Genomic DNA, 288,358 nt, shown 5'->3' with positions numbered 1-288,358 from the left:
GTCTGTAGCAATCCAGAGATGCACACAAGAGCAGAGAGTTGCACAGTGCCATGTGCTGTCATCAAAACATCTTAAAAACCAGGGCAGTATTGGCTTTAAGAGTAGTTTTCCTCCTCAGTTGTCTTTCTCCTGGTATTTAGAGGCCTGCTTTTTAAAACCTGAGGGTTTATAGGTTTATAAGTTAATAAGTACAGGATAGTACATACTGAAGGGGGGCCTACAAGGAAGCTGGAGGGGGACTCTTTGTCAGGAACTATAGTGATAGGACAAGGGGTAATGGGTAAAGAGGGGAAATTTAGGTTAGATATGCAGAAGAAATTCTTTACCTGAAGGTGATGAGGCATTTGAATAGGCTTCCCAGAGAAACTGCCTATGATATTTGGTCACTTCAGGTTTTATTTGCATTTCTCTGAGAAACGATTCATTTGTGGTCGTAGGTAAGTAGTTGTTATTATTACTCTTGCTAATGATAAATGGAAAGTTGTGCTTTCTTCCTATTAAAAACGGGAGGTTGTCTCTTAAAAGTAGTTTGTGCTGCAGCAGATGACAAGAGGCTGTCATATGTTTTATTTTTGGGAAGTACAGACAGCATTGGCTGAATAATGAGTAGGGCTACAGTAAAATTCATCAACATTCATCATCTGCCTTTGCTGAAGGTGACATATTGAAAGGCTTATGAGTAGCTTACCTAATTACAGCTGTATCTGAAATGGCTGCGGTAGCAAAACATGAATAGGGACATACAGCTTAAAGGGAAAATCCCAGAAACTTGGGGTTGCGTGAGGGAATGGATCATTGATGGTTGATTTGAAACTGGGTTGTTTGGTAGCTGCAAGGTTTTAAAACACACTCTGGATTTTCTAATCAAATACCTGCAGAGTTGGAGCTATCTACTGAGAGAGTCCCTAAGCACTGGCAAAACAATTCCATCACTGCAGTTTCCCTACATGCATAGAATGTACAGTGATGGATTCAGTCCCCCTTAGATGCTGCATAAGGATAAATTGTTATTTACACACACACAGATTACAGAAATGGCAGAATTCTATTTTTGGTGTGGCCTTTAACCGAGTAACCCCAAACTGTATGAAAATGCATGTGGGAATGGCCCTTTAATCAGTACCTGCAGGCACTCCTTAACTTTTAAGGATTACTTGCACCCAGATTCTAGTTTACAGGGGCTTTCCACTGAAGCTGAACTAAATCCTTTAGGACAGCATTACTATAAATGAACCACTTACATGCCAATGTGCCCATTTAGCTAAGAAACAAGATTGGGAGCATTGTCTCTTTACAGGACAACCACCATTTTCCAGCTTTCAGAGTTCTCGCTTACACATAGATAACTTTATTGAGAGTCAGCCTGGGAAGAAGCATTTGTGATGAGGCATACATGGGATCCCAAGCAGGTATTGTATGCTTTTTTTGTTAGTTCAGTGTTGATCAACTGACTTCTAAACCATCTCCTATTGTCAATTTGGACTTGGGGCCTTTTCCCCCATTTTGTTATTGTAAGCCCATTATTATCTTCTTTCCTTTTGAATATTTGTTTTCATTGATTCTCAGCTTCTTCCTGACATCTCAATAAATATTTGTAGTAGTTATCCTGTATTACCTGTCAGATGCTCTTTTTCTAAGGTAAAGACTGCCCCTTTTCAGAAGTTTGCCTACAAGGATGAATGTCTGTGTCCTTCCCTCAGGAGATTTTGATTTTGGCTCCGATCTTTTGACACCTGCTTGCAGGTAATAAACTATCAGATTCTAGTGCAGAGCTGGCTGCAGATTATGCTATTGACTCATATGGGAGACAGCCATTGGAGCCTGGTCTCTGGTCTCACTGGGACTGTATGAGACAGAGCCTGTTTGGTATTCAGAGTTGATTTTAGGGATAAGCAAGTGAAGAAAGCAATTTTGTACACAAATTGGCATGATCTCTACCTTGGCAGTCACAAGTTGAAGTCTGGGCTCTCCCAGTACCCAGCTGGAAGGCAAACACAGAGGACCATGTCAGACAGCTGTTGATCCTCTGTTGATGAAACATGTGTCTAGCAACGTGTATCAGCATATTCTCATGAAAAAAAAATATTTTTGAAGACCTTCTTCTCTCTGTAGTTAGTAAAGCTCTCTCTTTTAACAAATGCCTGGATGTTAGTTGCAGCACTCTTGTCAAAATCCGGTAAAGATTTTGTCTTGAAACCTTTGTTTCTCACTTAACTGTGCCTTTTTTCACTCTACCTTCATCTGAAGCAGATGAGAGCTGCTCTGCTGTTGTGGATGTTGATAAACAAGCTGTATTTGTTGGGTTACAGGATCAGGAGAAGAGATTCAAGTGAGGTTCTTTCAGTAGAGGCAGAACAGCAACAGCAGCTGGAACCCTGTGATGGCTCACTTTGAAATCATTTCTCTTTTATTAATCTTTCTTTTTTTATTCCACAGTTGAACTTGTGGATTGAAGAGCAGCGTGCTTGCTCTGACTTTGAAAATAGATTTTACTCTCTAAAATAAGCAAACACAATTTTTAAGAACAAGAACTTATTTTTATTACTATGAAATATCTACTCTAGTTACGGAAAAGTGATTGTCATGAGAAATGATGGATGTTCACTCAACTACAGGTTTTCATTTAAAATTTATGATAGAAGTCCATTTTTTGAGCTGATACATTTAAAAGTTTTAGACTTGTTTTTCTCTAACACATTATGTTTCCCCAGTGATGTGAAGATAGTTATGGAATAATACAGAGCGGTGATTTATTGCTATGTATAAAGTACCTCTGAACGGCTCACTGTCTGACTTAAGGGAGCTGTGAGGAAGACAAGACTCTTCAGGTTACTTAGTATTTCTGAATAACTTTCCTCAGTATCATTTTTACAGATTCCTTCGGACAATCATGCTCTGAATCATACCTTACCATTTTATTAATTTTGCTCCTGTTGTAACCTCAAGACCTTTTTCTCATGTCCCACAAACAGCCTTTCTTAGCCTGACCTGCACTGGGATTTCAAAGAAAAGCAATTGTCCTCTGGAGAATGATTTCTTAGGTACTCTATATTTGCTTTTCTTTTTTCTTCTACTCCTTCCTACTCTGTGTCTGAATTATTGTATCTCCCATTCTGTCCTGTCAAGTGATCACGATAGAAATCAAAATTAAAAATGGGCATGGTACAGCCTACTCACTGAGAGAAATACTGGCATTTTAGAAAATCTAGGCATTTCGACCTAATATTCTTCAGCACGCACGAGATGAAGAAAGAGAGACTTCAATTAGCTTGAAGGAATCATCTTTTCTCTAGGGTAAAGGTCTTTTAACCCAGGGTAGTCAACAGTGGGACAGGGTTGGAAATTTGTGGGGGCCCCTTCCCACTTATGTGAAAAATTATGGGAAAAATCATCCTGTGTAATTTACTGATATTGCAGTTATCCTGCATAGCTGGGTTGTAGCTTTGCTGCTTGTGAGTGGAGCAGCCCCCCACATTGTTGCAGAAATGTTTTTACCATAGAACTATTTTCCATCTAACACTTTTTATTCATTTTTTAGTCTATTTGTTATGCCTTTTGATTGCCAAAAGTCATCCTCTTGGGCAAGACAGATTCATGTTCATAAAGGCAATTGCCTGCCCAATGGCAAAAGCCATATGTTCAGGCTTGCTGCCAGCTCTCCAGCTAGAGTCATGTGTGCTTATTTAGCCAGCTGTGGCCTGCTCTGCAGTGAGAAAGACCCCAATTTTCACTGTATTGGATTCACCTAGAGCTACTTCCTCCCTCCTTTCTTTTTTTCCTCTGTTTAAAATCAGGGAATTTATTGATTGTCTACAGACACTTAAAATTGTTCTTATCTGCAGTAACACTTCTCTACTCCATGTTTCCTTCTTTAAAGATATTTTCCAGCCCTTCCCTGCTGGAAGACAAGATATGGTTTCCTTGCCTTTACCATCAGGAACCTCTTTCTAAATGTAAATATTAGCACAGCTTTACAGTGACAGCATGTGATCAGATACCTTTCCCTCAAGCTTGAGCTCAGAGTAGCTGGGAGATGATCATCATTTGGAGTTTCCTTACATTAGGTGAGGCTATTTTGCTGTCAGCTTGTTCTTTTTTTAACAAGGGCCCAGTTTATTCCCCACATACTTTTCCTTCCAAAGGCTGCACTACTGGTTGCATGATGCTGCAAGGGTCCCAGACCTCAAACTTTCTGCTGTTGGGAGGAGGTGAGTAAAGGAACTGTGGAGGTCTTTGCAGTGAGAGGAACATGAGAATGCACAGTCTGGGTAGCACTGTCAGCATGAATGCACCAAACAACTTGTATTTCACCAGCTCCTCACTATGACCCCTTCCCCACTGCTAGTAAAAGACAGCAGATTTAGTGCCCAAGCAAAAATTGCTGCTTCTCTGGCAGTGAAAGGGTCATACACCAGTCATATATCCCATAGGCTTGTTCTTCCAGGGTTTCTTTCTTTATTCTTTGGAAGTACAGATGTGGTTTTGTGGCACTGCCTCTTCACAGAGCAGGGGACTCTGGCAGCCCCTGGCAGACCCAGTCACACTGATGCCATGCAGCTGGAGTCAGCACACCATGCACACTTCCAAGGCACAAGAGTGCAGGGGTGTTTCTGCCAACAACTTTCCTTCAGAAGTGTTTCAAAATGAGCAACTTTTTTTTTTTTTTTTTTTACCTGTGGATTTTTTATCAAAAGAGGAGCTCCTGTATGCCCCCTTCTTTCCCTTTCTATCATTAAATGTGAAATAAAAGGATTACAAGTAAGTTTGGGTTCCCCCCTGCTCACTTTTCTCTTTCATGATTTTCATTTTGGCTTTCTGAAGCTTTTTTAACTTTAGAGCTAGTAAAGGAATTGTAGGATAGTCTAACTCTGTGCTTGACTGAGGTCCTGACCTGAGAGGAAGGGTTGAAAATCAGCAGAAAGAATGAAAGACAGGGAGGAAAAAAAAATGATAAAATAAAAATCTCTCTGGATATCATTGCTGTATTTTCTCACATAAGGAACTCAGTGAATCTTTAGCTGGTACCTATATCTGCAGGGGAAACCTCATCTGCATTTCCCTAGCAAAGATGCAGATGTAATAAATATTAACTGAATATTGACTTCTTTGGAGTTCTTGAGATTTAGTATGATAACAGGATGCATGATAATGCTCAAATGAATTCCCTAAAGCCTTCGGCACGTATCAAGGACTGCACCAGTTATGTGTGAATTTTATTTTCCTTATTTACTTGGCCAGCTCAGGCTCCTGGAAACAGGCAGGTAGTCTCCTACTTTCTTTCAAATAGGGGAAAGCGTCCCCTCATTTGCGCAGGAAGAAGTCTCTCCTCCCAGAGACCTGTCCTGCATCCCCACCACAGATGTTGGCTGCAGATGGGGTGTGCTGTCCTGGTGGGGCCAGATTTGGGGTCACTATGACCCAAAGACCTTTTACATCCTATTTTCTTTCTCATCCCTCAGCATTTTGAAATGGTATCCCCCTGCTTCCTCTTGGCTGAGAGCATTATCTGTTGTCTCTTGTTTGCCAAATTTTCAATCAAGTTCTTTTCTGCTTTCTCCTATGCTGTTCGTTGTAGCAGAAAAGAAAAAAGAAAAACCCTGACAATAGCCATAAATCCAGATTTTCAAAAATTCTTCCAGCAGACCTCACTCTGAGCTTTGCACAAGTCTGGATAATCCTGAGCAGGCTGGGGAATGGGATGCTGATGTGCACTGTGCGATGCGGCACTGCCTCCCCTTCCCTGCATTCATCACCCAGTCAGCCCCATAGATATCTCCTGTCGCAAGCACACTCCATAATGAGCTCCTTGGGGCAGGGATGGGCTTTCTTCCTGGGGCAGGGAGGCTGTTGCTTGTCATGAGAGCCCTTAGGGAGCATAGGCATTAATTATAAATAACAGGCAGAGACCTTCACTTCCGTGAGAGGGTTTAGCAGCTCTGTATGTGACAAGGTAAAGATTCCTCGGCACTGGTTTTCTCAGTGTTCCTGGTGTGTCAAGGATAATTCGCACTCGCGGGTGTTATTTTTACTGTGGCATTTCATTAGCTTTTTATCTCCCCTGAACCTTTCCATAAGCTTCCTGCTTTAAAATGCAGGCACAAATGCAGTTGCCACACGTTCGAGATTTAAAGGTGAGCTGCTGCCAGCTCCCCTAGAGCCAGCCGTGGGGAAGCTCAGCTGTGGGTAGTGCTGCAGATGCTGCTGCTCTGAAAGGTAAAAGGGAACAGAGAGAGGGAAAGCACAAGTGAAGAAGGAGGATGGAAGGCAAAGCAGATGCATGACAAGAGAAAATGAAAATAGGTCTGTTCTAAAATAACTTATTTTCTTTTTAAAGGGAAAGGTTTCCATATATTTCTATGTTGGACAATTTAACTACAAATTTTGTATAAAGTTGTCTGCATTTATAGCAATTCATTCAAAAAGAAACTTAATTTGGATGTGTTAACATGAACTGTAATTCCCTCTTAAGCACCAGTAAATATGAATATATTCATATTCCTACCTCCCATGAAACAGCCATGGGCAAGTCTGATAATTACTAACTTTTGCTTACAAAACAAAACTGCATTTCATCTACAGCCAAATGCTCAGTTCTTCTGAATGCAAAATACAGTATTTTTCCATACCAGAATTTGATTTCTGCACAAAAGCAAGTGTGGTTAAACCTTATCCAACTGCTTATGTAAGTACAGCTCTCAATTTACCTTAGTGTTAGTAATAACAGAGTAATGTAATTTTCCCTCAATATACGTTAGTGTTTGTAATAGCAGAGCAATGTAATTTGAGTACATTTTAACCCTGCTTTGAAGTAGTATGTTTGTTATAGCAAGTGTTTTCCTAAGTAAGGAGCCAAACAAATTGCTATTCAGCTAGAAGAAGAGGTTGTAAAATATTCTCTGACATATCACAAAAGCATTTTCAATTGATAACAGTAAATAATAGAGGGATGTACACGATTGCAGGACTTGCCTCATTTTGAGAGGAGTCACAAAGGAAGAGTTATACTGAAGTTATCAGTTTTATCCTGAGGTTAAAAGAGGACAGGAAAGAAAATCATGTTGTCATGAAATTTAAAGACTGAACATTTTCAGTGACCTCAGAATCTTTCGGATGACAAATAGGATGTTAGTTGGTAGTGGACTTGATGGTGCTGTCAGTGCTGAGTTTTTCATCCTGAGATAACCGGATGTGCCATGAGCTAGCACATATAAGTCTATCAGGGCACTTGCATATCCTTGGATGAAACTGTCTGCTAGTGTGTTACATGTTGAGCTGACACTCTGAGCTTTGGTCATCTCAGAATTTCAGCAGAAGCCTTGTGCCTTTCTCTGTGAAGTGATAGGGTGCAGGACACAGAGCCCTCAGGTTGGGTGACAAATAATGGAAGACTTGAGCCTTCACAGAAATCATAGACACAGAAATACGTTCCTGATGCTGGAGCAGGCTGATCTCCCAGGAGGGACTCCTTGGCCAGGCTGGGGACAGTTGACTTACCGCAGCAAGAAAGGGAGCTGTGTCTTAATCCAGGGAAGCTGCCACAAGCTGCACAAGGGACAAGGACAGCAGTGCCATAGCACCTCCACTCCACCCTTATACCTTTCTTCTTCTCATGGGGGAGCATGGGAAGCCAGGGCCATATTTATACCATTTGGCTTATATGGAGCAACACTTGCCAGAACAGTTTTGCTCAGCTTCTTGCATGGTGCTTCACCTCTTCATTATCTTTGCTGCAGACATCAGCTCGCAGTGCTGGTGCCCTGATATGACTGCTATGGGACCTGGCTGTACCTCCAGCTGTGACGTCCAAACCATGTGGGCTGGGAGACCAGATCCAGACTGATCCCTGCTTGCCAGTCAGCCCACCCTAGCCTGTGGTGCTGTAGGGCTTGTCACTTCCCAGCCACAAGACTGTGCTGAATTTCAGGATGTTCCTATCCACACTCTCTCCTGCCTGCCCAGCCCAGCTCTCTGAATAGCAGCCCGACCTACCAGTGTGCCCATTGCTCCCCCAGGTTGGTGTGGTTTTGTGAACTTGCTGAGGTCACTTCATTCTGCTATTCTGGTGTTAGCAAAAGTGCTGAACAATAGTGGCTCAAGTATCTGTGAGCTGCTAGGTGGATTTTATTCTGTTGGTCACAACCCTTTGACCAACCAGATTTCCACCCACCATATGTTCCACTTCTCCAATTGATACCACACCAGTTTGGTTACAAGGAGACTGTAGGAGGGAATGCCAAAGGCCTTGCTAAGTTCAAAATATGCAATATCCAGTTGCCTAATCACAGCCTGTGGAAGTCAAACCCTCATGAAAAGACCATTTTAGCTTTGTGCCGTACTGATACAGCCACACAGTCTCTATTTTGGCACTGGTTTGGCTGGTATTTCTGGCTGGCACAGAGCTTGAAGAGAGCACAGGCTCATGTTTTTCTGCACAGTTACTCATGCAGATCTCTTCTTTTCAATGTCAACCCAAACAGTCCAGCCCGTTCACAAACAAAGAAGACCGGATAGGCAGTACGTCGCTTAGCACTGACAAGATGCAAAACTCTGAGCTGGCCTCAGGGAAAGGACTGAGTAATGTTCATCACCAGAGTTTAAACAAGGATTACAGCTTTTAATATTACTTGCAGCCTCGGAAAGGCTTTCAGTGATTTCTCTAAAGTCACAATGTTGATTTTGACCATTTTTAGCTCGACTGAACTTTAAAAGATATTGAAAGCTCAGGTGCCTTTGGGACACAGAAAGAGCAAGCTCCAGATAATGATGATAAAATGTACTGTTCATCATAGTCAAAGGGTTGATTCCAATACTGACTAGAAGTCAGCAAAGAGTATACAACCATAAACGGGAATTTGCTGATTGGCAGAAAATAGCTTTCTGCTCTTGTGTTCAAGATTTTTGTCTCAAGAAATTTCCACTTGATTGGTATTCTGACTGGGAGATGCATGGTAGAAAGTGCCCAAGCAAGCAAACACGATCCTACTAAGAAATAAATCATCCTGCTCATGGAAAAATTCTTGCAGGCCAGGAATATTTTCTGTCTGAAAGCTTCATATCTGCTAGGAGATCAGGAGCAAAGCACTGATGCAAAGCTAATTAGTGGAGCTGTGCCTGAAGATCTCTTCATCCACTTATGGACTGATTGTACAGTGATTGGAAGGAAATGTGTTTATGATATACCTATTTTTTGAGACAGTTTCTTAGTAAATGCTTTTGCTGCGAAACCTGCTGTCACTAAGTAATGGCTTTTAATCTCTAGGGCTCTGAATCCAGTGTTTTCTTCAGTATTATGTTCTGTCACTGGGGCTTTTCTTGGCTGGTAGAAATTGTTTGTGCCTCTGAGCGTCTTGCTTGGAGACAGCATAGGCACCAAGTCTGGGATTCTTAGTGCACTGGTCAGGTTGGGTGTTTGTATACCTTCCCTCATGAGAGACACTTTTGAGAGTAGGGTTTTCAGAATAACGTCAGTACTAAGCTCATTCTGAAAATCAGCCCCTTTGAAACTGCTCTAAATTGGATACCGAAAGCCATAAGCCAGACTGGAAAATGATTGACCAGCAAAACATTTTTTAGTATTTATTGAATTATATACGAACAGAAAAGAGAGATTTCCCCTTGGCCACATTTGGGTTTTTAAAGACTCTGAACTGAATCTCATTTAGAGAAGATTTAGAGGTAAGGTTATATTTTGACCCTAAGTCACATTGTCAGGGCCATGGATGAGAGGGAGAGATGTGCTCCTTGTTTCACCAGTATAGCTGGGCTTCTCAAAATCCCTGGTGAAGTGGGAATGTTGGGTGTCTAAGCAGACAGGAGGCATGGTACAACTAGTTCTGATCTGCAAGGGGTGAGGAGCTGAGCTCTAGAGAAGCCAAAACATTTGCCATCCCTGCCATGATCACCAAACAGCTTCAGATTTCAAGCTGAGATGCCCAAGACCATGTTTACCCATGTCTAGAGCAAGAGCATAAAAGCAACCCTGAAGTTCCTTGTGTTGGCAAGGGAAGAGAGGCAGGGGCATGTGCTGGGGAGAAGGAAGAAAGAACAGGGTCAGAAAAGATGTTATTGCTTTGCTAAAGTATGATTCCATTCTCATACCTTGAGAGAGGTGTAAAATGTGGCTCCCCAAGGAATAATGAAAATGAATTTGCAAAGTCTGAAGCAGTGAAAACAAATAAGGAAAGTCCTAAACTTTAAACCACCCACACCATGACAGAGCTGGTTTAAGAGCAACCTGTACATTTTGCAGAACTGTAGAGTGTTGTAAAACAAATTTTGAAGAACAAAAGAAGCTGCTTGCTTCTCTGCATCGCTGGTCTGCCAGCACCAACAGGAGGATATTTTGCTCCAGATTTTGTCTCTGTGTTGGTACCATTATCTGAAGAAAGCCATTACATAAAATTGTAAAGTGCACCAGGAATGAAGGTAACAAGCAACTGATTTACTTCTGTTTTCTTTACTGCAGATACACACAAGTATACAAACACATCACAAGTAAGTAGGAAAAGTCTAAGAAAAAACTGTTGTTTTGATGATCTTTTTGATAGACACCTCAAAAAAATAATATTCACAGTATCATGCATATCACCACAGGAAACAGATTTGTTTGCTGGGAAAAGAATAAAACACAGAAGATGGGAAAGCTGCAGCTGGATAGACAAGTAGAGGTCCCTTTAGAGATCCCACTGCCATACTCTTGTTGCACTATTTGGGTTCTCTATCCAGGGACAGAGCCACAAGACTGAAGTGAGCTCCTCTGCACCGCCTCATGCCCCAGCACTGGGATAAGGATTGCTCTCTTGCCTTTGTAAAGTTTTTCTTATCAGAGAGGACTAATTAACATTTTCAAGCCCTCGTGCAGAATCAGTTTAACTTTAACCTTAGTTTTTTGTCACTTGCGCTTCTCCTTTCTCCTCTTCTGGCATCCTCCCTTCTCTGATCTGTTTTCCAGCTCCAGGTGCTTGTGCAGGCAGTGGAGCAAGACCCTGGAGCTCCCAGTGCCTGATAGCGCATTGGGAGTTACACAAAGCTCCACCATCTCAGCAGATCCCTCAGCATGCCTGGAGAGAAGCAATTTGCTTGGAAAAGACTTGGCACTGGGTCCCTGGCAGGCTGTGAGTGCATGGCTGGGCAGCAGGAGGCAGAGAGCAAGGCTGCAGCCCTGTGTTTCTGGCTTTCAAAGAAAGCTTATTATGATCTTGCTGGTAAGTGCAAGAAAAACTCTTTGATGAGTCCTGGAGTCTTTGTTCAGGACCTGAAGTGTTTGGTAAAGCTGAAAAAGCCGGTGTCTACAGGGTAGAAAAGCACTTCAGATATCCTGCTATTCCTACAGACATGAAAGGAAGTGCCCCTGTGATTTGGGGCAGATTTTAATATGGAATACTATGAGCAAGCCAAGTGGATGGCTGTGGTTCATAGTCCGAACTATGATATTACACAACTTAAAATGTCACATATGATTACAACATGCAGTATAGAGACAATGGGGTAAGGAAGTGTTTTGTTTAGTTGAGGTTGCTAGCAATGCATGAGTACTGTTGATGTATATTTAATCAGAGTAGTGAATGTAAGACACTGTATTTCACATCTGAAAGCTTAAGCTGAATTGCTATTCTGTACTGCTTTAGCAAGAAAGCTACAAGATTAACACAATTATTTTGTAAGCAAGAGGTGGAGATCTGTGTTATAGAAAAGCATGTTTCATTGTCTTCCCCTTTGCACATTCAGGTAAGGAGTGGTGGAAGGCAAGAAGGTGTTTTGAAATGACATGGCAAATGCTTTTCCCAGAGGAGAGGTGAGTTTGCCTGGGTTCTGGTGATTTCCCACAGCTTCTAAGGAGAGAGATGACTCTCTAGGGCTGTGTCTCCTGCTGTGCCTTTGATCTGCTTTCTGTGCCTCAGGGTGAGAGCAGGATGTGGTGGAGAGTCCTGCAGCAAAGCTCTGGTTTTGTTGTCTTCATCAAGTAAGGACTGCAGCCTACACTGGCCCAGGTGCCTTTTATAGAGTTCAAAGCTCTGCTGTCCTCAGGTTAAGACCTTCTTGCTCAAGCTTAAGGTCTATGAAGGGGATCTTTATGCAGCACAAGGCTTGGAGGCCAGGATTCATTTTGCATGTTTAAATTCATGCATAATTTAGCTGCAAGTCAGAGGTGCCCAGGCCTGAGGGCTCCTTTCAGTGCTTAATGCAATAGCTGACTCAGGAAAACTGCAGGGCATGAGGAGATTTGTTGATGGGGTTGCTGCATTTTCCTGTAGACTTTTGGTGGGTCTAGCCAGTCTTTCAGAGGGCTGACATCCATGTTTTGTTTAAGGGCTGCTGTTTTGCTTTCTTGTTTTCTTTCTTTGCCAAATATGAAATGAGATGTCTAAGAGCAGAGTACCATGGTATATACTTCAGCTCCTTCAGGACAAACGAGCTCAGCTTTTGAACAGAGGCAGGCAGATAAGACACAGTTCATATTTTTATCCTGATTGTCCAAAACTATGAAATATTTTCATTATTTTCTACATAAGCCCAGGATGCCACCTTGTTTCTATACAAAATGCAAGGTTGTCCCTTTCTCTACAGCATTACCTTTGCAGGACAAGTTTAAAATTCCATGTATTTGTAACAGCAACAAATTAAAAAAAAAAGTAGACATTTTAAATTAAAAAATGAAATCTCATGAGGGGCTGAGCTTATGAATGTCCAGATGACATTCTCCCAGGGTGAAAGGGTAGAAAGGGCAGCTGACCCATGCCTGAGCTTGCAGCCAGGCAGCTTACGAAACTTCGAAGTAGGGAACAGAGGAGATCCTGTGGAACTTGTCACTATTCACTAGAATCTACCAGTTCTCTCTGAAGAAGTGAGGGATCAGAAAAGAAAAAAAGACTAAAGATTTTTCTTGGGAGGAAGTGGGGGAAATATTCTTTTGTGCTCTTGTTTCTCCAGTGGCTCTTTCAGAGATGACACTCAGCAGTGGTCATGTGGAATAGGTGGAACTGGGGAGAGCAGACACTGAAATGGAGCTCTGTGTGACCTCCCCAGTGTCTTCTCCCAGCTGTCTGCCCAAGGCACTGAAATCCAGCACCAGGCTTGCATTCCTGGCCCTGCCAGTAGGGCATGAGAAAAGAGGGCCTCCAATAGCTCTGGTAGTAGCAGCCATCACTCTGGGAACATCTGATCTGTCCCAGTAAAACATGGACAGTGATATTTCTGCAGAAGTATAATTTTCTAGGATTTCAAACATGTAAATCTGAGTCTCAGAGAAACATCTGCCTTCACCTGGAACACCAGATTTTAATTTCCATCCAGGACCAAAGCACATAAGGCAGTTACTTGAAAAAGAGGTGAGGATCTCTAGGTTTCTTCTAAGGTATAGGGAGAGGAGAAAGTGCTGGCAAGACTATCTGGTAAATAAAGAATGCACTCAGCTATATTTCACCCCTTCTAGTCAGGAATGAATGCTTTAGAAAAGGGGAGGAATGCATCTTCTATATGATGGATTTTCTGAGGTTGATGTCCCCATGGTTTGCAGCTTCCTCACTAGGGGCAGTGGAGCGGCAGCTCCTATCTCTGCTCTCTCTGACCAATGACAGGACCCGAGGGAATGGCTGGAGCTGTGTCAGGGGAGGTTTACATTGGATATTAGGAAAAGGTTATTCCCCCAGAGGGTGGTCAGGCACTGGAAGAGGCTCCTCAGGGCAGTGGTCATGGCCCCAAGGCTGCCAGAGCTCAGAGGGTGTTTAGACAACGCTCTCAGGCACATGGTGGGATTGTTGGGGTGTCCTATGCAGGGCCAGGAGTTGGTCTTTGATGATCCCTGAGGGTCCCTTCCAACTGAGGATATTCTATGATTCTATGAAAGGCCAGAAAAGGGAGAGGGTACTGGCAAGATCACTGCTAAAACTGGGAGTGCAGCTGCATCTCTGCTCATCCTCTGCAGCAACACATCAGTGAATATGGACTAACAGGATGCTTTGGAGGTGTGTTGGCAAATCCCGTAGGAGCTGATCTGCATGACAATTTGCACACTGTAGACATCAAAGAGCCCCTAGACAAGGGCTTTTGTGTCCTAACACACTGCAAGCTCATGGCACATCAATACCCACCAGGGGGCCAGACCTATCACTGTATTTATTGTGGCATTGCATATACTTAGAGGAGAGGCTTCTGCAAACATCACCATAAAATTAAAGACAATAAATAGAATTATTGAGTTTTTAATGGCAGTTGTGGTGTGCTGCATCTCTAATGAACAGTTTAGTTTTGTAATGTGATTAATTTGCTGCCACAGAGGAGGTTTTGTTAATCTTGGAGGACATAGAATTTAAAGGGGGGAGGGAGTGGAAAACTGGCTTTTTAAGCCTAGAAATTTAATTGTGAGATAGGTCTGAATTGATATATATAACTGCTTTCAGTTACCAATGATAGTGGTTTTTGGCAGACAGGATCATCACACTTATGAAAAAGATACTGCTGTGGGCTTTACTTTCTAATTTTTATGGACATGAATTTGACATAATTCTCTTGGCTACTTCTCATCCTGTAACACGGCAGTGAAGCTCTGAAATCTTGCTATGGGCACAGGACTTTGTGGAAATACCCAGATTCTCCCTGAAATACACTGTTGTGAGAATCAGGTTTATGATGATTTTTTTCAAATTCCCTTAAACCTCGTGTTGAATTCACACTCCTGCACTGGTGTAAGTCCTTGAAGGGACAGAATAACTCATATCTTCCTAGAATAAAGCAAGGCAATTCCCATTTATTGGGATGTAGCTGAATTATCTCATAATAATTGAAATAATAGAGGCAGCACTCATCTAATTTCTTTATCGCTCTCGAGTGTTTGACTTTCCAAGCACTTGGGATTTTTTGGGTGGTTTTTGGTTGGTCTTTTCTGCTTTCTCAAATGTTCAGTAATGAGTAAGAGAGACACAATAAAGCATTTTCACATCACAGAACATGGCAAAGTTTACAAGTACCTTTAAAAAGTCTAAGACAGGATTCCCACAGTGATAATGGATGAAATGTTTCTGGGAGCCATTTATCCACTGAAATTGACCTTTTCTCTGTTTGAAGGCTTGAAATAATTATTTTTCTTAATCGTGACTTCTGAACCATGTTTAAAAGTGGAAAACTTTGAACTCACAGTTGTGCTGATCTTCTGCCTATCTTGCAATAGTACTGTTGGTTTCTGGTAAGGCAGGTGACCGCCATGTGCAGGATCTTTGGAATTACCTGCTCCTGCGTGGAGCTCCTTCAGGTTGCTTCATCCTTCCTTGGTAATGTCACACAGTGCAACACCAAACCATGCAGAGGTACCAGCTCTGACGGAGAAGAAACATAGCCATACTCACGGGATGCTTTAACTCCACAGCAGGTGTGTGCAACTCTGCACAAGCGTGGCCGAATTGCTTCTAGCAGTGCAAACCCCACGTGGTGCCACCTGGTACAGTGATGTACTTCTGACTTGTGGGTCCCCCAGGGTCTCATTTCCATCATCCCACCTCTGAAACTAGTGTGCCCCTAGGAGTGGAACAGCTCCCCAGTCATGAGTGGAGCACCCCATGCATCTGAATTTATGACTTTCAGAGACCAAGAAGGGGATTATCTCATATGCAGGCCTAAGTGAACGCTGATCCTTTCTGACTGTGGCAGACCCGACACCCTCAACTGTGGAAACTTAAAATCAAGAATGCATCAACTTTCTGATACCATCTGGATTTAACCCACTTCTGAAAGCTTGTTTTCTCTTTTAAATTGTATTTTCAATGGAAAATTACAGTAATATCCTTAGGAGCTTGACCTATCATATAAATCCCTTATTGTATGTATTTGCAACACATCATGTACAGGAACTGTGTGTTAAAGAGAGCAGAAACAACTACAAACCAACAGAGGCAAAACAGCTGGATTTACAGCTTTGACTCCTTGGATTACCAGGGACCCACAGTCTGTTTGTAATTCCAAAACCACAGTAACACTAAAAATACACTGCTCTAAATCAGAGCAGCCCTGATGAGGGTTGCAAGAGTGTAGAAGGAGCAGAGATCAGGAGACAGAACTGCTTGCTGGATGGGTTTTCTCAAAGAAAAGGTAGGTGCCTGACCCAGGTACTCGAGGCATTTTTGTATCAAAAATTTTGTATTGCAACATGTATGAACAAAGCACATTGGTTGAGCGCACCATATATAATATTAATCTCACCCTTAGAAGGCAGCAAGAGGAAAAAGCATTTCATTATCATCTGAGATCAAAAGAGGGAACTGCAAGAGGGGCTCAGATGAGCTACTCTAAGTTCTGCCCAACCTGAAACCAAATTTTAGCTGAGGCTTGATCAGATTGATTTCACTTTCTGCCCTGCTTAATTCCAGCCATAGCATGAGGTACAAGGCATAGCCCTCTGAAGAGGCTTGTGCCTAGTAAGTGTATTTCATCTCTGAAAAGTGAATAATGAAACTAAGGTAAGAATAACAATGTTCCACTACTATATAAAATATCTTGTAAGTAAACTACTTTGGCTGTAATCTTCCTATTGTAATCACAGTCCCTTTTCTACACTACATCTCCAGCAGGTTATGTAAAATTATTGTAGGGGGCATAATTTATGACAATATTTAGTAATCAGATAAGTGGTGTAGTCACAGGAAGGAAGACATTATAGCATTCAGCCCTCTGTTCAGCTCAAAAATAGCTCAGATGTTAAAAAAAAAAAAAAAAAGAAAAAACCCCCATGATTGCAGGCACTTACTGACGCGAGGTTCCAGAGCTGTTTTCAGTGATATGCAGTGCATTGCTAGATGATATAAAAGCCATTTGATACTTAACAAAAGAAAACCGCAGTGGCTCAAACAGGCCAAATACACCCAAGTGGCCACAACACGGAGCTGGATCGGTGACTCATGGGCAATTATTTCTGGCAGTAATTTGAATTGGCAAGAAACTAAACTAGGAATTTTAGTTCTTGAGAGAAAACCTTCCCAAGGTTTGTCAGCCTACTTGTGAGTCAGAGGCTTCCTTATTGTTCCCCTAAATTAATATTTTAGCTGACGTCCTTTTTTAACTGGCTTAGAGACTTAGAGGGGGAAAGCATGCTTATGCACTTACTGTAGCTCAGAAATGTGGCCATTAGTGAAAGGCAGAGGACAGGTGAAGCATATACAGGGCAAACACTGGTCAGATTTTGCTGGGTATAGCAGGGGCAGCATGCCAAGCTGATGCAGGAAAATGCTGATACTGCTGCCTCCCAAAGTGCTTGCCCAGCAGCACTGCATGAAAACCCTTAAAACTCAGAGCCCAAGCCTTTACCCAGTCACAGGCATAATCCTCACCTTCCTTCAGACCAGCTCACCATTGGCGTAGCTTTGATGATTCCAAACCTGAGATGTAGCCCGGGATTGCCTCCTGCTCCCACACTAATCCCTAGCTCCAACGAAGACAGGATCTTTAAGGCCAGTGTTAGCATTAAATCTAGGTTTGTAAACTGATTTTAAGTGCTAATAACAGGAATGTTTGAGATTAGACATTGGACCAGGCTCAGGGGGAACTGGAGTTGGTGTAGGTGCCTGTAAAGTCTTTCTCCCCAAAGTCTGGCTTGACCAAGTCCAAAAATAATGTTGGGGTTCATGCTGGAATCCATGCCAGAAGGATGGGAGAGGAGTTGTGTATAATAAGACTCAGTATGTTAGTGGTTGTTTTTCTAGTTTTAATGTTAGAATGGCAGATTAAAATAAGAGTTAAGTGTGGGGTTGGGACTAGAAGGGGCAAATGTACATGGTATAGCAGTGCCTGGTTTCAGAGCTCTCTCTGGTAAGCAGCTATGAGTTCATAGGTTGAAGATGACAGGGATCTAAAGCAATAGAGCTAATGTTAATCTTCCTCACCTCATCTTTACCCCCCAGCTGCAACTGGAATTTTGCTCTAAATCCAGAAATGCCTACTAGTGCTAGATCTAAAACCAGATTTTAACATTGTTTTGGCCTGAGTCATAGACTTCATATGGCAGCTTTTTTGGGCTTCAGTGAAATTTATCTCATCAGTTTCCGATTGCATTAAAAGTAGTTCCATGACTTCTACAATCCAGCAGCATTTGCTTAAAACAGGCTGCATAAATACATGGTTTTGCATTGCTTAAGTCTTTACAAATGAGTTCCTGCTAAGAAAGTTCCAGGTGTCTTAACTACACTAGATGAATCAGTCATTAAAACACTTCCATGTTGGTTGTACTATTTCTGCTGTAACTTTCTTTATTCCCTTACCCATTAATGACTTATACATGTCCTGAAACTAGGCATAAAAAATTAATAATCTCATTATTAAGAGTATAGTTTCAGCATATTCTTTGCTCAAAAAATATCTAAAACTAGCAAATGTGAGTAGAGGTGCAAGAAGACACTAGATTCTCTGCAGAGCAAGAGAGCAAAATATTCTAGAAAAGGCTTTTTGGAAACATCAAGCTTAGTTAAGAGTTTTGCATCTCTAGTGGTCTCCTACAGCCACGATTTAGGCATGGGTATACAAAGTCCATAGTAAAGATTCAACCCATGATCTGCTGATTTATGGGCAAAGAATATATAAAAGAGCAAACGTAGAGAAAAACTACTCCTTTCCATTTTTTTATGTGAGTGTTCCTTACACCGACACTGCTGCAATCCATCTGACCTAAGCATGCTTTGGTGAACCTGGAAAACTAGCAGTTGTTTTCTTCCTATAGGAGCTCTAATGACCAGCCTCTGTGCAGCCTTCCTAACACCAGGAGCTGTATATTTGAAACTATTGCACTTTGGGGAAAACTGATCTGAGAACAAATTGTGCAATGCCCGTGTTCCTTCAGTTCACTCTGGGAGCAAAACTAAGGCTGTGCACCCTGTGCCCCTCACTGAGCAATGCCATCAGAAATGAAGGACACAATTAAACTTAAATGGGATGAATTATTATCATTATTATTATTACTTGTTAGAGGTCATTAACTGAAACTGAAATGAACAGGAAGAAAACCAGTTGGAAAGTTCCCAGAATTCCTTGTCTTGGTGTTTCAGTGAGCTGTCTCCATAAAATGACAAGAACTTTGTAACAATTTTTCGGTGGTCAAGGCAGAGTGGAAAGTTTCTTAAGACAACAGGGAAATCCCTAGATTTTCTGAGGAAGGGCTACTGCTGACTTGTCTGTCAAACATTAAAACGTTAATATTAAAATGGAAATTCCCCTCACCAGCTTGTGTACAGGAGTGGGAACCAGCATCTTGATGGGTTTCCAGCTGGGCCTGTTTTCCTGTAACCAGCAATGTGCCAGTGATGTTGTGCTAGTGATGTTAGCAGAAGTGTGTTGGGATGTTTTCAGGACTCTTTCTGGCTTTGCATCTCTGATGTGTTGGCAAGTGAGCTAATTCAGTGGGAGAGCTAGATGCACACAAATCTGTCCTAGTGAACAAGGGCAGCAATAAATCTTGATTTGTTGGTAGATGAAGCAGACAGGCCAGTGTTTGGAACACCTCCTCTACCCTATCTCACACCACAGAGAGCATCCTCACAGAGAAGTGTTGAAACACATTAACAAGCACAGCTTACACAGTCTCTTCTAGACTACTGCATCATTTTCTCTGGTCATCAGTGGAGAAGCTTTTGTGAGCATTGAATGAAAGAATTTTTATTCCATACAAATAAAGCACAAAACCACAAGCAAGAATCTCACAGATGCAGTGATATACACAGATCAAAAGCAAAGTAAAAGTTCTTTTGTATGGCATTAAACGGCTGCAAAAGATGGATAAGCAGTCACCTACAATCATGTAGCAGATAGCAAGAACGTCTTACTCTTCAAACATAGTTGTTGAAACCTTTGATGTTCAAATATTATAAACTCTGCAAGGAATTCCACCATCTTATCCTGTCAATCTCTTAACCTGGGTATAACAGAAGATACAAAGCATAAAGAAATAGCACCAACAAGAGGGTTGCAGAATAAACATTTTCGTCATTGAACAAATAGACAGAAAAAACTCTCTATTTAATGAAAGTGCCCAATATGATATTATGATAATACAGAAAGGCAAAGATGAAGCAACTGATGTTTAAAGCAATCTAGAAAGCCAGTAGAGCAGTATCTCATGGCAAAGAGAGATATCTCACTTACTGTGCACCTCTGACCCTCTCATATCAGCCAAATGCTTCCTCTCTCCAATCTGAAACTTTTACTCCTTTTTCGATTTCACACCATTCTCAGGTTTTGATCCACAGCTTTGATCCACAGTTTTGATCCATAGTTGCCAGCTATTTGCCCTGTGTCCCTTGAGAAGTGGGGAGAGGTACCTGCCATAAGCTATCATGGCTGACTCTAAAGACCATGGTCTTTCAGCAAAAGATGGGTTATTCAAAGGCAAAGTACTGCAGCAGAAAACAATCTTAAGGCAATAAATGAGCTACACGTATGTCAGGCTCTCTGGGTCCCATCTGTTTACTTTTTCAGTTCCCGTGGGAAGCTCTTTTGAGCAGCTACTGTCTCATTTGATGTTTCAAATAATATTTCATTTGACATGTAAAGAAACTTTAAAAAGTGTATCTCAGGTCTAGTTGTAACATCTGCTCTCCATGCTGGATCCAAGAGGACAGTGTATTGACAATAAGAAATACAGGCATTTCTGTTTACAACAACATTAGGGAAATGGCAATACATCAAATCCTCTTTTCAAATATTCATTTGTTTATTTTGGTTCTAGAAATATTCATAAAATTGGCCTACAGTGACACATTCACCTGTCTTAAAGAAATCTATTCGCTGTGAATTGCGGGAATCTAGGTAACAGGGAAAGACCATTGCAATATTATGGAATGATGTCAATCCTAGTCACTGGGGAAAGAATCTGGCACTTACTGCTGATTTGGGGGACATCTTTGTCCAGAGAGATTAATTAATTATGATATTCAGATTAAACATGGTAGAATCCAAATAAGCATGGAGATGTTCCAGGACTGTATCTGAGAGCAGCTGAAGTCAGAGCTCAGAGATGTGAAGAGGAGTTAGTCACCGGAAGGAAACCTAAATAGTTGCTCCGTCCCTAGGTCACCAAAGATTCTTTTCTCTCTAGTACTTATCAGAACCTCTGACAGGTTTCTTTCTCTTGTCACCTCCTTTGCATCTTCATATAAAAAACCCCCCTAGCTCATGGCAGCACTCCCATTATCAGAGTGCAGATCCTGAGCCATGGGAAAAGAGCATTTGGTTTAGCTCAGGAGGGCTGGTCCCCTCAGCTCATTGTAATCTCTCACAAAAATCACCAATGTGAATCCATCCCAGCTGCACTAGCCCTAAAAATCTTATCTAGAGGGATACGCCTGTTATAACTGCTGTTCCAGCTGCTTCAGGGAGCACTTCCCAATCCTCTGCTCACAAAGAGCCTCATGCATGGGACCTGAGTAGGTCCATCCCACCAGCATGTTGCCAGATAGCACTCACACATGAGAGAATCAGGACCAAGTAGTTGATATCTGTGGATGCCTGTGATAATCAAGGAATATGCCCCAATGCTCTCCTACAGTCACTTTGCAGCTGGAGGGATCATGATGCAACTGGTAATTAAGAAGCATGTCTTTTCTTGTTGTTTGGTCTTTGTCCTGCTAGAGCTCACCACAGGATTTGCAAAAAGGGAACGAAGACGGCTTTGCATTTATTTATTTATTTATTTTTAAGTCAGTTGCCTCACAAGGAAATTACTCTGTAATCAGTGCAAATTGCTTACAGTCTACTGATACCACTTCGATATTAAAAAGTTTATTAGTGGAACTGCATTTTGTATCTGAATAATGGATTATTTTGTTGGGCTTCTCTCTAGACAAACAGTCAGAGGAGGATGGAGAGTCCTTTCCCCTCAGCATCTTTTGTACCATCCTTGAAATCTCTGACTTTTTCAAGCAGAAGACTGAGCTTCTTAGAATGAGGTATTGCTTCCAACATGGTTCAGTGTTGACATGCATCTTCCTATTCTTGATAATTAATTCTTTCTGTCACTGAGTTACTACCTCAGATGGATACTACAGAACCACAGTGCTTTGAACAGAGAGCTGGAAGGGACTCTGTGGGACCACAGCGTCATGCCCCTAGTGTGGCAGGCAAAATATGCCAGACTGTTGTTGCTGGGCAAACTCCATATGGAAAGCAGCAAGGATGTTTTTCGAGGCCAGTTTAGCCCAGATCTTTCAGACTCTCAATAAAAAATGTCTCCACTTGTTTTGTTTATAGATATTATTCCAACTTGATTTGAATTCTCTTAGATAGTTCAAAGTAACCAGGGATGTGGACTGTACCGTAGATGAGGCAGCAGCAGTTGCTTCTGCAGTAGCATTAATAGTTTCCTATCTCTCCTAGAAAAGCTTTTTCTGATGCATATTAATTGCATTTGGCTTCTGCCTTGTCAGCTCCTTCATCAGCATGTACTTCTGGCTTTTACTTCACCCTGGGGACACCAGCTCTCAGTGCTCCAGGTGACCTCCAGAAAGCTATGGACAGCCTGCTATGCTGGGAAAAAATCTACCTTGTCAAATTAGAGTGAATGATGATACCTTAGGATGTGTAATTCACATAATTTGCCGAGAGTCATGGGTTGCTCAGGTGAACTACAGATATACTGACAGTTCAGCTGCAGAGTTGAGCTGTGGGTGCAGGGTAGGACTGCCTAACTGCAGGCAGTATTAGGGTTGACTGCAAACTCTGATGGCACATGATACTCAGAGAAAGGTGAAGCCGATGATTACATGCTTGCAGCAGCAAGATTAACAAAGCTAGCATGAAGCTCTCTCCTGCAATGAAAGGTACTCTCCTGTGGTGCCCACAGAGGTCTTGGAAACGTAACTGCTTCTTCCTTGAATGCAAAGCTCTGTATAGTACCATAACCCCATATTAGAGGCACTTGCTGTTCCCTGTTGTGCACCACTACAAGGTTACCCAGTTCACCTCTGTGATTTGCCACCGCTTTTCCATTGTTTTAATCTCTAGCTACAAATTTCCATGTTTTTGTAAGATTTAAAGAACAAACATAGGATTCTGGGTTTCTTTCCAGTGGAAAGCGGAGTCTCTAGAAGCTCATGTATCTCCTACCTGCTGTCTTCCACCATATTTGCCCATTACTGGTACTGGTAGAAGTTCACTTTATATCTCTAGATATAATGTTTTAGGCTATTTTTCACAACTTTGGTTTACAGTTAAACAAGTTGTCCAAGCAGCTAGGTGGATGAGTGGATAGATGGATAAATACATAGACAGATAGATGTTTGTTCAAGTAAGTGTAGTTCAGCTCTTCTAGTGAATAAATTATTTCAATTATTGTCCTGCAAGTGAAAAATGTTGTCTCAATTTTTATAGACTGAATATTCATAGGAGGTGAATGTTTTAGCTGTTTGCAGAGTGAATACAAATGCAAACATTAACATCACAGATCCATGTCTGCTAGAAACGTCTGGCACAAAACAAGAGAGATTTGAAGTGACAAGACTTTCCCACTTCACAGGAGATGAAAAGCAATAACTTAATTATAATATTTTAAACACCAACAATTAATGCTTTGATCAGAATCTCTTTCAGAATTTTAAATTAATGTGTACACATGGGACATGGACAGCTTATTGCTGGTCACCCACACTCTACCTTCATCCTTGCTGTAGTTCTGCCATTTCTCCTCCTGGGAGTTTAACTCTGATGAAGCAACTGAATGCCTCCAGGTTACTGTAATCATTCAGAGTAAGTTTAAATCTGCCAGAGAAAATGTACATTTAAGGCAAGGACTAAGAAAGAACATCTTCTAGAGTTTGTCTTGGATTCTTAAGTTTTTTTCCTACTGCAGATAGGTTTTGTCACTGCTATGTTTGATTGAACACAGTACAATGACATTGCTACCTTAAAATTATTTTGGAGGAAAGAATGGAATTCATAGGGTATTTTTTGAAAGAATCAGTCGAATACTTTTGTTCTGAGGCTCCACTGAAGTGGCTTCATTCTTGTAGGTTGTGACTTTGGTGATGAGAAGTACTGTGTTTCAAACCTCATTAAAGCATTTAATGCAATAAATCAGGTCTCCTAGGAGTACAGGGAGAATTGTCATAAATTATATGGTGATTTTTACCTCAAAGACAATGAAATGAAGTGACATACTGGAGCCAAGAGGAAAAGATGGAAGCTGTGGTTGGACCCAAGGATACATGGGTTATGATTCTGGCTTAGATGGTATGCTGTTAGAATCCTTTCCTTTGGGTCCACTGATTTTCAGTTGGTAACCTGCTGTTGATTTTAAAGGTCTCCATTAGTTCCATGTCTTGAGGATGAAGACCTGATTTTTCCTAGCTGTCCTGGCTAAAGAATGACAAGCATGGAGAATTTTTGGTGTTGCCTGCACTGCTTTGTCTTTGTGCCACCTAAAAGCCATGAATAACACCATTTTTCAACCATCCCTACACAAGCAGATCTCCCTTCTCTAATGCCTACAAGTGCCTAACATACCTGAAACTGCCAACAGTTAATCTGCTGGAGTGCTAAGATTATTCATTATTGCCTGGACTGACATTCTTTCCTCTCAGTGCTATTTCTTGATGTATCTGAGGACAGGAACTCTCTTTCCACTCTGCATTGGCACAGTTCCTGGTGAAACAACCATCTGGCATGGGGCTCCTCAGCATGTCAGTGGTGCAGATGGGAAGTAACATTAGATCAAAGCTCTGCATGTTTGTCTCATTGCTGTAAAGATGTTTAATGTAAGGAAAAAAGGCATGGCTGGCTGGCTGCACAGAGGGAAGAAAAGGCAGGCCGCCCCCTGCCACACTCCTCTTTGTTATCTTGGAGAGTAACACAAGAGCTGTCTGGGTTCCTCACCCTATATCCAAAGGTAGGGACAGAGTGACTCTGACACGGAGGCGGTGAGAGGAGCTGGAGGCAGGGACTGACAGCCAGCTTTCCACGCAGTGCCTGAGAACCCTGACTCATTCAAAGTCTCTTCTAAAGGATAGAAAGCTGCCCGATAAGCATATAGGGAATGTCTGGATGGAGCTAAGTCTTTTCTCTCTCTGTTATACCCTCTGCAGTATTAGGATTATGTTGCACTTTCATTTAGGACAGTTATTTTGGGTTGCCTTGGTCTTAGGCAATGACCCAGGCTAAGAGAGGTAGGATAGTATTATTCTGTCCCAAAGCCTGTGGGCTGAGAGAAGCAACTTGAGGCTGTAAGGCTGAGAGCTCTGTTTCATGCTGGTGAAAACACTGATCAGTCACACAAGGGATATACAACCACATGTTCATTTTTCCCATGTAATTGAAAAACAAATAAAAGAAAAAAAAGTGGGGTTGTGGACAGTAGCCAGCAAAGTCTTAACACAGTTTTTTTAGGACTTTTTACAGATATTTCTTGACATTTTTATTATTATTGATACCTCTTATTATTTGTTTTGGAAGTAATGATTTTTTTCCTTACATTCTAGATTGACAGAGAAAATACATAAAATGCATAATTTTTTATTATTTCCTGATCCAATTACTGACATTGCTTTCCGTGTTTGGTAGGACATACACTAACCTTCTAGATAGGACTCTGCCAGAAACTCTCCTTTAGGTCCATCAATTACCTCTCATCTATTACCAGTGCTCAGGACCTGAGCCAAAGAAACAGAGTTAATTCAAACACCAAAGATCTTGAGCAATAGAAAAGGGGCTGAGAGAGTACAGAAAATTAATGGAAAAGTAAATTACTTTATGCATAGATATAGATACTGACTTTTTTATTTGCCCTACTGTGAAAATCACTCTTTGAAGTAAAATTAGCAGTGGCATAGCACTTTGTGTTTAATCAACATTAAAACTACAAATGAAAGGACAGCTAGATAGACATGGAAAATAATTATATAATCTGAAGGAAACAGTAGCAGTAATTAACTGAAGAGTTATATGGCTTTGGACTTGGACGGGAAATGAAAATACATGAAGTGCAAAACTTATTTCTAAAAATATAGACAGATGGGGTGAAATGCCATAAAATTATTGTTGTCTGTGTGACATTTTGAAGAAAGATAGGGGTATGCTTCTAATGGATAGAGAGTTCCATTCTGAGAAAACACAATAAGCCAGACAGGGAACTACAAAGCATAATTGTTTTATCCAATTTCAAATTTGATGCTAGTATAAAGAAAAATTGATGCCTGTGGATGGAGTCAACAATACCTTTTGGGTGGCTGACTATAACTACTGAATTAAAGGTATAAATTATTCTGGCGAAGAAAGGGAATGTTCTCTGCTCATATCCTTGTGACTTTAGTATTGAGCAGAGATGCTCACAGTGCAACAGTCTAAGGAAATGGTTCTCTCTAGAGCTTTTTTGATCTTCAGCTGATGCTGGAAAGCAATAAATCAAAGCAACTCCAGCAGATGGCAACTATTCAAATTTCTGCTTCCTTTCCTTCGTATAGTGCAGGATGAATTGCTCTCACATTTCATCCAGCAGAAGCTAGTGAAGTAAAGAAGGAAACACAAAATCTAGCTATTAGGGCCCGGAGTCAGGGGTGGCAATGAGAGCACCTGGCTTCTTGTCTCCGTTCTGCCAAAGATGAGTTATGTGATCCTGGGAAAGTAATTTGACTACACCACGAACTCCATGAAGATATAATAAACTCAGTGCATAAGACACAAGTGGGTAAAATCTGATTGTGTCAACACCCAGCAATAATAGAAGCACCAGTTTACATCTTTAGAGGCACTGAGCATTGGCTTTTCAGCATCACAATTTTTTTTTTTAATTTTTGGGCAGCTCAGTCTATCTAAATAGATACAAAATCACTGACCAATCAGACTTTATAAAGCCATCCATCCGGGCTCTGTGCTATGGAGAGGATTGTTAGTCATAAATAGCAAATTTATTTCTCTGAGTCTCGTATGTGTTCAGTTTACCTGCACTCAACCTGCACCACATGCAGCAGACCAGACCTGCTGCCGCTACCTCTGTCTACAGGGCATCCCATCACTGACAAACTGCTGCACAAGGGTCTGTTCACTGGGCTTGGTCAAAAACCACTAGCAAATTTTTAGTGTTGACTTGCTCTCTATCCACCCAGTCACACATCTATAACATGTCTGTAGTTGCCTCTTTTGCACACCCTGTGTGTGTGCTTTGAAAAAAACATTATCAGTCACAGCAGGTAGATAGTCCTCTAGAGGATCTTCTCATTCACTCCCTCCGGTTTGTTAGATCTTCTCCATGTCTCAGCTACTGTATGTGTCAGCTTGAAGCACCCAAAGAGACTGCACTGGCATTCCTCCAAAGGTGACTGTGTCTGGAGAGCAACTTGCTTAATATCGGCACCTCAAAAGTAAGCAAACCTACTTCTTCAGACTGCATGTGAATGAATTTGGTCACTCTTGTTAAACCACTCTGTTGTGGCTGTTCAATAACAAATGGTTGACAAGGAAAGTGGTTTGGTGTTCATTAAGTCACTTCACATTCCTGCAAAGAGAGAAACCAGTTGTAAAGGATTTTTAAGACTGGTCTAGGTGTGGCAGCCTGAGCTGTTGCAGAGGGAAGCATTCATTCATAGCAGGTGTACTGTAAGACTACCTGATCCTTGATTAGGAATGGACTAGCTATCTCTATGAAATGATCCTTTTCAACTCAATTTTTCCATGGTGTAGCAGTAGAGTAGCTATTTAATTGCACTGCTTAATTTTGCAGAAAATATTGATGTCTTCATGTGGTATGAAATCCTGTGGGATTGAGTGGACTGTATCTGCATGCAGGAAAATGAGGGTCCTTAGCCCTGAAGGATCATATTTGATCAAGGTCCTCTAATGCTTTTTTCATTATATTAATTTTGCAGTATCATTCAAGGCAAGCTGGGAAGATCATTTTAGGAACTATTAGTTGGCTTCTTTGTTCTTTTGCCTTTAAAATCTGAATACCTTCTCTCTATTCTAATACAAACTTTTCCTTGCAGACATAAATAACTAGATGTTAAATGATGGTAACTTAATTTTGAAAATGTGTAAGTTGGCCACAGAGTTTCCAGAACTGAATTGCACTATCACATATTTTCACACAGATCAATGTTAATTCTGTAGCAGAGCTCAGAAGTGGCAGGATTAGAAGCAAGATCTGGCTAAACTGACTTAAGAGACCTCCATGCAGTGAGGTCTGACTTCCAGAGCTACATTCTGCTCATGTAACCATGACTCCAGAAAACTGGTATGGATTAACTTTCCTTGCACAGAAAATCATGTCCTATTTCTTTCCATTAAGGACCAAAACCAAGGGCAAGTTTCTGCTCAAACATTTTGCTAAGGTGGGAGGGAAGCTGTGATAACACTTCCTGTGTAAAGATGGCTCTGAAGTATTTAGTCGTGGCCATTCAGTTTCCCCCCTATGTTTGCTGTGTCCTGAGGTGCTGGTAAGGAAACTGCACAGAAGCAGAGAAACACAAAATAAACCCTAAAACACAGTATCTCAGAAGTTCCATACAAGGATAGTGAGGATAATTGAACAAGAGAGAGTTTCAGAGGCTTTCTTGGTTAAATATCTGAGTAGACATTGTTCCAGAATGTCTTAAATTCGTGTTCCATTCCTTGTCCAGCCCACTGGGCTTAGGGCAGTCCCAGCAGCTATCTCAGAAGCTCTGTCTCTCAGCAACAGAGTTTTCCAGACATTGGTTCTTCTAACCTTTACCCCAGGTGGAACTTTGCCCCCAGTACTCAAAAACATCATGTTCAAATATCACAAATATCATGTTCAATTAAACATGAAGCAGTTGGAGAACCTAAATCCATCCTCCTCATGGCAATTTGATATTTGCTGCTTCTGGTTGTGAGATTTCTAGATGGCTTGCCACCACTCTGCCCCCCACATCCCCATCCTCCTCGCCACTCAGAACAGTCCTGGTGATTATTTTACTTGGATACTCCTGTAAATCTGACACACTGAGGATTTGGGCTTAGTGCCTTTGCTTTCGATTCATCTCATTTGGAGGATAATTACTAAGCTCCTATTCAGTGATCTGATGAGGTTGCTGTTTGTGGACACAGAAGCAGTTTCCCAAACACTGACATTAGTCTTTTTATTGTTATTTGTTAACCTCCTCCAAGCATTAAGATGCACTGGCTGGAGTTAGAGAAGAAAAGCGGTTCATAAAAGGACTGTCAAGCAGCACAGGGAGATCTAAGATGTCCAGTCCATGTGCCCCCTGGGCCAGGCAGACCTGGAGAGGCAAGACAAAACAGACCTAACCCTGAGCTTAGCACACACAGAGCCTAAATCAACGTTCTGAACATTGCACCAATATGGGAAACAGCATTTCCTGCCTCACTTTCTTCTTTAATTTATCTTTAGCTTGCAGATTCCCTTTCAGTTTCCACGTTTCCTCAGTATCACTGCTGAGATGGCATCTGGTGAAGTGACACGCGTTCACCATGGACTTGCTGTGATGGTATACTTCTGTCCCCTCCTGCATCAGAAGTGCCCTGGGACTGCACTGCCATCCTACCTCTCCAGGGTTCTTCCTGCCAGCCCAGATGGGGCAGAGAGCAGACAGACGCCAGTCTTGTGGTCATTGCCTGTCTCCTGCTCTGAGTGCCGGGGGGATGGTGTAGGACTCTGGGCAAGGTGATAGAGCCATGTGGATCTGATGGCTACTCCCTCACATCATCCCTAGAACCACCTCAAATAACTTTTAGAAACAGATTTCAAAGGTCTTGTCACAGTAGAGTGTCTGGGATTAAATACACATTAGTTCTCCCCTACCCTCATCCCTATCTGATCTTCATGGCTATCTTGCTAGCCCAAAGCCTTCATCCTGATCTACTGTGACAGGTCAGAACAATTTGTGCTATTCAGGGAAGCAGCGCTGGACCCTTCTGCCACCTTTGTAATTTAATTTGGCCCTGAAACCATTGGTTCAGATGATTAAATCAGCTCTGGAATTATGATGAGTTGGGATTGGCAGTTAAACATGTCATTTTTTTTGGTGGACATTGATGCCATGCTTGTGTACCTTAATGGATCAGTCATGAAAATCCTGGTGTTCTTCTGGGCTGCAGAAAGTGGCAGAAAAACTTTGTGACTCAGAGTTCCTCCAGAGCTCTGTTGGTAGAAACACCCTTATGTCTCATGAGAAGGAAAAGTCATCAGGGGTGGCTGGCCTGTTTCGCATAACTGCGTGCTCTCCTAATGAGGAAATTTCCCCTCAGGGAGAATAGGTTTGTGCTGTCTGTGCCATCCTGACATGTGTCCCCTGAGACAATACAAACTGGCTGGAGGGTGCTAAAATCTGAATGGGACCAAAAAATACCACTCAACAAATGCTCTTTATGTGAAGTCCAAGAATGTCAAAGTGCATGAGAGACTGGAAATGTTTAAGATTTTGATTATCTAACTCAAGGTATCTGATGTGGTTTAACGAAGGATGTCAAGTCTTACTAGGGAGGCAGAGGAGAAAAGCCAAACCAGAATAAAGGCCCTAGAAATAATTGTCTCAAAAATCACAATTCTTTCTTGAGTGATCCCACTTTTGTTCACTGCTTTTTTACACTGTTCAATTCTTTGTGTACATGTATGTATTTAATTGTTAGAGCTCAGCAATTTCATTAGCAAGACACACCTGTTCCAGACCCGGAGGGGAATATAGGAGGGTAAGCCTATCCACTTCTGATCTGTGAGAGCCTGACTTTCCTACTCTCGTTCAGCTGGTTTAATACTGAAAAAGCATTTTGCAGTTTCTCTAATTTAGGCTACCACCTCAGTAGGTGTAGGCAATTGAGACAGAGGCTCCGCTCCAGCTATTTCATGTTGTGTCACAGAGTGACGCCACCTTTCCGCTCTGAGATAATGGGTGCAGAGGTGAAAATTGGCTCTCAAGTTACATGTGTGGGAGGGCTCTTCTTCTGCCAAGATAAGTGGCAGCCGCCATCCCGCTGGGATTCAGGGCGGCACAGCGCTTGCCTCACGGCATGGCGTAAATACTCATTGTAAACTGAGTCATAGCAGGGGCTGGGAGAAATCCTGGCTCTGGTGCTCAGTGTGTGGAGCCCAACAGATCATTAGTGGGGAAAGCCACTTTGCTTGTAGGCAAGAGTTTCAGAGCATGGCCATGTCATAGTGGTGGACTTATCATTACAGGGAAGGAGCTCTGCTATCCCACGGGTATCATGGAAAAGTCTGTGGCTCAGCTTGAGGAGACAAAACAGACTACAGCTCTCTTTCCCAGCTCACCTGGCGCCATAAGGGCAGAGAAGCGTTTTATTATTTATTTTATGTAGTTAAGACCCACCTTCCCACCCACCAGCCTGCCTGGATGCACTTTCATTTGTAGGAAGGATGGATTTAACTGTGAAGTCAAGCCTGGTGACAGTTAAATATGAACTGAAAAATCAGGAGAAGCACCTCAAAGTAGGTGAGACACAGATGGGGAAGAACAGAAAACAGCCATCGTAACCATTCAAGTTGTCTGTCTGAGGGAGGCAGGGCACATCTCTCCCTGTGATGGCAGATCTGTGTTTGACACCCACTAGAAAAGAGTGGCTAGGAGTAGTTGGGAGCTGGTCAGGTTTTCTGTACTGCCTGAGATGATGAGTTCCTTTGCCAGCTCATCTAGCAAAGTTACAGTGTAATTGCATTTCGTCTACTTTGCCAGTCTTATATATATGAGATGAAACGCCATTTTTTTGTGATTGCTCCCAACTCTTCTTCACCTTTTCCTAAAGGTATTTCCACTTCAGGTATGGAAGGAAAAAGACAAGAATACATATTTTCAACAGAGATGCAGACATGGTATCTTAACTTTTCAAAGGGGCAGATTCACAGTAGAAACAGGAGGGGCAATACTGGGGAAAAAACCCCACTTGCAAAAACACACACCAAAACTTTATGAGACTTTATAAATAAAATATATTCTTTTTTTTTCTTGTTCTCAATGTCTAGCAAAAGAAAATTCCCTTGATACTCTCCAGTACCAAAATGTTCCAGTACTTGAGCAAGAAATGTTCTTTGAAACAATTCAATCCAAATAACATTCTTAGAACTAATCACCTCTCTCACAGTAATGCTGCAATTTGGGATGGCACAGATTGATAATCTGCATCTGATATGGAATAATCTGCAACATATCCCAACCCTGAAACAATCTTTTGGAGTTATTTCTTTAATCATTTGAATGTTTCTCTGACGTAGGAGAGTTCTGTGCAAAATACCAGTACAGTGAGGGAGAGGACATCATGAGCACACTGCCAGAAGTTAATTTTATCATGATTTTTTTGGTTTAGGAGATGAAAGAACAATGTGGCATAACAGAAATGGAAATGTGTTTGCGTTTTAACTTCTCTTGGATGTTGACTTGCACTTAAACCAGACCTGTGGTATGAATTGTCCAAGCATAGCAAGCAGGGAAAGTCCTTTGCCACCAGTCTTGGAGATAAAGGTGAGTTACAGGACACAGTGTGCTGGAGTTTCTGAGGTGCCAGTTGGCTGCTTCCTCCATGCTTTGACAAAGCTGAATGCTAGATGAAGCTGAGACTCCACCATGGCATTATGACTTTTTAAGTTGTTTTTTTATACTTAAACTAGTTGTCAGGCTGCAAGGGTGTGCTTCAGAGATGTACAGGAGGAATAGTTGTGCCTGGGATTGCTGTGGGACTGACTGTGCCAGATACCACATACAGGGTTCCTAATATTTGCAGAGGGCCAGAGCCAGTGACCCTCCAGTCTTAATGCCCCCCTGGTTCCTACCAGGAGGTGTAACATGGGTCCTGACATAACTTTTTTCTGTACACATCCAGCCCTGGAGCTAAATGGAGTTGGAACAGGAACAGAAGGGTGCCTGCTGGGATATGAGCAGTAACATCTCTGGTGGGTGGTTGTAAGCAGGGGTTTTTCATTCTAGATCTCCTCAGTTAATCTTTTCTGCCTTGCTTTTTATTTATTGTTGAACAAATGAGAAATATTTTCACTACCTCTTATGCTGCCTCTAACTTCTTGTTAATCTTCTCTAACTTTCACTTCTCTTAGAAAGAATTTTTTCACTACCAGCATCTGAGGGGGAAAAAAAGTGCAAGGACTTGGAAATCAACTTATTTTGGTTATTTTTTTTCCTGCTTTAGCTAGCAAGTTTTGCTAAGGCTGTATTTCTGCTGGACAGTTTATGATCTTCTAAGATCCATCTATATTTTTCCTGAGATGACACCCATCTCCAGAGAAAAAGTAAAAAAGAAATACATAGTCTATGACTGCTCACTAAAGAGCAGCCAGCTTTCACTAGCCCAGGGATGAGACCATACGTATCAAAATACATAATGTACAGAAAACAGGAGTGATTCACATGGATTTCAACAGCTGTAGGAATCAAAGGTTTCAGAAAGATTTGCATGCCCTTTTGATTAATTTCTTTTACAGCAGCATGGTGACTACCCTGCAGCAATTTATGCTGTTCTGTTGGTAACAGATCCAAGGAAACCTGCTTTCCTACAGATTTGGATTATTGGCTCCTATATTTTCCCCTGCATGTCTCAGCAGAGTTGTGCCAGTGTTGTGGGGTCAGTGGGGTGTTCTAGGCACGTGTAGGATGATTCCCCTCCGTCCTTCGCCAGATATGCTCTGCTGCCTCTCTGCCTTCTGCACATCCACGTTTTCACAGGCTTTGAGGCATCTCCTTCTCTCTGAGATATGGTTGAAATTGTCCTTTGGATTAAATGTAATTATGTAGGCACTCACTGACAGATAAGACCATTTCATACCTCTATTCTTAGAAAAACAGGATAAGAGAATGTGTCACTGACCAGCAGCATAAGGCATTTGCATTAAAAACTGAGAACAGCTCTGGGCTGTCAGGAAAGTAATATATGCAGAGTCTGAAATGTAATAGCAGGATATACTCTTCTGCTCAGATTTTTTAATAAACTGCACAAAATAGAAATTTATTATGAAATGGGATTGCACAATCAGGAGACATCACAAAATACACCCATCAGGCCTGCTAATGCACTGGCTGCAAGGTTTATTACTGCTTTGCCTCTGAGTGTCTCTGTGATGTTCCCATTTTTGCTGATACACCCTCTTTTAGTATAAATATGTGTAAGTTATGATAAAAGTAAAAAGAAAAAAAGACAAATAAAAATAAAAATATCAAGATAAAGAAAAAAGTAACCAAAATTAATTATCATTGCAAAATCAGTTATCTGTCCATTTACATTGGAAAATAACAAAATCATTTACAGTGGAGGACACCTCCTCTCTCAACATTTCATTATTGTAATGGAAGCAATACTAAAACTTTTAGTGTAACAGACAAACCAAAATATTTCCCCCAGCATCACTCAGGGGAATAGAAGAGAAATTTCAGCTGAAACCTTCCATACATTTTTGCTAGCCAGCTGTCTTCAAAATTTTAGCCAGAATGGTTTATCACATTTAAAATTTAAAAAAAATCCACATCTTTTAAAAGAACCAGCATTACAACCTGAATGCCATACTTGCCTGTGCTAAACATAAGGCTGAACTAGTCTGCCAAACTTCAAGGCAGGTTGATGCAGGCTGTGATCAGAGGACTGACTGGTTCGTTGTTAGGGTATAAGGGGAATAGTGGCACACCCATTGCAGCTTCCTAATGAAAATTGTGATTTACCTTTCATAACTTCTTTTGGCAAGTTACGAATTATTTTTTTGATAGGACAAGGGGTAATGGATTTAAACTGAAGGGAGGTAGATTTAGATTACATATTATGAAGAAATTCTTTACTGTGAGGGTGGTCAGGCAGTGGAACAAGTTGCCCAGAGAAGCTGTGGATGCGCCATCCCTGGACATGTTCAAGGCTGGATGGGGCTCTAAGAAACCTGGTCTAATGGAAGGGAAGGTTTCCCTGCCCAAGGCAGGAGTATTGGAACTAGATGATCTTTAAGGCCTCTTCCAATCCAAACCATTCTGTGATCCTGTGATTTGTGTGTGGCTATTTTCAAACTAGAAAAATGTAATTCGGATTTTGGAAGCCTAAATATGATGTGATCTTAAACCTCTTTATAGAAACATGTGTTGCCGTTTTGATGTCTACCTGGTTTCACCCTTATGCAAAACCAAGAGGTTATTCCTGTGCTTGTTTATGTCTATTGTAGCCTAAAGGAGAGTGTTTGCAAATAGTCCAGCAAGAAGAATTTGTTGCTCCTGTAATGTCATGGGTAAGAGGGCTGGTCTTGGAGGTTTCTCAGATACCCCTTTGGTTTTTAGCAGGCTGTGGAAGAGCTGAGCCTCCTGCATTCTTGCAGTGGGGACAGCCCCAGCAACCCACTGGGCAGGAGTTCCAGGTCAGCTGGGGCATCCAGGCTTTCTCTGTCTGCTCCGTGCTGGCTCAGAGCCGGCTGCTCTGGCTGTGAAGGCTGCCTGGGGCAGCCCTCGCCCTTCTTAGGTGCAGAGCATGCAAAGAAAACTCAGACATAGGGGTTTTTCCTCTAGTTCAAAGTGACTGTTTAGAGAAGTGGGTATTTTAGAAAAGACCTTTTTTGACATGACAAGCTTTTAATGTAAGAAAAAAAAATGTGTGTATCTCTATCTCCTTTAGCATCCAAGAGCAGCCTTTTTCTGACAGCTTTGCGGCTGGCTGTAGTGCTGAGCAGCTCTAAGGAAAGGAAAAGAGAGAGTAGATGACAAGGTACCCAAATACCAAGGGAGAGGGTGACTATGTGGGGTTACCTTGTTAAAAGATGAAAAAAAAAATAGGAAATTCCACCTGGATCAAGCCCAACTTTGAAATTTGGATGCAAGTGAGAATGTTTTCCTGAAATGGAAGGAGAAATGTGTTGCTCTGTGTCCAGCAAAACACACTTTCTTCCCAGAAAGAAGCTGTTTGTTTTCAGGCACTTGACATCAAGGCCTGAAAGGAAGTAAAATATTTGATTTGCAGAACTGCTGGTGTTCCAACAGCCCGAGGCTTTGGCCATGCATTGGGGGATGCTGGAAATCAACATCTAACTCCCATCAGTGCCTTAGGGAAAACAGACCTCAGAATCTGGTAAGCTTACAAGACTGACTTTTCAGAAAAAAAAATGCCATTGGATATATTTGTTTCCCTCTCATCTGTAACTTATGCTGTGGACCACTAAAAGTGGCTTGTTAACAAAAGTTAAACAAGCTGTTATTCTTGTGGTACCCTCTGGTTTAGAGAACAGAATTAAGGTGATATCTTTGAAAATGACAATAGGAAAATGGAAACAAGGGTCATCTTTAGGTGACCTGGAAGCATAGAAAGAATGGTTATACATCCCAGTATCACAACTTCTATTGCACAGACACAATTAAAAACAGTTTCTGTATGTCTTAATTTCCTGCACAGAAGCCACAGGACTATCTGACAAGCAGACATGCTCACTAAGGATTAGCTCCACTACTTGAAGTTTCTTAGGGGAATCATTAGAAAAACGTGCTTACCTTGATCCTCAAGGGAAGCACCAGAATGGTATTGTCCAAAATCACTGCCTAAGCAGTAATGATTTTTTAACTGTTTTAGCACAGCTTGAGAAAAGGCATATTTCAAGCAATGCTGGGAGCTGATTGTTGCTTTGGTGGGGATGAATTGGAACTTAAGAGTCATTTGTGTTAAATTAAAAAAACAAAAAGCCCTTAAAAGTATTGAATTGACTAGTCTCTCTGTTTATTATCTGTGGGCTCAAGCAGTAAAAATATCTACTCTATTCCTGCTCCCTAATTGCAGGGAAAATGGTTTTCAGTAGGCCAAAAGGGCAGCAATGCTGCTGTTTTCCTGTAATCACCTCCCTCATAGCCCCAGAGGGGCAGCCAGCACACAGACCAGCCAGATAGCAACATGATTAATCCATAAAATGAACACCAGCCATGTACTCACATGCTGATCTACTGCCCCATAGAGCCTGTCCAGTTGGGACTTTTGGGTGTTTGCAGTCTAGGTCTGTTCACTGCAGATGTTTTCTGAAACTGGATGTGCTCCCTTTACAGTGGTGCTGTGCAAGGATGCTCTCTCTTAGTCATGGGCATGCTGTAGGGCTCTCAGGAGATGTAGCTGCAATGAGCTCTCTATACAGTGACCCATTGACTTTGAGCAGCTCTGTCAGATCTGAAAATCCTTATGGGAAACATTGAAGTGACACTTGAGCCTGCAGATGCTTGGAGAGATTTTCCATTAAGAAAAAAATATCATGTGGCTTGTTTTGTTTGTGGGCGTTTAATCGCTATTTTGATAAATTTCTGTTAGTCAGCAAGCTGATCCTGCAATAAGCTGATCTGTGAGCTTTTTTAAAGGATACTTACCAATTTAATGCACCAGTTTGCACCAGTTCCTCTCAGCCAGCCTTTCACTGTGCCATCCACTTGTATTGTTCTGCCAAACGTGCTTGCAATGCAGTCCTATAATCAGGAGCCTGAAAAGAGCGGCTTCGCTGCATTTCCACAGCATATGTCATCCCAGAGCTACTGCATCACCATCCTCCCAATACTGGACTTCATTTCTCCCCATGCCAAGCCAGACAGAAAACTCAGGAAAGGAAAAGGTCATCCATACAGAAAATGTCACATTTATAAAAATAGACAGGTTAGAAGAGGATTTGCTATTTAAGACAGACACAATTACAGTAGCTTTGCCCCTCGAGGCTCAAACGAGTGTGACTTTGCCAGAGGAACCGGAAAGTGGATGTAGGGACAGTGGGTCCAGGCAAAGTAGAACCAGCCCACTTTCCAAGTGCCATAAGGGTTTACACCACTGGTTTGCAGTCCATTTAATGGGTTATATCAGTAACACCTGGAAGACTCACTGGAAAGGTTAGCATCTCCATGTAACCACTCTCTCTCATAAATAAAACCACTCTCTCTTAAATACAGCTGGTGAAGGAAGGATCACAACAGAGCAAATCTCTGGGCACATTCAATGGGAAGCACTTGGTGCTCCAGAGTCCTACCAAGAGCAGCAGCATTCAGCATGTGACTGTAAGAGTGTAGGTGTGTGTGAGAGACAGGAAAAAGATTGTGGGGGACCAGTGGAAGAAGATACTGCTTTTCTTCCAATTATTATTTTTGATCCATCTGGTGTTTAAACCAGCCTTGCCAAGTCATAAGAAAAAGATCTTCTCTTCAGCAGTATTTCTGTGACTCCCAGTTGATTTATGTTCATGGATCATTAGGGAATTATCTGGAGAGGAAACAACCCTTTTGGGGCCAGGAAAAACCTCACAACTTTCCACTTCTTAAGCTATGTGAAAAGCAATCCAAAGTTTATAGGGTCAGTCATCCACTCTGACTGCACTGCTACTAAAAGGATCTGAGAATATTCTTTTCTTAAAATATTATATTATTCAAGTTGGTCAGATCTCAGTAGGGTCAGAAAAATCTAAAAAGTCTACAGAGGTAAAATGCAAGTTCTAGATATAATACAGATAATTAAGCAAATTAAGCATATGCCTAGTGTTTATTTTTTGCCATATTAAAATTTTGTCTAAGCCGACATATATTTATCAGCCTATCTCAGGAACACATTTTGTTATGCAGTGTGGAAATTCAGGTTGGAACAAATGATGATATTTTGTATAAATCCATGAGTTGAAATTTAATTTTCTAAAAAATAATTACCTGTTTCTGAAGACTATTATAGCAATTATCTGGTGACAGTTTTTACTTTAAAGAATTTGTCCAAGGATTTTTCAAAATTTTATAAGCAGTCATTATTGAAGAATTGTATCAAATCTGTGAGGAGGCATAATAAGGTTCATGATACAAAAAATAGTGAAAACATCCATCTTTAAAGACTAAATATTTCAAAACTTCTAGATTGTCCATCTGACTAAAGTTATTTTCAGAAAAAGTTTTGACTTTTTATCTCACATTTGAATAAAGACTTCTCACATACTTTTAAATTGTATGAATTGTTGAAACTACGAAAGAGAAATTACGGGAGTGGGTCAGTCTTTATTGTGCTGCTCTTTCCCAAACTGTAGGGCTTTCCTTTTTCTGTCTCCTAGGATGTGTTTTAATATCCTCATACACTATGTGTAAGTTTGTATTGATGTGAGATTTCAGGGGGTTTGTCTGTGAACAGTGATTTCATCATTCCTTCATTAAAGCTTCCAGGTAGAAAATGGAATTTGAAGCATTTTGCACAACAGAGATATAATTTCAGGTTTTCCACAGCTAGTTTTAGAATCTGAAGTTGTATGAAATACAAGCCTTGATCCCCAAAAGGCCAGTTCTGACCATGATCAGTAACTTTCTCCAGGGTGGCTGTTCCAGGTAGATCCAGTGCAAAAGCTGAGACAATGACAATGATGTGTTTCAGGCAGATGCAGAACAGTGGGGTGCATTTGAGGATGGTCTGTGATCCAGCAAATCAAAACCTCCAGATATGGGGCCAAACATCTTACCTTCTCCAGACATCCCAGATCCCTAAACAGCCTGGGGCAGGGAAGGCAGAAGGAATATGCTCTCTTTGGTGCAGCATCTTCCACTGAGCAGGCAACAAGCACTGCCTATATCTCCTCTAGCTATGAGTTTGCTGCATGGGCAAACTAGGACTTACAGGCTAGTTGCTTAGGGCAGCAGCAACATGTTGGTTTTGAACAGGGCTTCCTTTGGGTTTCTGTGTGCCCACACACAATACAGAAATAACACAGTATTGCTTTTTTTCCCTAGAGCTTTTTTTTTGTGTACGTGTTTCAGAGTGCAAGCATATCTATTCAATCTAGATGATTTAAGACTGACAGGTCGCATTACGAAGAACATGCTTAGTCTCATCTCATGCATAACACCGGTATGAGAAAATTTGCCAGTGCATCATTACAAATGTTGCTCCAGGATAAATGCAGAGGTAGAGGTCTCAGAGGAGAGGCTGTTTATTTGACTGTGCGGGGGTCACTCCTTAGGACCTTTTGGCTGAAAAATTTAAGTGCTGGAGTATGCCTGGTTTCTCTACAGGGACAGAAAGAGTAGGTGAGAAGCGGATCCTGCTTTGGAACCAAAGGGATTTCTGATGGAGGAGCTGAAAGTTGACGTCACTGGGGGAAAACCCATGCAAACACACCCACTCAATGCCTATGCACAAAGGGCATCCTCTCTTAAGGGGAATGGAGGGGAACAGTGCAAGCGGCATTTTGATCAGAGATGCTGTACCCTGTGCTGTGGGCTTAGCTTGGGAAGGACTGGAAATCTCCTGCTAAGAGGAGGGTCTCTGCTTAGATTGGATCTGTCACAACTGAACAAGCAGCAGACTGGTGCTCTTCGAGGAAAAATATAGCCTGTGGGCGGTTAAGCTCCTCTGAAGGAGTGAAGAAATGAAAAGAAAATTTATAAAGGTATTACTTGGGAGAGAGATAAAAGGGACATATATTCCTGCAGCAAAAATAAACTGCATAATAGATTGAAATGGGAATTTATTGTTACAGTTTTAGGGAAAGTATGATCAGTAATATCTGGGTATTAAAACACCTGGGAGTAACAAGAAGCTTATCAAGGAATACTGCAAAGGGTCAAACGTAGCTAGGAAAAAAACATGATGTTGAAGGCATTTCCATTAAGAATTGTTGCTAGAATGGGTTTCTGTTCTTAGTACTTATGTAAAATGGATAAATAGCACTGGCTTCTGCCAGATACTGAGTAATTTTATTTTCTTTTCCACATTCATTATGTTACTGGCTTGTAATGTGCAGTGCCACCTTTTCTTCTGGGTAGGAAATGACTCTGAGCTTTGTTCCAAACTGTTGTTTGAAGTTTCCAGAGTTGAAAGGAATCCCTGCCCTATTACAATAGAATTCGGAGTTCTCTGGTATTGTTCTTTAATTTTTGGTAATTGGGGGCGGTGGGAGGCTTTCTCTTACAGTTAGTGCAAACACAACTTGAGTGTATCTGTACAAGTCCTGCAAAGATTTACAAAAATATTAATTTTTCTGTTCACTAATAATAGGAGTAATTAATTTACTCTTCTAGATGTCATCTGTTGTTCTCCAGAACTTCCCTTGTTTCTTCTGGGACTGTGTGGTGCACTAATGCAGAAGAAATTTCTTCCCACTTAAGCCAGGTCAACTCCACTGATACTCTGGACCTATCCATAGCTAAGAATCAGGCCTACTATGTGTGATACTTTATTAAAGTAATATAAACATCAGAAATCTGTTAAAACATACTGAGATCTGGGGCTGGCAGGTAAGCCAACATCAGTAGATTCCTGCAGGACTACCAAAGTCCCCAAAAGAATATTGCTGTTGGTCTCCGCAATGCCTGCACTGGTTGAAATTTCTCAGTAAACTAGCTCTTCTTTTGTAGCCTAGAATTAAGGTGCTGAAATCAAAATTCCTTTTACAGAATAATCCACTGATAACTGTGCAGAATTACTGAGCCCACTGTGCATTTTTAAAGTGAATTTCCTGTGCGTATTTCTCATTTTTAGTATGCATTAGTTGAGCATTTGATAACTGGAGGATTTTCCATTTTCCACTGATTTTCCCTGTAAAATAAGAATTTAAATATAATGCTTTTGAATTCCTATCACAACAGTTTTCTCTGTCTTAATGCCAATATGAAATTTAATTTGCCTTGTACAGCCTTCCGCTAAGCCATGATAAAAACTTATTTAAATAAAGTGGATATCATCTCCTTAGAATTGTGAATGCCTTCTTCTTGGTAGGCAGGGGTGAGTATATAATTTCTTTTCAGCCACCTCTAGAGGTAATAGGAACAACTTTCAATTAATTGCAACTCTCTTGGCAAATCTGATCTTTCTAGCCAAGCCAAGACTGTGCAATAGTCTCTACTAAAGCTGCTGCTGTGGAAAATTGCAGAGAAAACACATAAATTGGTTGTTAATTGTATGCTTGATTGGTTGAAGAGTTTGTGATATTGTGCACTGCTCCTATTAATTTAGGAAGGGAGACAAAAAACATGGGACTTGTATATATTATAGTAGTTTCCAGGAACTTACTGGATAGATGGCTTAGAAGGATGACTTGAAAGGGGAAAAGCCCGGCCAAACACTAACACGTCCCCGCTCTGTTTTAAGTTCTTTATCTGTCATACGTGTATCAAACTGATCTGGGGTAACTGATATGTTAATTTTTCTATTACAAATATGCCAGGAAATTGTGTAAGCCATTGAGACAAAAGCTATATGATTTTTTTTTTTTGCAGTGTTGGAGGAGCAGATTACATAATGATCCCAAACCTTGAAATCCTTGCATTTTGACAATCATCTAGCAGTGGGCCTTGCCATACTAGTTAAGCACATATTAAATCATGTAGTGACCCTATCAGCATTCAAAGTACCAAAAGAAGCTGCATGTGCAGGAAAGAGACTCTTATCTTTTTGTACCTTTTGTAGCACATCTATTTTTAAAATCTCACAGAGGACTTTGCCCCTGTCTTCTTCAGAGCACGTACATGTCAGCACTGCTTGTCACTTTTATTTTCCTCTGACTAGAGTAACTTGTAGAGGGAATTCAAGAAGTAAGCAGACAGCCGACATGACATGAGCACTGTCAGGGTCTGATGGCAAGCAGTTTCAAGCCATGCTTGGAAATAGAATCAGTTTTATTTCCTCCTCCACCAGTTTGCCTTTTCCTCTTTTTCCTCTTTTTCCCCCCTCTTTTTCCTCTTTCCTTTTTTTTTTTTTTTTTTTTTTGTTATTCTAAGACTCCACAATTTGGCTCGGCATTGTGTTAGGGAATTTTCCAAAATAAAGATATGCTGGAGAAAGCCAATAGAGGTGAGGCAGAAGCACACTGAAAACTCTGAGAAGATGAGGTTGTGTCCAACCCTGTGAAGTGCAGGGGGTCTGGCCTGCAAAGGACAGCTTTGAGGCAGCAACTGCTCTGCAGCCCGAGCACACAGTGAGGAGTAACAGAGTTGATCCACCACTTTGTTCTGCCAGTTTGATGTCCATGCAGATGCCACTGAAACCCACAGCTGAGTAGGAGTAGCCCCTGAATGAGCTGCCAGGCTGAGATGTGCAATGCAAACTGGAGTTTATCCAGGGTGAGCTACTGAATGACGATCACAAGTTAATTTGGTGAGAGGACATGGGTCCTTCCAGCCATTGGAAATCAAAGGAGGTGTTAAACTGGCAGGTTTAAATGTCTATAATTGTATGGAGAGATATGAGCAAATGGCAGCCAAGCAGGAAGCTCTGGGCATATTTTATTGTGCACCAGGGCTGTTTCTCTGCACCTGTCTGAACCATTCTCACAACTTCTGCTCCCCTGGTTTGGCAGCTCATGCCTCCTCACTCTACAGACATGTCTCTCGCTGGTCACAGCGCATCCCTTCCCCGGGCACAGCCAGCTCCAGTGGCATTTCCCTTCTCTCCTGGATGGCTCCCGATCAGACCCACTGTGTGCACACGCACCCAAGGCAGGAGGCATTTTTGCTCCTAATCTCTGTGCAGACAGTGCCCAATTGCTCTGTTTAAGCACTGTGGGGAATACATGAGCACAGCTGTCATCTTTAACACAGCCAGTGCTTGCTGAGAAGTCAAAGCCTGGTCATGGCTGTTTGAGCGGGTAAAGAAGAACTTGGCACCCACTGCAATCCCTGTCTCTCTTACCCTGTCTCATGGAAAAGCCACATCCACTCCTTGCAGACTATTTCCTCTTCTGAGAAACTGCTCCATTTGGGGTCAACTGGGAGGAATCAGACCCTGCTCCTCTTGCTTTCTTGCCCACCCATTTCATCCTAGCTCAAAAGATGGACAATGTGAGATCAAATGTTTTCAAGGGAATGGGAAGATGAATGCCTCCTTGTACGCCTGTATGCTTGGTTAGGACATGTCATTGCCTTCATCAAACCAAATAGTGAGAAAGAACACAGGGGTTTGTAATAATTTTCAGAGAAACTCCCAAGTAGTGATTTTTAACCCAGCCAGCCTGGTTACATTTCACCATAACAGCTGGGAAGTGAGGTTTTGGCTGGGCTGAGGCCAAGAGGGTATGATGTCTACACCCTCTGCTTTAGTTAATTATCTTTAATGCAACAATAGAAACTTGTATTTAGGAGCGCAAGGCCTGGGCTATGAAATGCCCCAGCTCTTTAGTGCAGCCCCAGCCTCTGCCTGCCTCCTTTGTTCTCATGGAGGAAGACTGCACACCCCAGTCTGGCTGCAGATGGGCTACACATCAAGTAATGCAGTTGAAGGGAGAAAAACCAGGGATTGCAGGTTGTGATAGTCCTGAGCACCTTCCCAAGGCCCCTGGATGGGAGCAACCTAAACTGGCTGGGGAGAGCAGATGAGTCTGGGTGGCTGCAGCAGTGTGGGGTATGCAGGCACACATATACCAACATGGTGGTGTGGGCTGACTTCTCACACCTGCCTCAGTATCAGTGGCATAAGGCAAAAGTCTAACCTGGAGACAGGCAGCCTTCATACCATTGCCTGTTCTTTTCTACGAAGAGGCCAGAAAAACCCTCAAATGAGAATATATGACATATTGCAATTAAGATGTGGTCTTCAGCTACCTAATTCTGCTGCTTATGGGTTATTTACAGAGTATTTCTTTCCTTTCCTTGGTCATGTGGTTTAGCCTTAACGCCTTTTTTTTTCCCCCTACCTTGCATCTCCTGGCTACCTCTCCAAATTGTGATGAGCTTTAAACATTTGCTTAGCCATCCTTGACGCTGAGCTAGGCTTTTTTAGTCCATCTTAACAGTCTTTTCTCCTTTTACAGCAAGGTTATATACTTTCTCACACTGTCAAGTATACGATCCTCTTCTCTGAGCTGCTCAGCAAACATTTCACATTGCCATCAAGCCTAATGGTGCTTACGATCTGGGGTTTTTACATTTAATTTTAGTAATCTCCCCCTGTTTCTACACTCAAAGCTGCAATCTGCCAGGCTGTGATGGGGGAAAAAAAAACCCATTAATTTTATAGGTCCTGAATAACTGGGTTTGCTGAGGTTGTACCAGTAAAAGCAAAACAACCTGCACTGCAGAAATTAATCTGGGCTCTCCATGCAAACAGCTGTACAATGTGCCCAGACTTGGAAACTTTCCCTGTGGCTCTGCTTTCTCCAGTCCACTTGATTGTGAATATGCAGTAGATTCCTGTTCCAGGAATAAAAACCTCAGCATCCCAGTGCTGTGACATGGCTACTTGCTGGGGTGCATCAGCCACCTACACTGGCCTCTGGAGAGCTCAGCTTTAAAGGAGATCGTCTGACTTTCTTGCTGTGGTTGAAGGAAGACAGTAACACAAACCTTCATCAGTGGTAAACAGGGAGGTAAAAGCTTGTCAATGAGTCATGCTGAAAATCAATATTCCTTCTGTAGGTTAGAGGAAGGGATTATAAGGAAGATGGATGTCCAGGGTATGTTGATCTGAGCATGATCCATACCAGCACACTCCCCCACATCCCACGGGAAAACATGGTGGCCTAATCCAGCAGAGTATGCAAGTGGACTTCAGTGTTGGCATGTTCACCTGTGTTGGCACTGTAGGTTAAAGGGCACTTCTCAGGCACAAAGATAAACTGTTTTAATTGGTGTTCTGTGATTGGCTAATTGTCCTCCAAGGTCGCTTGAAGGAGAAAGTGAAGACTATAATGATGAAGTAGCACCCCCAGGCTCATTTGGAAAAGACCCCCTGAGTGCAGTACACAGGCACAGGGAAAGCCATGCATGTGCAGAAGAGATGCACTTACATAATGAAGGGGTGGGACAGAGAGCCTCTGGCCAGGTTGAGGTCACTCAGTTAATTGTATAAAAGCAGATAGTGCTTTCTTGGAGGAGGGCTAGTTTTACCTCAAGGACAACATTGCCTTTGGTGGGGATGCCTGCCAGTTTGTGAACTTACTGACTCTCAAGGATGCAGCTTCTGCTATGGGTAGTTATAGACATGCTAGGTCGGTAAGATAACTTTATGGGCAACAGCTGGGTAACTGGGGAGGTCATGTTGGGGGCTTATTTCTCTCCTTCTTCATCCCTTTTGGGTTTGTTCGTTTTGTTGGCCACCTCTTGGTAATAAACATTGGTTTTTGTTGAGCTTTTAATGGTGTTACGGTTTCAAGATTCAGTATGGTTCAAACCCTCCCTAATACACATGACTATTCAAGCTTAAGTCCCTACAGAGAGGAGGTATTGTAAGAAGAAATAGCATATATGTAGCCAGATCGTTGAAGATATCTATTGTCCTTATCCATGAACTACATGGAATGAACTCCAGGGGCATGGTGCTTTCTTTGCTTTATTACAAACACAAAGGTCAGACCTTAATATGGAAGGTCTTGAAATTTCCTATAGGAAAGATTCTGTTTCAGACCAGTAGAGGGAGAAAGCAGGCCAAAGACATAAATTAGATGGTTTCATGAAGATTTATTGGGGGGAAAAAAAGTCCAATTTATCTCCATAGTTAGAGTGCAAGAACTGTTATTTGGGTTGCTGCTGGGTTCTTTGCTGATACCCTTTATTATTCCATTCATTAAAAACCTAATGAATAGTAGGTATATGGTATATTTTTCTGACAAGGGAAAAAAGGAACTGTTTAATTTGAGAAGCAGAGTTTTAGTAGTCAGAGCTGGAAAATGTACTTGAATATTTGGCAAAGTAAAAAGAAACCATTTCTGCACATGTGAAATGCTTGCTGCAACTCAAGCAAATTAATCTGCTGAATGTATAAGGTGTAATGTCACAGAATACCATTCAAAAATCTTCAAAATAATAAAACATACGAATAAGCAAAATGATACATACAAATTTTGGAAAGTGACTGAAGTTGTCACTTTCATCCAGAATAGATTTGGTACAGCATAGGCAGAGAGGGGCAGAATAATTTTCACATTCAGACCCTGCAAGACAAGGAATAGGCATTTAGAAGAACTATCAAAGTAATCATACCCAGCGAATAATGAGGTTGTCTGAGACTCCCCTTGTCGATGCCACTGTTTCAAATGTAGTCGTTCTGATACAGATTTAGGTATCATTCTCTTTGCACAGTCTATTCTCATTTTCTTGTAGAAAAGAATTTTTCACTGCCATTTCCAGTGTAGAGTGTATTCTCTCCTTCCCTTGGTGTCTGTAGGATGTGCTGCAAAGTGCCTGAGTCTTATTGCATTTACTTTAAAATGCAAATTATATCAAACATTAAGACAAATTTGAAGCCAGTGGCATGGTTTTATAGCAGAATGCTGGTAGCTTTTGACTGTGTAGCTCTCTCAGTGTTGGCTTCACTGATAAGCAATACCTTTGGGAAGCTCTGTCCCCTACCAGGGCCATGTCAGGGGAGCTTCAGAGGAACAGTCAGCCTAGATGTCTACTCCAGAGCCTCAAGGACCTTTTATATGCTGAGCCTGGGTCATTACAGACCTGGAAGAAAGGAATGAGATGCTGAGCTTCCCACTCCAGCCTGTGTAATATGGTCATACCAGGTCTACCTCAGGCTGCAGAGCTGCACTGCAGTGTCCTGCTGCTGTTGGAATTTCTGTAACAAGGCCAGAATATTGTTCACTGCTTTGAGATGGATTCTCTTAGTCAAAAGGAGATTCTGCAATTTTGGAGTGGAGTGGCAGGAAGGAATCAGAGTTTGCTCTGAAACAATGGTATGACCTCTCCAAAAATTACTTGTGACTCCTGTGAAATGAGAGTTTGTTGCTGCTGAGAGCTCTTAGAAATGTTTTTGGAGATTTTTTCTTCCTGCACATCTTTGCAATTTTGTCTTTCCTGAGTTCAGCTTCTGTTGGATGAACTGATCTAAACCAGTACCTAGATTGTTTCACTGTTGCTTTGTTCTCGTATTGCTGAAGTCAGCCTTTCACATAACTTTTACTTTTAATAATAAATTTAAGTAATCCTATTGTCTGTGAGTGGTAGTCCTGCAAAGTAACACACAAGTTATGTCACAACATGGTCACACAAAGGAAGTTTGAAAGGCATGAGTTTTTCTGCCTAAGGGAATTACTGACTGTAGTCTCTGTCATCATTGATTATAAGAGAACCATCTCTCTTAACATATTGGGTACAGTATAAGCAGAGATTGGAAAATGAAATTGGATATTATATGATTTTTATCTGTTCATGTAGTGACTTTAAAGAGGCATCGAATGAGTCTGTCTGGAAAGATAGCTAATTAGTGCATGTATCTATACTCAAGGGCTATCTTGATGGTCCTTGTGGGTCCCTTCCAACTCAAAATATTCTGTGATTCTATCTTGGTTAAGGGGCCATATTAATCACAAACTATTGGGAAAATATTTAAAAGGTTTTAGCAGATTCCCTGAAATCTAGACATTTCTTTATCTGAACGGCAGGATCTATGGCCTAGAGTTAGTTAATGCTCCAGGTAAGATAGGAGAAAGGATTCTTCCATTAACAACTGAACACAGTACATCAATAATAAATTTGTACTTCATTTATAATTTCCCTTTTGCCTTACTCTGAGCTCCTGAGATCTGAGATACCATTTTCCATGACTGTGTGTACCCGGTCCTCTATAATTTTCTCAGTAAGTAGGAAAGGATGTTGAGGCCTTAGAGCTGGTCACTGAAGCTGGTGTTAATGTCCTGCTCCTGAACTACACTTGCTCAGCAAACAGAAGGAATTTTATTATTCATGCCAGCTGGTAAACCCCTATGTATTTCTGTCTTGCTCCTTATCAAGAGTTCATCCTTCACAGATAAAGTTGTGTCTTGTGGCTACAGGGATCCTGATTTTTCTCAGCTTATCCATTTGCATTCCCATTCATTTCTCGATTGGCAAAATAACCCCTTCCACCAAGTGAAGAGCCTTGATAATGTCTTCAAAGATAGAGCACTTTTAAATTGTTTGGTGCTTGATATGGAGATTTTTTAATATATTTATGCAGCCAGTAGAGCTAAGATTAAATTGCAAGAAAGGGCAATATAGGTGTAAGTGAAACAAATGAACCTCAGATATAAAAGCTGAAGTCTTACAGCAACATTGTCTCGACAATTTATTTGCTATTCTGTTTGAGGGTTTGGTTTTCTTGGAAAGAATTATAGCTTGCAGTAAAGCTATTTACATCAAGTACATCAACTGGGTATTAAAAATGTAACTGAATTTATTCCCATTAATGTTGTTTAATATAGACCATCGAATGGTTTAGAAGTAATGAAGTCACACAACGCTCATGGTATATGCTGGGTCCCCACTAATAGTTACTGTGGAAACACTGTCTCTTCTACTACAGCAGTACATAATTGTAGTGGATTTATTTTTTCAAGGATCACATTCCTTGACCTTCACCAAAGATAGTTTCATTAAAGGATAGCACATTTTTCACTTTTCTGAGCCAGGTGTGGGAATATGAGTGGCACTGCATTTCAAATGCTACCTCAGGACCACTCCGGCTTTAATCTTCAGGTATGAGGAGATAAAGCTACAGAATTAGGAGCACAAAAATAAAAAGGGCTAAAGTTTCCAGTAAGAGCTGTGGGCCATTGATGGATGCCTGTTCTAAACGGGTCCATATATAGGGAGGATCCAGATAACAGGAACTTGTTACAGGGAATGTGGTAGCATGTGTGCAGCATGCTGGTACTAACCAACATGTGGAAAACTCACCTGCCCAAGAAGGCCATGGATGGCCATGCTCATGCCTAAGTGTATTTAAATTAAATAAACATCAGCCTGCAACTTTATATTTACCTTACAGTTAGGGTTCAGTTCTTTCCCACCTCGGTAACCAGCCTGTCAGCCCTCCCAGGCCCTGCTGGAGGGGTCATGGGCATCTTTCCTGACACAGAGCTGCTTTTCAGTGAATAGTCAATGCATAAGAATAATCCCTCATAAGAATGACCACAAGAAAACAACTGAGGGCTTCCAAAGTGAATGTCATAGGGTTGGTTTTTTATATATTTTTTTTTTATTATTTTTTTTTTTTTTATCGGAAGGGTTGTTGGATTAAGACTTGGCACCAGAGCTTTCTGTTCCTGGCATCACAGACAGCCAGGGCACAAGAAGACTAACTATTCTCTGTGCTAGACCCTATTTCAGTACAAATTATCTGTGATCGCTTTAATGACTTTGTTAATGATTCACAGATATCTTATATGCCCTATTTACTCATCTGTCTTCATTACCCCACACCCTACAGCGGAGATGCCACCAAGGAGAACAATAATTATTGGCACCCATAGGAAAATGAATAGTTTGAGCTGTGCAATTAGAGACCAGTCTCTCCCCTTAAATACTTAATTAATAGATGTGGGTATTTTAGTTTTTTTTTAAATTCCAATCACTGTATTTTTATACATTCATGAGGAACTTGCATAAGGAAGTGAAGCTTGGTACATAAATATTTGTCTGGAGTGACACACCCTGTTGGTCTGAGAGCTGAGAGTTTCTCAGAGCTGAGCAGGGAAATAAGACATATGTCATCTGGTCCTGGGTCTACTGGAGGGCTGGTGGTTTGCCAGTCTGCAAACTGGAAAGATGGTTCCCATAGGAATTACAAAAATGAGTAACCCCTGAAGTCTAGTTGTTGTTAATTTGTGCAGGGTGGAAGGAGGTAAGGAATAAGTCTTGCAGGGCTGATGCTGGTCTTGCAGAAGAGTACATCTATGTGGTGCCCACAGCCCTCCACGAGGACAAGCCAAGGTTAAATAAGTGACACGGTCCTGTCAGACACAATACTTCTAAAACAAGATTTAAAAGTAAAATGCCTGCTGTCAGGTCCCAAGGCAGATATAAAAAAAAAACAAAACAAAACTAAACTTGTGTGGATTTGGGACAATCCCTAGAGGATTTGATTTGCATAAAACCACACAGTCATTTCTCCAGCTTGTGACAGATATAATCCTTCTCCAGTACATCCCATGCTCTTTTGGGGGTAAATTAAATAAGAAGAATTTTGCTTGTGTGTGAGAAAACACCAAGGAACAAACTGATTATAGAAAATCCAGGGAGAGGAATTAAAGCATTCATGGGGTAAGCTCTTTGAAACAAGCACAGTGTATTTTCTATGAGCTTGTACAGAACAAGCTCAAAGGGTACTGAGCATAATCAAGGCATGTGATAGGTTGTGCAAGAATATGTCAAACAATAACATGATTAGACGTGCCAGCATCCAACACATCTACTTTCACAATACTTAGACTCAGTTCTTTTCTGGAAAGGGGTGCTGGCAGGCGGCTTCCTTTCAATTGCCATGACTATTGCTGCTATGAATTTGTCTCTAAGCTTTGGGTTTGGGAACAGAGAAACTACCTTTCTGAAGGAGTCATCGCGGAAATAGCTCTTGCTTGATAATTTTTATTTTAATGTCCATCTCTGCTAGATGCATTGTGGAGGAAAGTTCCTCAGAATATCTGTTACTACTATGTCTGGGTAAATCTTACCAGTCAGTGTATCTAATTAATATAGTCTGCTTCCCTGGCTCAGAAATATTCATGAACCAGCTTGTGTCATTTGCAAAGAACTTGCCTCACTGTTAACAGATATTTTTGCTGCTCACAACATCTATTTTTTCCTCAGCTGCATGCTACTGATTCTCAACAGATGAATATCACAGAAGAAGGGACTTAGATGTAAGATGACTGGCTAAAAGTTTTGTAAATATGGATGAAATTGTACCTCTTCTATCCAATGGTGTAACTGGAAGGGAAAAGTTGAATTTTTCTCTTTGACTCAGAAGTGGTTAAATGCTATATCCCCAATTAATTGGTTGGAAAATTATGCTGAGCTGGTTTTGTTGACCTCGTTTCCATGCAGAAATTACTGTCAGGATTAGGGTTTCTTTCAAAAAAAGAATTTCTGAAAACTACTTTATTCAGGATGTACTAAAATATAAGAAGTTAATATAAAGTATTTTAATTTTGACTAATCTTGCTTAAAGGAATTCACTGGTTTTGTACTGCCTAGGATTTTTAAGACTCTGTTCATGACGATTTGTTAATTATTGCTGTGCTTTTTCTTGTAAAATATAAGCATAGAGTTACATAAAGTATACTTATGCATCTGAAGATAATTTGTCTGTATAGAGTTACAATAAGGGGCAGAAAAGCTTTTAACACTATCACCTACATTTGCCACCTTTAGCCCGAGGCAGTTGGGTTGATGACAGCTTCTAAAATTTAAATTTTTATAATTTCAAATAATGAAAAAGCACAATATATTTGAAGAAGAAAAGTATTTAATAGGTCTTTCTATGAAAAACAACCTACTGTAGTCTTGTAGTCTGGCTCTAGGTATCAGAGGCATTAAGTAAAAGTTATGTTTAAAAGTAAATGAAAAATTTCTGATGGTGCTAAAGAATTGAACAAACAAACACAACAGAGAGCTGCAGGCATAATAGTTTTATATGGGTTTGTTTTAAACCCAAAATTTCACAGCCATCTGTTGATTCTGGTACAAAGAAACCAAATGAGGCTGAAAAAAAATACCACTGAACACAAAAGATCAAGCGGTAAACCAACACTCACTCCTGTTTGTTCAGTGCTTGAATCTGTGAAGTCAAAACTGATTTAATACGAGCATTTTCCTGTTTAGCTGGAGACTTTCATGGTTTTTCTTATTCCTCCCCTGGGCATCACACAGCTTTTTCACATTTTTTTTTAATTTGTAAAGAAGAGAGCAGAGCTGAACCACGCTAAAGGTGCTACCACATCCTCAGCACCACTTTGCACAGGATGCAGCTCTAAAGAAAACCTTCAGTAGACTATATCCCTCCTGCAACTGCTTGTCCTCAGACTGATGAGCAAGAGGGAGTTATTACATGAAAAGTGGGGAAAATAATTGATATAGAAAATGAAACAAACAATCTAAAAAAACCCCGAGGATGAAGGACACTTGCTGCATGTGTTTCAGCCACTGTCACAAAATGAAGTGAAAGGAAATTGAAGAATTCATCACACCTTTTTAAGAATTTTCTTTTTAGTTGCAGAAATGAGTGGCCATTTACTTGCAGTTAAATCTTGTCCTCACCAATATGCATTTGGTGGCAGACATAAGTGAAGAGCCTTCATTTCTTTGCATGCAGCTTCTTCTGCAGACACCTTCAAGCTTGCATTTATGCACCCTGAATTAATAGGGAAATCTGTATTAGCAGTGGTACAGTCCAGCAGCATGTTCTCTTCTGCAATTTATTCCCATTTTGATTATTCTTTCCAGTAATGACGGGTAGCTCTTACCATTGACCATAATTATTTTTTTCTCTACCATCTCTCATATTAACTCATATTCCTGTTGTTACTTTTTAGTTGACCACAAGACCATCATCACCATAAAAAGAAAAAAAATCTCCCGCTTGTTTTCCCCCCACTGATCATAACAAATAATTTTTACTGTCATTTACAGTTTGTCTGCTAGTGTTTCCAACCCAGTTGTGAGACTTTGGTAAGTTTGTTTCTTTTCAAGGTGTTATCTTGCTTAAGTTCTGCTGCTGCCAGTTAAATAGCAAAACTATTTTTGCTATTTAAGGAGACACGAGCTGTCTCCTTTGCTAGTGTAAGTTTATAACCCTAATTCTGTCTTCTTTCAGCTTTCCTTTTTCTCTTTTCACACTTAGCATTTGTCAGAGCTCCTACATGAGTTGCGAGGCTTGCATGGCAGGGAATCTGCCTGTTGAAATCTCCAAAGAAAAGTCATGGCAAGGTGCTGTATCAAATTGTATGCCCTACATATTAATTACTATTAAAAATTTGTCCATTCTTCTCAGTTCTTTCACTTCTTTCTCATTTACTTATGGACTATGAAATACTTAACTTGTTTAACTGATTTATAATAATATTCCATATTTTGCATACACACTTTATAAAATGATTTTTATTTATGAAGTTCTTTGAGACCCTAAGGTAAAAAGTTACAATGACTTCCAAGTTATTGCCATCAAATTATTGTTAACTACAATTTGTAAAAATACTCTGAAGTCTTAAGAGATCAGCTGAAAGCAAGAGACTTCTAATTATTTGTAACTGTCTTCATTTCCTGTTTTGAAATACCAATAGACTGGAATAAATTCATAATTGGTCCCCATGGCTAACAAAGCAGCTTCTGGCTTTCCAGTAGGTACTGTCTACATTTGGATGGCCAATTTCCTTACCTACCATTATTGAAAAGGTTGGGACATTCGGAAAGCAAACTTCCCAAAGTTCTCCCAGAGTGGTCTGTGATTGTTAATGAATAAGCCAGCATGACTGCATGCATTGGCTAACATCATATTTCTGCATCCCCCTGTAGATACTCTGAAGGAATCCAAACCAGCACAAATTTTATTTTCCCAAAAAACAATTTACTTGAAGGTTTTACAACAGTCATATGCTGTACAAAAGGTGGCCATAACTCCTGACCATATGAACCATGCTCCAGAAATCTTCCCTGTGGCTAGGGGCCTCATTCCATGGATGCTGAGGGCAAAGGGAAACTTTTTGTAGAGAGGGACCTCCCACCCAGATCTCTCACTGTCAGACTAAGGCAGGCACCACAGGTCTTGGGGTCAGCCTGCCCAAAGCTCCTTATACAAATGCAGCCAGCTCGTTACACAGAAAGTTTGGGGACAGGCTGAAGAGTCACCTGTTGGCCATTGCAGCCCCATAGCCTCATATAGCTTATGGCATCAGTGGATTCAGTGCTGAGTCTCCTTATTTCAGTCTACCTTTGGCTGACTTTTTTCTTTATGGAAAAAGGCTATATTGTGACAAGACACACTCACCAGCAAGAAAACACATATTTTCTTGTCCCGCACCCCACTATTACTAGATCTGCCATCTATTTTTTTTACAAGATTTTTTTTCCATGCTACTGCTTATTTAGCACCGTATGGCAACATGGTTGCTGTTACTATAGATGCATACCATGGGTCTGACTTCTTTTTTGCTTCTCTCCATACTGAGGTTATTATCATTGAAAGATTGCATGGCCTGCAGTTTAACCTAACTGTTGTGAACTTAATGGGAACTGAGAATTTCAGAGCTACAGGATAGGACACAAATATACAGGGCATTCCCCTTTCCCTCATGGCTACTCAGTCTTGCCACTATCCCTTGCACCTCTCAGTGCCCTGCTCCTCTCTGCAATCGTAGGCACTGGGAAGGTGCTTGGGCATGTATTGCTCATGGGGTAAAAACTTCCATGCTACCACTTGGGACTTGTCTTCAGCTGAATAGTTTCCCTTCCTTAGACTTCTGTTTATTCTGCATGCTCATTTAGATACTTATTTTAATTATTCAGTGGCTGTGTCTCATGTGATTCCAGAGAAAGCCTGGCATATCTCAGTTTTCCCATCTATCCCTGAAAAAGAGATATTAGTTAGGGGGTTTTTTTGCCTTTTTTTTTTTTTTTTTTTTTTTTTTACTGCTAATGTGCAAACGGCATCCATCAAAAAATACTTGCTATGGATGCAAAGAGAAGTTTATTTATTTCCAAGTGAGACACCCAAACCTGTATATGAAGACAAATAAGGCATCCAACAACTAGGGAGGATGCACTCAAGCAGAGAAGTCTAGCACACTATCCATAAGGCCATTACAATATTGCTGCACTTATGCTTTGTTCTCTTTTCTCTCTCTCAGTTGCAATCTGTAAGTTATTGGCTGGTTTAGCTGTGCCCCAAATTAACACCTTCCTCCTGGATTATATGCAGTAAAAGCATGTAAACATGTAAAAACATATTGATTACTGTACTGGTGTGGGACGGAAGAGCCTCTAGTTCGATGCTTTACCTCCAGTGGATAATAATGTAAAAATATTACAGAGAAAGGAGTAAACTCTCTATGTATCTAATTGCACACTGTTGAGGCAAAGGCGAAACATTACTTTCGAACTCAATATTAGCTTAGTAGCTTGAAAGTGAGGGGCCAGACAACTTCACCTGTTTGATCTCATGGTTGTATAGTCCTCGGCACTATAGTTAATTGGTATTGATGGCTGACTTTTAAACATTATTCTTTCAGTGTTTCAGCTGGAACTGTAAGATTGGAGAGGGATTTCTATACAAATATTTTTTCAATTATTAAAAATGCTCAGTGTGTGTTATTGATTACTCTTCTAATACAGGCAATGGGTGACCTTTTGTTTAAGTCAGTCCTCGATTTGTTGCCATGTCATGCTGCTCTTGAAAAATGTTACTGCTGAAAATGACTGGTTCTTTTTCTTGGTTTTATTTAAAGAAGTAGTAAGTTTCATCCGTTTGGAAAACACTCAGACGTGTACTTACCTATAGGTGTGTTTGGAAATACAAAATAATGCCTGATGCGGAGTACTTCCTAAAGTTGTTTTTGTTTGGGTTTTTTTTGCATACACATTTGAAATGAATGTGATCTCTGCCTCACAGTGTGACACTCATTTTACTACACAGACAAGTGTAGGTTAGCATAAAAGTAAACGTTTGCTAAAGGAGTCTATTTGTAATACTGTGAAATTAATGTAAACAAAAATACTCTCCTAGAAAATATTTTCCTTGAAAACCTGCCAAGATTTATTGAATGCATCTGTCTTGACAGAGCACTTCAGCTGAGATCAAATAAACCTGTACCTTGCAGCGAACAGCTGGAGCTATTTTAAAATGAAGTTAAGCAAGCATGAAGAAAAAAAACCAAACCGGGGATGGAAAATAACACCAGGGGGAAAGTAATTAGCCTGATACAGTACAATCTGCAGTGATTCAGGACATTAAAAGGCACGGCCACGTTACAGCGGTGACTCACTGATGAGCTGAACGACTGACCAGGCCGCATTATGACTGCCCGGTGCGCCGCATCCATATACATGGAATTCTCGCCCGTTCCTAACAACCGGCCTCTCTCTCTCTTTGCTAGACTCCACCACGCACGGCCCGCACCACGGCCGGGCCCAGACAGGCACCGCCTGGCAGCACCTGTGCCTCTCCCTGCTTCGCTCGGCCAGCTGGGGCTTTGGTGTGCCCCCCGACCAGGGGTGTGACAGCGGCGGGCAGCCCCGGGGCACACCCCGGGGGGCGGTGGGAGCGCGGTGCTGCAGGTCGGGGGCGCAGCTTTAGAGATGTGCGCTCAGGCGCAGGGAACGAGGAGGTGCGCGCAACTCCCCCCCCTTGCCGGGCGCACCGCCTCCCGCCCTCCGCCCATCCCCTTCCCGCCGATTGGCGGCAACGCCCGGGCAGGTGCCGGTGCGCGGCGGGAGCTGCTGCCGCCGGCACCGCAGCAGCACTCGGTGGCGCGTCCGGCGGAGCGGGGAGGGCTGGAGGCGGCGGCGGCGGCGGCAGGAGGAGGAGAAGAAGGAGGAGGAGGAGACGGCGGCTGCGGGCTCTCGCCTTGCGCCGGGCGGTGCGGGCGGGAGCGGGCACCTGTGCCCGGCGGCTCCGCGCAGGTGGCGGCCGGGGGCGGGCGCGGGGCGGCCGCAGACCCCGCCGTGCATGAGCGACAGGGCGCAGCCGCCGCTGGTGGCTCTGCCCGTGCCCCGAGCGCGGGGCACTCGCTGTCCGCCTGCCATTGCGGTGCAGCCCTCGCACTTGGCCGAGGGTGAGTACGGCCGGGGGCGCGGCTGCCGCGGGTTGGGGCCGGGGCTGGGGCTGGGGTTCTGGTTCGGGTTCACCCTCTGCGACCCCGCGGCGCCGTGGGTTGGCCTGCGGCAGGGCCGTAGCCGCGGGGCCGCAGAGCCCCGTCGGGGGGCGGCCGGCGCTGCAGAGCCCGCGGCGGGTCCCCTCGTCCCGCTGGTGAGGGGTCAGACGGGGCCGGGTCCCGCTGGTGGCCCGGGGGCCGCCACCCTCCGCGGCGTTCGGGGGCGAGGCGGGCCGCTCCTCCGCGGCAGCGCGGCATTAGCCATGCTTTTAATTACCGGACAGATGTTCGCGGCGTTCTGCTGACCGCGTGGCTGTTCGAGCGCTGTCACTGCAGTGCATCATCATCATCGTTATCATTGGAGTGTTTTACTCTTGATCAACTTCCCCGCGAGCCCGGGGAGGATTTCAGCGTGGCACAGTCGCTGCCCCCGTTCCTCGGGAGCATCCCGCCACTCTGCGCTTGTAATTTATGCCTCAGACAGAAGCAGTGTGCATTTTCTAGTATCAAGGTCAGTTTATCGTAACTGCTGAGGAAAATACCATATGGCTCGGACTGACTTTTCTTAGGGAATCTAATTAAGTAGGAGCCTGTGTTGTGCTGGGATTTGTGTTATGTTTCAGGCAAGTGTAACCAAATTAGATCACAAAATGCCTTAGAGTGCATGTGCATCCCTCCTCAAGCGTGTTTGCAGGGACATTAACTGTATCTACAATCTGTTTTTGACAAATTATGGGTTTTGCCTTATATCTACCATTTTACTATTTCCTGCATTTCTGAAAATGTGGGTAGCTGTCTTGCTATGGAGACTAGAGTTTCTTAGAATAGGCACAGCAAGGATTTTGGGAATAAAGGCTTTTGCTCATTCCTCTGATAACCCTTTTCTGGAAGGCTGGAGAGAGAGAACAGAGGGACAGTTAGTTTGGTTTCTCACATTACCAGACATTTTTTCTGATCTTGAGGGACCTGTCATTAGGCTGGACAGGTTTTTATGTTTTCTTATTAATGGTAATAGCTGTTACCCATGAACTGCATTGAGACCACTGACTCAGTCCCTGCAGTTAAATGTCAAACAGTAGTATTTGATGCTTAATTCTACCTCTAGAAAGTGAACAGAGCTGTGTAAAAAGCAGAAGGTGATGTATCTTGTATGTAAACCCTCAGGCTACTGCCTTACCCGTCATTACTCAGGTACCGGATTGTATGAGAACATATTTACTGATGCATTATGCCCAAGTGTCTAAAAATGTACAAGGCAATTCTGTAGCCTTCCTGTGGAGTTTGTCAGATAACTTAGTACAATGCATTGAGCAGTTAGAAACAGGGAAGTAGCGTTTTCAGTAGCTATGATACATTAATTGCCAGTAGGGAGAACTCACAGAAGTCAATTCCACTCTAGTAGCCCCTACTGGGGCAAGATATACTTAAAACACTGCCCCCTGTGACAGGATTTGCCTCCTGGACCTGCTGATGATTCAAATGACACAATATTGTCCTTTTTTTTCTTCATCTGAACCGGTACTGTCTGAATCCAGAAAAAAACAGGATCAAGAAAACTAAGCTAAAACTTCCATTTTCCTGAGCTGGTTTCTTGCTTCCACACTAACCTGATGAATACATCTGAGTGCACTACATAGGGTGTACCCTATGAACACAGTAGTATGAACACAGTAGTGTTGAACACAGTAGTAATTCACCTTTTTCACTTCATACTTGCAGTAAACAGAACACTTGAAGGCCTTGTACTTAAACAAGAAAAAAAAAATCCCCAAGTATGCATGGGTGATGCTGAAGAAAAGCTGTATATACCAAATGCACTCTTCTTCATAAACAGTACAACTGTATGAAAAAGTGACTTCTTTGTATAGCTGCCAACATTAACATACCCTATTGTTATAAGACTGGAAACTGCTGTTTGGCAGCATAAACCACCTTAACTTGCCCTTGGAAAGCTGGACAAGTCGACAGAAACTAGTTGAATACAGTTCTATGAAAGCTGTAGGGACACCTTTTCTCTTTGAGAAAACCCATTAATTTCAGTGGACTAATGCTGCCTTCCTGTGGAATGCTTTATTCACCTTCCTTTTTGGATCCAGGTGGGTTATTTTCTAGATAGATTCTTAGAGATAATAAAGGCCTCTGGTTTACCTGTGAACCACTGACAGTCAGAGAATAAACCAGCCCTGAGTTTCTTATATCAAGAGATTTATAGCAGCTTACTTTCAAAAGAAGATTTTGGGGCTTAAGGGAAGAGGAAGATGACTGCTATATTTCAGTGTGAGGTGAAGCATGTAATACTGTTGCTCAAATTACCAAAGAAACTTGGCCTTTGTCTATGACATAACCAGGAAATTTTGCAGAAGGTCTAAATACAGTGTAATTTGTTAAGATTTCAAGATATAGTCTGGTTTTGTGAGATTGGTCAAAGGTGCCTATATCCAAAATTTATGTGAATTTACAGAAACCCAAGAGGAACTTGGCACACTAGTAAGATCTGTTGTTTGTATGGAAGACTAGTGATTGTGCTTGCTAGCAAGATGTGCTCACTATTTAACTTTCAATTGAAACATGTTATCCTTTTTTATTTTTTAATAATCTTACAGAAAAATGCCATGCTGCATTTTTTTAAAACTTCATTTTCAGTAAATATCATATTTGACATTTGATGTCCTGCAAATTAATTAATAAAACACACTGTAGTGGAAAGCAGTTTAGTGAATCACCTAGCAGCTTTTATCCTAGATGAAGACTGCAGTTGCTTGACTGGTCAAAAGTTAATATCAGCATTATTGCAATAATGACAGATTTTTAGATCTTAGGGATACTATTCTGGGAGTAGGAACAGGACAAATTTCCAGGCCAATATGCATTAAATTTTAACAGCACAGCATTTTTTTTTCTTTTTAAGAATGTTATACTAAGAAAATCCCTTGTCTTTCATTTTTTTACTGACCCATTAGTCCCTGAACTGGGTAAAGGAAACAAGATCTCTTGCTACATTTTATTACCTGTATGCTTCATTTACCTTATGATCAATTGATGATCATAAAAAGAAAAACTAATATGAGGGTTTGGTATCCAGATTATTGGAGTTATTACTATCTACTGGTTGTTTTAAGATATAAACCATTACCAAAGGAAATGAATTTTACATTCTTCAAGGCAAAGTATACTTCCAAATAAAACATCACTTACTGAAGTGGAGCTAACTACTGCGGAGGTTAGTCTTGAAGATGAGATGCTTTCAATGGTATTGTCTCCAGTTGACTCACAGTAGTCAATTAAGCAGTCTTCTTGAGTTTTGCTGGTGCTGGCTAACAGGCAGGAAGGAAACTCTAGCCTTTCCTCCTGCTGAAGACCCAAGCTCAAGTTCTGCTGTGCAGTAGTTTCAAGAATCTCCTTCTGGACAGCAACATATGCTGTTTATTGATGGAGAAGAATAAATGGATTAGTGACTTAGTGCACCCATAGTTTTTGAATTAAGTCTGTTTAAAGGGTGCTGAGGTAATTTAGTGTAGAAAATGAGATGTAGTCTCTTGTGATAGTAATCTGAAGTGCAGAGCCTCTTTCAAAGGCTGTTAAAGTTCATGGCATTCTCACTGGCTTTAATGAGTCTTGAAGCCAGGCAACAGCTTGAAATTTTTGGGGTTTTTAAATAACAAAATAAGCCCTTCCCCAGCACCCTCCACCTATCTCCATGGAGAAAAATATGTGGCTTTGCTGTTGTAAAACAACTTTCTGTTCTTTGAGGAAGGCAGTACATAATCTGTTGTTTTCCTTCTTGAAAGGAAAAAAAGCAAAATATATTTATAACTCATGGAATAAACTTTTCTGCTCTTGTGATGAGTTTTGTCTCTTCTGAAACTAACACAAGAGCTTCTTTGCTTATTGAGCATTACTTCTGATACTGAAATGGGTTTTAATGATGTTTTCTTCTGTCCTTTTTGAGCTGTGTGAACAGGATGTTGTGTCCCAGGGTAATCCAAAAAGGAAAGTACTGGTTTGTGCTGTTATCATTAGTTGCTATGGCATGGATGTTCAGTGTACGATTTAAGTGCTGTTGACTGAAATGCAGCTAACGCTGACATGAAATGCCTCAAGTTGCAGAGTGTACCTATTTTTCTAACCATTGTTTATCTTGCAAGAGATTGATTCCTTTTTTCCCCCTTAAAAGTACTGATCCTTCTGCCCCTTAGTGATCATCCCCAGGAGTGCTTGGTGTACCTTTCTGGAAGTTATCTCAATGCTCGCATCTAGCTGTCATAAGTGCTTTGACATTTGTTTGACAGACCGTGACTTGGATTTAAGTTAAATCATAGTGCATGAATTGGAGCAACATCAGGTTTTAAAAACAATTGAAAGAGCTTTGGGGAGGACTCAAAAAGGTATATTCTGGTGATGTTGTTTTTCAGAGTCTCAGCTGGTCTTGATCTAAAAGGCAGTGCCAAAAATTGTCCGTATGTTAATCACTGTAAGCACAAATGCCATGGGTTGAGTCCTAAATGAGAAGAAACCAGTTCACCTCTAGAGGAGAATAAACCTGATTATTCTACCTGTCACAGTTCTTTTCTAATGTTTGATGATGAGGCTTTGTATTCCTGCTTCAAGGTAGTATCACAGGTCAGAAAGAGGCAAATCAATGGAAATACTGTGGTCTTAGGTTCCGCATGTGATTGAGGCACCTTAGTTAGTTCCTAAAGGCGATGGCTTAACTGGATTATGTTGTTCAAATAATATGTTATGTGGGACTCAAAAAGCTGTCTGTGCTGGCTGGATGGTTCCCTAAACCTATAAGAGCATGAACTGTTTTGGTTCTATAGTTTAAACTAAAGGAGCTATGAGGCTGCTCCTGTTTGGATTCAAATATAAGTGAACCAGCAGTCAAAACCTGACAGTGAAGTTGGCCTTTGAACTCCAGAAAAGGCCTGACAGTGTCTTATACTTGAATATAAACATTCTTTGTTTGTATAGACTTGGGATCTAGAACTTCAGGTTTGCGTTTGTTGGTCCAGGCTCAGGTTATCTCCATGTTGTGCAGTGTCAATATAAAAAACTTAGTCAAACCCAGATCCAAAGCAGAGCCTCTTCTAAGCACAGTGTGGAGTAGGTTCCAGTGTCAACAAAGGAATGCAATAACTCCCCCACCTGACAGACTAATCTAGCTCCTAGTTTGGTTTTTCATACAGCTCTGGCTCTATTTTACTCTTGCTTATTGTCACTTGGCAAATGGTTATCTAAACAAATCAAAGATGACCTGCTACTGAAACCTTTTTTCAGTGCATGGGGCATAAATTGTGTGTCCACCAACTACAGCTCATCACTGTCTCAGTGAAATGGGACATGTGGCTTCACAGATTTTCTTTATTGTTGTACCTCTTATGATTCATGCTTCTTCAAGCATAATTCAGGGTTAGAAACACTTTGTAGGTGTCACAGTGAATGTGGAAGGCACAGTCTTATGAAATTATTCTTGGTTTTTATTTTGTTCGTTTACTTGCTAATCTGTAAAATTCAGTGATTTGCAGCAGGGATTCCTGTCAGTGGTTTGAATTAGCAGTGATTTACTGTATTAAATTTGTTTTCACATCTGGCAGCACTAGAGAATACTGCCTCATCGTGGCAACTGCTGCTGGAAGCATTTTCTTACCTCTAAAAATAGAATTTTTGTCTTTATTCTAGTCCTGCAGGAATATCCTCTCAGTCAAAGATTAGTTTTTGGATCAGACTTTAGGATATCCTCATGAGTGATATTTTGTAAGAGGGATACAGGATATCATATGTTGTGGGGAAGAAAATCCATTTCATTGTGTAGAATATTTTAAGTATGCCTGTGGTGTATTTGCATATTGGTTGGATTTTATATTATGGATGTTTTGTAGCAGTCAAGCAATCCACACTTTAATGTTTACTTTTGTAGTTTGCATGGATTAATCACAATATGGCCTTCAAGCTTTGAGATTCTTAATTTGTCATAACCTTTTTGCCTGTATTATTGAGATGCAAAATTAAATGCAGATGTAAATTGTTTAGTGCTTCCAGAGTTGTTTAAGCTTTTACAAAAGCATCACCTTCCCTCTCGATGTTTTCTTCTCTAGATTAAAGGTATGAATAAATCAGATGAGAAGCCTTTCCACTGCTTTACCCAATAGTGATGCTTTGGCATCTTGAAGTTGAAAACCTTATCTTAATGGACCTATATTTTCTTGGTTAGTTTGTTGAATTCTATCTGTAGGATGGTCCTGCAGATCCTACAGATGGTCTAGGATCCTACAGATCCTAGAGCACATTGCACAGAAATGGTTCTTGAGTATCTCCAGTGAGGAAGACTCCACAACCCCTCTGGGCAGCCTTTTCCAGGGCATGGTCACCTGCACACTGAAGAAGTTCTTCCTCATATACAAGTGGAATTTCCTGTGCATCAGTTTCTGCCCGTTTCCTCTCATTCTATTGCTCGGCATCATCAAGAAGAGCCTGGATCCATCCTCTTGACACCCTCCCTTCAGATACTTACAGACATTGATAAGATCCCCTCTCAGTCATCTCTTCTTGAGGCTGAGCAGGCCTAACTCTTCCAGTCTATCCTCATAAAAGAGATGCTCAGTCTGCTAAACATCTTTAGCCCTGCATTGGACCAACCCCAGGTGATCTATGTCTCTCTTGTACTGAGGAGCCACAGATGTGGCCTCACTAGGGCTGAGTAGAGGGACAGGATCACCTCCCTCGACCTGCTGGCCTAACTCTTCCTAATACACCCCAGGATGCCATTGTCCTTCTTTGCCACAAGAGCACTGCTGGCTCATGGACAACTTGTTGTCCACCAGGACCCCCAGGTCCTTCTCTGCAGAGTTGCTTTCCAGAAGGTCGACCCTCAGCCTGTACTGGTGCAAGGGGTTATTATTATACTCCAGGTGCAGGACCCTGTATTTGCCTTTGTGGTACTTCAGACATTTCTTCTCTGCCCATTGCTCCAACCTGTAGAGGTCCTTCTGTAGGTCTGGGGTACCGGCCACTCCTCCAGATTTGTGTTATCAGCTTGCTGAGGAGGCGTCTGCCCCTTCATCCCAGTCATTGATGAACAAGTTAATATCCTAAGTTGTGTTCTTTTACATACTCTTCCATAAGGAGGGAGATAAGTATTTGAGCCTTCCCAGGCTAAACATGGCGTTGAACCTGAGTCTTTTTTTTGAGTGCATGTATTAGACTGGTATTTACTTGTATTTCCACAGGTAAAGCGAGTGCTCACTTCTCTGCCTGCCTTTTAAGATGAGATAGAAGCGTATCAATTCTTTGAAGGAACAAAGAAGGATTCACTGTTTCTTTCATGTCCTTTCGATCTGTGTGGCTCATTTGAGGGCCATTGATTGTGAAATGCTGGGACTGACAGGTGTCTCAGGAGAAGTTTGTGGCGTGTGTAGTGCAACACTATTTTTGCAGTCCTCACTCTTGATCTAATGCTGAGGAGAGAGGTAGGAATACAAGTGAGCTTTTTGTTTAGTGTTCTCTTCATGCTGGCTCAAGCTTAGAAAGTACAGTGTGAAAACTGATTTGCCAAGTGTGTTCTGGTTTGAGTTTTGACAGGAAGGTGGAAGAAGGGACGTAACTCTGTTCAGTGGCTGCTGTTTTCTCTGTATGGAGTGTCTGGGTACAGACCATTAAGCTCCGAGCCCCACTTTGCAAGTTGGACATCCAAAGTGAAGCCCTTGCAGTCTCGTGCTTATGGATATGCAAATTTCTCATTGCGTTGGGCATTTTGGGATCAGTTGTGTTCCCTGAGTGCACATGCTGGCTTTCTAACTGACCTGTGATGGTTCACCTTGGGGTTGGTTGACAGTCCGTTACAGTAATGAGCTGCATTTCATGCTTTAGGTTGAAGACACGTGGAAAAGAGGGAAATCATCCAAGATAGAATTGTGTGTCAGCGTATTACCACTCCAATTTTGTCTTTTTTTCCAAGCTGTCTTCTTCATTTCTGGAAGAGTGATAGTCCGTCTCACACAGTCAGAATACTGTCAGACACATCATCTTGACTATGCATTCTTCAATAAGACAGTTGCTACTAAATAGAGAAAATAGAGCTGAACATGATTTGCCTAAATTTGGCATAAACAATGGAAGATGAGACTGCAGTAGAATGAGAATATACAGTAACTAGAACTCCAATTGCAGTGAAATATGTGCTAATATTATATGGCAGATAACCTGTGATCTTTAGCAGCTGTAGGGCCAAATTCTGGATAAGCCTTTCCTCTAGTTCAGTTTTACCAGTGAGAAGATTTTTCTGGTCAATGTGGCTTTCGTATCACATTTTGTATTCCCAGTGGGTTTTATACTTGTGTTATCAGCCTGATACCTAAGTATAAAATGGTCATGATTTATTATTCAGATTCTCTTCTTAAATGACTTTTCTTCAATCTGTCAAAAGTAGATGACAGAAATTAAGTCCTACAGTGTCATTTTTAGTCTTTTCTAAAAATATTTTTTCTTTTTTTGCTATTTAAATAAAATAGCTTCTATTTTTTTTAGAAACACTCTGCCTTTGGGAGAGTGCCATCCTTAGATGAGAGATGCCATTCTTTCTTGAATAAAATGGGACTTAAGTGAGTTTTTTTACTTCTGTGTCATGGTTTAACCCCACAGCGCTGTACCAGCTACCAAGAAGAAAATGATCTCTATCCCAGCTGTCACCTGGACATTCTGTTATTTCATATTCAGTACTTAAAATAACGTAAAGTATAGAAGCAAGAAGAGTGTGAAACTCCTATTTCCTAAATAGATTAAAATTTAAAATCATGCAGTACTAACCTTTGACTTTTAAGGTTTATGATTTCCCCCATTATAGTATGTCCCAGCACTCTTCTAGACAAAAGTACATACAATTATTGCAATAACTTGCATTAATAAGGACATTTCTCCCAAAAGGAACTCAATGAACCTCATGTTTTCTTTTAAAACCTGCTGCTGTACCCCTTACACTCCCCAGTGAAACAAATGTAACTTTGCTCAGGAACTTGCAAGTTGTTTCCTTTGCTCCTTACAAATCTCACATAAAATTAGTACAAGGCTGAAAGGAAGATAATTTTTTTTGCTTTGGTTATAGACCAGGAAATATATGCAGTAAAACTCAGTTAAAATCAGTGTGGCTACAAAGAATAACATCCTCTTTGAGATCCTTATCTTACATCTCATTTAAAATGTGACACACCAGATATGAGTTGCCATGTTGAAGTCTGTTGGGCTGTACCTAATTTTTCAACTGAAGAGGTGGCTTTGTATTTCTGGTGAGTAAGTATATCATTATTTTGGGACATTTGTTCATTTCCAGTGAAAAGTATTTTCCAGTGAAAAGTCTTGTTTACTGCAGCTTCTAGACGTTCTTGTTTTAAAAAAGATTAAGAAAGTTTAAAAAAGATTAAGAAACTTGTCGTCAGTGTTAATTATGCCTTATTTTAGATTTAATGATGTGCTGCTAGCTGTAGTAGAAATTACTTTGGACAGTAATGTTCTTCAAATGTTGTTTTTTTTGCTAAGGTTTGTTTTGTTCAAGTGTGTTTACATAAATCAAAGCACTTTAAACATTCAGATAGGTCTTATTTTTGTCATCAAATAAAGTGTGCAACATTATGTAATTTATATGCTAAATATTGTGCCATTTACATTTAAAAAATTACCATAATTACCTTGTGCTGGCAATGTGGTCACTTCTTTTGGACATTCAGTAAATGTTTTAAAATATGAAGTATGGTGAAAGAGCCTGTGTTTTGGACAAAGTATTTGTCCTCCTTTTTGGCTTAGAAAGGTGGTTATCTTGTTTTATGATTTCAAAGGGGAAAACATTCACCAGTAAGACTATACAAAGAATTTATTTTGGTACTAAAAGAATTCTGCAAATAATGACAAGACAGATTGAATAGTGTCATTTAGGTCCTGACTGACTACTGAAGGAAGTAAAGATGAGATTGTAAGTGACAGAAGCAAAGACATAGTTACTAGCAGATTTCTTCTTGATTTTTTACCTGGAAAAATCTAGAAGTGGCAGAGTAGCAAAACAGAGTAGAAAAACTGGTGAAAAGTTTGATGACTCTAAAGCTGGGAGCATGTGGGAGAAAGGTATTCTATATTAAATATTTCAAATGCAAATAGCTGGATTGAAGGAGTTTATGGTCTTGGTTCCTCAGGTATCACATTTCATCAATGCTCATAAGCAGCATTTTAAAGCAGAAATTATACTGTGTTGTGGAAACAGCTGAAATCTTGATTAAAAACGCTCAGAAATGGAAAGAAGTGTAGGACATTCTTGTTTGCAGTTCGAGCGTATTGGAGGGGTCTCTTCCAGATACACACTGTACAGCCCCCTGGAGCCTTCTTGAGGCTGAGCAGTTCTAGTGTGCCCAGCATCACCACCTGTGAAAAATGCTTCAGTCCCTTAACCATCATTGTGGCCTTAAGCTGGACTTACTCCAGTAAGTCCGCATCTTTCTTGTGCTGGGGAAGCCCAAACTGGACACAGCACTCCAGGTGCAGCCTCACTAGTGCTGATTTCTGTGCTACAGCATAAAGTCTGTCTTGTATAATACTCATTGTGACCACTTGCATAATTAACTTTATAATGTAGCTCTTTGTCATGCAGAGAATCTGTTTTAAATATTAGTTGGCACTTAAAAAGAAAAAAAAGTTTCTGGGCTTTCTACCCTCCCTCTCAGTAATGCCAGTCATCTGCTGAGACTCCAAGTCCAAACAGCTTAGCTGTCATATGAATGATGAGGAAATACACAACTCACCCTCATTCCTCCTGTTGATCCCTTGTCCATTTTAAAATTCAGAAGCATTTCTCGCAGTTCTTGAAAAACTTTTCATTTGCTTGGTTTTGGTTTTGTTGGGGTTTGATTTCAGTTTTAAGGTTAAATTCAAGAAATGTTTTCAATGTGGAAGTTTTAATTAGATTTTAAAATAGACTGTAAGAAATATTAAGATTAGAATGTTACTCGAACAATACCCAATCATGTCTTGTAAGACTAGGCTTTTCTGTTACAGTGTTTTAATTTGTTGAGGAAAAGTTTTCTAGGGAATGATACTATTTCTTGTAAAGTCTGTGAGAGCTTAGATTTTTTTATTCAGTTTGAGATTTAACAAAGAATTACTCATGAAGGCAAACATTTGAACAGCCTCACGTAAGTTATTTTAATTGAGGCCAGAAGTTATTTTAGGCTGAGAAGCTATTTTGTTGTCTTTTTTTTTTTTTTCCTAAGTGTAACATTTCCTCTAGAGAATTTCCCATTGTGTATTTCCAAAATACATAATCCGGATCTACTCAAAAAAGGACACTTGAGAGTTGTCTATAAATATTTATGAACTGCTGTGATACTCCCAGATCAGAGGTGATTTAGTAATGTGATGAAAAATTATTTCCTGGGAAAAAACACACTAGTTTCTTACAGATAAACGTAATATTGGAATGCAGACTGAGAGTCTTATAGGGAAATAAACCACATGAAAATCAAAAGTTAAAGTTGCTTGTGATTTTAAAGCATATCTATACTTGAAATTAAGTCTTTGCCAACCCCAAAAAATCAGAGGTGGTGGGGCTGCCCACTTACTCCCAAATTTAGAGGTAAATTTGCCCCTTCTAATACATGCTCACAATCAACAATGGTAGCTGTATAAACGGGATAATTTTCATTACTGATGAACCAGTTTGTATGTGTGAAAAAGAGAATTCATTTTTACACTGTTTCCAAAAATATTTTGATGAAGACCTGAAGGGAGAACTTATTATGACAATAATTACAGTTGTTAACTTGATGCTCAAGATAACTGGAATTGCATCTTTGATCTTCTAGTGTCTTCATCATCCTGTGTCTCAGAAAACTGCAGCCCTACCACAAAAGTGTCTCTACTGGCTCCAGTGATTGCTTAAAAAAGGTTTATTTCCTTCTAGCATGTATTCTGTGTTTTCCCCTTAAGTGTATGTGTGCAAAAAAAATTTAATTGGAAAAGTCCTGCTTACTTCCCCATGAATGTGGCTTTCCTGTAATGAAGCCATTCCATCCTTTTAGAAAGTCAGAGGCACCTTTGCACTCAAGTGCTTTGCATGGGAAGAGCTCAGCAGCTATCCCAAAGCCTGAAGGGAAGGATATGTCCCAGGGCGCTTCATGTCCTGTCTTTGAGCTGCAACATGTATGTGTAACCTCAGCAAGCCCTACCTCACCTTTTTTTATGCTTGACAGTGCTCAGTGAGGCTTTGGTACAAGGACTGTAGATGAAAGGGGAATATCTTACCATTCTGGTGAAAATTTCATGAAGATTTATGTATGTGTGTGGCATGGAAAAAAATCCTGCCAGTTGTTCCTCACTGTGTTTTAGCCAATCTTTAATTTTAACATATACTCCTGGTCTTGCAAGCAAGATTAGTGAAGATTACATAAAGTCCTCTGTTTCTGTGGCACTTTTTTTTTTCTACACAAATCAGGGAAATTTTGCTTAGAAGTACCTTTTTGTAGCCTTTATTAACTCATTGTCAGCTTCCTTAGTAGATCCAGAGTCAAACCAGAATACTGTGACTTTTTTTTAGCTGTATTGTGAGCATGTGTCTCGTTGGAGGGGTCTTGCATCTTGATTTCACCTAAGCTTCTATCCCGTCTGCTTGGTTTTGTTGAAATGTTTTCTTGAATGAAGAGTTTATTCTAAACTTCATGGTCAGCCTAACCAAAATAGAAAAAATAAGCGGTACCCTCCTTCCATGTGGTTGTTTTTTTCTTGTTTGTAATCAGGTGATTGTAGGAAGGTAGAAATTGTGTTAAACCTACCCCCCCCAAACTAAAAAAAAAAACAAATAGAGCCCAAACAACCACATCCCACATAATTATCTGCGTAGCAAATGAGTTATGTTTAGAAAATAAAGCTGTTTTTTTACCCAAATGCTTCTAACTGCTATAATGTTTGGAGCACTTAATTGTATGCTATAGCAGTGTTGCTTAGAGGTGGGTTTTTTTGAGCCAGAACCAGCTTATATGCTTACATAGCCTCATTCACTTGACACTCATAATGGATAAAGAGGCAATAGTAGTTGCCTCTTTTGTATAGTGTAGGAATTTTAGTATGTTCATAATAATTATATACATTTCTGGGAACTCATAACAGAGATGCAAAAACTGTCTGATGTTTCTGAAACCATAACACAATGTGGAGATGGATACCTTTATGATTAGCCAAATAATTACATACATCAAATTACAAAAATCTGTATTGAGAGCTGAATTTACTTGAACTCATTTAAATTATTAAAAGTCATGAAAAAGTAAATTAGAACGAATTTCATTAGTGAAATTAAATGGACCAAGCTCTAATTCAAACTTTCTAGTGCCTTCAGTTCAGACTTAATATTGACTATACTTTTTCTCCACCAAATATGGAAGTAATGATACAGTGGTGATAGTGGCATCTAAATCTATCTAAATCTTTCCAGTTACTCAGAAAACGCATTTGAAATTCATATGCTTACTTTTTTTTAACAGTTCTTTAATTCCTGATTTTGTAGCTGGTAGCATAAAATATTTTTGGGTGTTACAGGAGAGTATGTTCTCTGTCCATACACAGTCACAGGGATTGCACTGCAAGTAATTTTGCAAAATCATGGCATGAAATCTTCAGAAATGTCTAAACCTGATTTCACCTGAGTTAAAAATGTGTCTTTTTGCAAGCAACGCTGAGATCTTCCCTCAACATTTCTTAATATCCCAAATAATTTATCTTTTGCATTTATGTTTAAGTTGGGGCTGATTGCTTTCACTGCCTGGAACCTGAAAAATAATTCTGAAACAAATCCTTCAAGTTGTACTGGGGAGGTTTAGATTGGATATTAGGAGCAATTTCTTCACTGAAAGGCTTCTCAGGCATTGGAACAGCTTACCTAAAGAAGTGGTTGAGTTGCCATCCCTGGAGATATTTAAAAGATGTGCAGATGTGGCACTTAGGGACATGGTTTAGTGGTGGATTTGGCAGTGCTGGGTTAATGGTTGGATTCGATGATCACAGAACATCTTTTCCAACCAAAAAGATTCAATTATTTTCTGATGTTTGTGGTAGCAACTTTCCTTTTGTTAGGCAGATGTGCTTGTGATCTCAACACACTTACGAAAAATAGCAGTGCTTTCAATTTCTTTTGTTATTTTCTGTCTCTGATTTCAGATATTCCTTATAGTTATTCATATCCAGGACACAGTATATAATGGGGAGAAAACTGGATCTTTCTGGCTTGACTGATGAAGAAGCAGAGCATGTACTCCAGGTGGTTCAGCGAGATTTCAGCCTTCGTAAAAAAGAAGAAGAAAGGCTGAGGTAAGAATAAAAGCTTTGGCCTATTTGGATTATTACAAACTGGTTTTGGAGGAAACTGGAAAAGACAGCTTTTTTCTGGTGTTCTATGCATTAATAGTCATTCCTGTCACACAAGCGAGAAACATCCGATGTCCTCCACCTCAATTCAGTTATTGAGTAGTCATTCGTTTTTGTGTTTAGTCTATTCTAGCCTAGACCCCAGTAATGGTCTCTAAATCATCTCTGTATATTTCCTGGGTAGATGCTAACTAGTGTTCGACTTTATCAAAGGCAGAAGTTCATGTTAAGGAAATTTTTTGCTTGCTGTAGTCAGTTTCTTTTCTTTTATTCAGAAACTTTGTCTACATACAAACATCTGAAAGTGAAGAAGTTCAACCCATCTCTTTCCCCCAAAATAGTCCATGGGATAAGCTATCTGTTGTGTTTTAATTTTGCTTTCAGTAGTCTGTGTACAAAATGATTGCAAGCAGAAACAACCCAGAAGAAAACAAATGGAATTTGTTGGCAAGGTAACTTTCTTAGCCCAGCGTGCAGGTTTAAAAGTAAACCAGAGGAGAAATGAACCAAACTCAAGAGAAGCTACAAGTCAGAGTTACAATTTACTGAAAAGATTACAATAAATGCAGTGATATGGAGAAAATAGCCCTTGTTTTAACCCACAAGGACAGATGTATAACCCAACACCCTGGAACAATAACAGAATGGTGTTTGTTAGCTCCTGTGCAGAGCACCACGTGGCCCCACTGGTTGCAAAGCAAAAGGAAAAGGAAACCTGTTGGTCTGGATGATGGTCACAGTCTTGTCAAGAGTGGCAGTCACAGTCCTGTTGAAGTTCTGTTTCTCCTCTGCATTTGAGGAGACCTGAAATCTCAAAACCCCGAGATTATATGTGCTCAGGTTCAAGTGGTAATGTCCAGTTCTTCCCCCAGGGTATAGAGTTTCACAATGGGTGATTTAACTCTGTGAGTCATGGGATATTTTTGAAATCTTTGATGGTCTAGGTTGTTGCAGCTGCCTCTTACTCCAGTTCATTGTGACCTATTAGCAGAGATGACCCCTCAGGCTGGGTGTGAAGGTGTTAATGCCCCTCCGCCCCAGGGGAGTTATCACAGCTGAGTCATTGGTATGAAGACAAAAGAACATTCCCCTGTCTTGCAGTGTTTTTTAACACCCATCTTGTAGTCTGAGGTGTCAGGTGTGCCCTGGGCAGCTGCTGCAAACAATCCATTTATTAACAGTCCATCAGAAATGACCTAGAGGGTGTAGAATACACAGTTTTAGTTATACCCACATAGTGATAAACTGGTCCCAGCCCTTGTAACTAGGACACTCAAGAACTTCCATATGTGACAAAGGGACCATGGGCTGAGACCTGAATTGGTAGATGCAATATTTTTCTTGTAGTTTCAACAACATTTCCTTGAATTATTATGTCTGATTTTTATATTACCTTCTTTGAAAACATCATTATTTATTATCTGGCATACTCTGAAGTCTCTATCTATGGTTGGCAAATGCACCTTCTCTTATTGTGCTATTCATATCTCAGGCATTCAGCATTAAACTGAAGTCAACGGAGCAGGAATATGACTGAAATAAACAGAAAACTAGGCATATGTCTTATATGGAATAGAAACTAAGGGAATCCTTTCTTTGTCAATTTTCTGTTACTGTTTTCTGAAACTACTTGGAACATTAGGAACAATAAAGGCAACTTGTGGCACAGACCTAATTCAGTTTTGGCATGCTGTGCAAGTTCTTTTTTGGGTTGGTAGTGAAAGTTTGCTGCGGGGAGGAAAGACTGGATAAGGATGGCACGCAGATCTTTTATTTTTTTTAATGACTGTTTGTCGTGGCATAGATTGTACTGATTATTTTGATGATCTTTCATAATAAAGCCAAGAGATTCTGGAAGCAGTTTTAGGAGAGTGAGTGCATGAGCTTTGTCTGGCTTTTTATAATGTAACTGATTGTATCTTACTGGAGTAAGCATACTTCAGCTAGGAAGTGCTGGGGCATCTTGCCTATTCCATACAACTAGATCCTATAGTGGGAGGAGGAAGGGGAAGGATGTAAAGCATGCTCACAGAAAATTGACCAGAAAGCCTGGATAGATTCTGTTGCTTGTGGTTTATCATTTTGCTACTGAGGTTTTTCATGAGACTTGATAATTGAATGATCACAAGTAGAAAACTGGTGTGAGAAGAGAGATAAACCGCTGGACAAGTAGGAGAAACACACAGACTCAGCTTATATATGAGTATGTACTCTTTTCTTCTTGCAAAGTTCATGCCTTTTGCAAGTATTAAAGTATATTAAAGTGCTGCAAATAATGAACTGTACTGACAAAGTAGAAGTTTTGAAATGTAGGCTGATATTTAAGATATGAATTTAAATAGTTTTAATGACTTTAAAAACTGCCTGTGAAGTTCAAAGCTTACTTCTGACTTAAGAGCTATGACTTTGTGGGTTTGTTTTAAATCGTTCTAGTCTGGTTGGTTTTGGTTCATTGGTTTCTTGGTTTGGGTTTTTCATTTTCTTTTTTTTGTACAAAATGCAGAGCTAAAGGAAGTATGTAGCAACACATCTTTTTGTTTTACTATGTGATTGAAAATATAATCTTATAAGAAACTTCTATGATCTTGCTATAGATTAGATTTTTCAACCTATAAGAAAACAGATTAGATCTTGTGTCTGATTTGATGTTCTTGACTCTATTGCATTTGTATTTAGAAAGTTATCAGCTGGCAAGGTTTAAAGTATGGTTTCACTTTACAAGTGAAACTTCGTAAAGCTTTGTGATCTTTTCTAGGATAAAAAAATCGGCATATATATTTTATATGTTGGACTTTTAGACTTATGTTAACAAATCCGAAACTAAGCTAAATCTGAAGGTATGTTTTTGTGGTGGTTTTTTTTCTTCCTGTAATTAATTTGAGGTAGGAGCTTTAGTCTTTAACTAGAACTGTTAAAGTTTTTGCATGTGATACTTTCTCAAAATAGGGCTTCTGTATAATTCTTCATGTCAGATAGTTTTATTTTTGGGTGCTTTTCCCCACAAAGACTGAAGTAGCTGTTTCATGGATCTGTCTCTGGATTATTCCTATTGTAGCAATTATTTCTAAAGATCAAGAACTAGTTAAGGGAAGATATGATAAATTTCCACTGTATCAGAACAATGAAAGCTAAGGGAACTGTGAGTGCTTGATGCCTTCAATTTTGCTTTGCCAGTGGCAGCTGAACAGTTAAGTAACATACTACAAGAAGTGAAGCTTATCTTTACTTCTAATAAGTGTTTTTAAACTAGTGAAACAAAATGGTAACTGTTTTAGAGCTAACATGCCAATGTTTTTTATGATATTGCAGTTGTTACATGTTAATTTATTTTTCCATATTCTGTAAACAAAATGACATAATGAATGTGTGGAGAAAAGCTATACTGATCCATCTGCATTTTCCACTGCAAAGCTGTTTTGAATCTCTCTGCAGTGAGAATTTTTTGCAGCAGTTCTCTAATTTAAATCTTTCTCACAGCTTCATCCTACTGTTATCAGACAGGCTGCTCTTGTACATTTTCTGAAAGAAAAAGATTGGCTAAAAATAGTAAGATAATAATAAGATAAACATATGCACATATTTAGTGTTTAGAGTGGTTGATTTATTATGCCTTACTACTTCATATCAGTTTAGTTTCTTTTTTTTGCAATGGCTTTCAGCCTGGTATCAGATTAATAATATTTACTGTTCTTTTTCCCTTGTTCACCCATTATCTTTCTATTTTGATTATGCACTGGCTCTGTTCTTTGGCAGTAGTGTTATATTTTTATTTACTCTCAGTGTTAGTGTAGTCACCCAAAGCCACTGAGGCTAAAACTGTAATACAGACTTGTAAATAGATGGGCTTAGTTTACTGTGAATCAGTTGAAGCAGAAAAACCAGGCAGATCTGGCATAACTAGGAAGGTGATTGTTTTGAGTTGCTTTTCATGTGTGCTCAGAACTAGACTATGGTAGTACAAACTCGTGTACATCCCCTCTGCCACTGAAGCTCTGGCAGGCTGTCTCTGGGCTCCTGGGAAACTAGGAATCATAGCTGGCTTTTTGAGGAAGCTGACTGGACATGCTAATGATTGATTTTCTCATGTACATATTTATTAATCTTGAATTTCAGACATGCAGATGCAGAATGTTGCAGTGGGGAAGATTGGACTGCGTTGAGAGTTAAACATCTAATGTTTTGCTTTGTCATATCTGCAGTTCATGGCGGGGTTTGTGTGCTCTTTTTTTTAATTTAATTTTTTTTAAGAAGTGACAGAGGAGAGCTTACAAGGCCAAATGTGTGTTTGTGTGATATTTCTCTTTACAGAAACAGATGTGTAAAAGAGTTTGCTGTCTTTTATTTGTTGCCATTTACTGCCTGCTAATGCTGTTTTCAAGTGCCGCTTTGGTTTGTTTTTAGAGTTACCACTGTATTTTAAAAATGCTTGTCCATTTGTTTTAGGTCAGAAATGCTGAGAAGTAAGGGTGTTTTAAATAAGTGAAATTATCATTTTATGGAAAATAATTGATGAATCATCATATTGTGGTAGATGTTTCTGACCTACTACATTTTAGCCGTGTGGACAGGTTGAAAGATGGCTGTTCTGATTCTAAATTTAACATTCAGAACAACTGCAAAGGGAGAAAAGTTAGAAGGGTGGAAGGGGGAAGGCATAGAAAGGGCTCAGTGCTGACCAGCTGCAAACAGAGCAGATGCTTTGCCTGTCAGCAGCCACTTTACTTTAGGAGGCCGTGGTCAGAGTGACTTAAACTGTCTTTCTATAACTCTTAGTTAACAAAAGTGTCCATTCCGGTAGTGAATGCTGGATCAGCTATTTGTGTAGTGGTATTCTACTGAAAAAACTTAAAAACTTGATTTGGGCAGGGATGAAAACATTTCTTTGCAGGCAATGTGGTTCTCTTTTGTTTAAAATGATTCTGTTTTCTCACCTGAGAAAATGTATTTACAAAAAAAAATTACTGACCTTATGGTGCCACATTAACAACTTAAAACAGTTACGTGGGATTGCTGGAATAGTACAAGGGAAGTGTTGAGAATTGACTGTCACCCAGAGGCAGAACCATTACAGTGCTTTTCATAGCTGGGTTGATGAATATCAGCTTTGCTGCCTTTATTTATACAGTCACATTTTCAGCTGTAGTAAAGACAAACACAGTGATTCATGATCAAATCTCCAGAAGTATTTTATTTGCAGAAAAAAATTAGATGTCTGTGCTCACTGGAGGGCCCTCTCTACTCTGGTTGTTCTAATTATCTTTTTAGTCAAAGAATGAGTAAGGGATTAGAATAGAGCCTTGTGTAAAAGATGATGAAATGTTTTAAACTGAGAATCGCTTTTGCCTGCTTTCTTCTTTCTGCTCTCTTTTCAGAATATTCCATTGCGGCATGAGTAGGCCTTATGAAGAAGCTTCTGAAGAAACAAATTCTCATACCTGACAAAACCCAGAAACCAGTTTGACACTTTCTCTTGTCAGACTACTGTAAACTTTGGTGTTTTTACAGTATGTGTCATGGGTCTTATAGTGGATAAAATATTGAACTTCTTCCAAACTCCATTAATCAAAATATTGTCAGTGTGAGTCATATCAAACTGGCAAAATGCCAAGTCAGACATTTGGGTAACTATCTGTTGATTCTACATATCAGTTCTTGTTCCTCCTTCCTGTGGCAGGCTTGTATCAAATACCTTAAACCAAACAAAAACCAAGCAAAAAAACCCTGTCTGTCTTCCCTGCTCTCCTTGCCTCCAAGCAAAGCAATTTTATAGCTGTTTTCCTAGTGAGGAAGGAACAGGAGATTGGTCTCATTGTCACAAGCTTCAGTGTTACAGCAGATGGACTTGTGATCAATACCTTGTTACTTGAAGTGATTTCATAAGGTCAGCCTTGCTACCTTTCACTCTGATGAACAGTGTGGGGTGAGCCCAAAGAGCATTTCTGTCCATTACCCTGAGTTTGTTTTTTTTTTTTTTTTTTGAGCAGATAGTCACTGTTCTGATTCCTGTGCCTGCTCTTTGACTTCTCAAGGGATCCAGAGAAGGAGGCTGTAAAATACCACATCATATCCCCGCTTCTGCTCATGAGGCTTGAGAATAAGGCCACACTAATGAGTAGCATGTCTTTATGTGTTGTCCTGACAGACATGTTCTCTCCCTATGAAAAAGGGTCTTAGAGTGTTTACTCCTTCTCTGAAAATGGTGCTCTTTGTGCTTCCTGTGTTAAAACAGCTGCACGCTTTTCCAGGGCAAGGCTCTGGTGAGCTGTCATAAGTTTAGCTCTCCTATGTCTAAAATTATTTTTGGGTGCAAAGAATGATTCCTCAGAATCATATCTGAAGCTTAATACATTATTTTGCTACTGCTTTGACTTATAAAACAGGATTAAAACATATCTAGGGCACTACAGCTGTTTCCTGGAAGTAAGAGTTCATTAACAAGATTAAGAGCAAGACATCTTTTTTTATAGCTTATCAGCAGTTTTGTTACATAATGTTCCAAGATTCAAAGGAACCTGTTTTCTAGCTCACACAGACCGTCAGGATTAAGAGTTGTCAGTAGTGCATCTGTGTACTGGATGCTTTCCCTCTCTCAAAAGCTGTCTTTAATATTTTAACAGATACCCCTTAGCATTATTCTCAGTTCAAGATAAGTTGCTTATCAAAAAACATTGACCTGCACGAATTCTGCATGAAAGTCAGATAATTAATGGTTGTTTTTGCTACAGTAAGTAAGGATGCACTTCAAAATGTATTTAGAAACTCTAACTTGCCACTAATTTCGGGAAATATTGATCCAAGGATTCTGCTTGCTGTGGAATTATGCTGTGTTTGGGGTTAGGCAAGGAAGTAGGCATCTCAGCAATGATACAGCATCTTACTTCATGTGCAGGACAACAATGTTTTGAGTCCTTTCTGTGATTTGCCCAAAAGTCCCTGCTCTGACACCACAGGGTCCTGGTACAAAGGTAGTGAGGATGTAGGTTCTGCTGACTCAGCATTGGCCCTTTCTGCACCTATAAGTGGAGAAAGTGGTTGAAGTTGACAAGAGGGTAGATTCTAATTTGTGGTTTACAAGACAGAATTCAGGGCACTGGAAAGAATCTGTCATTAGAAGCAAAGAACTTTCAGCTCTTTAAGTTATAGATTTAGGCCCAGATTTTTTTCTCTCTAATTGAGTTAAAAATGCCAGAGTACTGCCAAAGAGCTTAGGTGCCTCTAAAGCAAGTTCTGTGCATCTTGCTTGTGCATGCTTGTGACTACAATGGGAACCTACTATGACTGTTCCTGTTACCTGAATGACATGTAGATGCTATAGCAAAAGCATAGATGGAATTTCTCAACAAATTCTTAGTGCCAGGTGTTTGAATACAGGCAATTCCAGATGTGAGTTTTGGCTTTTTCAAAATGTGTTTACAAATGCAGCTTCAACTGAGAGGAAGTGAACCAAGCACCACCTCTCAGGTTTCTTGATGCTTATGAAAAGGTGCAAGAAGCCTGGTTTTAGGGAATGTTAGAGAAACTTGTGTAGAAAGAAGTGTCTCCAGCTAACATTTTTAATATTGGACAGGCTGTGGAGATATAGCTGAACACAGCTGGCATACACTGTGCTAAGCTTGCATAACCTGTGGGTAAGTATTAAAAGAAAGCAGTATGATGTTGCAGAGATGTTATAAAACGTATTGCAGGCTTTTTTTAATGTAATTTGATCTTCATTGTGGGTTATGACTAATCAAATTATTGGCTACAGTTTAGCTAAAAGGAGTGAGTGTTCCTAGTGATAATGAATAGCTATAATGTAAAATCAATATTTAATCTCTGATGCCTTGTGTATGAAGAGTCTAAGATGTTAAACGTGACTTGTAGGAGTAATCTTCTCTCACTGGACTAGCCCTGCAGTGCGGGTTGTTTTCTTGCGTATGCACTCCTGTCTTTACAATTTAGTCTGCCTTAAATATTGATTTCTCTGTTCAGGTGTTACTACAGCAGTACAATTAGTAGTACTTTCAGGTTATGGTAGAACATGTAAATAAATGTGAAAAGAATGGCTGCATAATGTAACTTATTCAGGATTTATTCTTCAGATTAGAGTTTAGAATCTAATCTAAACTCTAGGAATACTCTGAATGCATTTCTGTACAACGTTCACTAAGTTGTAAGTAATATGTGTGAAGTCTTAGTTTTGGAAGAGGCGTTGTATTTAAAATGTGGGTTGGTTTCAGGTTTGGGATTTTTTTTTTAGTGCCAAAAAGGAGTAGTTTTACTGTAAGTTTCTATAGCAACATACTATAAGACCTGTCCTTGGCTTCACCGATCTGGATGGATCTGCCTGAAGCTGCATGGCTTCCTACCTTCATTATGCTCGCCTTTGGTTTTCAAGAAAATAAGAAATACTGGTCATCATTGTGAATGATGAGACTTGTCATTTAGATCTGAAATTTGACTTTTAATCCTTTTTTCAGAAACGTGCATTGTGGAAATGTAAAAGTACACATTTAAGAAACACTAATGTCTGTGAAAGGAAAAGACTTGTGCTTCTGCCTATGTAGCAGTAACCATTCTTAAGAAGTATTCTAATATTTCAGAGATAGTAGATTTAAGGAAATTAGTAATGACTAGAAGTTGGATTTGCTGATATTTTTATTTCAAGTACTGTTGGTGAATCAAGGGATTGTCTTTGTCTTTGCTTACTTCAGGAATTTCCATGCTCTGTGTTCTTAATAGATGATGAAATTTCTCTGGTAATTTTTTGTGGCCAGTTCCAGTGCCCACAGCTATGAGTAAAACCAAGAACAGCTGTAAGTAACAGCAGGAAGGTGACAGTGGAAAAGGACTATTGTGAAGTTGAGTTACCTTTGCATACTGAGTAGGGAGCTGTATCCTACTGTCCATGCTTTTGATTATAAAAAGGTGCATTTTGTATACTTGCTAATATTTCCTTTCTGAAGCCTATGAAGAACCGAAAGCATCTTGGAATACACATGACAAATAAATGTTCAACAAATATTCATGGCAAATAAAAATGTGTGGAATGAGCACTTTGAGAAGGTAAGACCACTGTATTAGAAAGAGCAAGTTCACGTTTTTGTTCACTATGCTGAGGCTTAGGGAGTATGTCACAGGATCTGCCTCGAATTATTGAATCAGCAGAGGTGAATGAATGTTAATAAATTGCTTTGGTGAGTTTGTATTCACCTAACACCTCATCCTTCAGGTTCTCTAGAACTTATCTTGTGCAACTTCCTACTTCAAGCTGCCCCAGAGGAATGAGCCGTGCTAAATGGGATACCAGTTCTTAGAAATCTGTCCCGAGTCTAGGAACCTGTGTCTTGAGAAGTTATGAAAAGATAGCTACTTTGTAAGTTACTTGGTCTGGATTCTTCACTATTCTACATCATTTCAAAATGAACTATTGCAAACTATGATCTACTTGCTTTCCAGAAATGTCACAGTGTGTACCTAGAGGTGAGATCATTTTTTAGTGTTTATAAGCATGTTCTCTGTTTATGGTGAGTTCCAAGGACTTGCTGGACAACTTTTGGGAGGGGAACAGAGCTGACTGAGTTGAGGTGCATGTTAAAGATCACTGATCTTTGTTTCACAAATGGCAAACTTCTCAGCGTTTTTCTTTCTAAATGAAATTAGTGAACATTTTCCAAGAAATGAAAGAGGGCTGTACATGTATGGGAGAATACCAAAGGTGTCAAAACACTTTGTCAACACTCCCAAGGTGTCGCTTCAGAAATGTCTTTGGAGATACTTTTTACTGTAACACATTCTACCACTTGTTGGTTCATATGCGAAATAAAATGGATTTGCTTTTGTTACCTCTGTGAAAATAATAGATAAAAGAGTAGTGGTAGAAATTAACGTGTTAAAAAAATTTAGCATTTGTAATATTTAGACATACAAAAATTGTAATCTGTGTCTCAACTGAAGGTATTATGCAAGTTAATATACCATCAAGTTTTGCTGCAATGGGTGTTGCTAAAGTATATGATACTACCCTATGATAAATGCAAGATAATTATAATTTACCCCTGAGGAGTTACAATAAAGAGCTTCACGTTTGCTTAGGGGAAGGAACTAACATATGGGCAGTTAGTACAGAGTCATACTTTTTCCTGTAATTTCACTTGGGGTAAATTGTTAATCTTCTGTTGCCTTTATTTACAGTTGGTATGTATTTGGCTCTGTGCCGGAAGCAAGTCTTTGAACTGCACACTAGAGAAGACTGTGTAACAGGCTCGTCCTTTGTCTTTGGTTGAAATGAATTATAACTGGTCAATATATTTGCTTATGCCTCTTTTCCTTTATTGCTGTAATAATTTGATTCCTAAAGATGACCTAAAGTTCTTCTGAAAGCAGCTGAACTCAAACATACTTTTTTAAGCTTTTTTTGTCTATGGTACTTATTTTACTCATTCTTCTATACCAACTCCATAAAGGAAAATAATAAATATCTCTATAAAATTGGTTTACAACAGGATTAGTATCTTAGAGAATCATAGTAAGTCTTCATTAATGCAGTTCTTCAGTGCACTATGAAGATGCAAAACTAATACCACTTTATGACAAATTGTGTATGGTTCTTGATACAGCGTGGATTATAATTTGACTGGTAGATGTTGGAGGATATGGGTTGCATATGGTTTGGTGTTTCTGCAGCACTTCCAGCTTGAAAGGACATTCTGAATTTATCTTGGTTTTGGGAAGCACATTGGAAATGGAGTGAAGCACAGAAGTTGGTGTTTGCATGTCAACAAAAGAACTCTAAATCAGAAAGCAATTAAAAGAGATGGAGGTGGCAGGGATTTAATAAAATTTTTCTGCTGCTCAGAAACACTTTGGTTGAGACTTAAAAAAAGAGTTTAATATCTCTCTTGGCTACTGTAGTATTTGCCAGTGAAGGCAGCTGATTATGTGCTAGTGGCACCTCTCTCCTTTTCCCCACCTCGGTTTTCCATCAGTGCGTGATGGACTTTATGGTTTTGCTCAGAGCGTAGCAGTAGGAGGAAGGGGGCCATTGTATTGTGATAGAAGATCTGTCATTAAAACAGGGCAGCTCGTTAATGTTGCCACTGCAGTCCTATGGTTTTTATAGTTTTGAACTTGCAGGAAGCGATGAGTTACTTGCTTCCATTTTGACTTTGTGTGTTTTTTCTCCTTTAGTTTCCTGTTTAAGAAAACAAAAATAAACTTGTGTTGTTCTGGTAGGCATGTTGAAAATATGATTAATTTTAAAGGCTTTTTTGTAACTCTATGTAGGCTGTCAGTCATCCTGGAGATAATTCTGTGGTAATCCTTCCATTACCTTGGTCACACAAAAGAATGAACCTGTCTTTTCAGTTGATGTTGCTTCAGTTGATGGCAAGATGTCACCTGTGACTGTCTTTTGAAAACTTTATTTTAATGAATTGTGGACTAGTATGAAAATAGTCACATATTTGTATGACAGCTGTGGAATATCTCTTCTTAGATAGGAGACTAATCTAAATAATGTCAGTAGTAAAGAAATTTACTCCATGCCATAAGATACCATATGAAGTTTCTATATGCCTCATAAATGTTGCCTGTTGTTTTTTCACTGTTATATTATTACAGGTAATATGCATTTAGTATATGCATTCAGTGCATAAAAGCGGAATGTGAATTTGTGTTTTGTGTATAGCTGGTTGATCGTTTTGATAAAGAAAAACGTAATTTTACTGTACAGGTAGTACTCAAAGGTGGTTTTGATGTTTTATAGTGGGTCTGAGGATGAACAGCCTTTAAATTCTTTACATTTGCCAAACTTTTAGTTTAAGTCCAGGCTGGTATTTTTATCTTTTTGCATTCTGAATAAAAATGAGAACAGAAAATAAGTATTAGTAGCACAAGAGGGAATAATTTTTCTTCCTAATCAAACAAAATATTATTCTAGTCCTTAGCAGAGTCTGTGATCACCAAAAAGTATTCTCCTGGCTGACAATTCTCTCAAACTTCATTTGTCTTTAATCAGTTGAGGAAGCAGTTCCAGGCACTCTAGTGCAAAGCATTTGTGCCCTTGGGTAATTTAAAAAGATGCAGCATTCCATTAATCAACTTGGGATTTAGTTTCATAAAAGAAAGGACAGCAACTCTACCATCACAGAATTTACTTTTGACCTACATTTCTCTGGTTAAGTTGATAGCATTGGCACTTTTTGTGATAACACAGGCTGTTCTTAATATTCCCCCAGTCTCATGTTTACAATAGCTGAGTTAAGTACTGTAGGCTTTGGATACATTAGAGACTCGTGCTAGGAATGGCAGTTGGAACTGCTGAGATTCAGCAGTTAAGCGATCTTGTAGACTGTTGAACAGGAAATGCCCAACAACAGGTCTTTACCTTAAAATGTTCTTTTAAGCAAACAATTCCATCCGTACAACACTTACTTTGAGTAAATTAGCTAAGCGGTTAATTTTGCAAAAGGAAAGTGCAATGTCATCACTTTGAGCAGAAATGATGATCTTAAATAGGTACGTTATCTTGGTATTGCAAGCATTGCTGCTTTAGCATCAATTATCTACATTAGCATTAATTACAATTGATGTGATGAGTAAATCAGCAGTATATAACTGTAGTGTATACGAAGAGGTAGGAACTTTGAAAACTGCTGTGATGCTTTTTTCATTCAGTGAAAAAAATCTTCTAATACTGATGCTTGCTGCAGAATAGTAATCTCATAAATTTGGCAGAGCATTTCAGTCATATATTTGATGTCTCCACATTTAGCTCACCTAGTGTGGTGGCATTTTCCTTTGATTACTTTGCTTCAGCATTTTACAACACTTTGCAGTAGTGATTTGTGTTATCTGAGACAAGGGAGCTTGGAAAAGAGGCAGAAGAAGAAAATATCATGGAAGTCACTGTTATATGGTGAAATCCGATGGTCCCTTTATCCTGCTTATATTCTCTTGATTTGGCTGCCTCTGGTGTGGTTTATGAGTCTAGCTCGGTTGGCTTTGCATGGATAAAGCTTCTCTTCAGTACTATGGATTTCTTTCTTTACTCAAACAAATACTTTAGTTCTCGATAACAGCAATTAGCATGGAGGATGTAAAGTCAAGACTTTGTCTTTCTGAATAGTAAAAACCAAACAATGAAGCACTGCAACTCCAACATACATATGTATTTTATGCATATCTTTGCATTTTGGGAATCTGGTCCTATCTCCCACCTAACATTGTAGATGCCTGATGTAGTAAAACTTGAGACCATAACAGGTTGCTGTAGAGATGATAATGGACATTAGCTTTCATGAAGCAGTTAGGAATTGGGTGACAGAAATAACAAACACTGTTTCTTTTTATATGGTGCAAGTCTTGGAAAAATAAATATCCTCCACAGATATCTGTGATGAGAAACTATGTCATGACTTAGGAGCAGTTATATTTTATTGTTGCCATGTTCTGGGTAAAACATCAGCAGATACTTTATGTTTGAGCATGTTAGACCATCTTATTATTATGACTTTTGTATTTGGGATTGCAGAAGAAAGGTTTGAGGATATAAAGAGTTTCCCAGACCTCTCTCCTTCAGTTTGAGCAATTCACTTAGGAAAGAGATGAATTCATTAATTCCTTTCCTGCTGGTGAAGAGGCTGGTCTGCCCTGAAAACACTTGATGAAGGGGCTGAGTAGATAATACCTTTGTTTCCTTACACCTCTTAATAGCTGGCCAGTAGAACTCCTTAGGCCTACATTAAAAGCTATATAGCAACCTGGAAAGCTGTTTGTGGAGAGCCCATGTTGTTGTACTGTGTTTCTAATGAATTGTACTGAGGTAACTTCCTGAGGTAACTGTCGAGTAGCAATGTAGCACAGACTTTCTTTTTGTGTTAACAGTAAACCTTTGGCTGTGTAATAAATGTTACAGATTCATTCCCACCATTACTTCAATTTAAAATACTGTCTCTGTCAGAGATAAATTAGAAAGCTGGATTAAAAAGACATAAGCCTGAAATACAGGATCATACTGTGATGATCTGCCAGTCATCATTCATTGTGTAAAGTCATGTAGATTCTTCTCAAAATCAAGATATTTAGATACATTTCATAAAAGTTTTAGAAGATTTTGATTTTAGGGAACTTAATTCTGTAGAGAAAAAGAGGAAGCTGTTTATGTGTGAGTGCTATCTATATGATACACGTTGTATGGGTCTTCTCTCTTTTGGAGCTCCTCATTTGTTTCCAAGTACTTTGCTGCTTTGCAAAGCTTTAAATTCTGGTATCTGTTCATTTCTGGTATCTGTTACATTTCCAGTAAATAGTGTGAGCCACTATTTACTGCCTCATGTTGATACACATGATCTGCTTCTTAGAAAAATATTTAGGTTTGCTTTAATTGATAAGCAAATGTTGAGAGAATTTCACATATTGCCATAGTTTTAGACTTTGAGACAGTAAATCTATTTCTCTGGCCATAATAAGCCACACAGTGGTATTTATTACAGAGCCTTTGGGTTATATAATTACTCTCTCTGTTATCAACATCAGAAAAGGCAATGAAAATACTGTATTTAAACAAAGCCCATGCTTGGTCCTTAGTCACGATAGGTTATTTAAAAGTGGATGTCGTTTCCTGACAGGAATTTTTGGCAGGGAATCCATTTTCCCTCCATGTTTTATGCAATCTGGTGAAATTACACAAGAAACTGACTGGAAGGGGAGCCTCATACAGAAGGAATTTGTACAATGAGCAGTTGCCATTAAAAGCAGAAAAGCCTGATGTTTCCTGAGGACCAGAACCTAGATGCCACTGCATTGCAGTGATCCTGGCTGTTGGTTTAAAGCACTGTGGGTGTAGGAACTTTCTCCTTGTGCTCGAAAGGTCTCAACTAGCACTTGGATTTTGTCATGCTATTCTTAGTATCCTGCCTCTTCCTTGGGTCATGAAGCATGTGGTAGGGTGAGAAAAATTACACTCATCTCACTGAAGTGACTGTCTGTGTTTGTGCACAGAAGGTGTGAGGTGTGGTCTTGAAGTTCTTCCATGTGTTGCCATAGTAGACTCAAAAATCTCTGTCCTACCTTGGGGAGGAAAGGGAGGTAGTTTTACAGATATTGGCGGCCTGTGACTTAGCAAGGTGCTGCGGGTGTGATTGTGTTTGACTTAATGAAACCCTCTAATGTATGCCTGGTTCAGAAAACTTAAATGTAAAAATTCTTCTTTGAAGTCTTGTATTTACTGTTTCTTGGTGTTCTTTTACCAAATACATTCTCTATCCCCATGATATTAACTGCAAAACTTGACTGCTGCTGCAAAAGTGGAACCAAGTTCTTTCAATTTCATTCATTACTGTGCTTTCAAAGTCCCTTAAACACTGGATGGAAGTATTGCTTGTGCAGCCTTTTCATCAGCAGTAGGGTTGCATGATTGTGAGTAATTAAAATTTTTTGTAAAATATTGCACAAGAAGTAATAAAGCCATCTGTGTTTCAATTTAGCAATGTTATGTCTTCAGGGCTTCTGAGGAATAAGTTATATACTGATTTTCATCGAACAAGTATAACTGAACACTCACTGGGAGAGAGTCTGCAGCATAAAAAAATAGGGGAATTGTGTTTCGGTTCAAGTTAACGTTTCTGGAACCATCATCTCACAATTCCATGCCTGAGGTACTAACACTTCAAAAGCTAAAATTTTACACATATTGAACCTTTTGTTTAAGACCTGTTTCTTACCATTGTCCTGATGTTTTTAGTCTCTGTGGGTTAGATGCAAATCAAGTACCATTTCTGCATCTGTTTCCTAAAATGAACCTATCATGAGAAGCTTTAGCTTTTATTATAGACCTAAATCTTTGATATTTAGAGAACTGGCATTATGGCTATTTGTCTTTTGTCCATCCATTTACAATTGTTACTTGAATGTTAATGATAATGAACTAAATTGTCCTATAAAAGATAGGTTGTGGTTTATTGCAAACATGCATATAGTGCACAATATTCGTATTTCCCCTTCCTTACCTGATTTCTACTAGCATTAACAGATGCTGTCATTAACTTTTGTAGCTAAAAGTGAATTTGTTATTAAAATGTTTAACAGCGAAGTAGACTTTGAAGGTTTTTGCCTGCTAATGTTTGTCTTGTGCAAGAAACAAACAGAAAAGAAAAAATACATGACATTGCAGAATGTACTATAAATACTTTGAAAGATTTTTTTTTTAATTTCTAGACTCATCACAAGGATTTGGTAAGCAATATGTGAAAATTAGCACTTTTTCATAATTTTTTCTGAACACTGAATTACACTGTGACTGCTATTACTTGCAATCCATAATGAAATATTTGTCTATACATCATGCAGTAAATTGCAAGTGGTGACTTACACTTGAAAGTGTCTCAGAATTTATATTCTGTAGAATTTCTCATTTGATCATAGAACAGACACATTTTTACTATTTGATTAAATTTAGGCTATAAAAATTAATTGTCCTATACTTAGGGTTGTGAAATACTAAGAGATGGAGGAAGTGCAATTTTTTTCCCCCTCTTCTTTCTATTTTTGTAGACCAAAGGAGGATATGCTCATCCTTCCTTTTTCTCCTCCCTACTTCCAGATGATACAACTGCATTCTCCTCTGTTTCATGCTTTGCGCAAATGTGATGTTTCTACTTCCAGTCTACTATATCTTTTTGCCTAACAAATTTGATTAAAAATTTATTTGTTATTTAGTTACCAAGCACAGCAATGCAGTACAGTCATTGTATTGGCATCTGACACTGAGGCAGTTGTTCAGCGTTCTGTGTAGCTGTTGTCCCCTGTTCAATAGGTAAGGGTACTTACCTATCTAGGGAAAATACTGTAAAAACTTTATTGTTCATGTGAAGGGAACTTTAGATGGCTGAAGTCTGTATCATCACCAGCAAATGACTGTGTGAAGAAGTTTATCTGCTTATATAAAAGAAGTGGTTCAAAACTCAGTAGATAGCTAAAATACCCTCACCACTCTGGAAGGGGACAGGCATTCACTTCAATGTTCTTGAGGCATTGCCATGGCCAGTTTTCCAGCTTGACAGGAAGAGGAGAGGGACCAGCCTCTGGTGCCAAGACACTCTTCCAGGGACAAATCAAAGTTCCATTCACTCAATTGCATCTTCCTGTACTTCTTGCCAGCTGGTCTGGTATTGTTTCATTAATCTGAGGAGAGTGGAAATAGACGATTTGAGTAAATTATTCCCAATAGCAAAGAGATGGGAGAGCCTGCTTGTCTCTGCCTACTGGGAGGAGGTTGAGAACACTTGTAGAAGAGAGGCCTTTCTTACGCTGACTGCCAGATGCTCTGAGTTCCTTTCAAAGCTTTTCTTTTTCCTTATAGATCAATGCATCAGTTGCATTGACTGGAAGATGTGACTCGTAATTGTTAAGCCCATCAGCATGCTTTTTTTGTACTTCTTGCTTAGGGAATGCCTGTTTTGGGCAGTAAAACTGGCAGAGATCACAGTCAGTAATGTAGCATGCAGCAGTACTGGATCTCATCAAGCAGAACTATGGTCTCATGGCTGAAAGGGGGTGTATGTGTCCCTGCAGGGCTTACTAGCTCCCAGGCAGTACAAACAGGACTAAATTGTTTCTGGAGTCAAACAGATCTGTTGTGTATCTCACTGTGCTCCAGCAGAGGTGCAGTCCTAAAAAAATAACATGTGCAAAGTGCTTGCATGAAAGAGCCTTGCAACAGAGAACCAACTGCTTTTGTGTAAATGGTGTTTTGCTGTAATTGCACATACGACAAAAGTTAAATCATCTCAGTGTGGCTAACTTAGGTATTAAAAATACAATCCACCTTCCAGTAAATTTCTCAAAGATCTGTGGTTAAAGAAGGCAAGAGTTATTAATTTTCCTTTCTAAGTCCAAGAATAACATTTTCTACTTTGTGTAGAAGAACAAAACCTAAAATGTAGGCAAGTAGAACTTCACTTTTAGGCGTGTTTCTGTCATCTTTCAAAAACATTTGCGGAGAAAAACCCCACAATGTAAGTTTCTCATTTTTATGTGTCTCATCTTGTACATGTGGAACTTGAAATGTGTCACAGTGTTAAATAATCTGTTCCTGATCTAATAAAAGTGAACTTGGCTCTTCTGACTGTAAACACTAAAACATGGCTGATGTTTTAAAAAATGTTTATTATTGTAAGCAGTACATGGAGGCTTATATTGATTGCTTTAATATAATTAGCTTTATGACAGCTATAAATTACTCATTGAACTGGAAAGACAGACCTTTACAGCGTATCAGAAAAGTCTTTCAGTTTGGTGAATTTATTGCAACCGAAGTAGTGCAGTGATAATTGGTTACAATATACTTAGCTGCCAAGTGTGTTGCAGTGGCCTTTTTTGGAAATGGGAGTCACACATACCTGGCAGGGATAAATGCAGGACCTTTCTGGGTTATTTAAGTTCTATAAAATCCTCTGTAATTGATTTGATAATACTTGAGGTTCCATAGATGACAGAGGCATGGGTCAGAGGGAGTTCAGAAAGGTTTCTTTGTTTTGGGGAAATAAGCTTAATCTGAGTTGAGTGTGTTCCTTGTTTTCTTTCCCCCATCTCCTTCAACTGTTTTTTTTTAAACCAGATTTCTGATAGATGTTTTTACAGTAAAAGTGTACTGGTGAGTTTTGTAGTTACCAGAATAAAGTATTTCACAGGACAAATGTAACCTTTGCAGTTCTGAAGTGTTGGTGCAATTGCTCTAATCTCCGTGAAGCGTTACTGATTGGTGTTGAGACAGCACTGCTCTGACCTCATCTCTCTCAGCTGATCTCACTATAGAGTTCTTCTGAAAAGTCACGTTTGTGCTGTATGTCTAATTCTGACTAGTTGCTGATTAATCTGTGTGTACTGTCAGTCTCTTTCCCTTGCAGACTTGCAGCTTTTCTTTCCTGTGCCTTTTGGCATGAGTCAAGAAGCAGAAGAGGGCTGAACCTGTCCAAGGAGCAAGGTGTACTTATCTCACTATATCTGAAGGGCAACTCTAGTACAGTGTAAATAGTGTTGAATTTCGTCTGAAGTTAACTCTGCTATTAGCTGCTATGTTTCTTCTACCAATTCAGAACTGGTTTTAGCTTTGCTCTGCCTCAGGGGAGCATAGAACAAAGGAATTAGTTTGCTTTTGTGGGTCTTTGATCCTGCTCCGAAACTGGCAGCCCCTGTCTGATTCTGAACTGTGCTGCTTCTTGGAGGTCTTCATTTTGGTTATTGACTCTTCATACAGGAATTTGAAACTGGACAGGATTGACATAAATAGAGGAGAAGCTGGTAGCCAGTTTAAGCACCCTGGGAAAAAAGCCTGATCCTCATCTAGTAGACTTGCAAGCTTAGCAGAGCACATACTCAGCCTGAGGAAACCAACAGTGTTCTGTGAGTACAAGGACTGTGTCTGGGCAGAGACCTTTACTTAGCAAAGGATTAGCTGGGTGCAGTGACCAGCCTCAGCCTTCCTGAGATTGTCTTGGAGTTTTCTTTAGCTTCATGAGTTTGAGTTAGAACAGTGGCACTTCTTGAAATGAGCTTATGTATCTGATTTAACAAGGTTTTGTTCTTACTCTTTGTAGTATTAATAAAAACCCAAGGGTTTAATCTTGAAGACGCAAGCTCTATGGAACCATGCACCCATGGAGATTTGTCAGCTTTAATCCTGTATGCGACCTTCTCAGCAGAGCATGAGAGGGCTATTGTTGCTGCCTTGGCTGGTACTGATTATACATTGTAACAATGGGTCCAGTCATTTAAACTTGAGGTTTTTCCTTTTTATGTCTTAAAGAATTCTGTCAATATGCTCTCAACTCTATTTTTATTTCAATGAAATAATGCATAAACAAGTACTTTCTGTTTGCATAGGATATTCAGTCAAGAAAATAAATAAATAAATGTTGGAATAGAGGATCCTGGCAAAAAGAGACAGTTTCTCAAGCCAGAAAAGTTTCTTTGAGGTGATAGGCAAAGGAGAACAAATAGCTCTTCCTGTGTTAGGCTGCAGTTGATGAAGCAAGGCAAGTCAGATTAGTGCTGCATACAGATTTATCCCTCTGGAATATCCTCTATGTGTAACTTTGACACACTTAATATTGGTCCTAATAGCTAGAAGAGTTGGGACAAAAAAAGTTGGGGTGTGAAAGTTTTTTTCTGGGATTTTGGCAGTGGATGGGGAGATGGTAAGACCAGCTTCGAACTCAGTATCATTTTGTCATGTCTATTTTGCTACCTGCTTTGGTTTCGTTCTATTTTGCAATCATGACTTCTTACTTCATCTCATTCAAGAATTTGTGTATTGAATACTACTTTTTTCACTTTTAACCTTCCCCTCATCAATATACTGTCTTGTTTTCTAAATGTTAGAAATGCTAGAAGAAGGCAGTCTTAGAATCGTATCCTTCACAGTGTGTTATTAAAAGAGTCAAGAATTCCAAAACGGTATATCTTTTGGGGAACATTTTATTCATAGGTATGTCTGATCTATATAAGACTTTTATCAGACTTTTCACAGGTGGAGTTGGTCATTGCACTGAACTTGTCCTTTGCAATCTATTTATTGTGATGTTAATTTCAAAAAGGAAGTGGTATGTGCATGTAAAAAGAATATATTCAGGCTTCATGTTATTTGTACTTCCGTTTAATATGTTGTTGTTTTTTGTGTTTTTTTCATCTTGTTAGTAAGAATTTAAGTTAGTTGCTGGCATATATCTGCAAGTTCACTCCCAACTGGTTTTCAGCATTTTTTTACTCCAAAATATTGATAAAATCTTAACATTTTCGAAGGTACCTTATTTTTTATGTTTGACAGCCCCCACCATCAGCTAATAGCATTCAAGTACAGTGTTCTGTACATGAACATGTAGCGCTTAACTGATGCCTGTGAAACTGAAGCATTCAGATCCTGCTTTCAGAACAGATATATTATAAGTGACAGGTTGTTCATAGGTATATATTTTGTTCCCTTAAAGTCTGCTTGGGACAGGTTCTCTGCAAAGCTGCTGACCTTGGCATGAGTATGTCTGTAAAACATAATTAGAATCCAGTGTTGGAATAGCAGCTCTTGCTGAACAGTAGATGGAGGAGATGAGATTTGGATTGTCTTCATAGTCTTCTGAATTTTGAACCTTTAATTTTTCAATGTTTGGGAAACACTTTAAAGTGTGGCAAAGAGTGTCAAAATAATTTGTAATCTTTCTAGTAAACTAAAGTGTGTGCTGCAGTAACTCGCAGCAGAGAGAGAGGTGCATCAATTGATTTGATGGGTATTTAACGTTCTACACATCCAGTAGAACTATTATCTGACCTTTATTAAAGCTTCAGCCTCATTACATGAAGGCCACAGGAATAATGAGTGGTTTGTTTATCTGTGTTTTCTCAACAATTTTTTGTCAAACGTGAAGCCCTTTATGAAGATGCAACAACAGCCCAATTTGTGTTCTAGTTCCCAAGGCAGTTGTTTTGGGTGTAGCTGCCTGTGCACTGAATGGGTTTTATTTCCCATTGTTTTCATTTATTGAACCTGTTATCTTCTTGGTTGTGGATAAATCTCTTTCTAGATCTCAAGTCAAGCCTAATTGTATGTTCCCTGTGATCTCTGTCTTGTTTTACAGCATCCTTGGTCTCTCTGCTTAAGTGTAGGAATACCTAGCTGAAGGTCACTTGGGTACAGTGTCCTGCAGAATCCCTCTTCCCTTGCGCGTTGAACTAGTTGAGGCAATAATGGCTGCATTAATCCCAGCATGTGAAGAGTACTTCTGGCAGCAGAAGCACAGTGTGGGGGCTTGTGCTCATTCTTAGCAAGGTTGGCTGTGCAAGAATGTTATCTTTTCTGGTATTTTTTTAAATACATGCAAGTTATTGGCTCTCTTTTTGACTGAAAGTATCAGTAAGCGGATCTGTTGAGTAAAAACGTGTCCTTTTTTTCCCTTCCTATAGGTAATTTTGTAGTGAGTAACTGTTCTTTTGGTCTGTCTGAAGCTGGCATGTATTATTCATAAAAGCTAGATAGGTTGTAATAAAAATAATTCTCTTCAGATACCATAGAAAAAATGCTAATTTATTAGGTTCAGGTTCTTCATGTTCCTGGGTCACTGGTCATGAACAATAACTCTGATATTGTAGGTTTTCTCTTTGTGTTAAGTTAAGTGGTTTGGATTTTTTTTAATTTTATTTTTTTTTAACTTGAGCCCTTCCATAATAAACAATGGCTTTTGTCCTTCCTCCTTCTGTATGTTGGCAAACATACAGAAAGTTGAAAGTAGGCAGCATGAGGTGGCTAACCAACTTGAGTGCTCCAAGTTTCTTTCTCTGCTCCTCTTGGGACATCTTTAGTTCAGGCTCAAACTACCTTTTTAAGCTAATGAGCATTGGGAACTCTTCTCTTGTTAGCAAAGCTCATATATTGGTCGTTGTATACATTTATTGCTCTGCCTTATAGTGGAGTTCCATCAGCCTTCTGATGCCAATGGCTTCTGACAACACCATGGGAAATAAAGACAGCTTCATACTGAAAGTACCTGATTGAATAGTCAAAAATACCCTGAGGGTCATCAAGACTCTTTATCAGTGGGAGAGCTCAGGAGTATCTTTAACCTCTAGCACGAGATAGTGTAATTAAAAGCTGACTTCTAATTCAGAATTAATTTATGACACATTCTGTATGAATTCATGTATTTCCTGACACTTGTTTAACTGTGCAAGCATAACATCCTGTGATGCTACTTTTTTCAATAGAGTTCTCATTTGTTTTTAATTGGAAGTAAAAATAAATTTCATTGTCAGGAAGAATTTCCTCATCATTGTCTTTTCCGTGCATTAGGCTCAGTAAATGAAGTCAAGGAGGCTACCTGGTCCTCTCTCATTAAGAGACTGATTCAGAGAAGTACTAAGTGCCCCTAGTACTAAGTGCCTCTAATTCTCTCACTGAGAGTTGAAAACACACAGTACCTGCACAGCAGATGAGGTGTATGACCCCAACTCAGTGAGGAGATGGATCCTGTAATGTCATCGTGTTCAGGAAGGGTGCAAAATTGTAAGAGCTGCGTATAATCTATGGTTTCAGAAATGTTTTGGGTTTTTTTCCCTCCAAATCTTGGGTGTTGTAGTCAGAGGGCACTTGTAGAATAGTGTATCCTGTGCATAGACACAGATAATAAAGCTGATGAATTTGAGCCGAAGCAAGATGGTTTTGGGTAGTCAAACTGAATTAGTGATTCATTTCATGTGAAGCCTATAACTGCTGTGGAGCTATTCCAAAAGTTTTGATTGAATGCCTTGGGGCATCAGGGAATATTTTTTCATGTATTTGTTTCCAGATTTTTATTCCATAGAAGATTAATAATTGATGACTTTAAATTTACAGTGGGGAAAACCCAATGATATTTGGCACATTGTAGATGAGTATTTCTGTTCAGATGCAGTTTAACGTGAAAATTGTTGCATTAGAGTTACTATATTAGGTGATGCATTAAAGTACTGTATTAAAGTGTTGTCTTTGTGCTATGCTTGTCCAGTTCAGGGTCTCATTTTGGAAACAATGTGGTCTTTGCCTGGCTTTTGTTTTTGATGAACGTCTCTTCTTGTTCTCTGTTTTTGCCATGGGTATCATTTGTCCCATGAGAACTTCATATTTGATTGATATTGCCTTATTAATTAACCTTGCCAGAGGCTTATTAACTGCTGTGATTTATATTTAATATCAAAGCATAGTAACAAAGCAGAAATTTATTACCTTATTACTGCTAAAATTAATTTTGAAATGTAATTTCATCCATTTTAATTATTGATCCAACAGTGATACTTATTCAGAATTTTCCCAATCTGTATTTACTGAGCCATGTTCTAAAGAGTGTTGCATTGATGAGAACCACAGCTCAACATTTAATAACGTTGCTGAGGTTTGAACAGCATGTGCCATTTAGAGTGTAGTTTATTCTGAAAATGATAAATCTTACTTCGCTGATGTTCACAAAATCATAACATGATTGGAAGGGACCTCTGGAGGTCGTCTTGTCCAATATCCCTGCTCAAGCAGGATCACCTAGAGCCAGTTTACCAGGGCCATGTTCAGGTGGCTTTTGAATTTCTCCAAGGAAAAGCTTCCCACCACCCTGGGAAACCTATGCCATTGCTCTCTTTTCATGGAGGTGACTGCTGTTTTCTGCTGTTCAGGGTACCCATCATCTATGATCCTGTCACTGGGAACCACTGAAAAGAGCCTAGCTCTGTCTTCTGTGTGCCCTCCTTTCAGGTATTTATGAAAAATTGGTAAGATCCCCCCTGGGCCTTCTCTTCTCCAAGCTGAACAGTCCCAGCTCACTCAGCTTTCCTCGTAGGAGAGGTGCCCTGGTCCCTAAACAGTCTTACTGGGCCTTTGCTGGACTCCTCAGTATGCCCGTCTCTCACTTGTCCTTGAAGCCCAAAACAGACAGTTTCTTATGGATATTCTGAACACTCATTTGTTTCAAGGTTTGATGTCCACATTTTTTGCATGATAGCTAATAGATGACATGATTTACCTATAGCAACCCCTCAGTCTCCTGTAGGGCTTTTTCTTCCCTTCAGAAGAAGGGAGTAGCAGCTGGTCCCATGAGGTGTTGGAGGCATGACTTGTATTGTGCATCTCTGGAAAGCCAGTGCCACTGACAAAATGCATCTCCTGTTTGGGTGTGCAGGCAGGCTGACTTTTACAGGAGTGATGACATAGGAAGGTCGTTCTTGAAGAAAGTTGCTACTTCACTTAATAAATTATCATATTATGTATGAAAATGACAGAGGAAAAAGGAGAGGTGCCAGACCTCAATTTACCCCTTTTTCCTTTTACTGAAAACTTAATTTCAAAGAAAAATGTACTAAATAGGGGGCTGGAGAGGAGGGCGGTGTGAGACAGGCAAGCAGGCCTTAGTACTTTCCGCCTTATTTCTAATTTATAAAGGGATTTGTATTTATTTTTTCATATTGTAAAGACAAAAGTCCATTTCATAAAGTGTCTCAAGTGGCAAACTTACTAATAGCTTTAAAAAGAAAAGACAGAATAAAAGTCCTATCAACCTAAACTACTTGGTGCCTCTGAACTGGAACCTTCCTGTCTGCGCAGTTGTTTGGGACTAGTTCTGTTGTGTGTTCTGTGAGTGTACTTTTGATTCAGGTGAATGCTTGTTGCTTTTGGATTGTGCTTCTAAGGATAGGTGTGGAAGAGGTCTTGTACTGGTTCAGTTTGCTCTGGAATACTATATACTGTTACATGAGGATTAAATCAAGGTCCATCTTGTAGGCGCAGCACAGGCTCAAGTGAATTCTTGTAGAAGTAGAGTTCAGTAAGTTTGACTTTCTGAACTATCTGAGCTTTTCAGTAGTGGTATATCCTTGTTACCCTCTATTTGTGTTTGTTCTCTATAAAAGATTCCTGCTATTGCCTTCTGGAAAATGTATGAAAAGATATGCTTGTGTTCTTCCCAAAAAAGCAGATCAGTGGTTCTTATAAATCCGTCCGCTCCTGATCACTTCCAACGTGACATCCTAATCCTCTGCATATGACAGCACAATCCTCTTCACAGTAACCAATTGTGAAAAATATTTAAATGATTCAGAACATTCATGTAAGTTGGGCTTAGGCCTGATTAATTTTTATTAATTATTATATTCTTATTTATAGGGAACAGAACTTTTTAAAATATGTTGTCAAGGTACCTTAGGCATATGTTACTCTAGTCAGAGTTAATGCAAGTCAGTTTGTATTGGCTTTTTTTCATTTAGTGAACCCCAGCTTTTTAGCTTGAGCAGCTTGCTTCAACTGCTTATAATCAATTTTCTCAAAATATAAATGATCCCTTATGCAAGGCTGACTTGCAGGAAGTCATCCTGGAATACTAATTCGTTATATCGGAAAGACCTACTACAGAAGCATTTCTTTCTTTCTTATTGAAAGAAAAAGAAAATGCATTTCTCAAGTTTAGATTGGGTTGAATTGTTTCTTGTTGGTTTGGTTATTTCTTGCTAACCAGCTGTGTTTATGTATTGAAGTTACTAGTTATTTTAACTTCTGTAATTTATCTTTTCTTGGCAGAAAAACAGTTATGTTCCACTGTGTGTCAGAAGTGTTATATTCCACTGTGTGTGTCTTTTGGGAGCTCAGTCTTTTATAATCTAACAGAACTTTCTGCCAGACAAGTAAAGGGACAGAGTTTATGTGGCAAGGCTGAGCCTTAGAGATCGCTGAAGAAGTAACAGTAAGAAGGACGAACAAGCTAGAAGCTTTCAAATTTTATCTTTGCATCAAAACTAAGAATTAAGTAATAGCAATATGTATATCATTACAAACCTTTAATAAATAAGTAAACTATTAGAGTGTAGAATATGGGCTTACATATTTTACCTGTTTAGCAAGACGACACCAAGCCTACATATGTTTGGTGTGTTTCTTTGTTTTTTTCCACTCAATGATTCCAATTCTGTAATAATTTAAGAATCATAGAATGGCTTGGATTGGAAGGGACTTTAAAGATCATCTAGTTCCAACTGTTCTGCTGTGAGCAGGGACACCTCCCACTGGACCAGGTTACTCAGGGCCCCCATCTAACTTGGCCTTGAACACTGCCAGGGATCGGGGAACCACAGTTTCTCTGGGCAACCTGTTGCAATGCCTCAGCACTCTCACAGAAGAGAATTTTTTCCTAATATTTCTGTCAGTTAAAAGCCATTCCCCCTTGTCCTCTCACTACATGTGGTTGTAAAAAGTCCCTCTCCATCTTTCTTGTAGCCCCCTTTAGGTACTGGAAGGTACTGTAAGATCTCGCTAGAGCCTTCTCTTCTCCAGACTGAACAGCCCCAACTCTCTCAGCCTTTACAGCGGAGGTGCTCCAGCCCTCTGATCATCATGGCCCTCCTCTGAACTTGCTCCAACAGGTCCACGTCCTTCTTATGCTGGGGACCCCAGAGCTGGATGCAGCACTCCAGATGGGGTCTCTGGAGAGCAGAGTAGAGGGGCAGAATCACCTCCCTCGGCTGGCCATACTGCTTTTGATGCAGCCCAGAACATGGTGGGCCTTGTGGGCTGCCAGTGCACATGGCTGCCTCATGTCCAGCCTCTCATCTACCAGCACCCCTAAGTCCTTCTCGGTAGGGCTTCTCTCAGTCCATTCTCTGCCCTGTCTGTATTTGTGCTTGGGATTGTCCTGAGCACGTGCAGGAACTTGCACTTGGCCTCAAAGACGCTTATTCTATTCTTTAGAGGGGATGACTTAGCTGTAGAGGTGCACTACATAAAATTTTTGGGAAGGGGGGTGAAGAGAGAAAAAAAGGCTTGGAATTTCCAATAATCTTTATTAATTAAGCATAGGAATGCTTTGCATTATGAAGTCAAGTCCATATGTAATCCTGGAATAGTTGTGTTATGAGCACACAATTAAATGTTTAAGTTGCATTCAATGGTAGGACTAAGCAAGTTTTGTTGTCAAAGTTATGTCACTAATTGAATAGGGTCTCTGAGTTTTTAAAACTTTTTTTTTTTTTGGACTAAATCTTATGTGTCTTTTGCCTGAGACTGAGGAACAATGGCTTTGAATATAAAAACCTTTTATTTTTTGCAGAACATTTTCAGTAGAGGAGGTAGTGGCACAGTGCTGAACCCTTGGTTTACTTTTGTCTTGTCTAATGTTTTGAGATACAAAAAGGATTTTAATTTTAAAAAAAATAAAAGGAACAGCTAAAAGGGAGGGTGCTTGGAGTCAGGATTAATAATGTTGAAAGGTAGAGACTCAAGTAAATGTGTCCCAGTTAAAGGATAAAGTCTGAAAAGAAAAAAAAAGGCATCAAAAGCAGAATGAAAGATCTGTTAGAAATAAAAATACATCCTTTAAAAAGTGAAACTATTATCCACTGAAGAAAATTGAAAAGAATGTAAACTCTGACATTTTAAAGACAAAATAACAAAAAAATAAATATTTCAAAGCCAAATTTTAAGTGCATAACAGCTATTAATAAATACATAATAAGCAAGAAACAAGTCTGCCAGGGAGTCAGCAGAGCTGATAATTATTAGGATGAAAAGGAGACACTACTGATGGATAATGTGATTGCAGCACAGCTAATTTAAATATTTTTTCATTGGAGTTCATGTCTGAAAAATTCAAGAGTTTTTCCCCCATTGAAATATTAGACAGGGGGTCCAATATGTTATCACTTTTTCATTATGGAAAAAGATTCTTATGAATAAAAAGCAACTAGGAGAACTTCTGTGGGACTCTGTAGTTTCAGTAATTAAATACGGATGAAATTAAACTTTGGCAAGTACCAAGCAATGTACATGGTGAAAAGGAAAAAAAAACCTTAAAAACTTTAGCCTTTAAATGAGTAAATCAGTTACTGCCATTAAAGAAGGACTTACAAATTGGTTCAGTGCTCAGTGGTACTGAACTAGTGAATCTAGAAGGATGTTGACAATATAGTAGTAAAGGAATAGAGAACAAACCAGAAAACTTGACTTGTGGGAATGCATGAATCTATACCACATCCATTTCTTAATACTGTGAACTTCCCTAACACTTTAAAATATTACAGCAGTAGTAAATGTATAGCAAACGTTTTCATATTTGCTCAAATAATTTCTGTTTTAAGACTAAAACGTCTCAGCTTAGGAAAAAACCCAATGGTATGGGGGTAGATCAAAGAGGTTTTTTAAATCCTGTATGTAGTAAAGAGTGTGAATATAGACTTTGTTTTCATCATTTTGCATTAATGGTATGAGTTAGAGTACATGGCTGAATAGGGAGGAAACAAATTATTTAAAAAGAGCAAATGAATGAACAAACCAAAGACTCTCTTCCTTCAAAGACCTTAACCTGTTTGTACTGGCAATGCAGTCGAGATTGTCTACAGAAATAAAGAAGATAAGGTCTGCTTAGGAAGAGGTTATATCCTTCATTACACTGATAGTCACAGTTATTAAAATCAGAGTAGCCCGAAGAAAGCCCCGTGTGTCCAAAAAACGTGTCTTTCTTCTTCACCTCCCCTGCTGCATTAAATTCTCAAATAACCAAGTTGTAGAAATTACCGTGGATTAAATAAACATATAAACTATGTATAGCTGCATAGTTTAAACAAAGGAAAAGCATTTCTTCGGAATGCAGATTTTCTTGCATCTCTGCCTGTTTCTTCTAATGACCCCTTGGCTCCGTGATAATGGGGGCATTACAGATTGATATGTTTCTGACAAAGACCCAATTGTTTTACTCTTTTTTAATCTTTGTGGCAGCTGTTGTGCCAGTAATGCATTTTACTGTAATTTTATTTTTTGTAGGCTTAACCTTTTAAGTTTTACAAAGTTTTAAAGGATTATCCCCATTTCCAGATACACAGCCTAGTTATTGATGAAGTCTGCATGTTCTTAATATGCGTAATTGTGAAATATTGTACGACTTCATATAGTGTGTACCAAATTATCAGATCCATATTTACAGCTAGTTGTAGTCTTTTGCATTGTTTGCATCTTTTCCTTGAGAAAAGCCACAGTCTATTATGAAATCTAGAAGGTCTCCATTTGATATTGTTTTGTTTTGTTTCATAGCATGACTTCAGTATATTTTTATGTGGTCATTTCATTTTAAAGTAACTTGGTTGATACATACTGCAGTATGTTAGATTAATGAGTTACTAAAGAAGTTGGCAATTACTTGCTGGGGAACTAAGGAAGAGAAGGAAGCTGAAAGACAGTCTAGTTGATGTGCCTGTTAGAGAGATGGAATCTCTTTCAAAAGGGAATTAAAGGAGACCCACTAGGAAGCAGGGGTGTATGAGAATCATCTAGCCTTTATACTAGACATAAAAACTGTTACTGTTTCAAACAGCAGAAGAATCTGCACTCTCCTTAATATATGTGAATATCTTGTAGTTAATCCTTTTTTTCTTGTATATAAGACTGAACTAGTTCATATTTGTTTTCATTCTGCAATTCCCGAAACCTCCAATATATGCCCTGTAATCTTTCAAATAGTCTGGAAATGATAGCACTCTCCACTGATAAGTCTTTAAAAAATATAAATGTAGCAATGGTATTTTAAGAATAATTAAAGTAGTCTTGTTTAACGAATCCCTGATTTGAACAGATAGCCCACTGGCTTGCTAAATTATATTCATTAAACACGAATACTGTTTAAAAAAAACCCCACACAGTTGCAAATTTATTTTTCCTTTTTAAAGTTAAATCTGACATACTTATTTCCTAAAAGAAAAAAAATGGACCATTTCAATACTCTTGTTCCTTTATCCTACTGTTTTGATATCCTGTCAGATTTCCATTAATTTAATTTCTTTTCTACTTTTTCTGCTTATATACATACATTTGTTCTAGTTGGTTATGCTATTTTGTTAGTCTTTTAGACTCTTAATGTTTTGGTTCCTTCCCCTCCGCCTTAATGTTTTCAGCTTTTTGACCTGTAATTAATTATATGTGGTTTTCCTGGTTTTACAAGAACAGCTTCTGACTTCTGAAATGTCGTGCCTAAGCCTTTCCTTCCTCCAATTGTTGCTTACCTCACTGAAAAATAAAGAAAATCTCAACTAGGAAATTACTTGACCCTTTCACTCAGTTGCAGATCATCTTAGTTATTCATATTTGTCAGGTTGGATAATTACACAGCAGTAATTCTTAGTTCACGAAGTCCTTATGAAGTTGTACGGAGTTGACAATAGTATTGTTCTATTTGGAAAAATACATAGAATATTAAGCCAAATAAGCAAAGTTCTAGTTTGAGGGAAGAAATGTAAGGACTTAACTCTTTCTCTGCTTACCCCTTAATCCTCCCTCAAGTGTGGCCCACCATCTTGGTGAAGCTTCATTTTTTGTCCCATTGACGTTATTCTGGTCTGCTCACACTCTGAACACTGAATGGACTCTGCCTTGGAGTAGGGGCTACTTGAGTGGCAGTTGTTGCAGCAGATGGTGATGGGGATCTTGTGGTTCAGGGGGATGACGCAGGAGGATATAACAAATAACATGCACTACTTCAGGAGGGCTGAAAAGCAAGAACCAGAACGGGGTGTTGAAGCAGTGTTTTGGTACACAGCCGCTATGTTGAGAGCAACTGGTTGGTGACCTTGTAGTTTAAAATCCATCTCTGCAATTAAGTTTGATGGACATAAACCCTTAAAGGGCATTTAGTGTCCTCCATCACCTCTCAGGAAGAAGGGCGAACAGCTCCGTGAGATGGGCACTGCCATGCTGGATGCATGTGGCAGTGAAGAACTGCCAAGCAGACATACAGTGTACCCAGCATCCTCATTTTCCTCGTGCACCATATACAACCTCACCTAACTATTTAGTTACAAACCTGCCTTAATCTAACAAAAGCCTTTATATCCTGTTAAGTCTCAGAAGAACAGTTATAATTTTACATGCCAAACATCTAGAAGAGTTCCTGTTTTATGATCTCAGGGTGGCAGATGGCCTGAGGTGCTTTGTGGAGATGAACCTCTAGATATAAGGATGCTTTGACTAAGGGCAAAATGGATTCTAGCAGTCACCATAGAGTAATGGCTTCAATAGAAAAGGCAGGATTATTTCAATGGATGCTTTCAACTGAGATGTAGAACTTTCATTGTCTTGTTTAGTTTTATTTGTTATTTGCTTTCATTTTACTGTATCTGGTTCTTACTTAGAGAGCAGGCTGATTGTACAGTTTAAAAGTTCCCTGTGGTTGCTGTAGCTTTCAATAAACTTTTAGAGTGGGGTCAGGATTTGAGTTGTTTGTAAAAGTGATGTTAACTGGGGTTTTCTCCCCCTGTCCTCACTGTAAGTATGTTTATTTCGTTCAGTAGTACATGCATCCAGGATGTCAGGGTTATGTGTGGGTATGTGTGTTACATGTCAAACAGCATGGACTGGATTGGATTCACTTTCTACTTTCCCATGGTGGGGAAGGCAGGGAGTTTGTAATGTGTGATGTGTGAGAATAAAAAATTGCTCTGTGCCTTTTAAATAGTGCAGAAGTTTTTCTTATGACGACATGGAAAGGAAGAGGTACAAGGCTGGTGAAGGGACTGGAGCATAAGTCCTATGGGGAGAGGCTGAGGGAGCTGGGGTTGTTTAGCCTGGAGAAGAGGAGGCTCAGAGGTGACCTCATCACCATCTATAACTACCTGAAGGGAAGTTCTAGCCAGGTGGGGGTTGGTCTCTTCTCTCAGGCACTCAGCAATAGGACAAGGGGACACGGGCTTAAGCTCCGCCAGGGGAAATTTAAGTTGGATATCAGGAGAAAATTCTTTACAGAGAGAGTAATCAGGCATTGGAATGGGCTGCCCAGAGAGGTGGTGGATTCACCATCCCTGGAGATTTTTAAACGCAGATTGGATGTGGCACTGAGTGCCATGATCTAGTAAATGGACTGGATTTGGACCAAGGGTTGGACTCGATGATCTCGGAGGTCTTTTCCAACCCAATCAATTCTATGATCTATTCTAGGTAGCAGCTAGAAATGGTACAGGTGGAGAACTAGATACCTGTGTGTATGGAGAGGGCACAGCAGCCATGCCAAATCTGTGTGCAGTGTCGTTGGAAAGCAAACCTGGTTTCTCCCGCCTCCAGAGAAGCAAGTTCCCAGTACCTTCACAGGCCTCTCTTTAGAGTTATGTGGAGGGCTCCAAGGAAGAGAAAGGTCTATTGGGCTGAGCAGAATCATGCTGACCCATCAGCAGCTAGAGACAGTCTTGTCCAGCAGAAAACTTGGTTTCTTTTGCTTGTCATTAGCAGTAGTATCTCATAAGTAGAAACTCCAGAAGCAGCATTTTGTTCAAAAAAACTTCCTGGAAATAGGAACCATCTGTGTTGCAGTTCTCACGAAGTGCGATGACAAGCATCCCTTTTCTGATAGGATAGCTGAGAGGAAATATCCCTCCCCAAAAAGGCTGGAGGTAGAAATATTGTCAAAACTGAGGGAGTAAGAGGAGAAAGGAACAGTTGGCATCAGCTGGCTCCAAAGACAACATTACAATTTCCTCCCTGGTTATCCTTTCTTTTTTCCCCCATCTTTGGGGGCCTCTTTGGGGGCTCCACCTTTGCTTTCCGGTGCTGAGACCACTGGAGGAGTGAGACCCCAGTGGACGTGAACTGAAACTGGAAGTCCTGTTAACTACCAGTCAGCGTCAGCATCCTCAATTAAGAGCCACTTGGATTCTGAATTCGTAGGTTCTATTGATTTTTGTTTTCAAAAATAAGCTCCCTGATGTTGCTATGTCGTACTTGAAAAAGGTAAGAAGCAATCAGTGTACTATATTTAAACACTGGAATTATTAATAGACACAACTACTGTCTTTAAATGATTCATTAAATATAAATAATAGAGCAGCTTTGTCTTCCTTTTTTTCTAAAGGAGGAGAAGCAAAGTGCACTAATGCTTGACTCAAATTTTAGTTTGAAAAGACACTGTCTAAAGTAACATTTTACTTTTTATTATCCTTTATCTCAGGATCAAGATAGTTTAGCTAGACCTAGTTGGTAACTTCTGATTGCCTTTGACTGGAATCCCATTAAGCTTCAAAGTTGTTGTCTACCTCAGGGAGCACTGGGTGTTGGTAGAGGTCTGACAGTACAGGGCAGCATTCTCTCCTATCTCCCTGTCTCAAGAGTTTAAATTAATTTACATAAAACAAATGGGATTAAAAAAAGGAAAGGTATTTAATGCTATTTTATAGTGCTGCAAGATTTGGTTGTTAGATAAATGTCTGAGTACTGAGGCCTCCATCTACTTGGATGCAAAGTCAATGCTTGGGGGAAAAAAGAAATCTCTGTAACTTTTTTTAGTGTTAAGAAGGAAGAACCCAACAAAATAATACAGTTAAATACAGAACTAATTTTTTGCTGTTATTTCTGTGTCATATAATTAAAAATCTGAGGTTAAAATATTACAGGTGTGCTAGCTAATACTTTTAGAGGAAAGGAGAAGAAATTAGAGGCTTCACCCTGGTGGGGTAGCTGCTGCTGCTGTTGGAGCACAGTCCAGTTCTCTTAGACACCACACAGGAGGAACACATGGAAGGGAAGGACAAAGACCAGAAGCAGCATTCATTTCTGCAGCCAATTCTCAGTGCTGAAGGCAAGGGGGCAGCGTGTTCCCTCCTTGACCTCTGCTTGGCAAAACTTGTCGACTTCGTGTCACCAGTGGGCTGCTTGAGACACTGACTTCAGTATTGCCTTCAACTGCTGACTTGCAGTAGTAATTGTGGAAATTCAGTGATGTCAGTTTGGAACAATAGGTATCAGAATTTGCGTGGCAATTTTTTGACTGGGTTCCATTTGTTTCAAAAGTTAACAGGAAACATTTACAGTAGCTAATTCATTAATAATTTTGTACTTAATAAATGTAAATTACTTGTTTTCTTCAATGTCCTCATATTTTCCATGGTCCTTGTGAAAATCAAAGCTTCTGGTTTGTTTCTTATTACTTCCTTAGTTGAGCCGGTGAACTTGGACTGCTGTTGGCTCCACATGTTTTGTTTCAGTTTGTTTATTGCTGGTGGGTTTTTTATTATGCAGTGTGTACTGTAATGAACACTTCTTTTTATCAAGGTTGCAGTTTTTACTGCATTTAGGGTCAAATGAGGCAATGTTCATTCAACAGTGTCTCATTCCTAAAAGATCCCATCATTTTGCTTTCATTTACTTCAGTACTTTCTGTACTATTATAAGCAGTCAAAAATAGCATCAAAACCATCTCCCCTAAAATCATACCAGAGTGTAGAGAAACTTCTGCATGAGCAGTGACAGCCTGCTTTGTGTCCTCTCCACCCCAGACACGCTAGTCCCCACCTATCTTCCTGTGGCTCCTTTTGGATAAACAAACTGATGTCCTCTCTGTTGGAGTGTAACCCTTCTGGTCACTTAATTGTCAAACTCTATGCAATCTTGACTTTACCTCTTTCTTAAATTTTCTTGAAACATGCTAACAGGTTCAACCCACAGTAAAAGTACTGCTCTGAGAAAACCATCATTTAACAATCTAGTAAATACAGGCAGATCCAGATTGTTTCTCCTAGATAAGAGAATTCAGATACTCTTAGACACAGCCAGTCTTGGGATTATGCCTTTTTGGCATACAGTGATGGTGTGAAGTTTCCTTCTGTTTGCACCAGTTTATCCTTCATGTCCTGTGGCTCCCCATTGATTCTGCTGGCAAAAATTTGCTGATATCTTTGAGTGTTCTCCGATTTTGCTCAGTTAAAGAAACTTTCTGAGTTTTAGAACTGATTAGGAACAAAGAGGCTAATTTCTGTATTTCATCCATACAGAAAAAAATTGGTATGCATAGGCCTAATTTACAGTTATATCGTGGTTTTTGAACTAGAAGAAGTGAAATTCTGGTTTTGTAGTTGCTCCTAAGACATCAGAAACAGTGTAAATTTTCTGTGTATCAATATAGAGAAGTATATGATGTTGTATTGCAAAGTAATGGATCATTTATGACTGTTCCATAAAGCATGATGAAGTTCTAAAGATAGAAAAGAAAGTTAATTAAGCATGGTATTAAATCAAGCTGTTTATTCTTCAATTCCATTTAACTGAAAGATTACTGGTAAATTTTCGTGCTGGAAGTAACTTTTATTAAATTTCAATGTGTAGTCAAGATGGCTATGTAGGACTTCAAAATGATAGACTTTGTGTTCTTCATTCATAATTTCTTGCAGTAGGGGTGTAGTTCACCAACAGGAAGTAAAAAGTCCTGCACCTGGAGATGAACAACCCCAGGCACCAGTATATGTTTGGGGCTGCCCAGCTGGAAAGCAACTTTGCAGAAAAGGACCTGGTGAGCACTAAGTTGAATATGAGTCAGCAATGTGCCCTTGCCACAAAAAAAGCTAATACTATTCTGAGATGCATTAGCTAAAGTACTACCAGCAGTTTTAAGGTGGTTTTCATCTCCTCAGCACTGCTGAGGCCACACTTGAAGTGCTGGGTTCAGTCCTAGGATCCCCAGTACAAGCACATATGGACATGCTGAGCGAATCCAGTGAAGGGCCACTAAGACTATTAAGGAACCAGAGCATCTTTTCTATGAAGAAAACCTGAGAGAGCTGGGACTCTTCAGCCTGGAGAATGAAGGCTCAGAGGGAAAACTGTTTTACATAAATACCTGAAGGTAGGATACAAAGAGCCATGCTCCTTTCAGTGCTTCTCAGTGACGAGACCAGAGGTGCTGAGCACCAACTGAAACACAGGAAATTTCCCCTGAAAATCAGGAAACACTTTTTCACTGTGAGGGTGATCATGGTTGCCCAAGGCTGTGTTGAAGTCTTGGTCTTGTAGATGTTCAAAAGCTACCTGGGCAGTGGTCTGTAGGTGGCTCTGCTTGAGCAGGAGGGGGTTGACCAGAGGAACTCTGGAGGTTCTTTCAAACACTAACCATGCTGTGATTCTGTGATGTGTAAATGTTCCTGCAATTGCTGTGCTTTTGGTAGTGTCTAAAGGCAGTAGCATTTATTGCACAGTATTGATAAAACAGTAAGTAAGTAATGATAGAGTAAAAGAAAACCTTGCAACCCAGTCTGAAAAACACTGTATTTGAAAGCCACTGCATTAAGAGCAAAGCAGAAGTGGTAAGCAGATACATGGTGTGATACTGTAGATGAGTGTAATGGAAAAGAATAAAATAAAAAGGTATCCTATTGTAATACTGTTGCATGTACTATGGTAATATAAAGGACAGTGACACACAGATACTAACATATTTGCTCACTCTGGGAATTTAATTACATAAAGAATTTTATAATTAGAAACACCGCCTCATTAAAATTAATTGCAAAATGTAGAAGTTTAGAATTTCATATACCTTTGTCACTCTTTGAGAATGAAACTAGTGACAAATAATTAAATTGCCGGTAATAAAGCCGTACAGTGGTTAAAAAGAACCCCTCACCTTAATTGGGCAGGACTGTACTTTGTGATAATTAGTAAAATGTGAGGCACTTCTGCTCTTCAGTCTTTCAAACTGAAAAAGTCAGGATGCGTACATCATCTATATTATGCTATGGTGAGAGCAACAGATACCACAATATCATCAGCAAAGGAAAGGAAAAACTGAAAGGTACACTACAGCGCATCATATTTCATGGCAATGACTTCACAGAGCACTTCCTCCGCTAATTTTTTTCATCACCATTTGCCATTTACATTATTGTTCCTGTGCTTAAAGAACTGAATAATTTTAATACATTGATGACAGGATATGCAGCTCTTCACCTGAAGATCACAAGGTCAAATTAAAATATAAATTTGCATTGAAAAAGTAGTTGCCCTCTGCTTAGCAGTCTGTCTTAGAGTGGATTGTTGGTCCTAGCCTCAAGCTCTGTGGAAACATGAATATGTAGCACATGGCATGGGAATGATGAAGCTTGCCAGAGGGTAAGAATTAAGTGGCCATCTGGACACTTAATTATTCTCTGACTCCTATAAAATATGTTTATTTTTGCAAATATGTTGTCAGACAGCAGTCAAACCCAACTGGATTGCCTCTCAGTATTTTCTTTGCCCTGACTCTTTCTGAAGCTGAGATGTGATATAGCACAAACTCAGAGGTCTGTGCATGCTTCTTTAATGTAATGCATAAATGGATCTGTTAAGAGAGATATGTTTAGGGAGAATTAATTTTTCATGCGGTTTGCTTCAACTAAGTTTCTCCAGTAATGTCAAATGCAAAACTTTCCTGACACTTATTATTCATAAATAGAATGTCTTATTCATTACTATTTATAATTTTTCTAAAAGAGCAGCTGTTTGGATGGGAGATGAGCTTTTTTACTTTTAAATATTAATGAAGAGTTTTTTGCTTTTGCCAAATCTTTCTTATAACTGTAACTCTGTGGCCAAAATGTGTTCTTCTAAATACCTCTTACACACTTTTTGATCCGATAAACAGCTGCCTCTATTCGGTTGGTGCCTATACTACTGAAAAAGGGTACCTTACCCTGGTTTAATGAACTTTGCTGAGACCTTATCTGTGCAAAGCAGGGCGATTTCAGGTGTTTTACAGGCTGCTACATTGTTAATGCTTTGTAGTTTTGCAATAGTATTGAAAACATTGTTGCCTTATACTCAGCTTTTGCTGCTTTTCTGGGAGAATTCGTCCTTAAAGAACTACTCCTCCACCACTGTCTTCACCCTGTGTTTGCACAGTTGATTCTCTCTGTGTAAGTCTTCAGGCTTGGATTTGTCCCTTACAGAATTTCACAGAGGTTTCTTTTCAGCCAGTTTATCAATAATCTCAATCATTTTGATTTTCTTCTGACTGCCTTTGTCATCTGCAAACAAGCATATTCTTTCTTCAACATCGTTAACTAACAGTGAATAGGTCGCAGTGCCACTTGATCTGTCTTTCCATTGTGAGGGATCCATTGACAGCTTCTCTTTGTCTATATTTAGCCAGTCCACTCTGCGTCTACATTTCTTATGTCAAGACTGTGCAGCACAGATTAATTCAACGTTATTTTTAATGATTTTTATAAATGATATCTAAATATTTAGCTTGTAAAGTTTTCATCAAGAGGTAAATGAGAAACTTTTTATGAAGATTGCTGAAAAGCTCAGAGTTAGTTCTTGCTGTAATAAAATCTTGTAAAAACAGCTTTTTCTGGCAGATGCAGTTACTGCAAATTGCATAAGGGAAGCTGATTAGGTTAGATGTTGCTGCAGGTAGATTGAACTTAAATAGGAGATAGTAAAAGAATTCAATTGTAGCCACTATTTCTTTGTTCTGTTAGAAGCTGGGTTGCCTGCTACTGAAGTGTATTATTTATAAAACCAATTAATCTACATTACCTCATTCACTCAAATGTGTGAAATGCCAAATTATGTAGTGAGGTAGTATGGGAGGCCCTCTAAAGCAATTTTGCCCTGATGCTTTTCACTTTGAAAAGAACTCCTCAGTCACTTTATACAGCCTGATTTGCACCTCAGGGCTCATAGAAGAGATGGAAAATCCTGTGATTAAAGTTGAAGTGGAGTTTATACAGAAGACTTCAGTGTCTGACCATGGAGAAATAAATTGGTTCCACACCCTTTGGAGATATCTGAGTTCCTCACTTCCATTGATTTCCTTGAGTTAAATGCCTAAATGCCTTGAAAGGGCCAAGCCTGACAGTGTAGTTTGATGAGTTGAAGTTGATGTTAAGGCTGTGCTCAGCGCAGACATGGGGCTTCTGTCATCACAGCCAGTGAGTATTAGCAATCACATTGCCGTGTTTATCTAAGTAAAATCTAACTCTCCAAAACAGAATTGGCATTCAAGTGTCTTCTCATCTTCATAGCACCTTTGAATACATTAAAGAAGATGGGAGCCCAGATCATATGGACTATGTAGTGTCCTAACACCAAAATTGGTAAGGACAAAGACACCAAATAACAGTCTTTTGGCTTATAAAAAGTTAAAAGAGATGCTGATTTTGAATATTCTATAGACTTTGGTTCTTAAATTGTCTCATCCAATTCTAGCCACTGATTTTTTTTTTTTAACTTGTGTGTTTTTCAGTACCAACTAGGGGATATCCAATATACCTGTACATGTTCTTTACATTATGAAAGATCAGATTTACTCACAAGAGGGTTCATCCTTCCCACAGAGTTCTTTGTGCCTTTTTTTTTTTTCCTTTCAGAAACTCTTTAGGGATTTTCAGATAAAGGACGAGTTACCTTGTCTCAATCTACCACTAGCCTTAAATCTTTCTTTGTGGATGTGATAGTCAAATTTGTATAATAGCAGATTACTGGCAACATTACCCTGGAAAACCTTCCTCCACTTTGTCATTCTTCATTATGTTGGTAGCCAAAAAGCACAAACTTCTACCTACTGTTTTTCAGGTTTTTGTGTCTTGAATGGTTCCTGTAGTTTGTATTGTCTTTACTCCAAGCCGTTGAAGTTGCCTTTGCAGGAGGTGATGTCTTTCTGTATCACCATACTCCTAATTAATACGATGGGATTTTGAAGTGTCACCTTTATGACTACAGGAAAACACAACAGCAATGAGCATAGATCGTTTTGTTTCTGCAATGTTTGTTCAATAATATTTTAGTTAATTATAATTTGGGGAAAGCTAGCTTGCCTGCGAACACAATTGTGTGATTGTGTATGATCCTACAAATGCCTGTATGATTAAATGAATAGTTAATGGTATCAGGATCTCGACATAATTAAATTATGCAACCACATTTGTGTGTAAATGATTCTTTACAACTGACATTTTAACAATGATAGCCTCAGGAAATAAGAGTGATTTTCTCTATTTTCAGCAGCCTTACATTTTACCAGGCTCAGGAAACTATTTCCCCCTCTTGCTGAAGCTGATAGGTGTTTGACCAGATGCCACCATGGGTTTAAAACAATGGTTTGAGTCAATGTATATAGCTCTGGTCTGGAAACACGAGATGCTTTTTTTGAGTATCAAGAGCTGGCTGCATGCTATTTGTGCAGGAACTCTGCCCCTCTCTATTCCAGCACCTGTTTCCCTGTTTGCATTACACTTTCTTGTTTCCTATTAAGGCTTTGACAAGTACCAAGATTTTCCGTATATCTCTTTCACTTTAGTATTTACTTAATTTTTAATTGCAGTAGCATCTTCATACTCTGGTCTTTAGTCTGTGCAACCTTTTATGTATCCCTAAGACTATATGATAGCCAGGTAAAACTGGGGATATGTGTGGGGCCTGGAGGCCAGAAGACAAGTGACTTGTCAGATGCCACACGGGAGCTTTCCATACTGCAGGTCACTACCTCTTGTGACCAAACCTTATAGCTCAAGCTGACACTTGTCTTTCCCCTGCATAATTGTTCTGAAACAACCATTTCCAAGGTCTTGTGTTTTCCACAGTGTGGAACAGAGTGCAAAATATGCAGCTGAGAGATGTGTTATTATGACAACGATGCTGTCCTTCCATCTTGAGAAATATTAATAATAAATTCTTTCAGAAACTGCTTGAAACAGGCCAGAAAGTATGTTTTTTCCACCTCTTTGAGTTGCGTGTATGTGTGCACAGAGAAGTTACAGCACAGATTATTCACAGAAGTAGCCTGTTTTGCCTGTTTCTGTTTCAGATCTATTTTTATTCACTGCTTTCGTTTCAAGGTCCTGTATAGCACTGCTTATTTGTGGAATTGTGAATATCCTGAATCTTAAATTTCTAGTGTATCTAAATTTGTGCCCTCCTAATGAAAGCATCATAAATAGGTATCCTTTAGAGACCTGGCACATTATGGATGCAAAAACAAATGAGATACAGCCAAGCTTAGAATGTAAAAATTTATGATATTGTGATATTGGTGCTTTTATGCTAAGATATAAAAGCTAACTTTCCTTGGGATTTTTGACACATAGCATCTTTTCCCTTTATATTATGATATAAATTTTTTAATCTAACAGAGTAGAATAAATGTTATTTTGAAAATTAATATTTAATATTTCAGTTTGTTTTCTTGTTTCTGCCCTGTGCATTCCCATGTGGTTTAGGGCTATGCAGACATGGAGCAAGCATGGAATCACCATGGGACAGCTTTATGTGTCCCTCCTCTCCGAATCAAGCATTTTGAACCACTTGTAAGATTCCTGTTACAGAAAAAGTAGCTTTTCATTATTCCTGGGTACATAGTGTACTCGGAGCTATCTAGCATCAATATACATTATTTAGACTCTATATAAGGGCAAGCAACCAGTATGTACGTAATCATAAGAACAAAGAGACTTGGAAAACAGCAGCAAAAAGGCTGCTTCCTCATTCAATTTGGAGATAAGGACACAGGCAGAAGTTGAAAAAAACTTTTTTCATTAGGGAAAAAAATTATTGCCTGCAGAGCATCCCAACTGTTTGCCTAATACTGCCAGGCTTTAAAGTGCTTGCAGGGCTTGTGTCCTCCGTACCTATTTCCTTCATAATGCGCCTTCCTTGGGGAAGATAATCTCTGTGAGAAGGGGACAATGTGACCCAGAAACAAGGCAGCTCTGGTCTTGAGAGAGCTGAGAGAACATTGTGAGCTCTGTGACCAAGTAGTTGTGTGAGTCTTGGCAAGTTAATTCCAATTGTCTTTCAGTGCTTTGCCTAACTAGGCAGGGCAGGCAAGACCAGTTACTGGCACAGTTATTGTTTCTTACTATACCTTTGTATAGTGTCTGTAGTACAGCATATTCCTAGTTGTAAAAGGCCTCAGTGCCAGAGAGAACACATGCTGTAAGCTGTGCAAAACACAGCTTCAAAGAGACCTTTCTGGACAGATTGTAGTGTGACACAGCTTTACGAACCAGAAAAACAACAACTAATCGCTTATTTTTTTTTAATACTTTAAACTTCAATTGATCTTGTGACTTGTTGATCCCTAAATGATAAAGGTTTATAGTGGCTAACTGTAGTGAAGAGAGGCAATGGGGTAATGTACTGGTTAGCTAAACAAATGTTGTAAAGAATGTGCAGTATTTTCCATGATTAAAGATTCTAATTCTATTCTCTCAGGTAAATTTTTCGGATGTGTGTTTTTCATGGGTTTGTTGATTACCCAAGAGAATGGAATTGTACTTAAGCAATATTAAAAAATGCATATTATGTACCTAATAGGCCAGCGCTGTTGAATATACATAATTACATTTCCACAGCTTTTTTTTCCTGAGTTTGGGATGTTAATTACTTCTGAATGATTGAGTATTTTGGATATTTCCTGTTGAAGGTAGTGAAAGATTTGTTAATGTCAAATGGAGAAATCAAACTGCAGTCCTAGAAGAGGCTTCTTTATTTACAACTGAATTCATTCTTGTGTTATCTAGGACTGTAGCCAGTCTGTTTTTCCCTTTCTGGGGCAATCAGCGCTGTTGATGGATATTACATTAATTTAGGAAAACAATTTAAAATTCACACATGCAGAAATTTGGACCTAGTCATATGCAGAAGTCCATATGACATTACTTATTTGTCTTCTTTGCTGTTTACATTGACTATGTGCAAGTGTTAAATCCTCCAAGTCAGTTCTCTTTCCACAGTTATTAAAAGAATCACAGCACAGAGGTAAGTTTTCATTCTAGGCTATGTTGTCCAAACACAAAAAAAAAGGTGAGGTCTAATCTAAATTATATGAGAATTTATTATTGATCATAATGAAATCTCTCATTTTCCGTCCGAGGTAAATATTTTTAAAATATGCAACATTCCGAATTCAAATGATCATGTTTGCCTTATTGAGATAACATTTGCTTGAAATTCAACACACTTTCAGTAGTGTTTAAATGGGCCAATGGCAGTGATAATGTTTCACAGTTTTTGTGGAGTATAAGAGTAATGAGTATCTAATGTAGTTATCAGTATGCTAGTTACGTGATCTTTTTTCTGCTGCCTTGGTTAGCAAAGGTAATCAGGTTAATATTGCATGCTGCAAAGTTCAGTTATTTGTGATGCAAAGGATGGAAGATTTCCATGAAAAATCAAAGCTGCTTTATATGTAGGTGCCAGCGGATTGTATTCCATGTTCAAGTGTTGAGCATACTTCCTGGTTTATGTGCTTGTACATAATGCATTCAAGAGCCTGAACACCCTGAAGTGTTCAATGAGAAAGCAAAACACAGCTGCAATTTTAACCTTATTTTGTTTGCACAAAGCTCTACTTCTACTCAGTCAATGCAGAATCAGCCTTTCCATATTAATAGCACGTGTTGGAGCAAAAAGCATATAAACCCTCACTAAACAGAACAAAAGATCAGGAAAATTAAAATGTTGGCATCTTTATTTATATTTTTGAGAATTTTGCCATCTTGCATTTGGTCAAAAATAGTTTAATTATGTTTTCTATTTTACAATTGATTCCATCAGTGTATGTGTTTGCCTTTAAAGTCATTTTAGTTTCTGTCTTGCCTCTGGTGGTTTTTAATCTCTGTGAGATGTGTCTGAGTGGGATGTCTCCTGCCTTACTCAAGGAAGTCACTGTAGCATTGGAGAATCTGAGAAACTTTTACTGTTTATTCCCTTAATGGCCAAGTTGAGGTAAGAAAGTGCTTTTCTCCCCATTTCATACCTGGAGACCAAGGTTAGTAAGGCGATGCAGTTGCAGACCAAATGTATTCAGGAAGAACTTTCTGAAGATGACTATGTGACCTCTCCAACATTGAAAAAAGATACAGCTCCTGTGCAAGAGAGGGTCTCTTGTGCACATCTGGAAGGAACAGGCATCAGAAAAGCTGGCCTAGGCACCATGTGGGAGGGAGCAGAGCTAAATATCCTGCACTGAGGCTTCTCAGCCTTGCCACTGCTGTAGGTATTACCCTGAATGCTGCCTCAGCTGGGTCCCTTTTCTGATTCTTGTCTGTTCTGGATCCCTAAACTGGTTGCTGTCCTACTTAATACTGGAGAAAAATGCGTGCCACCATAAAAGATGATTAAATTCCCTTTTACCTCTCTGAGAAACATTCTAGTATATGAATTTAAGGGGATTGTCATGAAAGCCTTACATTTTGTTATCGAATCAGATAAGTTTCCATGCTTCCATGTCTTCATAAATGTAGCTTAAGATATTTTTGAACTCACTGACTGTTTGACTATATAAATAGAATCTTTTTAATGGTTGTGGTGGGTTCACCTTGGCTGAATGCCAGGTGCCCACCCAGCTGCTCTATCCATCCCCTTCCCAGCCAGACAGGGGAGAGAGTAAGGTGGGAAAGGAAAACAACACAAATCATGGGTTGCGTGCAATGAGGCAGTTTATATTTATGCAAAGCAAAAAAAAAAAAAAAAAAGGCAAAAGCAGCATGTGCGTGCACAAAACAGAGGCCAGGAGTTAATCTCCACTTCCCATAAGCAGTGATGGTCTTCTTCTCCGAGAAGCAGGGCTCCAGCATGTATAATGGTTGTCAGCAGGCAGCCATCAGAGGCAATGAGTGCCTCCGGTCCTGCTCCTTGCCTCAGCTCTTATATCTGGGTTGATGTCATGTGGTATGGAATATCCCCTTGGTCAGTGTGGGTCAGCTGGCCTACTTGAGTCCCCTCCCAGATCTTGCCCTCAACTGAAGAAGGAATGTTACAGTGCTGTGCTCAGCAGTAGCCAAAACATGGGTGTGTTATCAACACTCCTCTAGCTACCAATGCAGAGCACGGCACTGTGGGGGCTACTACAGGGAAATAAATTCCGGCTCAGCCAGACCCATCACAATGGTCCTTTTAATAAGCAATAGCTAAGGGTTATTTCTATAGGAGATTTATATTTCTTGCCCAGATGTCACTGGTTCTTTACTAGTTTGCATGGAAGTGGCAAACTCTCTGTCAGCCCTAAATAGCCAGAGAACAAGAGTTTGAGCGTATTTTTATTAAAGAAACCCCTAACCTTTATTAAAACTACTTCTTTTTCTTTTCAGAAAATGGTGTAAGCTTGTGAGATATCTAATAAAAGAACACCGTGAAACTATCTCTGGGATATTAATGCAAACCCCAAGGCTTTTTTCTATATGTTAAAAGTAAAACAGCATTTCTTGAAAATTCATTCTTCTGTCTTGGTGGTGATAGTTGTTGAGGATAAAATAAGACTTAATTTTTTGTACAAGCAATTTGAAATGAAAGATGCTTGAAGCTCACCAGAAGTACTTTATATAGTCAAATTTGAGAGATTCTGTTTATTCCTATATGACAACAACATCCACGTGTTCGGAGTTCATGGAACTGCGTTTATCTCATAATGGTATGACCAGATTCATCACATAAAGTGTTGTGAGATCATTCAGCAAATGATTACAAGTTTAAAAGTTGCAAAAGCAATGTGTAATTTCAAAAGTAATTTTATTTACTGGTGTATCTAGTGTTATGAGTAGTCTGTGCACTTGTGAGTGATTTGCAACAGCTTACACTGTTTTAAGATAATGAAAAATGTCTGCATGCTTGTCAAATGAGGGCACGCTGGTTTGTTTTTTTGTTTTGTTTTGTTTTTTACTGACACTCTTACTGTGATTAATATATACTGTATTTTCAGTGGTGGTGTGAAGCCTAGACACACCAACCTGAGCTGAGTTATACACTTTCGGGATGTGAATAATAGTATAAGATGTTTTAAAGGGAAAAAAAACACAAAACAACCAAACAACAAAAAATTCCCATGATAAGTTCAATCTCTGCTATTATTAAATAGCATTATTTTACCCTGTTTCTGTAGCATTGTATTTATTCTGTTGTATTAAAATCAATTTTCATTTTGTTTGGGGGGTGATGTGTGTAGAAATCCATCCAGTGGGGAAAAAAGTGCAGTTAATTATAATTACTGTTCTGTCTGGCAGAACAGTACGTGTCGCATTGTACCCTACATACAAGGTAGAAGTATATATATTGTGTAATCCTATTCATTCTCACTGTGAAATGGGAGACTGTTGAATGGATTTTGTGGGTTTATCTCACTCTGTTCACTTGACAGACAGTATCAAAAGATGAACTTTATGTACCTGGCCTGAAATGTTGAACATCATGAAGCATGGAATTCTGAAGTAAAACACAAATTTGAGTATTTTTGTTACTTGCATTGAGGTTTCTATCACTTTAGGTTTCTGATAAAATTTGTTTTTCCCCAAGCTTTTCTCTTAATGCAGGATGGCAAGAATTTATATGTATTGGTATGTGCTTTGAACATATCATGCCATACACTTCGTTTCTTTCATCAGTTTTGGATGAAAGCAGAAAAGGAATATCTTGAAATCAGCCAGATTATTTTTCAGAATAAAACTTTAATTATTTTGTTATTTCTAGCGTAGACCTTTCTTGTTTTCACTTAAAACAGGTCTAAATTTCATATAGGTGTTTGGTTTTGGAAGCTGTAATGTAAGTAAACTCCCTTCTATTGTAAAACCAGAAAACTGAACATTGTAAAACTAGAAAACTGGACAACTGACTAGTTGTCCTACTCTGTCTTACATATATATATGTATATGTGTGTGTATATATATATATGTATATAAAGCATTGAAATATTTAGTTTCAGAAATGAAGATAAATGAAGTGGGGAAATAATAATTTCTCTGTAACCTTTCAACATTCTTGGTTTACTCTAACAACAACTCAAGTATTTGAAGTGGGTTCCAGCCAGTTTGGATAAGAGTGAAAATGCATACAAAATTTCCATAATTTTAAGCTACCACATCATATTCTCATTCTTAATTAGTCCTTTCAGGTTCTCTAACTCCCCAGGGAAATTTTAGTTTATCCTGCTGAGTATTTGTAAAATTAATTAGGCCTTTATGGCTTGACCTTCTTTGTTGAAATTCAGTTAACTGAAGCTGTCGTGAGTAATTATAGATGTAGATTAGTAAGAAGCAAAGGAAAAACTTTTCATCTTTGTTACTATAGTTGGATATTTTACCTCTATCAAAAGCCAAGAATACGTTGTGTAGTAGTTTGCTGTATGATAAAAATTCAGGCAGCATTATGACTATTAAAGCAAGTTTTATTCAAGCTCTGGAGATGAGAGAATATGGGGAATGTGAGTTTCAAACAATCAAAACCAGGCACTCTTCATCTACCCAAAGGTTAAAGCCTAATTCCATGTTGGTGTGATCCAAGAAATTCTGGAAGAGTTGTGCTCTTTGTTGCAATATCAGACCAAAATGAAAATAAGAATCCTTCTTGGGAAATTTCAGTGCTAGGTAAATAAGATAACCTGAACTCAGTCAGCTGCCTGAGGAAATATCTTCTAAAATAAAGTGTAAATAGATTGCAACTTCCTGTTGTAAATTTCCTCTATTTCTGATTATATACCATTTCGTATTTTAATTATTTTTAATACAAATTTTCAATTGATCAATTGAGATTTTGGATGAATGTGGTAGCATAGTGTGGATGCATCTTTATTGATGCTTTTGATTGGTTAAGACACTACTCTCTTTCTTGAAAAATCTGATCAATTTGGATGAGTCGGAACTCAAGGCTTTAAAGAGGTCATGAGTTACTATTTCTGACTATTTAAGATTGAAAGCAGCTGTGAGGACTCCATCTCTGTAAGATGGATACCACATCACTGACTGAAATTGCAGTGTTTCAGTGTTGCCTGTTTTCTCCTAGAATTCATTTCTGCAGCATATTTTATTGCCTTTTGGCTGATCTTACCCACTTTGTCAAACCTAAACTGCTTTCTATTTAGAGGAAAGCTTTTGCATGTACCTCCTCTTTTGAGAAGAGTATTTTGTGACCTCTTCTCTTACACTTTTGTGTCTTGTGGTTTCAGCGTGGGTGAAATTGCTTCAGAATAATCCTGTTTGTGTGACCTACTCAGGAAATGTTTTCGTTGTGTGCTCAAGAGATGATCAAATGAGTGAGTCAGTGAGGTACATAGTACAAAATGTAAAGCAATATCCTTAGAGTACATAAAGACAGGACAAGGGCTAATTTCATGGTTGGTATAGTAGAGTAGCAGAAGTAATTAATTTGAGTTTTAGAAGGATTTATTGGATTTCACAAAACTTTCTGTACTTCTTAACTTTGTAAAAAGTATGACAATAATTTTTAGTAGACCTTCTCATGTCCATTCCTGTCTTCCTTTGTAAAGATTGGTCTTGTTAAGCTGGGGGATACGTGTAATATGTGTGCTTGAGTCAAATAGGTTAAATTGTCCTAATTCCAACCTCATTAAAATGATTATCATATACTACTAGCCTTTAGATAGACAATAAGTAAGTAGACTAAAGCTAATTTGCATTTTCCTTTCCATTGTGGACTTCATTAAGTGGGGCTGGGGAGAAAGAGAGGGTGACATCATTAAGTTTGCGTGTTGTAGACCTGATTGTAACACAGAAAGCGGATAGCTTCCCAATAATCAAATTCAATTCATTGTATCTCCTGTTGACATATCATGCAAGGTACTACTTTACAGTTTCTTAGATATAAAGTTGTTTTGACTGACGCTTAGTAAGGTGTGAGAGGCAGTGGCATGAACTCAGTAAAGGATGAATGGTTCCTGACCATCACATGAAAAGAAGGAACGTCAAAGCTTACTGAATTAGAAAACATGAACGTGTGTGGTATTCCCATGTCCTCATTTGACCATTGCTGACGTACAGCAAAAGCGCCAGAAGGTGGGAGCTGTCCTTCAGGAGGTTTACAGCTCCGATAGCTGTTAAGCCTGAATGCTTGTTGAACAGTAGCTCTGTAACACAGAGAAACCTCACTTAGAGAGGTGAAATAAATATACTGTGCACCAAAGAATGAGTCTAAAATACTTCAGAGCTCCTGCAGGCTAGCATGATCAGGCTAGCATGTACTACATAGACTGATAAGTAACAAGATTCTTGGAATAAGAGAGGGGCTAAACAGCTGGTGTTAGGATATGAATTAATGTGTTGAAATTGAAGTGAAGGTTCACACTGAAAGCACTCTTAAACACTGACGGTAGTGAGACCTTGTAGTGCTTACCCAGAAAGACTGCGGGATCTCCTTTTCTAAAAGTTTTTTGGAATAAGGAAATATTCACTAAAAGCTATATAATAAGTTATTCTGTCCTGGGGGAGTTGTAAACTAAATGTTCTCATACAGACCCTTACTTGCCCAAATTTCTCTGTCCCAGCACGTCAGGTGAAGCACCAAGGCAGACGTATTAGCTGTATGGGTCTTTGCTTCTGTTACTCAAAGCACTTTTTAGTTACCCGCTCTGTAGTAGAACAAAAGACGGAAGGTAGGACACTGAAGATGGCTGAGAGAATTAGTATTAAAAAGTTTTTTGAAATTCCACGTTTTGAATTTTGTGTAAAATCAATGTTTTAATTAAAAAAAAAAATAAATAGAAAAAGACAGATGAATACAAGGTGCCCAGATGCTCTATGGCCACATTACTTGGGAAAAAGCAGTGTCAAATTTTGACCTACATACTTTTTATAATTAGTATCCTTCTGCCCATCAGCCACAAAAGCTTAGAGTTTAGTTTAATGAAATACAAAGATCTATAAACACTTAATGAAACATTTAATTTAGTCTCTTTTGTTTCGCATTATCTTTTCAGTCTTAATGCATCTGCAGTAACTAAGGTTGCAAGTAATTGCAGCCAAGGCTCCAGGTAGTAAATTGTCTTGATATTGACAATTAGCCAGATGAAGTGTTAAGGTATCCAGTACCAAATGAAGGGCAATGTTTTCTCACCTAATCACTGTGAGAAACAGAACTGTGCCTCAATCTTTTCTTTAACCTGTGAAGTACAAGCGGTATTCCACTGTATTCTGAAACACACTGAAAAGATGTAAATCATGGTTGCAATATCGGTAATCATTACGCATGAAATTTTTTGAAAGCTCAAAATTGCTCTGAAACTAATATTTTATATTAAAAAAAAAGTATCTAATGGCCCAAATCCCCGTCATGTCTGTGTATTTTATTTCCTTAGTGAATTTTATTAAGTGAATTTTAATTTCCTAAGTAAATTTTATTTCCTTAACGTGTTCTAAAGTATTCCCATTGCATATGTAAGGAATTGAGGGAGAGAGGACTTGTGATTTTTTTGAATCAAGAGTGATTCTTCTATTGAATCAGCTCATCCTCATGCTCTGTTGGACCTCCTCTGGACATTGGGTTAGCTTGTACTCTGACCCTTTTTAGGATGCAGGTCTAGATGCAGCCAGAGTGGTCTTCCCATGTGCCAGTCTTTTTGTTCTTGCCTTTTTTTTTTAAATAACAACAACAGAAAAGAAGAAGAGAAAGGCATGACTTTGATTTCTGCTATGAACTCTTTTGCCTCTGGAATTTAATAAACTAAGATTTTTTTTTTATTTATTTAATTTTTTATAAGACATATGGAGCCCTTAAGGCTTGGCATCTGAACAGATGCTGCTACTTTTTTTCAGTACAGTACAGCTTTTGTTGTTACTTTTAATAATAAAGTGACAATAATGAACCAACTTATTTTATGCACATTGTTCTGGTGCTATGTTTTCTTTTTTGTCCACATTTTTTGTCTTATATTTTTACACTTTTTTAGAATGCTAGAATTATGCATTTAATAATGTTACAATATATGAGAATAAAAGTTTATAACGACAGTAAATACTAAATCTTTCAGAATATCTTAGCTTGTTCTTTCTGATAAAATTCTATTAAATTCTCTCATAAAACACTACCCAAAATCATTGTTAAGGCACCCTTTCTGACTTGCTTTATTGTACTAAGCAAAAAAGGACATTACAAAAAATAGAGGAAATAACATTAAGCTTTTAAATATGTTGTGTGAGTCTGGCTGTATGTTACTGACTTTTAGACACAGCATTTGCCAGGATTTTAGAGTATTTCACTTTTGATCCATCTAAAGAAATACAGGATTTACCTGGTTTATCCATAAGAAAGAAAAAAATGATGATTGACCCAATTTATTCAGACTGAGACACATGCAAAACATAAGATTACTAACATTAGTTTTAATTGCCACAAATACTTTTATTACGCTGATGCTAAAACTTTGCCTAGGATTGCTTTTATCACAGGGTTCAAAATGAACTTTCTTGCTGTACACTGATACAGCATGCTCATGGGTCTTGGTTGTTTTCTGACTGTACTTTTCTAAAGGAGGACAACCCATATGTTTACTCTGCTGCAGCAAAGGTGATTGTTCACGGTTCATGGCACACATTAATGAAACTTGATAACACATACAGTGACTTGGAAATCTCCTCTACAAAACTTTTGTTCCAAATAGCAAATGTCTGCTTCCTTAGAGCTGAGTTGTTAAATTGTGGGGGTTTTTTGCAGGTGAATTTGCTGAGCTTTTGTCTTGCAGTGGGCAGTGACACAAATATTAAGTGGCATAAGTGAATGAATAACTGTAGCTTTTCTGTCTCATTGGACATGGAAATCAAAACAAGATGGATCAGGAAAACTGTAGCTTCCCTGTAGTCACATCAGTTCAGGTTGTGCCCAATGTCATAGATAATTCATGTATCCCTGTTTGAAAAGTAGCAGAAATTGCATGGAATTTAGTTCAGCTCACTAGTGCATTTATAGGCATTGCTTTTGGGTGGGGGTCTGTGCTGTCCTGCATGCATGGATGGTACTGGCCACTCTCTTAAAGTCAGCTTGAACTGTGTAGTTCAGCTTGAATGGTGTAGTGTTGATGAACACGAAGCAAAGTGTGCAGCCCTGTATCAACATACTTAGTTTCTGAGTGTCTCAGTGTGCCTAAGAGAGACTAGATAATAGCAGGCAAGTGCTGTTGTGGCAAGGCATAACTTGCAGGACAGTCCTTGTGGATGCTTGAGGTGAAGCCAGGCTTCTGCCAACCATGGTTTCACTGCAGGGAAAGGGAAAAAAGTGTGACTTCCTTGAAATGGATGCATTTCCACTTGCTATCCTAATAATTATGGACAAAGATGCTATACAAGGCATTTAATAAAAAATTGCTCCTCGTTTAAAAAGTTTTCATATTTATTGACTAGGTCTCTATTTACAAAAAATGAGTCTTACACTTGCAAATTCTGTTTTTGAAAGTTTTGGCAGCAGTGTGCTGCTTGTAACTGTACTTACCCTTCTGGCTAGCATCCCATGAAAAAGGTAAGAAGGTTTTGCTGCTTTTTCCTAGAGTTATGTTTTATTAGTATATGTATCCTTCTGAGCTGTGCTGCTACTGAAATATACTCTTATTGAGCATGTGTCCCACTGTTCCTCAGCCATAAAAGCTTGCAGTGCCATCTACTTGATACAGTGTCAGATCCTAAATTTAGGATCTAAAGCAGACTGTAGTCAGAATGAGACAGAGAAAGATTACTAGAATAGGGATCTTGGTATGTTCATTGCAAGTTTGCATTCTGGGCTGTAAGCTTTGCGTTTGATGGCTTCACATTTGGCAGGTGACATATATAGCAGCAGTGAACATCAGGGTGAAGTAGTGTGACTCATGATCAACCGGAGGCTTTGGGGGAAGATGGCAAAACTGTGTGAAAGATAAGCCATATGCTGCTACTGTGACTTCTGTTCTATGCAACTCTCTCCTCTAACGCCATTACTTCAGTGTCACCCGGTGTAAGCAAATGAAACTGGGATACTTTCAAATTCCCAGCACTACTCTTCCCTTTAGTAGGTGTATTACAATCAGTTGACATGACTCTTCATGCTAGTTGGCTGTCATATGAGCAAAAGTCAATTCTCAACAAAGTTAACCTCAGTGTAATTTATTTGAATCATCCTAGTCTTATTTTAAAAAGAAAAACACAACCAAAAACCACTCGAAAGAAAAAAAACCTAGAAAAACTTCCCAAGTATTTTTCTTTTTTTTTTTTTTTGCACGAAAGGTATTTCTTCCATCTTAAGTCACAGTAATTTCAAACTGCTGGTTGCAGTTACAAATCTGGTGGTACCATTCCATGCTAGGGTGATAGATGGTGATGAATGCTGCCAGGACGCTGCAACTGGGAAGTCTCATGACGTTTTTCAAAGAGCTCTCCGGACAAGCTCTGCTCAGAGTTTTTCACAAGCAGGTTATAGCTCAGTTTTTTCAAAGGTGCTTAAAGCCTGCTGATTAGGGTAGGAGTTATGGGTGGGCTATATTATTTTAATTTGGAACATAAGAAAACTGACTGTCCTATAGAGCATATAAATAGTATCTGGGTTAATTTTATATATGTTGAGTTACTAGTTACTTAAAACAGGAAATTTTGCTTTTAAAATGTTAAGCTAAATAGACTTATTTTTCACTTTGAAGAATTATGTGAGTTACAAACCATAGTTTGGGGAACAATCTCAAAGACTGCAAATTGTGTTTTTCTGAGTACCATACCACTGTGGTATCTGAATATTTTTGTCATACTCAAAAGGGAAGGGAGTACAGTCTGTCTTTCTTCTCCATTGATACCTGATTTGTTCAGAAAGCAGAGTTTCACTGAGAAAAGCTGCATTAAAAAGCTGAGCAACTCCAAAACTTTAGGAACTGGTCAGATAAATTTTGGCCCTTGATTGGATAGCGGTTGATACAGTGTTGCTCCGCATGTCATACAGAGGATCCAAGCTCAAGCTAACTGTCTTTTCCTTTTCCTGGATACTCTTCCTCTCATGCACAAGAATCTTGCATGTTCAAAATTCACAAAAAATCCACAACAGATTGTGTCAGCCTTTGATTTGGCCTACATAGTGCCTTAGTATTTTCCAGCTAGATGTGTTTTTCCCACTGGGAGACAGACAACAGCAGTGAGAGGCAGCTATTTTTGCAAGACACAAAGAAACCAGGACCTGCTGGGGAGCATCTTTCTCTTCTCTTGTAGCACTGTGTCAGGAGCTGAGCAGGAGGGTCTATGTCTCAGTGGGTTTCTTACGCTTTTTCTGACTGGGATGGGGACCTTCATCTGCCTAAAGGACATGTGAAGAACTTCAGAGTGGGATTTTACCTTACGGGTTCTTTTCTTCTTTTTACTTTGATATTAATGTTTTTCAGACGTAACCCTTCATTGCAAAGGGGCAGGATGGAAAGGATCTGTTGTACTTGCCGCAGCCTGGAAATCTAGATTTGGGAAATGCTTTCCTTGCTTCTGGGACAGTAGGTGGAGCTGTTTATTAGACACTTGAAACCTGCTCCTTAAAAAAATAAAAACCTCAAAAATGTTGTTGAGAAACAGTTTTCATTTGCATTGATGGAGTGACATAGACAAACTAGCTTGATCACCTTAGGGATCAAAGATGCTAGTTCCTTAAAGATCTGTCAGTTTAGAAAGAAGAGTAAACAGGTGTTTTAAAAATAATGCAAATTCTTGGATGCTGCTTTATCTGTCCAGTCTTTATTCTGGTATTCATGTAATTTTCCATGCTGATCAAATGGAGCAGTTCTCTCCTACTGTGCTGCACATGGCTCTTTCAGTTTTCTGCCTTCTTTTTGTGAGATTACACAGATATTTGCAATTAAAATGATTATATTTTTAATGTGACTCATTTTGTGTTGGTTTTGTCACTGTGGTGGGGTGGTTAATTTACTTTTTTTTTCTTCTTTAGCAGTATAAATGAATTTTTAAACAAAGTCGTTTTGAGGACTCATCCAATGTTCTTCTCCATACCTTCAATTTGCAAAAGTGATGGAAGTTGATTTTTCCTGCACAGAACTGGAGATCCAAGTAACCACAAAATGACCTTTGAGTAGTTTCCTTTGCACACAGGGACTCAGTTTCATTTACACGAGATAGAGGAACTTAGGCTCAGAAAGGATAGACTTGTTTGTATTTTAACCTTGCTTTTTGTTCTTTGTCTGAATGAGGATCAGGGAGATCCAAGGAGATAATCCTGTTACAGAGGGTGTTCCGAGAGTTTTCATTAAAAACTTGTATCACTTGCAAAGGTCCCTGGCTCCTTCACTGTTTGATGAGTGACTGTGTGCACTGTAGGGCTCTTGGAGGTTTTCTACAAGAGCTTTCTCAATCCTTTCTGGTGGTGAGATCTCCTATAGCATTATAGTAAATCTGTCCAAAATGTAACAGATTGGCTTATGGGAAACTGACATTGTAACTGAATTTGCATTGATACATTGAGAATTAAACATTTATGTTGCCTGCTTGCAAGCTTAAAGAGCAGAGTCAGTTACTGAATTAAGTCAGAGAATACTTAGTAGTAATATATATTCTTCTGTTTTCTTTTGCTAATGAAAGCCAATAAAATGGTAATTGCAGTATCTTTTGCCAATCTGTTCTTAATGATAACCTTTGATATAAATTAACTTCTTTCATATAACAGACTTCTTTCCAGTGTTGGCAGGTGAGAAAATTCATAAAGTAAGCATATAATTTAATTTTCTGCAGCAGGCAACATAGCAGAACATTAGGATACACAATTAAGAGCACAAGCAAAATATTATTTATAGTCTTTATTTTCTTGGTGTTGTACAGGACCTCAGTTAATAAGGTTTATTGATGAAATAATCAGGTTTACAGGAGAAATAATAAACAATAAACAGCAGTATGTCATTTGCAGAACCCCTTGGTTCTTGCTTAGTTAATTGAATACTCAGTAAAACTATTCTTGGAAACCAGAGGGATCTGCTTTTACAGTATTGCATAACTACAGGCTGAAGTCAGGAATCTGAAGCTTAAAAAAAAATAACAGCAGTAGCTCAGCATCTCATTTCAAACTCAAATTGCCTAATGACTTCTAAAGTGAATTACTCAGTAATGAAAAAATAGCAGTGTATCATTCGTTATTGCTATTATTCATCTTATCATCAGTTCTGGAAGACTTCAGGATGTTCCATGAATACAGGATCATATTTTATTCCAGTAATTTGAAAGCTCCTGCATAGGCGATGGTGCCCTTCTGTAAGTCAGTGATAGTAGATTACTTATTTCTGAAATGCTTTTGGCATTTTCTTGAAATGTGATTATTTTCATATAAGAAGAACTTCCTGCAGGCATATCCTCTTTGATTTTGAAAATCTGAGTAAAATACTTGGCCACAATTTTGGTTGTTTATGAGGGAAATAAATTTAGCTGCTTTATGGAGAAAGCTTTGGAAAACATGGCTAGAATCAAACAAATTAACTCATGTTTGCTGAATTTGTAGAAGTGATGCTTTGGAGGTGTAAACTGTCCCATTTGTGTCAATTTAGATGGCAATAAGGGTGCTGTTGGTGTTAACTGTATTTTTGGTTATCAAAATGTGTAGGGAAGGAGAAGCAGCAGCCTGTTACTAGGATTTGAAAGGGAAAAGAAGTTTCCTTGTGGAATGATTAGCAATTCAGTTTTGATTACTTCCTTTGGTTTTCTGTTACATGGGTGACTGAACCTGCCAGTGAATTAAGGCAGCTAAAGCGCTCCTTAAAGATGGGGGAAAATAATTAAAAAACCCCAAAACAAACAGAATTTTGTGCAGAGATATCATGAGGAAGCTTTCTGGAGAATCTCTGAGTGAGTGTGCTGTCTGAAGAGGAGGATGAAAGAGCACTACGGGAAGATAAAGTCAGTTAATGACTGCAAAAGAAATTTTTTATATTGGCTTTATTTTTTTCTGGAAGAGTTTGGAAGAGTTTTCACATCAGTCTCTCACTGTGTGGGGGTCTGCCTTAGTTGGAAGTGTCAAGAGTAAGTTTTAGACTAAATCAGTGAAGAGAAATTAGTCTCCAGAACCAGATGGCAATTGCTCACAGGTTCCACAGGAACTCAAAAATTAAATGGTCGAACTGCGATATGAAAATTGTCTCCTAAATTGTTCTTGATACCAGCAAAACGGATGGATTTGATATGTGATGCTGGTTTCTAAAAGGGGCTGCAGGAACAGGGAAGCTGCACACTGGGAAGGCTGACTTCTATGCTGAATGAATGATAAAGTTGATAAAGAAAATAGTCATACTAAAACGAGGAATACTGGGGAGGAATCCACCTGATTTTGGAGGCAGAGTCACTCCTTGCTAATCTAGCAGAGGGTCTTGAAGGAGCTAAGAAACATGTGAATTACGATGACCAAGTTGCTGTTCTACACTTGGATTTAAAAGGTTTTTAATGAGTTCACTCAACGGAAGCTCTTGAACAAACAAAGCTTTCGAGCAATAAGAGGGAAAGTATTTCATGGCTTAAATGCTGATTTTCAAAAATTGGGGCAGGCAGAAAAATAGCACTAAATCACTGGTTTCCTTAGCATGAGATTATTACTAGATTTCCTTTAAAAACTGCGTTATTACATTTTGAAAAAAGAATAAATAGTGAAACTATCAAGTTTTCTGAGAAAAGTTGCATGGAGACTTCTTGTTTTTAGTGACAAGGCAGCAAAGCAGCATCTGAGACTGAGTGTTGATAAGTTCAATTTTTTTATACGCATGTGTATATATCTGTACTAACACACCAATGTTCCTATATATAATATGTTTCCTTAATTTTAAGAAAAGCAACAAACATACCTACCAACCTTAAGACCCTTGTAATATAAATGTTTTGGTAGGGAGAATGCAATCCATCATAGACAAAGTGTTAATGAAAACAGTGTGCATTAAGCAGAGTTATGTTTTAGAATGACCATTTGTGTCTCAGGCTCAGCCTCAACTGAAAGGTTTTTTGATCCAGCTGAAGCCTTTTACTGGCTTCAGCGAGGTTTTGCAAAGATGTAAAATTCATCTTAATGTGCACCTACTTGAAAAATTTGTGCCCAGTTTGTGATTTATGGTGTTGTTACATTTGGGAAGGCAATTTCAGCTGTTTCTGAAGACTATTAAAGCATTTTTATTCTGCTTCTTTATTCAAAGGGTGATAGCCATTTTTGCTTACTAAAGGTTGAAAAGATTTGTGACCGGATCACAAATAAATATGTAGAAAATTATTTATTTAGGCCTATACAGAGGCAGAAAATGAAGCTTCCATAGCTTAAAGTTATTAAAAATGAAAAAAGTTTTTAAAATAGTTTTGACTGTAATATTTTCTCCTATAGATGCTTAAATGTGCAGGGGAAAAGTATATATTTATTTTTGAGGGAGACAACATTTTCTTAGGCATGTCTGAATAATTTGAACAACAGAATACGTGATGGATTTGTTCATGGTTCAGGAGATAATCTCGCCATCATTTCCAGCAAAACATTTTGATGTGTTTTGGAATTCAGCTGATTTTCTACAGGCTACAGTGTTTCATGTCTTCTTTGGTTATTCTGAAAAGTATTTGAATGTGGTTGTTTTGTTAATATAATAAAAATATTGGTAGCTATTTCTATGTTAGCTGTTAATTAATGAAATGAGAAATTATAATAGATTTGGAATCATCTTACCTTACATTTAAATTAAAGCATGTTTTCAAATTTTTAATGCCATTATCTCTAGCAACAAAGAATAAATTAAGGTGCATCCATTATATATATTTCCTATAGCACTTTTCACTTATAGATGTGATGGTTCCCTACAAAGGAGTTGGGTTAATATTGTCATCTCCATTTAGCAAATGAAGAAAGAACAAAACCAGTACTCTGAAGGATTGTTTTATTAATTAATTGTATCCAATTTCAATTTAATCCATTAGTGCTTAAACTTTTAAAAAAACAGTAGGGAAAACATTTGTAGTTTTTATCAAGCTCCAGGTGCTATAGTTAGGTTTTAGTCTTGAACCATTTTGCTATTTGCACTGCCTAATTCCATAGGATCAATTCTTTTGATTTCCAAAAAGCTTTTTAAAAAAATTCTCATTGGAAAAAAAAAATATGAAGAAAAGGTCACGATGTTATCAGGAGGTTAGAAATAAAGAAGGGTTATAGCTTAGAAACTGCAACTGAAATTGAGGAGTAGGAACAAACAGCAAATTTTCAGCTTTGTTTAGAGACGTGGGGCTTCATATTAAAGGGCTTCTTTTCTTTAGCTTATTAAACAGTGATTTAGAAATGAATGGCAAGATGTTCAGAAGCAACAGAAGGATTTAGATTAGGTGAAGTCAAAAATGACTGTAAGGATGTAGGTAGTGATTTTATTTCAAGCTCTGACTGGATTGGGATTTTTATTTTCCTTTTTTTATTTTTTTTCCCCTCTTTTTTCTTCTCCTTGCCCTTTTGACAAATGCTGGGCAATGCCACCTGGATAGCAGCACCCAGTCAGGTGTGCTGTAGTGAGTTTGAAAACTCATGGGAAATAGTCAGGTAGATGCCTCAGCAAAAACTGTACTTGTGCAAGGTGGTAAATACTGGAGGATGTAAAAATTATGATAGAATATAGCACAGATGTTCTCGTAATTCCACGAGCAATCTGAAGGTGCCTTGTTGCCTAAAATAGTCATTGCTTCTGATCAGGATGGAATCTAACAGGTAAAAATGAGAACTTCCATTAGCAGTTTTCTTGTTAAAAGAAACATAAGAGTTTAAGAGTTTGCCTTACAGAAGAGAGAAGAAAGGACACAATCAAACTACAGGAAATATTACGTGGTATAGAAGTGCTCTTGAAGTTCCTTTTGATAACAAATGTACCATCATCAAATTTACACTACATAAATCTGATTATTTTTGCATGGTTAGGCCAGGGAATTAATTTTTCAAATAATATTGAGGTTCGGATTTAACAGGACTTTTGAACAGACAAGGAACAAAATTTCATGTTGCAAGTCCTGAATATGATACCAACTTTCACTCTTTGAAGAATAAGACTATTTCTTCAGGCAGGAGCAGGGAGGGAAATTACAAATAAACCAAATAAACCTTTGTTCCGACGATCCCTGCCCATCTGATCAGACATCTAAGCCAAGTGTTACAGGGACCATAGTCCATCTTGGAATTTACTTTCCAAGCCTGAAGTCTATCACTTCACAACTGTTAGTCACTAAACTGAAATATGGGGTCGGGGTGGGGGGAGTGGAAAGAGAAGCCATACAAAGAATAGGCAGGGGAGGTACCCTGATCAAAGTGAGGGAGGTATGTGTAAGCTTCAAAATCGGTTACAGACAACCCAGGATGCAGCCTTGGCAAACTGTTGAAATGCTGATTGCAGGTTTTGATTACGTGTGTTTCAAAAGAAAGAAATGGGTGAAATTTAATCCTGAGATTGGGTTTTTAAGTGAAGGCTGAATGAAGAAGCTGTTGAGATAAATTGCTAGCTGTTGTTTAAACCATTCGCTGAAAATAAGTTTTAAAAATTCAATTTTAAGAAGTTTAAAAGTCTCCCAAGCTTGATATGTGTGAAAATCCAAATTCTGAGAGCAGAAGGGAGAAAATGATAGTGCTTCTGAATAACAACAGCAAGAGCACAATCTACAGTAAATAGTCTATATGTCACCTCCTTTAGACAAATAGGTTTGAGCTGGCATGGAAAATGTATGGTGTATTGCAGGAGCATATTGATTTTTTTAATATATATATACACATAATAAATTTCTGTGCTAGGGTGTCTGATATCTTTGCAATATGGTGATAAATTCTGTGGTCTCTGGCAGACAATTAACAATAGTGGGTACTCTAGAGTCAATATAAAGGAATGCACTCAATGCTCTAATACTCAGAAGACTGAATGAAGGCCTTAAGGGAGACAGATGATTTTTAATTAACTCAGGTTGAGAATTTTGCTCAAACAGATCATTGGAAATCTAAAAAAGAAGATTAAATTAACAATAGCCGAGAATATGAAACTAATTTTGTTCTTAAAAAAAGCAACATAGAATTAATGAAGCAAAATGTGGGATAATAAGGTTTAAAATTCATATGGGTGAAACATGTAACAGAGACAGTTTGTGTTGAGCAGTATTTAAGTGAATAAGCATTTTGCAATGGTGAAATGTATTTCCAGAGGCTAATACTGTAATGACACCTTTATAGTTCCTTTTCTCTTAGCAACATCTGGAAATGTGAAATGAAGTGGGAATCGTTGCTGCATAGTTAGGCCTAATGTAAGGTGAGGTAAATGTTACTGGCCACACATCTCCAAAGCAGTATTGGTGCTCTCAGAAATACATCAGTTACCATGACTTCCTTTCTGAATGTGCCAGCACAAAGCCCTTCATGAGAACAGGTGTGTGTGTAGTCATTGCATGCATGCATTATGGGATGGACTGCTGCATTAGCAGAAGGTAGAGAAAACAGGAGGAGGAAACAGTGGAAAGAGGAATAATAGCAATTAACCATAATATGGTGAAATAAAAGTTAAAGCAGCTTCTCCCTTTGACTTCCACTTGCTTCTGAGAGCAGACAGACCATGGCCTGTGGGAAGGCACAGCATCTCCTTACAGACAAATATAATAATGTGAATTTTCCTCACATCAGATTTGGTGGAAGGACCATTCTTCTGAGAGACGATTGAATATGGTGCTCCTGCTAAACCAAGGTTCTGTATTGCAAAGTAATAGGGGACTAAAAGGTTGTTTAATCAAATATCTGGGGGGTTTATATGATTTGCTGTGATTTGGTCCTGTTGCTGAAATGAAGAATGCAGCTTGGTTTGGTGACTTGTTTTTGTACTGTTATAATTAGTGGTGGGGTTGTGGGGGTTTTCGCTGGGAGAGGGGGAGCTGAGCTGAAGGGTGAAATTGTTTCTCTTAGCATTGTTACAGTTTATATACTGTTAGCTGATAACCTGCAAACACACAGGGTGCTGAAGGAAAAGTAAAAGAAATCACAAAACGGTTGTTGGTGCTCTGGGAAGAATATCTTAAGTAAAATGTTGAATCCTAAACAGTGTATTTTGATATGAATACATGTCCAAGTTTGAGAAAGATATCCCTCTGAGTGGGAAGGTAATATTTTCACTGACTTGAAGGGAACTTAGATAGCTTGAGCTTCTGAGTTATATAATTGTCCTTAAAGATACACTTTCAATGGCTTGATAAAATAGATCAGTATAATTGACACTGAGATGCCAGAGACATCTTAGAAATAGCCAGCCTGCTAATTAAAATAAATGCCATTTGTCTTACCTTTCTTTGTTCCTTCCAAGTAGCAGATTCTATTACACTTGCTGTATCTGATGTACTGTGTAATATTGAAATTGGTGGATTTTGGGTCATTCTTCTTGGGTCACATGTAGTCATACTGTGTGGGTTATGCTAAATGGCTTGTATTATGCTCTTATTTCAGTGAAGGGTAAAGCCCCTTGCAATTTCAGATGCACGGAGCAGGGTCCTAATTACATGTAAATTGCATATTTTTGTTTTATAAGGGTTTTTTGTGTGTGCAGTATTTTTGGGTTTTTTAATAGGGTAAAGCAGGAAGTCAAAATCTGAGTCACTTGTGCTTTATTGAATAGAAGATTAGACCTCCTTAAATAAACTACTTGCATGCTATCAAGGAGTTTGGTTGGGATTTTGGTTGTTATAATTGGACACGCAAATGTAACAGGCATATAATGCATATTTTAAAATGTTTCTCCAGTTTATGTAGCTTACTGCTTTTTTTACTACATCTGTATTTCTTTGATCTCTTACAAACATCTCTGTATGTTCTCCTGATTAAATAATAAATCTGGGGATTTCTACCCTGTTGTAAACAAATATTTTATCATTTGAGGTTTTGAAGAAGTTGAAGTCATTGAAGATTTTTTAAAAGATTCTTGAAGAAACTTCTCAGCTACACAGAGTAGAAGCAATCTAAATGGTTTACTTCAGCACAACATTTTCTTTTGCTTGGGTATTTGTAATATACCTTTAAGACAGAAAAAAAAGGTGCAAATATTCTGGGTAAATTATAGTGTGTTGAACAACCCATTTTAATGGAATGTGAAAAAAAGTGATATTGTACTAACTAGCAATAGTGAGTAAAAAACTCTATATGATCAATGCCTTTAAAATTTGAGTATGCAAATAAAGAAGAAGAGGGAAAGAAATTTAAGATACTTGATTTTCCAGAAAGGCTAAGCCTTCTCTAGAAAACAAGCTCCAGTAAAGCATGTGTCATTCTACATTCCATAACTACAGAACCAAAAACCTGATCTTAATCATGCAGCTAAAGTTATACGCTGTACATGAATGGTATTATGTAATATTCATACGTATCTGTACAGACAGACTGAAAACATTCAAAATGTAATATTGAAAACTTGTCCTGAACGCAGAGCACAGATGACCAAATCTAATAATGATATTGGGGGTTTTATTGCTTTTCATTGCTTGGTTGTGCTCTGGGGCTTAGCTGGACTCTGTACGGCCAAAAATCTCTGAAATGGCTGCTGGCTTTTACAGCATCGCTGTAGTTATTTACCTGTTGTTATTTGAGCTCAATCTGTTCATTTTCTAGCTATTGGGTGTAACTGATTTTGATTTGTCCCATGTGAGCCTGAACTGGTATTTCTGCTAAGTTAGAGACAGGTTCAGCTTTTTAAGTGTGCTGGGGAACTTAATCGAGTTTGTAGAGTGGTTTAAGTACTTCTTGGACACAGACTGTGGTGGCACCATTCAGAAAAAGAGCTGAACTGCAATCAAGATAATCTTTCTAATTCCAGTCTTTCTTGCAATGGGGAAATAGTTCAGATGCTACAGCTTTCTCCATCATTGATTATGTGTGTTAGACCCTGTGTGTGCTTTGCCTATATAAGCAGAAAGAGAAATGCTTTGCTTTAATTGCTTGCTGATTTCAAATAATGTTTTTTATAAATCAGCAGCTCTTCTCAAATGTGCCTCTGGTTTTTGAAGTAAGGTTTTGCTTTGATTTATAAACTATTGATTATAAACTGAGCTTTTGTTTTATCTGCTCTTGTAGTTACATGCATATAACCATCATACTGAATGCCTCTAAAGCTTCTCTTTTTTTTTTTTTTTTTTTTTTCCTCTAGGGAAGAGTCCTTGATTATAAGTATTGTTGCGTCCCAATTTGTGTTTTAGAGCTCTCAAAAATGTTGTATATCATTAGCCTTTTGCTTTAGGCAAGAATTTGTGCAATCTCAGTAAAACTAATCAACTGTCAATCAAGATTTTTTAGAAAATTTTTGTGTTTTGCTGTAAGTTCTAAAATACTTCCTTTTTTATGTCTGACTTACACATACTGCTGTAGTAACTGAAATTTGCACCCTTAGCCTAGAACAGTGGTTTGAAATGTGTCTAGGAACGTAGTACAGAATTGGGTAAAAAATTATATAGCGCTGTATGTGAAGAAAATCATCACCTTTCTGTGTCAATATTTGCTTGTATTTTTCTTAGTCTTGACTTAATATAAGTGGCTGCTGAAATGCCAACAACTAACTCTTGATTACGTGCTTCTTTCACCCCTGCTTGTGGGGATAACTACTTGACTTTTGATTCTTGTGATCTGCCTTTGACTGTCTATGTCATATTTTCTGAATTTGGCTCGCACCTTTTCCAGGATGTTTGTGCTTTAGACAGAAAATACATAAAAGTGTAAAAGCTGAAAAAAATGTGGTATGCTATAGAAGTGAAAAAAAAATATTGTTTTGCTTTCTGTGGAAGAGAAAGGAGTGGGAAAAAGGGAGCATCAAGACAGCATCCTTGTATGCATCTATATTGAAACTGAAGTACCTGTACTCCAGCAACCTTCTTGCTTGTTTATTTGTGACATCTGCATCACGGAATGACTCAGTATTGTTATTGGACATATTGTGTTACATAGCATTACCTGCCATAGCCATCACTTTTTAATAAAAGAGGCTTCCTTTATTTGACAGCAGAATGTGCTTTGCTAAACTTGACCCTCCTGCACCCAAATCACACTGCTGAGACAGACGAGACACATTTCAAACAGGGAGCACCTCCACGGTTAGGGGATATTTATGGAAAACATAGTTTTGCCTTTTCTAAGCAGTAAAATCTTGGTTAAATATGCATTTTAGAACTGTTGTGAAGGAGATCTCCAATTGCATTTCTCTTACCCTTTGAGCATCAAATGGTCACTTCTTAGTCTTTTCATATGCTTGCAACTAAATGTATAAAACTAAACTGAACAATAAATTTATTAAAAAGAAATATTTATTTTGTCAGCACTAGAATTTTTAATTTTTATGTTGTTTTGGTTCCCACTGGCAGATCTTCCTCCACTTTCAGTTTAATTGCATTTGCAGAATCACAAAATATGCTGAGTTGGAAGGGACCCACAAGGATTATTGAGTCCAGCCCTGCACAGGACCATCCCCAAGAGTCACACCATGTGCCTGATAGCATTGTCCAAATGCTTCTTAAACTTTGTCAGGCTTGGTGCAGTGAGCACTTTCCTGAGGTGCCTGTTCCAGTACCCAACCACCCTCTGGGTGAAGAACCTTTTTTTTGTTATAAATCAACCAATATTTCAGTTACAGAGATATTCCCTTGTGACCCCTTAATCATGCAAGTTTTGAAGTCCTGAATTTATGGACATGACAATGCTTTTATATTCTGGTTACTTTGAAAGATTAGTGTTTCATAGTCACTCTTTTTTTCCCTTAAGAATAAATGTTTGGTTTTGAGAACAAATTATTACTCTTAAACCAATAACTCTCCTTTTGATGTATTTAACTTTAAATCACTGACAGTCACACATCAGAAGCAGATTTGATCTGTAATTTGGGTGATGCTGCATCAGTGCAAATGAGGGCTTTAGGGAAGGACTGTCTGCTGACAGTTCTCTGCCCACAGGCTGTCAGTCTGACTGCTGGGTCCAGAAGGTAAATCCAAGCTACATTTACCTATGAGGAAAGCAGCTTGGTAGAGCTTTGGTTTCATTTGAAAGAATGCTGAGGGAAGAAAGATTTGCTGGAAGCACAGACATTTGCAAGGCAGCAGAAAAGTCTGTGGAAAGGTATATGTGTTTTCCTGAGAGAATGCCTAGGTTACTCTGTACCTATTTTCTACAGCATTGATGCGATTTGTGGAGTGACACCAACATGAATGTGACACCAATGCAGTGAAGGATACCAATCCAGAATATGGCTTGAAATGAAATGGGTGTATGATACATTGAACTTCTAATGTTATTTCAAGGGAAATTTTCAAAAGCCCATGAGTAAGTCTTGTGCCCCACTGAATTATTTTAAAAGAAAAAGAATTCCTAATCAGAAACTACTTTTTCTTATATATCTTTAGAAATCAGCATCATGCATCTCTGTTAACTGTCAGCAAGATAGATGTAGAAAAACTTTGTATAAAACTTTGCCACATGTAAGTGATGTCTAGGTACATTCAGGTATCGAAATGGTTTTCCAAACCATCAGTAGGTAAGTCTATTATTGTCCTGTTAATAAAAAATGACCTGCTCAACCTGTATTGAGAGAGCCACTTCTAGTTGTCTATGAGTGCAGTTATGATAGCATTTCAGTTTAGAGCTGTTTTGGAGCAAGCCTACTCCTCCTCACTTATCACACCATGGTTTACGTCACAGGCTAGTTTTGGTGTGCACAAGGTAGATTCCTTTTGGAAGTAACTGAGTCAGTGTTTCTGAACCAGTAAATCATGCATTCAGACAGGTTCAAACTGTGTGCAATGTGGAAATATTTGATGCAGGGAATTGTACTGTCTTCCCTGCAGCAAAGCTGCAGAACTATATGCTGTGTAGGTGTAGGCCTTCAGCATTGTCTAGTTCAGTCTACTGATCTGCTCCTGGTGCAAGCAGATCTCGAAAATTCAGGCGTAGCCAGAGGGTCAGCGCCAAGTACGTGAACCAAGTCTGGGGTCTGACTGTGTCATAAGCTCCCCACAAGGGAGATGTCTTCCATCTGCTGCTTTTGAAGAGAGAAAATGCACAAGGGAGAGAAGAGAGGCAACAGATATCTGAATGGTACTATCCACAGAAGAACTGAATAATAATATTTGCAACTCTTTTATTATGAAAAAGTCAGAACAAAACCTGACATTTTTAAAATTCCAAACACATAATTTAAAAAATAGTGAAGAACCATTCTATCTTTTCCAAATACACACCACCTAATCATCTTTCTGAATTCTAATCGCGAATGAGGCAAATTTCCATTCTTTGAAAGCTTTTGTGTTATTTCAATTTTTTTTACCATTCACCAAAATCATCCCACTGAAGTATATTTGCTGTACTTCAGGTTGATAGATACCTAATTGGGAAGAGCAGAGAGCATGAAGAAAGAGGCCAAGAGGAGGAATGAAAAAGGCAGATTTACGATGTTCCCCTGCATCCTTTCTACTCTGGTAAAGTTCACTGTCTGTAGCCTTCTGTGTCCTGTCAAGGCTGAGAAAGAGTTACTGGGATTCATCGAGCTGTAGGAGCATCTGCACAATGGGACTTTAGTTACTAGTTCCATACTATCCCCTTTGTCTGGTAACTTGGCTGTGTTTCCTCTTCTATAGCTGAATTGCCTTGTCAAGGACAGTCCTTCGTACTATGTTTCCATGGGGATAGGGTATGGGGACTATTAGGTGGGTGAGATTCCCAGTATTCACTTGCAAGGAATATTGAACAATGCAGTTTATCTATCTGTGTATGCATGCTTACACACATATGCAGAATAAAGCTAAATAGCTGCATTTGTAGTCACAGCTATGAAATAAAAATTATTATCTTCTAAATAAATTCTGAATTATTAGCTTGTCTTTTTTGTGTGTGTGTGGTTGCTTGGCTTTCAATCCATTACTGTACGTTCTTTTATATGTTAAAATATCAATATGTTATTAAATTTGCAGAAACATTCCCATAGTAAAAAGTTTCCATATTAAGTTAAGAACATTAACTATGAGATATTCGAAGTATTATAAAAGTGTTAACTGAAGATTGTGTCTTTGTTCAATATAGGTGTTACCATAGGAATAGCCTATGCCAATATTTTTTAAAGGACTACCCTAAATATGTGTATTTGGGTGGGGAGGTGGAGGTGCTGTTGATATTTTCTGCCCCTTTTCAGACATTTCTCTGGGGGATATTGATACTGCTTTCAGAAAGTATTAATATTGCTGATATGAAACACATCTGGGTAACACATCATGTTAAATATAAAATGCATTCTGTGAAAATAGATTCTTTTGTCTGCCAAAATACTTTCTTGTGTACAATACAGGTAAGTGGTAATTTTAAGCTTAAAAGTCTTTGGCTTTAAAACAAACAAACAAAACCTACATGGATATTGCAAACAATCTCTATACTTAAGAGAGCATAGAGATAACTATACTACTATATACTTACTATTGTTTATGGGCTTAAATTTACTAAAAGATTTATTTTTTAACACATGTTGACTGTTTAGAATCACAGGCCTTGCCTTGCAATCTTTAAGCTACTTGAATTGCAGAGTCTGCGTGGAATATCTAAGAACAGTATTTACTATGCATTAGAAGCATGGGCAGCATGAAGAGGTGTTGGACTAGGGAAGTGGACTTTGGGAGCTATGCACGTATGGACTTCTTGAAAATACAGAGTTAAGTGCTACGGTTGCAAGGAATTCACACGGAGACCAAGTTAATGGGAACCTCTTGTGTGCTCCTAGGATTGCACAGGGGGGATTTCACCTGAATCAATCCCAGGGATGGCCCATTTGTGATGTCTTCTGCTTTCTCCTTGTGGCACATTAGGGCTCTCATGGTTGTTACAGGAAGTGGCAAAATACTCAGTGGACATTGATGTGGGAGGACACCCACAGAGATTTGTCTATGTTGTGTTCCCCATGCTTGTGGAGGATATGACTTTCCCAGTGTGTCTATCCCACCTGGGTTCTGGAGTGGTAGCCTCTCTCTGGGAAGGCAGTGGTCAGGATGGGCAAATTTTAAAGCCAACTTCATGGGGCAGAAAGCCCTTGAGTATGTAGCATTACTCATCTTGTCTGCCCACACACCAGGATGAACGTGTTTGTGCTGCTATTTCGAACAACACACACTCAGTCTCTGATGCTCTGACTTGTCAGGCTGTGAGACCCACTTTCTTAGTGAGCTCTGCTGTTTGCTCTGCTGCCTGCGCTTGTTTATTGTGCTGTGTGTTCTGCTGGGAAGGGCCAAGTAACAACACTGATTCTAGAGCAAATCTTTGTAGGTCTGTGTTGCTGGAAGTTCAGCCAGGAAGAGGGAAGAATGACTCACAGTGAATACTTCAGAGATTTTCAGAGTCGATGTCTCAGTTACTCTCCTGCTGTACGCTAGCCAGGCTATGAATTGTGTTTCACAAGGTCAAGCCAGATGGCACTGTGAAAGGAGCACTGAGAGAACTGTTCAAGGTAGTAGGAGTGTTTCTATTATTAAATGAAGTTTGTCAAGCTGATATGGGCAAAAAATTGGATTCCAAAGTAGGATAGACTCACAGATGCCACAAGTGATGCAAAGAATGTATTACATGTAAGCATGATGGAAGAGTATATACATTTTAAAAAAAAAATGTTTTCACTAAATATTTTTGGTCTCTTTGAATTGAACAATACTCTATTCTAAAGAATGCTTATCTGTATTTATCATTCTCCAGGTATGACTCTGTACTGAAAGTCAGGACCTGGTAGGAGAAAGGTGAAATTCTCCAGTGAGAGGCACAAAGGGAGGGGAACAAAGTGTGACAAATGGCAGGGGGGAATGCAGGTCAATTGTGCAAGTGTACCAGCATTTGATGAATACTTTCCTTTCCTCTACAATGAAATAATCAGAGGAAGCTGGTAAATATATGGCTAGGAATTAAGGTTTTATCCCTTTAAAATTAGATGCACCTGAGAATTATTTCTGTTAAACTATTTTTTCCACTTGCTACAAGGAGAAAAAAGATAGGATTAAATATGTGATGAAATACACTATTATAAGCTGCAAAATGGTAAACAGAGAATGACTGCTACAAAAATAATGCATTAAAGAGACTTTTAGAACTGCACTTTAGTTGCTTCATATGTAGGATAACAGTAAATGCCAGGGAATAGAAAGCTTTTAGGCTGAGGATTTTATTGGTCAAATAAGCTGTTTGTGGTAAGTAGTTATCAGTGCTGTTGATGCAGTGCGATTTTATAAACTTCTTGCTGTTTCTGGAAATTACTTGTAAAGGACATTGAAGGATAAAATAAAATTCTACTATAATTAGCTAAAAGGGGAAAGAAACATTGATATACTAGTTCAAAAAAATACCAGGCAGACAGTGAGAAATACACTTCGGGGGGAGCAAAACGACATTTATTGAGAGGAAATGAGAGGGGAAAGTAGCAAATGTTTATGTTACTATAAATCCCTACCAAATGTGGGAAGGAAAAAAGCAGAGAAGGCATATAAGAAAGGTGGTAAAACAAATGATGTTTTGCTAGGTCGTTAGGCAGTTTAATAGGGTAGTATCACATAAAGTATACATGTTTGTAATCTAAGAGGAAGGTGTCACAATATGCTATTGTAAATGATAATTGAAGCTTACCATTCTGTAGTCACATTGTGGGGCTGTGGCATATGCAGGTGAAATTATTTGAAAAATCACTCAGATAGTAGTGGTCAGTGGTTCAGTATGAAAGAAATAGGGAAAAAGGGGGGAAATTTTTTAGCTTGTGGTCGATGTCCAGCAAGGATAAACACCTTTTGGCCATTCTCAGTCAAACCCAGGATTTACCCAGAAGGTTCTGCACTTGCAGCAGAAGTGCTTGACCCCAACACTGATGAATTATTTCACCTCAGAACACCCTACTTTGCTGCAGACCAATCTTTAACTGAGATAGGAGAGCACACGTGAAGGAAGAGTGAGGGGGGAAAAGTATGTTAAAACCCAGATTTATTTTCATGTGTCCCATGTGGCAGTATTAGAATGGGAGGGCAAAGGAGTTCATACTCTCAGCACTGTGTCTTGGAAAAGATCATTTTAGCTTTCACGTGGAGATTTCTGATATCCCCAGAGCTCTCCAGAGTATCTGCTCTATAATGCTAAACCTGCCTTATGCTCGCTGCTCCACTTACCCGCAGAAGATTTCAAAGCCTTTCAGTTAAATGTGGTGCACAGTCTGTGCTCCTGTGATATCCAACATGACAAAAGAAAATGGGGTTAAATACTATGTCCCCTGACAATTTATGGGTTTACAAAATGAGGAGGAATTTAAAATAATACCAGTATATTATTTATTTCATTTTATCTGCACTCTAACATGTCAGTCAGTTCCAGCTGATGACAGAAACCAACTAATAGTGCTTGTGCCAGCAACAGAAAAGGAAACATCCTTTAATAGCCACTAGCATGGTGTCTGTAGAGTAATACAGCAGGAGTCACTCATTCTGTGAAATGGCTTTACCTGAGCATGAAATTGTTAACAGATTAGGGTAGAACCTGATAGAACAAAGAAGGTACTGTTCTGGGGCAAGCAAACCACAGCATATCTTGGTGCTGACTGGATCCATTCTCTCTCTAGCAAATGCAGTGCTTGATACGCATTTTTTTGACAAAGCTAAGTGTTGAGTATGTTGTCATGTTTCTGATTCTATGAGCGGTTTAATTGGTTCAGCTGTGATTACCACAAACCTTCCACAGCTTAGTCTTCACAAAATTTATTTTATGGTATTTAATTAGAAATATGAAGGTTTCAGTGCAATTATTTTCCCATGATAAGAAGTGTTTTGCAAATCTTAAAAAACCAACCAACCAAAAGCAAACAAACAAAAACAACCAAACCACAAACCAAAGAACCCCAAACCAAAAGTAAAACCACTAGAACATTTCCACTGTGATGGATTTCTTTTAGTTTTAGAAAGAGATTGTCCACAGAATCTGCGATATGTTTTTATGAAGTTAACTTTTTTTTGAGGAACATCAGTTGAGGCAGATGGGGTATTTTCAGTAGGGTAATATGGAGTCCACTTAGTCTGCATATTGTTGCTGCAAAGGCTAGTTTGAAAAATACTGAAATAGGGTTTTATTCCTGCACCTCATTTAACCCGAGATAAACATAAAAGTAAGTTATTTTAAGTTCCTAAATACTTTGCTATCCTGTGAGAGCTCTGATGGCACTGAAGTTTCATGCTAGTCAGCTCATCTTAAATATGTCTGCCTCTGTTACTTTTTCTTAGACAGGTTTCATACCATTAGTAACTGCATGGTGCAATGCTGTGGGACACAGTGTTTGGTTCGAATGCACAGTAGTCACTGAATCTATAGCATTGATTTTTAAGGGCAATGGGATATCATTGTAGGCCTTTTGAGTTAAGCAACAAAAAGACAAAACTTGGACAACAATTGTAAAGAATTTCATAAGACCAGATCGTAGCATAGCATGTATGCAGCACTATCAGTGTTTGCTCCTACTTTTGAAAAGAGAAGGAAATCAAAAAGTGAGATTTTACAGGAATACCCATTAATTTTATAGAAACTTAATATTATAGAAATGAAAAGCTGAAGAGAAAAAAAACCTCAAGAGATGTTAGTAAGATTTAGGTAAAAGAATCAGCGAAATATTAATTTTCCTGATTTTTGTACAAGTGACCTACTCATAACTATTTATGAGTTTCTAAGTGCTCAAATCCCCGTCTCCCCCCAAAGACTCTGTGTTTTGCTCTTTTGCTTTAGAATGTTTTTGATTTTACTTTCCCTCCTACTTCCATTTAAGTTACACTCCCTGCTGTCCAGTTCTCAAAGTCTGCTACTGCTGCTGGACTGATGCCTCTGAACAGATTAAAGTGATGTATGTTCTACGAAGGCTACCCAAATGCCAGCGGTGTGTTTGTAGGTGTGCTAGCATGGCTTTTTGATAGTACCAGCAATGTGTAAAATGCTACTTCATGTACTGAGTGTTAAATATAGCATGAGGCACAATCGTGACAGGGTTGATAAGAGCATAGAAAAAAAGGCTTTGATTTGAAGATAATGAATTAACTTGGCTTCTGCTGTAAAGGGACATAGTACTATCCTGTGCTCTACTTCTTCAAAGAGAGCGAGTAGAGTTTCACCAGGGACAATTTAGCAAAGATGTAAGAGAAACAAAAGGGGGGTGAGGTGATGGTGTAGCACTCTCTGGGAGTTGTGTTTAGATGCCCATTCTGATAGAGAAGAATAAACTACTTGAGAAGAAGAGGCAGCAGAAAAAAAATAGCACTGAATCCTAAGAGAGTAAATAACGATGGAGGCTGGAGGCATGCACCTGCTGGGAGAATTTGGTTCTTACTGTACACCACAGGCAGGAAAGCTGTATGACCCTATCAGCATATAGCTTCACCACTCTTTGCATCATGCCACACATTGAGATACAAAGAACATGGAAGGGATAAAACGCTGAGGAGCTGTCCTTGGCAATTTTGGCTAGTTCTCTCTGATCCCTGCCCAGGAGTTGGGCTTGTAAACCTTACAGTGTTTTCCCTAAATTTAGCAGCATTTTACTAACCTGGTTGGTCTGCTTCTGGGGTCTGGGAGGTTGGGAGAAGGAAAAAGGAAGCAAGGGCAGAGGTGTGAACCACTTCTTGTAATCACAGTCTGGAATCTTGAACATCAAATTGAAAAATTGTGAATAGGAGAGAAATTTCAGTCACAGGCAGCCCGTGACAACTCCTCATTGTACTAGTAGACAAGGAGTAAGTGACATCATCTTGTCCATGAATTAAAGGATCTATACCCCAACTCCAGCATCTGGTACACATCTGGCAGGTCTAAGGAGAGCAGAGATGGAAATACTGTATGCATGTTAGCCTCTGAATATGGAAAGCCCTTTTTCCTCCAATATTGTAGTTTAGAGAGTATTGGTGGAACTTATATTTTTAGCTGATCTCTGTAACCCAAGGAAACTCCCAGCACAACAGACCAAATCTGGATTGCCTGTGGGAGTGGAAAAACATGAGATGCAGTTGGTAAAAATGGTTTCTCTGAAAGGCTGGGAACAGGCACATCAGAACTTACTCACTTGCTCTCCAGAATATGCAGAAATGCAGATTTTTGTGCTAAGCAAAATGCCTCAATAGCTTGTTATGTATAGGTGAGTATTAAGGATGCCTGGATAGAAGAGTGACTGAAGGCATTCTCTTCTGTGGAGGGAAACAATGTTTTAAGGCTCTTAACAGCTGTCAAACTAAGATTAAAACCAGTTTTAAGACAAATTGGTGATCTAGTTTGGGAGGTAAGATAGTGCAAACAAATGCAGAGAAGAGAGACAACCAGTTACACAGCTGAGCTGAACACTGCTCTCCTAAGAAAAGCACTTTTCAGTGAATGCTGCCTGCTCATTATTCTTTGAAGGAAAAAAGGCTTCAGTGCCAAATGGATAAAAAGTAGCTTATCCTATGAAACAGTTGTAATTTGAATTAAGACGACAGAAAACAGAAGCCTTCATCTGTAGTACGGAAGGAGAAAGTTTCTACCTGTCCTTGATAACCTGTGGTCAAAGCACTGCTCCTCTGTTCAGCAGGAGGGAGTGATGTGAAGGAAATAGGATTCTTTTGTAACTCCTACAAACATTGTCCCTCCATTTTCCTCTTATCCTGTGCAGGCAACTAGAATAGATTTAACCTCTACTCTACTGGGGAAAACAAAAGGTGATTAAATAGTAGGAAAAATTGTATTTGTCCATCACCCAAGAAAGTAGCAGAGCAAATGGGAAGCAGTCCAGCTGGACTTTACCTTTACACTGCCAGGTGCCAGTCTGAAATGGAGACTGGTGTGAGACAAGAGTAAGCTGGCTGCAGCCCAATAATTGGGCTCAGAGAAGCCCTTAGAGAAGAGCAGAGAGCTGGGTTTCAGGGAGCCTGGCAGTCAGACTTGCATATACAGATTGTCTTGGAGCTCAAGCTAATTATCAGGTTTTCACCAGGAACTGTTCTCCTTGTTATATGAAAAACAGGTGGGTTTTCCTAGCATTGTGTTGTCATATACCTTACCATGGCCTGCTGTTTTATGGACTCCCTTTCATTGCTGCAACCAGTGGAGAGGCTTGGAGTTTGATCATCCTAGCCTTATATATGCAGCAAAGGCTTTTTTAAACTGTTTCTCAAACTCATCATAGGCTTCTTTCCAGCTTTTTTTTTTAAACTTCCCAGTATGATCTTATTATGGCAAGTTGTCAACATGTATATTATTGTTGGCTTCTCAGTTTGAGGTTATAGCTCCACCTGCCCCAGCCCTTGAGTATGTAATCACAGTAATATCCTTGGTGGGAAGCATACAGGGTCATCTAGGATTTGTTTCATTTACTAAAATATGGAATAATTACAGTCAGAGAGCTTTATGAGTATCCAACTGTAGCTCAGTGAAAAAACGATCCTTGTCACACTGCTAGTTCAAAACCAAAAAAAAAAAAAAAGTTTCTGTATTCAGGATATGCAAAATACCAATTGTTTTAAAGAAATTTATTAGAGGAGAAGGCGTTGTTTAGGCAAACACTAAAGAATTATGTTTAAACCTGCCAACCTGTTTTTGAAGCTGAGGTCATTACAATAGCACAGAAAAAATGCCTCAGTCCTGTTGAATCCCACCAGAATAGTAGTAAGTAGTATTAAGTCCAAAGAATGAACATTCAGTATTACAATAATGCCCGGAATACATCTTATCCTACTTGGTTGTAAGTAGGAAATCAATTTGCTGTATACTGTAAAAGTGACTTGAAATAGAATTTTATTTAGATAAGGCAATCAGGTCTTGTGGTAAGAAAAGTTTGAGGGCCATTTGCTCTGAGCATTAGTTGTAAATATGTTGTTTACTATAGTACAGCAGTGGAGAGGACTGTATGACAGAATCACAGGATGGGTAAGGTTGAAGGGACTGCTGGAGGTCATCTAGTCCGACATTCCCTGCTCAAACAGGGTCTCCTAGAGATCATGGTACTCAGGATTGTAACCAGAGACAGCTTTTAAATACTTCCAAGGAAGGAGAATCGAATGGTCACTAAATGAAAGATGCTGTAAAGGTGTTCTACAACTAACTGAAAGAAGGTTTGTAGTGAAGTGGGAGTTGGTTTCTCCTCCCAGATAACATAGGATAGGACAAGAGGAAATGGCCTCAATTGTGCCAAGGAAGGTTTAGACTGGATATTAGGAAAAAATTCTTCACCTAAATGGTTATTGAGCATGGAAACAGGCTGCCCAGGGAAGTGGTTGAGTCACCATTCCTGGAGGTATTTAAAAGACATGTAGATCTGTCAAAATAGGGACATGGTTTGGTGATTGACTTGGCAGTGCTGGGTTAACATCTGGACTTGGTGATCTTAAAGGTCCTTACCAACATAAATGATTCTATGATATATTTATCTATATATGTAGACAAAAAAAAGTTTATTATTGCCATTTTGACTTTTACTGTTATTGCTATTGTACAGCAGTTAAAATGAAGCATGTAAAAAGCTTGTGACTTTGGACAAATCACTCTGTAAATCGGTGGCAGTGAAGAGCAAGGAAGGCAATCCTGTAGCTTCAGTTTAGCAAGTTTCATCCTACTTTTACAAGTCTGAAGTAGTGTTATTTGTAGAACCAAAAAGGGATGCCATTCCTAGGGTCCAAGGATGACTTATCAGACAAGGTATTTCAGGCAGGCTGTTGCTCAGCTGCTGAAGAGTAGTCATGCGATGAGGCATGTTGCATGTCTGCACAACTCACCAGCCACATTTCAGCAGTGTCCTCCCTTGCAATCTACTGTGGCATACCCATCTTCAGCATAACATGATACCTAACCTAACATATAATTTGCAAATCAGCAAAGCAGAATCTCATTCTTCCCACAAATTCAGTTAAAATCCTCGAAGACACTAAGAAGAAGTAAACCATGCCAATGAAAGCTATTTAATTTGTATTTTAAAAAGTCACAAAAATGTAGTGGGTGATGAGGGGAAGACAACTATTCACCCTCAGAATATAATAGCAAAACCTTCATCCAAAACAGTATGCTGGAAAGTATTCCTAACCTGACTGTGTGGGAATTGCATGCCAGGAGTTTATCGCCCTAAACATTTACTGAAATTAATTACATATTTTTTATGCAAACTATGTAAATTAATTGATAAAAGCCTCTGGAAAAATCTAAATATGCATCTGCATATGTATTGAACTTATAGTTCAATAAAACGATTTTTGACAGAATTAGTTTTAGTGACAGACGTGTTGGGTATCTGTTAAGTACTTTTTGCTTCTCTAGTATTTGTAAGCAATCAGTGAAATGCAACCACTCAAGGCTGAAAATGAAATTCAATCCGAGATTCATTCAAACAGCAGGAGTTCTCCACAGATGCTTATTACTACGTTACACATAACCATAATAGCTGAGCACCATCAGTTATGACTTGTGATGTGAATAAATTCTGTCATTTGTGGTTCCCACTCTTCTGTGCTTTCCCCAGAAGGGACATTTTTTTATTGAGGGAAAAGGTGTTGCATGGGAAGGAAGGGGGAATGTTTGCAATGACTGGGTGGTTTGACCTGCTTTGTAGAAGTAGCTTCTGCACAGGTGGATGTCGTCTTTTTGGAAGTGAGTTTCACTGCATGAGAGATTGACTGCTCACTGCTTTCCTTAGACCATTCTTACAATCTTCTTGTACCAAGCCATTTGAACATTCTGAAAACAAAGTCTGAGACTTTCAAACTCAGGATGCCTTGAGCTTCAATTTGTAACTCCTGAATTTCAGTGCAACTTTCTCAGTGTATTGAGATTAAAGCCTGCATTAATTATCCCACTCACAGTAATCATCCAGCTGGAGTCATGTACGAGTCAGGTTTTGACATATTCCTGGGAGTAAACCAGAGCTTACTTTTCATTTTGACTAATTTTCCTCAAGCCAGGCAGGCTGAGTTGACTACCAGAGTTGTGCAGCACTTTGCTTTCATATGAAACCCATGTTTTGCTTCCAAGGAAAGAGTGTGGACCGTAGCGTTTTGGCTTGAAATGACAAGTCCAGTTGATGGTCCCCTTTTCCATTTGACTCCTTATAGGAACTAGAATAGTCTTTGGCAGGCAGTGCATGAGAGCCTTAATTTGTTACAGCTATCAGAGAGATCTGCATTGCTTTCTTTTCTGTTCTGCCTGGTTTCCTGTGGAAATAAGGCTTTTTCTGTCATACTCTTTATCTGCCAGCCTGTCCAAACCTATCCTATTTACTTTTTTAATTCGTTGCCCAATTTTAGTCCTATTTAACATTGAGGCAGATGCCTTAATGATATTGAGGTTCTACCACTGTAATGAATGTTGGCAGCCTGATGGAGGAGAGTGATGTAATTAATGCTGTTCTGATGTGTGTGATCAGCTTTTTCTAGGTATCAGGCTTTATTAGCTCTGTCATGAATGAAATTCCTGATTTTATATTGTGTGAGCGTTATTGGAGCACCTTTAATTGGTGGCTTTGCTTCTGTGGTTTATCTTGCAATCACACATTAGAGCCCTAATTAGGGTTCAAATGACACTGAGCATGACAATGTTTAGTATGGGAGCTGATACTACCAAGTATCAATGTTACTAACTCTGGCAGATAATAGAACTCCATAAGAACAAAAACCTCTTTTTTCACCACTCCTCCTGACCTCAACTCCTTAGCTGTTCTCATCTTATGGGGAGGCCAGCCTGCTGCCTGGGGTCTCCATCCTGAAGCAAATTTTGCAGCACTTTGGGCTGCCGATGCTTTTCCATGCCAGAATTTCTCTGTGAATCATACAGCCCTCACCTTCATCAGCTTCTCTTCTGGGACCTAGGGTTCCCACCTGACCTTCCGTGGAGGAACATTGCTCTGTCTCACTCCATTGCTGCAGATTAGCATGCCTGCTATGGATGAAGGGGCGACGTGGGGAACAGTTCACTTCCCCTACTGCTTCCCGAGAGAGACTGTCCATGTAGTACCATGGTAGGAGGGAGCAATGGAGATAAGACAAACTAGTCTAACCATCTCATTTAATCTGTGGCATAGTTCTATCTGTTTACACGAGGAAGCCAGTTTGACTTGCATATTTTAGGTATTTCCTCACTTACATGATAATCTCTTACTTTTTTCATCTTTCACATTCTGTAAAAATGTGGAGTGTGTTTTGCCATCTGGACAACAAAATAACAAAGAAAGATTATTGACTTGAAAGTCCAAAGAGTATTTATCTGGATTTGAGCAATCTAAAACAGTCAAACCCTTATACAGGGAACAAGCGATAGATGCATACATTGTTTTTCAAGTTTTAAATTTATAAAATGCATATATTGGGATTATGCTTAAATATGATGCATGTGCAAGATCAAATATTGTATGCTTTAGATCACTGCCTTAATTGTTTTTTAGACTTGACGTTTAGAACTTATCTGTCAGAATTTTATAAAATAGGCTGTTTTTATTTTGAGTTATGAATCTGAGGCAGAAGTGGCAAATAAGATGTATAGCCCAGTAATGTGATCCTTTTTAATATTCCAGGCTTGGCTCATAATGATGTCTATAGATTATCTTGGTTGAGTTCCTGAATAAGTATGCAATAAGTGTATTCCTTTTTTTCCTGTAACAAGACATTTAAGCATTAATTTAAGTGTAAGTCAGCATGTCATGACTGTGTCTTCCTGCATCTTAGTCTGTGTTTTGTGGTACCTTTAAATTTTGTTTAGACCTCTGTGTTACTCTAGTCTTAAAAGTGGTTTTTATTAGCAATTGAAAATAGTAAGATAGTCACCACTAATTCTGAGAAACTGCAAGAATGAATGTAAGCATGCTGTTTTATAACCTTTTATTTTATTTATTTTAATGTTTTTCATTAATTCTAATTTTTTCTTCTCTTAGAGTATATCCTAGTTGTACATGCCAGAAAACGTGTGATGAATTTGCAGGCTTGTCTGCTTACACAACTTTTCCTTTCTGCATGCTTTTTTATTACTGTTATCACAGAATATATTGCCTCATTTGTAAATATCAAAAGCACTGTAAAATGGAAAATAGCAAAGTACTTAATACCATGCATGCACAATTTATTTTATTTTAGTTTTTTTTTAATAAGTGAGCCTTTCTGCTGGAATACAGGAAACTTTATACAGACTGTCTGCAAACACTTTCACAGTCAGTAGTTGTCTTAGTATTGGTCCTAACTAGAAAAGCACCCAAATCTCTCTGAAACGGTATGTTATTAAATGACACTATGGCTTAGCAGAAGTGGAATACCTGTCATAGCAGCCTGGCTCTCCTGAGGGTTGTCTCTCTGGAGCAGAGTAAATTTTGCCCTGGTTTGCGACTCGGAGAGTTTAAATGGGTTGCACATGGGTGACTCCAGGGAACGCAGGAGTTTTTCCTTCCCCATTCTAAATTTAGGATATGTGTTTCTGACATTTACTTCACATCTGCGAAAGTTATTTGAAGATTATAACATGAACATGTGGAAAGAGGAGAAAGATTTACCATTGAAATCTTGTTTACATTTTTGTTCTTTTGCTTTTTATTCCAGTGAGATGAAGCAGAAGTTGGATGAAGAGGGTAACAAGTGCAGCATCCTTTCCAAGCAGCAGAAGTTCAACGAGCACTGCTGTATTCGCTGCTGTTCCCCTTTCACATTTCTTATCAACAGCAAGCGACAGTGCCAAGACTGCAAGTACAACATCTGCAAGAACTGCAGTACTTACCAGAAGAAGGAGAAGGCTTGGATTTGCAGCGTCTGTCAGCAAGCAAGGTAAAGACTGTTCAGCAACCTATGCAAAGCAACTGTGGCCTGACCAGATCTTTTCCTTTTATTTGTCAGTAGTTAACTCTGGTGGGATAGGACGTGAAGTACCTGTTTATGTAGGAGTTGATTTGTTCCTGAGGTGTGACATGCCTGGTTTTTGTAGAGGTTAATTTGTTCTGAGAGTGTTTGGTCACGTGTTGCATTTTCCAGGCTTGCTTAGCTGGACTGATGTATCAGCAAGCAGTAATTGGACATAGCTTGTGCAGGACCAGGCTCTCCTGAAACACCTGGGTTACTAATGGAACCTGAGCACAGATGGTGGTAAAGCAATTAATCATTTTGCAGCAAATCCCTTTGATGGGTGGGGAATGGAAAGAAGAATATTGGTGAATAGATCATCCAGCTGTGGCTGTTTTGGAGTGCTTTTCTAAATGCCAGCTTATTGGTGGGTATGCTTTGAGCTTACTTTGGCAAGTACCCAGACAAAATAGCAGTGCAACATCTGTTAAGAATATGCTGCCAGGCTTCTATTTGCAGAGAGTATCAGGGATTCACTCTCTCACCCTTCTGAGGGTAACAGAGCCACCACATTTAAAGATAGCATCAGAAAAACAAAGCAAATTCAAGCAAATGTTTTACAGCAGCAAAGAGGCCGTTCCTTGGATGGCGACTGTGATAGTTGTCTGCAGTGCAGGCCAAGTTCCAAGAGCAGCCCTATCTGTGACGATGTAGCACTGACCAAGGCCTTTTAACTCAGACAAGAAGGGTGAATGAAGTGACTCAATTCCTTATGGTTTAATTTTGAACATTGGTAACTAAAGCAACTGAGCAAATGTGATGAAGATGGCTGTTTATTCTTCATCTTTCCCTTTAGTGGAGAACACAGGATGAGGACAAGAGCAAAGTCCCTTTGCAATGCTATATGATATTCCTGTGCTCAACAAAGATTCATTGCTCCCTCCTTATGTTTCCCATAAATATCCACTTGAAATTTAAGCTTTCTTATAATATCTGTGAATGAAGTGGGTGCCCTTTGACACAGGGCCTTAAAATCATAGGGATCCCAGACAGATGATGCCACGTTTCCAAAAGCTAAAGTGTTTGAAGGCAAAGGTGGTTGTATTCTCCAGGGCACCTGATTCTTCTCTGACTTTTACTCTGGAAAACCTACAGACACTCCTTTTCGCCCAGTAAGGAGGCAGGTGAATGATAAGAATATCTTTTCCAGCAACTCAGAGAGATGTGGAGCCAGTGCTTGTTTCTACTTTAGTCATGCAACCATTTCATATTACACCTCTGTCTTCCATTTATCCTGAGTTCACCCATTTAGGCAACGGCACAGGCAGCCAGGTTTGTGGATGCTGATGAACTGCACTTAAAATAGCTTTTGCTGACTCCACAAAAAAAAAAAAGTCTCAAAGAATTTAATTTCAGAAGAAAAATTTGTAGCTGTATGATAAAGATGCTATTTCTGACCCTTAAAGTTGGTTACCCTCCTGTAAATAAGTTATAAATATTTTCCTTTATTTATGAGACCTGAGACACAGCTTGAAGTTACTTTTCAGTGAATAAATTTCAGTGAATATATTAACTAACACTGCTACTAATCATTTTATGTTCTAGTTTATTGGACTAATAACATTTCGCAGAGAGCAAATATTCAGGTCAGCATTTGAAAAATAGAACATCTGTAGAAAACTGGCCAAAAAGTTAGTATCCGCTTCTTCCAAAGCCAGAAAATTCACTAAAAAGCCAAGGAAAATTTAGGTGTTTGAACTCCTTTAAAGCATATCTCCTTCACAATGCATCTTTTAAAAGTTAGAAATTTGTCTTGGTATAGAATCTCAGGCTCAAAAATGTCTTTACAGCAATGTCTGTATTGATCTGGTGAGGAACTGCAGAACCTTCCTTCAATTTCCCAATTTTCCAGATTTAGCACACATTCCACTAGTGCGTTTTGATTTAGATTTATCTCTGGATACGTTATTAATGTTCTAGGGCTTTTTCTCTCATGCGTATCTTCTTAATCTGTAGGTATGTTATGATAAAATTATATGTTTCTAATATCAAGTTTTTGATTTGTGTATAGAGCATTTCTGATTATTCCAAACTTTTGTACAATGTCTCCTTGTTAGACACCCTTCAGACAATGTATTTAGGCAGCTTGCTGAGGTCTGTACTTCTTAAGTCTTCTTGGCTAAGAAGATTCCAGGCAGTTTCTCTGCCCTCTGGATTAATGCTTTCGATGCGAGACAGAGAGGTTCTTTGCTCATTTAGTAGAGATAGGGAGTGCTTTCCATGTGTCTGAGACCACTTTTCCATTCTTCAAGGAGCTGTATTGCGGAACACCCTGCTTGTGATACTCTGCTTTCCAGTTTAACACCTGTACTAATAACAAACAAACAAACAAAAAAGTGTGAGCCATTAAAATGCACATTTTTGCAGGTTTTCTAAACCAATCACACTTTACTTTGGGACAGTAGGATGAGTATGTAAATTCCAATCCAAAATAAGGTACACAAACATCTGGCTGTGGACCTCAGCTTTTCATGACTATCATTCATGAGTCCCCCTGCATTCTTGGTTCCCTTCTTCTGATCTCCCCGTTTGCATATCAAAAGATTTGTGTCTCTGTTGTGAGTGGGAGCATGGACACCTAATCCTTCACGTCTTCACATCCACCTGTTGAGTGATTTTCTCACTTGTTCTCAAAACTCTCACTCAGGTGATGAAAGGTCATTACTTAGTGGCCTCTTGCTTAGGTTCCTTGAGCCAGGCTGTGGCTATGAGGACATCACCTGATCTGCAGGAAGTCATTATTCTGCTTTATAAAAGTTGTTTTGTTGTTAACAGTCTTTTGCTGGTGACAGTTATTAGGAGATGGAGACCCAGTCACTGCTCCTTTTCTTCTTTATGTCATTAACTAATGAGAAACACAGTCATGCTGCTTACACTCGGACTTAGTGCAAAGTAGTGTTTTGAGTGCCTCAGAATGGATCCCAAAAATGTCACACTGGTTGTTTGCAACACAGATTTATTTGAATGTTTAAGAGAACTGCTCTTTTCTTTTGTTTTCATACTTCCAATTTTTCTGCTGCTTTAAAATAAAAAAATCAAGACAATAACAATTACCTTCGTCAACTCTTCAATCCGGAGTTATTGATTAATGTTGATTACATTTTCTTTTGAGCTTGGTGTGGTGCCCAGTTGAAAAGTAGGATTCTAACTAGAATCTAACAATTTGCATCAGTAGTAAATGTAATTGTTTTACTGGAACTTGAAAATTAATTAGGTTAGTTTGATATGCATTAGGGCTTCTTAATGCACATTAGAGTGAGACTTAAGAAAATCTATTAAGGTTAGTCTACCTGCAGTGTCCAGTACATTTGTCTGCAACTAGTATGTTATTGGGATTAATGGTAACGTAAAAATGGAGCAATGCTTCTGATAAAACGAAAATTGCAACAGGAAATAAAAGTCTAGGCTCATTTAGCAGGCAGAACACTTCTCAAATCGAAAGGAGCTTTGCCAGCCTGAGGAACAGTCCTTAATAAAAGCTTTATACTTCACATGGTTTAATTTGGAGGGCCCTGTAAAATGCTGTAATGTGCTTTAATGTCAGCAGAACAGAGCAGGTATTTGTGGAAACATGATAAAGTTGATGGTAGATGGCATTTTAGCCTGCCAAAGGATACATCTCTTCTGCTTAGCTGATGCAAGTTTTAGTGTAAAACTTGCTACAGTCTCTGAAGCGGAAAAGAAAAAAAATCATCAAAATTTGGCAAAACCTTGTGATGGTACTTGAGAAAAACTAATACTCCTAGTTAATAACTAAACCTTGTATTTGATTGTTGATGCATTCGGCTATAACATTAACAGTCGATTTCAGGACTTAGTTGTAGAAAGCTAATGAAGATTTAATGCTGCTTAGCAACCTTGTTTTCCTTTCAAGCAGGCTAAACCATCTGGTAAAAGGAAGCTGAAATATATTTTAGGTAGTCTGCCTCAGCCATTGCTTGGAGCTTTGTGTATAGTTTTGTGACAGTTGCTATTTCTGCTGTTTGAGATCCCTGTCTGACATTAGAGAGAACTTCTACAGAACTTGGAAGCTGTGACTTTGTCACGTAAATGCTAAGAAATGTGTTTTTTCTTCTGACATCATAGAATTGTACAGGAACATTCACCGTGTGGCATAGCACAGAAGATAAAGTCTTAGTTCTGCCTTGTGCATCTTGTCTTCATTGGACACATATGGATCTTGTTCTGCTTTTTAAAAAGTCCTCTGAATGATCCTATTCATGTTGTACTTAAGGGATTTACTAATTTTAAGTAAATTGCAGTGAAAATTATTTTTCTCAGCTGTATGTACTTGTAGAAATTGATGCAATTCCTTCCAAAAATGCCTGCTGCTCTATTCAAATTTTCTTCCTCCTCTTTCTACTGCCCCTGTCTCTCTGTTTTGTATCCTGTCTCTTTATCTCCTTACTCCTTACCATGCTTTAGCATTGCAGGGGATCATAGACTCCATATCCTTTTGCTCACTGTACCCACGAAGAGCAAGGGCAAGAGCTTGGATTTTGTACAAGAGCCAAGAGCAGTCTTTGATTTATTCAGTTGTTCTCTAACTGGAGGAGGAGAGAGAGGAATGTGCAAACTGGTTGCTTTGACAGGTTGATCTCTGCTGGTTTTTTTGCTATACTGATCTCTGTTAATTATTTTGAAGTATTCACTGTGAAGAATTTAATTTCTGCTAGACAGAATAAAGCCGAACTTGCATAACATACAGCAGACTGCAATGCTACACTGAGCTTTAAGAAAAGTATCTAAAAATGGAATTGAAGAGGAGAGTAGGAAAGAGAGGTCTATTAAAACAGCTAAATACGAGTGCTAATTAAGCGATCTCTTCTAGCTTTAAGTAGCCTTGAAAGTGAATGTGTGTCTGAGTGCCTGGAGGACTAATCAGTGTTTTAGAAGTACTGAATTCCAGTTTTAGCCGTCGAGTGACCTTGGGATAGTTTCTATGTATCAAGTTTCCCCATGTGCAGAATGGATTTGATGATGCTGAGCTCTTGGAAGTTGGTGGTTGAAAAGTTAAATGCTATGGCTGTAAAGTGCTAAGTATTATTAATGTACTCTTACTATAGTAGTTTTGCTGCAGTCAGCACGGTTAAGGCCTGTGTGTTTTAGTTGCACAGAAAAGTAAGTGCTTGGATTCTTGCAGGGAATGAATGAGGATAGAATACCACAGCTTTATATTCAATTTTAATATATAAATGCTTGTCTGTAGGCTCCACCTACCTTTGGCAAGTCACAGTAGGAAAAGTTATCAAACATCTTCTCTAGTAGGAATAAATATTATGTAAATAGTGTGCAAAAATATTGGGACTGCTAAACGGGGAGGAGTGGAATATGAAAGGGTGTAACGGTTTTTCCACACAATAAGCAGCATGTAAGTTACTGATTGAACTTAGCTTTTCAGTTTTGCAAAAGCTAAAGGACTTTCAGTCAAGGTGACAAGCTGAGACCTAACTACACAGGATTCTTTAATTGTGGGCACTTAAGTGGCAAGTGGGAACACCATGCCTTACAGTAGCTGAGATACATCTTAAATATCAAGCACAATTTATGGAAGAACTTCCCTTGCGTCAGTTCTGCAACTGGAACTTCATGTGCTGTTCACCTTATCTTTGACCACTGTTTTAGGAGACTTGGAGGGCTGTGGGCCATCACAGCCCCTACGTTGTGTTGGTGGCACTCAGGGAAGATGTAGGGTTAATGGGGGTCAAACAAGGAACAATAAGAGATGGCAATAACTAGAGGGCTCAAATTTACAAATATGTGAAGTAGTAAAGGATTGCAAGCCAAGATTTTCCTACAAGAGTGAATTGAAAAGAAGTTATGTCAAAAAAATAGTCTGTCATTCTGATTCCTGGGCAGTTGACGCAATAATACTTGTACTTTTCTTCCTTTTTAAGCATAATATCAAATTTATGCATTCCTCATTAATACAGTGATTCTACCTAAAGCAAGACCACTTCAACTAATTCTTTGTATCAGTAGTATAACTATTCTTAGTTTTTAAATATATCAGATGTTTAATCTGCTGTCTTTTTGTCCTGAAGAAGAAAGCGATTACTTCCTTTCATACTGTCTTGCCAATGGCTTGATGTTTTCAGATGCTCAATCTTGAGAAAGTTGTTCCTGGACATATGTAGTCTAAGTAGGGTGATATTTTTGTGTGTTGCAATGGAGTTTTCCTGGTTGACAGAAGGGATGAGGTTTGCTTTTCTGACAACTCCTCTACTGTGGAAGATTTTTGAGCAAACTGAGACAACTGTTAGGACTGGTAGTTATAATAAACTCCACATGTCCAGGCAGCTTTGGATTCTAATAAACCCCTCTGATTTACCCATGCTGAGTCCTCTTTTTCTCTCCAGCTGGCGCTGCTGTCTGCTTCTGGGTGACACTTAGGGTGTTTCCCTGATACCCTGCGGAAGGTCACAAGTGAGCTCTTTTTGGTTTTCTGAGAATGGTGAGCATTTTGGCTCTGTTCTGTATTAACATTAGCTGAAATACAAGACACTGTGCTTCAGAGAAGTGCTTTTCAGCCAGCCCAAACTGTAACATTCAGGAGGAGACATTTGCTGCCCAGGCATTTCAGCCCCCCTGTCCCTCTCGCGAGGTCGTGCAGCAGCACTAAACTATCTGTTGGCCTTGGAACACACTGGGATATTCCTCAACACTGGCAATCATCACCCTTTCCTTGGCCTCTTCAGGACCACTGTATGTTTACTTCCCTAACAGAGACTGATTTCTGATTTATGTTTTTCCTCTCTGTGTTGGGTTTCTAAAATCCTCTTAGTATAATGTTCTTTGAAAACTATTTTTCAAAACATGTTGATCTGAAACCCAAATCTTCGTTCGCGAAGCCTAGCCATGATGATGATCTGAAAAAACTCTTAAACTTCTTTATTTTAAAATGCACTGATTTAGTACTGGTAAAAGTCCCCTTTGATAAAAAAGTGAAAATTTAAAACTAAATCTGCTGATTTTTTTTTTTAATAGTAAAAACTTGTATAAACAGAGTTTTTCATGACTGCTCCTCTAGATCAGATGTTCAATTTTTGGGTCAAGTCAGCATATCTTTGTATATCATTGCTTCATTTTTTCTGGTCTCTATTGAACGCCATCTATGCTGGATTATTTTTTAAAAGGGAAAATCAGATTTAACTTGTTAAGTCTTATTGTGCTCTATTACTTTTTTTCACATCATAAAATGAATGTAATAAAGTAAAAAGTCATGCTGTGGTTAACACTCTTGAAGTAACTTTAAGAAGTAACTTTCACATAGACATATTACTCAACATTTTTTAACTATCAATAATGAAAGATTGCTACTTGGCTTGATGTATGTTCGTTTCAGCATTTGCTGAGTCATCATATTTTCTTCTATTGTATTTGTGCAAATGTCAAGTTTTAACAAAGTACAGAAATCAGTCACTTACTTCAGCTGATTCTGACATTGCCACCTCGAGGAGTGAAGTCAGCTTCTGGCCTGTACTCTGCCAGTCTCCAAGGGACATGTTGTATGCATGCTCTTTGCTTTTTCTATTCTTAATGTTTGGTGGGGCCCACTGTGGATTTGAGGAACTGTGGGGTGATGTCTCTTGGGCAAGAGGAGTGATGCTATGTTTGCCATGAAGGAAGAGTCCTCTCCCACTAAATCACCACATAGATTTACCACCTATACACCTCTTACAAGGAAGGAAGACTGTTTTATACCTGTATTGTATGCCTCTCTGACTCTGTCATTATAAGATGTATATGAAGACTATTTTGACAGTCCATGAGAAATTCAGATTACTTTGCCAAATTATATTATTTTTATCCCACTTCATATGGATAAAGACCCCCTGTGCCTCCTCAGTGTTTTTTTATTCCAAGAGATTTATCCTGTTAACTGTGAATAGCTGCCCAATTATGTATGGGTACCCTTAGAAGCATTATAAATGCTGTAGTTAGCATAGGGTTTTGTTTCTTGATGAGAAAATTGGAAATCCTCCAGACTAGCAGTAGCCACTAGCAGTGAATGGCAGTAACAAATGTGTCTTTCCTCTAGCTAGCGCTCTTAAAACATTCTTGTGTTACCAAAAAAGTTAAAGTGAGAACTTAGTTTGTCATTTTAAAAAATATTGACCACATCAATAAATAAGTCACTCTATGTTCTTACTACTCAGGCCAGACTCTCACATGAAACAGGTAGTGAAGCACTTACTGCTTAGTATCTTCACTAAGCATCTATGAGATCAGAAGTTTGCATATTTCATCCTACTTCCATAACTTGGGGAAGAAGGAAGATGGAAAAAGCAATTGCCCTGTCTTTCTACCAAAGACGACATTTTCAAAAACTGTGTGTAAAATTAAGTATTTGGGTTTCTTGTACTTCTTTCATAGTAGCATATCTTTTCTGCATTTAACTTTTTGTGAAATCCTATTTCAAATAAGCACTGCATGAGTCTGGTTAGAGAGTGAATTGTTCTTCTTGCATCTTCCATTCCCTCAGCTTTCAAAATATGACCCTACAGTTGTGGATCATGAAATAAGTGGTAATGTTTGCCAGTTACCTGTGCTGGAAGTATGTTTAATGCCTTTTCCTGTCTTACATCACACCTTCATCTTTTGCTATAGCTGTCCAGGCAAACGTCTTGTTCACTTCAGCCTGGGAGCTAACAGGCAGCTCTTTCATTTATTTTGTATTCACAAATAAGATCATGTTAACGAAGGGGGAAAGCAATCTGTGACCTAAAGCTGTCTTTGAGTTTGCATCTCCATTCTTTTCAGGTTGTTCTATCCTTTTTTTTATTTTTTCCCTCGAAAACAGCTTCAAAAAATGAAGATGAAATTTTGACATAGTGCCGAAATAAAAATTGCCTAAAACCAGAATACTTTTGCATGCAGAAATTGTGAACTATTTGAAAGCGCTGTTTGACCATAGCAAAAGAAAACTTCCTGTTTGTTTTCAGATTAGTATTGGATTTATAGTGCTCTTGGGATTTACTTTGATAAATCGTTTTCATCAGAAAGCTGTTGTAGTAAAAGTGAAATTCTTCACATTAACTGGAAAATGATGAGGCCTGATGTGAAAAATCTGAAAATGAATCTGTAAGAGATTGCAGTTCAGTTGCCTGAAACATGGACACTGAAGTTAAAACTTTTCTTCAGAATCATACCCAATATGTCTTCTGCTCTCCTCATAGCTCTCCCTCCCCCCCCCCCCCATAATTTAAAACATGGTGTGGTTTTACACTTTGACTTCTGTCTCTGGGTTGTTGGATGCCAACAGGTTTTTTGAAGTGGTTTTATTGGTCTCTTTTTTGGGGGGGGGGCTGTTCTGTGAACAAGGGGTCTTTCTTCTTGGGTTGAACACTTTTGCTTTGGGAAGGAATCTTTGTAAGGTAATGTTGTGGGTGTGGCTGCTGGACCTGTAATACTGCCAGTCTTGATCATTTTGATTCGAAATTTAATATGCTGTAACCTTGTTGTTGTAATTCAGGAAGTGATGTCTCTTGGCAATATGTGGGAGTTAGATGTCCATAATGGTTCATTTATGTTTCATCTCTGTTTCTGTCCATAGATGTGAAGACTTGAGGGGTGCTTCTCCAGACCTCAAGTTGAGAAGGCCATCCTCTTTTCATGAGGGCCTCAAGAGAAAATTAGTCTTGAATGAGAGAGTTTATTCATCTAATTATGCAATATTATTTTCCATCATCTGTCACACTCTGAGGTTGTATGTGAGGTTAATAGGGTAATGGAGATATCATGGTTCACATTGTTTTCAATTTGCTGATGACAGATTTGCTTTGTGTTCATGATTTTTCCTGGCTTTCAATTTAGCGGCTTGTAGAATAGTGCCTGGAGTATGGAAACTTAAATGAATGCTTGTGATGTAGAGGAAATCCATTTAAAGGATGGTAGAAATTATATCAGGAGTCATAGCTGTGATTTTGTCTCACTGATGTGTTTGCAGGACTTTGTAACCTAGGGGATTTCTTGAGTTCTCTGTAGTTCAGGTAGTTGCAATTGTCAAAAGCACTTTCAAACTCTGGCAAGATAAAAAGTGAATTAATATCTCTTAGCAGCAGGGAAAAAAGTTGCGATGACTTGTCCCAGTCCTGCAAACACACCAATAGCCAGGCCTCTATCTGTGATGGCAGCGCATACTTCTGATGAAAAATGCTTTTAGAAATTGTCTCAAGGAAGAAAATAATCTGTAAAGTGCTCTACTGAGAAGTCTCCACTGTGAGCTACATTTTGAATGCCCCTGCTTCCTGTGCTCCAGAAATTCTGAGCCATTCATTTTGGGGGGAAGTAGTTCTGTTACCTGTTTCAAAAAAACCCACCACATTACAACTGATGCCTTTAAGTCTTGGGCATTGTGACCTATGATAAAATGCCTTTTTGTGTTTTGCTTCTAGGATCAAAAGGCTATTGGGTATAACGGAATTTAGGGTTAATATTTTGGAACATGTCTGTATCAACATTGCTTCCTGGAACTCTATCCGAGTACAGAAACTAGACTGCTCACACAGAGAACATACATAACTAGTGTCTCTGTTGCTCCTAATCATAGTGTGGCAATAGTGGTTCTTTTTTTTATCATACAAATTGTAATTACAGATTGAATATTCTTGAGAAACACCAGCTTTCAAAGCAATCTTCCACGGGGTTTAGGTAAAGAGAGTTGGTTTTGAGACCTGCAAAAGCATATTTTTTCTGAGTCTATTCTGTGCAGTACATTTAAATACCGTATTTTCCACTTTCAAAGTTTTGCAGTTGCGACCAAAGAAGGTGGTTCTGGCAAGAGAAAGAGCAACAGAGTAGAGTGAAAGGAGATTGACAAGAAAAGTGTAAGGAGGAGGGTGGGGGAAATAGCACGATTGTAGTTTGAAAAATTAGTCATGTAACGTGTCATGGTAATTCCCAACTGGCAATTAAACAGCACATATCTGCATAAAGGATTAGTAACACTAGAGGGATCTTGAACAGCACTTCCACTATATAATTAGCAAATTTTTTGGCGGATGCCTGCCTCACACGCTCCATACACTAACATATTCCAGTGCTTAATAGAATTAGTCTTAGCAAATCCAGACCTGCAGCTCCATAGGTAGCTGGCTATGACTTTACAGTATGACTGTTGCATGAATAGACTTTATAAAAAAAGGACAGCCAGCCAGAAAAATTACACTGTTTATTCCTCCTCATGTGTCAGGGTACTGTGCCAGCACCTGCTGCCTGGGCTGTAGTGGCTGGGGCTCCAGCGAGCCCCTCTCTGGTGATAAGGGAGGTCCAAGGGGAAACAGAGCAAGTGATTCACAGCAGGTTGTACAGGGCTTGCAAAGGCAGCACTGCTGGAAGCTGAACCAGCTTTTGAAGGCTGCTAGCAGATGTGGGATGCAGCTACACTTGCACCTGTGCCTGCCCCTTAGGATGGTCTCTGACAGGCAAATTACAGAATCATTCAGGCTGGAAATGATCTCTGGAGGTCTCTGTCCTAGTCCCCTTCTCCAAGCAGGACAAGGAGGAGCATTTTACTTGGGGACTTTTCCAGTTAAGTTTTTAAGCTCCTCAAGGATGCAGATCCTGCAGCCTTTCTGGGCCTCTGTCCCAGTGTTTGAACACAGTCATGATGAATGTGTTTCCATGTATTTAATCAGGATTTCCCATGTCCTCGATTGCATCCACAGCCTCTTGTTGTTCCCTGAGAACTTCTGAGGACAATCTGGCACTTTCTTCTCTAAATCCTCCCACAAGGTAGTTGTGGGTGGTGGTTTGACCCCCAGAACCTTCACCTGGCCATTTATGTGCAATTTATGTGACTGTGCAACTAAAAGTTGCATACTCAATTTCTTTTCATGGTTTTTCTTTGCAAAAATGAGCCTGAGAAAAATGCAGAGGTAAATTCAAAACCATATACTTTGAACTCACTGTAGTGATATCACTTTTTGGATACCTTTTTTTTAGCAACAGCTCACTTTTGATAGGATTAATGGATGACAAATGAACTTCTCAGGTGACCAGCGTGGGCTAGCTGCAGTAATAGCATCTAGAGTAATCTGGATGTGAAAATCATCGAGGAAGTAGTTTCAAGACAGAAACCTTCTGTGATCTCAGACACCCAGGACTTCAGCCTAGCAGGCTTTATTTAAATCTGCTGACTTTCAAAGGGATATGGAGTATTGTGTTCAGTGAGCATATATGTCACCTCTTGAAGGCTTGTGTTGAGTTTGGCAGTGTCCTTCCCACAGCTGCCATTGCTCAGATGCACCAGCTACTGATATCAGAGAGTCTTGTGAAGAAATTAGTGCCTTGAAATTCTGAAAGTTAGGACTTAGCTCCTGGCTTTCCTTCAGATGATCTCTAAGGGCAGCTGTGTTAAACTTTGCTTGCCCCAGGTCCTTTTTGGCCAAATAGACAATGATGACAATTCCTTTATGTTTAAGTATAAAGCTTCTTGGGACAGGACCACCTCTAAATTCGGCTCATAGCTCAGGTACACAGTACATCTCATGGGTGCTACTAGAACGTAAATACAGATCAACACCACTTCTGAATTCTCTCATTTCATGTAACTGGGTGCTTTTGAGTATGTGGTTTGGCCTTTTCATGGGCTTTGTTAGCTCCTGTCACACAAAGATCCTACTTCTCTCAGTTCAAATGTACCACTCCGGTTACTAAAGGGCACATTGAAAAGTTGCCATTGCAGCATTGCTTAAGCTGAAAAGTGTTGTCAGAATTACTTTGTAAAATAGAAAGTGAATGTATGCATTCTCGTTGTTGAAGCCAGGCAATGACTTCTGAATTGTGTTGAATCTCATGAGCTATCTGGTATTTGCACACTTTTCATTTAGGTTATGAAGGCATCATTGTGGCTTCCAAAATTATTTTGACACTTCTGTTTTCCTGAATGGTTGCTGATGCTGATTGTGTGCATTTCAAATGTCTTTGAATGGTCTGTGAAGGGTAGAAGAGCTTCAAATCAAAACATAGCTTTAGTGTTTATTTAAAGGTAGAAAAGTAATGCACAGATCCTGCTACAGAGGAAAAGAGTGTTTCCTCCATGTCTCTACGTATCTTATATCACAGATCTATACGAGGACTTGTAAATACTTTTTTTATAGCACATGAAGGGAGAAAATATTTTTATTACTCTGTAGGTGACAGAATTCATCAGGTGAGGAAGTAGATGGTGGACCTGGGTCCTGCTTCCTACTCAGAACCTGCTCACCATCTGGTGTTGAGTAGGTCACTGTGGCTTTCACTTTTTTGCCCCATTATGACAGGAATGTAATCCCTACATTGGTAAAGTGTGCTCATGTGCTCTTTCTTTTTTTTTTTTTTTTTTTTTAACTTGGTGTCTTACAGACCTGGAATGTTTGAATGAAAAACAGGGATGTGACAGGCTCCATATGGGAAATCAGGGTTCTGGAAGGCTCCAGGTTCTGTTAATCTTACTGTGTCTTGAATGGGGAACAACCGATACACCATCCAATTACCTAGGTCAGACATTTTAAAGCTTTTCACCTTCTGCATCCTCCATAAGAATCAATCCAGAGTCTCATCTCATCTATCAGAAGTAGGGTATCTCTAGTCTACTTTTCTCTTTTAGCCTTACTGTGTGTTCATGTGTGCTCTGTGCCTGCTTTTGGCCAGAACATGAGTTTGAAGAAGGGCTTTCCAAGGCAGGAGAGCATGTTACTTTGTTTTATCCACGGGTAGGTCGGTGGTCAGAAAAGCCTCAAGATGGCTCAGATTTCGCTTCCCTGTGTGCTATAACATGCAAAAATGGTGAGATGGTGGGGACACAGAGCTGTGGTTTCTGCCTTCAGATCAAAAAACGCCATAGACTTTTAAATGTTGATGACTATTGCTGTTACTGCAGTGATGTTTTTTCAGTGGTCAAGGCACTGCAATTGAACCTGAGAGACACCTGTGAGAAAAGCAGCCTTTCCTGTCCAAATGATTGTCAAGTGAAGTCTGGAGAGATCTCTCTGGAAAATTCATAGTTGATAACATAGCAGATGGGAAATCTTGATCAGGAAAAAAATAAAACATAAAAATAAAGCCTTGCCTTTAGCAAAGGGAAACACCTCCTCCGTAGTAGCTGTCTTTAGCTGCTAGATTTCATGGGTTTAATAATTTTTTTAATAGTGAAGCAAAAATCTAAAAATGGTGCTTCTCCTAGTTATCACATAGATAGACATCATACGTTCTAACTACAGACTGTTTAAGATTTGTGTCCGAGGCTAGCTAATTTGGTTGAAATCAGACAACTGACATAATAAACTCTTAACATTCTCTTCTAATGAGATTTTTCACAGGTAGCCTGATGCATTGTGATGGGATTTCTTAAATCCTAGCAAATCTTTTTCATGAAATCAGATATGAGTGTACTCATACAAGCAGCAGCTACTCCTTGTTCTTTCTGGGGGGACCAGCAGATGAAGTTTACAAAGAAGATATATCTGGGGAGCCAGGCCAGGAACAAGTGCTTAATATAAGTGAGAATTTAGATTCTATAAGGAATTTCCTTTTAGCAGGGATTGTAGAAATAGAGTGAGCTAACATAGTTGGTTAGAGCATGGTGCTAATAACGGCAAGGTCGCAGGTTTGATCCCTGTATGGGCCATTCACTTAAGAGTTGGACTTCATGATCCTTGTGAGTCCCTTCCAACTCAGAATATTCTGTGATTCTGTGATATATATCCTACATGTTTCATCCTGCATGTTACTTGCATTGTTATAACCTATATAAGAGAAAATCAGCATGCAACAAATTGAATGATGCCCTTCATTAGTAAGGTCTGGATCGTTCTGCAGAGGCGCTTTTGTGTGTCGAGGAAATTTTTATTTAAGCATTATTGATGGAACCTCCCAAATTCCATTTATATTTTACAAGAAAAAAACCCTAAAACAATATGTGGTGGGAAAGAATTAGCTTCATCAGAGAATTCTTTTAACTGGGGCTCTGTATTAGTTATAATTTCCTCAGTAGAGGGACATTTCTGTTAGGTTAAGACAGAAAGCATAACTGCCCTACCATGCTTTTGAGATAGCTTCCTCTTGCTAAAAACATCTTTTCCCTTTGGTAGCAAAGATTCTGGCAAATCTAAAGAGAGCTGGGGTGGGGAACCAGGTGCTAGATAACTTTATTGCTTCTCTATGATGTGACTTTTCCTAATCCCATCAGAACAGCAACATATTGGTTGCTTGGCTTTTTTCCCTATTTGACATATACATAAGATGAGCAGAAAATCCTCTCTTTTCCTCATTTAAAATGACTAGCTTTCACTAGTGCACCATCTTCCTAGATGAGGTGAAACGTTCCATGGTACTGAAACCCTTACAACAAATCTTCAGAGCCTCTGCATTGGCAGAGTGCTGTTTCCAGTGCAGAAAGGCTTCCTCCTTTCAGACTCAGATCTCACAGGTCTATTCTGCTTTTAATTCTAGCTGAATAATTGTCTCCAGATGCTCCTACAGATTCATCTCAATCAGAACACTGCCCTCAGAATAAATGTAGCATTTATGGCCTCTGAGAGTCTGCAGAAAGTAAAATACTTCTGCCATTATCATTACTGTTGGGATTTATTAAGAATGCTGCTTTTATGCCTAATAATTAAAAAACTGCCGTGTCAGGGAATATTGCCATGGGTCTAAAATAAATTAATTCAAGCTGACATCAGGATTTAAATGAGCTTTGCTTTTTCTTTTGACAGGGAGCTGTACCATCTAACTTTTTTTTAAACAAATTGCTAAGTTAGTATGTGTGAGTTTGCAATAGAAAAATATTTTTTTCCAAGAGATAATAAGCTCATCCCATGAGGTGAGTTGCCTAGCTTTCTACCGTTCCAAAATTATCTCATTTTTTGGTTATTTTCCTCCACTTAGTCCTGTTCTCATAAGTTTACAGTGAAAGATCACAAAATACTTATGGCCTTTTAACTGGTTTAGACAAAGCCTCTGCAAAATGTCATTTCAGGTTCTGTGTTTCATTTGTTGCCAAGGATTTCATTGTATGTAAAAGTACCACGTCTAAATGGCTTTTCTGTGTATTTACAACCTCTTCAGCCTTATTACAAGAAGGACGTGAGAATTGCTCATTTGGTATGTTTAGAAATTCACAGTGGTGCTGTCAGAGAGAGGAAAAACCACTCTAAAACCAAATTTGCCTTTCAGAGTCAGTGCATATATGTCTAATGGGATCATGTGGTCCCGGTTTCATTTATATAAATAAATAATTGTTATAAATAAATATTCCCAAACATCATCTGTGAAATTTACTTGATGTTATTATGTCAATACTGTTTGTGCTTCCATAATTGAAGTTAAAATGAATTTAATATTTGAATCAGAGCTCCACAAGAGGGATACTTCACAAGAGGGATGCTTCATATTACTGCTAAGATTAACAAATACATTTAGGGGTTTGAAGTAAATATTCTGAAAATTTTATAAGTATCTTGATTAATTTTAATTTAATCTAATTTCAAAATAATTTCTGTCCATAATACAGCATAATGGCAGAACAGGGCAAGCTGTGCAGACTTCCTATTTCACTAAATCACTGAAACCTTTTGGTATATTTGGAGAATTTGCTCTTAGGTCATGATTTTTCTGCCATTCTCTATAATGAAATTTCTTTTTCAGCAGGGAGTTAAAACATAATGTTTCACTGACACAAACTCTTAAAATCCCTTTGCTCTCTCAAAATGACTTCCCCATACGCTTACATTCAGCAGCATAGTCTTTTAAAATACGCATTACTTACTGATTTCTTAAAGGGACTAGAACTAAGTGCTGTCTGGAGCAGACAGTGACCTTAAACTATCCCTGCTGTGTTCAGTATCGGCATATTCATGTTGCATTCCCACATGAACCACAACTTTTGTTGTGCCACAGTACTGTATGAGTGGGCATGGAAAATATTATTTAAAAATCCTTAAAATCTAAGCTGGAGTTGTGAACCTTATAGAATTGTAGGCTTTTAGTTGCTTGAGTAATTCTGCCTTAGAGTTACCTACCTTAATGTAGCTGGATCTATTTCAGATGTAAGTTGACCTTTTAGCTTGCTGGGTTTGGAATAGAAATTACAAAATTACAGATTTTTTTTTTTTAACATAAATTTACTTCTACAGACTTGACTGCAATGCCAGATTGAAACAGACTTAAAACTTAGAACCAAGTGTTGAAATTTTAAAAGGGGTAAAAAAATTCCTAGATTTTTGGAGACGATTTTGACAGTTCATTTCCCAGTAAAAATACCAGGAATTCCAGATGGTAAACAATAGTTGAAGTACTGAGAAAACTCAGAGCGAATAAACAGACAAGTAACTGAATGCAAGGAAAAATGTAACTTACTCTACGGAGAGATTCCTTTTTTTAGGATTTTGTGCCTACACTGGATACCTGCTGTTTAAAACTTCAGCCATTTTCCTAGAGACCTTCCATTTGTCTTTGGTGTCAAACATTTCCATGGTAACATTTCACTTTTCTGTTTTCCCTTTCAGTAACCTTACCTTGAAATATAAGTGTTGCTTATTGTTGAGAAAATATACAATTAGGTCAATCTGAGTAGTCCTGGTTATTTTTATCAACATTATGTTTCATTAGCTAATACAATAGATTTACTCTTTGCATTTGTAGTGATCTAGTTATCTTTTTCTTTTCAGTTTCTTTAAAACATTTTTAACATTCTGTAGAAGCTTGAGGGCTACAAAAAGAAAATCACTAAGATCAGTTAAAGACACTGTGTCATCTCAGTGACACAAAGATGTTTAAAGAGCAGTTTAAATTGCAATAGTGAGCACATATTTTGCAATGATTAAGAATACTGTGAAGAGATAACTCAGACATGTGCATTATAAATTTTTTTCAGACTGTGATTTCTTACTGATTTGCCCACAGGATGTCTGCCTTACTGCAGTCCCACTGCAGAAGAGAAAAAAGGACTATCTAGAGGCTAAAGCAGTTGTTTTGTTTCATTTGTTTCAGAAGCTGAGAGTAATGTGGTCAATAAGCCAAAAATTGCCCTGGAGGCACAGCTTACATTTCTACAGGAGTCACAGCTTCTGTAGTCCTTTTTCGAAGAAAAGAACAAACCAAAAGCAGTCTTCCTCATGTTCTACTAGACTGAGATCTACGTGCATCTTTAGCAACATCTGCATGTTTCTGAAAACCTTGCAGGTCTTTGGCATTGGAGGCAAGAGGAGTAGCAGGTGGTTATTACCCTTTGAGAGGCAGCCTGGGAGCAGAAACAGGACGCTTTGTCAGTTTGTTTCTTAGAGATCTGTCAACAGCAGATGACTCAGTCTCTGCTCCTGCCTTTGCAAGGGTGTGCACTTTAGTGAGCATTTATTTTTACATAGAGTGTGTTGGCAAAATCACACCACTCTGCAAAGTCTCTGTAAACTTTACTGTGGTTTCTCAAAATCACATGACTTGGCCAAGTTCGTGTTGCTTTTTTTTTTCATGGAGATGCACAAACTGTCCGGTGTCTTTCAGAAGCTGTCCTCCAACCCATGCAGGAGAAAAGCATCTCAAAGAAAAAATCAGAAGATTAATGTTTCCATATATTTGAAAAATATGTTGTTCTTTCACCTCATCCTTAGAAATTGGAGAACAACTTTGATATTTTAATATAAGGCAAATTCCCAACACAACACAATTAATTCAAAGGAGTTGAAGTTTATCAAAGTAACAAACAACAGATGGAGATGTCAGGTAATCTTAAGAGTAACAGTAAATTATAAGCCAGTTTACAATATACTTCAGACCTTACCTGCCCACCTCTTAACAACCATTTAATTAGCTAACTTAATAGGAACACACTTCCTACCACTGATTAGTGTTTTCATTTCTCACTGTCTGTTTTCATTGGTGATGCTAATAAACCTTTTTCTCATCATCGTACCCCCTTTGCACTTAGAAGCTAATTGCATTACAGGGTATATTTATCTTTCTCTACACTTAAGTAGCTGGTTTCAGCAAAGGAGCCACCACATAAGGATGTCACACTGCCTTGAAGCCATATTGCTTTCTATTCTAACTCTACCAGTTTTTGCAGTGCCATTTCATTTGCTGGAAAAGCATTAATGTACCAGCAGGTGCTGAAAAAGAGCAGAAAGCAAGAGTCTTGTTTCAGTTATGAGCACTTGTTTTCCTCATTTCGATTCGCATCGTGGGGATCAGGAATTTTTTCAGGATTGTAAGATGTGCTCTATGAAAACATACATGTTTCTTGTCTGTAAAGGAGTGCATCAAAATACTGGGGTTTTTTTAATGCTGGTAGGAAGGTTTTCTTTCCCATTAGAGTGTGAGTTTATATAAAGTAAAACCTCCTATCTAAAGCAGAAGTTTTTGAGTTCTTTGGCTGCAGCCTAATCAAAATCTTGGAGTGCATTGCTATAGTGGAGCCTCCACATGCTCTGGTTAGGAACGTCCATCAAGATTTTGGTAGATCAGTTAATTTTTTTTTTTTTCTCATAGATTGTTCCACATAGTGCCAGACTGCGGGCTCTTCTCTGCAGAGGGTATCTCCTTATACTTGTTTTCTTTGTTGTCAGGAGAGGTAGGGCCTTAATATTGATGGACTTGCTGCAGAAATCCTGTGTGATATGCAATAGCTAATGCTAATGCTGGTTTCCTTCAGGTCTGGAGGGTTTGCTTTCGTCCTCTCATTCTTCTGTGGAAATTTCCTTTAAAGCCTGAAAATCAAGTTATAACCTTAATTAACACAGAGCTGGGAGTTGTTCCAGCATGGATTATTTGATCATGTGAATGTGGCTTCTCTTGTCATTGCAATCCAGGCTGAACTCAAGATCCTTTTGCTCTTCCTGTTGATCAATTAAGTGTTAACCATGTAAGGCAAAATTCAGTAGTGGGAGAGATTGCCTTCTCTGAATATAAAGGTGTCATTACAAACAGTGGACCATATTGAAGTTTTAATTAAAAGTATTGCCAACTTCTCTTAAAATTTTGCCCTCTAGGCTATCAGTTGTAATCATTTTTTTCTAAGGAAGTTTAATCAAAGATCACAAGATCAAGACCACTCTAATGTGAAAATACATTAACAGGATTTTTTTCCCATGCTTATAGTACCATTAACTAATAATTTCAAACAATAAATGTTTATGTCTATGTATTTATATATATGATATGTACTTTTTAAAAAAATTGTTGCATGCACATTCCAAAACTCTTTTCATTAATTTTGTGAGCTAACATGGAAGCTTCATGTCAGCATTACTTAATGAAACATATCTTGCATAAATACATATACTATTTCCAGGCACAATGGAGCAATTTTGATGCAATATATGTACAATATATGAGCATTTTAAAGAACAATTGGACATGATCTGAGCTGTACTTCTTAAATTTGCAGACATATTCGTTGACTGTTTCAGAGCCATTGGATTTTAAATTTAATTGCAAAAGGAGGACTGCAGTCTTAGAGATGTATGAAGAATAACTCCGTTTTGTTTCTCAAAAGCCTCTTTAAATATTACTGTCCTCATTGGTGTTGGACTTAGTTTTAAGTTTTACCTAAAGCATACAACAGAACAGCTATGGGTAGTTCTTAAGCAGGACTTTGTATAGAGGAAAGGATGAAAATTTACAGCTTCGTGCATGCATTCTCTTCAAGTAGAAGAATGTTCAGTTGTGATCATCTTTTTAATAATTTTCTATGATACTGGGCAAAACAGTTCACCTACAGGTAGAACAGTGTATACACAGCTATTTTAAAAACCTGTGGGAACTAGTACTGTGAAATCTTAATCCATATTTCTGCTATCTTGCTGTCAGATTGGGTTTGTGCCTAGAGCAACTGTGGTTTTCTTTTGCTGGAAACTACTTTTTCAACAGAGTGCTGCATATCCAGATGTCCTGAGGAAGTATGTTTTCCTGTAGGCAAATATGCCCAATCCTGTACTAATTCTTCGAATAAACTAGCCATGGTAGTCTGCTTTGTAGTGTACAAGAACAAGAACAAAATTTAGTTTGAGGGTTTTTTTGTGCTAAGTCTCTTACTTACTTTCCTTGATTACACAACAGTACTGACCTGAAAGTGGCAAGTTTTCAGGATTTGAACTCTACTGAAGTAAAATCCATGTGCAACTTAAGCATGTAGTGGACTTTAGAGCAGACTCAAGGGAAACCACAGCTTCAGTTTCCTTACTTCACTACTGATCTGGGTTATGAACTTTAGCTGTTTTGGAAAACCTCATTTTAACTTTGCCACCTTACTAGGGTTTTTAATTTTTTTTTTTCTCCAGGAAATTACACAACATAAATTTCCCAACCTTGCTTTTTTTTAAGTCTAGTTTGACAGTGTTGTATTTTGAAGTGTTGCTGTGCTGTGCAGATTACAACAGGAAGCCAGAGTTGCCATAGCTACAGGTGTTAGTGTCTGACTGTTGAATCTTAAGACCAGCTCACTGTCATCATAATACAGAAGTCAATATTTTATTTAGCTTTTAAGGTATATTATTTTTAAATATAGTCAGATTCTTTGGGAGGGAAAAAAAAAACCAAATAAAAACCCCTTGGATGAAGGGGCCTTCTTTCTGCTGCTATCAGACTAAGTTCAGGAGTTCAGGTGTGAATCTTGGGGATTTGCTGGTAGATAATGGTCTTAAATAGATAATGTCTAAACAAGAAATGGGGACTCATAACTGTTTCATTTGCTGTGGTAATAGGAAGTCCCACATCCCTTTTCCAGTCTCCCCATCCTAATTCTCAGATCCCAAAACTGCTTTTTCAGAAGTAAAAGGATTCAAAGTAATTTTAGAATTATTACTTTTAAGTTCATATAACAAACTTCTCTTAAACTTTATCAAGGCCTTTGTATGTGTTCAGGAATTTTTCACATCTTTTAATTTTAAAAAGTAGTCGATCATAGCTGCAGAACTTGTATTCAAAAATGTTGAGTGTGCCGTGGGTAGCTACAAATGGAGGAAATTTATTTTTTCCAATAAGGTGGATCTTCTTAATCCTCTTGCTGATTTAAATGACAAGAGGATTCTCATGAAAGAATTAGCAACTGGTGATATTTATTCTTCTGGTGATACTTACTCTATTATTATTTTCTAATATATTAGCCAAATATATGGAAAGATGCAGTACTTTCTCAAAATAAAGAATAGACTATACATACAATTCTGTAAAATCTTTATCTGTACTTCATTTCATTTAAGAAATTATAGTCAATTGATGCATAATTGTTTTGTATAATTCTGAACTTCTGATGTTATAGTGTGTCACTCTGTATTATTGAAAAGGACTGCATTCCTAGACAGTATTGGAAATGTGGATATGTGGAATTATGAAACTGCTTCTGCCCTCTACCTTCAAATATGTTTTGTATATGGATATCCTAGTATCCTAGTAGATAGAGAGAAATCCTTATTACAGACATCTAGGATTACTAATTTCTCAGTCAAGTCAGTCTAGGAATAGTGGAAGTTTTACTCTTCAGAAAAATAATTTTCTTATCCTTTTTTTCCCGAGAGAAGAGCAAGTACTATATATTTTTATTTGATAACATGCTGAAATCAGTCAGCTTAGCGCTTAAAAAGGTTAGAATGCTTTAGCATTGGTAAATTAAGTATTTAAGATACTTCCCTTCTTTCACTTAAGGTATGCTATTCTGACTCATTTCAGTGTCTGAATGTGAGTCTGTACCTTTCCTGTATTAATAGTTGACTGCAATATCCTTATAAATTGAATTCTTCCCCTCTTCTCACAAATTTCTTCAACTTTTGTGCCAGACATGATTAATTCTGTTAAAGTAGTATCCTCTACTTCCTATACAGAAGTCACAGTTACACACTTGCCTTTAATTTCTGCATTTTCGTTTTCAGTGGGAATGAGTCAAATGGGTGCAGTTCACATACCAAAAGGTAAGAATTAGTGGAATATGCACAACAGCTGTAACAAGGACCTGAATACAAAGGTGAATTAGCACACCTTACTAAGGAATTAATTACTTGTCCCATTTAAGTCTGCAGACTAGAATTAAATTCTTCAATTTGATGCAATCTGTTGTTGGCAGAAGGAGAGAAAGCTCACCAAGAAACCATGGTGAGATGTTTGCATACACCTGCACCAATTGTAATATGGTCATTGCAAGCAAACTGCTGTTTATGTACTGAAGCACCAGCAAATCACAGAATCACTGAGATTAGAAGCAACCTCTTGGGATCACCTTGCTCAGCCCCATTGTTCAAGCAGAGTCAGCTAGAGCAAGTTTTCCCAGAACATATCAAGTTTTTAATATCTTCATGGAGAATCCATGGTCTCTCTGGGCAACCTGTTCTACTGTTTCACCACCCTCAAAATGAAAAATGAAGTGTTTTCCTCTGATTAGACAGAATTTTTTCTGTTTTCATTTGTCCTCTCACTGAGCATTACTGAGAAAAGCCTGGCTCACTCTTTTTCATTCCCTCACATCAAATGCTTATACACATTGGTAAGATCCACACACTAGTCTTCTTTTCTCCTTTATAAAGAGTCCCAGCACTCCCAGCCTCTCCTCATCGACCTTAATCATCTTTGTGGCCTTGCCCTGGACTTGCTCCATTAAGTCCTTATCTTTCTTGTACTGGGGAGCCCAGAACTGGACACAGCAGTCCAGATGCATCCACATCAGTGCTGAGCAGAGAGGAATATCACCTGCCTCAATCTGCTGATGATGCTTCTCCTAAATACAGCTCAGGATGCTGTTTGTCCTCTTTTTGCTGCAAGAGTATGTTGCAGGTTCATAGTCAGCTTCTTTTCCACCAGGATCCCCAAAGTCCTTCTCAGCAAAGCTGCTTTCCAACCAATCAACTGTCAGACTGTGCTGGTGATTCTTGCCAGGTGCAGGACTTCGAATTTCATCTTGTTGAACTTCATGACGTTTCTCTCTGCACAGTTTTCCAGTCTGTTGAAAACCCTCTGAATAGCAGCACATCAATCGTCCCAGTTTTGCACCACCTGCAAACTTACTGAGGGTGCTCTCCATCCCACTGTACAGGTCATCAATTAGATGTTGAACAGTAATGGCCCCGATATTGCCTGTAGGATACACCACTAGTGACTTGCCTCCAACTGGACTTTGTGCACCTGATCACATCCCTTCAGGTCTAGCCATTCAGACAGTTTTTAATCTGCCTCAGCAGCTGCGTAATTAACTTGTGCTTTGTCAGCTTGACTGTGATGGTCTTACAGGAGACAGTATCAAAATTTTAAGGTAAGTGACATCTACTAGTTTCTGCTTCTCCACCAATCCAGTCATCTTATTGCAAAAGGCAATGAGGTTGGTCAAGCATGATTTCCCCTTTGTAACTCCAGGCTAACTACTCCCAATTACTTTTTTCTCTCTCATGTGTTTGTAAATGCTTTCACAGGAGCATTTTGTTCATCTCCAGTGATTGAGGAGGCAGACCAGCCTGTAATTCCCTGAATCTGCCTTCTTGCCCTTCTTGAAGATCAGAGAGACATTTTCTATCTTCCAGTCTGGGGGATGAAGGCTGTGTGTGTACTACCAAGGAGGTGTGTTTAAAAATGTAACTGAAATAATTCTGTGTGATTTTGTTCTGAAGTGAATGGCATAAAATATCAATGCAATTGGGAAAAATTGTCCTTGTGTTGGAACGCAGGTAACTGAATTCCTGTTCTCTGAGGACAGCGTGTGTGGCTTTTCTTCCTGCTGAGGCCTCCAAGTACTATGTTATGCACTCATTAGGGTTATCTGAAAAACTGCATCAGGTACACATTCGTAGAAGTCTCGTTTTGCATTTGCAGTGCCTGAAGTAACACTGGTGCAGCCCTTTAAAAAAGTATATATGAGTCTTTTGGAAGACTTTACCGCGTTTTAAAGTGACATTTAAGTAGTATGAAAACATGTGCTTTAAAAGAACAAGTGCCCTGCATCTTGGAGGAGTGTCCAGAGCAGCCAGGATCTTTATCAGTCATCAGCAATAGTTCATGTGCAGTGCCAAGTTCTGCACAGAATTTACCCTGCCAGTTTGAGAGCTACTGTGGACACCCTTACAATCTTCTGCATATCCAGGTCCTTTCTCAATTCTTAATGGTGTCTGCCCTTCGTGGCATTCTTCAGCTGCACTTCTTGTCCAGGGTTTCCTCTGGTAAAGGCACTGATGCTTAGAACCTTCAAAACTGCAGTAACCTTTGTCTTTAATGGCAGAGGAGTAGCTGGTAATGGGGATATGATCTCTAATCCCTATCTCCAGGGGCCTTGCTTTCTTCTCTTAACAAAAGTTCTCCATGGTATTGTTTCTATAAGTGCTTGTGTGGCCTCAATTACAGCAGCTCAGTACAGAGACATTGTCGTCATGCTTTATTTTTAAAAATGACAGCAGCAAAACAGAAATACCAATTTAATGTCACATTCACCATGGGAGATTCAGTCTACTGGAGGGAACAATGGCCTGACAATCAAGGGGGTCAGCCTCTATTTTTGGTTTGCTTGCTGACTGGCTGCGTGGCCTTGGGCAAATTGCTTTCACCTCTCTGTGCTTCTGCTTTCCCTCCAACTCCCTGCCTGTCTTTTTCGTTTAGATGATTAGCTCCCCTAGGCAAGGAATGCCTCTTGTTTGTACAGTTGTCTGTGTTTTGTTGGAGGCCTTGAGGTCTCCAACCCTGTAACAATAAGGATTCACATCAGTTCTACCACTTATCTCTCATATACAGATCTGAGGAGCCTAATCCTCACGAAGGTTCCTGGCCCTTGTGTTAATAGTGTACAACAGGGAGCTGTAGTGATAAGACTCCTCTCTTTTTGATGTGTCAGACCCATCACATCTCCAGGGCCTAGATCAGGACTCATACAAGGGCCTAGATCAGGAGTCATACAAGTGTTGTTCCTGCTCTGTGACACTGGTGTCACACACACAGGAGTGTGACATGCCCTGCTCGTGTGGGTGGCCCAGGAGTTAGATGTGCTCAGTCAGCACGTGTTCTGTCAACCAGCTGGCCCTGCATATCTGAAAGGTATGCTCATGCTCAGGCCTGCAGCCATGTGGTAGGTTTTGGAAGAGTTGATCCCCTATGTCCCTGCATGATCTGTCTGCATTACTGTTTGGAGTCTGGAATAGTGAAAAACCTTACACGTTGTTAGAGATCTAGATCTACATGAGCTAAGAGAGAGAATATTCAGTATTGTCCTTACTCAGGACTGGTTGGAGCCATGTACTATTGTGCTTGCATGTAAAAGCAAACCAGGATACCCACTGTAAACTAGCTGTTGTAAAGGTAAGCAGCATACAAATGCCATGAGCTCATGATTTCCTTAATCCTGACTTGTTAGAGTCATTCATCCTTGAGGGATGCTCTTCTTTTGAAAGGTTTTTCAGCAATTTTGTTTGCCTTTTCTCACAGCTCTCACCAGATCAGGCACTGTCAGTGCAATACATACGGCACTGCCTGTTGGGCTGACATTTGTGTGTCACTCCCTTCACAACCACGAGCTCCTTCCCCTTTCCCACCCAGAAGTGTCCCAGCCAGGCTCTGTCGTACACTAACATGACACTCATGATCTAGCTTGCATTACTTGCTGTTTCTTCCTTGTAAGTTGTCAGCAGTTTGTATTTAGAGACAACGTGATGTTGCTAAGGGGTTTCTTCTTCACGTGCTATGTGGGGTGGCTCCTGACAGTCATGATTTTATTATGGATCTTTTTGTGATTTCCCTTAAAGCTTCAGTTTCTACAGTGATGGAAAGCTCTGGATTCTCTTTTAAAAATAGTTGTGATGCTCAGCTCTTTAGAACAGAAAATGTGAATCTAAAATGCTAGGATATTGAAGCAGTAAATAAAAATACAGCAGTTTGTTCTATTTCTTATACTCTGAGTTTTGAAGAGGTCGGGATTGATAAAACTAATTACGTAATGTAAGAAAGAAATTATAACCTGCTGCCACCCACTGTCCATGCCATTTTAGTGGTAGCGAACACCCACTTTCCAAAGTGGAGGATACACTCCCATGATGGATCCATATCTCATCTCTTGTCGTGGCAACAATACAGGCTGGGATGTGTTCATCTGCCAAAGCATAATATGACTGTGATGATTTCACCAAATACATGTTCAAAATGGACAAGTATTATAATAGGATGTGTCAGTGGGTTCTTAATTTACATAAGAATTAGCATATATAAACCACACGGGGATGACAATTCTCCCTGAAACTTCTCTGAGTTATTATTACTGGATTACAAAGCACAGTCATTACTATATCACAGTGAATAGTATTAACACTTAATAACTATTACCATTGCTTTTTTAAAACAACTAATTGTAAATAATATTGTTATTTTAAAGTGGTGGGTGAGGGAAAACTGGGTTCATATCACTTAGAACTGGTCATTAAAGTCAGCATGGACTGTAGTAATTTAAGAATTAGAGTTCCCTGAAAACATCTGCTGTCTGTTAGCAATGTATGTATGAGAACAAACATTTCAGCTCCTGTTTAATGCAAAAGGATTTTGCATTAAATGTTTATTAAACTAATTATTTGCAGTCACGTGCTGAGGCTAACTGTGAGATTACATGTGGAGGATCCAGCCTCAGGGAAGGGGCATCAGGGCTGGAGGAAAGTGCCAGCACCACACAATGAACATCAGCTCAGGCCCTGGAGCTGCCTGGGAGCTACAGGAGGGGATACCAGATGAATAGCCCTCATGAAGAGCATGAGGCTTGGCAGGTCTTTAACACTCCAGTTACATGATGGCTAGATGAGCCTTGCATCTGAAAAAAAGTCTCATCTTCTAGCACATGAGCTGTGTATATTTGCTGGCAATTTGTATGTGCAAAGTAGCTTTTCATCTTTATGGTCACTTAAGTTGCCATTCATCAATGGGCTGTAAACAGAACTGTCTAATCACCTGCAAGGGTTAACGCCTTTGTTTTTTATTCATCATCAGAGGGGAGAAAATACTAAAGAATACAGTGGGGAAAATGATATCTGTAAATTCAGACAAAATTTAAAAAGTGGTAAATGGATCTTGAGGCGGAGTAGTACAGCAGCACTGATTTTGCAACTAGATTTCAGGCCAAAGATGTTATCTCACACCATACTGCTGTTTATCTCAAAATGTACATCACGTTACAGGAGCTGTAACAGGGAGGTGTTGATATTGCTGTTGAAAACTTAATATTTTGTGTTCCCTAACCTTGGTTATTATAGCCAACTCTGTGTGTTAGATCTTGCATAGCATCTCAGAGCCTTAAAATCTTTGGTGTGCCTATCCTCATGAGACCCCAGTGAAAGAGGGATGTACAGCATGCCTTAGCTGAAGAGAGAAGCAGCTTCCCAAGCCTTCTCTTTCCTTGCTTTCCCTCACACCCCCTCCTTCGCTTACACTAGCACTTGAGAAAATCTCTTGTTATTCTACTGCAGGCTGTTCCACTGCGAGTGAGCTGCATTTGCTGGGGAGAGAAGCGCTGCTGAGAGAAGCTGCATACACTGCAACTTCCCTTCAACAGAATCCTTCTGTCCACCTGCATCATAAGAGTTCACTTGGGAGAGCTGAGAATGGGGGGACTTCTGTTCCCCTCACCCTCTGCCTTCCATCTGAAAGCCTTACAGTTCTTCACTTAATAACGAAGAATACATATGCTGTGAATAAAATATCAGTACAAAGTGGGAAATATACTTTAGGGGTGTTTATCCGGAAAGGAATATGAAACAGAGCAGGAATAGAACACAGTTACTACTTCAGGTAAATCTGCTTATTGCTTTATTTCTTATCATTTGTAATGATGATACCCAAATCTTTGTCATGCATGATACTACAATGAGATGATTTCATTCCTTGTGTTGTGCATCACTCCTTGCAATGCAGTTTTTTTCAGTTCATAACATTAATGTGTGATTTAGTCATAAGATTGGGAGTACCTTTCAATATTGAATGCTGAGATGCAGTGAACATGACAAAAATTTTAAGTTTCAGTTTTTTGAACTTGTGACAAATATATCTCTGCACAATATTTATCGGATTATCTAGGGAGAGCTTTGTTTTCCTGAGGATGCTTTGATTTATCTTTACATTTATAATGACTTTAAAAAATATTTTGAAATAGTTTAGTCCCCAAATGCAGACTTAAAAAAAACAAATTTTGCAACAGAGAGGCTTACATGAGTAAAATAATTTTACTTCTTGAATTTGTGAGTAAATATAAATGTCTAGTCAGTATTTACTGGCACTGCTGAAATCCCAAGCAGTGCAGTGCTGTGTGGACACAACCACAGCAGTAGTTTCCTCAGACATGTAGATATGCTGAAATCTCACTGATGCAAAGTAAACTACTTATTGATTTAATGATGTTTTGATGATCCATAGTGTTCTCTGTAACTGATGTAGGACACGCTTCCTTCAGCATTGCATATATTTTTTTGTATTGACAGTGTTTTGATAAACATTCTGTAGTGCTCCTGCAGATGTTCTCTCTTAATGCCTTTTAACTGTTTTCTAGGAAGCAGCATGAACATTAAACACTGTTTTCTACTGCTGCAATCATAACACAGGTTTTACAAGCATCAATGTGAAGTCTTATCAGATGCATCACAGCATCTGTGTGTTATGATGCTAGAACAGTGGTATGTTATCCCACTAAGGTAGGGAGAATCACAACTTCTGAAGTAAGCAGAAGCTGAAACATTATTACATTGCATATACTGGAGGATAGTTCTCTCTGTTATGTTCTATCTTGCCGGCTACAGCAGCCTCAAAATCTCGGATGTTTATTTTTATTGTAGGATGGACAGCAAAAAAAGAAGTTAGGCATATTCAAGTAACCAACTGTTTTGGTTCATTGTGAAATGAAACATATTCCTGTTCTTCTGTAAGGACAGCTTTAAAGGATGTAATGTCTCTCTCACATATAAATGCAATTTGAATTGACACAGGGCACAGGACATGCCATTAGAGACTGTACCTTGAGCTTGTTATTGCTGCTGAGTTGTTCCCATCTCTGCTGCCTGTGCTATGGAGATGATTTACTGTCTCTGCCCATGAGTCTCTCTCTGTACTGTTTGTAGAAAATAGGGCTGATAGTTATTCATAGTTCTGGAGGCAACAGACAGCATAGCTCTGGCTGCCAGTAGAAAAAGTAGCTGCAAAGATATTAAAGAGACTTTAGCCCTGGGACCCTAGGTTTTATAATTATAAAAATTTCTGCAGAGTTTCCTCCCTTGATATCCAGTTTGGGAAGACAACTCTGTCATGACTCCCTCCTTTGCCAGGAGGTTAATGAGAAATTTCTGCCACCCCTGCTAATGCTTCTGCAATTAGAAGTGAAGGCCCTTGTAGTAGAAAAATATACATGAGCTCCTGGAGACTGTGCAGCAATAGGGGAAGGCTGAGGGAGAGACCAAGAAACTACCTGTATCTTTGTATAGCCAGGTTGGCAGCAGAGGGAATTCTTAAAGGGACAGGAGGTCCACCTGTTTGTCCATATGAATTTTTGGGTGGTTGAGTGGGAACCACAGGCAAGGTATGGAAGTTCAGAACAACCTGCCAGTCAGGGCCTACCGCCTCAACCTCCTCCCCAAGTTTTTAGTAAAATAAAACACCCACCAGAGTACTGCTCTATTTTTGTGGCTCCACACGACATGTGGTTGGGTATTCAGCCTCTCTCAAGCAAGAGACTAAACACAAGGGTCTGCCAGCAGGTTCAACTAAAAAATATTGTCTTTGTTGCACCCTTACAAGCTGCAGGGTGCAGAGTAACACATGCACCAGATTTCAGGTGTTTTAATTGCATGCATTGGCACACTTTTTTAATGTCTGAGTTTGCGGTACAGAACAAAAGGGCTTGTACAGTGCTGTGGGGAGGAGGCAAAAGTAAAGCAATGTAATATGGAAAACAAAGGGACTAGATTCATTTGCTGGTATATTATGAGCATGGATTTACCTTGGAAATGCCTTGGAAATATCTGCAGTGATGCAGGATACTGGGAGGTGTCTTTGGAGCTCTGACATGTGCTAAGCATTTCTTTCCACCTTCTCCTTTCTTCCCATCTCCTTGAGTGACTTTTAGGAGCTTGTCCTTTGCATTTGATTGCATGGAAAGGGTACCAGCCCCATGGTCAGTAGCCAGGTCAGTCAGGTTTCTCTTGCTGTGCTATTCTCCCCTATCTTCTCAGGAGTGGATAGACCTAGCCTCTGTTTTTCTAATAAAGCTTTCTTTGCTCAGCCTTCACTCGTGGTAAGCCTTAAAGATCAAGGCAGGCTTCTGCCTACAATTTCTGAAGAAGGCCAGTTAGGGCCCACAGGGTCATCAGCTCCAAGTGCTGACATTTCCCAGTGGAGTGGAGCTGGACTTCTGGCCCTGCTTCTGCCCTGGCTGCAATAGGAGGAGGGTGAAAATTGTGATTACGTAACTGGTTACTCTCACAAGTGACTTATTATGATTAGTTCTCCAGTAGCAACCTCTGTTATCCAGTAATCATCATAATTATCAGGAAATTAGAAAAGAAAGATGGGTTTGTAGCTTATGCACGAATTTAGGAAAAAATCAATTGAATTTAAAGAGAGAAGATCTCCTTGCGAATCTTAAAATTTACAGTTACCCCATCCTGAACTTGTATTTCAAAGAAAGTTACCAATAAACATAATCTTTGAATGCTGCTAAAATAGCAAATGACAGAGGTGCTTTTTTAAAATCTGTTGAACTGAAAGCTATGTTTGAACACATTCCTGTTATCTGGAAAGAAATATCAGAAATATCTTGGAGTTTTCTGATGCTTTCTCATTCAGAAAAGCACTGAACAACCAAAAGCCTCAATAGGAACAAATCATAGAAAAATATCCTATTGTGTACCTTTGTAAACTGGTGAATTCTTGTCACAGACAAAATGTTTATACAATGGCAGTCTTAAAGTACATTTTCTATTCTACTTCCAATGGATTCTCCAACATGTCTCCAACTAATAAAATATATTTCACTATATGCAAACAAGTTAAAAAATACAAGAATGTTTGTATATAGATACTAGAAGATGCTTATTGCTGATTCATACAAACAGCAGATATTTTGTGTGTTCATAGAGCAAAACACAATTCATGCCTACTTTTACCTCAGCATATACATACATGTACATGTATATATATATAATATGAATGAGAAAAAGACATGGAAAAGCAGTCATTCTTGTGGCATAAAATATAGGAGAAAATCCATCTAGCTGGCTAGATATGAAATCTTATTTCAATTATTAAAGCCATTTACCAGTAGTTGACAAGATGAAAACCTGTTAGTTAATTTCATTTATAAGAGCTGGATAATAAATTTAAAGAAATAGAGAATAAGCACTTTTCCAGCATTCACTGAAGAATGATGCCAAGAATACAATTAGCTTTGTTGCATTGCTCCAGTTAAGTTTATGAATGATGCAGAACACAAAGGTCTCTCCACACAGAGCTGATGTGCATTGTAAGTTACTGATTTGTCACAAACCCATTTCAATAGTGCCTTGATGTATTGCAACAGACTGTGTCGCCCTAAGGGGAGTTAATCATAAACAGTCAAAAGCTTTTCAGTCATTTTGTTCCTTACCGTTGTGATGAGACTGATGACAGCCAGAAATGCTCCATTGTATCCAACATTAGTGGCCTCATTTTACACCATGACAGTCCATGGCAAAGCTACCACCACATTCAGAAGTGCAGGTGTTCACTATTTGCACCATAAAGTGCCTGTTGAGGTCTGTATTCCAGCTGCAACAAGTGGATGAAATAGGTAGATGAAAAGGAAAAAAATACATAAAAGAATCACATGGTAATGGATAATCATTTTGCAGTCTCAATGACCCTGCTGACTTTTCCTTCGCTTTGGGAGAATAACTAGGCAGAATATTTTTAGACATTTTAGTCCTCCGATCCCTCTAAAAAACTTTTTTTTTTTGGTAAATTGAGGGATTTTGATTTTATTTGTTCATTTTTTTCAGGCAGTTTTAGGGTGTGCAAGAAATAACAATGAGCTGCTAATTTCCTTTGGACTCTGAAAAATTGTATTCTGTATTTTTATCACAATCATAGCTCAGAAGTCTCTGTTGCTATAAAGGCTCCTGAGCAGGAAACAAGTGCTATATAATTGCATGTCGTTAATGTTCAAGTATTAAGAAGAATAAGGATCCCTTACAGCAAAAAAAGGAAAATTCATTCATTCACCAAGGCAGAGTAAAAAAATCTGGGCAAAAATATGGTACTAATTATCATCAGTTTGAATTTTTCCAATGTCATTTGACCATGTGTGTAAAGCAGTAGCAATTCTGTTCCAAGGAAAAATTCTCTCTCTTTTCAGTTATAAAAATTACTGCATATTGAGTTAGTTTTTTAATTAAAGAACCGAGCTAGATTATAATCACAGTTAAAATAAAACATGAAAAGTATTAGGAAGCAACTTGACTGAGCTGATAACAAGCTGCTAAACAGGGTCTGTTAATTTTGAGTTTGTGAAATCTTGCTTACATGCAAGTTAGCCCCCTGTGTCCTAGTTTTCCCTGTTATAAAAGTGGGTAATAGTATTCCCCACCACTGTAATGTAAGTTGGGCTTCCCTGGAAGAAATCATTGTTCAGAATTAGAGATAATGCTGCCCTTTCATGCCTGATGCTGGAACATGTAATTCAGTCTGCTTTCCTGACGCAAGCTTCATCAAACTCATTAAATTGACCCTCACTTATTCCTGCTGAGGTTCTGCTTGGTAATATCCAAAGTGTCAAATATTACCGTTTCATCCTACTTTAAATGCAACCTATGGTTGTTTACCCTCTTCCCCCAGCCCCCAGTTTATTAACAGAGAATTTTTGCCTTTAAAGTTGTAAGAATTGTTTTAATGAGAGAAAAAAAAAGTTAACTGTGTTTTATTACATTTAGCCTTTTAATGAAAGCAACTACATATGTCTAATTACAGTTATTGAATTCTCCAACCTCCTCTTTGTCCTACAAAATATTAAATACGCTCATGATAAATTGTTACTCTCTCAGAAAAGAATAAACAGCCTTGAAGACTGTAATTTGTTAATTGTCTACAACTTAACTAGATGCAAAATTTCCCTTTGAGAGATGGGTAGCTGAAGTCATTACAGTGCTCAGATTTGGCCAATGAGCCAACTCTGCAGAAAACTGGGGAAAAAAAAACAAACCCACAAATAATATATACTTTTTTTTTAGCAGACTAAATCCTGCAGCTAACTCTTGGATGTGGTGCTCAGGTCCTACCCTGCTGTGGGGCCAGCAGACACTGTTGGGAACAAACTGGCCACTGCAGTGGATCGGTGTTTTTCTGTTTTATAGACTGATCTGAAAGTCTGCCATTCCCTTGCTGAGATGTAGAAGGCAGCGGGCCATGTCTTGGCAAGTGGCTTTTGGCTTTTTACATGGCATCTTGCTCCTTCCTCGCTGGCATTAAGAACTGTCCTGGGGAGCTCCCTGATCCCAGACAGGCTTCCTGGAGTCTCCATCTCTTCAGGAGACCAGGATCAAGCACCACCATCAACAAACTTGATCTACAGCACTGTTGCCCGTTAGTGGTTGTGAAACACTATAGATTCTAGACTATGGTCTTGATGAAGTTCAGGTATCTAATGCTACCTGTGCTGCTCCTTTTGAGAACTTTAAGCTGCAGCTCATGCTTTGTGACAAAAAAGAAATCCTTCCACATGCTAATTGTCTTTTTCATAAAAAGTCTTTAGTCTGACACATGGATTTTTTTAATGATCTGTTTCACAAATAATCTTAGTGGACTTGTCTTTAGCTTTTTTCAGCCCATTCTTCTGTCACTGTATCATGTATAACTCTCCTTTTTTGTAATTCTCATTATCCCTCAGTTCAAGGTTAGAGCTGATCCACTTTTCACTACCTCTTTCTATAGGTCTGCTGCAACTTAGATTGCTTTAGTTACCCAGATCTCTTCAGTTTCTAAATATATTTCTATCTATATCAACTGTATGTATGAAGGTATTATTTGTGTGAATGTAGAAGCACATTTTATTCACTCAGGGTTTTTTTTTGGTTTTGTGTTGGTTTTTTTTTTTAATTTGCGCACATTTAATTCAGAGCTTGGTGATCTCTATGAGCAACTTAAAATTATTTCTTTCAGTGTGTCATCTTTCCCTTTGCAGCCATAAACAAAGCTCAGCTCCCATCACACTGCCCCATTTGTTCATTTCTGATTGATCAACCTGAAGAATATGGTCTGCTCTGGCCAACACTTGAATGGAGCTGCTCAGGTTGTATGATAAGACAAGACACTCGTGTTTGTCAGTGGTGGCTATCACTGAGTTACCCTGCAGGTGACAAAAATTCTCCAGTTGCCTCCTGAATGGTTAATCCATGAGCTGCTGCTGTCCATCTTCAGGGTCCCATCTAGTTTATAATAAGGTCACTTATTTAAAGTGATCCTATCATGGTCACACAGGGTATTGGGGTATTTGAAAAGTGGTCTGATCTCTTAATGGAGGCAAAATGAACTAGAAAGACAGTTGACTGTATGAAACAGTTTTGTATGAGTCTTCCTGCAGTTGTATTTGTTGCTTCTGCACAGGGTAATGCATACTCATCAAATTTTTCATACAGAGAGTAGAACCATCTCAGTGCAAGGAGATTTAGAAAGGCATTGCCCTTCATGAGCAATTTTATTTTAAATCTTTACTTCCTAGTTTTCTGACAGCATAGGAATAACATGGTAAAAGTAGGGCATCAGAAGAAAGGATAGAAGTGGAAAAGTTCGGAAAGGAAAAACTGTAACAAATGGAGAAACCCCAAAGCACTGGACAGTAATGACAAATTACTCTTTTTCAATACCTGATTTTTTTTCTTCATTTTAAAATGTATTACCTATAAAACCTATCTTAGTTGAATTGAAATATAAGATCATTATTTCAGGAGTCTGGGAATGAAATAATTTAATAATTTCAAATAAAAAGTAGAATTTGACCAAAAGAAAGCATATTTAAAGGTTGTTTCTGCATTTCTTATGTCAGTATATACTTTCCTATAGATTTTTACATTATTTATGCCTGTAGGCATTTCAGCTCAGAATATGAGCTCATCATACAGAAAAAGATGAGCGAGTGTGATCTGATCCATTACTCTGAAGGGCTCCGGGATGTCATTTATGGATTCACAATCTTTTCTGAAGGTTAAAAACCAATATCCCAGTGTTGATAAGGGAAATAGTCTATTACATTTTTGGTATTCTTCTGTGATTTTCTGTAGTACTGTGTCAGCATGATGTGATTTCATTGCTTTTCTTTGGTGATGGCTCAGGAGGAGAAAGTTGGGGCTTTGGTGTTTTGGTGGTTTTGGGTTTTGCTTGTTTTTTTTGTTTGGGTTTTTTTTGGTAACACTTTGCCTAGAGTAAGGGATTGCAAAAACTGCTTTTGCAACAGCTTCCGGTTTTGTGGGATGCTTACAGAGGCCAGTGAACTCTACAGCATAAATCAGAGAAGGAAGAGTTGACAAAGAACTGACAAAAGGGATTTTTCTTCTGTGAAACAATTTATGAACACACTTGCTTTCTAGAGGCATAGGTTAATACCCTTTAAATATGCCTGAGAATAAATCTTTCTAAAGAGACGCAGAAGCAATTGAGGAATGAAGGAAATGTGAAGTGAAGCAAACATAGCTGAAAGCTAGACCTGCCCTTTTGTATCAGGAACCTTGCTTCAAACACACTCAAGTTGCATGATGTTTTGAAGTGCTCTTGAACAGATCCTTGCGGTGTTTCACAGAACTGCTATGAGGTGTGCAGGTAATTTGGAAGAAACCATGACCTGCTGTGTAGTGCTGTTGAGTTCAGGAGACTCATTTTTAACTCCTGTGGGAAGCCTGTGACACGTTGATTGACTTTAAACTATGCATGGGAATTGGTGTTTTCTTGCCCAGTTTCCAAGATTTTGCATTCTTCAGAAATTGCAGAACTAATGATCCTACTTGATCCATAGAGTTTCAGTAGCTTAGTAACTTGACCAGACTGGAAGTGTTACAGGAGCAGTAAGAGAAGAGCTCAGGCAAATTCTGTAGTAAACAAGTGGTTTTAGGGAGGAAGCTGAGACTGAGATTTTCGTGCTACTAATCGTATTAGCTACAAAAGGAAATCCCAATAAGAAGATTTAAAGAGAAGTGGGAATGAATACAGATTCTGTTTCAGATATTTGTGTGGCCTCTGTACCACAGAGTTTCATAACCTTTTATATAATTAACGTAAGAAAAAAGAAGTGTTATTGTTGTTGTTTTAATTAGCCCCAGTTAAAAGAGAGGGCAAGGTCTAGAAACTCCATCTGCTGAGTCAGCAGATGGAGTAAGCCTGTGAGTGTTTTTGGGAAGGGAGGGGTATTGCTGGTTTTAATATCATGTCAGGAATGGACACTAAGATTTGCAATTTATAAGCAAATGTGATTCTGTCATTAGGGCAGAGAAAGAGTTATTTTCAGCTTTTTTCTCTAATGCTTCTAATGAGCTTGGCATACTTCTTGCCTTTTCTGTAGCATTCAAGCTGCTGCTATAGCTTGTGCTCTACTTCAACTGTCATGATTTCTTAATGAAAAGAAAAGTAACACCTCTTGTTGTCTGTTCAGACTCATTAAGTAACAAATTAATCAGATACATTTTACGAAAACAAGTCTCTATCAAAAAGTATGATGCCAGATGAGAACAATATTTTGGTAGTCTGTTGGATCTTAGGATTCTTTTCTGTTATCTGGAGTGCAATGGAGAGATTAAGAATGCCTAAGTTACAGAGGGTGTTTGGCCAGACAAAATGGAGTTAATAAAGTAGGCTTTGAGCAATGACTGAAAGATCCCTAATGGCTAAAAGTGTTCATCAACTTCATCAAAGAAGTTATTTTTTTGGGAAAAGGTAAAGGCATTCATTTACTAGAAAATACTCATACTAGAAAATACTAAATCTACCAGTATTTTACCAGTGTAACACATAGTTCATTGGAATTCTTGCATTCAAAGCATAGTTCTTCTTAGGGTTGCCCCATGCAGTTTGTGCAAAATAAGCTAGTAGAATCCGTGCACTTTAAACCTTCCCTTCCTTCCTGACTACTGATGGAGAATTTAGGTCAGTGAAAGCAGCACCATCCATTCCTGAAGAGGTTTTTATCCACAGGCAGAGTAGGGACCAGTGACGCACAATGCTGCTGCTTCATGGGGTTTGTTCTGTTCCATGTTGGAAAATGGTAACATTGCATCTCTACTCACTAGATCATCTTTTAATCTGAACTATTTATCATTTGTTCCCTATCTCTTGTTACTCAATGTGTTTATCACTTGACTGTAAAGTGTTTCAAGTTCGAAGAAATTTGTTTTTGTCAGACATGAGAAATGCAAGGCAAGTGGACTGAAAGCTGATGTGTATTGAAATCCTGAGGGTTTGTAATTATTTACTCCTTTGATATGATCATTTGAAATGACCATTTCACTTGTGTGCCCCATACACAAGAGATTTTAGTCCATTATGCACTGAACCACTCCTCTCTGTGCTTAACACTTTTATCCCATCTGTAAAATGGAGGTAAGACTTGACAACTCCAGCAAGGTTCTGGATCTGCAGATCAAAAAGTGCTGCAAAAGCCTCGGGCAGTGTCAGCATTAGTGTTTTCTTGGCATACAGACTAAATGATGTTCTTGGATTTCAACCCCTAAATCCTGGTGATGGAGGCTAGGACTTCATCCCATTTAATTGCTGACCTATTAGGAGGAATAACATCAATTCAGGCTTGTGTAGTTACCTTGGGGTCTGTGAAATGTCCTAGCTGGGTTTTCAGTTGGTCTTCGTGCCTGCCCATGTCTGGCCAGTGGAGAAAGATGCTCCTTAGTGTCAAGTGATTCATGTGTGACTATGAGGAGCTGTGCTTCCAGATAACCTTAGTAATGCAGAAAACTTCTCTGCTTTTCCAGGGGAATAAACACTACCACTAGAAGAACAAGCCCCATTTGATAAGCCTTTAGCAATCAGTTTGTTTCCATTTCTCTGGTGGCGAAAAAGTGCAAAGAAAAAAGAAAAAATCAACTTAGTCTGTTTCTCTTTCTTTACCAGCTGCCTCATGTCACGTTTTATCTCTGGCTCAGCCTATCTCTGGAAGCAGCCTCTAAATTGTATTGCAGGCAGTAAGATAGGAATCGTACATTGTCAATAGTTCTCAGTTCATTTGCTTCTTGCGTCACTGGGGAACACAAGTCAAATGAATGGCCTCATGCAACAGTGTCTGTACTTTCATAATCCTTGTTATTCACTTGTTATTCTGAGTCATTAGATAAAGACTCTGTCTAACTCATTTTTAGTGGATTTGCTTGTCTGCCCTTTCCTTCCCCTGTTACGCCAGCAATGATACAGAGCTGGTTAATGACTTGGCCAGTCTTCTGCAGAGGCAACGCGATGTTTACGAGATAGAGGGTCTCATGCAGGTACAAGCTTCTCTGATTAATCCCTCTGTTAGCACCTGCTGGGACATATTTTCACTTCTTTGGGCAAAAGCCAGATACCCGGGCAATAGGTGGCGAAAGGAGTAATAGTTGGAAGGAACATGGGTTTCCTTCTCCCTGTGTAATAATGATCCTCCGTGATGCTTCAGTTGGTGATATGTTGTCCTATTTGATGCAGGTGTGTGGATGTGAGCAATGTATCTGTGCCCCTTTTAGCTTCATCACCACACACTTATAAATCAGCACCATGAGAAATGTACTTGTGCATGCTAATGCACAGCTCAAGAAACTGAGAGGGGATTAGCCCTGCCGGGGTGGGTTCCACACCTGTGCTGTGTTGCTAATCTCATAGAAAACCCTTTTCTACTTCTGTTTTGGTCAATAGGGTTGCAGAACAGTTCCAGTTCTTGAGCTCCGGTTCCCCCAAATTTCTTCCTTTTTGCACATCATTGTTTGAGGACACTAATGAATTTAAACCCAAATATTTTTTTCCTTTAAAGATCTTAGTCCTTTATGTATTTCTGTAGAATTTAAATGTGGGTCCTAAATGACCAGGCTGTTTGGGACTGGTTGTGTTGATGTGCTGAAGGACTCTGTATGTTTTGGAGGCTGAAAAAAAAAAAATGCAGTTGATTTATTCTGATGCTTTATATAGAAATTAGGGAGTGTACCTATGCCGTACTCCATAGTGATCAGTGGAGCAGCATTTGTAATGCAGTATCTCTCAATTTTCGTGACTTTATGGGAACTCTAGCTCCCGGAGAATTCAAGTTCTGCCTGGTGTCCAGTAGTGCAAAATTTATGTCTTTACTCTGTGTGTGCATTCATATTTTTACGTTTCTGTAGGAAGTCCACAGACAACAATACTGATGTTAAAATACCACAGCTGAAAGCTTGCTGGCCAAGGTGAGCCACCAGATTTTATATGTGAAATAACACACTCATGCTTATGAGCTCTCAGTGGACAGCAGGAGCAAAGTGAAAAGGACCAACCTGTTGTTAGTGTTGTCACTGCATGGTACTCCAGGTCTGTAGAGTGTTTGTTAAGGGGCAGAAAGTATCTGCTGGAGCTCTTCTGTTTTCTCCTGGTGGAATTTCCAGACCTGCTGGTGTTTTGCCCTGGTTTGGGACAGCAAATGCACCAGCAGCACTGAGGGTGCCTGAGCATCAATGATCCTGAGCTTCCAGGGGCTGTGCTTCAGCTGTGCCTAGTTGGGAGAGTTTTCCTGAAGTCAGAGATGCCACTGCTTCTGCAGGCCCTGAGCTAGTTTGCCTCTGGCGCTGAGGAGTCCAGGTGCTTAGGCAGCAGCTCTCTGTATTGGGCTGGCTGGTAACTGCAGTTCTCAGGGTAACTCAGGTCTAACAGCAGTAAAAAGAAAGAGAGCAAAAGAATAGGCAAGACTGGAATGAAAAGGGAGACGAAGTGGTGCACCTGAGACCAAGGGAGAACAAGCGACATCACTTTGGTACAAAGGCAACTTCATTTGAAACAGAAAAGTCTTCATCAAACACCAGTGTTCATTTCACGTATCTCATCTTAAGTTGAAAAATTGTGTTACCATTAGTGAAGATTTTGTAAATGGATGTTCCTCATAGTAAAAAGAAGGTGCTGTGATAAATGATAAAGAATTCATTAGATCTTGTTGTACTGAAAGCTAAGAATAGCCACCACTCTTATTTCTGGGTTACAGATACTAATATGAAGAGTAATAATAGCCTTGTACCTCCATTGCAGGTCTGAGTGCCTTTCTGAATAGTTGCTGCCACCCAACATAGATTTCAACATGTTTTCTCAAGAATGTTCCTCTCTGGGACTTGCATTACTGGCAGCCCTTGGCATTTTTGATTTGGTGGTCACTTTTTCCTTCCTATGCAAGAGCTTTTTGTGCATTATTACTCATCAAAGACTCCAGTAAGAGTTTTACACCTATGTCTTCTCACAGCCACTGAGGCAGAGGAATATATGCAGTTTCAGGAATCCAGTTCTGATCATAATAACACCAAGATAAATATGAAATAGTGTCAATGCTAAGAAAGATGTTCATGTAGAATAAAGAGGATAAGCCTACATCTAATTTTTTTTTTATTGGAGCATTTTTTCATCCTGACGTTTTGGGGTACTTTCTAATGAAGAAAAGTACCTTCTCATTTTAGATATAAATCCTAAGAATTCTAGAAACCAACTATATCCAAAAATAAAGCAGACCCATCTACTTCAACCAGACAAGCTTTGTGAATAGCAAGACATGAACAAATTTGGTATTAGAAATATCTTTTAATCTGTCAGACTATAAAATACGATTTTTATTCTACAGAAGTCTTATGGGTTTATTTCCAAATGTCTCATCTCCTATGCAGCAAGGATTTATACCTGTTGTAAGAAGGATCTTCAGAACAAATGCTTTGAAATTTTTCTTCAGTAGGGCAGTCATCCTACTTCAAATTCAATACTTCCTTTTTGCCTGTATATATGTTCTGTAAACAAGCAAACTCTTAAATTCTGATTGCAATGAAAATGTAGTAAGTGGAATAGAAAAGGACTATTTAATGTTGTCTGTTATACTCCTCTTGCAAAATTTTGGTTAATCCTTCATCTTTCCCTTTATCAGATACCAAATTAGTCTGAGAAAGCATTCTAGGGCTAACTCAGATATGCAAGATGCAGGTGTGTGCAATCTTGTGGTCATGTTTCATAATTCTAAGGTAATTGTTAAGAATAAACCCCTTTAATATTACCTGTTACATGTACTTGCAGTCATTTGGTGTCTGGAGCAGAGAGCTGTCTGTAACACAGAAAGTTTCTAGTTTTACATACTGCATATTTATGAATCATTAACCTTCCTTGGGCCTGCATATAAACATGAATCCCAGTTTGTATCTTAAAAGTCCAGCCACTGTACCTTTGGTTTATCTATTGCTGACTATTGAAACCACAAGTGCCTGACAAATTATACAAGTGAGCAGACAATTTAGAAATTAATTTCAGAAGCTGCTGCTACAAATCGCTTCCTATCAAGTATCATGAAATAATGGTGGTCCAAATACTATTCTGAATTGTCTGGCTGAACTTTGACAGAAAGCATGGAAATGACATTTAACGAACCGAGGCAATCATTAACCTATCTGTCTCTGTGATACTCCTCTCTGACCTCTCGTTTAACCAAATAGATATGTACATTGTTTCCCATGATAGTTTTCATCCTGCAAGTATTATAGCGTATGTATATGAAAAGAGCTTCTCAAAGACACTAATTCTATGTAGCCTTCTGAAATACATAAATCTGCAGGTTGTGTAATATTTTGAACATGCTAGTTGGCATATTCAGTGCTATACCAAGTGCAGTCAATCCACCTTTCTCTCGAAGAATGAGGAAGAAATTTTTGGTGGCATTTTATCCTTTCAGCTTTCCTGCCCATTGTAACTTTACATAAAATTTATTTTGTTCTTTGCTACCTGCAGTAGATTTTTTTTCCTGCATTTCTCAAGATCATTACCGACATATTGACAGTGGAGGGCATTCTGTTTCAGCAAGCAAGTGAGGCAGTCTGATGTGGGCAGTGGGTGGCTGGTTTCCTTGGCCACCCTCAGTTAACTCTCATGCCAGCATACCAAGTGTGAACAGCAAGCTGCTGATGATTGCCCAAGACCTTAAGTCTTAGGTGAAAAAATTTAAGTCATCCTAGAGTGGAGAAAAGTTTTGAAATCTGATAACCTGCATTTTTTTATTTTCTTTGAAATTTGATAGTTAAGGAGAGTATCAGTACATGCAAGGCAAGAGCCAGAAGAATTGGCAGACACAGAAGAATCAGCTGTTGAAGCCAAGGTGGGAGGCGGCATTTAATTATAGTAGGGTTTGCTGGGCTGGGGATGTTAGTGGGCTGAAGTGTTGATGTGAATTTGGCACAGTGGGTGTAGTGCACAGAAGTAAGACTTCAAAAAGGCATTTTGTTTTGTGAGAGTTAGGGATTTTTGGACATCCCTTTCTGAGCTGGACTGCAAAAGAATTAGAACAAAGATGGTGAGGGGATGGAGGAAGAAGTGGAGCACAAGTGAACCCAACCCCCTTTTCTCACCATTCTGACACTTCACCTCCAGAAGCTGTATTAGACTTTTACTACAATACCTGCCCATCAGTTAGACCCTATTAGTCCTGCTTTGAGGACTGAAAATAGGTCCAGGTGGAAGGATCAACATGAGTTAGGCCTTTAACAGAATCCTAAGAGGTGCAGAAAAAAAATGCAGATCTTTCAAAATGGGTTTCTTCACTCCTCAAGTCAAACTTTTAGATCTTGTTTGCATAGTGAACTGATTTTATTTGTTATCTCCTGTACCAAGCAAAGGTTTTTACACAGAACCAGAGCTTTTAGGACAGGCACACAGAGGCATGCAAAATTTCCCAAGACTTAGGTGATTGTTTATGACACTCACTGTGTTTACTCCCTAGGGGAAAGGATGCTTGTTATATTCCTATCTTTTGCAATAGCTCTAATACATTACAGTAGTTTGTGGTGACACCGACAAATAGTAAAAATTTATAGCTTGATTTGCCCTAAGTCTTTTAGAGTAGGCATGCACAACAAGTAAATGTCTGTTTGAGCTGCATCTGTTGCTCTCACCTATGTTGATACATCCAGTACTGCTTCATGCCTCCTATTTTCTACCCACCTCAAGACCACAGCTCTTGCTGTGTTCATCACCTCTTCGGCTGGCAGGCTCAGCAAGAGCTATTGCACATGCCAAAAATATGTGAGCTGGCCCAAGGGGTGCAGCTGCCAGTGGATGTGCTAGCCTGTGCCTGGCTGAGTGCTACTGCATGCCATCAAGGCTATTATTCAACAGAATTAAGAGGAAAGAGTGAAAGGAAAATTTATGAGACGAGAAAGAAACTCTGCACACAGTAGTTGTATAGTCTCTTTAGTTGCTTGAGATTTGTGAGTGTTCTGTATCTAATCCTACTGTGATCATGTAAATTTTAATGTTTTGATATAATGGTTGGATATGATGACCTTAGTGGTCTTTTCCAACTTTAACAATTCTATGATTCTGTGAAATATACCCCTTGGAAATTCTCTCTTCCTGAAAGAGATACAAATGTCTTAGCAGCCTAATATTCAGGGCTAACTGTCCTGAGTTAGTGTTTCAAAATCAAATGTCATCTTTCACTAGAAATGTACAATATTTTCAAAATGCAGATTCGAAATGTTCCTATAAAGCATATAATTAAACTTCCTATTACTTGTGCATTCCTTGTGGTTTTTAATGTACTCATCCGTTCCATGTAAGCACTCTTGTGTCTATTTGTGACATTTTAATGGCAATTCTCACCAAAGTCATTGCAAGTTTTTGGCTCACTCTCCTTCTCTGTAAAAGACAGCTGTTTAAGATATACTTGCTTTTGTGGAGAAAGAAATTATGAAAAATTGCTTCAGCACTGATCAGTGTCTTATAGCCACCTGTGCCACTTGAAGTGCTCTATACTCAGCCAGCAACAAAAGCTGTGATAGCAGCTGTCTTTACCAAAACCGAAAACATGAGTTTTGAGAATAGAGGAAAGGTGCTGGTGGGAGCAGCAAGAGTTGTTCCTTTTATATTTTTGCATGTGTCAAAGTAGTCTGGCATTAGACAGCGAAGACACTGAAGAGGAAGGGAAACTCTTTTAGGGTGGATGTTCATACCAAAGTGCTTCATCCGTCTCTTTTAGGCACATTGATTCATACTTCTGTGATTGCTGTCCCACACCCTCATCATCTGTAAAGAGAAGAGAGATTGCAAAATGCCCTTCTAGAAACACCTGAAAGACTAAAATTTCCTTTTGCATTCTCTCATATGAAGTGCATTCTACCTGTGATACATACAGGAGAGGGGACGTTGCTTTTCTTGGATGGCTCTCTAACCACATCTTTCAAAGGGCAGTGGTACTTAGGTCTTGCACTGGAGAGAGACGGGAGCATCCATGGAGCTGTGAGAGATCATGGAGCTGACTGCTGCTGCTGCTGCCTAGTCAAATGCTGCCTGAGCTCAGGCAGGCAGGGCTTTGGGAAAGCCTCAAGGGAGAGTCCTAGTCACCAGCTGAAAGTTCATTTCATTGAAGCAATGGCCAGCTGAGGACCTTATGTGACATCGACTGCTTCTTCCCCTTCAGCCAAAACAGGCCATTTGCAGGCAGTGTGAGTTCCTGCATCTAGCTGAACAGAGGTGATGAACTATTAGTTTTCTGGCTGTGAGAAAAATTAATTTCTCTCAAATAGGAGAAATTGGGCAAAAGGGCCCAAAAGATATGTTTCTGGAGGAAAGGATTATGGATACTGTATAGCAAACCCCAAAAGAGATTCCATCTGCTGGAACTTTGTGTCCAAATATCCCTGAAAGAAGTGTGGATACAATGAAGAAAAAAAAAAAAAGAAAAGAAAAGAAAGATGTGCCTCTTTGCTTAATCATCATGGTCTTTACTCTTTTGCCTTTTATTTTCTTACCTTAAAACCTTAATCTGTCAAATTCAGTAGGATATTAAAGATATTTGATATAAATTTTCTGATGGTTCACATCAAACATAGTAACATAAATGTGGTAGTTCATGTGAGAGAATATAGTGGTGATGTAAGTATCTTGTAGGGTTTAGTGTGTTGACTCCACCATTCTGTTTCATTTATCACTAGAAAAAAACAGGTAAAAATCCTAGAATTATAAGGATTTTTAGAGGAACAGGAGTGCTGATCTGCTGGAGAGTAGGAAGGCTCTACAGAGGGATTTGGGCAGACTGAATCAATGGGCTAAGGACAATTGTGTGAGGTTCAACAAAGTGCAGTGCCAGGTCACGACAACCCCACACAGCACCACAGGCTGGGGAAAGAGTGGCTGAAAGTGGCCCAGCAGAAAGAATGTAGAGGTGCTGTTTGACAGCCAGCTGAACATGAGCCAGCAGTCTGTCCAGGTGGCCAAGACAGCCAGTGGCATCCTGCTTGTTTCAGGAATATTGTGGCCAGCAGGACCAGGGCAGTGATCATCCCCCTGTACTCGGCACTGGTGAGGCTGCACCTTGAATCCTGTGTTCACTTTTGGGCCTTTCACTACATAAAGACATTGAGGTGCTGGAGTGAGTCCAGAGAAGGTCTGGAGTACAAGTCTTACGAGAAGCAACTGAGGGAGCTGAGATTGCTTAGCCTGGAGAAAAGGAGACTTAGGGGAGACTTTATCACTCTCTACAACTACCTGGAAGGAGGTTGCTCAGGGAAGTGGGTGAGTCACCAACCCTGGAGGTGTGTAAAAGATGTGTAGATGGGGCATTTAAGAATATGGGTTAGTGGTGGACTTGGCAGTGTTAGGTTAAAGGTTAGACTCAGTGGTCTTAAAGGCCTTTTCTAGTGTAAACAATTCTGTTCTGTGGACTACTCACATCCATGTTTGGTTTTGAAGAAATAGCTGGATGCACCTTATGTTCAACTGCATTAAAAAAATAATAATGAAAGAGTGTGTGTCTTGCTATAGTAACTGGCACTGTGCACTCTAAACTTTTTATTTCTCTTTTCTTGCTACTCTATTCCCAAATTGCTAATTAGAGTCAACAAATTGGCTGTAGAATACAACAAGACATCATGCAGTCTGCCAAAAGGAATGGCTGGCATCCGTACAAACTGGGTGACGATGTGTTTGAAGACTTAATGTTGGAAAAAGCTTTCAAGATTCTCTTAATCCTCACTGTCCTCCTACTGAAATGACTCAATTCCAAAGGCAGCAACATATTGTTCCTTTATTGTCAGGGGTTTGGTTAACAGAAAATAATTTCCCTGTGAAGAAATTTGGACCTCCACCAATTAATCATAGAATCATAGAATCAACTGGGTTGGAAAAGACCTCCAAGTCATCAAGTCCAACCCTTGATCCAACACCGCTGCAGTTACTAGACCATGGCACTAAGTGCCACATCCAATCTCATCTTAAAAAACCTCCAGAGATGGCGAATCCACCATCTCCCTGGGCAACCCATTCCAATGTCTGATTACTCTCTCTGGAAAAAAATTTCTTCCTAATATCCAGCCTAAACTTCCCCTGGCACAGTTTAAGACCATGCTCTCTTGTCTTACTGATAGTTGCCTGGGAGAGGAGACCAACACCCACCTGGCTACAACCTCCTTTCAGGTAGTTGTAGAGTGACGAGGTCTCCCCTGAGCCTCCTCTTCTCCAGGCTGAACAACCCCAGCTCCCTCAGCCTCTCCTCATAGGACCTGTGCTCGAGTCCCTTCACCAGCCTTGTTGCTCTTCTCTGGACCTGCTCCAGGACCTCAATATCCTTCCTGAACTGAGGGGCCCAGAACTGGACACAGTACTCAAGACGTGGCCTCACCAGCACTGAGTACAGGGGCAGAATCACTTCCCTGCTCCTGCTGGCCACACTATTCCTGATACAGGCCAGGATGCCATTGGCTTTCTTGGGCACCTGGGCACACTGATGGCTCATATTCAGCTTTCTGTCAGTCCAGACTCCCAGGTCCTTTTCTGCCTGACTGCTCTCCAGCTACTCTGTCCCAAGCCTGTAGCGCTGCAGGGGCCAAAGTGCAGGACCCAGCACTTGGCCTTGTTGAACCTCATCTCATTGGAATCAGACCATCTCTCCAGCTTGTCCAGGTCCCTCTGAAGAGCCCTCCTGCATTGCAGCAGATCAACACTCCCTCCCAACTTGGTGTCAGCTGCAAATTTGCTAATGGTACACTCAATCCCCTCATCCTGATCATCAGTAAAGATATTAAACAGGACTGGGCCCAACGATCCCTGGGGACACCACTAGTGACCAGCTGCCAACTGGATGCAGCCTCGTTCACCACCACTCTCTGGGCCCGACCCTCCAGCCAGTTCTTACCCCAGCAGAGAGTGCCTCTGTCCAAGGCGTGGGCTGCCAGCTTTTTCAGGAGTTTGCTGTCGGAGATGGTGTCAAAGGCTTTGCTGAAGTCCAGATATCCACCCTCATCCATCAGGCGGGTCACCTGATCATAAAAGGAGATCAGGTTGGTCAGACAGGACCTGCCCCTCCTAAACCCATTATGGCTGAGTCTGATCCCTTGTCCATCCTGTAGCTGTTGTGTGATTGCACTTAGGATGATCTGCTTCATAACCTTGCCAGGCACTGAGGTCAAGCTGACAGGCCTATAGTTTCCTGGGTCCTCCTTGCACCTCTTTCTGTGGATGGGTGTGATATTTGCCAACTTCCAAACATCAGTTTTTCATTGTTGCACTGAATAACCAGTAAGTGCAGGCCCTGAGTGTTTGGTAGTTTGAACATAACCCAGCTGAAGTGTTGTGATAATGGTTGAGGTAGTTTGACTTGGCAAGCAGAGAAGTCTTGAGTGTGTGTCTTCTGTAGCTGCAAAGCAGCATATGTAGACCTACTACAGTCCTGTGATGCTGCACAAGATGTGCCCATGTATAGTGCTGTATGTCTGTATGCTCCCTCCCTATGTCTTGTACCATACATATGGATGTTTGAAAAATGTCAGCTGTTTAGAGTGGAGATGGATATTCCAGTTTGTTTCTGTACTGTATGGTCCACTATGACAGTGCTGATACCATCCCTTGCTTTTTATTGATGACTTTGCTGTCCTCATATCCCCATGTATTGACCAATGACTTACAGTGACCGATTTGTTCTGAATTTGCATGTTAATACAAAAGTTAAATCAGAGCACTGATGTTAATTTTCCAAATATATTTTTACTTGTACAATGGCGGACACATTCAGCTATGAATGTTATACAGCAATTTCTGCATGTATTATTTTCTAACAGGATCAAAGACTGTTGTGAAAGCTTTTACCCAAAATAACATGCTACTGGTGGATTCAAAGGTGACACTGGATCTGAGGGTGATATTGGGGAGTAAACAATTCCCTTTTCTTCTGCAATCTCCTACTTTACCGAGCTTTCAATTAGCCTGGGATTCAATAATTTTCAACAAGCCCAAACTTAGAATGATGATCTTGTGTATAAAACACAGGGAATATAATTAAAAGCATTCAGCTAGGCTGATCTGACTTCTGCTACTGTGATAACTTAGGAAATGGGATTGTTTCTGATCACACTGGCAAAAAACTATTTCTGAAATATGTTTCCCCATCGATAATTGTTGTCTTGAGCAGTGATGGTCTTTTTTGAATGAGGCAGCATGAAAAATCTTAAAGAAGCCCATAGATGTGGGCACATAGGTTCCTGTGTCATCCCAAATCCTCTGAGAATTAAGCCAATGTTTGGGCTACAGGGCATACAGGCTTGCAGAAGGGGATTTGTAGGGCAGGAGGTGGCTTAGATATATGATATGTGTTTGAGGCTCCTTGGCTGTAAAATGTGAGTGTCTTGTTTCTCTGATACATTTCTGAGCACAGCAGTGTAGCTGTTGTGGTAGAAGAAGGGCTAAATAGGCTTAATGCAGATGATCACTTTTCAAGATTTGCATCTGTCCTCATGTATTCAGCCATTAATAATTCTTGCCGTATATCTTAAAAAAACAATCTGCAAAATCCTTGGTTTCCGGCTGTTTCCAGGTTCAGTTATTCTGCTTGTCTAGTGGATTTGGAAGAAGATTGCATGCATTGTCACACTGCCTTATTCGACTCTTTGATCTCGCTCACAGTTCTTCGTGCATAGAGACTTCGAGAGTATTGGTTTCCTTTTCTCTTCAACTCAAGTATCTAGTCTAAAATATCTAATTTGAACAAATTGCAGATATGAAAACAGAGCTTTAAGACAAATGTTTAATGGCTCAGAATTAGAAATGGGTCAACTTGAGTGGAAAATGCAAGCTTTGGAGTCAAGATATCTGAATTCCTTTCTCAACATGCTGGATTTCCAAAGTAATTGGAAGTGAGTCTTTTGGTACCTCAGCAGATTTAAAGGATATCTGACCATTTCTTTTATTTACTTGTTGAGATTTTAGTCAGCTTCCTTTCAAAGATCTTTATTGCTTTACAATAATGGTGTTGTCAATGAGGTAGTAAGGTTTAAATAACTGTGATATATGATATATACTTACTGATTGTAAAAAGTAGCAAAAAAAAATATAAAAATGTAGCATGAAGTAGGATATATGTAAATTAGTTTTATTAGCTGCTTCACCTACTATAGAATTGTGGCACTTTGTCCCTTACAGAGTTAATCTCTCAAAAAATTAGGAGTTGGGTCATAGGCTGTATCACAGGCTTAGTAGTTGGCTCTGACCTGAAAAATACTTTGGTTACTATTTATTAAAGAAGTTCTTGTTTTTGACTCTGTTTCCAGACATTTACTGGAAAATCTCTTTTCACTACCTGTGTTTTTATTTTAGGTATACTTAATAAGTAGTCTCATTGTTGCAGCTTGAAATGTATTTATTATTATCATCTGAGATTGTGTTATTTAATAATATTGAGATGGATCAGATGTATAAAACCTAAATATCTTAGCGCAGCACTACTAACCTGTCATTATTGAGAGTATGATTCATTCTAGGAGTCAAAGGTCCATGAATGTAGATAATTTTATTATTTCCTGTAATATGCTGAAAGTAAGCACACTCTTGATACTTTATATTAGTACAGCCTGTTACTTTTGGGGACTGGGAGAGAAGAATGACTTTTTTTTTCCATCTTGAAACTCAAGTCAGACAGGGTTTTTTTTCTGATTTTTGTGTGTTTTCCCTCATTTCCTGGTGTTTCTACCCGTGGGGTCTGTACTCAGTTTCAAAAATGAATGAAAAATAAGAAAGAGTATTTTTTTAACAAAAGTTCATCATAACTAAGGGAAAAGTTGAGGGTTAACACCCTTGAGTAGTCAAGGTTTGTCTGTTTCATATCTAGAAGAGATAATTTGCTTTATCTTTTCATTTTCCTTTACACAATTACCAGATTTAATGTATCCATCTGAGTCCATATAGTTTAATCTGTCTTCTTAAAGACTAATTTTTTCTGTGTCTCAATGATGTAATTCTTTTAATGCTTTTCTGGGTCCAAAATAATTTTAACTTGTTTTGATTGAAAATATGTGTGCTTGATTCATAAAAAATGTCCTTTAAAAATGATCATTTAATTATTTTCCCATGGCTATTTGTGTAAGGGAAATTACTTTAGCAGCTGCACTGTCTTTTCAACAGGGCAAATGCAGAATTGCACCCACTGTGTGATAAAATTTAAGCATTATATATACTAGACATTTCGTATCCCTGGATCCTCTGGACAAGTCAGTACGTTAATGAAGCAAGACATACACTGGGAACATTCTTGGTGCATTGCCTTCTACCTGCCTGCCTCAGTACTCTCCAAATTTGTCTTCAGTAATGCAAGCGAATCATTTATCCCAACTTTTATGTTTTGCTAAGAAAGGGAGGAAGAATGGAGAAAAAGGAATGACAAGAAAAAGGGTGAGGGGCAGCATGAGAGCTACCTACAAAAGTACTGTGTATGTGCAGAGAGAAAGAACATTTTAATGTTTTTTAAGGCATCTACCTTAGATGCACAGGATAGACAGACACACACACACACACTCTGTCTCCAACCCACTCAGGCCCAGCAGCCATTTGGCAGCATCATGAACCATATTAGCAGCTGGTAATTCAATAACCAGCCTGTTCAGCAGGAAATCCTATAGCTAGGATTGCTTCCCCAGAAACTGCTGTCAGGTTTCTCTGGTTTTATGAGAGAGGTTCTGCTTGAGAAGGGACCTAAATTCCATCCCCTTTGGAGAGAGGTGAGAGTAAATGATGTCTCAGAAATTACAAATAGCTTCTGTTGGTGGCAGCTCTCCCTGTGCTTGTCACACACAGGAGGGATGCCCAAATAAAGACACCTCCTGTTATTGCAATGGGACATTTTCTGCCACCGTCAAATGAAACTACAAGTGTGTCTGTATGCAGCAAGTCTGCATTAAATCACTTAGGGCCTTAAGCAGCATGGTTGGAAAAATGTTAGCTAGAACTTGATTTCTTATTTTTAAAAAATTACCTCTTTGGGTTTACCTTAACCATGAAACGTTGTAGTAGTGATGCCTCGTGCAGTTAAAGCGGGAAGAGACATCTAGGTTGAGTTACATAAATCCTTTGGCTACCACATATTCATCCCAGTTTAATGGGAACTCAAAAGTCCTTGATATGTGAGTGAAGTGGGGGCTCTTCTCAAACAAGCATTGCAGACGTAGCAGAGAAGGGCTGTGATGTTTGTGCTCCACTCATTGCCAGCAGTTGAAGGGCAGCACTAAGGGACTCAAAGACCCCACTGCATGCTGTCATCTCCATGTGCATGACCAAGGTAGCTTTGCAGCTCTTCCTCTTTTCATCCCTCTTGTTCATACACTGATTCTTTTAGTTCCTCCCATTTTTCTTGATTGCTGTTGTTCACACTTGCTCATATCACATACATCTTAGCACAACTGGGTGGCCCTATGAGGATACCCCTTGCCTTGTGCAGATGAGAGTAAGCTTGCCGTGGAGAAGACAGGAGGCTTGAATGGCTTTGAAGCTTTCTATTTGTTAGAGAAGTGAATCCTGTGGACAGTAGATCAGTTTTACCCAAGAGCTCAAAGCAGGACCAGTTTTGAGAAACAGCTGTATTTCTCTGACAGTCTGGCTAATCTGTGCTTGCAGGACTGTTTGGTTTTTTATTACTGTGATACAAGTATTTACAAAAATACCAACATGAGTTTGGTTTTTTTTTTATTTTTCATTATTTAAATAACTGAAAATCCATATGAAAAGTACATTTGTATGTGTGCCCAGATGTAGAGTCCCTGTTAGTGAGGCCAGCTGGGATTAAAGTCTCATTTGTATAATTTATAAAGGCTTTGGAATTTTTCCTACGGTTTTCAGCCATAAGCTGGAATTTAGCTTTTGTCAGACTGCTAGACAGCTTGCACAATAAAGCTTCTAACTAAAAATATTTTCTCTGCAACCCGGAAAACCTCCACATTTTAAATGCAGTGACTATGGAATAGGTTTGAAAAAGGACAAATTATTTTAAAAAAATATATATAAAGGATGTTTTAAAGACTTAATCAATGAGAGCTCCACTCACAAGTAGCACAACATACAGAAAAGCAGAAAGAGAATGGTAAGCAAGTTAGGAGGAACACATGGGATGCTCGGGATGCTCACTTGCACAGAGCAGTAGAGAGTACTGTTATAGAGCATCAGAGACCCTCCCTCAGTCCTTGCCCTTGGTTCATTCTGGAAAGAGCTGCTGAGGTGCAGTGGTTGACTGAGCCCGCCTCCCAGGGCTGACCAGTTATTCTACATCTAACCCATTTTCCATTGTAGTTCAAGCAAATCTTATTGCTTGAACTTCTGGATAAACATCTGAACCATGTCCAGGTAGTTTGGTCTCTGGGGAGCGCACCATCACTCTGTTGAATTCTTCCTCCTTCCACAATGGTGGATGGGAAGCAAGGAAGTACATTTCTTACACCTCCCAGCTAGGGACCTGCATAGGACTTGGATTTGGAGGTGTCATGTTCCTGCTGGATAACACGGCACTGCCTCCAGCTGAACAGTGTGTTTCTTAAGCTATTCTGTGGCTTATGGAGTCACAAAGCTACAAGTATGTCATCTCAGAAAGGGGTGGTGGAATCACTGTGTGCACAGCTCCTGGAAAAAAACAGCGCAGCTTACTTCAGCAGAAGTTGGGCTTGCGGGATGAGATAACCAGTACAAAGGATAGGAACTGAAATTGCAGCTCTTTGCTTCCCAGCAAAGTGTTAAGATTTTTGGTGCCTTTTTTAAAGTATTTTTCTCTCTTTCCCCCCCCTCTTTCTTTTTTAAATAATCTTGAAATGAGCCCAACTTTCTCTTTGATTTTACGTGGTGATGAATCTTCTCATCTTCCCTGGCATTTCACAGCTGTTTGTTCACAGCTTTCTCCCAATATAAGAATAGAAACAGACCTTCAAGCAGAGGATTGTTGTCTTTTTGGTGTTCTTGAGCTCTATATTAAAAGCCATGCGTATTTTTCTAATCAGGATTACAGAATTAATTTGCATGGTTTATCCTCTGGAATTTTTTTCTGATGGAGCAGACTTTGCATCTCTTTCATGAAAATTTTTATGCTTCATCGACCTTACTTTTTTTTGTTGTTCAGCTGTTTTTCGAGAATCTGTGGATTAAAAATGAAGTTTACAGAAAGAAAAGCCTTCACTTAGGTAATATGAGTAATGTATCAAAGTGCCTTTATGTTCTGTTGTTTCATTTGGTATCTTCTGTGGTTATGGAAGACATTTCTTATGTGGGTGAATGGTGCATTTATTCATAGCCATTTATGTTCAGTTGTATTTTGACTGTAAATGCTTCTGTTTCGGTAACATGAATGCAAAGTTCGATGACCAGATGTTCCTGAGGGTGTTTTGATGTTGCTCTCTGCATTCTGAAGTTTATTTACACGAGGTTTCTGTATGAATTTTCCTTCAGTGGGTAGGTGCAAAGGATAAATTCATAGCAATAGCACAGCAGGAAGTTAACGTCTCTCCAACTGAGAATTTATTAATATCCATTACTGTTGTTTTTAAGAAAAGCAGCAGGATATATTCATTTTGAGGTACTGTCAGTGTGGATTTTTGTTCTTTTTGCCTGTCGTCTTTCAGAAATCTGAAATAAAAATTACACTGATGCATTGTAGCAAGCAAAACCAAATATGACAGAGAAAGACAATATATGTGTGTTCAGTGTAGCTGTAATAACTTGCTTTGATTCATGATTATTTGCATTTTGCTTTGGCATGTTGTGTGCATGTGAGTGTCAAAATTTACTAGTGATGCAGTATTGATTAATTCTTACAATTTGCCTAGAAAATTATCTAGTCTCAGATGGCCAGAATATAGAATTTCTTTCCTTTGAAAAATGTGGGATATTGAAAATGTATTTTACTGCAAATTAAGATTAAAAAAAAATACGAAAAACAAAACCCAAGACTTTACATAAAAATAAATTTGGGGGGAAATTACTTAAGGGGGAAAGATTTGTGTCAATGGTAATATTTTATTTGTATGTTTATGATTTTTATGTCATGAAATAAATCCTGTGGATCATATACAAATGTCAGGACAGTATTCTGTAATGTAAAATAACCTTACCAAAAGCACTTTGAAATAAACATGTAGAAAGTTTCATTTTTGCAGTATCCGAGTGTTCCAGCTTTTACACAGGCATTTGGACTTTTTTCCATTAGTTTCAAATATCCAATGGCTACTTATTTAATTTTCCTCTGGGTTGACAGGTAGTATTAATGAGCTGTGTAAAGATACACATTTTAATGAAAGGCTTTAATGATAATACTTGGCAATGTGGTGGGGAAGAAATTTCCAGGCATTGAATGAAATATACACCTAGAAGAGCTGAGAAGGGGATGAGTTCTCAGTTTTCATTTACACAATTAGTGATGAGGTCTACAGACCAGCTTTGGACACTGAGTGATCCACAGTGGCTGCAGTAACATCTGGGGCTTGTTACACACAAACCTACAAGTGAAAGCAAGAGTAAAATGATGAGAACTGGGCTTTTTGTGCATGTGGAGTTGGTAGTGTTATGGATATGGCCATAAGGCTTCTTGTGAAGGACGGGGTTTGTGGTTTTCTTATGCAGGAGAGTTATTTGCTGGCCGATAACAAGGTGTAGCAGCTGAGTGCCAGTGAGAGGTCTTTAAACCTCATTTATGAAAGTGGCATCCATGTAATTGTCAGTTTAAAGAAAAGGTGGAGTGAAAATAGCCTTGACTTAGTTTGACCATATTTTTTTTTTTTAAAGAGTTGGCAGTTTCCATGGTGCAAGTCTCAGCAAGATTTTGAAGGATGTGTGACTCACAGCATTGCATTGCCCAGATTCAGTATCAGTATGACATATCTGGTGGGATGTCATCCATAGGGACTGTGCTGTGCTAAGTCTTATCCCCACAGTTACATTTGGTTTTCTTGAAAGAGTACTGGTATGGCCTCAAATTATCAGTTCTGGGTCTGTATTTAAACAACCCTATAGACCACTTGGGTATTTTCTTCCTCATCCCAGGAAAAAAACCAGTGAGAATGATGAGATTACTAAAACACGATCTGGGATGAAACAGGATTCATTAGCCTTTAAAAAATGAAAAAGGAAAAGAGCAAACATCTTAAACTCTCTTGTTTAAATAGAAACCAGGAAGGTTCAGCTTAAATGCTAAGCAAACCTTTCAACATTAGGATGGGAAAACACCAGAGTGGATGGCTGAGGAGCTCTGCAGCATCAGCAGTCATTAAGAACAGACTATCTGTATATCTACTGGGAGTGATCTAGGTGTATAGCTCATTAGGTGTGGGGGCAAGGGGAACACCTATATGATCCTATTTCTTTCATGGCCTAAGGCTCTGCCAAAGTGGCTTGAAAGCAGCAGTAACTTGTACTGCAAGCTCTCTGCAAGCTCCCCTGCAATGCAGCCTTTTGAACTTACAGGTTCAGAAGTCAACTCTGAATAAATAAATACCAGTCAACTGATGTTCACTTTACAAAGCAAAAATGGAGAAAGAATATTCACTAGTGACTGTAAGACATGGAAAACATCTTTATCAGCGTGTTGTTACGGCAAAATCTTATTAGGTCTTGCTGAGATAATGTCAGGAGCTGTATTGGATGTGGATTCTTACATCTTTTACTGATAGTAGATGCCTGAAGAGAGGTCCTGCCCCTTCTTAGGTCATTGCTTTAACTGCTGTTAACTCTCCATGATCATGTTTTCACCCCTGGCGTTTGTAGTCAGCTAAATTACAGTGGAGCACTGGGTTTGAAAACCCTCTTCTTTTTAAAAATTGACTTTTATAACTGCACTTGGATTACCCTAAAACAAAACATGCTTTCTGGGAGCATTCATTTGATGAGCCAGGGATTCCTGACATACAGCCTTACAGGGAAAATACACGGCAAAACAACTCAGTTAAATGCTGACATGTTCTATTCTTATGTCTGTTTTCCTACTGGAGGAAAGAAAGATTAGCATAGGAATTACAAATTGCCATTAATCTTTCTCTTTTTTTCTTTTATTTAATAAAACATGGGTTAAGTCTGTGATGTTTTTAAAAGAGGGTCACCTGTATCTTCTCCATTCTTGTTTTGAAAAAGACTGTTAGAGATACGTTTGACTCCTGATTTTTACATACTGATTACTGTCCGATAATTGAATTATATGTTTAAGGATCAGCAATCTCGTGGGTTTTTTTAACATAGATTAGATTAGAACAGACTACCAATGATCATATTGGTCACAAACCTATGGCAAAGAGAAATGCCTGTGAATGGAGAAAGGGTTTTTAGTGGATTCTGCATTCCACATATTTAAGATATTTCTCATTTGTTAGTAGGCTTTGAAATGTTGCCCAGTAAAGGGAAATGTGATTCTACATTAACTTGGACTCATTTTGAAACCAGCTCATTATCTGCTGGTTTTCCTCAGGTGTTCTGTAGTGCCTGTATTTTCACTTAAGCTTGTTCCTAGTTTTGCATGCCAGTGTTACACAGCTTTACTGCAGCATCCCATGTCAGGGCATATATGGGGCATCCAGAGAATTAGGAGATAGGTGTTTAAGTGAAGAACGGCAAAGCATCTCTATATGGCACGTACCTGCAGACTCTTAGTATCAGAGAGCTTCGAGCAGGCCAGAAGTACACCTAGACTTAGATAAGGGATAGCCAAATTTATGGAATGTAAGTCCATCAATAAGTGTCTTTTAAGGGTAGTTTGGTTTAATGTCAAGCAGAGTCCCGAGCTGAGAAGTGCAGAGTGTGCTGAGAGCAGGGTTGCTCCACACTTGCAGCTTTTCTGTTATCTCTTTCCTAGTATCTGCCAATGGCCAGAGATAGAGTAAGAGGCTAGGTGAACCCTTTATTTGAACAAGTATGGCTCATGATCCTATTTTTACAAACTAGGAATCACTTACTGCAGCCTGCTTCGTAACACAGCAAATGATTCCTGCACTTTGGCATACACTGCTGTGACCAGTCCTTGTCATCTCCCTTCAGAAAGGCACTGAGGCTTGATTTAAAGGGGCCAGAGTGGTAGAGGTTTTAGCACTTCCTTCAATAACCAGGATTACATGAGCTTGTTATGAGTTTTGGTCTTTCTTCCATTCATAAAGTATATGTAGGTTTTCAGTATAAAACCTACTCTGTTTCCCTCACCCAACTTCTTGATTGCTGATTTCAGAGGTAAAGGAGACAGAGTAAGCAAATTTGAGGGTTACATATACAGCTGTCTTTTGTAAACAAACAAACACAACTTTGTTTTCTCTCTGCTAACCTTAATTTATTATTTCATGTATATTGCTCCATGTTGGAATTTAAAAACCCAAACCAGAGCAGTGCATTTCTCAGTGAATGGCTGGAAGGATGTGGGTTTTTTTAGGAAATTCCTTATGTAGTACTGTACTGCTGGTTGAGCTCTCTGAATAATTAACATACTGTAGACTGCAGTGAAGTTACTGGGCTGGCACAGGAAAGTCATGATTTCACTGTGAGGGACACGGACAGTTGTTTTGTTCCTCTTGTGAGAAAGACAGATGATATTTTCACTGGGCTGCACAGTTTTCGTTCTGGGGTAGGTGCTTTGACCTGAGACAGTCTCTCCTCTACTGTTACTTGACTTTGCTGACCACAGAGCACTGCTGTAGCCTTTCCTGCAAAGCATCTGCAGAGTCAGTGTGCCACGGCACTTCGACGTGTCACAGTGTAATCCATGTGCAGCCCCCTGCTGTGGATAATTGGAGGAAGAAATTTTCTGGAACAGCGCTTCTTGAGTGATAGGTGATCTGCAGAATGCCATGAATTAAAAAATAAATAGAATTTCATCTTAAAGCTTGGGAAGGAAATGTTTCAAAGTGTTAACAGCGGCATGCTGGACTAAATGATTAAGAGCTGTTACTCTTGAGTGAACAACTGCCTTTCATAGGCAGGGGATAGATGCAAAACAATCAGGGAAATATAAGTGCCATATTGGAATGACACGAGCTTGGCCAAAGTTCAGGGCTTCAGGGTGCTGAACTTTCTCAATATATGTTTTTAGAGTCTGATTTTTAGAGAACTGAGCATTGGCAGCATATTCATGTGCGTGTTGTTTGTGTGCTATAATAATGATTCATTCTGAAGGGAATGAAAGTGAAGTTGCATTCTTGACCCTGGAAGTATGTTTGATTTCACTGAAACTGAAAGGAACAGAAACCCTTTAATTCAACAATTTACAATGAGCAGTACATTACAAGCTCTAAAACATCAGCCCAAGGAGAAAAGCAGATATTGCTATTGGCAGAGAAAGAATATTTTAAGATGTTGAGTTTGAAGCAATTTTACTCCAAATCTAGTAAATAAAAAGCGACAGGTTAAATCTTAATTGTTTCCTTGGGCACCAGGTTGAGGCCACCTAGTGCTGCAAAATGAAAACAAGGGCCTTGAGCTTCATATTTTGTGTGAGTCAGTATGGGTAGAGAGCCCATGCTGGGGGGGCCTGTGACAGCCGGCGTGCCTGAGACAGCTTAATCTGTGTTAGCTGGAGTTTCCCAACCACTCGTGCATAACATGGCAGTAGTGCAAGCCAGAGGGTGATGGATGTGCAGCTCCCCAGGAGGGGCCAAGATTTCAAGGATGTCAGTCCCACAGCAGCAGTCACCTGTCTGTGAGGGAACATCAGGGTTAAAGACAAGAATATTTAATATTTAACTGCAGCATGGCTCTGTGTCCAGACCAGCAGTGTGGCTAAGCAGGTCTGCTTTGGAGGCACCCTGTCCACCACTGTCCCAACTCTGATATGGTTCAGTAGGCAGTCTTCTGGCTCCCACTCCCTCCATCACTTCACCCATGGCTGAACCTTAAGGCAGTTCAAGGAGCCTTGGGGTGCTTTCAAAGAGCGAAAACTAAACATTGATGTTGCTTTTCCACTAACAATTTGCACTTCTAATATTTCTTCAGTTTGGTGTGTTTGTGTTGTGTTTTGGAGTGTCCAATAGAGCAGCAGTTCTGATCTGTGGATAGTCCTGTATTTCAGAGGTGGGTTTGTTTGGCTTTTTAAATTTTCTTTACTTAATTTTTAAAAATTGTCACATCCACAAAAGTGAAAAGGCCCAACAGTTGTAAAGCAGCTCCATTCCTGAGTGAAATGAGCCAATTGCTGAATGCAGATCTCAAGTGACCTGAGGTTGGATGTTACACTAGGTCCTTGGCGCAGCAGGAGAAGCACAGGGTGCCCATTGAGGGGCTAGAAGAGTTTACTGGCCTAACCACTGGCACAAAGTTATTGAAGATGCATTAACATAGATGTGAAAAGCTGAAAAAGGAAGCTTCATTTTCCAGTGCAAGTCAGCAGCAAGGAAACTCCTTGTGATTATATGTTCACTCTGACAAATAATGTGAGTTTGGATTTCAGGAAGCACCTCCAGACTTACAGAAAGACTGCAGCTCAGTAAGTGACAAGTTCACCTTGTGGGGGAAAACTTTTCACAGAGTTCATGGAAAAATGGAAAACGGAAAAATATTTTTATTATAAAATGCTTCCTTGTAGTCCAGCTTGCATTACGAATTAACAGTAAGGTCATGAATATTAAGTTTGTAATACCTTTTTGAGAAAATTTTTTGAAGAAGCTTCATATTGCCTTTAGAACAAGAAAAACCTCACAACGTTTTAGAACAGAAAGAATTAAATTGGTAAATTAGTCATCAAAGAACCTTCTGTGTTTTGAGTAGTGAGTACTTGTGTGAGTGATGTTTTTCATGTGATCTTCTTGTGGCAATCACTAATAATGAGAGAGATGGTACATGTTGCCACTCCACGGCATTTTTTTCCTCAGGAAAATATTGAAACTTTACTATTTGGGTGCTGCAGGTGCGAAATGTACTGAAAACCACTTGTAAAGATTTTAATGGACTTATCCTCTCTTATAGTGCTGTTTGATTAAGACAGACACATTGCTGCATTATAAAAAGGACAGAGACTTTTTAATGCTCGTTCAGAGTTTAATGTTATTAAATCAAAAGTGTCTGCCTAGCTTTCACACTTGCTAGTAAGGCAGAATCTTAAAATCACAGTATTCTCCTCTGCCAAAAGCACATCAAAATGCAACTCGACTCCATGGCAATGTTATGTAACATAAATAATGTCCTTAGTGTTTAAAGCTACTATTTAGCAATAAAGACATAACAGTTTTTGTGGTACTGAAAGAGCAAGAAATGGCTTCAACCAGTCCTGCTTCTTTAAAATGCAGACAACTAATATCCCTAAAGTGTGAACTTTTCTTTCACAGAGAGAACTTGCACACTTTCTATTAGAATTAATAAGGGAAAGGTTTCATTCCAACAATTTAATGCTAGCGCTGTCATAGTCTTTCATTATTCTGGGCTCGTGGACTGCTTTTGCAGAAAACAGCTTTAAAATATAGGTCAACATTAAAGGATTTTGAAATAAGGCAAAAGTGCTCTTATTTCTCTTTTGAGTGGGTCCTTTATTTTAATACCTATAAGAGAAGTTCTCTCTTCTCCAAATCCTTTCTCCCTAGGAGGAATCAGCAGGGACATTGTGACTTATTTGAAAAGTTAAGAGGCTGAAAAGCTTTAGAGGAGGCATTGTAATCTGTTATAAAACATGTACAGGACAGAGGCATAGATTTGGAGTTGTTGGTATCTCTCCAACACATAGGAGAGAAGCATGGCATGATTAGATTACTCATGAAGTGTTAATCTTGCAGCAATGAGGAAATCTAAAAAATAAAATCCAATCCTCATGTTTACACCAGATTAACTAGTACAAAGAGGCAAGCATCTCCTTTCATTGTTGCTTTGAGATGTATAATCTCTATCCTTTTGAATCTTCTGAAGTTCACATACAGAAAATGTAATTATTACAAATACAGAACCTGTTTTAGTTGCAAAACACTCTTATTTCGTCCAAAAAACAGTGCTGCTAGCATTCTGTTTTTACAGAAACAGTATTGATCAAACCCAGAACAAGATGGTGACACAGGGAAAAAGATGATGAAGCAAGCTTGCAGTGAGTCCCATCTTTTGTTTTTCCCAAGCTGCCAGGTCAGCATTTGTAACTGGCTATCTGAACTCACATGGGGTGTACAAAGATAGGTGACTCGGCTTTTTTTACCTTGTCACTCAGTCTGAATATTAAGAACTGGGTCTACTTGGCTTCCAAGATTACAAATTTAGCGTTTTGAGCTAGTAAAGCTGAGGTTACTCAGTAAACATGCTACGGTAGTTGGTAGGGATCTTGAAAGCCCTAAAGCAACATGTTTGAGGACTCCCAGTGCTGTGAGTCCACCAATGGTGATGGTGCTGTGAAACCGTTTTGTGGATTGCATGGAGAAAGCTGCATTCACTGGGCAGAAGAGCATCCTTTCTGGTCAATAACTCTTGCTAAGCCACTTCCAAACCAGTCGTGCAATTTTATCCATCATAATGATTGTGACTCTCTGCTATTGACTGAATTCTTGTACTCTCAGCACCTGTAGAAACTCAGTGGACAAAAGTGAATCAAATTCAGCAAGCAGAAAGTATTGTATTCTGATGCACTTTCCATGAGAGCAAGTGGTTCCTGCCCACAAAGAAGGCAGGTTCTCAAAATGCCAAAGAATTGCAGGTTTGAGAGAGAAATTTGCGTCCATTCAGATTCATCACTGTGCCAGCAGCCGAGCCCTGGGTCGGTGGGTCAGGTCTTGGGCAAGCATCTTAACAGATTTCTTGGTGGCAGCATTATAGGAATTCAGAAATTCTGTACTTCACAGACAAACTAAGGCATTGCTTGTGCTCTGGACACTTGTGTTTCATCAGATGTCCATCATCTGTGCACCATGTGTAAAGACATTTTCCATTAAAAAAAGTATTTTTGTTCTTGTCACATGTTAGTTATATTTGTAGAATGGTGACTATTGAAACCAGTCAGCCTCCTGGGAGCCATAGTTAGGCTTGGGATATTACTGTGCAAATAGATAGTAAAGGGCTAATATTCTTACATTATCTGTAAATACCTCTCCTGCATCTACTTGCTGGCACAGGATACAGAAAAAATAGGCTTCTCTTTCATTATGTGCTTTTTCTTCACTTGACTTAAGTAGAGCAGCTAATGTAACTTTAAGGGTTCACAGTTTGAATACGATAGGCATCATTGATTTTTATTTTTAATTTCCCACTGCTAGTGTTTGCTACTAAACACTTTACAGTGGTGACAGAGAAGTGGACTATATCATAATGTTCTGCTTTTTGTGAAGTGGATGTTCCTTTTTTATCAGTATACTGAAACTTAAAACATCTGGATTTGGACTGGAAACACTTAGTTGAAACCCCAGGCTCAGGGTATTTGTTTCTTACCAAGTATCTCCTGAGATTTGGTGCTGAGTAAGAACTACATTGCTAGTCTGTCAATACGTGAGGTTTTATTTGCTTATGAAATGGTGTGTGTGAAACAAAAATTGTGCATTGTCGCTCGCCTTGCACATTATAAAGAAAACTGCAGAGTCCCTGAAGGAGAATCTAAAGGTTACAGGGAGACTGTCATTTTATTTTGTTTTTCACACATAGCCTCAGCTTTAAAAAGTGGACTTAAATCATCTGAATATGTTCAGGTCTGGAAGTGCTGAGAGTTCAGCACTCCTGATAGTAACATCATTTCTTTAGGAGTTCCTATATTGACACTGGATACTAACATTAGCATTTTGTTCTCTAAAATCTTGGTGCTAAGAATAAGTCAGCTTTAATTTATAGGCAGAACCCTAGAATCCCCCTCTCCAGTGACACCCTCAGTAGGAAACGTAAAGGTCCGCTGTGGGTTGCCCTGCAGTCACCTGTGGTTGTTGTTGCCTGGGAATATGGCACAGATTCTCTCCACACTCTGCTGAAGTAACAGGTGAAGCAAGTTGTCACATGCCACATTGAAAAGAATACAGAGCTTGCCAGTATCTCATGGCTTTATAAAAGTATCAGAACTCTGGGGAGAAATCCATCAGGATGAATTATTGACATCAGTGATGCTTCCGGTTGAAAGTGAGAAACCAAAGTGCAGTTGTGCCATTCTTTGTTCATTCTGCTTTGAGGTCCTCTGATTAGGCTTTTTCTACTCTACAGATTTCCTCAAATAAAAGCAGTGATGTATTTTTATGTAAATGTTATTTTTTTTGTGGTGCATTAATGGACTGATGTTCTTACAGTAACTGTAAATCTGTGTGAATATAGGCTATTTTTAAAACCTTCCTGTGCTGTTCAAAGTCTTGTTTGTATTTTTCAAGAGGCTGTAGTGTTGGCATTATAATGTAAAAGGGGAGACCACCTCTTCTGGTAGAACCAAAACCAAATAAAACTTTAGATAATGTGAAGAAGATATTTACTTATGAATTACATTGTGGGGGGGTTTTGCCTCAATATACCAAACACTTGCAAACTACAAACAAGAAAGAAGTATTCAGAAATTAATATGTTTATGCTGTGAGGTCTAAAAGATCCTCTTTCTCTCTTTTTTTTTTTTTTACATTTATTTTTGTAGAATCATTCTAAATATGTAGGTTATTTTTCTGTTTTAGGCTCCTAAGGACCCAGTCTCTGGATTGGTACTATAATAATGTCAAAAGCCGCTTTAAGTGTTTTGGAAGTGCCAAAGTCCTGAAGAACCTGTACAAGAAGCATAGACTGGAGAGCGGAGTTTGTCCTGATACAATAGGTAAGAACAGCTGTGTTGATTTCTTACAAGATTTATTCTAATCTACTTTAACATACAAGTTGAGACAAAGGAAGTTCTGAGATCATTTCAACAGAGATTTTTTTAAGGCAATTTTTTTCTTTGCAAAAGAAATGCCTCAGTGGAGAAAAAAATATAAGTGAAGTGTCTAGAGAGCTGTTTAAGAAATCAAAGAATGTTTTATCTTAATTATGTCACTGATACAGAATTGTCTGTGAAGTAAATTGCAGTTTGTATTCTACCTTGTGTCCCAAAATTTTTCACAGTCCTGGATAGTCAATGAATGAGAAAATAATTTTGCACGCAACATTTGATCTTAGACCATATTTCGGTGGTGCTTGAAACAAAATTTTATTAACATGGGATCCATTCAGTATCCAAGTTGACCAAAACTTAGATTCCCTCACTTAGAGTTTTGCATGCTTAAGGATCTGAAACTGGCCACACCTTTTTTTTTTAATCCATGTTTGTAAATAGTTAAAAGCTACTGATAAAGTATTGGCATCATCCTTTTAAATGAAGACACAATTCTCCCTTAACTATGGTGCTCTAATGCCTCACCCCATAAGAAGAGTAATTGGAGATATAAAATGGGTTGGAAGAAGTGGAGTTTGGTGTCAGCAAATTACTCGAAACACAGCTAGCTGAATATTTGACATCTCATTGGATTTATTGGATCAGATACTTAACTAATGTAATTCTTTTAACATCTGTACAAAGACTGGTAATTTTTCTATAGTCTGCTTTTTTTCTGAAATTATTGAGGATGGTAAGTAGACTCTCTATGCCTGAGTAGAAATTTCAGGTATTTCATATGAAAATTGACATAAAATCTTCTAGGAAGAAGTGGCCTATGCATTAAATTGTGATTTATTAGTCTTTTTTCTCTGTCGGTATCAAATTCATTTTTCTTGAGAAGTTTCCTTAACAATAGAGAACAAATACTTATGAAGACAATCAAATCTGTGTCCCTGAGGGAAGAAGTGGGATAATGGAAGTAAAAACTGTGGCAACGGATGCTTCAGAACTTTCATATGATGTGTTGCCATTACTTAAGCCATAGTTTCACTTGTTCCTTGAAGGGAAGTGTGAACAGTGCAATGATAAGTTGCAGTGGCACGTGCACTCTCTGTGAGACCTTTCTAAGGAAGGCCTTTGAGTCTAAATGTCATTGCTAACTTTCTGCTACTCTCTGTGTGAATGTAAGGTAAACCTTTTGTTCTCTTTGAAGATAAATACTAGTATAAGTGTCTTATTTATACAGCATTGCCCTTTAAAATGTAGAATCTATTTCAACTCCAGATGTCATAGTGAAGGCAAATTCCCTGTACTTAACTTCCACCATGTGAGTTTTATGCCTACTAACCTCTTCTTTTCTCTTTTACTGTAGTAATAGTTTTTAGCTTCTTCCTCTCTCTTTTACTGTAGTAAGTTTTCTCAATCCAAAATGAATGAGAGGTCTTTGATATAAAAGCAATCATGTTTTGTACAAAAGCTGCTGCAGTCGTCATTTATACAACAGCTAGGAGGAATTTTCCATTTATGCCTCGTTGTTTGCGCTGCCACCATATCCTGAGTGAATATTCTAATCTAATAATGCCTCTGCTGTTAATGGGCACATCTAATACTAAAGCAAAATTCTGTCTTTCTTTTTAGCTGAAGGGAGTTTGTTTGAAGGAAGCATTGAGAATGATGGAAGCATTTGTGGCAGTGACTCTACATTCTACCAACAGACAGAAGGTATGCTGCTAAAAACTCGTTTGATTAAACACAGGCCTTACACTTTGAATTACTGGACAAGTAGCTTAGAGCACTGGTAAGTCTTGTTCACAGATCCAAAAATACTTTGGCTAAAACATTCAGCAAGATACTAAAAGTCTTTTGCCTACCATGCTGGGAGATTTTGCTTCAGTATTTACGCTAATACACGCCTGTTCTAGTGTGATTTTCTTAATGTTCATTTTTTGTTACTTCTCTTCAATCAGCAACATAAAAAATACTGTGTTTTCCTGTGTTTAAGATTTACATTTAGGAAGAAACATGGAGATTGAGACAAATTTATCTGTCTTAAGTTGTTTATTTTACTGCGCGTAAATACAGATTGAGGAAATGAACTTTTTCATGAACAATTTAAGATTTTAATATATGTCCAGAATATGTCTGAATTTTGGAGCACGTTATGCAAAATGTGCATATATAAAGAACATGATGGTTTTATCTTATTCTTCATCTAGGACACAGCATGATGGATACCCTTGCTGTGGCTTTACGTGTTGCAGAGGAAGCAGTGGAAGAAGCTATTTCTAAGGCAGAGACCTACAGTGACAGCCTGGTAACACTTTCAAACAGAATGTATTAATTTAAATAGGACAATTATGTTTCTTTTGATTTGGGTAGTGGTACAAAACCAAGTAGATACAAAAGAAAACATAAAGAAGTAGTGGCTATCTCATGCTACACCTAAAGATTTGGGCATGGGTTTTATGTACTGGTATCCAAGATGCATGTTGCATTTCAGAAGGTGACATGCAATTTAAGTGCCTGGAATTTTTTCCCACAGTGCCAGTAGGTCGTATTACCCATTTCTCAATCTATACAACTTCTGTGGAAAGGCTGGTTTTATGTGATTTTAGCAAATACAGATATCCATTTTCATGCAGGACAAGCAGAATGAAGCGTGTTACTTGCAGGAGCACAAGGAGGACCTCATAGAAGAGCTGGCCACAACCATTGTGCAGAAGGTATGGGATGCTTTTTTTCCTTAGCTTGTTTAATAGCCAAAACACAATGCTTTAGTCTGATGAGCTCAAACTCCACTAACAGCAAAAAGGATGATACCAATATAGAACGTAAAGTAAATGACAAGTTGGAACTTCAACTATGACCGTATAGGCTTAGTCAGCTACATCTGACAGAGAGATCAATTTATAAATAAGATTAATCCAGTGCCTAATCTGACGCCCTACACCCTCAGAGCTGAGAGGTACCACTCCCTGAGGTCTGTGATATCCTATCTTGGCCCCTGCTCAATGAATTTTACATCTGTACTTCACTTCCCCAAAGGCACAAAGTTTTCCAGTGGCAAGAGGTGTGGCTCTTGATCATACCCTCTGCTGAACCCTGTACCTGCAACACATTCAAAGAAAACATCAACCATTAAAATAGAATTCTGTTAATGATGCTTCTAGATACACACACACAAAATCACAGAACCCTCGGTGTGTCAGATTTCTGTGGCTTTTTACATAAAGCTCGTTCTTCTCCCTGAAAAGCTCACAGTTGGCACTGATGCAGAATAGAAGTGGAGGGCTGCAGATGGAGTTGGCACTGATGCAGAATGGCAGTTGAGTTTGTCTGGACAGTTTGGAGCAAGGCAAGATGAGCATGAACAGAGTGCTGTTGAGCTCCTGGGGTCAGTAAAGTAACCAGTCTGCTAAGTTAGTCCCCTTCCATATGAAATAAGCTAGTTGCCACATCTGTGTATGGGCTGTGGCATTTAATAGTGTATGTATGAAACACCAGAAGAGAAACATGTTGTTTATAAGGCTGTTAAAAAAAGCCAGAAGAGCAGCATTTTCTCAATGAAAAATAATCTGCCTTCTTTTTTAATAGGGATGTTAGAAGATTAATTCTACTTATTGAGTCTTTCATAGTCATGAGCCTGCCTCAGCCAAGCTTGAATTGCTACCACTTTTGTGAAGAGCTGCCTAATAAGATCTTTTATGCCATATAGTAATATTCTGTAGATATTTTATATTTGAGTCAAAGAAAGTTGTGAAAATTAAGCACAGTGGGATATAATCTGTCAGTGAAGGGAGACAGGTAGTCTCCATGATCTCTCTCTCTTAAGATGGTGTAGATTTTCAAAAACAAAAATAGTGCCTAAACACCTAAGACCTCATTGTTTTCACTAGAAATGTGTCTAGATGTCATGGGAGCATTTGAAATTCCCCTCATATGTAGTATTTTGTGTTTCTTGGCAAAAAGTCTTGTCTGAGAAAATACTTGACACTTAGATATGCTGCTAATGTTTAAAGTGTTACTGTAGCAACAAGTTTCCATGTTTATTTAATTCACCTTCATTAATGTTCCTACAGGCCTTGATTTTGATTTATTGTATCAATGCTTATGTGCTCGCAAGCAATATGACTTCAGATGAGAAGAAGTGCATGCAAGTTGTCAGAATCATCCTTTGCATGAGCTGGAGCAAGAGCAAAGGGAAACTCCTATGTTCTTCCTAGGCAGTTGCCTTGACACAGGGTTAATGTAGTTTTTTGCCATACAGCTCAGACAGTACTTTCTGAGCTCCTCTTTCCTCTCCCCTCCCACCCCTTGTTCTCCTACCTTACAGATTATAAAGAAGCAGAAAAGCAAAACTGAGCAGGCCGAGGCCGACTTTGAATGGCCGCCATCCAGGAGCAGTGGCCTGGCGTCTGTCGCTGTCTCAGATCAGAGCATGCTGACTTTTCCAGGGAGCCGCAGGGGGTCCTACACATTATGGGTGAGTGGCACAGCACAGCTATTGACGTTTTCTGATGCATAAAACCAGCAGATTGCGGTCATGCATAAGTATACTTCTTGCCTGGAATGGTATGTAGAGACTTGCAGAGAACAGGCATTAAACCTATGGCTGGACAACCTGTTGCCCAGTTGCACGTTTTCCTAGCATCCCATTGGCCCTGGAAGTACATCACAGACATTGTGCTGTGTTGGGGAGTAGTAAGTTTCAGATATGAGAAATCTCACTGCGTGATTTAAATGCTAATAGGACTCAATACCTCAGTGTTTATTTTTCTAAACAGTTTTTCTGCTCACTTAGCTTTTATTTAGATTTTTGCTGAGCATTATATTTTCTTTCATATAACATTAGATTTTTGTAGTATTTCTTTTTCTCTTTAGCAATCTTAAAGAAAACAGCCACCACCCTCAAACAAAAAGTAAACCCAGCTCTAGAGCACCATTTATGTCTTACACTAAAGAGTGTTTCCTCCTTTAACTTATTTTGCAGCACAGTTGTCATGGTTTGAGATAGCCCCAAAATCCAATTCCCTAGTTCCATCCCCCCTCCCACATCTCAACCTAATGTGAGATGGGCTTTTCCAGACAAAACACACACCAGACTCAAAGTGGGGGAAAGGTAATATATTACAATGACTGTACAAATAAATATAACATCACATTATACACATGATCACAACTATCTCTACCATGACATATGTATTTACAATGGACCAGATCTCTTCTCCCCTCCAAATAAAAGTCCAGGAGGGAAAGAAAGACAGATCCCTTCCAGTCCTTAAGCAGCAGGATCTTCTAATGCAGCAGGTTCTGTCTCTCTTCTCCACATGCAGCAGCTGATAGCTGGCTTTCTGCCAGCACTCAACGAGGGAGGTATCAAACTCCCCCGGCCCCATCGCCTCACCCGAGGGGTCTTCCGTGGGCTTCGTAACCCCAGACAAGGTCGTATCACCACGTCATATCACGAAGACACAGGGGGGTCTTCGTGAAGGTCTGGTATCTCCAGGAGACTCAGCTCCTTCTTGCAGGGCCTTTGTGCCACTGCCTCTCAGGCTGCCACCGTGGCAGCAGTGCAAGGGGGGGAGCCAAGGTCAACTCCCCCTGCATTCCATCTGGCCGTCCCGGTCCAGCTCCAGGACTCTCTGAGCTTCTCAGCTCTTCTCTCTCTCTCGTGCTGCATACTCCAAGGCTCCTCTAAAATAGGAGTCCATGTCCCTCTTCTCCAAGAGGGTCTCCAAGGGAGTTTTGGGGAATCTGGTATCAGTCTTACCCCAAACTCTGTCTCTCAGCTGCTGGCTCTCTTTCTCCTGGCTCTGTCTTCCAGGAGTCTTCTCTCCGATGCTGCATGTTGTTTCTGCTGCTCCTTCAGTTCAGGTTCTTATCTGTCTGGCTCTCTGCCACCGTTTCTCTGGTCAGCGTCGGCTGCTGCTCTGCGCCCATCTCCCGGCATAACTGCAGGCACCTAGCCCAGCTTTATGCTGTTCCAGGTCCCTGCAGCCCCCAGCCAGGGGCTGGGAGGGGGCCAGAGGCCCCAAGGGGCTTAGAGCCCCTTCCTCGTGGCCCTACAACATGGCCACCTCTCCTACAACAACCAAAATTACAACTCATCTCTTCCGGTCTGGTTGTGATATGTTTACATTTCTGCAGGAGCGCCCATTGGGCAGAACTTCAAAACTTCTAGGGGTTTCCACCCCTTGGGGTCTACCACTTCTCTTAGCCTCTGGGGGAAAACAAGGTCCAAACCACGACAACAGTGTGTTTAGCTCCTGCTACAAAGCGGAAGAAAATCTGACAAGCTGCATTAGTAACACTTTTAAAAGAGCAGCAAGTAAAAAGAAGTTAAAATAAGCTGTAGGCTTGGACAGGCTGTTTGACAATCAGAGAGGGAAGAAAGTGACAGATGAGTTAGTTCCAGTGCATTTTGATACTGTGATTTAAGTGTCCTGCTACTGTGCCAGTAACCACCTCTCCCCCACTGAGCAGAACCACCAGGACTGAACGTGGGCTATGTCTTAGTTCCCAGCTAAGTTTGCTAGCTTACACTCCCAATGAGAATAGATTTATACCAGAATACCAGAATTGCTGAGATACAGACTTGCATTCTAATCCCCCACCTATTTGCAGATTGGAGGTGTAATGCCTATAAGATGCTGCTGTTAACCAGGTGATCAGACGTCAGGGCGAGCATGTTTAAGAGCTTTGCTCTGTCACTCCTAGGCCAGTTGCTTGCAGAATATAAGAGCCAGGACAGAGAGTTAATTTTGGATCTGACTCAGGTGAGGTTTCTTTTTTGAGTTTAAGGACAAGAACTAGAGATATATGCTGTTCAAATCCTTGGTCATTATACCAGAAGCTTGTTGTTCTGCATTTGGAGAGTTAAGCTTGAACTCAACACATTTTGAAATCCTCTTCTAAAGTAACAATTTAGTCCTAAGTTTTTTTACCAGAGGGAGGCTCATTGCTTTGAGTAATAGTAGACTTTCTGGAAAATACTGGAGTAGCAGAAATGTCACACTAAGGTGAGCACAGCTTCAACACTTCTGTACCCATCAGTCAGTAGTAGAGATCCAGATGTGTACAGTGCTTTATAAGGACACTCTACCTCTTTACAGAGTTTTTTGCCACATTTGTCACCATTTGTTCCAATTGCCTCCCCACAGTGCTTTAAGGAACACAAATGAATTTGGCCATCTGCTGTGATTTCTTTCACCTCTCCCATAAGTTTAGTTTCTGCCTTTTGCTTTGATAGGGTTGTTTTATTGTTTTCCCTTGTTCGTTAAAGTGTATAAATATTTATTTTTGCTTTGCTTTGAACAGAGGAAAATTTCGTTAGCATGACAAAACACCCTTGGAAAGGAACCGTAGCTCCAGTTGTTCCCATAGCTAATATAGTTGCAGTTATGTTAGCCAATTAGACTAGCAGAATTAAAGTCACAGAAGCTCTAACAAAGGGCCTGCTGGAAAGCCTTCTGATAGGCAATTTGTGCAGAGCAAATGCAGAGCAGTTACAGCCTGCTTTATTCTCATGAACCATGCTGAAACAACCCAGATTCCTTTTCCTGAGTTCGCTTTCCATTGCACTTTGTTTTCATTCAGCTGCAATTGGGAAGCATGTGTCTGTCAGTAGATTTGCAGGATTCAACTACACCAGTTTCTCCTCTGTATATCATAGGAGAAAGTTATTTTTTCTGCCAACAGAATCGCAATTATTTTTTTCTTTCCAAAACAGAGCTTAGCTTCTACAGAAGCTGGCAGAGGGCTTATGGCCCTATGCCCACTCCAGGCAAAGCTCCTTACTCCCTCCCAGGAACTCTTGAGTCCAAGTCTGTAACAGCAAATCTTCGTGGGTTCCACTATAATATATGAAGTTTTCTTAGTTCCTAACTGATGATGTTACGTCAACAAAAAAAACTAAACTCTTGATTTGTGTACACATCCTGACATTGAGCTGTGTGTGTTGACTTAGTTTGAGCAGAGTGCTGCCTGTAATGGAAAAAACCTTTTAATATTAGTACACACCACAGCTAACAAGGGGTCTGTTGCAACAAATTTATTAGCACAGGTGTTCCTACTGTAACCAAGGTTTTGTAGACAGACATTGTGGCCACAACAATCCCAAGGGAAGGAGAAAGAAAAAAAGGTGTTCATTTTTTTTTCAAAAGCTACCCAAGGTGACTCCTGTTATGTCAGACTTATGTATGTGAACCTGTTTCCCAATAAGGATTATTTAAGTAGAACTTCTCCTCTTTAAGTATTTCTTTGGTACCTGGCAAACACATTAGGAGAAACAGGATGGATTAAATAAAAGGAAAGTAACAATTAACAAAAAGACAGACATGCAGGGGAAAGGGAGGTAAGGATTGCAAATATTAAGGCAGTCAGGATTTCATAATTTAAAACTGGAAATTTGTCTCAGAGCAAATATTTTTATTTGTCTTCAGTGTAGAAAATAATACATGCAGTTTTGCTAGCACAATAAAGCTATTAACATACAACATAGGGCAGTTGCATGTTATAACACTGGCCTTTACAAACCCATTTTATTATTGCATTGCATTTTATTACCAAAGTCACTTGCTTTCAGTGTCGGGGGTGCTGTAATTCCAGGTATCACCTTGTGGTTATACCTGCCAAGCAATTTTTCCTTTAATGTCAGCTATTTGCATGCAGCTCATGCATATCAGCCAGAAACTTCCAGTGGACTCTGGAAGCCCTGCATTACCTCCCTTGCTCATCCAAAATCACTTGCTTTGAGATCATCATTAAATATATTAAACTTCCTCCCTGTTCCCCTCCCCCAAATAGAGTATTGATTGTTTAACTGCAGTACTATGGTGTGGTAGTGTCTATAGATACTGTCTTTCCCTTTTTTCCTCTTAGATTTCTTTGAGATCCCTTGCCCATGCTAAAAATAGTCATACAAGGCTGAATATTTTATTTCGCCATCCCATAAAAAGAGATGGATGGCACCATCTGTTTCTCATTACCAAAAAGCAAAGGCTATACAGTGTTGGGATAGGAGGAGCTTAGAGCAATGGGCAGATGCTCCTCTGCTTTCTCAGTCCAGTTCCCCTCTATACATCACTGCCAATGAGAGAGAAAACGACCAGTTGGCATATTGTATCCCATTTAAACGTTGATGGAGTGCAGGCACCCTGGTGTGTTTTAAGTGCTGTATTAGTGGTCTTTATTTTACAGCTAAAAGATTGCACATATAAACAGAAGCTCATCCATAATTTATAGTATATAAAACAGCTAGGGATATAGGGAAAAGGAGGATTTCATTAAATACACATTATGATGCACCTCAGGGGAAGCAGAAATTTACTGGTTAAGCTAATTATAAGGTCCACAGTGTACTGACTGTTGTTTATTTTTTCTTCTTTATTTTTTCCCCCATTTGATTTGTTTTAAAGAGAAGGAAGGTTCTGCAAGGAGGAGGTTTTGCAGATGCTCAATACCTTGCTAGGTTTGTCTCAAACAAGCACTTGAAGAAAACCTTTTTGAGGTGCATTCCTGTTTAGTAGTCATACAACACAGTGGGAGAGTGATTTCAGATGAGGGAGGCATAACATTGTAGGAAGTTGATACCAGCTGACATCAGTTACTACCTGTCAATGACTCTGTCTCAGAAACATCATACTTATGTCTAATTAATAAATGTGTCATATCATAGGGAAGATGGAGCTTTTAGCTTTTATACATGAGCTGCCATCTGAAGTTTGCATGACGTGTATTGCTGGGACCTACTTCCAATGAGGCAGGTGTGCATTCATCCAGAAGCCCCTTAGCTGGGTCTGATGGGTTATTTGCTATCTTGTTTCCTTCCAAAAGAAGCCAGCTGCAGCACCATCTTCTCTGCACAGAATAGGAAAGAACAGTATATTTTGAATGCTCTAAAAAAAGGGTCTTTTTTATTAATATTTATTATTTGAAAATCCAACTTTCTCTAAGTACTTTCCAGATTGCAGATAACACTGACATCTGCTGACTTCACAGATGACATTGTAATATTGTAATCTCACTGCAAAAGTGATCTGGATTTCAGATTAAGACAGCCCTGCCTGTAGTAATCTGATTGATTTCCCTCCTTCCACTGCTGCAGAGAGATAGGATACAACTACTTTTGCTGTTCTGATTCAGCAACTACTAGTAGTTTTTAAGGCTCAGGTCTCTAAATAATCAATGCAAGGCTAAACACAACAGCGTTGTCCTTTTAAAGTTGTTTGTATAGTTCACGTTTGTACTTCATCTCGAGACGTATCTCTAGCATAAGATTACTGATTTTTGGTTTCATAATACTACCCATACACTTGACAAACATTCAAGAAGACAATTTTGGATGCTAGGTACATGATCAAGCCCATGCAGGCCTATGTTTAGCTGCACTACACTTACTCTCAACAAACCAAGATAGGTATGAAGGCAGTATTAAGGGAGTAGGAGAAAGGACAGAGATGTTATTTTCCAAATAATTTAAATCATATGTTGTTCTCCCAGCTTTATTCCTGGATATCTCAGAATTTTCAGGTCTAACTTAAAACCAGACCTAGGCTTCCTGACAAGTGTTACTTTATTTTTAGATTAAAGCAGGGTGTATATTGTCACAGCAAGAAGCAAATAAACACAGAACACTTAAGATTTCCTCTGTCAGTTGGTTGTTTGAATAGGAGATATAGCAATTCTCTCTGATGGGCGCGTGCTGTGCTGAGCACAACTTTGTTGATGAGGGTCAGAACAGGACATGAAGGGTTGCATAGGGAACCGAGACACCTAGAGATTAATAAAAAAAGAATAATTGTGTTTAGTGAAGAGTATTCACTTGACAAAAATGGTAAGTTTGTGTGTGAGGCTGCAATTAGACTTCAGACGAAGATGCCAGCTCACCTCCTCCCCCTACCCTCCTATATGCACGCACTCTCCCAGAGGCATGCAGTAGTAGCAAATGGAAATCATACTGTCCTACACCAGAACCAGGGATCTGGCTTTTGCTGTTGCTTAAGTTTTTCTTCCGCAAGTAATGTCTTCAAATAAAGGTTTTATGCAACTGGGAAGTGTTTGGGTTTTGTTGGGGGTGTTTTTAAAGAGTTATACAATATTCCAAATTTGGGAGGAGGAAAAAACAATGGGCCATGGGTGAACATATGAGGAACAGTAATGGCTAAATGCACAAGGGTACCTTGTAAAGGCACTGCTTGAATTACAGTTGCATTGGTATATCTGCCTCTATTCCACAAACTTCAGTAAACTTGTTCACATAAACCCATTATGTTGATCGAACTATTATATTTTATGCTCCTAACACTTTCCTAATTGTTAGCTCTGTAAGTACAATAAAAGGATGTTTATACTCATATTCAGAACCATATGAATATGTATGAAACCATATGTATGAAACTGAATTTCATACAATATATAATATCCGTTATTATTAGCTTATGAATTCCTTTCAATCAAAGCTGTACCACTTTCACATGTGAGGCCAGAGGGAGGGGGGAAAGGGCAGTCCCTCAAACACTGTGGGTGTTGGTGTAAGGCTACTTGCATGCCCAGTAGCAATAGGTTTATTGGGGAATAACCTCCTGTCTCTCTCCTTTACAACCCTTCCCTTCATCTCTGGATCATCAAGGTCAGCCAATCCAAACTGAACCAAAATAAATGTGCACCCAAATGTGGCTCTGTGTATTATTATACAGCTGTGCAATTCATCCTGCTGACAGACCCATTCCTGATTAACCAATCATAATTTTTGTACTCTTTTTTAAAGGAACAGTGCTTTTAAGGGGATCAGCTGTCTAAGAGGCAAGGAGAAGGATAGAAATAATCCAGTGCAGCCAGGCTATGTCTGTGTCACTAGTGAACAAAAAGCCAATTTGGGCAGACTGTAGAAGGTCGTATGCTCTAAGGCTTTTGCAGGACAGGGAGCAGTCATCTTTGCTTTCTCCCAGCCTGCTGTTTAAGGATTTTCCCTGATGGCTGTGATATTCCGCAAAGGTTTTGGTCATGACATGAAGAAGGGAGCTTTCTTTCAATTGAGTGTGAAAATCTTCCATTCATCTGCCTGTTCTTGCCCTTTTTCAGAAGGTTGTTAACAGATCCTTTGCCACATACAAGATTAACTAAGGAACAGATGCTTGAAGCCCTTGGTATTTCACTCCCACTGCTAAATGTCTGGACTGCATACATTTGAGCAGAGTGAAAATCACTTCCAGGGATAAATAGGTTGTGGCAGAGTGGCACCATTTGCAAGCTCATACTGGCTCCTTCCTGGTGTGGGAGTTTTCTTACCAAAGGATAAGAAGCTGTTGATGCTTAGGGATTGCTACCGTATTTGCTACCAGACTTGCTGCTTCTGTCTGTGCATTGATTATGTTCATAAAGCACAGCTGAGATGCAGGCAAGGGGTTTTGCTGCACTGCTGTCAGGCATAGCTGCAGAATTTGCGAGTGAGGACAGGGGAGGGATAAGATAAGGTTGCATTTAAGTTATCCAAGTTTATGCTGTCAATTCTAGGTTGCTTCCCTGAATAAACAAGGTAGTCCTCAAAGCTGAAATTAACATATACCCCACGGGTCAGAGCTTGCACAGCACAGGATTCGGTTGCCCAAATCCAAAGGTACCCATCCTCAGCCCTGCAAGGGCTCCTGCTGTGGTGACCCTGCAGCTGCCTTGTGGCACCCGGGGTTCTCAGTCCCTCCTGAAGCTGGGAGAGTCTTTGATCTACTCTAAATAACTGCAGAATTTACTGTTTTACTAGTTATACCAGACTCCAGGCTGGTGTAAGGGTGGAAATAAGGTGAAATAGGAGGGAAGTAAGGAAAAAAAAGCATGCGTGATCCAGAATACCTTTTGTAAAGTCCAATCAGTCGCTTTTGGGACCTATTTTGAATTAACATTTTGGCTTTTCTTTAGAAGAAAGAGGAATTAGCCATACTCTTTCATCTTTTGAGGAATGAAGTAGTGCAAAATCTTCATGTTGTCTCTCTAAAAAATATGGTTACATATATAAGGGAGTTTTTCAAGGTAAAGAATCCATAGATTGTCAGCATTAGACTCAATATTCACTAGTGGTTTGTAAAAAGCTTTTCTTTCTTTTGATTATTTGTTTTGTTTTCAATTATTCAATGTTCAGAAGAATGAACTGGTAAATTGTTATAGACAGAAGATGGAATATCTCTATTTATTAAGTAATAGAAGATGTGATTACTTTTTATTCACCCCTTTTTTTAATCTTCAGAAATCTCATTTTCTTTTTTTTTTTTTTTAATTGAAGGACATTTAGTAAACAGATGACTCATCTTAGTTCTAGCCCAGTAAAAAATGAAGGCAGAGTTCTCTCTATCCAGACATTATAACTATTTAGCAGGAATCCCTGAAGAGGGATTTAAAAAAAGAGAATAATAATGTGCGGAATTTTATTTTGAAACACACATCTTGGAGCAGATGCAAGTAGGCAAGCATTTGTAGGGAACTCATCTAACTCAAGTGTTTGGAAATACTTGCCAATACTGTAACTATATTTTGTGAGCTGTGCTGCAGAGCACAGCACTCCAGCATGCAGCCCATGCCTCCGTGGAGTGTGTGCAGTGAGCACAGCAAATGGCCTGCTGGGTTGCAATGCCATCTGCTGATGTACTAATTTACTGCAGAAACTAGCGGTGTCTGACCACAAGCTTACAGGGCAGCCTTTTAATTCATAACACAAAAGTACACCTAAAATAGCACCTGCCTGACAGGGGGCGTTTCTTGCTGATGAACCAGAACTTCTGGTTAGAAAAGACACTGCTTTAGCTTTAGCTTTAGCTTTAGCTCCCTTCTTCACATCTCACGTCAATCGGCGCCAAAGTTCCTACATTCCTGCCTTCTTTTGAAATTTGTATTTAGACTCCTGTGTTTTTTGGATACTTTTGGTTCTTCTGCTCTGAGATCTTGTTGCAGTTCAAGTATGTAGGCAATTGGTAAAGATGGAGGGGCATGGTTCCTTCGTTTGATCAGTAAATATCCCTTGTTCCAATGCAAAGTGATCCAAGAGCTTACTGTGGTAGCTGACCTTACCTCCAGGACTTGCCTGCATCCGTGCACAGGGAAAATACATGGAGCACCAGCTTCTCAATCCTGTTCCCTTATGTTCAGTGTTTTCCTTCCTGTACAAATGTCTCCAAGGGAAAAATATCCCCTCTGGATCTACAGGTAGGCTGTTACCTGTGTGAGGAAGGGAGACACAAATGCAGCACAGTAACTAGTTCTGCTGCTGGTAAGTGCAGCAGTGAAGTCAGCAGCATGGACAGGCATGTACATGGGAGGTAGCCCATGCTGAAGCCCATGCTGTAGCTGTAGGGGTGAAGAGTCGAAGCTGGTGCAAATGTGTCAGGCTAGATTAGGGCTTCTGCTGCATAGTCTCACACAAAATAACTGACTTTCTCATTTGCTCTTTGTTGCAAAAACAACAAAATGAGGTCTTGAGTCATTTGCATTTCAGATAGAGTCGCCAGTCAGGCTGCTAATTGATTGGAGGTGAACTTGTAGACAAACATTTGCTTTTGTGCTCTGAAAAATAAGGCTAGTTTATGCTAATTTAGACTGATTTGTTCTCATGCCAGGATATGCTTCTCTCCTGTTCCTACACCAGACTTGGCTATTGACACTCCGAGGATGGGTTCAAGCCAAACTTTGAAGGCACCAAAAGCTTTACCGCTTCCTGTATTTAGATCAGATTTCCTGGGAATTAGCAGTAGTTTCTGGAAAATACCAATTTCCTTCTCACCACAAAGAGCTTGCAGAAACTGTGAAGAGCAGTTTTCCTCTGATCTGACGCAAAAGTTTTAGCACACAATTTTAAAAAATCAGCTTTATTTTTTAGATAAGCTTGTTTGGATAAGCTTATTTCAGATCCTAGTCTACTATACCACATGGGACTGTGTCTGATTTCTTTTATGCACTTCCTTGTTTTTCAGTGCCTTTTGTTCATCAGGCCTTTCATGCTCTTCTCCTTTTCAAATCCTTCAAGCTGTTGTGTATCTTCTAGTCCTTCTGAAAGCTCTATCTGCCCTATAGCGTAGACGCACCTGAGCCAGCTTTAAATTGCTCAAACAGTGCTAATTGCAGCATTGCTGTGCAAGCATCGGTCTGGGGGGCAGGCGTGCCCAGCTCCATCGGCGGGGTTTTGCAGCCCATGCCAAGTTCTGTGTTGTCAGGGTTATCTGCTGGCAGCTCTCAGGTTAGTTGAGGGCAAAGTGCAGATGCTGCCACCATTGCAGTGCAGCCTTTAGTGTGATGTTTATGAGACAGTGAGTAGGCACAGGAGAAGCTGACATTTAAACAAAACAGAAAAGTTGTCAAAACTGCAGATTTTACATAATAACAAAAACATGTTACTGTCATTATCTGAGTCCAGGTTATTGTTACATAGACTACTTCAGTTTTTTCTGATATTCTTCTTCTCCTTCTTACAATTCAGTTCTGTAAGTAATAAGGGAAAATAGGTACTACTGATAAAACTGTAGGCTATTCCTTCTTCTGGGTCTTCAGCATCTCTTATCTCTCATGGAAAAAGAATGTGCTCTGAGGGAATATTCATGGTACTGTGAAAATAGTGACAACTTACTGCTTTCAGTATGTAACAACTTTAACAAAAAGATATCGATGGATATGACAGATATGTACTGGACCTAATTTGTTGAAAGCATGGGAAGTTTGGTAGTTCTTGCTTTACAGTGAAGGGAAGTGAACCACAGCACAGTTAAAACTCATCATACTTCGGGTGGCAACTTGTGGCAGAAGAGCTTATATTGCCCATATATCCTGACAGCATGAAATCAAAGTTAATGAGCAAATTTCCTATAGCAAAACAATTTATGTAACTGTATGTATTGTGTTAAATTATTAACCTTTTTACAGGTTAAGGAGGATTCAGATGAACTTGATCAGTTGAAGATCTAGTTCAAGGTTTGGTTTGAAACAGCCTAAATATACACTTGAATAAAATGTAGGCTAAAAATAGTGATTCATCTGAAAGATTCCCTGTAGTAAAGTTATATGGTACTATGAGCTTATTGTGAGTAGTTTATTCCCTGAATTTGAAAGGAAACAGTCCAATGCATCCCATTAGGACCTGTGTTTTACTGTGGAAGAGATCAACAAAGTTATGCGGTCATTGCAGTTACAGAAATTATTTGATTCTAGGGCAATAATTCTGGCTTTTCCTCCAGAATTCAGAAGCCAAACTAAACCCTTGTGCTTAGCCTTGTTTCTTTTTACCAAATTTGTTAAGAAATCACATCACTGAGCCAAGGATACAGGAAGATTTGCAGTTAATTAAATCTTCTGGTATGGTACGTGGGTCTCATACAGGAGCATTTCAAATGGGAGGAGGTGCAGCCAGAAAGTGTTGTTACTGTGGCTTTCAAGCCAGCAAGACTCCCAGCAAAGCTTATACTGTCCTGGGAATTGGAGGGACTTGAAAATAGCTGAAAGTCAAGTTCCCCTTCACCTCATCTGCACCAGTGCAAAGCAGAGCTCTGATACAGACGAAGACTGGCCCTTTTGAGAGTACCAGTTTTAGTTAATTATCTGTAATTTGAACATCAGCAAAAATGTACAAAGATTTGAGAGTGCCAACTTGGCCTATGCAAAGCAGCTGAGCCACTTGGAAGCACACTTCTTAATGAATCCCCGGTGTATACAGTCTTCTACTGACTCTGCTGCAAAGGCAACTTGAGTTGAGCTCTGTAGCCTTGTTTCTAGAACTACATATGTGATTTGATATGCAAGTGTGAGTTCTGAAATCGGTAGGACAGTACCAGCTTTCACAGCTTTTTAAAATGGCCAAATTTAAATGTCTTCTGTAGCTGACCACTGTGCCTAAGTCAAAACTAAAATGTCTGATCTATTTATGTGGAATAAAAGGAAAGTCCCTTCCCCTCAGTAGTAGTCAGGGCTGATCAACAATCACAACAGTATTTTACCTTATTTTCACTTGAAATGTGACCCTCCTAGAAATAAATAGATGTGCAACTGTAGGCTATGTTGACTTCATTAGTAAGACTGCATAAAACTGCTCAGCATATTGGGTGATATGTATGTCCTAGCAAATAAAATTCTAAATCATTTGACTTGCATATCTATTTCTGAGGAACAGGCTGTTTGTTTGCTTGCTTTTTTTAATTTTTAACTTCTGCAAATTGTTACACCAGATGGCCTGTTAAGCCAACAATACATCATCACGTCTCACCACAGTGAGATCCCTTTTGACTAACTTGAGTCACAGCAGTTAGATATCAGTCCTCACCAAGCACGTTCCCAAGAACTTCACCTCAATTATTTCTTTCCATTTGGCCCGTGATAGTATAAAAAATTTCCTGCCTCCTTGCATAGCATCAGAAATGCACATAAATAAGCAATCTAATGCTGAAACAATTCTTCTGAATACATTAAATTCCATTTGTGATGCTAGCAGATCCCACACGTCCCTGGGTAACTGAATATTGATTACGGTAAAGAGTTGGATAATTAAGTATTTCTATTTTTAAATTATACTCTTTGATTTTTAATCCCACAGAGGTCTCAGTCTGCATTCTCCCTGGCTAGTGAAGATACAACCAGTAAAGGACAAGACTCTGCATCGTCTGTGACCGAGGCTCTTCAGAGGCAGCAAAAAGGGCAGTCCAGGAAGCAGAAGGAACAGAAGCTCTCTGCATTACCCAGCTGGAAGAGTGTGGACAGGCTAAATGAAACAAGTAAATATTTCTAGTACGAATAAGATTCTTTTTTTGGTTCTCACTCACATGTGGAATAAATACAACTTAAAGCAAGGACCTTCTCCAGGGCATTTCTGCTGACCTCTGTGCTTTCAGAGGTCACATGCAAAAATGTATATTTGATGATGCTGTGTCACTATTTCATTGAGCTGTGTCATTGCTTATCTTACCTTTTTTATCTAAAAGAAGGATTAAAAATTTAGGCCTTTATGGAGTTGATTTCGGATTGTCACAAAAATTAGGCAGCTAGTTTGCATACATTTCAGAGCTTCTAAGACACAAGAGCCCAAGAACCCTTCTTTGTAATCTGTCCTCCAGTTGAAGGAGTTTGCAGCTGTCCACAGTGTCCCTTCTGTTTGCACAGGGTAACTGTTCATGAGGTTACACGGTGAACCAAGCATTGAAACAATTCACATTTAGAATTCCCCCTTGAAACTTTATTTTCAACCCTGATGAATTCACAAATGTGCAGCCCTACTAACTGATGCTTCTATATGAGTTTGAGGAAGCTATGTGAATAGGAACTTCACGGACCAACAGTTTCCCTAGATCTGTCCTCTGTCATCATGTGTTAGGTATGGATGTAAATACAGATGATGGATCATGAGCAGCTTTCCAAGTCAGCCCCATTCCTGAACCAGCACCCTGGGATAGAATGCAATTCCCTGCTTACTTCAAGATGACATAAGGACAGGAGGGCAGCACCAGGCAACAGGTGCACAGAAGAGTTGGTTAGTTTTCACCCTACAGCTGCACAAGGGGAAGAGCTGAACTGCTCACTGTAGCAGCATTCCCTGGCTCCAGGTGTTGTCCTCCCATGACAGAGTCTGTTTGTTCCTGCTTCTTCTCTTCTAACAGCTGTAGAACCTATCTGACCCCTGTGGCAAGCTACACAGGTGGAAAACTTCTCTTTCATAGGGTGTTTACTGGTGCTGTGACCCCCACAGCTGGCTCACTGGGGGCTGGCAAGCAGAAGCAGCCAAAATATGTGTTTGGGTTTAGTGGAGACCAGGCATGGGGACTACCCATCCATTCAATTTATTTATCTGTTATGCCAGTAGATAACTTGGGATACTGAAATTTAGACAGTTTCAATACTCCTCCTTCCCCCCGGAAGGAAATTTTTAGTAAAGTAGTATTAAAATCTGACTAAATATGCATCACTTTGTGAACTGCTCATTCAACCCCCTGTCAGAAGCTTTGTTCTCCTGGGCATTTTAGTGGAAGGCCTATTTTCAGTAAAGCAGTTAATTTGGTGCTTAAATTTAAGAACCCACTTCAATCCCATTGAATTCAACTGTTGAGCAATTTAGTACTTAACAGTTGCTTAACCACAGCAGAATGACAAATTGACACAGTTTCTTTTCAGGTGCTCTACTCAGAGGATTTGTTCTGCTTCTTTCATCTAAAAACCACATTTGTGATGAAATTGTGGTGCCTATTGAGCTTACAGAAAATAGCTGATTGTGCTAATATGTGTAAATATGGTCTCACCTATGCAGTAATAAGCAACTCTGTATTAGGATTCAGAAAACCAAAGAAATCTCAACTAAGAGTTTGAAGTGATAACATCAATGCGCTTTTTAGTCTTGTAGCCAAAAAGCAGTTCACAATTCATTTTGATTACAGTTTGTATTGGTTTAAGTGATGACTCAAGAGCCAAATCATGACTTTGCGGGGGTTTTTCCCTTTTATCAATAGTTTTACAATGAAACTTCTTAAATCTTTTTTCATTTTCACATGGATGAATTATAGCTTATGCCCAAAGAATTGTGTGCAAAATTGATTCTTTCAAGCAAGTGACTTTGTTTTGAAAAATCAGTAAGGGAGCACTTGACAATGCTTGAAGCTGGGATAAAACTGAGTCAGCCTTCTGAATATAGAGTTCTCAGTGGCTTTCTGCCCTGCTTGCCCCCTAAGATGTAATCAACTACTACCCTGTCCTTTCTTCAGTTAACGGAGATTGTTTGACTGATTCTCTTGTGTTGTTGTTAAACAAAATAAGGGGATATGGTTTGGGGGAGAAAAAAAGTGTGTGGCACTCTCTTACATTTGTATAATGTGCAGCTGAATTCAATTCCTGTTGGAGATTTATATTTTGTTTGAAGGAACAATGTTTTTAAGGAAAGGTCTTCTTTCTCTCAAGATAATCCTATACTAAGATAAGTGAGCACAGTTGGAAAGAGTGAACAAGCAGAAGTTTCTTATGCTTGATAGCTTGTATTCTTTCTTTTTCTCCAAAATCAGGGGTTATAATGAACAGTTATTAGTTCTCCCTACAAATCTGACTTCAGTTATATCCTCAGCTGGTCACTGCTACAAGAAAACTAGTATTATTTAATTGCCTTTTAGGCAGGAGTAAAAATTACTTCAGTGATGTATTTTCTCAAGTTTTCTGAATTGACATGAAACTTAGGGAGTGAAAACAAGCCAAAAGGATTCAAATGAGTAAAAAATGCAAAAATTTTTCTTTATCTTGCATACCTCCCAAGTTTAATTACCATTTAATTTTTGTTTTATTTTTGGGGGTTGTTTTGGTGGTGGTAGTGCAGCTCAGACTTTTTTTTTTTTTAACCAAGCACACCTTCTTACTGCATAGTGGTGTACTTTACGAACAATACCAGGAAAAAAATAGTCTTATCATCCAAGTATTTGTAATCATCTAATGCAAAATTCTTAATTATCATCTACAACAGATCCAGATATTACTTTGTCCATTTTAAAATAATGATGTTCTGTTCACAGTTTGAGAAAACTAATGTTTATATTAAGAGTTTCTATAATTTTCTGGAAATGGTAAATTCAAACCCATGGGAGGAATCCATAAGTCTGAAAAGTTCATTCAGTAGGCTGAGATTACTGTGTAAATCTGTGGCACTATATATTTATTAAACTGCTGCAGAACATAGTCATCACACATTTATATTTCCCAAGAGGAGAATTTTCAAGTTTGATTAGAAATGGAATCTAAATTTAGAAAAAATTAGATTCTCTGAGTTATATGAGTTATACAGCATATTTGTGACATTTTCACCATATTTGTGACTCTTTTTTTTCTGCTGGGGTTGTAAAACATACTCTGAAAAAGTGTAAGAATACAAAAGCAGCAATGCTTGTGTCAGACAGAAAGCTATTTAGTATTTAGTCTAAGGTACAACAATAGCAGCAACGGTAGCCATAAGCAAGAGTCTGGGAAAGATTAGGACAAAGCACATATTTTTCATGCTGCCTCTGAGTAGGCTCTGAACCTCTAGAACTTTCAACTTATCTAGAAGTGTTTTTCTATATTTAGTAAATGTCAGTGGATTTCTCTTCCATGTCCATAGCCATCTCTGTTTTATCCCAAATAATTTCTAGCATCCATAACAAGTTAGGCAGGAAGCTCCATAGGTCTGGTATCCATTGCATCCCACTTCTTTATTTTGTTGGTTTAGATCCTTGATTTCTCTAGCTTCACTTCATGTCCTCTCGTAGTTAGGTTGGAAGAGATTCCCCCATCTCTTTTAGCCTTTATCCTCTCACCCTTCTCTTCTCCAGATGACGGAGCTCTGCCTTACTTAATCATTCCTTGAATGGACACCGTTTCAGAATCTGCTTTTCTCTGATCCTTTTTCCATCTTTCCTTTTTAACTTGGGGGACCAGAACTGCACACACAAAGACATTTGCAAAACTCAGGATTTATACATGTCTGTGTACTGATGTTCTGTCAGCCTTTCCTAATAATTCTTTTAGAAAAAAGATTTGGTCCAAGTACTCTCACATTTTAAATAGTCATCACCATGACTTTAAGTGGTAGCTTCTGAGTAGTACAGCATCACGGCTCTCAGCATGGAAGAGTTCATGTAGCAGCAATACTTGCATTTGTTTGTTAGTTTTGTTGAATCCTCCAACTTGTGTCATGTAAAATGAGCCTTTCACAGTGTGATCACAGTTGTTCTTGTTTCATTTTCATAGGTCCACCTTCTGTTTTGCAAAGCACTGATGGAAACTGGGTAGCCTTGCAGAATGTCGCTTTGCCTCGTCCTCGAATGCTTGCCAAACCAAAGAGTCAGGTATTCAGAGCTTTGGAGAATGAATCCAATGTTGTGTCTGCCTATGACGAGATGGGCTCAGACAGTGAGGATGACTACGACTGGAATGTGGCCTTGAACAAGCTGCGTAGGAGACCTCGACAATTACCAGACGATTTCTATTATACCAATTCCCAGTATGGTACCGAATGGGTTTATGGCAATGATCAGTACCAGGCAGTGACCTCCCCTTCCTCTGGGTTATACACCAATACTGAGACACAGTTCTCTGATTCAGAAACATCTTCAGTAAACTCTTCCCAGGAAGCTAAAGGACCTAGCAAACTTCTCTGGTTGCAAAGCAGAACTCAAAGTGATATGCCCAGAATGGAAAAGAAACATTTCCATGGAGAACTGGATGTAAATTTTAATCCACAGGCAACTAGCTTAGAGTATTCAGACAGCAGTGAGACTGAAGAAGTCCATTATGATATAGAAAAGAGATCAAGAAGGTGGAGGAAGAACAAAGCAACCTCTGAAGAATTATGTGAAGACAAGAATCAGGCAAAAACCAGCAAGATGAATATAAGTCAGGTAATTGTGTCTGAGCTTAGCAAATGCACTCTCAAAAAGAGCTAAACTAATTAAACTATGCTGGCAATAACATGTGAATCTTGAATGGGAGGTGGAGCATTCTTGTAAGCTTAATCTTCCTCATGCTTCCTAAATGAAAAGAAGCAAAGGTGAAGTGTTACATATATCACGAGCAGGCTTTGCCTCTTTCTCAAATATGCCACTTTCATCTGATCAAAGACATTGTTAATGCTGTAAAATACAGTGCTCCTAAAAAAAAAAGAAAAAAAAGACAGGATTTGTCAACAGCTAAAAAATGTTAATTAATCACCTGTTTTGTTGTGCTGTTTGTTTGGGGTTTTTTAACTCCTTTGTTCTTGGAATAAGAAATAACACATATGCCTGGGAATCTGCTGTGCAGTGTTTGAAAATGTCCTGATAAGGGATAAAGCTAATGAGAAGCAGAAATTCAGAAAGGGCTTTTTGTGAAATACAGTCCAAGTGATGTCTGCTTTTAATTGGTCGCCTTATGACGAGTTCTCACATGTTAGGGTGAGTGTTTGCAAACTACCTCACTTTAAATAATTTGTCAATTGATTAACAAAACAAACAAAAACCAAACAAACAAGCAAAACCCCGCAGAAAGTAGTAGCTCAAATTTGGAAAAACTGATCATACAACTTAAAGACAGCAAACTTCTCAAACATTTCTTTTAAACAAGTGTTGGATAACCAGAAAGCCAAAAAGTCTTCTCTTTTTGGAGTTTGTCCAGGCCTGGGACTGATACTAAGTAAGGGATGTGGTTGTCCCCCAAAATTTTTTTAGCAGCAGAAGCACACTAGATGAGGAGAATATTGATCCCTTGTCCAGTCCCATTTCCCATGTCCTACCCCTCTTAAATCCTGCAGCTGCATCATCGCTGCAGCAGAGTAATGGTAGGCCTGATGCAAGAAGCTGAGGGCCATCTTCTCTCTATGGCTCTGACAACAAGCAACCTGATGCAGTCTTAAAGCTATCTGAACAAATTTAGGATGTCTGGAATATTTTTTTCTTTGCTTATGCTACTAGCCTGTATTTCCTGTAGAAAGACATCAGTATAGCTGATTGTAAATCAAGATTAGGATTCTAGGATTTCAGCAGGGCATTACTGCTGGGTAAAGTATTGTTAATTCTGTATCTATTCCATCTGCTTTTAGGACAGAGGTGTGGGTGTTTGGGGTGCTGATTCATTTATACACGTCCTCATATATTTACAATCAACAGTTGTTGAAGGGGAGTTATGTATGATAATGTGCTCTGACAGCACATCAGTGGCCATTAATGACTTCTTAGAACATCAGGCAGAATTACAAGACTTTCCAGGGACTGCACAAAGACCATATCTTTTATATAAACTTCTGCATTTCCCTTTCTGGTTTTGTGTATTTATGCACATTCTATGTGTGTCTGTATTCATATTGTGGCTTTCTGGGTACTAATGCTCTTCAGAGCATAGAAGATTTGAGCTCACAGAGAAGGTCCTGGAGACATTATAGAATCATAGAATCATTTAGGTCGGAAAGACTTTTAAGACCATGAGGTCCAGCTGTGCAGGGTCCACCACTAGACCGTGTGCCACAACTACACATCTTGTAAATACTTACAGGGATGGTGAATCAACCACTTCCCTGGGCAGCCTGTTCCAGTGCTAGATAATTCTTTCTGTGATGAAATTTTTCCTAATGTCCAATCTAAACCTGCCCAACATTCATACTGGAGAGGTCAGAAAGGCAGGGTGCTTCCAGTCATATGTGATGGCATCCTTCAGCCACATAGTGTGTTCTTCAAAGTACAAGCTGGTGCAGAAAATGATTCTTCTTTCCAAGTCTTTTGTGCATTGCTTTGCCTCTTATAACCTCTCTGTTGTGTTCAAAACGCAAGATTTGGAGCTCTCCCCTTCATTTTACCCTTTAGGCTGAAAGAGGCTGTTCCTGTTCCCTCAGCCACAGTGGGGCAAGCAGGGACACACTGCCTCCAGATCACACCAGTGCTTTCAAAGCAATGAAGTTCTCACTAGGAAGTTTATGTATGGGTGGGTTTGCATGCATTTAGTTTGTGTTTGAGGGGACACACACCCCTCCAGGTGGCTGATTGGACAGCCAGTGCTCACATTTGTAGAACTGTTACTCCAGCCTCTGGTACACAAACACTGTTGGGAGCAGGACTGACTACCACAATTTATAGCAAGGATGTTGCATGGTTGAATAATTCTAGGAAGCAATTAAAACAATCACGAGTGTAAGGAATATGATTTAAGGTATCAAAATGAATTAGCCAGACATCATTTATATTGCTTAGAAAAATGAGATTAAAGGGATGTCAGGGTTTCATATATTCCCCAAAGTAATGTATTGATCTTGGTAAAATGATTGAGGCTGCAGCAGGGAGAGCCCTACATATGAACAGTTTGTACAAAATTACAGTGTAGGTGCGTGAAGAACTGCAGACAGCATAGACTTAAAGAAGATTCACTGTGGCATCTTAAACTAGACATAGATTTTCACATTATGAGCTGACACAGAATTTGCAGAGACCATACAAACTCTTCTAAACCATGTTGCACCTAGATATTAGACACTGAGCAACTGATTAAATGTAAATTGAGGTATAGTAACATACTTTTTCAGTACTTTACTGCATTGCAATAATAACCTTTTCATAATATTAGTAATTTAATATTATATTGGTAATATTAATAATTTAATAATATTTTAATAGTATTTTACTGCGTTGTATTAATAAGGTGATAATTCATTAACCATTATGTTTTCATCAGCATTGTAGAACAGGATTTCAGTTTAGCAGTCTAGAAGTTGGGGTTTCTTTTTTAATTTTCAAATTGTGAAGGTTACTTTCTTGTTTGCTGCTCTCCAAGACTCTCAGTGCAATGAAAATGGGCCCTTTCTCCTCTCTGCTCCAAGTCTAGAGAATTGTAAGCAGTTAAGTTCTGGAACAACTGCAGTCAGTTCATAACTCACAACTGAATTTCAATTTAAAATCAGGTATTTTTTAATCAAGATCCAGTACCTAGATGAGTATAATGCTGTGGCATGCTTTTTTAAAATATATTTTAGACTCAACAATGGAATGCTGACTGTGTGACTGAGAAAGAATTTTTTATAAAGTCTTCAGTGACTTACTAAGGGAAACCTGAGAAAAAATACCAAAATGTACTGTATCTGATTATCTGCCACTTAATAATAGGTAAAAGAACAAGCTACCTTACTGAGTTGCGTGTAGAGATGCTGTAAACATAGTCATGAAGCAAGACGTGAAAACCGTCCTTATAAAACCAAGGTCCTACTATAATAATTTTCTGATAACCTGATTGCTTATGTACCACAGAAGACTTATGTTCCTGTGGAAACTGTACTGGGAAGTGCAACCTTGCTTTTAATAATGATTATTTTTCAAATTGTAACTTTTTGTACACTCAAACCACTAATCCTTGTCTGTTTTTAATATTAATAGTTATATTAATAGTTGATATTATTAGTAATAATAATATTGCGATATTGGTTTTCGTTATCTTTTTGAGAGGAGGATGTGCTGCTTAATGTACCTGCAGTTCTTATATTTCTGATGGAAAGTGGAGTGGCTTAATTGCTTGCAGTGAAAGAAATGTCCTCATTATGAGTTTGCTTCTTTGATCAGGAGACCCCACCTATTAATTACAGTCCTCCTGCCCTGCCTCCAGGTGAGGGGTGAGCACTGTCAGACTGTCGGTCCCCACGGGATGGCGCTTGGGATGTATTTATTGAAAACACCTGCCCTAAAATCACACTGGCTCTTACCACAAAGAAACTGTCTGCAAACCTCACAATTTGTTTATTCTCCTAAAAATTGTAGTCTCTGATTTTTTGTTTCCTATAGGAAGGGAACTTTCTGTCAGGAGTTTATAGTTTAATAGGATTTGGTTCTGGAGCCTCCAAGTCACTACTTTGCTTGCTTGCTTTATTTTGGGGCCTTTTTTTGTTATTGTTGTTCACTATGATTACACTGAGTCATGAGTAATTTCCATACAAGGATTTGGACAGTGTGTATGAGGAAAAGTGTATTTGCTTTTTCATTGTCTGCTGAAGGACTTATGCTTGCATAGAGACACTTGGTTTTCTTTTAGTAAGACTGGGTTCATGGCTGTGTCAGTCTGCCAGGCCCTCACTAAAGCTCAGTTTTCAGATAAAATTATAGCCCTTTATTCTTGTTTGCAGACATTAGTATTATATGTTGCTGATACATGCAAATGGGAATTTAGACGATGATTTGTGTAATGACACAAAGATGTCATTAAACGTAACAGAAGGAGTGAAAATGTGAACAGTAGAGAATAATGAAGTTTAAGGCAGTATCTATTAAATAAATAATAATAGGAGTACCTTTCAATTTATTTATTTTTTATTATTGTCATGGTTTCTAATGCATTTTTTAATGTCAGTCCATGAAAGATGTATAATCTCCTCACAAATAGTTCACTGCTACTATCTGAAAAGCCCAACACACAAATCAAGTAGCCTACAGTAACAGAAACCACAAAGTGTAGCAGTATAAGATATCATTATCTCTGCATGTGACTGAATCCAGCTGTAATACAATCAATACTCTCAAGGTGAGTCCTCTCCCAAGAAATTATGTGTAATTCAAAACACAAATTTAGCTGATGTGGAATGAGACCTCTGGGTTGCAAGGCAGCTTGTGACTCTTACCTGTGCTGGCAGATGTAGCAAAAAGCTCTCTAAGTTTCCCAGAAAATTAGGAAAAAATTGTATATGCGTTGAAGCACAGTCTAGTATTTGTATTGTTTCTGTAATGGTGTGACGTGTGGCTAAGGTAACATTGCAGATTGCTGTTGCCAAAAGAGGAATACCTCCGTCCTGTTTGCCTTCCTGCCTTCCCTCCATCTGCCTCCAGTGTAGTCCACTCTCTCCCTTGTCAGATTTAGCACACATTTGGACCCCTTTGCCAAGCCTGCACAACACCTTTCAACCAAGTAAAGGGGAGGAAGCTTCAGGATGACTCTATTTCAGTTGCACTAGCTTGTTACATTCACTCACCTTGTTTCATAAAACTACCTCACTTTTTTTATCCTGCTGAATCTGAGCAATTTGACAATGTTGTTCTGCCATGCCTTCCTCCAAAATATATGGGAAATGAGCTGCAAGGCTTTACAGGATTTTGCTGAGCTTTGTATAGAGGTGGTAGAGATCAACCCAAAAGGTGCTGCTACGTGTGATCCTATGAAAACTGGTATATTTTCAGGATCAAGAGACATTGTCTTTCTGCTGTTGTTAATGTGGATTCTTTAAATTAACTAGTGGTGCTTCCCATGGAGGTATGTGTGCACTGCTACTCCAATAAAGCTGCTAAAAAATTAAAGCTAACCAGATCTGTGTAGGAAGCCCCCAGAGGAATCATGCTTGTCTTGCTGCATGATGAAGTCTGTCAGTACGTCATGGTACAGCAGGGAGGAGGAAATGTGGGAAAATTTCCCTCTCTGGACTGCTAGCCTCCCTCACTGCTCCACTAGATTTTATACGTGTATTTGTGAGTTGTAATGAGTTGTTGAATAGCATGCAAGATATGTCTGAAAAAACCCATCTCTACTTACAACTTGAGGAAGCACCATTATGATAAATACAGATTTTTAATTAAAACTGTGAAATGCACCACCTTTCTACATGTATATAAAAGCATATCGTATTATAAAACTAAAGTGGAAACACACTGATTTGAGATCTTATTCTTGATCATTAAACAACTTCAATGTTCATTTGGCAGAAAAAGCTTTTTATTCTGCAAAAGCTGATTGTTTGGAAAAAGAATTTCAGCACAAACTCATGGTTCAACTACTATTGTAGTTTTCAAATTTCTATTTTTCTTTCAAATCCTGATTTTCTAGAAGGGCCTTCTGCATCCTGAAGGTGAGCTATAAAGCAATAATTTAGTTGTGTAATTGATTGAATTGCAAATAATTGCAGACAGACATTGTCCAGAAAACTGTGAAAGTGCTTGACACTACAGTACAGTGTACTGTGTGAGAGAGGAAAACTGACATTATGAACACAAAATGTCAATCCATTAAAAGCACTTTGGCAAGTAGGGTTTGTGAGGGAGTTGGCAGGGTTAACATTTCCTGTGAGAACTGGAGGTAATTGGATCATCCATAAACAGTGCTGCTATAGCTGCAGAGAGAGTAGCTGTGCAAAGCAAATCTCCTATTTATGTATTTCCAAATGAATGGTAGAGAGAACACAGCTTTTAGTCTCTTCAGCAGTGTCTGATCCTGTCACAGTATGAAAGCGTAAAGCAAATACGAATAATTTGCTGTCTGAGAATTGCTTCAAATCATCCCTTTAGACCCGCTGAGATGTGCCTACCACTCTGGTGCCGGGCTGAATTCTTCACAGCCTTCTTCTGGATGGTTCTGCACGATTATGCTCCATTTCAAAGAATTCATCACTTTTAAAACCACCTAATTCCATCTTACTTTATGGACTTGGCTGAAACACTGAACAAACTATCTAACGGTTCAAAACTTTCAAACTATCTAACGGTTCAAAACTTTCCCTTAGCAGTCAGCAGAGAGAGAACATTTCCAGAAGGCAGTTAACCACTATAGGTGGAACAAGTTGCTCTGGGAGATGCCTGTCTCTCTCCAGGAACGGTAGGGAAAATCAGGCAAAATTGGGTCCTTATAAGACAGCACAGATCCAGACAATGAATTAATGTGTACCTGGGCATTAGTTTTCAGAACAACTAAGAGATATTCTCAGATCTTCTGCAAGGGCTGACAAAACTACCCCCTTTCCACATTATTAAATACTAGGCGGGCACCCTGCTAAGCAGATTTACAAAAAGATTTTTCTTCTCTTCAGCCTCCAAAGTAAGGGACTTGTGATCAAGTCTGTAACACCTGCTGTACGTAACTGACCCTCTAAGTGTTTCCCACATTTAAGAATCCAAGAGTCAGAAAAGGAAGTGCTCCTGAAGATTGAACTTGTTCCAAGGAAGTTGGCATTTGGAAAACAGTTGTCTCTGTAGAGGATCCACCTATGCAAATAATCACTGGGAAAACTGACAATCTTAAGCACTGTCATGTAATAAAAGAGAGATTTTTCCAAACTTGTTTCCAGTCGTCTTTAAGAAGAACACAGATAAAGCTCAAGACCAAGCAGTCAGGGAATGTGAGCGCAGCTTTCAACGGAAAGCTGAACATAACTACATGGTCACGGGTTATTTAATTCCCACAACTCACTTTACCTGCACCACACCTGAGAGTGATGGCAGTGCTGGGAATGGGAAATGCCACTTTGACGTATTTTATTAGTTGCACACAGATAAATAATGATTTTCATAGTTCCTTTTTAGGGAATATGAAAATAAGCAGGAATGATAAATATAATCCAACAAGTGTTGGTTTACTGTCATTCCTTTTTTTATCAGAACACTTAGTGTGCTTTCTGTCTAGTTTCCCTGCAGGGTGATCATACCCATAATTTTCTAGGAAGCTGTTTTTTCTTTCTGTGCCTATGCAGGAATTATATGGTTCTTCTAATTTCTCTGTAGGATTTTGATGATTTATCAGAGACGGATATAAGCAATGAAGATCAGCACCATAATATCAAGCCTGACCTTATGGAGGAGGAGCTTAAATCCAGGTTATTTCAGCTTGCTGCTAAAATGAGTGACAAGGAAACATCTTCCGGTGAAGAACAAGAGTCAGAACCTGGAATGGATCCTGAAAACCAGAAGGAGAGTTTGTCCTCAGAGGAAAATGGCAGAAGTATTCAGGAAGAGCTAAAGAAGGTAAGTGTTCATTGTAGAGGAGTGGGACAGTACTGTAAAAGTTAGAATCCAAAAACAGAAACTTCTGATTAGAAAACTGAACATAGTTGCTTCAAAAAAACTCAAGGTCCTTTATACGGTGTCTGAGCCTGAAACCCTTCCATGGATAAAAGTTCAATTAAGGTGTGTTTTCCTCTCTGTGAGGACCAGCCTACAGCATCAATTTCAAGCGGGGAACTTAGCTTGTGCAACAAAACTGTTAACTGAGCAATATTAATGGAATTATGTCAGTTTATACTGACTTGAGAATCGACTTACAGTTTTTTATTTAAAAACATATCCAGTTTTTCTTTTTTGCTGCTTCCTAACCAGCCAGTTTAAGTTGTTTTTTCCGTCCTTTTAGTTGCTCCTCTCTTTTTAGTATCATTAAGTTCATTCTGATGCCATAGATTATTCTTTTGTCTCTCTATCAAAATATTTTGTGCTTCTTTAAAGCTTTCCAACCCTGTTACTCTGTCAGCTAATAGGCCTCTGGGAGTAGTAACATTTTCTAATGAAACTGAAATTCAGTGTCAGTTCTGATAATGTGTGAGAAATGGCACAATGTAATTTGTGCCATTTCATCCTTACAATGCAATATCTGATTTTTGTGTCACTCTACAGGACCTACTACCTCCCCTCTTCCCTTTCTACCTTTGAATTTCTCTTCAGATCATGTGGTGTGCTTGAATTTGGTGCTATAGGAGCCCAGTGCTGGCCCTTGCCAGTCAAGCACTTACTCCTTAGATCCACTTAGGCTTATCCGAGTCTGCTGCATCTTCACTTGCCTCTGGGGTCTTGGCTGCACAGCAGCTCAGCTTTGACAGGGGATGTGGACAACTCTCTAAAGGAAATCTGTTTGTCATAATTTGAAAGGTGTTTTGTTCAAGTTATATAAAGAACTAATACACTAAGAGGTGAAAGTAGGAGTGGACCAGGTGGATGATAGAGATGCTGTCCAAGTGTGCAGGAATGGTATCAGGAAAGCCAGCGCCCATCTGGAGTTGAATCTGCCGAGGGACACAAAGGGAAATAGGAGGGTTTTCTACAGGTATCTCAGCAGCAAAAGGCAGAAGAGGGAGAGTGGGGCTCACTACTGCAGTGACCTGGTGACACAGAACATGAAAAAAGCTGTTACACGACATTGTTTTCACCTCAGTTTACAGGTAAGATTTTCCCTCAAGAATTCCAGGCCCCTGAGACCTGTGGGAAAGCCTGGAGCAGTGAAGACTTATCCTTGGTAGACGAGGATCAGGTTAGCAAATATTTCAACAAATGGGATGTGCACATGTACATGGTGTCTGATGGGGATGCACTTGCAAAGACCTGGGGAAGCTGACCCATGCCATTAGGAGGCCGCTGTTATTCATCTTTGAAAGATCATGGAAATCTGAGACATTCAGAACAATGAATATTGTTTATTTTGGCTGTAACAAAGCTTTTAACAGTCTCATATAACATTCTCCCAGACAAATGGAGCAAATGAGGATTGGATAAGTAGACAATGAGGAGAACTGAAAGTGCCTGAATTGCTGGGCTGGAAGAACTGCAATCAGAGGCTTGAAACCTTGCTGAAGCCCAGTCACTAGTGGTGTCCCCCAGTACTATTTAACATCTTCACTACTGACAGACAATAAGAAAGAGTGCACCCTAAATTTAGAGGAGCAGTTGATACATGAGATGGTCCTGTTGTTATTCAGAGGATCTTGACAGGATGGAGAAATGGACCAACAGAAACTTGTGCAGTTCAACAAAGGGAAATGCAAAGTCCTACACCTGGAAATTGATTATCTCATGCACTTTCATTTAGTATTGGTGAGGCCATTTCTGGAGTGCTGTGTCCTGTTCTGGGCTCCACAGTACAAGCGACACATGGACATACTGAAGTGAGTCCAGTGAAGGGCCACGGAGATGATAAAAAAATTGGGGCATCTATCATCTGAGGAAAGGCTGTGAAAGCTGACATTGCCTAGCCTAGAGAAAAGGGAAGGCTCAGGGAGAATCTGTTCAATGTGTTTAAATACCTGATGGGTCGGAGTGGAGAGTGTTTGATGTGGGAAATAAGGAAATGGAAATTTAACTCTTTTAATTGACAGGAATAGAAACAGTGGGCACAAACTGAAATACAAAAAATTCCACCCAAACAAAAGGCTTTTTCACTGTGATGGTGTTAAAATACTGGAATAGGTTTCACAGAGAGATTGTCAAGTCTGTGTCCTTGGATATAATCAGAATTTGACTGGACATAGTCCTGGGCAATCTGATCTATTTGACTTTGCTTTGAGCAGAAGGGTTGGACCAAGTGATCTCTGGAGGTCCTTTCCAAACTTACGTAGTCTGTGACTCTCTGATTCTGAGTTATTTAGCCACAGACTACACAGGAGTAGTACCTCCACGATGTACACACAATTTCCTTTCCAAGGAAATCACATAAAACTTTTATCATCAGTGCTTGTTAGCAGCATTCAATTTTCTTTTCTTTGGTTTACAAAAACAAAACAGCAATATCACATTATTCAATGGCATATACAGCCTAGCTAGGGTATAACATGATGCAACTGAAGTCTAGAATTAAAAGCTTTAAATAGGTCTTTCTGAAATGCTCCTATATGGTGAACTGAGCACAGAAAATGCCAAATGTGTGTTTTGTTGTGTACTTATTCATCTGCATGCATCTACAAAGTAATATTGGTTTTTTCCTCTTCTAATTTTGTTATTTCTTTAACATTTGCAAGTCAGTTATTTAAAATAAAGCAAAGATTAATATTTTTTCCTCAATAAAATTTTCTTAAATTTAAAGAAAGAAGAGGCATACCATGTTCAGCAAAAAGGAAATGCTTGGAATTCCTGATTCTTTATTGGGTTTGGTTAAAAAAAAAGTTTTAGTCATTAATGGTCACAGTATTTATTCTTTTTGTCTATAATAAAGAAACCAGAATACCCCAGTACTCATCATGGTCTAGATTTCAGTGGAATTGTAAGGGGAACTTTCTCCACCTGTAGAGAAACAAGCATGCTGCTTTCATTCTTATTCTTGACAGTTGTCCTTAAAGGTAATTTAAAATCTTCTGACACATGCCTTCTCTCTGGAAATGTGGCTGACCAACATCTTACAATGAAGTACTGAAGATGACAGTGCCTAATACCAGTTGTGGCTGTAAGAATCATGACAATCTAAAATACAAAGACATGGCTAAACTCATAAAAGATGCAATATCTTTAAGATGAGTAGATGACATGTGAAGATAAGCATAGAAAATCTATTTTCAGGGAACCAGTAATTTTAGATTCCTTCAAAGCCATATGTCCCAATATGCTGTCTCTTTAAGAAGCCTGATTTTGGAGAATGCATATGTAGGGATTTACAGATCTTTCAGACTAGCACTCAGCATTCTTGGTCAGAGACAGACTTCTGACCTGGTCATCAAGTTTCAAATTAGGTATACAGAAGCACTAATTCTGAACCACTGAAAAGAGAGCTGGAGTGCCTACAATCTGCTTTGTGTTCCTGAACATAAATTAAATACTGTACTTTAGTCATCTTGCTTATATTTTAGCGAAGTTGCTTGTCTTTGTTTTCTTTAGTCTTCTGTTCTCATAAGCTTATTCTGGAACACATTAGCAACTTTAAATCACTGTGAATTTCTAGTTCTAGTACCCCTCACTATAGAATAAAACTTCAAAAAAAATCTATTAAATCTATTGTTTTTGAATCGTTGAAAATTAAGTACCTGCTGCTCATGGAAATCTGACTTTCACCTCTTGGCACTTTTAAAAATTTAGATTTCTGTTTATAATGGAAGCTGGGAATATCATGTAATCACACATTGAGCTGATGCTTTTAAAATCTGATGCTTTTAATATTTAGTATATTAATATCTGAAGCAATGGTAAAAATTGTCACAAATTGAGTGGAGAATTAGCTTAAGTTGTTGGGAATTTATAGGTTCTCAGTTCTCACTTCAAACTGAGCTTTTGTGTTGTATGTCTGCCTTTAAAATGCAAATTTGAATATGATGACCTTTGAGTTAATTATTTAGTTCATGTGGGGTACTTGAGGAATTTAGGTGGGATTAATTAACACAAGTTAATTTTGTGGCTTAGACTTAAATTTTCTTAGATTTCAGCACAATCATTTTCATTATTTCTCAATTTGTGATTGCCTAAAATGGTCTTGTGGAAATTCACAGCTCTTGTTTTAAAACAAACGTAGTCCTACAGCAGACTTGTTTTTATGGAAAATATTTTGTGCTTATTACACTACAGAAGTAGTTCATGGTCTTTCAGAGGTGTGCAGAGCCCTGAAAAGCCCATTTGTCTTAGTTGTGCAGTGAATAGCAGCGGTTTTCATCCAAAGCTGTGCTCAGGGCAGAGTTGCCCTTCAGCTCCTCTGCACTTCAGGTGTGAGCAAACCAAAATTCACACTTGTGCAACTTTGTCTTAGTGAAACATCTCATACGAGCACAATGATTTGCACAGTTGTTTCTGTCGTGCTCATTTTTTTGTTGTTTTGTTTGTTTGTTTTGGTCGATTTTTTTGCCTTTTTATTCACTCCCCCCAAACCCTAAACAAATGTCTGAAGTATCTTAATGATACTGATCCTGAGAGTGGCAAGCATGATAAATAGGATGTATTTAGTTCATGCTCTCCTCTGTCCATTCTCTTTCTCTTTTAATGCTTTCATGAAGATAAATAGGTTGGGTCTGTATTTCACAGTATATGCCAGAATTCTAGAAGGCAATTTTGGCAGGCTGCGTTTTGAATGCATTCTATCACTGTTACCACTTTATCAGAAGCTATAGAGATACTGTTTAAAAAACAGAATAGACCCTGCCATTTTTGCAAATTGACCCATAGCATAAAAATTGAAGTTAGTTGTTTAAACCTTGTGTTTTTCTTTTTGTTTCCTTCTACTTTGTTCTACAATTTGCTTAAGATATGCTAATGAGCAAGCAAGTTAAACTTCAGTAGTAACGTTGAGTTTCTCTCCTATTTGCATTAGCTTTATACAACGTGCTGTGTGTTTAGGAATTTCTTTTAATCCCCTTATGCATTTAGTTCTGTTCAGAGAATCTTACAACCAAGGCTTAGTAGTTGTCTGTTGAAATTATTATATGACACAGTAGCTCTTTTCTGAATGACAACCTCTAAGTGAGTTTGTTAAGTAGCACAGTGGGATCCCGTTTCCTAAGTGAAACCTCCTGAGTTTCTTGACAGTATGAATAACAGCATAAATAATCTTTCCATAAAATATTTATGCTTTCATTCTCTGGAAAAATTTTATTTCTCTTTGATTTTATAAAGCTTTATTTTGGGAAAGGTTTGTACTACAAACAACATTTTAATGTGCATTTGTGCCAGAGGCCTATATTCTTTGATCCAAGTACATCTTACATTTTTCACCAGGTAAATTAGCACTGTACAGCTACTGGTATAATGAGATTGACACTTGCTAGAAAGTCTTCCTGGCCTCTCTCTTTAGCAAGAGCAGTAGCCAGTAGCTGTGCATGTGAGTGCATGTTACGGCAGCAACAGAGACAGGCAGCTCCCTGGTGTGGTGTATGCTGGTGCCTGTGCCTGGAGCTGGCCTTGGAGAGGGTGGCCAGGGCTCAGGAAGGGAGGTCAGGTAAGGGAGGGCTCATGGGACTTGATCAGTGGAGTAGTATATGCTCACAGCCCTGATGGAGCTGGAGAATGGCATTGGACATGCACATCAGTGAATCTCTCCTGTGTATCACAGACCTGTTAAAGCATCACAGTAGGGTAATGTTAGACCCTACAGCAGTACTAAAATAACAAGACTGAGCCTGTGTGTCCTGGTGGCTGGACTTCTGTTAGTCATTTGTGCCTGTGCATGCACTGCCCTCAAAGAGCATGATGCCGTAGTTTTTGTGATCGTTATCTTGCAACTCCCTGAACTCCTGGCTGTTTTGGCTGGTTTGTTGGTCCGGGCAGGGGTTAATAGGAAACTGCCATCCAGCTTCATATGCTGGAAGCTTTAGAAGTGCCTGAGTAAAAGTTCCTAAAGGAGTCAGAACCACATGGATCTCTTAAGCAAGAAAACATAATAGTGTAAGTATAGTAGCTTTACTACATTGCTACCAATATGACAGTAATGCTGAAAAATATAGTACAGTGATATCTTCCTGGGTTAACAGCTTAGAAGATATTTATGTGTCTTTTGTTTCACATTTTTGTATGCAAGGTGCTCAGACTAATTCTTGTGTTTTCATGGATCATTGCTTTTAAGATTATGTTAATTATCCGGGCAGTCTCCCAAAGTCCAGGGTTGAAAACTTTATGTCGGCATCATTGTAAAAAGTGATCTCTAAGGTTTATGAACTGCAGATAATCTATGCACAGGATTTTGAATGACAGCAGAGAAAAAAAAAGATTTTGGTTCAGGAAGGTGAAACAGTGGCTTTTTTGTCTAAAAGAGGTATGATACAATAATCTTCAAATTGGGCTAATAGATCCAAAGTTTTAAGTTCTTAATTTAAGAAAGCAGTCAAGTATATGTTCAGTTCTGAACTGAGGATTAAGTGGTTTGCTGGATAAAAATCCCATTTAAGATGTTTCTCCCATGTATTAGTTATCACTCTTTAGTATGAAATATGAAGTTGATCCTAAGTTTATTTTGTCAAAATCTGAGTCTTCGGTTTCAAGAATTGAGACCACAAGCATTTATTTTTTTAAAAGTTTTCAAAAGTGAGCAGTGATGTTTGTGGTCCTTCAATTCTGACACTTTCTGGGCTCAATATAGTTGCATAAATAGTGATGTAGACAGACCATCTGAGATGCCTTAGAGTGTCCCACAGGGCCTTAAGCTGCTACATCTCCCAGGTCCATGTCATATCTGACAGTGCTGTTTCAAAATCCTCACATACTTCAAGCTGTTTCAAATTGCACTTTGTCTGTGTTTGAGCGACTGAATCAAAGCCCTGTGGAATCTACCACTAGAAGTAGAAACTTCTGGTGAAACTTCAGCTGGCTTCACACAGGGAATGCAGTGTCTTTGTCAAGCATTCTTTCTATAGTCTCAATTTTGATACTTACGTGCATGAACACCCAAGCCAGCTCTGTCCAGCATGCATGCAAGGGGAATCTCCTTCAGTCCTCTGATCACCAAATATTTATTTACTTAGGGAGAAAATGTACCAGCCATTTTTCAGGTACAGTTGCAGAAAATCAGTGAAGACTGGTGTAAGCTGCTGGAAAAAAATAGTGGGAAAACAGACTGGAACAAAAAAATTACTATTTTCTTGTCTTCTTTTGTAAGCTGCCCAGAGACTTGGCACTGAAAGTTGAGGTCTTTCAGATATAGCTGGAAGAGTTTCAAGGAAATGCTGCTTCTCAGCTGGAAGATACTTCTGTCCCAGCACAGCCAACAGGGTAACTGTGGTTTCATCATTATTTCAAGGCAAAAACAGTCAGTTTAGTTTAAACAGGCCTATGTAAATTAGGGGGATTATGGTAAGCCTACTGACTGGTCACTGAAGAGTACTTACTTTGAAGGGTTTTACTTGTTTGTTTTGGGACAGTGAGTCCAGGAGAGGGACAGCAGCAAACAGTAGGAAGTGATTTGGCACAAGACATCTTACTTAATTTAGCCCAGGTGTTTCCCACATTAGCATCTGACTGTAGCCTAAGTGAGGTACAGACCCTTTTGTAAGTAGGAATACCACAGTGTCCAACTTGGAATCATGTAGACCCCAAAATTGAAGATAGCTGGCTTTTATTCTTCTTAACACTGCTGCAAAAGTATTTTTCCATTGCTAGTGCCACTTTGTTTTGCGATGGTGGAAATCACTATTTTCCATCTGCTTCATGTGTGATTTGCAATAATATCTGTCTTAATGAAGTCTTTTATTCTAAATCCCACAAATAAAAATAAATTAGGCATTGCTTTATTTTAAATATATTACTAATAAATGTAAAATCTAAATTTTATGGTATTTTATTCTTGGTAGCTTCTTTATCCTTGTTGTTTATCCTAAAGTTCCCTGTAACTCTTAACCTATATAAATGTTAACCTCTGTAGCTGTTAATGTAACTTTTCTGCCTTTTTATTTAACGCTTTCCCACTATTTAGGAAAAACAAAAGGCTTTTGATCTTCATTTAAAGCTGCAGTTTTTATCCACTGTATTGCAGCAGGTGAGAAAGCTTTGTTTTGTCTATGTCTTCTTACATCTCTTATGTAGTAAGAGATGCCATGAAGTGATATTGAGGGTTTCCACATTTTCCCAATCAACATTCTCAAACTCAAAATGTTTTCCTGGAAATATCAGGCCTGAAAAATCATACCTTTTGGCCACAATCAATAATCATTGCAGAAAATTACTTTATAATCACATCTAGCCATATATTATGATGGGAGCAATGAGCATGAAGTAAACATGTGGAGCAGACTGGCTCTCTTGTTTGTTTTTGTGATGAGAATTTGGTTTTATCAGTAGAGAAGAACACAAGACAAAGATAAGGTGTATGATCTTTCTGTTCTCATGTACTCACCTGTATTAAGGAATCTGGAAGGAAATTTTCTGACCATAGAGGTCTTCAAAAATCTTTCTAAGCTCCCAATTTAAAAAAAAATATCAAAACCCTTAATTCATTGTAGAGTTTGTACATGGTGAGTAGATATTTTCTTACCTTACTGCTAGTGTCTGTTGCTTATCATTCTTCTAGGTGGAAAGAGAATTCATATTCTATGCTATTTAAGTGTCGGGTTATGAGGATCAGATAAAATAGATTTTCATTATATTCGCTGAGCAAACATATGCTTATATTTTAAAATACATGCTATTTTTAGCATGTCATATATCATTCTCTCCATCATAAAATAAGAATCACTTTTTAGTGTCAAAAGTTGATGCTTAATTTAGCAAAACACTTCTCCTTTTAACTCTTTCTTTTTTCCTTACTCTCAGATTTAAATTTTGTTCTATGAATTTTAATCATCTTTTCATTATCTTGGTCTTAGTTTGTAAAAAATTTTAAAGTGAAATTATTTTTCCATTTGTGCAGTGTCATCAGCCTGTGTCCATTGTGGATTTTATAATGTAAATATATCCATTTTCAACTTAGCCCATAATATTTCACCTCTTGGAAAATCACTTCCTTTCCCATGATTATAGGCAACTTGTCTCTAGAAATAAGGCATTACAGATTAATAGGCATAACATCTGTAATACATTAGGATAGTGGATTGAATTAGTAAAAATATAATATTCACAGTTACCTAGCACAGAGAGAGGCTGTATTTCTCTGTGTTGTACTTTGGAGAATGTCACTAGAATAATAGCTCTCAGTCTGTAAGATAATTATTTTTGTAAAAGAGTGCCCATAAATGAAGATATTGACATTAAAGGTCAAGACCAGAAGTCTTAAACTTGCACAGAAGAGTAATTCCTTAATATCACAGTTTATCATAGTATACTTGTTTTCCATCAAATATCAAGGCAAATTTTAGCTTTTTTTTTCTCCCCACAGTCTTTGTGGTAATGAGTGGTTACAGCTCGCTTTTAGGAAAAAGATCTTTTGAAAGTCAGGGTTGATGACTGCCACAGACAGTTGGACACTGATGTCTCTGTTCCTCCCACACTGTGACTTGTGTCTCAGACCTTGCTTGCCTGTGAAGGACTTTTGCTGGGCTTTTCAGGGCCTTCTCAAAGCTGTACAATGAACTCCCATAGGGTGGGGAGATGAGGGAGGCAGGTTTGGGGATTTACTTTCGTTGTCATCAGACTTGGATTCAGTCAGGTTACTCTGAAAGGACAAATTAATCAGTGGCAAAGCAAAACTTGACTCCTCCCCAGCACCCCTCAACTCCCTACGAAAAAATGGGGGATATCAACTGCACAACAGGCACATGACTCAGAGCGTGATATAATGCCTTGAGACTGGAGATTAAAATGATTGCACTACAAGTAATCAAGAATGGGGAGAATATGCCAGGGCTGCCAGTGATGGAAAGGTGTTCTTGCTCTACTTCTTGATCTAACTGTTGCTGTCACTGCTCTCTGTTGAATTGCAAGTCACTGCCTCCCATGCCAGTTTAAAGGAACCTAGAGATGACATAATGTTATAGTAGCAGAAAAAGAGAAAATGCAGTGTGGAGAAAAAAATAGTGCAAGTGATGGAGAACTTCACTATTTTAAGAGCAGTAAAAATAAAAGCAATAATGTTCATGCTAAGGAAATGATGTGAAAATGTCCTAGGCTGCTGAGATGCATACGAGGACTTAATGTTCCCCTTGTATCTACAAACTTGTAGCAGTTTGGATATTTACATTGCTTTCATTTTATCATCCTGCTGTCCTTCAGTTACTCATCATCCTTTGTGCAAGAATATAAAAGAATAGTCTATAAAGCACCTTCCAGTGTAGCATGCTTGAGTAAAACAACAAAGGAAATGTTGGCAGCATCAGCAGGAAAAGGAAAGAAAGACAGCAGAAAGCAAGGGGAAGTGGCTAATAGTCAGCAAGAGGTAGCTTAGACCACTGAAACACAATCTTCTCAGAACAAGAATCCTTTCCATCTGTCAAATCACCCACAGAAATGACAGTAAAGAAGTTTTCCAAGATGTTTGTTATATTCAATGCACACATATATGTATATGTGCTTTCATACACACACTTTTTTATTATTTCATTGGTTTTAAAAATCAACCACAAAGAACTCAGGGAAATTGAGCATCTCCTTTTGACTGTGTCTTTAACATATTTGTGACCATGGACATTAATTATCACAAAAAGGATAAATGCATGTTTTCCTCATTTCATTAAACTCTTAGTCTCAAATTCAGTAAAAAAAATGAAATTCTCATAATTAATAGAAACACTCAAATTTGGATCTGCTGAATTGATTTGATTGGGGAGGAGTGGTGTTAATTCAGAAGTAGGGTATCACTGTTGAAATCAGATTGCATCGCAGTGTTTCAAGAACAATGGTTGCATTTAGCTTTTCTGTGCTAGATATTTGTAATAGAGATTGCTTCCTACATCTACCACATCCCTATTAGTTCTCTGACCTGCTTGACAAGGAAAGTCTTCATCATGGCGTGACAGCTGTCCTTCTGAATCACTTAGACATGTTAATAATGACCTTTCCTGCAAGGGCAAGATAAATTAGCCAAGAAGTCTTTAGAGCAATTTGAAATGTCCACCTACCGGGATGATCTTGGTGTGCGTGTGTCTGTGAATTTTAGGTGATTTTTATATGATCTCATAAATCCTAAGATTGATGTAGGTGAGAGGGGAGAGGATTGTGAAGTACTAAAACCTGGGACATGTTTTATTTTTTATATTATTTTTTAATTTATTTTGGTTTTTTCCCCTTACAGGTGTTAAGTAATTATATCTAGAGTACCCCACTAGATTTGCAAACTGACCATGTTGGAACATGAGCTGTTTTAACAGCTTTTGGCAGTTGCTCAAAAAAGAGGCTAAAAAGCAGGCAAAACCATTAACTGAATATCCAGTCTTTCCAATTTGAGAACCCTTGAACTCCCCACGTGTTGATTTTATGTTTCCCTCAGGGAGATATTAATCTCTTCTTGCTTCTCTGTAAAATACAGCCCAGGTACAGCTAAATTCTAAATACCTTTTAGCAGAAAATTTTCACAAATGTTAGATTTAAATACATTGAAATATTGCTTGTGGTCTTAAGTTTTGGGAGATCTACTCTCCAGATATATTCTAAGGAAAATCAATTTTGCTTGCCATGTATTTCTTTTCAGTGTTTAAACTCTAGTCCTGTATCTTTGTTATACTTTAAAAGCAGATGTTTCACAAGCTTACATTAAAAAGCTTTAATGTTGTGACTCCTGTGTCTAGATACTTGCAGTCTGGGATTGAGATACATTCAGTGATGCCCACACTTTAAGAACATTCATCTAGTTGCCTTATGCAGTGTTTAATGGGAAGCAAATCTTCAGTTTTAAAAATGGAACTGTGTCTGCCACTAAGAACTTACCTCAAAATTCTAGAAAAGCTAAAAATCACATTTCTGCACCTGCAGAGGTTTAGACTGGACTTCAGGAGGCATTTCTTCACTGTTGAGTTGATCAAACACTGGCTTCCTAGAGAGGTGATCAATGCCCAAACCTGTCAGTGTTTAAGAGGCTTTTGGACAATGTCCTTAACAATGGGCTTTAACTTTTCATCAATGCTAAATTGGTCGGGTGGCTGGACTAGGTGATCACTGATCATCTTCCAAATGAAAAATAATCTATTTTATTCTGTTCTTTCCTGTTGAGCTTTTTTTCCTCTATCCATTACCTATTGAGAAGGTAGGGTATTTTTTACTCAAAATCTTGATTTCACAAAGATTTCTATCACAGACCACTTTACCTGGAAAACAAAAAAAACTCTTTTGTAGTAACTAGTCTGTAAAAATGCCAATATGTATTCTTGTATTCTGGTATAAAACCACCTCTTTCTAATTTAATTTAATATTTTTTGGAAATCCATCATTAACTACAAAGGATAATAAAAATTTAAGAAATAATGAACACTAGAGTAAGGCTACATTTCGTGAAATGGAGAACATACATCAGTATGTAGTGTCTGGCCTTTATCCTTTTTTTTTCCACTACTCACAGAATAGAATAAGAATTAGGTACTTGTAGAAGCAAATAAAAAAACAAAGTAACATTGATTTCCTCTTCTGTCCTATAAGATTATTGATCTGTTTTTAACCTAATTGGCTCTTGTGAAAATAAATGGAAAAAACAGTAGGCTATTTATGGGGTTCAAGTATTTTTTCTCAGTAAGAGAGTCCTAGGCCTGCTTGTTCAGGGCTCTGTTGGCTGTCCTAACAAGCTAAAGGTCTGAGTGCTGTAGCATACTGTATTTGCTTTGTTCTTCTTCTCTTTAATCTCATGTTTCTAATTATTTCTTGTAATTCAGAGAAGGTACATTGCTAAATATCTTGATACACAACAATTGAGTACCTACTGTTAAAAAAGCAGTTTGTCAGTGAAAGTCTTATCTAACATAAAAATGGACAGCTGATTAAAGGAAAGAGATAAAAGAGGTTTTCTAGTTTAGCCCACCAGAGTTTGTGGGAATCAAATGACCATTATTTCTCCTATATCCTGCCTATAGATATTTTTAATCAGTTATACTTTCCTGCACTATATAATTTACTACATAGAATCCAAAGACTGTCTGTTACCTCAATATGGATCTGCAGATATTTTGTTTGTGAGAAAATTTACAGATGGTTGGGCCCCTAATTCACATGCATAAGTGTTTGCAGGTTTGAGGAATTAATTAAATTTTGGTCTAAATTTCCCACACTTTCTTTTAGGCAAAGCAGCACTAAAGGAATTGCACATATATTCAGTGACAGTATTTGTATTGGCTTTGACAAGCTTTGGCTCAATCTCAGAGCTGTATAGTTTGGATGTTGAGCCTGGTGCTTGAAGATACATCATATGAAATTTTATTGCCATTGGAAGTTGTCCTGAAGCTTAAGGCTATGTGAGAATCAGAATCAGGACAGTTAATTACAAATTACAAGTAAGAAACAATGATAAAAACGTTTTCAATTGTTTCAAAAAATGGATAAAGCTGCATGCTTTTCCTTCATATTTGATATAAGTTATTTCATAAATATTTCTTTTTAAAAAGGTGAATTGAAATTTTTAAAAAACAAAGATACAAGTGTTTACACACTTATAGCTCAAATTATGGTTATTTGGGGTGATCATTTAATTCATAGCAAGCATTTTAGCAAAATGCTGTCCTCATAGGGCTGCTGAAGATCGCTGTCCCATGTTTGCATCCGCAATGCAATAGCTCCTGGGGATACAGAGACAGATGATTCCAGATGACAGACATCTGTTTGCCAGTATCCAAAAAGGAAAACTGTGTTTTAAAACCTGTTTAAAACACTATTGCAAAACCAGCTTCATCTAGCTCATTTGGATTTTAAAGCTGGATATTTGTGTGCTCCTTTGGGATAAGATTTGGACCATCCCTCCTGTAGAGTTTTGTTGTAGAAGACCTGCATGTGTATGTTATTTTGCATGCTGTAGCAGTGTGCATATGTGAAAAAGGGAGGGAGGAAAAGAGAAGTAGATTCCAATACCATTAGATGGTTCTTGTGTCTGTTCGAAGCAGTTAGCCATGGATACGGTTTTAGCAAGGCTAAAGCTGTGGCTATTAGCAAGATGATTTATATCTTACCCCTGTGTGCTAATTTAATGCTATTGTTTTCTCTGTCTGCTCTTGTAAACAAAACAGAAGTACTCTGCTGTCTCTCTCTGCAACATATCTACAGAAGTCCTGAAAGTCATCAATGCCACTGAAGAACTAATAGCAGAATCCACCGATCCCTGTGATTTCCCAGATGACATTCAGGACAGAGGAAGAGGGACCCTCCCACTGGGTACAGACCCTGTCAGACTTGATGAGCAGCTCACCACACTGGAAGAAAACGTAAGAACATGAGCCAGTACGTGAAAGAGTCACATGTGTGAGTGACTGTGCCTATGTGTACACACCAACTTGAAAGGGAAAGCACACAAGCAGCATCAGTGAATGTTCAAAATTAATCTGAGGTTATTAAACAAATACACAAACAGAACAAAAAATCCAATTTCAACAGGTTCTTAGCTGTGTTGGTGGGTTTATGCATACTTTAAAATATTGTGGGGAGGGGAAGTTGGATGCTTTGGTGTTTACAACTAAATGTAGAATCTCTATCTCAAAAGTTAACTTAAGCCCTCCGAATCTCTGTGGCTGTGCAGCTGTGCCATGCTTGGCTGAAACCACACATCTCCCAGTCTCAGCACAACCTCATTATTCCAAGGGTAGGTGGGGAAAGCATGTCCCCAGCCACACAGAGAAGTGGAGAAGCTCTTCCTCATTCCACACATCCCCAGCACACTGTGCTGAGTACCCAGGGAGCTGGAGCTCCTTGCTACACTGTTAGAAAGTAGGCTGGAGAATCTGAATTAAACAAACTTTTGTTTGGCCACATCCAAATCATCCTTTTTCATGAGTCCCTGCCATCTGCAAGAGAAAGTACAGTGCTGAATCTTAGGGGGAAGTCACTACTCATTGGAAATTTTTATCCATCCATTTTTATAACCTCTCCTTGCCACCTCTGCTCAACCTTACCAGGCATCTCGCTGTGCCAGCTGAGGTGCTCCTGCTCCTTTTCACTCCCACATGCTGTCCTGGGTGCTGGCATCTCCTGCCCTCCCTCATGGGGCACCAGAGCCACTTGAACCTGCCCCACCATGGAGCTTTCCATGCAGTGGCCATGCTCCTGGCCCCTCTCTGAGAGGAAAATTCAAAACAAACAAGCAAAATAGGCTTGGAAGCCCTCCCCAGTGGGGCTGAGAGAGCAGGAGAGCAGGATGTGCCCAGGAGAGGCTGGATGTCTGGCAGCTCAGATATGGCCCTCTGCAGAATGATAAAGGCTTCCCATAGCAGTTGCTGCTCTAGTGCCTGGAGAAGAGTGTACCTGAGCTTGTGGGAAGCGAAGTGCCTTCCTTGTGCCACCTACCATGATTTCTATGTCATTGTTACATGAGAGATGCGCCCTAACAGCAACTTCTAGCTGACTTTAGTTAATTTTTTTCAGAATAATGGAAGTAGATGAGTAGATGGAGATTTTTCTCTCCCGTGGAATACTGAAGTGTCCTAGCTCCAAACACCACAGAATTCATCTGGCAGGAGAGTGAATATGGAATGAAAATACAAGTCCAGGCTGGACCACATCTTTAGAAAAACTAAGAAATTCTGCAGTACAGAGAGCAATTTGGGAAAATCTGCTCCTACATTTTTTTTCTGTAGAGAACTGTGTTGTAAACAATCTTAAGATGCTTTCCCCCCACACATACTTGCACTCTGACAATCCCTCACATCCGTGTCCAGCTTTGGCATCTCTGGTGCTGTGGCCCCTAGTGGTTCATTTGGGTCAAGCATTTCTCACTGAGCAGAGAGCAGACACTGAGGCAGACCATTCCTTGCTTTGGTGTTGCCCTCACTGCAGCATGTCTCTCAGCTCCCTGCAGAATTCATAAGGTATCCAATTTAGCCTTGCTGTGTCCCCACAGTACATCTTTCTGTCACACGTGGGACATGAAGTAGGTGGCAAAAACTTCTCAGCTTCAAAATTTCACCACTACACCCCAGGGCAGAGTTAAAGAGCCTTTAGAAGTTCAGGAATCCATAACTTTTCCCATTGCAGCTGGAGCCAGATCTACATGCAGCACATCATCTTTGCAGCAAATTCTGGAAGAGGATCTGGGTGTTATAGACATTGTTCATTTTTGCTTTCTCTATTTTGGAGACTGTGCATGCATCAGTGTGGAGAATGTAGGGCCACCTGTACCCACACAAGGTTGGGTTTTAGTGGAAGCTGTACATAAATGGCGGTAAAATAAATTTCCACCATCTGAATGTGAATGTATAAATAAGGGCATCATTTAGGGGAGTCCTGCAAGGACACCATTGCTGTTAGGAAGTGCATCAATTGTTCAGATAAAGAGAATATTCTTTAGAAAAATCTTTTCTTTAGATCTAGCTGGAAAAGTTTCATTAAAATTTAATAAAGGTAGGGACTGAGCGAGTTACAGAAACATTGACGACCTTCCTTTCCCACATTTTTCTATCAGTTCTACTTTCTTTAGATTTTTTTCCCCTCTTGAAAAGTACGTCTTACTTTGCAGAGATTTTTGGTATAGCATTTAAATGCAAATTTTCTTTACTTTTCTAAAGATGCTTCTGTTCAAAATGTTTATTCTTCTTCTTTCTCTAAGCTTTTAGATGTGACAGAGAAATTTTTAGAAAATTGCCTTTTAATCTGAAGTACCTGTGGTATGTCATACCACAAAGATGTATCATTTAAATGAATGGGAAGAATAATTACAACCTACAAAAACAGGATCGTTTCTATTTAAATCATCATGTTAACTTTATGGACCACCTGTGTCTCCAAGTACTCAGCAAAACTGTTAAATGAGATTACTTATTTGTTCTAGGTATGTTTTCCAAAGATTTCATGCCTGCAGTTAGCCTGTGTTCTTACAAGATGCAATTTTTACAGATATAGTGAATTTGTTTCTTAGGAAAGTCACACGCATGAAAAAAAGCTATCTACATTTATGCCTTGAAACAACTGATACAAAGGAAAAAAACACTTTTGCAAGCAATTAAGAAACAATAATGAAATAGAAAAATAATAGAAAGTAAACGATTAAATTTTAATCTGGTCATTCTTCAGTCCTTTTGATCCATAAAGTCACAGCATGGCCAGAAATTGTTTGAATACCTGTTACGTCAAAGGACTGCATGATCTAGGAATTGTGGGCAGATACAATGACTGGAGTGAAAGACATGTATGAAATGAAGGTATCGGTAGATTTCTTTGTGAAATAAAAGAAACATAAAATGCAGTATATCGTGAATTATTGCTCTGAGGAGCTGAATGGAAAATGAAACCTTTAGCTGCAGTTATCATAGGTGTCCTAGGTGGATCAAAATATTAAAAGTTGTTTGTTTTTAGAGAAGAACTCTAAATTAGCAAGTCAGTAATTCTGTCTTATTTGGCCCAGATAAGTCTATTGATCCTCCAAAGATTCACTAAAAGGCCCAGGAGGTGGGAAGGATTTGGCTGCTGTATATTTGGGTGAGAGCAGTATGGGAAGGAAAACTGTTATACATGCAAGCACAGTTAGACTATAAGAAGTTAGTAATTATGTGCTGCTGAACAGTTATTCATGCACCTTTGATTGCCAGAAGGCATTAGGCATGTTTTAATAAACGCAGCTTTATATGGGGCGTGATCTGTTGATTTTCCCTTATAGACTTAGGGGGTTTGTTATGTGATTGAATATCAATAATGAAAAAGCAAACTTTTCAACTTTTTTCTTTGCTGGTCAATCTGGAACAAATATGTTTTGGAATACCATTGTAGCACCTATGAAATTTGTAATGCAGCCACCTCATTCCTCCCTTCTCTATGTGGGTGTGTGTGTTTCAGATTATTCCCCCATGCCTTTCTTCTGCCAGGTAAGTCTCCCTGTAGTGGCTTAGCAAGCAGGGAAACTCAGAGGTATCATGGAAAATGCAGTCTGATCAAACCTCCATGCCCACAAAACATTGACATCTCTCCCTGCTTTGGCCCTGCAGGTGTACCTGACAGCCAGCACGGTGTACGGGCTGGAGGGGCAGCTGACCAACCTGGAAGACGCCGCACGCAAGATCAACAGTGTTACTGAAGAATCTGAGCTGGCCGATCTGGAGGATCAGGTGGCCACAGCAGCTGCCCAGGTTCATCATGCAGAGCTTCAGGTGAGGACAGCAGCTCCTCCCTATCTGCAGTTTTCCCACTGCCTTGCCTAGCACTCACCTCACTGCACACACTTGCTTTGAATATTCTTTTGTACTGCAGCAGTCTGATGATTTAAGGATGCTGACTGCATCACATGAGCTGAGCAAAGCATAACTGAGATGTGTAACTCAGCCCAGGCAGATGTACTGTTTGTTTGTTTCTTCCCTCAGCTTGTTTTTGGACATGGGAGTGCAGCAGCCTGTTATTGCAATGCTAACACTGAACAACTCCTTGCTGCCTGGCAGCTCACGTGGTGCGCTCTGTGTCATGTGTGTGGCTGTGGTCAGGCTGCAAATACAGTCATAGGCAGTTTATCTAATCAGCAAATTGTAAAGCACTTCCCAGAAGAAACCAGTGTTGGCAGCTTTCTACTGACAAAGGCCAATGCCAGTCAGAGGCTGAGCCAAGCACAGGGCCTAGCACTTGCAAGCCTACATTGGGATTTAGGCGCTAAGCAGCACACATCCCAGCCAAAAGGCACTAGCTGTTGTGGGATGCAATCTAGCATCACTCTAGCAGGCTTCAGAAGTTCTAGGGCTCAGAAGAACACATCATGATCTGGTGCTAAAAGCTGAACAAGGTAATGCTGCCAGACCTCAGGGTGCTGACACTGCTTGCAGGTCACTGTCAGTGATTTCACTGACCAGCCTGTATCCAGCGGGACACCCTGAACTGCCTGTGACAGGGTCTAATAAGAAGTAGCTGATGATTTTACTCAACAGAAGCATGCTCAATTCAGGACTGAGCAATAATCTGAGAGTCTGACATCTCCCTGATGCCAGAAGTGCATTGTCACACTAGCTGGCAAACTGGCAGTGATGTTTTGTTGGCTTTGGTCATTATTTTATAAATCTGTTAATGGAGGTGACCAGTGAGGAGGAGAGAGGCCTAAGCTATGCAAGGAGGATGGCAAAGAGGCCAATGGAAGGTCTTCTGCAGAATGAACAGTTTCAGGTGTCGTGAATCAGGATTCAGATTATATATGTCTGACTTCTTTGATACTTTTTTCCCTTTTGTCAACACTTTTTTCCATTACTCCCAATATCAGACTACTTTCCCCCAAGCAATTTGTTTTCCATTCAGTGTTTTTATATAGTGTGTGCCTGCATGTTTGTGCGTAATATACATATACATTTAAATTATAAATATGTAAGATCAAATGTTTAGATTTTGTGACAGAGGATGTACTTTGCATGAAATTAAATTTGAGTTAGGAAATGTGTCCCATGAAGTCATTCTTTGAATGTAGCCTTTGAAAAACACAGTTTGAATGAAATTGTGATTATGCAGCTAAAGGTAACTGGGAGATGGCAGATGCAGGTTTTCTCTCCTCCTTTCTTTTTTTCCTCAAAAGGAGTAAAATGCCTCTTCCTTGGATTCACAAGGTAGGTTGGATTGTTCTTTTACTCCATCTTTACTAACAAATTAAGCCCCTTTTAACATCAAGACTAAAGAATTCAGGGAAGTGTCAGAATTGCTGAAGAAGTTACCCACCTGTTTATATTTTTTTAATAAAGAGGATTTGACTGGGGGAGGGTTATATTTTAGTAGTGGCATCCACAGTAATTTTAAAACTTCTTTTCCCCCCTCCCCATCTGTCTGTCTCTCTCTTTTATTTTCTTTGAAGATTTCAGATATTGAGAGCAGAATATCAGCTCTCACTGTTGCAGGCTTGAACGTGGCTCCCTGTGTTCGCCTGACAAGGAAACGGGATCAAAAGCAAACAAACCAGGTGCCAGAACATTATGTAGTATTCAAAAATACATTGGGGAAATCTTGCCTCTTTTTCTATAATGGAGTTGAGTAATGCATATGTGTTATTTACAGATGCATACAATAGACACATCAAGACAGCAGAGGAGAAAACTTCCAGCTCCACCAATAAAAGGTGCGCTTCAATTATTATGTACATTAGAGAGAGAGAGAGACTCTTTTTATAAGGTTCGATATAATGTATGGTTCAGCAAAGCAGGGGAAAGATTGTGTTACAAAATCAAAGCCTAAATATGTCCATCCTCCTCATTTTCCATTGTACTTGCATTATACAATATACCCATTTGTCATATTAAAAAACATCACCACTTTCTCTTCAGTGAGAGTTGTGACAGTGGCAAAAAAATAGAAACAGAAGCAGAAGGCTGGAAGAAGAAATGCTGAGGAATGTTGAATACTTGAAAGAGGCATGCTGCCCCTCCAGCATACCTGGTGTTAGTTTGTGACACCCAAGTGATCGCAGTGACCAAAAGCCAATGGCCACCCTCCACAATCCACCACTTTCTTAAAGCCTCTGTTTGCTAATTTCAGTCCATATGATGTGGCTCAGCAATGTTGCTGGTATGTTATGCAATGGCTGTGAATTTGCTTTATAAAATAAAGTGCTTTTTTTCTGTTTTCTCCTTTTGGGTTTTTTTTTCTTAGCCTCATGGTGCGTTATCTCTGACAGTTCTAGGACCCAATTCACCTTGCATTACTCTTTCGTAATTCCACAGATTGACAAAGCCTCAAACTTTAATAAATTTGGAGTACCACAGCCTGCTGTTTTTAATTTAAATTAAATCCAGCTTTCCTCATACATCTTAGGGGAGGTTTTATCTCTCTGGAAGCTGTGACTCTTCATAAGTACTTTTACATCTGCTTCAATCTCTTATGTGAAAAATCTCCCTTTTTGTATCTTTCTCAGGTGAAACAATAGATGGTTCTCCAGTTACCACTGTCAGAACGTTTAACAGAAACTTCATGCTTCAAGGATCTCTAACACAAAGAACTAAAGAGAGGAAAAGCACTGCCAAGGACTTAATGGTAAACAAATGTTTTTAAAACTCTGTTAAAAGCAGTAAATAGAGAGATAGCAGTATGTGTGTAGGCAGCTATATTTCAGCATCTTCACAAAACATCTCTTGATAGTTTGAGGAAAAAAAAATAGAGACTGCTGAGGCAGCTCTAAGGAAATCTGACCAGTGTCCTGGAAGATGTACACCACAGTATAGCAGCTCCTGAATGTTGGCCTGTGAAAATGTACCTGGCTGCCAGCTCTCCAGGAATGTGCTACCCTTACTTTTAAACAAATAAATAAATAAATTAGTGGTCCCCTGCAATTCAGACTTCTGAAACAGACCCTCACAGAACCAGCTGCACACTGTAACTTGCAGGTGAGAGTCACCTTGATTCTCACTAATTGTTGAGAAATGTTCCAATGTTATCTAAGTGGATTTAAGGGGTAGTTAGGCCACGTATTGCTCTGCAGGATTTGAACAAATAGGCTTCACTAGACAGCTGTCAATCATTTCTTCTATAGCAGCCATATAGGGATAAAGGGAAAAAACTGATTGTTCTGAAGCAGTCTGGCACTGGATATATGAGAGGGCGAAGGACCTGGCTCTATAGAGATTCAGCAGCCTTGTTTTGTGTTTCATTCATGTTTTCTTTCCTGTCCTTCTCTGTTCTAGGAACCTGCTATAGGATCTGCTGTGATGTACTAAACTTACACTTCCCTACTGCCAATAACACACTGCCTAAGGCTGTACACTAGAGTGCCTTTACTTAACAGCCATTGCGTATGTCCAGCTGAAAATGGACCCTCAAGAACCCACAGAGCCTCAGTTATAGGGCTTCATTTGGATACCTCACTGAGAAAGCTGTCCAAGTCTTCAGCATTGTGGTCTGCTACAGGAAACTCTGCCTTAAAGTTCTCACAGGACTCTAGACAGGATGCTGAGTTTCAAAAGCAAGGCTCCACATTTTAAGATGCACTTTTTCTCCCTATTGATTGTACTAAAGTATGTTGTCTTTAAACTGCAGTATGTTTTTGTACACTCAATCAGTCATAATTATAGGCCAAATTATCTGCCAAAGCAGACCTGTGATCCATATTTGCTGGCCTCTTACTATTCACGTAGGCATCCGTCTTGTTGAGCAATAAGAACAACTCTGTGCAGTGTGTGCCGCTTTTCAGCTGCATGGTGGGTGTGGAGAATCAGTGTACCTAGCTCTGCTCCCAGGGAGTCAGTGGAAGTTTTGAGAAGGTTTGTAGGAGGAGATGTGCAAAGTTCTCTCTGTTCACTGAGGGTACGTTTGGCAGATTGAATGCTCTAGAGCTAGGTAAATTGCTCTTGGCAGCATGGGGAGCATGGATGTCATGTTGAACCATGAATTGGTGGCCACACATGTGGACCAGATATCTGTTGAGTTACAATCCTGGTGTCTGGAAACATCTGAACACTGTTGTGAAACCAACACCTTTGTATGTCTTGTTCTTCTTGGTAGCATTGTCCACTTGATGGTGGCCAACCACGCTGTAGATCAGAATAAATTCTGTCCAAACCTTTAAGATTGGAAAAAGAAAGTGAAAGTGTTGTGGATGAGATCTCTGCTGACTGACTGGTGGTTGTAGGGTGACTGCAGCCTGTAAGAGGTTCCTTTCTAATGTTCCCTGGTGTTTCTGAGAAGGGGGCAAATGTAGCCCAGACATCTCTTCCTTCACTAGTCTGTAGCCAACAGAGAGTAGCTGAGTCCTGTTGCTGGTACCACATGTACCCCACTACCACTGGACCGCTCTGAATTCAATTGTGAATAGTAATATTTCTTCTTTCATTTCTTGAGACCTTTAAAAGGTGAGTCAAACTGGAAGACCCTTGAGCAGAAGTCCTGGAGGAATATGCTGCTTAAAGGGTGTTCTTCTCACCCCCCTGGGGAAGGGTGTTGCCAATTCATGGTATTTTATGCTCTGAAGAATACAAAGGAGGTAGTTAGAGGAGGTGATAAGCCAGTGAATCCCTTGCCTTCCACACAAGTGGCAGAGCAGGTACCCAAATGCAGACAGGGTTGGCATGAAATGTGCTGTGAAGAAGGGCACAGGCTGGGAAGTTCCACCTCAGCACTGAGGAGTGGCTAGCTCTCCAAGGGAGCCCTGGGTACTAGGAAGGGAGGAGGGTTCCTTCTTTCCCTGGGCTCCCAGTGAACACCCACAGGCAGAGTGTCACATGTTACCTGCCATATAGCAGGAAAGCAGTCCTCTCAGACACCAGGCCATGAAATGTCTGTGGTTAGGCAAATATGAGCAAAACTGGGCAAATTTCCTGACTAGGCTGCATTTAGGGGGGCATGTGGGGAAGACAAGGAATGGCTGGATGAGTTGGTTGGAAAAATGGTTCCAGATGCAAATCTGCTACCCACATTTGACATCTAGCTTGTCAATACTCTGATGTCCAGCTGCATGTAAGGAACCCTTGGAATAAATACAACCATCTTCCCACCTAGAATACATAAGCGTCATTCCATCCCTTCAAGGAATTTCCATCTGCCCAAGATCTGAACTAGTGTGTTCATTCTGGGTGAAATTAGGCCTTCTTTTACTCTCACACAATACTAGTTCTCTAAAATTGGTTTGCACAGATGCGAGGGCAGAATTTGGCCCACTCTGTTTAATATATAAATATATACATAAAACAAATAGATTTTATTTATATATGCAATCCGGTAAAGGAGATTAAACAGAGTAGGATGCCTAGTAATTTTTTTGTTATTCAGTCTTCTCCTCCATTGACTGTTCTTGTGTATGTATACAATACATTCCCAGGTTCTGGTTTATGCAGGTATGCGTGTTATGAAATGTCATTAATGGTGGTTGGTCTGCATATTTGTTTAATAAATAATAACTAATATTGTGTATGTAATATCAATACAGAAATTACTAATTTTAATAGAATAATTCTTTGGCTTTTGTTCTGTTAGTGTGATTTAAACAAGCCAATGAAGTTTGGAATAGGTTGTTTTCCTTAAGAGGCATGAAAAGCAACTATTATCGTGTTACAATGTTAAAATATTCAGTCTTCTTTGACAGAAAAATGTGTACTGTGTAGGCATTGCAAAAAAAAAAAAATTTAAAAAAATCCCACCTGCTCTAAGGCATTTGAATTTTTACAAATGTTTATTGTGCCAAATACGTGCAAAGATATAATTTCCTGTTTTAAAAAAATCATAAAAACATATGTTATAGCACACAAAGAATTATTTTGTCATCAAGTGATTTCAATCTTTAGTGTTAATATTTATAATTAGATTAATTTTTATAAATGAAAATATTTTAATGGGTAAAATCAAGACTATATGATCTATTTGATTAAGTCTGAGTGAATATTAAGCTTGCCTTGTTGTTGTTATCTGCATACTCACCAAGAATTATATGTCAAGAGAAATTATAAAAGAGTAAAAGCGATTTATGAAAAGAATGCCTTTTCAAGGACTTGATTCATAAAGAAAAACAAAAAGTTCTTCTCTGTGGTTTCAGTTTATGTGCCCTTTGGCCAGGAGGCGTGCAGAACACACAGCCACGCATGGGGCTCAGGTGCTGCCTGTCTACAAGTGACACGGTCACACCTGGGAGATGGGCAGCTCCACAGAGGTACCGGGGTTTGCCGAGGGGAAGGGGACACACTCCGTTCAGACTCCCTTCTTTAGGGCTGGGGTGAGAGGAATCGTGTCAGGAACATTTGATGGTTAGTCGTCTCTAAAATATCAAGTCTGTTAGGTGAACCACCATCCCAAACAGTTTCTCAGGTGGAATTTCTTTAACTCTCTTTGGGATTGCTACAAAATCTGAGCAAGAACCCTGCCAATAATCTTAATCTCATATTTCCAAAGTCCTGTGCGATGAATGCTGATCAAAATAATTATTAGTATATATTCTCCACCATGAAAGAATTCATTAAAACTAGCATGTTTTAAGTAACACTTCGGGTCAGCAGATATGTTGTATTATAAATGGTAGTAACTACCTTATTATAATAAAAATCCATCCATTGCTGACAGACCATTTGCAAAGAGAAAAAAGGGTTAAGATATCTGCAATGGTTAATTCAATCACTGTTCAATTTTAGTAGTAATTCTAACAAAGCACAACTAGAAGCAGAAGTTCATTCTACTTTCTCTGTTGCAGAATGATTCATGGCCTGGATTTAACTATCAGTCATTACCTAATTTGTAAACTATCTTTTTTGGATATAAGCCATAGATTAAACATCATTATTCCTGCTAATAGTTATTAATCAACAATAAACATATTCTAAATAACACTTCTTATAAAATTAATATAACAAGGTTACATTAACATGAGTAAACATGAGTGTTGAGCCACAACCCCAGGCTTATTGATGTGGACTAATGTAGTAGATGGTACATGGCTTGTGATCCTCAAAGAATGACTTGAGCTTGCTCAGATACAGCACTTGGAAACAACTACATTGTTTTAAAGGTAGTCAGCTAGTTCAGGCCTTTACCCCTTTTGGAAAATGGTGGATGATTATATGCAGTAGGCACAAAACTACTCCAAGGAGTTCAATTAGCCAGGTTTTTTTTCCTTGCAGGGGAAAATACTTATCTTTGATAGGAACTCCTCTTTGTTCATTAATATATCTCTCCAGCAGTACAGGAAGAATCATGAAGGGCCAAGGGGTACTTCAGGGCAACATTCTTATGAGTGGATGTTAACAATCTCTATAAAAGCTACACACAGAGAACAAGCATTTCATGCCATTAATGCATGAAGGTACATTAAAAATCAGTGAGAGCCTTTTTTCTTTCTTCCAACCATTGCTTTTTATTTTTACAAATCAACAGCCATTGACTTTGAAATCAGACAGGAGGGTTTCATGATACATGTCATGCTGCAAAGTTTAAATCCCAGCCCAAAAGCTGTGTTGGTTTGGGATAAACCTAGCATTACAGTGAACAGCATCAGGAGATTGGTGGGGATGCATGACGAAGAAACATTTTTATAAGCTGTGGTGGCAATCAGTGCTTGTGCCCATGCATTGTCTTTTACCTGCACCCTGAACATGTTTCTTTTTGAATGAACTTGCACAAGGAGCAAAAAGAAAAGCAGTGTGGAATTGCTGGGCAAAAGCAGAACTGTAGGTCTGAGGTGCAGGGGAGGGCACAACTCAAAGAACAGAGGCTGGGTCACCACCTTGGGGAACAAAGATCACCAGTCATTGTCTTCTGTGTCCAACATTTTTTGCTTCCACAAAGCATTCAAAATGAAATCCAGGTGTCTGCTCACAGGCCTGAGGCTGCCATGGCTGCTTCTCAGCTGCCTCTTCCCAAACCTGCCGATGGGACGAACCCCACGGCCCACATACCAAAAAGGATCAATCTCAGGACCTGGAATTCAAAGCAGTCAGTGAGGCATCTACTACTGCACTTAGAGGCAGTGTTTCCTGAACATCTTGAGGATGTAGCCCATAAGGAAAAACAAGGGGAAAGGCTGCAGCCAGACACACGACTTGCTGGTGCCTTTGAGAATTGCTTTCTACGTATAGACTCCGAAAGAAGAGAATTCAGACGCAAAATGAATTTTCATCCATCTGGTCTGCAACCTGTATTTTTAACATATGCCAAATTATCCATCAGATTTTCTGCAGTGTGTACCAGGTACACTATTTCTATAAGCTAACAAATCCACTGGATTGCAGAGGGGGTTCCTATGTGAGGGGTAAACATTAAAATTAATTACTATTCACTTAGCAAGTTGTTTCCATGGGTGACTTTTTTTTTTTCCTTTTAAACCATCTGACACTTATTTTTGTAGTCTAATACAGTTCTGGAGCAGGTGTGGAGAGGGGTATATTAAAGGACTAAGATATAGCAAGAGGGAAATTCTACAATGTGCTGGAGATGATCCCACCCCAAGGAAATGCCAAATCATTCCGAAGCCAGAGACCTGTCAGGAACAGGCACAGACTACAAGTTAAGCACATTATATATCATCCCAGTGATATGAAAGTCTCAGGCAAGGCAGGAGGATTTTCCCCAGTGCATTTTGATGCTTGAACAGAGAAAATAAAAAGTTTACTTTGCCTTTAAATTTCTCCATAAATATATCTTTTAAGTCTTTAAGCACAATGTTTAACACCCCTCCTGCCCAACAAAACCCAAGTAACTTAATTTTTTTCACCCATGTACCTAAAAACTGAGGTTCCCAACATCTCTAGTCCTCTTTAATGGGGAAAGATGTGCTACTGAGAGCCCACGCACCTTACTCCTCACATCCCCTTTCTCCCACTCCACATACAACTATCAGCCTTTGCTCCTTGGAGAAAGACAAGAATTCTTGATATGATTTTCTCAAAAATCTTTTGGACTGTGTGTAAGCTTTTACTTGGGACACATGGTATTGTCCCTCACCTGGCCAGCCTCATTTCCTCACAGCATCTCTAAATGGAGACACTTCAACTACTCGTATTTGGACTTTCAGACAACTTGTGCTCCCAGACAGAAATGAAGATGTCCGTAAAGTGAACTTAAGCTTCTGACCCTTGCTTTCTTGTTATATACAAGTGGTTGTGAACTACGTCAGGTCTACAGAATACAGCTGATATTTGGTGCTTAAATATTTGATGTATACCACCTTACATTTTCTTATCTTTTGCATATTAGTGTCTTCTCTGATATTTATCAGCAATATTGCTATTTGCCTTGGTTAATTAAAGGCTATGAGAAAGACATGAAGTTCTGCATATGGTTAAATGGAAGCACAGGGTCCCACACCAACATTTCACCATAGAAACACCTACATGGATTTGCTGCTGAACTTTTCCTGACAGCCCAGCCTTGATCCCTCAGTGCAGCAGAGACTGCGGGGTCACCATTATGTCAGGTGAGAATCATACTTACTTCTGTTGTCTATCTGATGTTTAAATGGCCTGCTGTGTCCTGAAGCAAAGCTGAGCGATACCAAGAGCACCAGCACATAGACAGTGACCAGCTTTAAGCGGTTTGGTGACCACTGGGCACGTGGTGTCCAGGAGATTGGATGCCACATGACAGAGCAGTGGTGGGAAGGCTGTAAGGAAAAAAGCGAACATAGGGAACACACATGAGTTAAAGTTCTCAAGGTGAAGTAACGCGTCAACTGGAACAGCGTGCTCCTATCCAACAGAGCCATTTTTTGGCTCTAAGTCCTGTGGAACACTGATGCTGGGGATGTCCTGGGCATTTCTGTTTGAAGGTCAAGGCTATGCAGTGAGCCATCTACTGATGTAAAAAAATATTTTCTCTCCAGCAGTGAAAGCCCCTGACATGGTTTCACAGGGCACTTGAGTCCTGGCCCTGAGCTCACTGCTGACTGCTGTGTGGCCCTCTGTATGACCATGGGCATCGGCCACCAAAGTGTGTTTTACCTCTGGCATCCTTTCCTCACTTGTAAAATGTATCTAACATTTGCATTTTACACACACTTTTTACAACTAAATGCATTTCAGTATTAAAGAGAATGATCCTCCTGTGTCATCACACCCAGAGTGCAAAAGTACGATTTCCAGTTACGGTTTCCTCTGATAGATGTCGCAATCCTGTAAATGCACCCAGATGCAACTGAATGAGAAATGCCTCCCGTCTCCCCATGGGACAGGCTGGGCAGAACAGAAAGTGCTAAGCTGGGAAAATTGCATCCAGGAGGTGAATGAGCCCAGGCTCGGGTTACCACTTTCTCTAGCATTTTGTACAAGCTTCCTTGCAGCAGTTCTCCCAGCTGACATGCCAGGACAGTCTGTCTTGTAACATGCAAGATCTGCCTACGTATTTGACAGCCTGGAACCTCTCCTACAGAAGTCAGCAGGAGCCCTGTTTACTTAAGCATCACTTATAGGAGATATGTAAGCACAGAGCTATAAAAAATCCTCTCAGCTCTGGCTTCTCCTTATGTATGGGTGGGGTTTTTCCCCAGTTGCTGCCAAAATCATAGCCTGCTTTCAGTACAGGCAGAGCAGGAAGGAAAATCTTTGATGTGAGATGCTCCTAAGCACACCAAACAGGCAACACAGCAAAAGCACATGGAGAACCTGGTTGAGTCTTTCATTAAAATGCAGTCAAAAGCTCCTTAACCCCTAGTATTCAGTGAAGGTTTCTCTAAGGCTTTTCCCCACCCCGACAGTTTCTAACCAGGCAGTTTAGAGGAAAGTGATTTTAACTCATGATATCAGAACTGCGGTTTAACTTTTTCTAACTTAAATAGCTCACAACAATCTCATGACAATCACAGGACTACGTTAGCCTAAAACCACAGGGGGTGAATTCTGCCTTCAGTTTCAGCTGGGGTACATCTCTTCTTGCTCCATGTTTAGCAAAGCCTTATGTTCAGTGACAAAAAGAAGGTGTTTTTAGGCATCTCTCCAGTGTGTTTACAGGGTTGCTGACAGGTTTTCCAGATTACTTGCTCTTTTGTTTTGTGTCTTGTTTTTTGGGAACTGTGTTACAGAAAGGAAGAGCTTGTCTGGAGCTCATTGTTGATGAAGGACAAAAATACAGAGAAAAGCTTTTAGCACACACTTTTTCCTAAGCATGCCAGGTTTCAGTCTCCACCAGCTGGTCCTGAATCAGTCACCCCAGCCACCTTCTACAGTGCTGTTATTTATTGAACTTTTTACTCATACTCTTATCCTGGCTAGGGTTTCTGCAAAGCACATTGCTCCCACTGCTCCTCAGTAACATGCCACCCCTAAACAATCAGGGGGCTCAGCATCTCTAATCCTCCCTCATTTTTCTTCTCCTAATTGTCCCACCCCTGTTTATATGGGAAGAAACACAGGCAGAGGTAATGTCAAACACTTGACTCTGAGCATTTCTAACACCCAGCTCCACCTTGTCAATAAGCAAAAAATCCCGGTTTACCCATGCACAGTCCTTTCAAGAGTACTGTGGCTGAGAGATGGTCTGTAATCTCCTGAGGTCCAGACCTGCCTTAGCCCATAGACCTGCAGCTTTCTTTCAAAGGCGAAATTGAAACAAAAAACAAGACCTCATACAGTTGTATGCCATCCATTTTCAACCATTAAATAATCATCAAAAAATTTAAAACCTGACTATTTGGAACAAAACTTGACACAATTAAAAGTTTCAGGAATAATTTTGCTCCTGGAGCTTAGCAAAATTCAGCACCGCTGCTATCTGGTCAACTTGCCAGTTCTGCTTGGTGCCTAAGCAGAGTAAGTCTTTAAATTTTGGCTGAGCAACATCTGTGACAGTAGTCTGGCAACTTCCATTGACATGAGAGAGGAAAGTTAAAGTCACAAATACAGTTACAGTGAAGCCACCGTATCACAGATTGCCATGGGTCTGCCTCACACAAGGAGTGGGAGACCAGCCTGGCTCTGCCTCTGGGCACACAGGGGCTCTAAGCATACAAAACTCAAGCTCTGCCGCAGACCCATCAGGTACAAGCCTACCATGGTTGTCCTTGGAAGACAAGGTGCTATTAGCTCTTTAAACCCCAAACGAGGTTCTATTAACTATTTAATCCCCAAACCAGCATCTTACAGGAGATCAGCGGCTGTGTACACCTCCTACAATGCAAATGTCAATAACTTTCATGTTCAAAAGCAGCCCTGGAAGTACCCATGAGAGATCAGACCCTGGGTGAACCCAGGCCTGGGACCATGGCCCATTTCAGGACTGAGTGGCACGAGAGGCGTACGGCTGCACTGGAGGCTGCTGCCTGTGCTCTCCCTGCAGGGATGCACCACTGCCTGAGGGCTCAGCCAGATTGCCTCAGCACAGTCTCCTTTGCTACAAAAACTGGACAAAAGTCACTCAGCACAGAGCACAGCTGTGTATGTTAGTGTAGGTAAGCTAAACCTCAAAAAGAAAAGAGGAAATCCAGCAAGAGCCTGGACAAGCACTGAAGCAGATAGAGGGAGGCACTCACCTGTTTGCACCAAAGCTGCTTCTCAGGTAGTCACTGCTCCAAGTAGAAGCAGGGCAGCTGATGGGGGCTTGTACCTTTTATACTGGAGAGAAGTGGGCTTGAAGCAGGGAGGGGGAGTCAAGAGGTGGGCCAGGAGGACGTCAGCAGTACTAGTGAGCAGGATTTAAATTTACAAAAGGAGGAGTAGAGAATGGTGGCTCTATTAGAAAGCCATTGATCAGGGAAGGGGGCAGGGAGCAGGAGTTGAGGGCAGCGCCAGCGGTATGCAAGGGGGGCCTGGCAGAACACGTGGCTGAGGCCCCAGGCCCACCAGGAGGAGAGCAGAGGGGAGGAGGCTGTTGCTGTGTTCCTATGGGTGAGTGGACACAGGCAGCCAAGAGCAGCACTAGCTGCTAAGCTTTCTACAAAGGAGAGCCAAGCCCTCTGTGCTGCCCGGCTGAGATGCTCTGTCTGAAGAGCATGTCTAAAGGGGGGAAACATTCATGGCTGGGGATGAGGTATGGGGAGAAAGAGGAGAGAGTGGGAAGGTCTCAGGGCCAGCAAGCTGGAACACTGCAGTCCGTGCACTCCTTCCCCAGCCCTTGTTCTTCTTGCTGTTGTCCCGTCCTTGGCTGTTGCTTGGGATCTTATTTGATGGCAGCCCTAGTTTCATTAAGCCCCTAACTCACAGCTGGGGTCAACTCACCCACGTATAACTTTTAGGTCATACTGCAGCACAGCACCCAAGTAGCTGATGAAATCAGTTGTGATTCAGTGCTTAAGCAGGCACTTACCAGTTTAGTGGCAGAGAAAATTTCACCTGCATGAGACTCTCTGGAGCAATATTGTATTTCTACAATAGGCATCTCTTTCGAGTGGTTATTTTTAACTCTGCCTCTTGACTAACGTGTCATCACAGCCTTGCTGGTTAAGACCTCACTGCATTAAGAGTTAAGACCGTGTTTACCGTGAAGGTTTGTAGAGGAGCAGCAGCTGAACTGGCAGGTGTTTCACACCTTGGGCACCATCCTGCAGAGAAGCTGAGACGTGAAGCATTACTGGGCTGCCTGGGAACCACAGGCTCTCTCTTCACAGACACAGGGTTGTGCTCCAGTCCTGGTGGGACTGACAACCTAAAGAAACAATTTTTAAGTCTGTGCTTAGAAAGGGGGCTCTGAGGCCTGACTCTGTCTAGAAACTGACACTGGATAGGAAATGCTGAAAACCCATTAGGATGAAGAGGAAGTTCAATAGCAAATCTGTCATTCAATTTTTCTATAAAGATGCTTCCAGTTGGGAAAACCTCAAAGTACAAATAATGCTATTTCACTGCAGCATCTCCAGAAAGAAATGAGATTATTTTATTTCCTAGGGGCAATTGTTGGGTACTTCTACAAGGAAGCATGATTGATATTTTGCCTGGTCCTGCCCTTACTCAGCATCCAGGCATCAAGCAGATGACCCCACCACCACTTGGGAGAGTACGGTCACCATTTGTGGGGATTAAAATAAATTTCTCATTTCTGGGTAACAGTTTGTTTTATGGGTATATGTATGAACAAAAATGGTAAAGAAGCCTGAGAAATACTTTCTATTCTCCAATTTTCACCTAGCAAGAGCTAAAAGAAGTGTCTTCCTCATCCAAGTTTTCAAGAGTTTACTCAGACTACTCAGGATTACAACTACAAAACATGAAGAGCACTTCAAGTCCATGATGGCACAGAAAGTCTTTTTACAGCTAATACAATCAATAATAGATATAAATGCTTTCCTCAGAAACCTCCTTTTAGCATGCTGCCTTTGAACCTTCCAAGTGCTCCCTACGTAAAAATCAATCTGTATCTAAGAACAAGGCAGTAGCTGTGCTTCTGCCATTCCAATTTTGTGTGCATGCATGCAGAGGGTATCTTAGTAAGTAAGACTCTTCATGGAATCTCATAGTAGATCTTTTCCCTTACTGCTTTTCACATTTATTTTAACCAGCAAATGTGGGTATCCTTTCTCAATGTCTAGTGTGCAATTGCTGGAGTAAGAGGTTTTTTTCTCCAGAATATGCAGAATCCTGTCTTGTTTTGTTGTTTTGCTGGTGACTCTAACATCTTAAAACAGAAGCAAAAGTCTTTTTCATCCCATTTATTCTTTCTTGCTGGCACTGCAATGTGAGCCTTTCAACACCACAATCATTTTCACCAATTGTCACCTACATGGAAATTACTATGTAAAACAAAATTATTCAATGTCCTCATGTGAACATGGTTTGCTGATTGGTAAATGCTGCCTGCAAAATAATATGTCATACAAAAAACAAACAAGTAAAAAAAAAGCCATTTAGGAGAACCAGTACTTAAAACGCTCTGATACGATCACCTACCTTCATTCTGGCCCAAGGTTGATCTACTGCAGCATCTTGGTTTTGACAGTAGACAGCAAAGAACATCTATGGAAAAGTCTAAAAACAGGGAAACATATTTTGACATTCCTCACTGGACTCTTCTTGCAGATTCTTGAGCCCTGTGGTCCAGAGGCTTCCCAAGCCAAACGTTTCTTTGTGGTAGGTAGCCCTTTACAGACTACTTCCCTTTCACCGTTGCTTCTTGAACCCATGTAAATTCTCAGCATCCACAAAATTGTGTGCCAAGGACTTCACGGCTCTTCCTCTCCTACCAGAAAGATCAGGGCTTTGCATCTGTTCTGGACACACCACTTGCCAGTTTCAAGAACTTCCATTTTCACTTTCATTCAAGTATTTTCCTTTTCACTTTCAGCCATTCTGACTTTATAAAAGGCTACTATAAAATGTTCTTAGCAACAAAGACTAATAAATTACATGGCAGTCTGCTTAAATGAGCCTCATCAGGCGTTTCTCTTACCAAAGTGCTATTTTACTCCATCCTTGTTGACTGGATTTCATTATTTCTTTCCACCAGATCACAAGTGAACTACCACAGTGCTACCTACAGTACTCAGAAGCTTCATAGAAATAATTCTGGCTTCTCCTTTGAATCAGAGGAGGGGATAAGACTGACACTTGTGCTGCCTGGAGCTGGAAATTCTGAACTGACATTAACTAGGAAGAATTTGATGATTGATAAGAGGCCCAGTTGCTCTGAGTTTGAAGGATTCAGGACAAGTTGTATTCAAACCTATTCAGAAAACCATGTCAGTTCAAGCAACTACATGAAACTTCTAATTACGTTTAGCCTTACACTGAAGCTGTTCTCTACTAACGTTCAGGTTCAGAGAAAAGCCAGGACTGGCTTTATTTTGGAGCTACTTTTTTTCTTTGAGAAAGAGGACCATCTAGTGGTTAATGCTGAAATTATCTTGTTTTCGATCTTTACTGAGCAAGGACTGAACCCCCACATTTCAAACAAAAGCATGTGTATCTTGAAATCTGGCCATTTACTGAAGCTCAGCCAAACTACATAAAAGCCCAATTCTCACTAGTTAGGCTAGCTATCCAGGTGTTTATCAGCAGCATAATGTCCAGGTTGCCCAGTCTCCCAGTTAGCGCATGCTTATTGGAACAACTTGTTAGCAGCTGGGCAGCTCAAGCATAGACTACAGCTCAGGACATCAGCCAGCCTCCACAAGCCCTTCCTCAGCACACTGTGGAGGCTTTGCACCAGAGTTAGAGCTTGGATGGAAAAATACAAGTCAGGGTTGGCATGGTTACAGCCACCTTCAAAACTATTCTGCTGATGGGAGAGGGAGGATTTCTCCTGACACTTTTGCTATTCTTCCTCCATGCTAGAAAACCACCAGGCGATCTCCTGCACAGAGGTTCAGGATGTGCAGATTCAAAAGGTAGGTAGAATCATGTAGTGGGAACAGGGAAGATTAAAGTTCAAGAAAAAAAAATCAAGGATGGAAATATTTTTACATATCTCTCAGGCATCCAGCACTTTGACATTATTTTCAGAATGCCAATATTAGGCCAGCAAAGGACAACTTCTGGTGCTGGAGTGGAGCAGATTTTGTGCACAGAGTAGTTGCAAGATGGAAATTAGTGCTGCTATGTGCCATTTGCATATTTCATGCACAGTCACTTTTTCAGGCAACTTAAACTGCTCTTTGAACACTGAGTGCTTCAAGCAGTAACTGGGTTTCCAGGCTGTTGCAGAGGACAGGTCAGCATGCAAGTCTGCCATTTTCTGGTAAGGTAGACTGCAGGACCAGGTACAGGAGATCTGTCTACAGAAGCAAGCCTTAATTAAATTAAATTTTAGCTTTGTAAAAGCACCTAAGGAATAAAACTTAAAATATTAGGATGCTGCACACAAAAATAATAGTAGTATATATTAGAATCGTGTTTGTAGGAAGTGAAAAACAATGTTGTTCATTCTGGTTATTACAGAAGGGCAGCTGCAGGTAAGTGGGGCCTTCTGCAAGCACAGAACCAAAGACATATGCCATACCAAGTCCTAAACTAAAGCATAGCTTGAGCCCCTACTGTGTAGTTAACTTGTTTTTTTTCCTCATGCAAGGCTTTTTCATGGCATTCCCAGCCCATTTTTCCAACACAGCAATTCTCTGGAAGAAAGTTTCTCTCACTGGTCTGGGTTACCTATTGCTCCTCAAGAGCATCTGAAGTACTTCTGAGGGTACCCAATGAAGGTGCAGTTCTGCACTAGGGTGACATTTTAAAGTGTACTTTATGGCTTCAGTATGTCATATTTATCATCTGTATGTCAGTGAGTCTCCAGTTTTAATCCCTGCAGCTCATCTAGTCATAAATAACCTCTAATGATTCACATGCAGCTTGACAGATGAACTGAAATACAGAAAAAGGCAAGCAAAGGGATCTCTAATTGCTATTCATAACCAGGTCTTGCAACTATTACATTTAAATAGCCTGAAGCCAGGATCAAGTTAATTAGTGATGATGTTCTTTTTTTCTGGCACCATAGTTGGCAGGTTGTATGTTAGTTATGGAGAGGCAAGAGACTCATTTCCAATCCATTGTTTAAACTCTGATGTCTAATATTAGTGAATGAGATTAACTCCAGCTTCTGCTATAGGACAATTAGCTGTAATCGAAAATTTAACAATTAAGCAACAACACCTCTTGCCTCCACTTAGGTTTTAAACTTATTTTAATTGCTTCTACCTTTTTTGTTTGCTGCTGTTTGCCATGTCTGCTTTGCCCACCTTTCTTCAGGCTCGGATGGCTGGAAGCCCTCGCAATCAGGACTTTCACAGCTCCTTTGTCATGAGCGGCTGCTCAAGAGCAATGGGAAGGACTCAGTCAGGACGAAAGACCTCAGAACAGCTGTCAAGGGGCAAGAGCAAGAGAAGCATGTCTCCAGCAGGATGCCACCTGTCTCTGCCCACAGTCACCAAGGTTTGGTGCAACGTGGTGGCACAGATCGTATTTTTGTCTGACCTTTATGACGGACGTGACACGGAGACCTGCAGCTCCCTCTGAGGAGGACAGCAGAGGGAGAGCTCTTTGCACGGACACAGCCCCAAGAGACTCCGCCAATGCACATGAACATTGTGGCAGGCTGCCAACAGAACAATAAGGGTGCTGGCCACCACCTTTGTTTTAATTGCTGCCCAGCACATGTCAAGCTGTGCAGTTAGGGTTTGTTGCCATTCCCTCATCAGTTTCAAGGTTTACACTTCAGAACTATTCATTGTGGATCCATTTTAAGGATAAAATAATCACATCTTCTTGGCTTATAAAGGAGCTTTGTTGCTTCCCAGACACCAAATCTCATTTGTCTGCAAACTGTAGGATGAATTCCAGAGATGCCCAATGAGCCCATAGGACTGGATTAACCCAGCAGTGAGAATTAGAAATGTAAAACTATTTTAAATGCATGAGGATTCAAAGTAAACACAAGAACCGAAACAGCAAGCAGACTACTTGCCTAAACCTGAAGACTTGGACTTGGGATTTGTGTCTGAAGATCCACTGTCCTCTCATTCATAGCCAGGCCTGTCCCCAGACTCTGTCCTCTTCGGTTGTCTCAGCACAACTGTTGTAGTGGAGTGGATTTGATGCAACCTTTGAGTTCATTTTTTAACTCGAATCACTTTGCAGATCTTACTCATCCCAGTGCCCCACAGACACTAGGATTGGCCCAGATAAGGTAACAAAAAACAGTGGCTGAAAGAAAAAAAGGGGACAGACCTGCTTTGCTGCTAGGAAAAAGTTTCATGGGATGATGATGGGAGAGCAAAAGAAAATCTTGCAGAGAGATGTAGAATTAGCAAGAACGTATCAAGAGACAAACATTCTTGACATTAGTAGTAATGTAAGTTCTCTGAGAGTGTTTCTATAGACACCTCGGGGTCGTTTCCCTGAGGATAGGTGTCCTGAGCTTCCTCAGCCTTCCCAGAAGGTCTCTCAGTGTCTAGCTCTGCATCCTGAATCCATAGACCTTGTCCAAATCGCAGCATGTCTCTGACTGAAGCAGGTACCTCAAGTTCTTGCCTCATCCTCCCACTACAGCCCCAGGAGTGCCTTTTGCAGTTGCTTGGGAAAGACTTAAACAACCCTCCTCTAGAGCCCATGCTGCAGTGAAAGGCTGCATCAATCATGGTAGCAAAGAGTAAGCAGAGGTTTTGTACCCTAGCAAATGGCCTTGCTTTCCCCATGGGAAAAATAAAAGGTTCCTTGTAAAGCACCAGGACCAGAAACTTTCTTAGGCCATTGCACACTGGCATTCATAAAACTACTGCAGTTCTGATCCAGGCCTTGGATCACAGAAAAAAAAAAATATCCCTCTGATTTCAGAGGACTGAAGCTTAGTATAAAAGCAAAAAAAGGGGAAAAAATACAAGAGATATACAGGTTCTGGCAGTTGTGCCAATGCAACTAGATTATTGGACATCTGCAAAGCCATTAATCATCTCCTGAGAACTGGCAAGCTTTGTAACACCTGCACACCTTTTTAATTGCAAACTTTTCCCACTACAGCCCCCACACCGCTGATGTCCTCCCAAAACAGGGATGGTCAGTGGGCAGCTGTCGCACGGGTGCCCTCTGGGGCCACGCACCAGTCGTCCATCATGGCCCCCCAGGGCTGGGGAATGGCATCTGCGCCCACCTGAGAGGGAGGGCGAGGGTGCAAAGCTCACAGAATGACAGAACTGTAAAGGTTGGAAGGGACCTCTGCAGATCATCTGGTCCAACCCCCTTGCCAAGGCAGGGTCACCTCGAGTAGGTGACACAAAAATGCACCCAGGTGGGTTTTTAATATTTCCGGAGAGGGAGACTCCACAACCTCCCTGGGCAGCCTGTTCCAATGCTCTACCACCCTCAACGGAAAGAAGTTCTTCCTCGCACTGAGGTAGAGCTTCTTGTGTTTCCAAGTCGTACCCAAAGTGGGGATGCAGGCAGTTTGTGGGGCACTGACTGCCTCCCTTAGCATATTCAACATTTAAAGCAGCACTTTGTTCAGAGAAGGGAGGCCTGAAGGAGGGGTGTTTGCAATGTATTTTAGTGGGGAAAGGGAAAGTGCTCTCTCAATTTCAGATCAACTTGAAAAGCACCAAGCCAAAGGGATGCAAGCATAGAAGCAGCATCTTCCATGGAGGTGACCTTTGCTGGGACACAGCGTCCCTGAGGGCTGTCAGGGTGGAGAGCAAGGGACTCCAGCAACCTGCCAGTGGTGCTGTCAGGGCCCCTGCTGATTGAGGTGCCAGAGAGAAGAGCACTGAAGCTGATAAAGGGTCTGGAGCACAGATCTGATGAGGAGCGGCTGAGGAACCTGGAGTTGTTTATCCTGGAGAAAAGGAGGCTCAAGGGAGACCCTACTGCTCTCTACAACTACCTGAAAGGACGTTGTGGCAAAGTGGGGGTCGCTGTCCTCTCCCAAGCAACTAGCAGTAGGACATAGTCTTAAGCTGTGCCAGGGGAGGTTTAGGTTGACCATTAGGAAAAATTTCTTCACAGAAAGGGTGATTAGACATTGGAATGGGCTGCCCGGGGAGGTGGTGGAGTCCCCGTCCTTGGAGGCGTTTAAGGAAAGACTGGACGTAGCACTTAGTGCCGTAGTCTACTTGACGTGGTGGTGTTCGGTCGCAACATTTGGTTTCCAGCCCGAATGACTCTGGGATTCTCGGAACGGCTCTCCTGCGGGCCCGTCACGTGCGGGCGGCCATTTTGTGCGGAGCGCGAAGGGCGGTGCCCGTTAGCGGTGCCGTGGGGCGGTGCGGGCGAGGGGCGGGGGGTCCCTCCCTCCCCGTTTTATTCCCGTTTGCGCTTCCTTCTCCTCTTACTCCTTCCTTTTGTTCTTGCTCTCTCTCTCAGGTTCGCCCCCCGCGTCCCTCTGCCGTTGTTACCCCACCCCTCGCTCCCTCCCGCGCCCCGCCCCCTCCTGGCACTGCGGAGCCGCAGACGTGACCCGAGCGGACTCGCTTCCCCGCAGCTCCAGCCTCTCGCCGTAGAGTCGCATGTCCTCGATCCAGAACCTCCAATCCTTCGGTAAGAGCCGCCGACACCCTGCCATCCCCGCAGCAAACCCACTCATGGCCCCCGCGTTCCCGAGGCCCCGGTGCCCCCGCCCCCGCGGTGACATTGAGCGGGTGTCGCCGTCCCCGCGTTGCTCCGTGAGGCAGCGCCGGCGGCTCATCCTTGTCCTCCCGTGCCGCTGGCCTCGGGACGTGCTCAGGGTGTGCAGCGGAGAGACCTGGGGCGGCAGGGTCAGCCCCCTCGCTGCTCCCCTAGGAGATGCTGCCATGTTCCCTGCTCTGACACCCCCTATCAAGGATTCATATCCTCTGTTAAGGAAGGGAGTGTTTTCCTCAATTCCAACTGCTTGTTGATTTGCTGCCTCATCTTATCCTTAGCAATGTCCCAAAACGTGATACAAGCCCTGCAAAGGTTATCGTTTCTGTAGATTGAGCTATACAGATGGCAGGTCATTTCTTTTGTATCAGCAGGGAAGTTTAACCGTGCCAGATGCCTCCCTTATCTGTAGGCAGCAGAAGTGAGCAAGTTAGGAGTTTATACAGTAATTTCGTCAGACTTTCAGTCACAGCTTTGACTCTAATCTTCTGCACGTATAAACCGTTTTAACATCCAGTTATATATTTGTATTATATATATTATATATATATTACAGTTACATATATTATATTTATATATTTTATATATATTATATTTAATACCTAAAGTGCTGGCTTATCTCTAGCTTAGAGCCCTAAACTCTGCCAAAAGATCTTGGTTTATCTCCAGCCTAGTGTCCTAAACCACGTGATCTTTATGCCAAAGTCCTCTTTTTCTTTCACTTTTTTTGTTGACTAAAATTTTTGTTGGTGTTTGCCCCACAAGCTGTGGGGCGCAGTAAAATTCAGCATGGTTAAACAAATGCCGTAGTAGAAGTTAAACTACTGAAGATTCCCACTGCTGTACTTTGCTGTGGTGCTTGAATCCTCATCCTGCTTTTAGTTCCTTTAATGCTCTTGTC

The 288,358-nt window shown here is 39.5% G+C and overlaps 3 protein-coding genes across 9 annotated transcripts in view; 2 read left to right on the top strand and 1 right to left on the bottom strand.

Annotated features, from left to right (window-relative positions):
- The first annotated feature begins 57,008 nt into the window (after positions 1-57,008).
- MYRIP (myosin VIIA and Rab interacting protein) lies at positions 57,009-272,529 on the top strand. Of its 7 annotated transcripts, XM_064671032.1 has the most exons (19): positions 57,010-57,352; positions 71,576-71,725; positions 152,300-152,521; positions 217,537-217,673; positions 219,348-219,431; positions 219,926-220,023; positions 220,352-220,432; positions 222,043-222,192; positions 235,267-235,444; positions 239,421-240,070; positions 247,652-247,891; positions 249,069-249,164; positions 256,002-256,064; positions 262,159-262,353; positions 266,059-266,220; positions 267,888-267,992; positions 268,088-268,148; positions 268,941-269,059; positions 269,707-272,529. In XM_064671032.1, the coding sequence occupies exons 2-19, from the start codon at positions 71,616-71,618 to the stop codon at positions 269,737-269,739; spliced, it is 2,784 nt and encodes a 927-aa protein (XP_064527102.1). In that variant the 5' UTR covers positions 57,010-57,352; positions 71,576-71,615; the 3' UTR covers positions 269,740-272,529. The 7 variants fall into 7 exon arrangements, with proteins under 7 accessions (XP_064527129.1, XP_064527102.1, XP_064527110.1 ...); XM_064671059.1 differs by lacking the exon at positions 267,888-267,992 and having other exon boundaries at positions 57,009-57,352; XM_064671040.1 differs by lacking the exon at positions 256,002-256,064 and having other exon boundaries at positions 57,011-57,352.
- A 1,168-nt stretch (positions 272,530-273,697) lies between these two features.
- LOC135422095 (uncharacterized) lies at positions 273,698-282,746 on the bottom strand. Its single transcript, XM_064671099.1, has 4 exons — positions 281,308-282,746; positions 279,904-280,095; positions 275,930-276,098; positions 273,698-274,417 (listed from the first exon to the last, which is right to left on the bottom strand). The coding sequence occupies exons 1-4, from the start codon at positions 281,371-281,373 to the stop codon at positions 274,239-274,241; spliced, it is 606 nt and encodes a 201-aa protein (XP_064527169.1). The 5' UTR covers positions 281,374-282,746; the 3' UTR covers positions 273,698-274,238.
- A 4,346-nt stretch (positions 282,747-287,092) lies between these two features.
- Positions 287,093-288,358, top strand: part of EIF1B (eukaryotic translation initiation factor 1B) — a 4,320-nt gene continuing 3,054 nt past the window's right edge. The window contains exon 1 of the mRNA XM_064671112.1: positions 287,093-287,373. Within this exon, the coding sequence (XP_064527182.1) occupies positions 287,343-287,373 (31 nt within the window). The 5' untranslated portion in view covers positions 287,093-287,342. The remainder of the gene's footprint in view (positions 287,374-288,358) is intronic.

This window comes from Pseudopipra pipra, chromosome 1 (assembly GCF_036250125.1).
Source record: "Pseudopipra pipra isolate bDixPip1 chromosome 1, bDixPip1.hap1, whole genome shotgun sequence".
NCBI lineage: Eukaryota > Metazoa > Chordata > Aves > Passeriformes > Pipridae > Pseudopipra > Pseudopipra pipra.
The sequence above is the reverse complement of the archived record's forward strand: the minus strand, read 5'-3'. Positions and strand labels throughout refer to the sequence as shown.

Excerpts from the sequence above, each read along its gene's own strand:
- MYRIP (XM_064671032.1), top strand. The coding sequence starts at position 71,616 with ATGGGGAGAAAACTGGATCTTTCTGGCTTGACTGATGAAGAAGCAGAG. Across the intron at positions 217,674-219,347 it reads AGTTTGTCCTGATACAATAG|CTGAAGGGAGTTTGTTTGAA; the intron begins GTAAGAACAGCT and ends CTTTCTTTTTAG. Across the intron at positions 220,433-222,042 it reads CCACAACCATTGTGCAGAAG|ATTATAAAGAAGCAGAAAAG; the intron begins GTATGGGATGCT and ends CCTACCTTACAG.
- LOC135422095 (XM_064671099.1), bottom strand. The coding sequence starts at position 281,373 with ATGTTCTTTGCTGTCTACTGTCAAAACCAAGATGCTGCAGTAGATCAA. Across the intron at positions 276,099-279,903 it reads CTCCTCTACAAACCTTCACG|CCTTCCCACCACTGCTCTGT; the intron begins GTAAACACGGTC and ends TTTTCCTTACAG. Across the intron at positions 274,418-275,929 it reads ACATCAGATAGACAACAGAA|GTCCTGAGATTGATCCTTTT; the intron begins GTAAGTATGATT and ends TTTGAATTCCAG.